Here is a 224519-nt window from a genome sequence, read left to right as displayed (position 1 = left end):
GCACACAATATTCTAGGTGAGGTCTCACCAAGGAATTGTATAATCTTAGCATTACCTCCCTTGACTTAAACTCCACACACCTGGAGATATACCCCAACATCCTATTGGCCTTTTTTATTGCTTCCCCACACTGGCGAGAATGGGACATGGAAGCATCAACATACACACCAAGGTCTTTCTCATGATCAGCTACCTTTATTTCAGTGACACCCATGAAATACCTGTATTTTATATTTCTGCTCCCTAGATGGAGTACCTTACATTTATCGACGTTAAATTTCATCTGCCAGGTATCGGCCCAGTCACTAATTAAATCAAGATCCCGCTGTAGCTGCTGAGCCGCTAATTCAGTATCTGCTACACCACCCACCTTGGTGTCATCTGCAAATTTCACCAGTTTACTGTATATATTGGTATCCATATCATTTATGTAAATTAGGAACAATAGTGGTCCTAAAATCGAACCCTGCGGTACCCCACTATGAACGCAAGCCCACTGTGACATTGTGCCTTTTATAACTACTCGCTGTTTCCTATCTGTTAACCAGTTATCAATCCAGGTCGCTATGGTACCTAAAATACCTGTCGCTTTGAGTTTAAGTAGGAGCCTCTTGTGGGGGACAACATCAAAAGCCTTTTGGAAATCTAAGTAGATGACATCATAGGCCTTTTTATCATCAACTTCCTGAGTAGCTTCCTCAAAAAACTCCAACAGATTTGTTAAACAGGATCTACCTCTCCTAAATCCATGCTGGCTATCCCGCAAAATGTTATTGGAGTCCAAGTAATCTACCATTTTCTCTTTGATTATAGCCTCCATAACTTTACCAGTTATACAAGTTAGACTGATTGGCCTACAGTTAGACAAATTACTTCTATCCCCTTTTTTGAAAATGGGCGTTATGAAGGCGTGCTTCCAATCAGAAGGTACCACACCTTCAGATAAGGATTTTTGAAACAGTAAAGTTAAGGGTCGGCAAATAATATCCCTCATCTCTTTTAACACTATAGGTAAGATGCCATCAGGGCCCTGTGATTTATTTATTTTGAGCTTAGCTAGGCTTTGCAAAACATCTGCTTCAGTTATATATATATTAGCTATAGACAATGCTGGATAGGTAATAACTGGTAAATTACTAAGGTCCTCAACAGTGAATACCCATGCAAAACTATCATTGAACTCATTTATTATATCAATGTCATTTACTATTATAAGACCCTTACTATCCTGCAGATTAGTAATTTCAGGTTTTAGAGCTCTTTTAGAGTTAAAATACTGGAAGAAACTTTTAACGTCATCCTTAGCTTCCAATGCAACCATCCTTTCGACATTTCTATGAATATGACATGTCAAAAAGGCCCAACAGAGAATGTACTTCCTCTGGCTAAAAAAAATTCAACCAACCTCAAAACATACCACTTAAACAGTCCTAATCATCTCTAACTGATAAGAAGCACATTCCATTTTTGTTTTCCAGCTCAGCCCCAAGTGGCTGCCTGCTATAGTCATTCCCATGTGCTTGATTTTTTTTTATTTTACATATTGTAAGTTTGTATTTTTATCTATAACTTTTAATAAACACTATATTGCCAAAAGTATTGGGACACCTGCTTTACACACATATGAACTTTAATGACATCCCATTTTTAATACATAGGCTTTAATATGGAGTTGGCCCACCCTTTGCAGCTATAACCTTCTGGGAAGGCTGTCCACATGGATTAGGAGTGTGTTTATGGGAATTTTTGACCATTCTTCCAGGAGAGCATTTGTCTGATGTTGGAGGAGAAGGCCTGGCTCACAGCCTCCACTGTAATTCATCCCAAAGATGTTCTATCAAGTTGAGGTCAGAGCTCTGTGCAGACCAGTCAAGTTCCTCCACACCAGGCTTGCTCATCCATGTCCTTATGAGCCTTGCTTTGTGCACTAGTGCACAGTCATGTTAGAACAGGAAGGGGCCGTCACCAAACTGTTCCCACAAAGCTGGGAGCATGAAATTGTGCAAAATGGCTTCAAATGCTGCTGCATTAAGAGTTCCTTTCACTGGAACTATGGGGGCAAATCCAACCCCTGAAAAACAACCCCACACCGTAATCCTCCCTAAACCAAACTTTACACTTGGCACAATGCAGTCGTGCAAGAACTGTTCTCTTGGCAACCACCAAACTCAGACTCATCCATCGGTTTGCCAGACAGAAAAGCGTGATTCATCACTACAGAGAACACGTCTCCACTGCTCTAGAGTTGCCCAGTGGCGATGTGCTTTACAACACTGCGTCTGACGCTTCACATTGCACTTGGTGAATTAAGGCTGGGATGCAGTTGCTCGGCTATGGAAACCCATTCCATAAAGTTCTATACACACTGTTTTTGAGCTAATCTGAAGCCCACACAAAGTCTGGAGGTCTGTAGCTATTGACTCTGCAGACAGTTGGCGACTTCTGCACACTGTGTGCCTCAGCTTGCATTTTCCCCACTCTGTGATTTTACATGGCCTGAGTTGCTGTTGTTCTCATTTGCATCCATTTTGTTGTAATACCACTAATAATTGACCCTGGAATATTTAGTAGTGAGGAAATATCATGAATGGACTTATTGCACAGGTGGCATCCTATCACGGTACCACGCTTGAATTCACTGAGCTACTGCGAGTGACACATTCTTTCGCAAATGTTTCTAGAAGCAGTCTGCATGCCTAGGTGCTTGATTTTATACACCTGTGGCTATGGAAGCGATTGGAACACCTGAATTCATTGATTTGGAGGGGTGTCCCAATACTTTTGGTAATATAGAGTACGTTTACCATTACCTGGCCATCAGCGTGCTTATTTCACAGAAAGCAGAATATGTGAGTAGGGGCTGCTGTTTCCCCACACCCAAGAGGTCCAGTTGGACCTCCAGCCCCTCTCCCTGCCAAAGCCGGCAGTGCTTAGCAGTGCTGGCTGAACTGCCAACGGAACCAGTGCAGCACCCCAGGGGAAGAAAGCTGAAGCTTAGCTGTGGAACAAAGACAGGAGGCATAAACCTTACCTGCCTACTATTATCATGGGCAAGTATATTCACTGGCAAACAAGTCGGAAAACTTATCAGCGCTGACCAGGAACTACATGGAGTACAAACACTGCAACATCATGTGCTTGTCAGAAACCTGAGTCAGTGCTGGACCTTTTCCCACATTTGTGCACATTTCCACTGCAAGAAACTGGTCCTGGCCCAGAAAAACTGGTCTCAGAATTTGGAACCAAAACATCAGCAAAAGTCCAAATCTTCCACATTACTGGAAAATTCAATCCATAACCCATATGTGTCACGATCCGGAAGCGCGAGTAAAGCACAAGGGTAGAGCGAGCAAGCAGGAACTGGCAGGCAGGCGGAATACGGGGCAAAACAAAGGGTTTAATTGCGGGAACCGGGGCAAGGGACATCAGACACAGACTGACATCAATGACGGACCAGGGAAACCGAGGAGACCAGGACTTAAATACACAGGACTAATCAAAGTAACTAGACAAAGCTGGAGACGATCAGAGAAATACACGTGGGTAATCAGGGGGCGTGGCACACACGAGGAGCGGAGGAGCCGGGCATGACAGAACCCCCCCCCCCAAAGGCGCGCTTCTCCGGGCGTGCCAAGGAAGGGGGCGACGGACGGGACGAGGCAAAACAGGACCTGAAAAACAAAAACAGAAGTGAACAGAGGGAACACAGGAGGACGTGGAGCAGAGACAGGTGGGACAAAGAAAGGGGAAGCAAACGAAGGAGGGACTAGGGCAGGAGAGAAGGGAGAGAAGGCAGGGGAACAAAGGGGAGCCCGAGGGAGACCCAGCGGGCGACGGGCGACAGCCGGAGGGGCCGCAGGCAGTCGGGAGGCCGGAGCCGGAGGGGACCTCGGAGGGGCAGAGGAGACAGGGCGAGGGACCCGCGGAGGGGCCAGGGAGGGAGTAGGAGGGAGCACCAGGGAAGGGGACGAGGGAGCTGGAAGGGGCCAGGGCGAAGGCAAGGCGAGGGGGGGGGGGGCACCGCAGGCGACCGAGGAGCCGCCGTCGGGGAGCCCCCAGGCGACAGACCAGGCACCGGAGGGGGGAGCGAGGCAGGGCGACGAGGCCCCGGAGGGGGACCCGCAGGCGACAGCCGACCAGGAGGGCCAGGACCTGTGGGCGCCAACCAAGCCCCAGCGCAGGCGAGGCAGGGCGAGCCAGGGGGCAGGGCGGGCGGGACCCCAGCCCTGCGTCTGTGCCCTCTCCCCTTGCGCCTCTGGGGCTGCAGCAGGCGGAGGGGGCGCCTCTGGGGCTGCAGCAGGCGGAGGGGGCGCCTCTGGGGCTGCAGCAGGCGGAGGGGGCGCCTCTGGGGCTCTCCGGAGCTTGATCAGCCTCCGGAGGTCCTCAGCCATCCTCTCCAGATCAGAATACGGGGAGTCTGGAGAGGAGGCAAAATCCTGCCCCAGTTGCACAGCCTTTCCCCCTCTGGGGGGTCCTGTGGGGCCGGTTCCCCCATCACCCTCCAGTACAGTCCCTGGAGGGTGATGTACCTGTCCGCGAGGGCCGCGGGCGATACGGGCGTGGCCCCTTTAAGAGGGCGGGGTATTCGCGGGATGGCGTCCCTCACCGCCTTACTCCCTCCCCAAGTTGTCGGCTGCTCGGGCCGGTTATCGCACCGCTTGGGGGGCGGCAGCTGTTCCGCAGGGAGGGTCTCTGGGTCCGGGAAGACGAAGGGCTCGTCCTCTTCATCCTCGCTCGGAGCCCAGAGCCTCGCCAGGGAGCAGGGTCCCAGACCGTACGGTCCCAGGTCGGGACCCAGGACGAGCTCCTCCTCCTGAGGGAGCCAGGGGCTGGAGAGTGAGCAGGCGCCCAGATAGATTTGCTCTTCCGGGAGCTTCTTCCTCCTCCTCCGCGTCTTCTTGGGGTCCGTCATTCTGTCACGATCTCGCTGGCAAAGCGGGCGATCGTCGGGCAGGCGAGCGAACAGGAACAAGCGGACAGGCAAATACGGGGCAAACCGGGAGTTTAATCAAAGGTTTCGGGGAACATCGGACACTGACTGACATCAATGACGGACCAGGGAAACCGCGGAGACCAGGACTTAAATACACAGGACTAATCAAAGTAACTAGACAAAGCTGGAGACGATCAGGGAAATACACGTGGGTAATCAGGGGGCGTGGCACACACGAGGAGCGGACGAGCCGGGCATGACAATATGGTTTTGTCTAATATGACTGGTGTGGGCAGCAAGACAACTTGCCAGTTTATTAGTGGAATAATGCTACATTAGTTTTTGGTTCTCTGGAAAACAAAAGATTGGTTTTTTTGGTCAGATTTAGTTTTCTTGATTACTAAGATGCATTTTCCAAAATGTTATCATCTGTCTCCAAACTCTAGGTGATTTTCCCAAGTCTGTAAAGGCAATTATCACAACACTGTATCACAAGTGCAAAAGGATCAAAAATGCCCAAAACATTCACAACATGTACCAAAACACAAAATAAGTCATCAGTAAAATATTGTCCCCATAAAGAATGCACACTTAACCAATGTGTAGATAAAACCCCCAAAAATGCTAGCACTTGAACCAAAACCAGGCCCACCAATTTTTTTATGTCAATGTAAAATACATATACACAGATATACAGTCATGGCCGAAATTATTGGCATCCCTGGAAGTTTTCTAGAAAATGCACTATTTCTCCCAGAAAATTGTTACAATGACAAATGTTTTGGTATACACACGTTTATTTCTTTTATTATCTTCATTGGAATAATGCAAAAAAACAGAAAAACCAAATTTGACATCATTTCACACAAAACGCAAAAAGTGTCCTGGACAAAATCATTGGCAGCCTAAACTTAATATTTGGTTGCACACCCTTTGGAAAAAATAACAGAAAACAATTGCTTCCTATAACCATCAAGAAGTTTGTTTCACTTCTCAACTGGAATTTTTGACCACTCGTCTTTTGCAGACTGCTCAAGGTCTCTCAGATTTGAAGGGTGCCTTCTCCCCACAGCAATTCTGAGATCACTCCATAAGTGTTCGATCGGATTTAGATCTGGACTCATTGCTGCCCACTTCAGAACTCTCCAGCGCTTTGTCTTCAACCATTTCTGGGTGCTTTTATAGGCATGTTTTGGGTCATTGACTTCATGATGTCTTGCACACAGTCAAGGCATCCAGTTCCAGAGGCAGCAAAACATCCCCAAAACATCTTAGAACCTCCACCATGTCTGACTTTATGTGGCGGAGCGATCTGCAATACCCGACCCAATAGACAGCCGACTACACCACACCAGGAAATTTTCACCCAGGGAAATACGATAATCAAATCTCAGATGACTAAACAGCACACTGGTTCAATCCACCGAAGGGTCCAGAGACATGAATTGATAAAAATCACTGAAACTGAAATGGAGACACAAGAGTCAGCTGCTCGGAAGTTGCATAACCAACAATACCTCACAACGAGCGATCTCCATGCGTGGTTTAAGTAGCCTATAGTGGGCGTGGCACTGACTGTCATGACCACTTCTGTCTATGTAACATTTCCGCTCCGTTCCGTTCTTTTTTTGAAACCAGTGGAAATGTGGGGAGGTTCTCAAAAGGCTGGAAAAAACTTCATACTGTTCCATTACATTTGAGCTCATATGATGCTGAGGTATCGCTCGCCGCACACCTGCACTTACGTTCTCATTCCTGAGGTGAGTTGTCATGTGATCGGTGCAGCAATGTGCTGTTTCAGTGAGTGTTTCTTACCTTACCTCGCAAAGGCACCAAGCAAGAACCAGCCCAGCACCGGCACCATGCTGGTGTAAATAGGGCATATAAGATAAAAGCCGCAGTTTCCTGTGAGGTATGGGCAAGATTCCCTGGTGAAGTAGGGGTTAGAGTCCTTTGTGAGGTATGGGCAAGATTCCCTGGTGAAGTAGAGGTTAGAGTCCTCTGTGAGGTTCAAGACCTTGGAGAAGTCACTTGCATCTGGGCACTGATGTTGTAGTCACAGTGAGATCATCCGTATATGCTCAAATTTGCCGTTGTCAGGTACTAGAACTGGACAACGGACCTCTGTACTCAATTTCCGCCGACTTCACGAGCATATTCATGGCCAAAGCTGTTGTAATAGTCAAGGATGAGATTCTGTATCTTCTCTGGGACGTGGTATCTGCTCAGGGCCAACTCCACCAGCTTGTGTGGTATTGATCCATAAGCATTGGCAAGGTGGAGCCACAGCACTGCCAGGTTCCCCTTGCTCTCCTGTGCCTCTCGGATCAGTTGAGTCACCACCTCTGTGTGCTCAATACACCGGGGGATGCCTGGAACTCATTCCTTCCTTCCTCGTTCTTCAGGAGAAATCCCCCGAGTCGATCAACGATCTTGAAGAAGGTGCTGATGCTGTTCTGTCAGATTTGATGAGCTCTCTGACTTCCTTGAGAGTGGGTTCATTGATGTTAAACAGGATGCTGGGCTCAGGTGGACATATGAGAGCTGTACAGTGGCCGAGGTCTTGCTCTTTCATGTCACAGAGGTAGTGGTCGATGTCCTCCTCTGGACATGTGACTTGACTGTTGCGTTTCTCTCCCAGCAATTTCTTTGTGAATCTGAATGAATTGGCAATGAAGGCACTGCGCTTGCTGGCCCTCTCCACGCCCTACTTCCTGTGCCACTCAGCATGCCGCAGAGTGGTTAGCCTTTCCCGCACCACACCTCTGAGTTCTGCCAGGGCTGCCTTCTTTTGCTCACTTAAGAACATAAGAAATTTACAAACGAGAGGAGACCTTTCGGCCCATCAAGTTCGTTTGGGGAGAACTTAACTAATAGCTCAGAGCTGTTAAAATCTTATCTAGCTCTGATTTAAAGGAACCCAGGGTTTTAGCTTGCGCTACACTAGCAGGAAGACTATTCCATACTCCAACTACACGCTGTGTAAAGAAGTACTTACTCAAATTCATTTTTAAATGTTCTCCCCTTGCTTTCTTGTACTTGCCACTGAGTGTCCGTAGCTCTTGTCTGAGTTGGGCGATCTTTGCTTCGCATTTGTTTGGAATAGGTCCTGCAGTAGTAGTCTTGGTGGCACGTTGTTCCTTAATGCCAAACATGTCTGATGTGATGCTTATTATGAAGCTGCTCATTGTCCTGAGCCTCTGGTCCACATCTCCCTTGGCTGTTACTTTAAGGGCTGTATCGACCTCTGCATCAAACTGATACCACTCTGACTCTTTGTTGGCAGCGGGCCACAAAATCCGACGGTATTCTGAAGGTCTGCTTTAGGGTGTAGCTTGTGGTGCTTGGAGGTTCTGGGCACTGTAGGGTCTGTCTGGGTCTGGCTCCTCCTCCGTCTTACCTGGTGCTGTGTCTGATACTGGCACTGTACGTTGCACCACTAACTTCCTCATGCAGCCCATCTTAGTCTGGTGTATCTTCGAACCTGTCAGGTTTTTGCAGACCTTGCCACATCTGCAGACTGCACTCATAGTCGATTGAACGTTCGTGTCGATCATCACCAAAATATCCGTCCATTCGGGGTGCTCATTCTACCCCTCCTCTGGAACCCCTGGGGGTATTTCTTCTTAGGGTTCTTCGTAGTGTAAGTAGGTCCCTTTCAAGAGCTGCAGTTTGGGTTGCTAACCCTCCCTGCCCTCGGGTGCCGTCTCTTATTATAGCGCTTTCACATTGTTTTGACACAGATCTGGACAAAGTAAATCCTGATTCGCTCCCAATGAAGGTGCCTCCACAGAAAGAAAGCCAGGGGCTTGAAATTTGGCAGCTGTAGAACAAGGCAGAATCAATTGATAATGACAACAACAATTCAGTGCAGCATCAGGTGAGTTGTGGTGTTCATTAGGTGTTACTAGGTTTTTATTTGTGGTGCTTTTGACAAAGCATTTCAAGAGGACATGAAACATAAGACGTAGTTACCATAATTAACAAGATAGATGCCCACTCTAAAAATCCATATAGGTTTAACACTGTTGTGGATTAAAAATAATAAATAATCCAAGTTATATTTTTCAGGTGCTGCTTGTAACTTATGTTAGGTCGGCACTTATGCCAACAGGACAGTAATGTTTGAAACGTCAGTATGAATAAAAGAGTCTACTTCTGTAAAGTTGTTGATTTATGTTGACGTTAATATTTGCATTCACTGTATGGCTGATAAAAGCAGTTTCATCAGTTTGGAAGCTAGGGGCTGCTTGTTAGTTAGCAGGCTCGTGATATCACTAGTTTGCTAGATGGTGGGGTCACATATCAGAGCTAATAAAACAATGTAATGCTAGTGAATTTTCTATTTGAACCGTACTTCTTTGATACTAGATTATTTAGTATGAGACTGGAAAACTTTTCTTTAAGGTGGCATAATATTACAATGTTTGTTTTCCAAAAAGCAGCTGCAGGTTATTGTAACCTAATTTACAAATTCCAAGCCAACCAACCTCATGACATCACATCTTATGTTAGGACAAGATTGTGCTAGACTTGTAACTTTGATTACCGATTATTTTTAATCTAGTTTCACCAATATTGTTCATTAAAACCATAAAGATTTTTAGAATGCATATCCAACTTGTAAATTATGCTAACTATACCTAGTGCTTCATGACCACTTCAAACTAATCTAATATTCATAGCTGATTTTCTTAGTGAGGATCCTTTGCCTAATTTTGTAGCCAATTTCATTTGTAATTGTTGCAGTTTTAACTGAAAATATTTTAACGTAATCTTTCCTTGATTTAGAGTCATAGTGCAGTTGAGTCAACACCCAGAAACCTTGCTGCTTAACATTATGGAGACAAATGAGTCTTTGGGCATCCCCCTCCTGTGGGCCCCAGCTCCATTCCTGACCCTCCTGTGGGCCCCAGCTCTAGCCCAGGCCCTCCCAAGGCCTCCAGCTCCAGCCCAGACCCTCCCGAGGCCTCCAGCTCCAGCCCAGGCCCTCCCAAGGCCTCCAGCTCCAGCCCAGGCCCTCCCAAGGCCTCCAGCTACAGCCCAGGCCCTCCCAAGGCCTCCAGATCCAGCCCAGACCCTCCCGAGGCCTCCAGCTCTAGCCCAGGTCCTCCCGAGGCCGCCAGTCTGTCCCCCTGCCCTGTTGCCTCAGCACCATAGCCTGGCCCTGCAGGTAGTTCCCCGGCTTTCAGGGGAGGCTACTCCCTGGGGCCCTGGCCAGAGTCATCCAAGGCCCATCGACCCCCTAGCCCAGTCTTCACTAGTCCTGTGTTCCCATTTCTGCCCCAGCATCCTGCCCCGCCGCAGGTCTCCCCTGGTCAATTTCAGCCCCTTATTCCTCCCGTACTATCCCCGTTTTGGTCCCTTCCTCCTCCCCAGCCTCACCTCCTGCCCCTAAGTCTTAGCCCGCCTTGTCTGCTCCCCAATTCATTGTTCCTCTTCGTCTGTCTCTCCCTAGCCCTGATGTCCCTCCACATGTCTGCCCTGTGTACTATGTACCTGAGTCTTGTGTCTCCTATGGTGTCCATGGTTGTGCCCTGTCCTGCTATTTTGAGTTGCGGTCTTGTCTTGTCCAAGTCCCATGGTCCTGCTCTTGTTCCCCAGGTCTTGTCACTCTATCCCTGTTCGGTTCTAGGGTGTCCTTGCCCCCTTCGGCGTCCCCTCTGGTTCCTGCCTTGTGGTCACCGAGGGTCTCTCGTGCTCCAGCCTCACGGTCTCCTGCTGCTCCTGTGGCCTCCACTTCACACCCACTGAGGGTCCCTCCAGCTCCCCGGTTCCCCTTGTCCCCTGTGCTCACTCCCCATCCTGATTCACTGTCATTCCCTTTTAGTTTCTATGTTCCCCCTCTTGTTTGCTCCTTGTCCCTCCGTGCCTTTGATCCCTCCTGGTCTCTTTGTGCCCCCTGTGTTTCCCCCTCATCCTTCAGTACCTTCTGGTTCCTTTGTTCCCCCTGTGTTTCCTCCTCATCCCTCTGTGCCATTGTTCCCTTCTGGACCCTGTGTGCCTCCTGTGGGTGTCCCCCCTGGTGTGGTCCCTCCGTTGTCCCCTTTATTGTTCCCCTGTCCTGTGTTGCCATCTTTGGTGTCTTTGTGTTTGTCCACGTTCCCCGTGGTTTCTAGCTTATTGTTTGAGTTGTCCTCCTTGTGCCAGTTCTGTGTGCCTGTGTTGTTTCCCGTGGTGCATTGATGTTTTTTCTTTTTGCAGGTTTCATCGTGTCCTTGGTTCGTCTCCTCGCTCCCCTTAAGTGTGCCCTGAGCGCCTGCCTTTGGGGGGGGGTTAGTTTTGTCATGCCCCTCTCATCTGCCAGTCCTGTCATAGATGTTACTACCTGTTTTGTCCCGTGTGCCTGACTGTCTCCCCAGTGAAACTCCTGTTTCCCCCAATAAATCTTTTGCTTCCTCGACTTCCTGGACTCCCGCTCCTCTGTCTCCACTCCATGCCCATTCAGCACATAACAAATATCATATACAGTATATAGTGATAATTATTGATATTGAATGATACAAAAAAAGAATTATGATAAAATATTTTGCCCTCTTGCCCAGCCTTAATGTTAATTGTTGCAGTGATGTTAAAGGGATTCTATAAGTCAGCAATGATTAGCTAGGCTAACAGTCTGTGCAAATTTTGAGGGTTTGGTTATTTAGCATTTAGCTTAATAATAATTGTTTTAACCTGACTAGTACTTCAATTTATAGACACATATGTTTCTGTCCAGTTATTTAATATCTAGTTATTCTGCCAACATTTTTGCTACTCATGAACGGTTACTTGAGCTAAATCTGTTCAGTCTCAAGCAAAGGAGACTGAGGGGGGACATGATCCAGGTATATAAGATTCTAACAGGTTTGGATGCTGTTCAACCAAATAGTTACTTCAGCATTAGTTTAAATACACGAACTCGTGGCCATAGGTGGAAATTAGCGGCAGAACATTTCAAGCTGGATTTAAGGAAGCACTTCTTTACACAGCGTGTAGTCAGAGTATGGAATAGCCTTCCTGATAATGTAGTGCAAGCTGAATCCTTGGGTTCCTTTAAATCAGAGCTAGATAAGATTTTAACGACTCTGAGCTATTAGTTTAATTCTCCCCAAACGAGCTTGATGGGCCGAATGGCCTCCTCTCATTTGTATAGTTCTTATGTTCTTATGTTCTTATGTTCTTATGTTCTTAATTGGATTGTTTTTAATAGTTATTCATTCATTTACCGATGCCTTATCCTACACAAGGCGGGGGGGGCAGTGTAGGGCATGTGGGTGCGTAGGCAGTTACTCATTGTGTAGTTAATTCATAATAACAAATAAATAATGCTAACATAACTTTGTACTGTAATACAAGCATAACTATTAGAGCCAAAGTATGACTCCATGGGGTAGGACATCGACCACTACCTCTGTGACATGAGAGAGCAAGACCTCGGCCTCTGTGCAGCTCTCATATGTCCACCTGAGCCCAGCATCCTGTTTAACATCAATGAACCCACTCTCAAGGAAGTCAGAGATCAGAAAGTTGTTGATTCAAATCCTGTGGCAAGCTGAGTGATTTTACTGTTGGGTACCTGAGTAAGGCCCTTAACCCTCATTCACTCTAGTGACCCAGCTCTCTAATACTCATTTGTATGTCTCCTAATTTGTAAATTACAATTGTATTTTGCGTTTGACCAGTATGCTATCATGCACATGAATACAGTAAACCTGTGTGGAATTACCCTCTGTACCCAGGCATCTGTATCCTTTAACACCCCTATCCTGAGTCCTTGCCCTCAAGGTCATTCAGGTCATCCCATTCATGTGCAGCATGCTACTTGGCTCCATTCTTAAATAAGGTCCCATACTGCATCTCTAGCCAATAAGTCATCATTGTACCATGCCACTTAACTGTCAAGTGTCCTAATTCAGTCCAGTATTCAGAGTGAGCACATAGATGTGTTTGCTTTAATCAGGTTTATTTAATCAGTTACAGAAAACTATAATACTAGGAGGAAGCCCACATTGAGATATTACTCTCGTACCCAAAGAGTTGCAGCTGGATACACAATCTGCCCAGAGCAGGCAGGTTACAGTTCCACTAGCCCAGTTTCAGTTCCCACAGAATAAAGTTTTTTAATTGCATATTATGAATCAATAAAATTTACATTAACTATATGTCATCATGTTGTAACAGTCACATTTTCTGCATAATTTTGCTATCTCAATATTTAATTTCCATGTGTAACTAATAATTTTTAATATAATTTAAGAGAATGAATACATTATGACTAAACTGGAGTTGCGGAGGGAGGGGGGCCGGATACCGGCCAACATTCAGCCGCATCTCTTCATGATGACTCAGTCCTTTTCCAACCTCCGGTGTTAAGTAACATGAAAATCAAAGTTCACATTTTGTTGCACTGAATGAAATCTCTTTATAATTTGTGGTTATTAGTAAATGGTGTATTTCACATACTATTTGGACCATTATATTGAAAATCAACAAGTACAGTGTAATTCTCAGGCAAATCTATTGTTACCTGTGGTTATACGTATAAAATATGATAAAAAAAAAAGAAACACATTTTTTTTTAAATATGCTAAATATATCTAACAGTGCATAACTACATGTTAATTTGACAGGGCATTTTAGGAGATTAATACCAGAGTCCCTCCTGAACATATTTTGGTACCACAGCTCAAATCTTCGATTAACTGCCCATGTGTGCATGTATATGGGTGTCTGTTTATACAGTACTATACTGTGTGAAGGAGAGGATGACCCTGCATGTTACAAGCAGATATGGGAAGTTGATGGACGCATTCATAATGATGCTCCAAAAGTTACCCAGGCTAGGCCCCAGGTGGCAGCATGCTCCATCCCTGGTGGTGGAAGTAAGTTGTGTAATGGCTTTGCTACTTTAAACATTTCTAGTGTAACTCCCAAAAGGTGTCCTTTAGTAATACTTACTTAATTAGCCTGAATTAAACCAGTAAAATATCTATCCATACTAATGGGAAAGGAGTTACTTCAACATTTTGGACATGTCTGTTTTTCCATGGGAATTGCCTCCTCACACCTACTGGCCAAATGGTTGCAATCCTGCCTTCTGTTGGACGGCTGGAAGCTCCGTATCAGTGCCTTAGCAATCAGGTAGAAGAGTTCAGCTAGGTTGAGCAAAATACATAGGCATGAGGACACCACCATGAAGATGGTGAAGATGGTCTTCTCGGTGGGACGGGAAATATAGCAATTCGCTTGGTTTTCACAGGGCTTTACATTGCACAGCACAGCTCGACTGATGACGAAGCTACCATAGATGGTGTACAGGGCATACATGAAGGCCCCCTCAAACAGCAGCCGGAGAAGCAGGCTGAAAAAGTAGATCCACCAGAGTGGTCCTGTGATGGGCAGACGTTTATTCTTCAGAGCCTTCAGGTCTTCCTCTGTGTTTTCATTGCCTGAGCGCAGAATGACTCTTTTGTTTCCATTCTTGTTGTATGCTACGTACATGGCGACAAGCAAAGCTGGCGTGGACACGAAGATCAGCTGAAGGCACCACAGGCGTATGTGTGAGATGGGGAAGTAATGGTCGTAGCAGACACTTTCGCAACCAGGGCTCAACGTGTTGCATGAAAATTCAGATTTTTCATCTCCCCACACTTTCTCCGCCGCCAGCATTAGAATCATGATACGGAAGAAGAGCAGTACAGAGAGCCAGACCTTCCCTAGACTGGTAGAGTGTTTGTTTACTCCAGTCAGCTGAGAGTACAGCGTTAGCCAGCTCATCTTGTTTGATGGCAAATCGCAGTTCCTGCAGAAAACATTGTTGGGGTTAGTCGAGGTAACATGTGATGGAGCAGGGATCACAGGATTACAGTGAAAGTTACGTTTGCAAAAGTACAGTGGATATTCTTCCTTCTCACAAAACTACAAGTCAAGCCAAGCAAATTATCTTTTCATCCCAAACACCACGGAAATTGGTCACATACAAGACACTGATTGTGAGAAGCTGACCAACACGTCTCCTAAACGGCAATTTTTCAGTTTCTAGCTTCTTCAAAACATAATGTTTAACTAATTAATATTTATGAATACGTCATGAACATTATGTTTGATATCTGATGTTTTGATCTATTTGTATATCTATTATGGCCCTTGTAAGCCAAAACGTAGGAATATTCATACTCATTTATTTATACAAAAAAAACGTATCACATAAGACCTTACTATGTTAAGAAATTATTAAATGTCCCTTAGAATGACAATGGTATTCATCTGTTTTAATGCAGTTTTTTTTTACTGAATAATTATGAAAAGATGACGCAAACAGATTTGCTCCAATTATGAAAATAATGTATTTATTGGTTAAAGAAATATTACCAGTGACCATAAAGTAACAACAGACAACTTGAAAGTATATTATGATTATTCAAATGGTATACATCTTACCTTTCAAAACTGGTTTTCTTTTTCCTTTGCTAATATCAAGGAATTCACAAGTAATGTATCAAAGGAGACAAACTATGTATCTACAACTTTCTTTGCTGATACTGTCTTTCACAATCTTTCCACCACGCTCTTATAGCTTATGACTGTTCACCAACGGGGCGGAGCTAAATTGACGTCATTTATAAATTGAATTATATGCAGTATAATGAATAGTATAACAATAGCCTTCTTTAAGCCATATTTGTGTTTTTAAGAATAATGGAAGATTGGTTAAAAACATCTGAAAACCTTCACAGCAGTCCTGATCAAATAGCTGGAAAATTTAAAGATAAATGACCTGATTTTCTAACATGGTTGGATAATGAAATACAATAATAACAATAATGGTTCAGTCTGGTCACACCTTTCATATATTTCATAAATAATTAACCGCAATGAATTTACGACAATCACATCCATTTCCTATAAACTTAATAGCCATTTCAGACAAACGATTTATAAACCAAAGTATTTAACATGAACACATTTTCGTGAAATAGCATGAGACATTCTGCAATATATCTAACCAGCAAGCCTCTCTGGACAGCAATGACAATATTTGTAATTCTTTTTTCAATTATATTTGAATTTATTTGAACAAACAAATAAGGGAAAACTTTGTTTAAAATTTAACTCAAAATGCAAGCCAGAATATGGTCAGTGCTTGGTCAGGTGAGAGTCAAGTGGGAAATTGTACTTTTAATCATTTAGCACGTGCTGAATAGGAGAGGAGATTTGAAAGACAGAGCCATGCTGCATGTAGGAATGGGGCAGATTGCACTGATTACAGTCATTTGCAGTAAGACTGTGGGAAGTAAGATGCAGTGTAAACTTATTCATGATTTGTACACGTAACTCCAAAAGAAAAAAAAGTCAACTCCCACACCCTAGCTGACTGCAGACATCATGACTGACAAGTAGGAGCTAGTTTCCATCTACTGCAGGGGTGGCCAGTCTTATCTGCAAAGGGCCAGTGTGTTTGCAGATTTTAGGGGTAACCTTCAGATCAGCTATTCAATGTTCAAATCGGGGTGTGAGGATTCTTCAGCAAATCAGTCCTCTAATTAGTAATGCAATTATGGAGTTGCAGTGAAAACCCACACAATGGCCCTTCCTAGATAAGATTGAGCGGCTTTACACAAGGGCGATGCCACATGAACATTGATAGAATTTGAAATTTTTTGTAAAACTTCAGCGTTAGTGTAAATATTTGGCAAGGCGGACTCAAATTTAAACAATGATGGTCTGGTCAAGACTTAGTGGAGTTATGTAAATGAAATGCATTGGTATTAAATGGTGTCAGTGCTTGCATGACTAATAAAAAGATTTTTCACCTCATCTCTTGGAGGGGATTATTTTTTTGTCTTCTAGATTGATAGTGTTGACTTAAGTGTTGTTTTCAATACTCAAATTTATATCTGGGTATTGAGACTGTCCTTGTTAGCAGTAAACATGTTATTCACTCAGCATAGTCTATAAAATAGAAATTATAGAAATTAATTGCATCGGTGTTTTCCAATTCGCCAAGCAGAGAATTGTCAGGGCCCAGAACACTCGCAGAGACAGAAGTGTACAATTCCCTGATCTATACTGAAACAAGGGGCAAACGCTGGCAAAATCAGTCCCTGTAGGAGTGCATGCGTGAGTGAATGGTGTGTGAGTGTGCCCTGCGATGGGCTGGCCCCCCATCCTGGGTTGTTCCCTGCCTCGTGCCCATTGCTTGCGGGATAGGCTCTGGACCCCCCACGACCCAGTAGGATAAGCGGTTTGGAAAATGGATGGATGGACTTTTACACACTGGTGGGATGTGGTCATATGTCTTTGTCTCAGTTTCCCCTGTTGTTCCTGAAAATCCTGAGTCACAAAGTGCTCTGTAACCGCAGATGTTTGTTTCAGGTTACTGTCCTGTTTATGACCTCTGATGTCAGATGCTGCTCAGAAGTGTTTTCTACACCTGACGACAGAATAATGAAAGAAAAGTGCATCATGCAGAGTCATTAAGCAGCTCCCACCTCTGTCCACGCACACAGAAAGCTCACACTCTTTTGCAATTGTTTCAGGAGAAAAAGCAGTAGCTAATTCAGCCGCAAACTACATTCTGGCCGCTTGCTCAAATAAGGACATTTTCAGGTTATAATCTGGTTCATGACCCCGTATAAATGAGAACCAAACTTGCCGGCTAAAAAGCAAGGATGAGGTGAAAATCTCAATATTCCCAAGTTCTGCTTCAAGACCAGCCATAGCACGCAGCCCTGCTTTAGTCCTTAATGTGCATAAAGATGGCTAATAATCATAAACTGAAATGCCTAAGTTTGTATACATATGATATGTTCAAAATATTGGCAGTTGGGGAGGGTGTGTGTTTTTCACATTTACAGTATTTTATGATGCCTGTTATGCAGTTGAGCAATACATGATAATATCCAACCATAACACCCAGAACCAACTCAGTTTTGAAGTACATTTGAAGTACGTCTGTCTGTATGACATGTATAGTGTGTGTGTGTGTGAGAGAGAGAGAGAGAGAGATGCCTGTGAAATAACTATTGTCCATGGGAAATCCAAAAGGGCATGGAGTGGAATAAAAAGGAGTAGAATTAAAAGGTAAAATAGCAAATATTTTTTTCATGCACAACCCTTTAACCCCAATTGTATTAGATACATTGATTATTTAAGGCTCATTTGGTTATATTCTAGTTAATCTTTTATAGTTCGTACTTTCACTAAATTATCTTCCAGTTGCTTATCCAGGTTACTAAGACTTATCCCTGAAAGCACAAGGTACCGGGTTAGATGCACTATAAATGGGATGCTGGACTATCACAGGGCAGACACACAAACACATATGCACAAAAATACAGGCTGGGAGAAACTGGACTATGGCAACAAATTGGAGGACTTGTTAGGAATCTCATACAAACCAAGGGAGAACAGACAAACGAAGCCACTGCAATGCCCAGAATGCTCAACACAGATAATCAGTTAATCAGTCAGTCATGCATGTCAGTATGTTGGTGTTGATGTGAAATTTGAGTTTCGTGAAGTCATGAGAAGGTTCTGTGTCTCACTGCTCATTGGTTATTAAGGGAATGGAAAACAAGAATTTAGAGGAATTGTGAAGAAATAGCATTTGCTTATTCTGCAGATTATGGGTAAAAAAGAAGAAGTGTAATTGATGACACATCCCTATTGACTGGGATCCGTAGTTATAACACAATCACCATTTTTAACCTACAGTTGTCATGGACAGTATCTTTTCTGACCCCAACCTCCTCCTCTTCCCCATATGGCCAGCAGGTGTTATGAGCCATTCTGCCTTTTCCCCTCTCTGTAGTTGAGCTCTGTGTGGCTCGGTCTGTCAATGCACACAGAGCGTTGATTGGGTCCACCTGTTACCTTGTGTTTTCTGTGATTGGTCAATTAGTTAATGTTGCACTCCTGTGTCTTCATTAGCCCAGGTCAGTTTGGTGTATTTAGGCTCCTTTCTGTGTCCAGTTCCACAGTGAGTCATTGTACAGCATTTTTTGGTTTTGTAGCTGTTATGCTATATGTCTGTTTTTATGCCTTATTTGGTCAATAACCCGCTTGTGTTGTCGTCTTTATGCCTGCGCCATGCCCTGCTGTTGTAACAGCAATCAGCTCTTTGCCTGTCAGAGATGTTTCATAAAGTGGCACAGCTGTGTGAATTGTAAGACAAGACCACATGGCCCAAAAGGGACACCTCCCCAAATCGTGATCCTGAATACATATATATGTAACAATATCAATGAGAGAACCTTGTCAATATGTACTGCCACCACCTTTTTGACGCTGGGGAGGTCCAGCTAAATAAGGATGCCAAGGTAGAAGAAATTCCTTTCTTAAAGACTCCACAGATTACAGCTCCTTCCTGGGGGCTAACTCACACCTCGTCAGGAATGTTACCAATTCAATCCCACTCCACTAGGAGTCAAAGAGCACGACAAGCTTAAAATCCCAATAACTTTGTGTTTTTAGATCCAGATAATATAAAAACACAGCAGGCTTATAGTCACAATGCAAGCACATTCACCCTACATACGGAAACATTCCCAGCTTTCCTTCTAACCCTGCCCTCATGCTCACAGCCATAATCCCTAGATAAAATTCATAATTTTCTCTTTCACACATCCACACACACACATTCATCCCAGAATTCCAGTGCTAAAAAGCAGTTACTTCCCTGGAGAGAAGCACAACCCCTGCGTTCTCCCAGGAAGGGGGGCTCAGGTTCCTCAGCCGACAGGGCTTGTATCGTTCCTCTGGTCCTCGCTGCCAGCCCTAAAACAAATGCAGTTGCTATTCTTCTCTAAACATTTACCCCCCCCCCCCATAACTAACACCAACGACAGACACACTGCATTTTCCCCCAAAATGCTGACAGCGGTTTCTCATACACTCTCTATTCGTTACTGACATCCATCCTCCCCCCTTCCCCTCTTCACCATTGGGCACTGTCAGTTTTATTAAAACATTTAGACTGATACAAATAATGACAATTTAATATAAAATAAATATACAATGGTGCTTGAAAGTTAGTGAAATTGTTCAAAATTGTTCATATTCATGCATAAATATGACTGTATGAAGATCATCAGGGCCCATATTCACAAAGCACTTTATCCTACCACTAAGAGCACTCCAAAGTCACACTGAAAGTTTCTAATTAAGTTTTTTCCTAAATCCTATTCATAAAGCTGGTCAGATCAACTTTTAATAAGGAAATGCAGGTTCTGCTAAGCTAGGAGTGAGACACTGTCGCTATGGCTGATGTCAGTTCTCATGCAGGAGCTTGCCTGCAATAACCATGGGGATTGATTGATGACAGGCCAGTATGTGCTGGTGAAAATGTACACGCAACATCCCATAACCACAAATCCAATGGAAACCACTTGTAGTGATCATTTATATGGGGATTATATGGATGAAAAAGCTTGAGACAGAATCATTCTGGTAGAAATACTGTTTAAATAATTTGGTTATAGTAATCAAGTAGTCCGCTTACAGTCTTCATTTTGGGTATTTTTAAACATGATAACATATGGAAAATAATGAAACTGCGGAATTTTTTTTTTCTTTACTTTGATAAGCCTACTTTGCCTTGCGGTAACACATCTGCTTCGGGCTAGCTATCTAAGGCTAATGCGGCATGCACAGAAAATATGATGGGAAAAGGAAAGTCATTTTCTCTTAATGACAAATAAAGACTCATCAAAGCTTATGATAAACTGCCAAAAACAAGCCACAGAGATGCAGCAGTGAAATCACAGTAAGCTGTGTTTTATGTACAGTACTGTACTGTCGTGCTCTGCCCGACCGATCCTCCTGTGTGCCACGCCCCCTCATTAACCTCGTGTGAAATCCCGATTGTTATCAGCTGTCTCGTGTTATTTGCGATTAGTCCTCTGTATTTCAGTGCGCGTTCAAGTACATTTACTTATTTATTTCACTCAGACAGACATGATCACAAGCAGTTTTCACTGTATATGACTGGGTGGTTTTGGTTTGTTGGACATGTTAACCTTTAAGTAATTCAGCGTTCATTTAATGTTTCCATGACATTGCAACTTGGATGAACAGCAGCCATTTTGCAATTGTTTGTGAGTTGGTCTTAGTGATTTAGGAGTCTTCTCGAGTACTTTTTAGTTCTCCCACACTTAGGTGCTACTTCTAGCATAAAGAGCTTTGTTAATGTTCTTAGTCTTAAATTTAAGACTGACACACCCATTATTTTTAGGAGTTTCTCATGCTTTGTGAATATTGGGCCCCGGGGACGGTATGCATAGAACATCTCAGAAATGCTCTTAAGAATGGAGAATGGTCCTACACTTTGAATAAAGAGATTGAAAAATCTTACTGAAAAGTCAGACCCTGACTTGTATAAAGCTCAGCAAAGTCTAAGCCCAATTCTTAAGTGCTGACAGAGCAAACACTTAAGTGTCACGAAAAAAAGACTACAAATAAACACCTGACTCAACTACTGAGTCAGTCAATAGAGGGCATGCATGGGTAATATACTACAGAGACATCACACGTTTAATGAAAAAGGACTACAAATAAATGCCTGCCTCAACTACTGAGTCAGCCAATAGAGGGCATGCATGGGTAGTATATTACAGTGACATCACACCTTTCATGAAAAAAGAACTACAAATAAACTCCCACCTCAACTACTGAATCAGCCAATAGAGGGCCTGCATGGGTAATATATTACAGTGACATGACACCTTTCATGAAAAAAGGACTATGAATAAACTCCCACCTCAACTACTGAGTCAGCCAATAGAGGGCATGCATGGGTAATATACTACAGTGACATCACACCTTTAATGCAAAAGGACTACAAATAAATGATCGCCTCAACTACTGAGTCAGCCAATAGAGGACCTTCATGGGTGATTTATTATAGTGACATCACACCTTTCATCTATGGTTTTATACAGCAACCCTTGTTATGATTACCCTGTAATAGTTAATACTAATGTCTAACAATTACATTACATGTCAGTTTCATTAACAGATGCATATTTTGTATATATTATGATTCAAAGATCTCAAATAATCTGTACAATACAATCAATACAATGTAATAAATACAATGGATTCTAAAAAGAAATCAATCTGGGCAAAAACTGAAACAGCCCTCTCGGCATAGTTAGTGCTTAAATGGAAGGAGGTAGCGCTTGGAAAATTTGGCCAAATTGTTACAAACAAAGACAAAGGAAATGCTTGGCAAACTATTGCAAGCTCCATAAATGGCAAATTTCCTCAGACAAGGCGTACAGCAGGGGACCTTTCTTCGCCGGAGAGTGTGTGGTCTCCGTCTCAGCATGGATAGTGATTTTCACACAAAAAAGTGGGTGAAACGACACAACTGAACAAATGAGACGAAAATATCATACTTGGTCATTCATTTCTCCCAGTTCTCCCACTTCAGCCTCTTGCCTTCAGGAAGAAGGTACCGGACTCTCCGGGCCGCTCCACAAGACTCTTAAACAGCTTTATCCAATGGCTGTCAGGAGGCTGAAATCTGTCCATTACCTCCCCACTCTGCCCCTGGACAGTAATATATTCATTGACTACCTCAAAAACTGTTTACATTCATACCTTTCCGCTGCTAATTTGAATTTGACTTGTATGATTGCTACCATTTGCACTCTATTGTTCACCATTCACATCACTTCCTTATCTATGTTTACCATTTGCACAACTACCTTAACTATTGTTACCCTTTGCACAACCGCCTCTTCTATTATTACCATTTGCACAACTGCCTTATATACTGTTATCATTTGCACAACTGACTTATATATTGTTACCATTTGCACTTTGTCGATGTGTTTCTTGCCTTGTCAGTTTGTCCTGTGTCTTGCTATCTGTCTTTTTGTATAGAATGTCTATAATTTTGTAATCTAGATTAAACTTTCCAGTACTAACTGGAGGGTACGCACACCAGTGAGTGAGAAACGGCATTTCAGTTCTCATGTATGTCTTGCACATAAAATGTGAATTGAAAAAAAAAATCTTTGATCATTGATTTATTGATGAAAATGATCCAGTGCTACAAATCCGTAGGTGGCAAAAAGATGTCGACCTTTGCTTTTAGTATTTGGTGTGACCCCCTTTTGCAGATGCAAATAAATATTTCTGGTAGATCATCATCAGTCCTGAACATTGGCTTGGAAGAATTTAATCTCATTCCTCCATACAGAATTGCTTCAACTCAGGGATGTTGCTGAGTTTTCTCAAATGAACGGCACACTTCAGGTCCTTCCACAACATTCATATTAGGTTAAAGGCAGGATTTTGCCATTAAAAAACCTATATTTTATTCTTCTTCAACCAATCTTTGGTAGAATGATTTGTGTGCTTGGGGCCGCTGTCTTGCTGCACGATCCAGTTTCTCTTGAGATGTAGCCCGTAGACAGATGTCCTGAAAATTTCCTTTAGAATTTGCTGGCATAATTCAGAATTCATTGTCCCGTCCACAATGGCAAGCTGTCCTGGCCCAGATGCAAAACGAACCCAAAAGCATTATACTACAGCTACCATGTTTCACAGATGGGAGGAGGTTTTCATGCTCGAATGCAGTGTTTTCCTTTCTCCAAACTTAACACTTCTCATTTGAGCCAAAAAGTTCTATTTTGGTATCATCTGTCCATAAAACATTACTGCAACAGCTTGCTGGCTTGTCCATATGCTCTTCAGCAAAAACGTGTTTGAAGATGAAGCCCTTGATAGAACCCAGATCTCCTAATAAAAACCTGATTGTCATGACATTGATTGACAACAGCTGACTAATCGCACCTTCAAAATTGGCTGCTGGGTTCACATTCTTTTGCAATACTCACAGATTTGTGACATTGGATCATTTTCTTCAATAAATAAATGACCAAGTACATTAAAATCCTGTTAGAGTGGACTCGCTTATAACAGAGTATCGTCTATAACGGACGAGGTCCCCTGGTCCCAGCTGTGCGGCTTTAAGGACATGCAGAAAAAGCATCGGATATAGCGGACTCGCATAGAACGGAATTTCACTTATAACGGACAAACAATTTTAGCTGTAATTTTGTTCGGCTATAACTGACATGCAGGCTCCGCCTACAAGGCGCATGGCGTGCCGGTGATATACAGTGCAGATATGTAGTCGGGATTATTAATAGTCACGCATCTGGTCAGGTAAAGCTGGATTACTACATGTACAATACAATAATCTACAGAACAAGTGTGTCTACTGGGGTGTGGCATGAGTAAATGGTGTCCTGTAGTTGTGTTCTGGGCATACAGCAACTCCGGATATAACGGACTGTTTTGCCAGGTCCATTGAAGTCCGTTATAACTGTATTTTATTGTATGATATTTTTGTCTCATTTTTTCAATTGTTTTCTCTTCACCTACTTTTAGAATTTGTATGAAGATCTGATGATGTTTTGTGATGATGAAGTCACATTTATGCAGGAATACAGAGAATTCTGAAGGGTTCACCACTGTAAGTATAAAAATGAGTGCTATCGACATTAGCATGTTAAGGAGGAGGTAAGCACGCGCTAATACAACACATTGCTGCACCCACCCCACGACAAACCACCTCAGGGATGAGAACCTGAGTGCAGCCATGTGGTGGGTGATACCTCAGCACCACACTAGTTCACACAGTCTGGTTTTACGCCTAACAAGCAACCTGGCACTGAGGGGTCTCATTGAACGCAAACATGAATATCGGTAGAGGTTCTTTACAACCTTTGTCGATTTTCAGAAAGTGTTTAACTCAGTTGACTGAGCTGCCCTGTAGAACATCCTGAGACTTTGCTGGATCCCCCCAAAGTTGCTGAATATCATGGCTGGCCTGTTCATTGATACTGTGAGTGCTGTGGAGGTAGAGCCTCCACGTTCTCCCTAGTTGATTCTGGGGTCCACAAGGGGAGTGTTCTTGATCCTATTCTGTTCAATGTCTTTATGGACTGGGTGGTGGGCAGGGTCGTGGGGTCCAGTGGCTGTGGGGCATCTCTGGGGCAAAGATTTACTGGTCTTTGACTTTGCCGATGATGCTGTGATCTTCGCGAGTCAATGGAGGCTCTCATCAAGGCTCTGAATGAGGAGTCTGAGTGTCTGGGATTGCAGGTGTCCTGGATAAACACTAAGATCCACACCTTTACTGACTTCTCAGGCACAGCCATCAGTAGTGTGTCTGTCTGCGGGGAGAATGTCGACCTCGTCGAAAAGTTCACTTACCTTGGCAACAATATTCACGTAGACAGATTGCGAGAGCATGGGGGGTCATGAGGTCTCTGGAAAGAGGTGTGTGGCGCTCCTGATTTTTTTGCAGGAGGACGATGGTACAAGTCTTTAACTGCTGTATGGCTGTGAGACATGGACGCTGTCCAGTGAGCTGAGACTACCTAAATCTGCCAGTGATAGTATGTGTTGTCAATATTAACATCACACATCGTGTACGCCTAGGTTGAGGGCAGCAAAGTGAGTAACACTGTCGCTGCACACTGTAGCTTTGTGTGTGTGAGGAGTTTGCAAGTTGTTTCCATGTACTGTATGTGTGGGTGTACATCAGATCCTCCGGCTTCCTCCTAGATGTGCCTAAATGAACCATTTATGTGGATGAGTAAGTGGGCACCCTGCAGTGGGCCCCCACCCTGTATATTATATTATATTACATTACATTATATTACAATATATATGATATATCCATCCATCCATCCATCATCTTCCGCTTAATCCGGGGTCGGGTCGCGGGGGCAGCAGTCTCAGCAGGGAAGCCCAGACATAGTCTCTCCAGCGTGTCCTGGGTTTTCCCCGGGGTCTCCTCCCAGTGGGACATGCCCGGAACACCTCCCCAGGGAGGCGTCCCGGAGGCATCCTAATCAGATGCCCGAGCCACCTCATATGGCTCCTCTCGATGCGGAGGAGCAGCGGCTCTACTCTGAGTCCCTCCCGAATGACTGAGCTCCTCACCCTATCTCTAAGGGAGAGCCCAGCCACCCTGCGGAGGAAACTCATTTCGGCCGCTTGCACCCGCGATCTCGTTCTTTCGGTCACTACCCATAGCTCATGACCATAGGTGAGGGTAGGAACGTAGATCGACTGGTAAATTGAGAGCTTTGCCTTTTGGCTCAGCTCCATCTTCACCATGACAGACCGATGTAGCGCCCACATGACTACTGACGCCGCACCGATCCGCCTGTCGACCTCCCGTTCCATCATTCCCCCACTCGTGAACAAGATCCCGAGATACTTAAACTCCTCCACTTGGGGGAGGACCCCATCCCCAACCCGGAGAGAGCATTCTACCCTTTTCCGGCTGAGAACCATAGTCTCGGATTTGGAGGTGCTGATTCTCATCCCAGCCGCTTCACACTCGGCTGCGAACTGTTCCAGTGAGAGCTGAAGGTCACGGTCCGATGAGGCCAACAGAACCACATCATCTGCAAAAAGCAGAGACCTAATCCTGAGGTCACCAAACCGGACACCCTCAACGCCCTGGCTGCGCCTAGAAATTCTGTCCATTAAAGCTATGAACAGAATCGGTGACAAAGGGCAGTCCTGATGGAGTCCAACCCTCACCGGAAACAAGTCCGACTTATTGCCGCCCATGCAGACCAGGCTCTTGCACCGGTCATACAGGGACTGAACCGCCCTTAAAAGGAAGCCTGGTACCCCATACTCCCGGAGCACTCCCCACAGGACCCTCCAAGGGACACGGTCGAATGCCCTCTCCAAGTCCACAAAACACATGTAGACTGGTCGGGAAAACTCGCATGAACCCTCCAAAACCCTGTTGAGAGTATAGAGCTGGTCCACTGTTCCATGACCAGGGCGAAAACCACACTGCTCCTCCTGAATCCGAGGTTCGACAATCCGGCGGACCCTCCTCTCCAGGACCCCTGAATAGACCTTACCAGGGAGGCTGAAGAGTGTGATCCCCCTGTAATTGGAGCACACCCTCCAGTCCCCCTTCTTAAAGAGGGGGACCACCACCCCAGTCTGCCAGTCCAGAGGCACAGCCTCCGATGTCCACACGATGCCGCAGATGCGTGTCAGCCAGGACAGCCCCACAGTATCCAGACCCTTGAGGAACTCCGAGCGAATCTCATCCACCCCCGGGGCCCGGCCACCGAGGAGCTTTTTGACCACCTCAGTGACCTCCGCCCCAGAAATAGGCGAGTCCACCCCCAAGTCCCCACACTCTGCCTCCATATCGGAAGGCGTGTCGGTGGGATTGAGGAGGTCTTCGAAGTATTCCTTACACCGACCCAAAACGTCCCGAGTTGAGGTCAGCAGCGCACCATCCCCACTATAAATAGTGTTGATGCTACACCGCTTTCCCGCCCTGAGCCGCCGGATGATGTGGTTCTGTTGGCTTCATCAGACCATGACCTTTGGCTCTCACTGGGACAGTTCGCAGCCGAGTGTGAAGCGGCTGGGATGAAAATCAGCATCTCCAAATCCGAGACTATGGTCCTCTGAAAGGGTAGAATGCTCTCTCCGGGTCCCCCAAATGGAGGTCTTGTTCACGAGTGAGGGAATGATGGAATGGGAGATCGACAGGCGGATTGGTCCGGCGTCAGCAGTGATGCGGGCGCTGCATCGGTCTGTCATGGAGAAGAAAGAGCTGAGCCAAAAGGCCAAGCTCTCGATTTACCAGTCGATCTACGTTCCTACCCTCACCTATTGTCATGAGCTATGGGTAGTGACCGAAAGAACGAAATTGCGGGTGCAAGCGGCTGAAATGAGTTTCCTCTGCAGGGTGGCTGGGCTCTCCCTTAGAGATAGGGTGAGGAGCTCAGTCATTCGGGAGGGACTCAGAGTAGAGCCGCTGCTCCTCCGCATCGAGAGGAGCCAGATGAGGTGGCTCGGGCATCTGATTAGGATGCCTCCGGGACGCCTCCCTGGGGAGGTCTTCCGGGTATGTCCCACTGGGAGGAGACCCTGGGGAAGACCCAGGACACGCTGGAGAGACTATGTCTCCCGGCTGGCCTTGGAACGCCTCGGGATCCCCCCAGAAGAGCTGGATGAAGTGGCCGGGGAGAGGGAAGTCTGGGCTTCCCTGCTGAGACTGCTGCCCCCGCGACCCAACCTCGGATCAAGCAGGAGATGATGGATGGATGGATGGATATATATATATATATATATATATATATATATCCATCCATCCATCCATTTTCCAAACCGCTTATCCTACTGGGTCGTGGGGGGTCCAGAGCCTATCCCGGAAGCAATGGGCACGAGGCAGGGAACAACCCAGGATGGGGGGCCAGCCCATCGCAGGGCACATTCACACACCATTCATATATATATATATATACACACACACACACACATACATTACATATTATTATGTTTCTCATATACTTGGCCCGAGATCCACACATCATGTGTGTTTACAAAGTGTGTTTTAATAAGCTTACATGTGTTTAAAGCATGTAGGAGGGGTATTTTAAGGCTTAAACTATAAAAAAATGTTTATTTCTATGGTCTGTCTATATCGCGGATTTTCACCTATCGCTGATGGGTCTGGAACGTGACTTCCGTGATAGGCGGGGGAATAACTGTATTCAACAAGGTTGTGGCTTAATACATAATGGAGGTTGTAGTGGAGACTGCAAATGGGATCACTCTCTCAAGTCGCTGGGTCTGATTCCAGTTATGTCTATCCCGGAGTGTCGGCCAGAACACCACTTAAGGCCCAGGTGTCACGATCCGTTGTGGGGAGAGCGGTGATCGTGCGGGTTGGCTGGTACAGAGCAGGCAAACAGGCAGGTATCGGGGCGAAACTGGGGTTTATTGTGGACCGGGGACTTGGAACAGGAAACAACAAGACTACCATCACCAAACCACAATGATGGACAGGGGAGACAAGCAAGACCAGGACTTAAATACACAGGACTGATCAAAGTAACCAGACACAGCTGGGTACAATCGGGGAAGCACACGCGAGGGGCGGATGAGCCGGGCATGACAGAGCCCCCCCCCAAAGGCGTGCTTCACCGGGCGCGCCCAGGAGGAGGCGACGGACGGGACGAGGGAAAACCGGACCTGGAAAAGAACATAATAATTAACAAGACACGGGAAACAGGACCGAGACACAAAACACAACGAGAGACAGAAAGAAAGACAGGACCCGACAGAGGGCAGGAAACGCGGACAGACAAAGAAGGAAAGGGGACACAGATGGAACAGGCGTCACACAAGAGCCAGGAGTGAACGGAGGGAATACAGGAGGAGGAGCTGGGACGGGAGGAACAAAGGGACGAGGAACGGAGACAGGATGGACAAAGAAGGGAGGAGGAGCAAACGGAGGGACTAGGGCAGGAGAGCAGAGAGAGAAGGAGGGGGAGTACAGGGGAGCCCGAGGGAGCCCCAGCGGGCGACGGGAGGCAGCCGGAGGGGCCGCAGGCGGCCGGGAGGCCGGAGCAGGAGGGGACCTCGGAGGGGCAGAGGAGGCAGGGCGAGGGACCGACGGAGGGGCCGAGGAGGGAGCAGGAGGGAGCACCAGGGAAGGGGACGAGGGAGCTGGAGAGGACCCTGGCGAGGGCAAGGAGAGGGGGGGAGCCGCAGCAGGCGGCGATGTCCTCCGACGCGCCAGAGCGGGAGGACCAGCAGGCGACTGAGGAGCCGCCGTCGGGGGGCCCACAGGCGACCGACGAGACGCCGGAGGAGGGACCCGAGGCAGGGCGACGAGGCCGTGGAGGGGGACCCGCAGGCGACAGCCGACCCGGAGGGCCAGGACCCGCAGGCGCCGACCAAGCCCTAGCGCAGGCGAGGGAGGGTGAGCCAGGGGGCAGGGCGGGTGGGACCCCAGCCCTGCGTCTGTGTCCCCGCCCCTTACGGGACACAGACATTATGACCCATGGTCGGGGTCGAGTTCACCGGGGTGAGTCACAGGGGGAGCCGCAGGCTGCAGAGGGGGCGCCTGCTTGGGAGCTGCAGGCTGCAGAGGGGGTGCCTCGGGCGTGGGCGCTGGAGCCGCAGGCAGATATTCTTTGGGACGTTGTAGAATGTTGCATAGTTATCTATACGAAGACAGGTGTCCTTTCAAACATTCTGAATACATGGTTTTTCTTAGTCTGACATGCTAAGGATAAGGAAATGGTGGTGCTAACTCTGACGAACAGTGGTCTGGAAAAGTATGTACGTCTTTTACATTGAGATGCCTTCAGATGCAGAATCAAGCACACTTTCGTTGCAGTGAAGGAGGTTTCTGTCAGATGCAGAATACCGGGTGAAGCCCAGCAGGGAGGCTGAATATGATATTTTTATTGGTTTTAGGGTGATATTCCATTAATTCGTCAGTGATAGTGCATTCAGCTAATGGAGAGGTTATGCATATATGGGTATTACTGACGCCATTGATGATACACTACCAAGACTTAATGTCTCCATATCTCAATATAAGTGCTGTGTACTTGTACTACTCAGACATGGACAGAGGTTTGCCTTTTGGACTGAGGAAGCTTCACACCTGCTGAAAGCAAACTTGGAGTCTCTCTTGAGGGTGAGCACTCCTGCTGTTCTCAGACCTGGTGGGCAAGCTGTAACTGACTGCACTACAAAATGTAATAGTGGTGTGTGTGTGGGGTGTGTGTGTGTCCCTCATTTTTCTCTGGTGGATTTCCTGTTGACTACCAGCTGCACTTGATTAACTTAATCGATCCCTGATATTCACTTCCAATGTCATATAGGCGTCGTGCATCATGAGGGACCTCTGCAGTGCTGGATTCGCAAGAATCACTTCCTCTTCCATGGAAAGGTGACAGAATGTGTTGTTCTCCAGATGGAGGCTGTGGATCAACAGGAAGCACTCAGGGAGGTTCTGGAGGGTCAAAGTGACAATAGAAATGACCCATTTATGTTTATTTTTCATAATAAGGAGGACATGGAAACCTTCCTCTCTAATTGTGTTGATGGGTTAGGTCTTAAACCTCATGCCATGTTTGCGTAATATGAATAAGTACAAACTACTTTTAAAAATGTATAATTAAAATACGTGATAAGCACAAGCTATTTTTAAATAAAATAATCTTTATAATTTAGAAATACATGCATACAAAAAAGTGATAACTACAAACCATTTTTTTAATTAATTAATAACTAAATAGTAAAATTGAGAAGGAGCAGTTGCTGTAAACTGGTAATGTGCACTTCAGAGTGGATCTGTGACATCATTTCCGGACCGACAGTGGACTTCCTGCCTGTCAATGGATGTATCATAGAAAATATCTATGGATGTGCCTTTCAGTGGATCTGCAGCCAGACCCTACTGGAACTAATTTCGCACCATGCATGCCCACGTACTACAATGGCATCAATAAACTAATGGCTGCTCCCATATAATGTTATAACTGGATTAATAAAAATCAACTAAATAAGAATTTCTATCTCCAAACCCTTAACAGTCATGGAGCCTTTTGTACCGAGGTTTTCCAGCAAATTACTCAAAAAATGCAAATGTGCCTTACCAAGCGATCTCTTGTCTTGTGTTTACCCCTTGCTTCCTCCCTGCTCCGTCTGCCTCGTGTGTACTTACCTTGCCTTGTCCTCTTCCTCTCCCCAGACCCGCTCCCGAACCTGAACAACCTTCCCTGCTGAGACCGGCTACTCCTGTCCCCTTCTCCCTTTGTCTTCGTGTCCCATGTTTAGTCGTCGGACAGATCTTTCGGTATCGGACCCCAGCTAACGCTCTACGACTATTATCTTTGTCTCGCCCCTCTATTACCTCCATCTCCGTGCTGCCAATAAACCTTCGGGTTGTTCGCATTTCTGGATCCCTGCTTCCCTTATTGTCCAGGCGTCACAGAATACTTCGCCGGTTCGTAATGGATCCAGCGCACAACCCCTCGGTGGAGAATCGACTCGCAGCGATTGAGCAGCTCCTCGCCAATCAAGCTGCCCGGGTTCCCCTACCTGCCTCTCCACCTAGGCCAGCTGCCTCGGCTCCTATCTCTTTGCCCGAGCGATATGATGGTAATCCCGACACCTGCCGGGGTTTTTTAATGCAGTGCGGGATTTACGTGGAGTAATATCCTGCGATGTTCCACTCCCAGGCGGCCGAGGTACGATTCATTATCTCTCTCCTTACCGGTCGCGCTAGAGAGTGGGCAACGGCCTTGTGGGCAAACGAGAGTCCACTCATCACCTCTGCTCGAGAGTTCCATCAGGCACTACTGGAGGTGTTTGACCATCCAGCCGTAGGAAGGAGACCAGGCGATCGTCTCCTGGACTGTAAGCAGGGGGGTCGTTCGGCTGCTGATTACTCCCTAGAGTTTCGTACGATCGCAGCCGGACTCCAATGGCCTGATGATGCACTCATGACCATCTTCCGCCGAGGTCTGAATCAGGACCTGCAGGACGAACTCGCCTCCCGAGGAGAGGCTCTTACGTTCGAGGAATTTGTTCGACTCGCAGTAAGGCTGGACAACACTGTCCGTGACCACAGAAGACTCCCGGACCGTCAGCGGAGGAACCAGAGCCCATGCAGTTGGGGCGAACGCCCATCTCGGCAGCGGAGCGTCGGAGGAGAACCCAAGGGGGACTTTGCCTCTATTGTGGAGAGGCTGGACACGTGCGGCTGTCCTGTCCCGTTCGACCAAGCAAGGAGGAGGACACGCCACCGGTAGGTGCTCCGCTTCAGATAATTCCAACCGAGAACCAATTAACCCTTCCAGTCGTCCTAGGTTTTCAGAATAGAGCGGAGAAGACCCTCACTCTTATGGACAGTGGGGCAGCCGGTAACTTTATTGACCAAACGCTGGCTCAGCGTTTGGGCCTGCCTTGTGTTAAACTCGCACGTCCCCTCACGGTGCTACGGGTAACTGGAGCGAGAATCCGTGAAGGCACAATACGGTATCGTACGCAACCGTTCAGCCTTCGAGTAGGAGTTCTTCACGAGGAGCGGATTGAGGTGTATCTCCTTCCTCATTCCAAGGATCCACTAATCTTAGGCCTACACTGGTCACAACAGCACAACCCGCAGCTCGACTGGAGAACGGGTGATCTTACCTCTTGGTCCCCTGAATGTCTCTCCGTCTGCATGTCTCTGCCCTGTCGTGCTTCCAGCACAGAGAGCCCGGATTCCGAGGACTTGCACCTGATTCCCAAAGAGTACCAGGATTTCCAGGATGTGTTCAGCCGATCGCAAGCCTTCACTCTTCCCCCTCATCGGGACTACGACTGCGCGATTAACCTCCTGGAAGGAGCCATCCTGCCCAAGGGGAGATTATACCCCGTGTCGGTCCAGGAGGAGAAGTCGCTCGAGGACTACATTCGTAAGGGTCTTCTGCAGGGGATAATACGGCCTTCCACGTCACCCGTGACGGCAGGTTTCTTCTTCGTAAGGAAGAAAGATGGGGGATTGCGTCCTTGTATCGATTACCGGGCTCTCAATGCCGTTTCGGTGAAGAGGAGGGAGCCCCTCCCTCTGATTCCCTCGGCACTAGAACAACTTAGGGAGGCTAGGATATTCACTAAATTGGATTTGAGAAGTGCGTATAATTTGATACGTATTAAGGTGGGGGACGAGTGGAAGACCTCTTTTATCACCAGTAGGGGGCAATACGAGTACCTTGTGATGCCTTATGGTCTGGCTAATAGTCCCTCTATTTTCCAGTCTTTCATGAACCATGTCTTTCAGGATCTCCTACACAAGTGTGTGATCGTCTACATAGATGACATCCTCATCTACTCCCCGGACAGGCACACCCACATCCAGCACGTAAGACAAGTACTTCAACGACTGCGGGAACATCACCTCTTTGCCAAGCAGACCAAGTGTGAATTTCACCGAACTCAGGTCCAGTTCCTAGGCTACGTGCTTCAACACGGGAAGGTAATGATGGAGGAGGGGAAGGTGAGAGCCATCCTAGACTGGCCCCGACCCCGAACACTAAAGGAGCTACAGAGGTTTCTGGGGTTTGCAAACTTTTACCGCCGTTTTATACGTAATTTCAGTCAGGTGGCGGCTCCTCTCATGTCATTAACCCGGGGAGCCCATGTCCGCCTAACCTGGACCAAGGAGGCGACTAAAGCATTTGACAGGCTAAAACGAGCATTTTGTTCTGCCCCGGTGCTGGCTCAGCCAGATCCGGACATCCCATTCGAGGTAGAGGTCGACGCTTCCGAGGCTGGGGTGGGAGCAGTCCTGGTTCAGCGTAACCCAAAGACCGGACGTAGACATCCGTGCGCCTATTTCTCACGCAAGTTATCCCCGTCTGAACATAACTACCCTGTGGGAGAGCGTGAGCTGTTGGCTATACGTCTTGCCCTAGAGGAATGGAGGCACTGGCTGGAGGGAGCCCGACACCCCTTCTTGGTTCTAACCGATCACCGGAACCTGGAGTACCTCCAGTCAGCCAAGCGGGTTTCGGCCCGCCAGGTACGTTGGGCACAATGGTTTGCACGTTTCGATTTCACCGTACAGTACCTTCCCAGAAACAAGAATGTTAAGGCTGACGCTCTCTCCCGGCAATACGATCCACCCACCAACTCTGAGGAAGCTGCGCCTATCCTCGATCCAAAGTGTTTCGTTTCGACCATCACCTGGACCCTGGAGGAGACCATCAGGCGGGAGAACGAGAGAAGACCTCCACCCCCGGGTTGCCCTCCCGGGGCTCAATATGTTCCCCGACGCCATTGTGAGGCGTTGTTAAGGTGGGTACACACCCACCTTGGCAGTGGACACCCAGGGGTGAACGCGACTCAAAGGTTGGTCTCCCGGCGGTACTGGTGGTCCAGCTGGAGGAGGGACACGCAGGATTATGTAGACTCCTGTCCCGAGTGTGCTCAGGTTAAGGCCTCTCACCAGGCTCCCGCTGGGCTTCTCCAACCACTTCCAGTCCCATCTCGACCCTGGACCCATATCGCGATGGACTTCATCACTGACCTACCCAGGTCGAGAGGTAAAACAATTGTACTAACCATCGTAGACAGGTTTTCGAAGATGTGTCGACTAGTAGCTCTCTCCAAGCTCCCCACGGCGAGCGACTTGGCTGACTTGCTTATCTCCACTCTGTTTCGGTATTACGGCTTTCCGGAGGAGATCGTTTCAGACCGGGGTCCCCAGTTTAGCTCCCGGGTTTTTAGGGAGCTGTGTTCAAAACTCCGCATTTCCTTAAACTTGTCATCTGCTTATCACCCCCAATCCAACGGGCTCGCCGAGAGAACCAATCAGGAGGTAGCCAAGGCCCTACGAACGCTCTGTCACGGAGAACCCGACAGCTGGGCAGCTCATTTAGTATGGGCCGAATATGCCATAAACGCACGGGTAAATGCCACTACTAACGTTTCGCCTTTCCAGTGCGTCTTAGGGTACCAACCACCCCTCTTTCCCTGGGACTCTCCGGAGGGATCCGTACCCCAGGTGGAGGATTGGTACCAGAGAAGTCGAGGAGTCTGGCAGAGAATACAGCAGTCCCTAAAGGGACAGGCGGGGAGACAGAAGAGACAGGCGGATCGTCGGCGCCGTGCTGAACCCGCTTATCGGGCTGGACAACTGGTCTGGTTATCAACGAAAAATTTACGCCTCCCGGGGTGTAAAAAATTAAACGCCAGATACATCGACCCTTTTCGCGTTCTGCGCCGAGTGAGTCCGGTTGCCGTGCGTCTCCAGCTGCCATGGATATACCGTATATGTCCTACCTTTCACGTCTCTCTCCTCAAACCAGCCAAGCGCAGTCCCCTGAGATCGGAGTCGGTCCTGCCCTTGGAAGCCCCTGGAGCGACACCCGATGAGGAGCCCTCCAATGTGGTCCGAACCATCCTGGACTCCCGTCGTCGTCAGGGCCGGTTGCAGTACCTGGTGGAATGGGTGGGCTGTCCTCCGGAGGAGCGGAGCTGGGTCCCGGCAACCTCACCGATTGATCCCTCAGTCCGTACCTCCTTTCATGCGCTACACCCTACGAGGCCAGCCCCCCGGCCGCGAGGCAGACCCTGCAAGCGACATCGGCCTCCAGGAGGCGGCCGTCAAGGGGGGGGTGATGTCACGCCCGGGCAGACCAGACCTGCCGCAGACTCCATGGTAGCCCCGCCTACATAGGTGGAGCCCGGCGGATGTTTCCGCATGCCGTTAATGACAGGACATTCTTAAGCAGGAGACTCAGGCAGCTCAGTGCGAAGTATTGAGCCATGCAAATGTGCCTTACCAAGCGATCTCTTGTCTTGTGTTTACCCCTTGCTTCCTCCCTGCTCCGTCTGCCTCGTGTACTTACCTTGCCTTGTCCTCTTCCTCTCCCCAGACCCGCTCCCGAACCTGAACAACCTTCCCTGCTGAGACCGGCTACTCCTGTCCCCTTCTCCCTTTGTCTTCGTGTCCCGTGTTTAGTCGTCGGACAGATCTTTCGGTATCGGACCCCAGCTAACGCTCTACGACTATTCTCTTTAGCTCTCCCCTCTATTACCTCCATCTCTGTGCTGCCAATAAACCTTCGGGTTGTTCGCATTTCTGGATCCCTGCTTCCCTTATTGTCCAGGCGTCACAGGTGCCATCAGCAAACTTAATTATGTTGTTGGAGTTGTGCCTAGCCATGCAGTCATGTGTGAACAAGGAGTACAGCAGCGGACTCAGAATGCTTCCCTGCAGAGTGCCAGTGTTGAGGGTCAGGGTGGATGAAGTGACTTTGCCAATCTGTACTTTGTCGTTTGTTGGTGAGACACTCCACGACCCAGTTGCACAGAGTAGCACTGAGTCCCAGACCCAGTAGCTTCTGGATCAGCTTGGGGGGGATGACTAAATGCAGAGCTGTAATCCACAAAAAAACAGCCTGGCATAGCCTGGCACTGCAGCGGTCCACACTCTCTGGAATGGAGTCCTTAATGTGTCCCAGCACCAGCCTCTCAAAGCACTTTATTGTGATGGAGGTTAGTGCCCCAGGGTGGAGGTCAGTAAGCTAGGTCATTGGACTGGAACAATGGTTTCATGGTGTTTTTGAAGCAGATGGGGACTGTTGAGCTCTGCAAATTGTTAAATGTGAAAACAGCAGACGTTTGCTGACCACATGCTTTGTGGGTGTTCGTTCTGTTAAAGGTCCTTCTCATGCCCACATCAAAGACGCTGAAATTGATGTCAGGCAAGGCTGGTGGATCTGGGTTTGTGAGCTCAAATCATGCATAAAACGTGTTCATCAGGGAGAGATGCACCAGTAGCAGTGAATGCTAACTGTGACTCCACTTTACTGCTATACTCACGTTTCGTGCTTCTGATGGCTTTCTGAAGATTGTACCGACATTTCTTGTACTTTTGCTTATCTCCGTGCTGGAAAACACATATGTGCTCACGCATCTTGTGACAAATCTCAGAGTTAATCCACGGTTGCTGATTGGGAAATGCACAAGCAGTTTCTGTTGGAATGCATTGTTCCATGCAGGTTATGATGAAGTCTGTGACCATTGTGCCATACTCCAAATCAGAGGATGAGTCTCTGTACATCTCCCAATCCACAGAGTCAAAACAGTAGTGCAGTTTGTCCTTCGCTTCTTGCATCCAACACTGTACCATGTGCGTCACTGATCACCTTGTTCTTCAGTTTCGGTTTGTAAACAGGAAGCAGCAGCAAGGGGGTGTGGCCTGACAGGACCAGGTGTAGGTGCTGAAGAGAGCAGTATGCTCCTCTGTGTGCAACAGTCGAGCATGTTAGGGCCACGAGTGGGGCAGGAGATGTGCTGGTGGTATTTAGGGTAAACGGTCCTCAAATCTGCCTGGTTAAAATCACCAGAAACAATGAACAGTCCTTCTGGATATGTGTTCTCGTAGTTGATGATGACTGGGTAGAGTTCGTCCAGAGTGGGCTGTGTGTTACCCTGCTGTGGGATGTAAACTACCCTCATAAACACAGTGTTAGAACTCTCTGGGCAAGTAGAACGGCCGGGACCAATATAAACTTGAGGTCTGGAGTGTAGTTCTGTGAAAGTAATTCCATGTTTGTGCAACATGAGCTGTTTATGAGAATGCATACACTAACTCCTCTTTTCTTCCAGGATAATTCTGTCCAATTGGTGCAGTAGATTTAAAATCCCTCCGGCTGAACTGCGTGGTCCAGCTTGTGATCAGCCACATCTCCGTGAAGCAGAATATGCAGCATTCCGCAACTATCTTTGGAATTTAAGTCTTCCTCGGAGTTTGTCAAATTTCTTTTCCAGAGACCGAATGTTGGCCAGGATGGAGGGCATCGGAGGTCGTAGCCTGCGGTGTTTCATTTTGACTTGCACGCCAGCCCTGCAGCTCCGTCTCCAAGCAGGCATCCTACTGGTGCTACCAGCTGTGTCGCGACAGCCATGCTGCTCATGGGTGAGCAACTAACTGCGGATCTAAAACACTAACTATTGCATCTCGTTGCACTGATTCCCTGATTTTTAGAAGTGTGTGTCTGTCGTAGGTAATTAGAATGTAAATTGACTGAAAAAAAGATCCCACAAACAAGACAACGTACACAAAACAAACTAGTCTGTAAAGAGCGACATTGAACACGTCACCATACACCATACATCTCGTCAGAATATACTCCACAACAGGTAAATCATAGGGCTGGCAGACTGATGCCACCACTGGACCCCTGAGCAAGGGCCAACAAGACCCTTAAGGAGCACTGCACACTGGCTCGCCCTGACCTGTGACCTCTAAGCTTGTTCTCACCTGTTCATTTGTCCAGATATCTCATGGAGAGCAAGATAGGTTGCGTGAAAAACAATTTCCCCATAGGGATCAATAAAATAGCACTATTCTATTCTATTCTATTCTATTCTATTCTATTCTATTCCAAAGACTAGATAAATTGGCAATTTTCCATACATCAATTCCAAATCCAGGGTCACAATGAACCTGAATCCAGTTTTAGGAAACACAGGGTAGAAGGGGAGGGAACACCCAGGGAAGGATGCCTCTCCATCACAGAACACATAGAGTCACATATTACAGGCAATTTAGGGAAAATAACTCAGCTTAGTGATTCAGAGAATGAATTTTCCATATCTATGTGATCATCAAATGAAAACTTTGTAATAACATCTAAGGTGTCACTAAACCCATGGCAAATGATCTATAATGGAGGTGACAGGACCTTGCTTCCGCTGTTAAGCAGGTTGTTTACCAAATACACAAAATCTAGCCCTTATGACTAAAGGGCAAAACATTTGGGCTGTGTCCCTCCTTTATTTCTGTGTGTATCACAGTACAACCTTCTGTCTAGAAATGCCCCCATACAGCATTCTCCTAATACAAAATATTCATCACAACCTAAACTAGCTGTAATATGTGAACAGAATGGGACCAGGTTCCTCAACATTTTTAGTAACAATGATAGAGACCTGTATAATGAAGAAAAATAATTAAGAGCTGTCCAGAACCTCAGAAGGTGAATTTCTCAAAATTGGTTCTGTCTGAAAGAAGAACTGGCAAATCCAACTACAAAAACAACAGTGACCTTTTTATGACATTGACATTTCCCTAGGGGGCTCAACATTTTTAGCTATGTCCCTGGTAGTATGTAAAATTATGTTTACATATAGGCCTATGAGAAGTCTGATTACCCATTTGGAGCAGCTGCAGTGAGTATGATGCCTGCATTATCCTTAGTTGTATTGGGCATTATGGTCCTTTGTGAACTTTACAAGGATTGACACTATAACTGGGTTGCAGTGAATAAACAACCCCTTTTTACGTCTCCTAATTACAGGGTGCACAGAGTAAACGGGGTGGTCTCTTCAGCAATGGGAATAGATATATGGCCTAATGTTCCATCCTTTATCCTTCTGAAGTACACGAAAAAAGAGAGCATTCGTGTACGCTAACAACATCAACACCTTATGCAACGATATAGATTACTTCAGATATAAATTTGATATCCAATGTCCTATCTAAAAATGATGGAAAAAATAATGAAATCTATGATGGAGCATGAGGGCCACATGGAGGGGATACAGTCTGAGATTTTGAGAATAAAGTCATAATATTATAAGAATCAAGTCATAAAATTATGATAATAAAGTTGTAGATTAATATTACGAGAATAAAGTGGTAATTGCATGAGAATGAAATCATAATAGTACAAGAATTTTAGGCTGCATTTTATTTTCGAGGGGAGATATCAGAATTGTACAAATAATGTCTCCTAGTACAGTGGGTTCTGAATTGCAAGATGGTATATAGAATATGTATATGTCCAACCCATTGCAAGACACACTCACACACCATTTAGTAATTTCAATCCACCTTAGCACATTTTTGGACTGTGGGGTGAAACTGGAGCATCTGTAGGAAACCTCACTGGAGAACATGCAAACTCCGCTCCAAATAAAGGTTGGTGACCACTTATATAAACCTAGTGCTGGTCACAGGTCTGTCACCATTAGGGTTGGGGCTATTGGAACTGGAACTGGAGTTAAAATTTAAATCTCCTTGAAATTCGAAATCAATTCCAATTCTGTGCCACATTTTTTTCCCAATCCCAACTACAGTTCTATTTCCTGATTTGGATTGGAATTGATGAATACATTCCAGAATGCCCTACCCAGCCCTGGTCACCTTTATTTTGGTGTCCTGGGTTCAAAAGTTTGGGAATCTTTGTTGTATCCTTGTTGATTTCATTTTGTGCGGAATGAACCCAAAAATCAGCTGAATATGAGGCATCTGTATGGCGTCGTCCAACAGTCACCTCCAACAGTCAGTCACTAACAGGTTTCTTTGGTTTAACTTTCGATTTTTTTCTAGAAAGTTTGTTTCGACTCTCAAAATGCATTATATTTTTTCCTTTTAGGTGGCCCTAATACTCTTCCGTAGAAAACGATCAAATATCCCGTAAGACAATATCTTGCTTGTAATCTGTGTAATCACCACGAATGAAATTTGCTTCTGGGAAAGTGCAGTAAGAGAGTCTCCTTTTCTGTATCCTAGCAACAGGTACAGTTCGTTCTTAACCAATTACTTCATCTAAAGACACCTTTGAAAATGAATGACTTACCCATTCTCCAATCCACGTATCTAAAATAGTTTAAGGTTACGCCCAGTCTATTGCATTATGGGACTGCATGGTTTTCTTACTGTAAACAAGCTTTCTCTTAAACGTCGCTATAGAGCAAGGAAACCAGTTAGTCTTATATCTTTTATTAAATAGTTGTCGCCCAGAAAATGTGAAGTTGTTAAAACATACCAGAGCCAAGAAACCAGAGATGTACTTAACATTTGTAAGAAAATTTTGCATTCGCTTCACATTGAATAGCATTTAGACGGCTAACATGCTAAGTTACCGGTAACAGCTTACTATCGGTAGAAGAAAATTTATATGTATAAAATATTTTTTTTCTTATTTCTGCTGGAGAGTAAACGAAGCCACACAAGTTTGCAAGTTATCGGTAAGCATTAAATAACTGCGGCATTTTGTGTTGACAATATTGAACATTGCTTGCGAATAAACAGTGATTTGCAGGAAAATGTATAAATTGTATCTTCATCGCGATTCATTATTGTAGCATAACGTTCTCTTCGTATATTTGTGTGTTGTTCATATATGCATTTTAGTATTTATGGCTAGGGTCGAAATATAACGTTTTGTACATGAAGTGCAATTGAGTACAAGTTTTTAAAATAATTTTATGCTTAATTTTATGCAGCTAGACTATGACTTTTGAAGTTATCACATATATACTGAAAAATATTTTTTAACCGTCAATAGTTATCCGTTGCCATGATGGAAAACGTCCACCTAGCTGGAGAGGAAGACGATGATTTGTATTCGGGATATAATGACTACAATCCGACATTTGACACTGAGGTAGGGCCACTGGGTTGTTACAGTGGTTAAGGACTTACTGTATAACTAAGGAGACTTACAGAAAGGAATCTACTATTATGTTCCTGTACTTTTATATACCGAAATATTAAAGTTTAAAACATTTTTTACTTGTTTATTTTTTAACTTGATGGTATTTTAAAGTGTTTTTGCTATACAGCACTTTGTGACCTCTTGTCTGTGAATGGCACTTTATAAATAAATTTTAGTTACTTACTTATGCACCCAAAAGTCATATACTTTGATCAATCAGGTGAGACTATACTGTAACAGTCAATCAGTGTCAAAGGTCATAGTATTCTTAAACACCATTGCATGTTTTCAGGAGCTTGACAATGATGTTGGCTTCCAACAAGCACTGCGGACGAGCCATGGAAGGCGGCCTCCGGTAATGTTGGATCATTGTGTCATTGTACTGCTATACTTAGATGTCCATCCATCCATCCATCCATCCATCCATCCGTTTTCTGTAACAGCTTGTCCTATTCAAGATTCATGAATTCATGCAAACTTCTAATTACCTTCTGGATACCATCTTCCCAGAACCAGGTCTATGAAGCACGGGTATAATTTACCAGAATACTGGTTTCTTTCTCAGATGACCGCAAAGTTTCCTGGTACTGCAGTTGGAGCACGGGTCCTGGGGACAGCATTTAATGTGAGTGAAATGTGTTTGAAAGGTCCCTTTTTCCTCCATCTCCTGCTTAGGCAACACTGGATGTGAACACTTACCATGTTTTTAAGAATCATTGAGGGTTTCCTGTGATGTTTAGATCCCTAAAGGCTAAGCTGGTTAGTAAAGCTTTCGATGGCCAGTCAGACAGATAAGCTTTTCACATTCTTAACTGAGCCAAGCCTCATGTCACTATGAAAATGCTAAATTCAACAAATTTCCAAAACGTTTTTTCCATCACCATTTTTGATTTTGATGAAATTTAGCATGTACATGTACATATACATACTCTCCAGGGCAGAGAAATGTTATTATTATTATTATTTTTCCAATTCCTTTTGAGATATAATGCCTTTTCAGCATCCCAGGTAGCAAAAAGTATGATAAGAAATACTCATACCATGAAATTGTACTCTCTTGGAACTTTCCAACAAGCTATAGCTGAGCCACGTAGCTGTAAAAATTAAAAAATACAGCTAATAAGAATAGTCTGAATTATATATTTTTGCTACCCAGGTGTAGAAAAGGCACTCTTTCTCAAAAGGATTTTTTAAAATAAACAACCGTCATTTCCGAGGTCTGAAAGATATGTGTAAGTCACACGCCTAATTTCATCAGAATCAAAACCGGTGATGCAAATGTAATTTGTTGAATTAAAATGGAATAACCAATAATGTTTTGATTTAGATATTTATTGATGAAGTGTACTTATTCATCTGGGATTTTTCTGTTTTTTTTTCCTTCTTATAAAACACAAAGTCACGGGTACCTATGATCTCATCTATGGGTCGACCCATGACAGGTTCTGTACAGGTGCGTACTGGCCTAATGTTGGCTGATTGAATGTTGGTGGCTTCAGCAGACCATGCTCTTGTGTGCTTCATTTGGCCTGGATGTTCCTCCTGTCTGTCTGTGTCGTCTCACTACATCCTTCTTTTTCATAGGATGGAGTGCCTCGGCCCATGACAGCAGTGCGAGCAGCTGGGTACTCCTCAGCCATGTCAAGAGGTTAGTTTGGTCTCCAGAAGGGAAAAATGTGAAACACTACTTTGTAACTGTAATGTCTTGAGTATTTCTGAGAGATATTTCTTTGGTTTGTTGTTTAGTATTACCAACTTGATGCTGTGATCTTTATGGGGTCAATAGAGGCTCTGATGGGGGGTCTCAAGAAACTTAGTGTGAAGTCAGAGTCCAGACTTTGCGAGTGTCCTGGATCAAAACTAAGATCCAGGGGCCGGTTGCACAAAACACCTTAAGTTTTCCCCTTAAGTATGACACTTAAGATTTAATTTCTCATTAGCCGAGGGATTTATTTACGGGTGTTGCACAGAATCCCTTAAAAGGTTTTCTTAGTTAAGGAAAAATCTAAAGGGATTTACTACATTGAAAGACATTTTTTGGTAGTAAAATCCATGGAAACTGTTTGTTTGCTTGCCCTCATGCCAGCTCATGATACCTGGTACTGCCTCCAGTGTTAATTTCATTGACAGAAAAAATATAGCCTGACAAAGGTTCTTTTGCGTGACGATAATTAAAACAAAAATGTGATTTAAATATGCATTTGATATATGCATTAAATATGCAATGAAATGTATTATTCATCTGATGAATATAAATATAACTTTAAAAGCCAGATCCTTATCTGATGAAGATGTATAGTGTTCCTCCTGCTGTATTGTGTTCACTTCGAGTAGGTACTTTTTGCTCGGCTAAGAACAATTGAGTGGAGTATATAGTGATAAACTTTGCTGAATTGTTGACGACAAGCACCGGTGCTAACTTGGAAGATATGTGGAAGTACTGGGACAAGAGAAGTAGTGGAGGAAAAAGTAGGTAAAATTATTGCTATGTCTCGGTTACATTAAATATATTTTTGTATGTATCTCCGTATTTCTGCATCAGAAAATTCATTCCATAACCAATGAACTTTAAGGAAAATCTTAACTCAGGGTGTTTTGTGCAACTGGCCCCAGACCTCTAATGACCTCTTGAGCATGTCTCTGGTGACTCTTCCTGTGAAGTCAGTAGACAGACTGTGAGAGTACTGGGAGGTCATAGGTTTGTTGCAAAGGGGTGTGTAGCTCTCTCGATATCTTTGTAAGAGTCTTTGGAGTCCTGGTGCTTCCTGTCTTGCTGGATGACTGCGAGACATGGATGATATCCAATGACTTGAGATGAAGAATGGACTATTTTGGGACCGTGTCACTTTGGAGAATATATAGATAGATAAGATTTTATTGATCCCACATTGGGGAAATTTAGTTGTTGCCACAGCCAGTAAACAAAAAGCAATAGAAAAGAAACAGACCAAAAAAATACTGTAACAGATATAATAAATAATAAAATTAGAGCACACAATTACACATACAGTGTATTGCACAGACCCAAAATACACATTCATACATATACAGATACATACAGATTTCACAGAGTGATGTAAATATAGTTGGATGCCTATGCAGCAGATATTGCACAATATACAGAATAGTGACATAATTTATGAACTTTAGGTGACTGAGATGTTATAAAGTCTGATGGCAGATGGAAGGAAGGAACTGCGGAAGCGTTCCTTCTTGCATGTTGGATGCAGTAGTCTGTTGCTGAAGGAGCTTCGTGATGTTCTCACTGTGTCATGCAGGGGGTAAGAGGGACTGACCGTAATGGATGTAAATTTGGTCAGCATCCTCCTCTCAGCTACCTCCTCAGCGGAGTCCAAAGAACAGCCCAGGACAGAGCCAGCGCTCCAGACCAGTTTGTTCAGTCTCTTCCTGTCTCTCCCTGAGCTCCCGCACCCCCAGCAGACCACCGCAAAGAATATAGCAGATGCTACCATAGTGTCGTAAAAGGTCTTTATTAGTGTCCTGCACAAACCAAAGGACCTCAGCCTTCTCAGCTGGTGGAGACAGCTTTGCTCCTTCTTGTACAGGGCATCTGTATTATGTGACCAGTCCAGTTTGATGTTTATGTGAACACCCAGATATTTGACCACAGACACAACCTGTGCCTGCACTCCCAGAATGTTCATTGGTGCAGATGGAGTCACCTTGTGGCGGAAGTCAGTTACCAACTCCTTTGTCTTACTGGCGTTTATCAGGAGGTGATTCCTTCCACACCATTCAAAAATTTGGCAATGACCCAACTGTATTCCAGATTGTTACCCTTCGATATACATCCAATGATGGCTGTATCATCTGAGAACTTCTGGAGGTGACAGCTGTTCGAATCCTCGGGTACCACTGGTTTGACTTTGAGTCAAATGAGCGGTTGCTTAGGGAGTCCCTGTATTTTAAGGGAGTGTCAGTTATGGCTCTACAGCCATGTGTAGTGATTCCCAGTGGGTGATCCAGCTCATTGGATCTTCATTGTTGAAGACAGGTGCGACCGGACTAGGCCAAGGGGTCGACCCACATAACACCTCACTGACATCGAGATAGACGGGCATTTCCAGAGGGTGGATCTGGGTCGCATGTCAGTCGGGGGGGACCTGACCTGTGGCTTCTATTTTCTGGATGGCCATTAGAATTTAGTGATTGGTTGACACACCACAGCGAAATGTGTCCTCTGCGTTTAACCCGAGATGTGACAATGCAACATACTATAGCAGGGGGCAGCTAATTCAGCGCCTGGGGAGCAGTACCTTGCCCAGGGTACCTCAGTGGTGCCTTGCTTGTCGGGGATTTTCGATTACAAGTGCGCTTCCCTAACCATTATGGTATGGACTTGTTTTACCATTATTTTGTTCTGCTTTCTAGGCTCTACGTTTGACCCTCTGGGCCAGTCCAAAGGACCCGCACCGCCATTGGAATCTAAAACTGAGGACACGTAGGTTCATTTTCTAATTGATATATTTCTTTGCATTAGTTTGTGTCAAGAAGAACATGCTGTTGTGTATAACAGTTGTAGTTTTTCTGTATGTACCGTGAAGGTGTGCTGGTTTTTGAAGCATTGTGTGCATTGGTGAAATGTTTCTATAGCATAATTCCTTGGTAATATAATGTTATGTTTATGATAGTGGTGCTCTGATGTGAACATTTTGACTGATACCCATATCAATATATTATTGTCTAATACGACCGATAACTAGCTAACCTGAACTCCCCAAGTCTGTAGTGAAACTGATGTTTCACTAGTGCAACCACATCATATAATGCAGACAGTGAGGCATCAACAAAGTAGCACCGACTTGGGAGACTGTAGCGAGCTTCTAAGTGGTGAATGGGCCGACGGAATCTCTTGTCTTCCACAATGGACAACAGCTGATCAGTCATCCCCATTATTTTTGTAGTTATGTCTTAAGCTCTTGTGCTGCTAACTTTGAATATCGACTGAAGTCTACATATTGGCTGTCCGATATTTTGATACTGATACCAAAATATCATGCATCTCTCACTTAACATCATTGTGATATATTACATCATCAGTCTTCTGCAGTATGTTGCGTGTTGCAGTGGGCTCACAGAAATCTCTTGTCTGACCATGTCCTCTCAGACCTGAGGAAAAAATTAAGATTCTGGAGAAGAAGGTGAACGACTTGATTGAGGAGAGTTGCATTGCTAATGTTCGAGGTGACTTGCAGCTGGTAGGTGTGACTGTGGATTGGAACTGACATGTGTATTTGAATCCGTGTGTGTGTGTGTGTGTGTGTGTGTGTGTGTGTGTGTGTGTGTGTGAGTGAGCGGGTATACCTTACTTTATGGGGACACAATGTCCCCACAACGTGATGAATACCCATTTTTTTCACTTATGGGGACCAGTTTCCTAGTCAACTCAATTTAATAAAAATATGTGACTGCAATGAAAAATATATGTTTACCCGTGTGTGTGTGTGTGTGTGTTCATGTGCAGTGGTCATTTGACCTGGAATTTCCTGAAAACACAGCAAAAATACCCAGTTTCACTACACAATCCCATTATTTTTGCTTCTCGCTGTATGCATCTGTCTCTGACTGTATGTGTGTGTGTTTGTGTGCAAAAACTGGCTGTTGCTTTCCAGGCACTAGAAAAGGCCAAGGATGCTGGGCGGAAGGAGAGGACTCTGGTCAGGCAGAGGGACCAGACAGGGACAGCTGATCACATTAACCTGGACTTAACCTACTCTGTAAGTCTGTCATGTGATACAAGGAGAGAGCCAAGAGTGTTGTATAATGGCATTGTTAAGTTTTTCTGGTTTCTGTCCAGGTTCTCTTTAATTTGGCCAACCAATATGGCAACAATGACATGTTCCCAGAAGCTCTTAACACCTACCAGGTCATTGTGAAGAACAAGATGTTTACTAATGCAGGTAAGCTATGGAAGACTGACCATGCAGGTTCAGAGTGTCCTTTAAAAAGTATATATCTAGCTTTGTTAGAGGCAACCTTTTACAATAATGAGACAATGACTGTTTTAGTGTTTATCTCAGCTCATATTTCTTTTGCTCTTTAATAGCTGTTGAGACTTCTTCAATCGTCTGTGTGACCGTCTTTATATTTGTACAGGTTTAAGCTGAACAGTGCGTATTAAGAGACGTGTACCTGATACTTGTTTTGTTTCTGCAGGACGTTTGAAAGTGAACATGGCTAATATTTACTTTAAGCAGAAGAACTACCCAAAGGCTATTAAGTTCTACCGAATGGCACTGGATCAGATCTCTAACACACACAAGGACATGCGGTGAGCTGGGGTCTACCCCCCCAAACCCATCTGTACCTTTGTCTTAGCCCATGATAACTTCATTACACCACTATGTATCCAATTTCATATCACTTGATAACTAAAATGAAGGTGTTTAGGATAAGTATAATCAAATATTGTCCCAACACATATTTCTGATATGTTGTTACTTCTAACATATATAACACTGTATGAAAGTCAGGTGTTCGTGATATGTTCAATGTGTTTTAGGACTGTATATATTTACTGAATTGATGTTCACTTTAGGGCTGAACAATTTGAGGAAAATATCTAATCGCGATTTTTCTGACAGATATTGCGATTACGATTTGATTTGCGATATGATTTTTTATATGTCAAGCTTCAGTACAATATTCAGTGTGTGTCAGATTTAAATCACATGACACAGCATTGCCACACGATACATCATCAAAATATTAACTGGTCTGTATTCTAAAGCAAGGATGAAGTGCCATGAATTGCTTCCAACATATATGTATTACTTTTTTAAATTTGCAGAGAACAATCAAACATAAAGCAAACCCTGGGTCAAATGTGTTGTATAATACATATCCTAAATCGTAGACTTTGCAATTTGCTAATCGCGTTGTTTCAAATCGCGATTTCGATTTGAAATTGATAAATTGTTCAGCCCTCGTTCACTTCAGTTTCAAATGTTGCAAAGTAGGGTCCCGATAATGACATGCTGTCTCCAATTCCTTTTACAGGATAAAAATAATGCAGAACATTGGGGTAGTTTTCATCCGCATGGGTCAGTACTCAGACGCCATCAGCTCTTTTGAGCACATCATGACTGAAAGTCCCAACATCAGGACAGGTTTCAACCTGATCCTGTGTTACTATGCCATCGGTGACCGTGAACGGATGAAGAAGGCCTTCCAAAAGCTCATCTATGTTCCACTGGGGATTGAGGATGAAGAGAAGTACACTCCCTCCAATGTGAGTACAGTGCATGTGCTCCAACCGTTTGTTGGCAGTGCTGGCCTTTGTTTCGCGCAGAGATTTCCTCAGAAGTGTGAAATCACAGAAGTATCTTTTAGAATGAAATTTTGTTATCTGTAGACAATGCCTATATGTATAGTAGACAATAGTCTTCTAGTTATTTGATTAATAACCAATAACTAAAGTCCTTTAAATTGATGAGAGAATTTATTTGTCCAGTTGATAAGAAAAATAAATATATGTTACAAAGGATAATGTAAGTGCAAAACAGATAATATGTATGTAAAGGAAAATCAGTAATACAAATAAAAATAGTCAGTTAAAAATTAGAACTATGCCAAAGAATGTCCTACTATGGTAAATGCAGTGCAAAAATGGATGTTGTGCAAATAGCGCATGTACATTCAATGTGCATTTACAATATGGGTGCCATTGTGCAGTCGAATGGCAGTGGGTAAGAAAGAGCATCAGTAGTGTTTTCACATTTGGGGGGATGTGAGCCTATGGCTGATGGATCTCTAAGCATGCAGATGGAAGCCAGCTGGGTTCTGCTGAACAGTGACTCTATACATATGTCTCTTGGTGTCCCTAATGTGGGACTGATGTCTTTTCACAGGATGACCCTCATACTAACCTTGTGATCGAAGCCATCAAGAATGACCAGCTCCACCAGATGGAAAGGGAGAGGTACTCTATCTTACTGTAATGATCAAAGAAACTGGTTCACATAATGCTGCCCAGCAGGGGCTTACAGATCGCTTGCGGTTATAGCTTTTGATGTAGCAGAACAGATTGTTGAAATTCACATAAGGAACAGTATAACGGTTTAGTGCATAAAGTGATTATAAACAGATAAACGAAAAGCCCTGTATTTACCACAGGAAGGCGCTGGCAGAGAAGTACATCATGACTGCGGCGAAGCTTATTGCTCCGGCCGTTGAGGCGTCCTTTGCAGCAGGATTTGACTGGTGAGAGTGGACATACCAACAGAGGGTGTGCTGTGGCCTGTGTGCTGTTTGCATTGAATTCTTTTTTTTAATTATTTTTATTAGGTGTGTGGAAATGGTGAAGAGCTCCCAGTATGTGGAATTGGCCAATGATTTAGAGATCAGCAAAGCCATCACATACCTCCGGCAGAAGGAGTTCAATCAGGTAAACCTGCAGCACGTGAATGGTGATGTCTGCACTGGATCACATAGGTGTGTTTGCCTTCTTGGTGGCCAATCCTCCTCCAGTGTACCTGCCTGATTGTCTGGCATTTTTCCCCCTTTTGCTTCATCAGCACATTCTCCATCCCATTTGTTTATTACAGTTTCTGTTCTGTTTCTTGCCCTCTGCCCGTCTCCACGGGCCTTAAGAGTGAGGTATGTCTAAGGTCTCTCTGTTTTTAAGGCCTCCATGTTACTGTAAGCTGTACTTGACTGAACTACCCACTGTTCGGCTGTCGTAGATCGGTGTCGACTTGTAGATCCATAAAGCAATTTTAGTTTTGCTCCAAGTCAGAATGATGCTGAGGCCAACAGAAGATATAGACTTTTAGGATGTAGAATTGTGAGAATCCACATGCTATAGAACTGCAGTGTGTTGAAGTTGCTTTGTGTAAATGTTTGTTTTCAGGCTGTGGAGACACTGAAGATGTTTGAGAAGAAGGACACTAGAGTAAAAAGTGCTGCAGCAACCAACCTGTCCTTCCTCTACTTCCTGGTGAGAATGTGACCCTCTGCTGAGCGTGTTACTAAAACATGAATGAAGCGGGGGTTTCTCTTTCCGTCAACCAGATATATGACATTTAATATAGCCATGACTGTTTACAAAAAGGCATACTGTCATTAAATGAATAACCAAGCAAAGAATTATGTGTTCTGACTTATTAGTGCTAACTTAGAAATGCTACTCAATGAACTGTTGTATAAAAGCAATAACATATTTGAAGTCGCATGGATGTACTCCAGTATATAATGGCTGTGATCATCTTCGGCACTCAGCCTGCAGCCTCGTGCCTACCACCGAATCGCAACCCTGATATATTGCAGTGCAACTGCACTCCTTCTCACATGTTATTGCTAAAATGTAAGGGTCTTCATTGTCACATAAATCCATATGGTGCCAGCCCTATTTAACATTGTTAAAGCAGTTTTCTGTGTATTGCGTATAAGAATCATGAGCTCCCCCTGACACCACTTCCAAGTCCCAACTCACAATGGTATCAGCTAAAAATGTCCTGCGCTTTCCTCAGGAGAAGGACTATGACCAGGCAGACCGCTATGCAGACTTGGCTATGATGGCTGACCGCTACAATCCCGCTGCCCTCATCAACAAGGGCAATACACTGTTTGTGCGAGGTGACCATGAGAAGGCTGGCGAGTTCTTTAAAGAAGCCTTGAGGAATGACTCCTCGTGCACAGAGGCCCTCTACAACTTGGGTAAACTCAATATGCATTAAAAATGTGAATTTTATACACACACGCATGTACACACACACACACACACACACACAAGGGCGCATCAAAAAGTAAAGGTGAATATCATGCAGTAATCGCAATGCTTCCTGATCTTATCTCTTGAAGTAAACGCAGGAGCTCCCATGAAAGGTTTCCATTGGCACCCTTCGTGGAAAAATTACTGTGTAAAAGGGACCACACATGCACTGAGTGATATTTTGTGCTTAAACACTTAGGTAAGCCTCATGCTTTTATTGTCAAGCACATTTTTGTAACAAAATAAAATTTTCCTTTAGTAACACAAATTTTCATAATAAGGCAGATTCCAAAAATATTGGCATCGAAATGTGAGTAGCCTCCCCTTGTGAGAATGACAGCAAACAGCCTCTTTCTATAGTTTTTATCAAGGTTGGAAAATACTTGTGGCGGGATCTTGGAAAGCTCTTCCATGCAGAACATAGGCATTCTTGGGTCTTCTCTTGTGAACTGCTCTCTTCAATTGAGACCACAGATTTTCAATTGGGTTCAAATCTGAAGACTGAGAGGGCCATCGCAAAACCTTGATTCTTTGTTTCTGTGACCAATTCTTTGTTGATTTTGATGTGTGCTTAGGATCATTATCTTGTGAGACCCAGACAATGGCCAGTTTTAGCATTCTCACATTTTTGGCTAAAATGTTCTGGCATTAGGTGGCCTGGTGGCACAGTGGTTAGCGCTGCTGCCTCACCGCAAGAAGGTCCTGAGTTTGGTTGCTGAGTTGGGCGTACGATCTTTCTGTGTGGAGGTCGCATGCTCTCCCCGTGGATTTCTGCCGGTGGCTCTGGTTTCCTCCCACAGTGCAAAAGTGTGTGCCCTGGTTAATTGGCAACTCCTAAGTTGGCCCCATAATTGTGTGTGCACCCTGCAGTGTGTTGGCGACTGCCCAAGGTTGCTTCCTGCCTGTACCCGTTGTTCCCAGGATAGGCTCCGGTCCCCCCTGCGACCCCAGTTGGGATTAAGTGATTACGGTGATGGATGTTCTGGTATTTAATGGAATTCATTATGCCACTGAACTTTTTTTGGCAAACACAGTGATGGTGTGCATGGCCAAACAGACCAGTTGTATCTCCTTGGTGATGGGTGACAAAAGGATTTTACCTGTGTGTTATCTCATATTGATATTTATATTGGCTTTCTCTGGGGCTTCAGTTGTGGACCTGATTGCCTTCCTTTTCTCCTGCCAATTGATACCTAGAGTGAACACTCTTGCCCCAGGAGTAGAGGTTTGCCGGACTTAGACATCATGGGCAGCTTGGAGTAGGAACCTGATTCGATGGAAGTCTGCTTTCTAAATATCGGGCCAGGTGATCTTCCTTGGCAGAACATTCTCCCATGTAGTCCAAGCTTCTTGCTGCCCCATTCCCACCATCCTGCTAGCTCGTACTTCCTCCACACCTACCCACACTTCGTCCTGGACAAAGTGCTGATGCTCTTTGCCCAGCACCTTGTCAGCTCAAGTTACTGGGAAGTAACCAATGCTCGTTCGACCTGATACTACTGTGCCCACCAGTGCCTTCTGCCTCAGTCGGGACTCAGTCACCTCCTTAAAGCAACATCAAGAAACATTTTTCCCCCCAAGATGCAAATTTGGTCTTATTTACAGTATTCTTCAAGAGTGCCAATAATTATTCCACATATGTATTTGACAAGATTCTGAAGATATAACTGCACGTTTGCAGGTGGTGTTTTTATTAAATAAACAGTCAAGAATTTATCCAAACATTTGAGGAATATTAGAATCATTGTATGTATTATCTGTGTTATATGTTGTTTTTTGTTCACTTTTTTGAGGGGTGCCAATATTTCTGTAGTTGACTGAGCATATACATGTATGTATGTAAAAGCAGCACATATTCAGGAATTCAGGGCAGATTGTAGAAAAAAGCACTAAATGCTAAAAATAATAGCTAAATGTTGTTGTGAAGGCAGTGCTCCCCATGCTTGATTCCTAGGTCTGACTTATAAGCGATTGGGCCGTCTAGAAGAGGCTCTGGACTGTTTTCTGAAACTGCACGCCATCCTGAGAAACAATGCCCAGGTCATGTACCAGCTTGCTAGCCTGTATCCTCCTACCAAAAGCTGTTGCTCCTTAGTGATACCTCAGAGGGGTTCAGATATGTTATAATATGAAGTTTATGTCTGTAGTACTGACATGCGTTACATTGATAATTCTGCACAGGTGCACACAATTCATGCACATTTCTAAATCACACAGTAAAATGTTGATTAGAGATGCTGTCCGATCTCTAGACCAATAATGGCTTGCAGGATGCCTGCAAGATTACTCCTCTGACTTCTGACTCTAACTTGAAAAGTTCTAGGTTATGGTTCTTAACAGGCATCCTACAGATATGAGGTACTGGATGACCCCAACCAGGCAATCCAGTGGCTGATGCAACTCATCAGTGTCACGCCTACGGACGCCCGGGTTCTGGCCAAGCTGGGAGAGCTATACGATGGGGAGGGGGACAAGTCTCAAGCCTTTCAGTACTACTACGAGGTAGGTTCTGGTGAGTTCCACATGGTGATGTGACTGAGGTTAATGTTCCAAGAGAATTGAGTGACTGAGTAGGTAAACTTTTTTATGAACAATTTTAAAGTCTATCTAGGTGTGGGTGATATTAAGGTAATATGTTATACTGCGGAATTTTGAAATCTCTGCGACAAAATTAGTCAAGATCTGTAAACCTTGAACCCATATACCACAGTATAATGTATGAACAATAGAATTCCATCATCCTTCGACTCTTTGTTGACCTCTGCTCTGTGAAAGTCAGATTTGCCACCTACTGGAATCACCTAGTCAATTTCCGTGCACATGCACAGTCGAGATGCACTGAGGCACGTGATGTTCACCGGACATAAAAATCTGGGCTACATCACACAGTCCATCACACACCCCTGGTGAAGAACTTTACTTTACTCACCCAGTCTGTGGACTGTAAGTGCTTGAGAAATAGTGAAGCAAGAATACAAATAACCAAAACTTAAAAATTCCAGAGTTTGAAATTTGAGGGCGCAAGAAGTAAATTGTGCGCACATTTTAGGGATTATGTGAGCTTAACTGAGTATTTTGTGGGAATGTTAAACTAAATCATGCAGCCATCTCATCCATGCCCACAAAAAAACAACTGTCTGAGATCCTCCAGGGCCGCATTTACACCATTTGTGTATGTGTTGCAGTTCTCACTGTTATGTTATGTTATGTTGATCGAAGTGCAAATGAGAAATAAATTGAATATAAATATGTAGACCCAAAATTATGAATAATATGTGACATTTTAAGACATGGACATTAAGACATATACAAGGAAATGCAGGTAACCTAATTGGTGGGGAGAAGTTCTACAAATTGGCATGTAGGAGGAATATACAATATATGAGAAGGTTTCAGATTTACTTCTCACAAGCATTTAGGTAAAAACACATTTATTGGCTTTTATATTTACAATTGATACATTTAGTACTTCTACAATTGTAGTGGTTAGTGAGTATAGGAGGAGTACAGATTAAATGGATGGAGCAGGTGACAGGGCTGTCTGGGGAATACAGTAATGTCATTCCAATGACCCCCTTTTCTAGTTTTGTCATGGGGTCTTTAAATTTTAAGGTCAGTACCTAAGATGATGCACCAATAGGATTGCAACAGTAACAGGCTGGTTTGCAACAGGTTCCAAGTAAATGTAGGAGCTCCCTCAGCCCCCCTCCTTCGATTCTCCCAGTCATTTAGGTACTTTCCTTCCAACATTGACGTCATTGAGTGGTTGGGAGCCTACTACATAGACACCCAGTTCTGTGAAAAAGCCATCCAGTATTTCGAGAGAGCCACACTCATTCAGTGAGTATTTAATTCAACTCTCCACCCAATTATTCTCAGTGGGGCAAAGAAGTACAAGCATTTCTATTGTCTGCCTGTGTGAATTTGCAGGCCCACTCAAGTGAAATGGCAGCTCATGGTGGCCAGTTGCTATAGGAGAAGTGGTAAGATCTATGCTATTTTCCATTCTATTGGTTGGACGCCTACCCTCAGCCAGACTGCTAAGGATACAGTTGTTGTTCTGATAGATTATAAACATTCACAAAGAAATCTCACAACGTCCGAGAAATGAACTCACACACCCCTTAAATGTACTGCATAACATAACCTCCATATTTACCCAGTCACTGATATTGAGTAATCAGGAAGTTAGATCACTTAAATCCTGTTCTTCTGTGTTTTGTGCCTGCTGATATGTATTTTAGGGCCACAGATTGGATTGTTTTTTCATGTAAAATTACTCTGTGCAGTGATAAGCTATGCTGTCTTGTTTATGTGTGATACCTCCGTCCTTGGGGGACCTCAAGTGCGCAGGTGTGAGTGGTGAGCTATGTACTATGCGCCATACTGAATGGGTGCTTTTTCTGTCTGTCAGGAAACTACCAGAAGGCCTTGGAGACATACAAAGATATCCATCGCAAGTTCCCAGAGAACATAGAATGTAAAGGATCATTCCGTATGCCTTAGCTGGCTTGCTGAGTGAAGTGCTGCCTTAGCTGAAGTGTGGATCCTTAGCATGTTCTGTGCATACAGACTGGGAATCCTTTGGCTGTATGTTTGTTACCTGCAGGTTTGCGATTCCTGGTGAGACTTTGCACTGACATGGGTCTGAAGGAGGTGCAGGACTACGCCACCAAATTAAAGAAGGTGGAGAAGATGAAGGAGATCAAAGAGCAGGTAGGGTGCTCTCCAGACTCAGAGAGTGTGAGTAGATGTGCTGCACTAAGAATACCTCAGCCTCATGCCGTCATGTTTAATGTTTTAATCATAGGCTGCCGCTTGGTTTTTGCCAAGTATTACTCTAGCAAGTAAACAGCTTACCTGCAGAGAAAAAGAAATTGGGCTCCTACAGGGGTTTTCCTGTAGTGAGCAGGCAGACACAATGTAAGCAGCCTCAAAACTACCCAGGCTGGCAGGATCCAAGGTGACCTGCTTAATGGACCTTAACTCACTTTGGGTTTAATTGCAAGAGGATTATCCTAATTAGCGTATTTGCCTTTGCCTGTCTGCAGCGGGTGAAGTCTGCCAGAGACAACAGTGCCCGGGGGCGCAGAGAAGGCAGTGCCAGCAGTGGTGAGTACAGTGGGTGTTGCTCACTGGGTTAAGCCTTTGCACCTGTGATCGGAAGGTCCTAGTTTGAGTCCAGCCTTGGCCGAATAACCAAATGTTAGTGGGCCCTTGTGTCAAGCCTTTAACCTCATGCTCCTTGGGTGCTACAAGTAGCTGACCCTTCACTGTCACCCACAAGCTGCATATGGGTCTGCATGTCTCACTGAGGGTAGGACGATGTAGGCGAAAAGAGAATTATCCCATGGGGCTTAATAAAGCGTCATTAAATTATTAATACCATATATGGCACTCTGGGTATCGAAGTCTGTTAAGTAACTAATTGGAAGGGGATACAGATGGGAGTGATAGTGGATGCTAGTCTGATACAGATTTTAGGGCAGGGAGGGGCATTGTGGGGCATGGAACTGGCAGTGCGGTAGGAGGTGTAGACAGTAACACGTGGAGGGGAGTGAGAAGCTGTGTCTAGAGTCCATGGGCTTCTACCTGGCTTTCACAACAGTCACAGTGTATATAACTGGAAAGTCTGGTACCCAACAGTCCTTTCTGATTTAAATGGTCTTATCCTTTCTCATTATGGGCTCTTGTCCTCCATACTTGTGTGATGGCCTTGAAAGGTCTGTGTGAATTCTGGGCTCTTGCTTTTCCTGTCTTTGTTCCACTCTTTCTTTCTGCTTTAAAGTCACTGCAGCCTTATACAGTTTCTCTTCACTTCTCCTTGTCTTTCCACATCTGTCTTATGCCTGTTGCTCATCCAGTGGACTCGCCTATCAGCACTCCACCCAGGAAGACCAGTGGTATGATTCATTCTTCCTCATCCTAGACTACATAGCTCTATCTTATATCTCTTACACTCCCACACTTTGTGTGGGGAAGTGAGCAGTGGTAGGTCAAGACTGATTTATATTTATTTTTAATATTGGTGACAGGGCTTTTCTTAGGTACTAAAGGTTACCCGAGTAGAACTTCTATAGGGACTTGATTTGGGAACCTTGAAGTTTAGAGTCTGTGAACTTAATCACTTTGCTCCCTGCTGACACCATTAGTGTATCCTGGCTCCTTCCAAGCTTCCGTATTTCCCTGGGCTTCAGCAGGGTGTGATGGAGGAGTGGGTCTCTATTGCAGTGGGAACTGCAGAAACCAGTAAATGTTGCATGGAAATGTCAGCATTCTGGCAGTTTGCTGTTCTTATGTCATTTGGTTGCCAGCGTCACCTGTATGCCTCTGCTTTGGCTTGTTTGTACCTGCTTGTGTGTGTTGTGCATGCATGTTTCCAAGCCGGACACTGAGACAGTTGTGCATCTCATGTTACTGGTATTTAGCTCTTAATTAATTGACATGTTTTTCCACTTTTAACTTCAGAAGTGGATAGGAAAACAGGTCGGTACTTCATTAATGTAGATTGCGACTGCCTTGGAAGGACTGTACCTTGTTACTTTCTGTATAAGGACTGAGTGTGAGTGTGTGTGTGTGTGTGTGTGTGTGTGTGGTTTTTAATATTACATTGCCGGGATCTAATATCCCCCAATGTGATAAAAATCTGATACATTTTACCTTGTGGAGACATTTCTCCAGTCCCTGCATTTCTCCATTTTATAAAAATCTATGAATGCAATCAAAAAACTAAAAGTACCAAATGTCTTGAATTTTGTTTGGTTACTTATAGTTAAGGTTAAGCCTGGGTAGGGGTTACGGTTGTCACATTTGGCATTAGGATTTTTCCCATATACATGGAGAGTCCCCACAAAGATAAAGATAGCTAATCTGTCTGTGTGTTTCAGCTCTCTGCTATGAGGGTATTTGTGAACTGCTGTCTTTGTGTTGGACCTCATTTCACTTTCCAAAGTTTGAAACACTCTACATAAACGTGTTGCATTTCTCTGCTTTTTACACGCCTCTCTTCTGTTAGTGGGCTCCTCATCCCCAAGAAGCACCCCTCCCAAGAAGGCCAATGGTATGCCCAGCCCATCCCTAACCCATTGTGTTGCATTCCCCACGGGCTTGTGCCTTTGGACCTACTCAAACATCTACAGTAAAATTCTGTTTTTCCTAAATAAAATGATAGTGTCTGTCTACTTAATCATTTAAATCAACATTACTTAAGAAATAAAAAGGATGAAGTAAAAATATTGGATGAGACATGGTCCAGCAGGCTTTTAGGCTGGGAAACACCCTGGTCAGGTGCCAGTCCATTGCAGGTCACATCCATGCTTGCACTCAGTCATATAACATGGATGTTTTAGAGGAAACCTCCAACCCATGGGGAGAAGATGCACACCCCACATACGCTCAGGACAGAAGTGGGATTTGATGCAGTGCAGTACTACTTACTGAACCCTCAACACCACTTTATTGATACAAACCTAAATGTACTGCTTTGGCATATCACATGTGCTCTCCGGCACTTCTCGTATCGATTTCTTTTTATTTACTCTTCTAGAGAACAGCCTTTAAATAAAAAGTCAGAACTGAACAAAGATACCATCACGGCATTCTTTTCCAATGCAAGGTTGCAGCGAACATGGAGTCTGGCCCAGCAATAGTGCTGCCCACTGATGTTAAACCCTTTGTGACAAAGCAGTAAGCTGGTCAATGGGACATACAGATTTTCATAAAGTCATTTAAACTGGACTAAGGCTCTTTGTCCATCTTCTGCTGTCCCTTTTAATGTGCTGTGCTCTGTATGTATCAACCCTCCTTTCCGTCAGTCTGTCTTGGCTGGTTGTGTACATACAGCCCTCTGCTCTGATGCTGGGGCTAGCCCCCTACTGGAGCAGTGCAGGGCAGATAGGTTACCCTGCCTGCTACAGGCTCCCATTCGGACCAGTCTGTTCCCTTATGGATGTGTTTAAGTGGAAAACTAGCCGTTTTGTTTCCTGTAGGTTTCAATTTTGGGATGCTTAACTTATAAGCAGCAAAGGTGTAGACTGATGCTGTATGATCTGTTGGATCGCTACTAACTGAGCAGTTTGAAGGTTGTTGATTTGTACTGTATCACTGTTTGAGTCATTTACGTTTCATGGATGTTTCCTCAGACAGTGGACACAGCAGCCGTGGTCCTAGTGCCAGGGGGGAGCGGCTGAGCGCCAAGTTGCGGTCTCTCCCTGACAGCAACGAGCCGTATGAGGCCAGCAGTCAGTGCGACATCGGTGAGAGTCTCCCCATGTCTCCCTAACCAGGCTCTAATGCTTTTTTATCCCTGTCGTCCCATCTCTCTGAAACACATATGTATCTCCCACCCTGCCCTCCCCCCAAAAAAATCCATACCTTTAACTTACGTTTAACTTATTTTTATTTATCTATCTATCTATCCGTCCGTCCATCTGTCTGTCTATATTTTATTAACGTCAAATCATTGGAAAAGAAAGACAGGACAGAAGAAAGATAGGGGAAAATAATTATACAAGAACACAATGACAAAACCATCAGGCAATATCATGCAGTAAATATTTGTAGACTGTTGAGGTTGCAGTGAGACAAACTAGAATCTTGGGAAGTTCTGGGATTGCGGGGTTGTTCACAGGTTGGACAGGTTTGTTGACCACTAATACAGGGCCTCAGCTCAAAATAGTAGGGGGACCTGTGAAAACTCAAATAGCTCAAGGGCTTCGGACCTTGTTCATTTGCCTCTGCTGATCAATATTTTTCTATTCAAATCACAAATAAGGATTGAGGGTGTTACAATGAGCTAATATCATCACACTGGTCCTTGTATAAAGTTATTTGGCAATTTAGCAAATGCTTCAAATTTTTTCTTGTCTCACATTAAATAGTCAAGAGACAGGACTTGGATCAGAAGTCAGCATGCTAAACCTCATGGAGGAACCAATCTGTAAAGCAAAGAACTGTTGGATTAACTGAATCCACGTGTCCATTAGGCTAAAAAGATCTAAGATTTTGTAAGTCTTAAAGTAGTAAACTAAGGATCCGGATAATATAACATTAAGGCCAGGGGCATCTGTATCCCTTTTCTAGATGCCTCCTACCTAGATCCACTGGGACCTCAACTAGAGAGACCTAAGACGGCAGCCAAGAAGCGTATTGAGGAAGATGAGTTTGCTGATGAAGAGTTAGGAGACGACCTGCTCCCAGAGTAGCTGGTGGAAAGGCATCATCTCATGTCCCTAAGCTTAGGAAGGACCCTTAGCTGTTCTTACTGGTCCTGACTAAAAAGTATCAGTTATTAACAGTAACTTTTACATGACTTGTTTTTTGCATTATTTTGTTGACAGTTCACAGAAAATGTTCATAGCAGTTGTTTTGATGCTCACTACTGATATCTACGTTTTTCCTGAAAATTTATATACATTTGTAAAGCTGTCAAAACGTGATGGATTGTTGAAATGGCTTACTGCAGCTGGTAAATTTATCAGCATAAATCTTGTCAATTTTATAACAGGACTCTTGCATCATTCAGAGCTAACGCAGTGGATTTCCAACTGAGTGGCTTCCTTGCTTGTGTAAAACTATTGATAAACAAGCACCCTTCCGTCTTCCACCTGCTTACCCAGTACAAGATCCAGTGAGCCTGGAGCCTTTTGCTGGATGCACAAGGCAGGGAAACAACTTGGAAAAGTTTACAAGACACACAGTTTGGAAGCGTTAATTCACGAAGCCGCACGTTTCTGGTGTATTGGATTAAACCAAGTACCCAGAGGAAATGCACACAACATATGGAGATCATGCAAACTCCACATACACAGCTGGGGTGGGATCTGAACCCCTTGCCTGGGAGACATGAGTGAGTGGAGTGATGAATCACACTTCTCCGTCTGGCAATCTGATGGACAGGTTTGGTGGATGCCAGGAGAACGTTATCTGCCTCACTGTGTTGTGCCAACTGTAAAGCTTGGTGAAGGAGGGATAAGAACATAAGAAATTTACAAACGAGAGGAGGCCGTTCGACCCATCAAGCTCGTTTGGGGAGAACTTAACTAATAGTTCAGAGCTGTTAAAATCTTATCTAGCTCTGATTTAAAGGAACCCAGGGTTTTAGCTTTCGCTACACTAGTAGAAAGACTATTCCATATTCTAACTACACGCTGTGTAAAGAAGTGCTTCCTCAAATTCATTTAAAAATGTTCTCCCGCTGATTTCCACTTATGGCCATGAGGTCTAGTATTTCAACTAATATTGAAATAGCCATTTGGCTCAATAGCATCCAGACCTGTTAGAATCTTGTATATCTGGATCATGTCCCCCCCTTAGTCTCCTTTGCTCGAGGCTAAACAGATTCAGCTCAGCTAACCTCTCCTCATAAGACATTCCTCTAAGACCAGGAATCATTCTCATAGCCCTCTGTTGCACCTTTTCCAAGGCAGCAATGTCCTTCTTAAGGTATGGTGACCAAACCTGCACACAATATTCTACGTGGGGTCTTACCAAGGAATTATATAATCATAGCATCACTTCCCTTGTCTTAAACTCCACACACCTAGAGATGTAACCCAACATCCTATTGGCATTTTTTATTGCTTCCTTACACTGGTGAGAGTGGGACATGGAAGCATCAACATACACACCGAGATCTTTATTGTAATCAGCTACCTTTATTTCAGTGGAACCCATAAAATATTTGTACTTTATATTTCTGCTCCCTGCATGGATTACCTTACATTTATCTATGTTAAATTTCATCTGCCAGGTATCAGCCCAGTTGTTAATTAAATCCAGATCCTGTTGTAGCATCTCCGCTGCTAGATCAGTATCTGCAAATTTAACCAGTTTGCTGTATGTATTGGTGTCAATATCATTAATGTAAATTAGGAACAATAGTGGTCCTAAAATTGAACCCTGCAGTACCCCACTATGAACGCAGGCCCACTGTGACATTGCACCTCTAATAACTATTCGCTGCTTCCTGCCAGTTAACCAGTTTTTGATCCAAGCTGCTACAGTTCCTAAGACCCCTGCAGCTTTGAGCTTAAGCAAGAGCCGTTTGTGGGGGACAACATCAAAGGCCTTCTGGAAATATAAGTAGATCACATTGTAGGCCTTTTTGCAGTCAATTTGTCTTGTAGCTTCCTCTAAGAATTCAAGTAAATTTGTCAAACAGGATCCCATCCATCCATTTTCCAAACCGCTTATCTTTCTGGGTCCCGGAAGCAATGGGCACGAGGCAGGGAACAACCCAGAATGGGGGGCCAGCCCATCGCAGGGCACACTCACGCACCATTCACTCACGCATGCACATCTACGGGCAATTTAGCAAGTCCAATTAGCCTGTTTTTGGACTGTGGGGGGAAACCGGAGTACCTGGAGGAAACCCCACAACGACATGGGAAGAACATGCAAACTCTACACAGATGTAACCCAGGCGGAGACTCGAATGTTGGCTATCCCTCAGAATGTTATTTGCATCCAGGTAAATCTACCATTGTCACTTGGCTTATAACTTCCATTATTTTTCCCATAATGCTAGTTAAACTGATTGGCCTATAGTTTGCTGGGTTACTTCTATCCCCTTTTTTGAATATGGGCATTATATTAGCATGCTTCCAATCAGAAGGTACCACACCCGCAGATAACGATTTCTGGAATATTAAAGTTAAAGATTGGCTAAGAATATCCCTCATCTCTCTTAAAGCCATAGGTTAGATGCCATCAGGGCCCTGCAATTTATTTATTTTGAGCTTAGCTATGCTTAGTACCACATCAGCCTCAGTTATACATATATTGGTCAGAGACACCGCGGTATTCGTACTAAATGGTGGTAAGTTACTCATATTCTACTCATTTACTATATCAATTTCATTTTCAATTATAAGTCCCTTACTATCCTACAAATTAGTGATTTCAGCTTTTAGAGCTCTTTTGGAGTTGAAATATTGGAAGAAACTTTTAATGTCATCCTTAGCCTCCATTGCAGTCTTCCTTTCTACATTCCTCTTAGTGAGTCTAATGTTATTTTTTAACTCAACCTGTAGCCCTTTTCCTCCTCACTTTATTCTTAATTTCCTTAGTAAACCTCCTTGGCTGCAGTTTCCTAGATTTAGTTTTGCTGGAAACAGGTATGAAGTCCTCTTGCACTTGCAACAATGTGCTATTAAAAAATTCCCTTGCCTCTTCGACAGTTTTGCTATTTAACTCCATCCAGTTTACAGTTTCTAGTTTCAGTCTCATACCATTAAAGTTAACCTTCCTAACATTGTATACTTTTGTTTCGGACTTTGCTCTTCGGACACTAAAATTAACCTCAGATTTAATCATGTTGTGATCATTACCATCCAGTGGTTCTAAAACCTCAAATGTTCCAGTCCTATCCTGGTTGTTAGACAAAACAAGATCTAGAAGGGCTTCTCCCCTGGTAGGGGTATTAACAAACTGAGTAAAAAATAATCCTGTACTAATTCCACCATCTCAAGTTCATTTACAGAAGAGCCAGAGACTGTGTCCCACTGAATCCATCATTTTTGTTACTCATATTCCTGATATCCTCATACAACATTCTGCTTTCCTCTGCAGCTACATTAGGTGCTCTATAACAAACCCTAACAATTAGGCCATTTGAGTTTTTAGCATCTAGTTTTATCCATACAGCTTCTGTACTTTTATTTTTATCAGTGAGCTCCCTTGCCTGCAAGTTTTCTTTTCCGTATACTGCAACATCACCTCCCTTCTTGCCTATCTGGTCTCTACGGAACAACGTATATATATCCATATTATATTCTTCACCATCATTGTCACTCATCCATGGTTCTGTTATTCCTATAATGGCGTAAGTGTCTGATGAAATTAAAGCCTCTAAATCATGAATTTTGTTTCTAATACTCCTAGCGTTTAAGTACAGATTGCAAAGGGTAGGCCTTTTATAGTGCCCACTTTTAATATTTATTGAGACTTTCTGTCTCTCCTCACCTAAATTCTTAACTAACCTCCCTGCCCTCCCAGTCCCTAGTATAAACATTCCTCGACTACTCTACACATACGCCTCCCCAACACACTGCTTCCCCTCTGGCTCAAATGCAACCAATCTGGCTTGAACAGGTCCCACCTGTTCCAGAAGGTCATCCAGTGCCCCATAAACCTAAACCCCTCTTTCCTACACCACCATTGTAGCCATTAATTTAATCGCCTTATCTCAGCTAACTTAGCCTGGCTTGCACATGGCACAGGAAGTATTCCAGAGAATACCACGCTTAGAATACTTCTAAGCTTATCCGCGACTTCCATAAATTTATCCTGCAGAACAGCCCTCCTGCCCTTTCCTATGTCATTGGTACCAACATGCACCACGAGCACTGGATCCACCCCGGCTGGGGCCAAAAGCCTGTCCACACGATGCGGAAGGTCCACTACCTGGAAACCAAATAATGGCATGGGGTTATTTTTCAGGGGTTGGGCTAGGCCCCTTAGTTCCAGCAGCTTCAGCATATCAAGACATTTTGGACAATTCTATGCCTCTTTGTGAGACTAGTTTGGGAAGGCCCTTTTCTGTTCTAGCATGACTGTGCCCTAATGCACAAAACAGGGTCTATCAAGACATGGTTGGGTAAGTTTGGTGTAGAAGAATTTGATTGGCCTGCACAGAACCCTGGTCTCAACCCCATCAAACACCTTTGGGATGAACTAGAACTGAGATTGTGAGCCAGGCCTTCACGTCCAACATCAGTGCCTGATCTCACAAATGCTCTTCTGGATGAATGGTCAAGAATTCCCACAGACACACTCCAAAATCTAGTGGAAAACTTAAAGCCCATTGCAGGAAGCATAAAGCAGGGGACAGGATGCCAGTATATCACGGTACAAAGTCTGCAATATAATGTATGTGGAAGGTACTTTCAGGACTACAAAAATGATGAGTACAGTGAAACTTTGAAGTATTGCTAACTACAAAACAGACATGAATCCAAGTCACATGCGCAAGTCACAAGTCTTAACCATCAAGTCTCAAGTCATGCTTCCTAGAATTAAGCAAGTCAAGTCATGATGGATCCTTAAATAATTTCACCATCACTATAATAAATGTAATAATGATTAACTGAATGATGATTTAATACTTTATTAGTTCATTTAATACTAATTATTTTCATGTATATTAATATTTGCATCATCACATTACAGTCGATCTTGGAGTCTTGCTAAGTCAAGCCTCATTAACTCCAAAAAGGTGGTAGCCTACTGGATCTAAGCTGAATCTTCAGAGTAGCAACAACAAGTCTGTGGTCCGAATTCACTTCTGTAGATCCTGCAGTTCTGCAGGAGCCTGCAGTGTCTGTCCATAAGGATGTGATCAATCTCCTTCTCAGCACTACAAGTATTGGAACACCAAGTCCAATGATGCAGCTCAGGGCATTGAAACCAGGATCAAGCAACCCACAGCCCCTGACCTTTTTCAAAGTCAAGGAACATGGAGCCAGTTTCACCCTGGTCACCAGACACATGAGGACCAACACAATCCTCGTAGCCCACCCAGTCAGTTCCAGTGGTCGCACTGAAGTCACCCGTTACCAGGGGAGTGTCACCTCGTGGGCATTCATCAACCACTTGGTGAAGTTGCGAGTAAAATGTCTCCCTCAACAAGACACCGCTCACCACGGTCAGAGCATACACTCACACAACAGACAATACCCCCAAGGAATGCCTTAGCCTGAGTCTCAAAATAAGGTCATTGAAAGGAGTGATATCAGACACCATCTGGAGGAGTCGATCCGCCGCAGCTACAGCTACTCCCTGAGTATGACAGCCATCAGAGCAATCAGACCAAAAGTAGATACCCACCTACAGAGATCCGGCCACTCTCTGGTCTGTGTACCTCAGAGAGTAAAGCCACTGAAATGCGGAGTTTACGAAGCTTCGCCGGCACCAGAGGAAGATTGTCATCTTGCCAGAGAGACAAGACGTTAAAAGGTGACACCCCAAATGGGCCACCTCACACTGGGACACAAGTGCCATCATGCAGCACCACACCAGTTCCAATCCCTAACAGGCCTGACTCTATTAGCTCTCCAAAGGTTTCTGCATGTAGTCTGATTATTAGCAGGAACAGGGGTGATGATTATAGTGAATAATTAAAACCATCATCTTGACTCTCTATGGACCCCATAAAGTCTTGTTGACTCGGACTCCACCCTTCAAAGTCTTAGCTTTGAATTGGAGTCAATATAGGTGGTCTCATCCCTATCACTGTAAATTACATCTAATGAAATATGGTTTTACACATTAAACTGACACCATACATAGGGTTAAGAAAAGTATCTGAAGACAAAATGTGGCACCTGTAACTTCAAAATCAAGGCACAGAGTGAGATACAGCATGATACGTAACTAGGAAGCCAACCTTGATGTGAAAAAGTGCAACAACGTATTTCCTAATATGCGTTTCAAATAAGAGTCCTTACAACAACGTATGAAGTATTTTGGCTTGATAAGCCTTTTGACCCACCAGCTTCACCTTGTTATATGGTGCATTGAATTCTGTCAACATTATCATTTTACAAACATTTATATAATACATTGTGTAACAGATGAATCGTAACAGAAACATTCATGTAACATTATGCATTTCAATGATTTTATTATTCATTCATTATTCATTTTCCATTCCATACTAGTTTTAACCTCCAGTAACTGCAGGTCAGTCAACTGTTGTACAATTAATTCTAAAGAAAATGTATCAAGAGGCAAGTGTGGATATTGTGTAATGAATGTAAATTATCTTGTGGTTTTGAGTCACAAACAGTGGTCTGGTGAAGCACGTACGCTTTCTTCTTTATCTGAGAGAAGTGAGTGAGCTAATGGTGAAGTATATGGGTATGAGATATGAGGATGTGGAGTCTAACAGGAGAACTCGGGCCCAAAAGTTGGAATGTTGTTGACTTATGTTTGACAAGTGAACCTGTAGAACAATTCTAGTGTAGATTTCTATTTAATATTGACAGACAAAAACAGGTACCACCATAGGTGTTCTTCAGAGGTATCAAAAATTAGTTTGTAAAGAAAGCTCTGGATCATATTTAACCAGTTAATATGTGGGATAACACAAGGCACATAACAGTGTTTTCCTTTATAATTTAGCAGAAGATTAATTTCTATTATGAAACATATTTATATACTTCAAAAATATTACCATGTATTATCTGGATATAGCATATCAATAGAAGAAATATCCATAACAGACTTCAGGAGTCCAGGCGGGATGGGTAATTGACAAAACAGCGGAACTCGTTGGCTAGATTCCGGTTGTGTTTAGGTAGGAAACTACAGACTTTGACACCCAGCAACTTTGCTGCATCTTCCTCCATGATGGCTCCTGAAACAGAGCAGGCACACAGAGGTTATCCTGTACGGTCTTCCCACAAAGTACACTGTTTATCCCAAAAGTTTTACATTGCAGATATCCATTTAATGTGTTCCAGTTGCTAACAATTTCATTCTTTGATGTTTAACCAAATTATATAGCTCACACAATATGCCTCATTGCTGCATGTCATCATTTTATGATGCAGCAATACCCAGCAGAAAATAATGCTGACACACTGGCTCCCTCTTGTGGCAATATTTTAAAAAGTCATTATCATAGCAGTTGTCACATCATCATTTATAATAGTCCATAAATATAAAAACAATGGATTGGCATCACAAACAAGGAGCCCCCTGTGTTGTACCCTATCCTCCAACATTTGGCTAGAGATATCAATAGCCTGCATTGGACGAGCAGCTTTGATCTTAATGAATGGAAATATGCAATACATGTAATACGTTATGAATAGCTTAAGACTGATTTAATTTGGGTGTATTGTTGCAGGTGTGTACCGGATATCAACATAATGAGTTCTGTCTTGGATAACATAGGGTTGGGAGCATTAATAATCCAGCAATCAGAGAGCAGGGTGCTGGTTGTGAGCTCTGCCCACTGGGAGAGAATGTGGGCAGGTTGATAATCAGGTTTAATAAGTAATGTTAGTCTTGTATCTTTAGGTCATTTACCAGGGCTGTCCCCCCCCCCACAGGTGATCACTAAGGGCACCATTTGAACAGGGGGTGGGGGATTAGCCAGCAGAATCTAGACCAGATTCACCAGATGGCAGGCTGGCCCTGCCATTCTCTTCTGCTGTTAGGCCACTTTGTGCAGGTTTGCTTGGCATTGACACTGGAGCATTTGCCTATATTGAAAACTGTCGCAATAAATCCTAACAACATAACAGAAATGTAACTGTAATTTAAATGATCATATTAACTTAAAAATCCATAAAAGTAACTTCCAGAAAATCTGTCATCATGGGGGCCTAAAGGCTGTTTACCCCCAGTGACTGGGGGTAGTGAACCTTGGTTTAGCATCGCTGATGGAAACTGGACCACACGAAAATATTTGAATACCGCTTGGCCTAGAGTCACCATACCAGTGAGTTCTACAATCCTAACACAGTTAGACTGGTTAGTCTTCTAACCAGGTGGAAAATATTTCTCCCTGGGAATAGGCTGCTCACCTGTGCATAAGAGCACCTTCCCCTTGCTAAGGAACTTGACGGTGAGGGCCACCTTGCTGAGGCACTCCTGCGACAGATATGGTGGGTCTGCAATGACGATATCAAAGCTCTGGCTGTTGATTTGGGCCGGCAAGCAGAGGGGGTTGGTGTAATCGTAGAAGACGAACTCATCGCCATAGACAGAGAAGCGATTGTCGTACTCCAGAAGCACCACAGATGCATCCACAGCCTGTTGCTTCAGCTTTTGGTAAACGCTGGGGGTACTCAGGCAAGCTATTCTGTCACAGGATTCAATTGAAAGAGAAAATGAGATGGAGAAGTACTTTCAATTTTAGCCTGTTGTGTGTTAAGCCAAAGATCTTCAAGCTGTGGAAACCTAGAATTGTTTTTGCAAATTTTATTCCCGGTATATAACAGAACACGCCACGGCAAGCAGGACATATACAAATACCGGTATATCAGACAGCATAAAGAATTGAGCCACTACACACCTGCCTCCTTTGCCTGCTTCATGTGCGAGTTCCTCGGCCAGCCTTTCCGCAGTCTCGTCGCTGTACCAAAACTGACTCATGCGCTGTCAGTCAATAGAGAATTTAGTTGAAGTGCTTATTCAAAGACTTGAATTTCTAGAAAACAAAACGTCTACAATCTCTATGTAATGGTAGCTCTTGGCTTTTAAACGTGACTAGAAACGGAGCAATCACAAACCCGTCTTCATCTACGTCGGTTTACGCTAACACTGCACGTACCGTCATTTCACCTGAGATCGCGACACAGTATTGGTAATCCTTAACTCCTTACCCAGTCCTCCTGCACCGCTCCGACCGAGAATTTGTCTACCGGTGCGGCTTCTTCGGGGGGGTCGCATTGCTGCTCGGCGTAAAACTCCTGCAGCGCTGCGAGGGTAGCCGCGGACAGCCGGGGTATGTCATCGTCACTGTCGCTCATGGCAGGACGTCGATTTTCTGCCAGAAAAATTTTGGGGATTCACTCTTCGGCCATGTCCAGAACCCTTTAAAATGATAAATGTGATAACGTCACAATTGTCTACCTGCAGAAACGTTTTTGTATCACAAAGGTATCAAGAGGCTGAGTATAGTTAAATAGATGCGGGTGTATTAACAGGCAGCAAACCGTGTGGGTATTCAAGTAGTGGTATTTACACGATATTATGATTTCATTAACTGGAAACCCACTATAAATGCTATATTTTGTGCCCACAATGAAGATTCAGAACGGACACGCGTTCTATATAGCAGCAGCCATATTTACACCGAATTAATCACATACTACGGATGTCGAGAAGGGCCAAACAAGCTGTTGTTTGTTCGCGTACCGTGAAGGCGAAGAGCGTCACTTTGTTGACAGTTATACTCCGTTTAGATCAGGCAGGTCGGCAACCTTTTAAAGGCAAAGAGCCATTTTTTTCCATCTGAACCAAGATTTACAATGAGCCGCAATGGGTAGGGACGGGTATTTGAGATACGGTTTTTTAAATGTGATATGGGCATATATGCATTTAACACGAAAAAGAAAACTTCAAGTACTTACAAAAAATAAAGAAATACAATTTCGGGGGGCATCTCAGTTTTAAATCACTCGGACGCGTAACAGCGCAAAGGTGACTATTATTACAACGTTGTTCAGTTCTGTAGCGATAGTCTTCACCCTCAACCCTGCTTTCGTTCGGCTCTGCAGTCGTCTGCCCTTCTCTCTTCTCTTCACTACTGCTGTGCTGACGAGCAGTCAGTGACGTACTCTTCTCGTAGAGAATGACTTTGAGGAAGATGCCGTTAAAACATCACAGAAGCGCGCAATGGACTGCCTCATTTACATATACTAAAGAAATATCTAGTCCAAAAACATGCTGAGGCTAATTGGAGTTGGTAAATTGCCCGTAGGTGTGCATGTGTGGGTGAATGGTGCGTGAGTGTGCCCTGCGATGGGTTGGCCCCCATCCTGGGTTGTTCCCTGCCTCGTGCCCATTGCTTCCGGAATAGGCTGCGGACCCCCCGTGACGCAGTAGGATAAACGGTTTGGAAAATGGATGGATGGAATAAATGTTCTTATGGTCTGATAATAATAATAAAATAAAAAGATTTGGTTGTTCAGTCTATATAAGGAATAACAAACTACTGTTTAATACAGTACACTTTACCAAGTTTAATGTTTTGTATAGCTGCCTTTCTTCTCAATGATCATCAGAACAACACAAGAAAAGGAGGCCATTCAGCCCATCAAGCTTGTTTGGGGAGAACTCAACTAATAACTCATAGTTGTTAAAATCTTATCTAGCTCTAATTTAACGGAACCCAGGGTTTTAGCTTGTACTACACTAACAAGGAGACTATTCCATACTCTAACTACACACTGTGTAAAGAAGTGCTTTCTCAGATCCAATTTAAAATGTTCTCCTGTTAATTACCACCTATGGCCACGAGAGCTTGTATTTGAACAAATACTGAACTAGCCATTTGGCTGAACAGCTTGCAGACCTGTTAGAACCTTATAAACAATCTTATAGATTGAATAAGTAATATGCCATCCAAATATGAATAAATAATATGTAATAACTGATTAAAATATTAAAAATTCAATAACAAAAAAATGTTTGTTCAATGTATTGAGCTGCACAATAGCTTTAAAATAATATGAGGACCATTTCAGCTTATATTAAGGTAAATATTGTCAAAGTCCACCCCCCCCCCAAAAAAAAAGTTAAAACTCTGATCTCTTAAATCTCCCCCAATATTGATCCAAGACACGCCAATTTCAGTTTCATGAGTTACTCATGTGACCAAATCAGCTGCCAAGTTTCATTAAAATCCATGATGATGAGGTCCGAAAGTGTGATGATTTGACATGGAATGACCCACTACCCACCCTGGTATCACCTGCAAATGTAACCAGTTTATTGTATATATTGTCAATATTGTAAATTAGGAATAACAGTGGCCCTAAAATTGAACCTTGCGGTACCCTACTGTGAACGCAGGCCCATTGTGACATTGTGCCTCTAATAACTACTCACTAATAACTTTCCTGTCTGTTAATCAGTGCTACAGTTCCTAAAATCTCTGCTGCTTTGAGCTTAAGCAGGAGCCATTTGTGGGGGACAACATCAAAGACCTTCGGGAATTCTAAATACATCACATTGTAGGCCTTTTTCTGATCAATTTCTCTTGTAGCTTCCTCAAAGAACTCAAGTAGATTAGTTAAAAAGGACCTACCTCCCTTAAATCCACGTTGGCTATCCGTCAGAATGTTATTGGCCTATACTGTACAGCTATACATAGTCATACACAACGCCAGATTGGTAATAAAAGTCAGTGTGTTACTCGTCTCCTTCACCGTGAATACCTGTGGAACACAAACATTAATTATATCAATTTCATTTTCAGTTATAAGGCCCTACTATCCTTCAGATTAGTGATTTCAGCTTTTAGAGCTCTTTTGAAGTTAAAATATTGGGAAAAAAACCTTTGTCATCCTTAGTGACCAATGCACTCTTCCCTTCGATATTCCTCTTAGCAAATGTAATATATTTTTTTAAACTGAACCTGTAGACTTAGATACTCCTGCTTTATTCTGATATCAATAGTTATTTACATTTGTGAGACAGAGCCCTTTTCCTCCTGATTTTATTCTTAATTTCTACAGTAAACCACCTTGGTTGCGGTTTCCTAGATTTACTTTTTTCGTAGCATTCAGATTATTTTTTTTTAGTTGATAAAAATAAGGTTATCCATATGGGGACCTGAGAAATATCCCCCAAAAAAGGAAGTTTCAGGTTTTACCACATTTTGGGGACATTTTGTGTAATCTATGCAACCCCCACCACCACCACCACACGTCAAGCTCTAAAGCCACACATATCAAACACATGAACTGACAGACCACAGCAGTACATGGTAGAGTAGAATAGGCCACTCTGCCATTTCAGGGCTTCTAGACAGAGCTTTACTTAGGATGCCCCCCCAAACTGAGAACGAACGATCATTTCAGGAATGATAATCTGGGGGCCCTAGACAACTATAATAGCTAACGCAGGCTCTATAGTGGATGACTTACTGTGACACCTGAATTTAGGAGCATGCTGGGGATATAAAACAATTATACACTCCAATGCATCTTCTCAGCAATGACTGGTACTGAATTAAATTTTATGGTAAAAATACTTTGCATCTCTCTGAAATGCATTTTAGCATTTGTAAGCCTGGAATGGCACCTTAACAGGGACTACACACGTACATACAGACACAGAAAATGCAACAGGATAAAAGTCTATAAATGTAAAAGTGTGTGCATTTTATTTGATGTTTTGGTTAAGGTTCACGTCAGACAAGAGAGAAATTCAGTAAGCTCCATGGTCTGTGGAACAATATACACTAACTCTGAAGCGCATGTGAAAGATCTGTTTGTATTTCCTTTCTAACAAGAACCTGGAACCAAACAAAGGCAGCATCAGGAAGAGAAAACCGGACTTCAACATAGTGCACTTCAGTACTGAAAATTGTGCCCTCATTGCTTGCAAACAAAAATAAATTCTTGGAAGTGAACTGAACCCCCCCCCCTCCCTCAAAAAGTATTACTCCAGCTGTGGAAAGTACAGCATGGCATACCATATACTTCACAGAAAACCTGCACTCACAAAGTATGATATAATAAGATTATATACACTTTTACATTTCTTCCTGGCAATCCACATTAAATATCAGAACGGGGCAGAAATGAGAAAAAAAAAAAATCTAATGCCCAAGCTGAAACAGATGGTGTTACAGTCTCTGTGTTGATTTACTTTTTTGGTTCATTATTGCTTCTGCAATATGGTTTGCCACCTTTGCTGCATTTTGGGTTTACGGCTGTTTAAAAAATAAAACAAAAAGCATGTGCACAGCTTCCAGGGCCTCGTGCGACTTCTGTCTCAGGGGCAGAGGACATGGGTGGGTTTCTTGAGATGTGCCCTCCCCCCACACACCATCCCAGGGGACCCAGGGCCACATGTGTCACCGAGCTCCTCAAGTCCAGGGGCCTTGAAGCATCTACTGCCCTTTGCCTAGTGAGGGAACTATGCCCACCCCTCGCTGGAGCACCGAGACAGACAGGAAGCAGCCTCAGAGCAGCAGCCATTAAGGGTTAAGAAAGCATAATGAGGGGAGGGGGAGCCCCTCACCCCACCCCCCAAAAAAAATAAAAACAAATTGGAATAATAAATGTCTCGTGACATTCAGTCATATAAAAACTTCCCACCCCCCTTTTGAAAATATGTACATCCTTGATGATGAACAGATGAGTGATTTGGTTATTTGTCCTCGCCAGTGAGTACAGGGCTTCCGGAGACCAGGGTCTGTCGTCACGGTGCTGTGAGCCTGTCCCTCCCCCTGCCCCCCCCCCAACTCAGACGGCACGCCAAACTTCTCCACGTCGCTAAAAAGGCCTGTGGAGCTCCAGCTTCCACCGGGTCTAAGAGAACAACGCGCAAACAAAGGCACTCGGGGGAGGAGGAGGGAGGAGGATGGCGTGAATTTGGAGCGGCTGAGCGTGTCACTCTTCCTGCTCTGAATGCGTGGCAGGACCCTCTCTGGCGGCAAAGACAACGAGGGCCAGGTCTTACAGCGAGGAAGATGGCCGACACCGCAAAGATGGCTCCTGTGCAGCCCTCCCAGCTGCTTTAGCACATAGGAGGCTGGGCTTTGGGTGCATCCATTTAAAGGCCTCCCCAATTCCAGCTCCTGCACCGCTGCAGTCCGACAGGGCGCTTTCAACACCAAGGTCAAGATGGTATAGGTTACGTTGTGCAGCAAGGAGGGGTGTGAGCTGAAGGAGGCATGGGTCTCTAGTCACTGGAGGAAGGGCAGTAGTTATTTGACGCACAGCAGTCCCCCCACATTGGCCACAAACTCCTCCAGGCTCTTGAGGAAGGCCACCTTCTGCTTGCGGTCCATGGTCGGGGGGGTGCTGCTGGCGCTCAGCTTGTTGAAGGCATCAGCCAGCCGCTGGTAGATCACCGCATCCCGCTGGCTGGACAGCAGCGTCTCCACCAGCTCTGAGTACTCGGCCTGCGTGGGAATAGAGGCAAAGATGGCAACTCGGGGAAGTGCGTCAATGCAGCGTCACTTCACAATGAGCGCGGTGCACGCGTGTCACACGGCGCCGCGTCTTACCTGATGCAGGCACACGAGGGTGTAGAGCGCCTCTCCAGCTGCCACCGTCATCTCCGTGTTGTGCTTCTGCAGCACCAGCATGTCAAACACAAGCTGGAAAAGGGACAGAGGCATTGGCCACACGTGCATACCAGGAGCTCTATCACGGGAAGGGGGCTAGAGTCTGACCTTGAGGAAGTGGCGTGTGGCGATGAAGAGAGGTGTGTCGGTCTCCTGGCTTTTGGCACACTGCTCGGCCAGAGGGGTCAGCGCCTCCAGGCACAGCTGGCTGACCTCTGAGCTCATCCTGCAGCATGCGTGTTAAGTCATTCTAAACCCTAACCCAGCTGAACAAAGTTAGCGGCAATTGCAAACTACATATTAAAAGTGTTGTATAAATGAGGATCAGTGGGCTAAGTCTCTGTGCCTGTGACCGGAAGGTTGCTGGTTCAAGCCTTAGCCTCAACAGAACAGTCACATCTCTGTGGGCCCTTGAGCAAGGCGACCCCAGTTCCAGGGGCGCTGCAGAATGGTTGACCCTGTGCTGTGACCCTGAGCTATGAAGGGCAAGATGGGGTTGGCAAAGAGATGAGTTCTTATGTACATGGACTCATACTTGTGCGATGGCCAATAAAGGATTATTATTGAATGTCACCATTAGGTCCTTGATCAAGTCCCTTTACCCTAAGTGCTTGAGACATTTCATATAACTTACTTCCTGAAATTTCACCAGGACAAATACATTTTCAATCTGAATTTGAAACTGAATTCAGCATGATCCAAGCCCAGAACAGAGCACCATGCTAACCCCTCCCAAAAGAAGGATACGAGGTCATCCCCAGCTCCAAGGAAAACATCAAACTTTTAAAAAGCTCTTCAGGTAACTGTGGGATCTTCTCTGGGAATATCTCACAGATGAAGGTGATGAGCTTGTAGTACTGGTTACAGAGAGAAGGAAACTGGGAAAGAGAGAGAGAGAGAGACACCCCAAGCTATTAGTTACTGATAGAAAAACATTGGTCAGTCCAGGACAAACCACTACCCAAGTGCACAGAGAGGTACAGGCTGAACCCTCACCTTCAGCAGGTCTTGGGACATCAGTGGCAGCACGATATTGACCCCATAGAGAACCACGTCTGCGGCCGACACCGAGCGCCCGGCCCCTGGGCCTTGATCCTGTCCCCGGAACACCTCATCTAGGGAAAGCAGCATATCCTGTCATTGGTGGTAGCTCGCATGCTAGCACAAACTATGGCACATCATTTGGGAGAGAGACCCGGCAAGGTGCACATAGAAGCAGCAGAGTGTGCAGGGGCAGGCAGTACCGGTGTCACTGAAGTCAATGAACTCCTTGGAGAGCAGGTTGGTGAGGAGCTCCATGATGAGCAACAAGTCCTGGTACTGGTCCTCCTCCGCTGTCACATCCACACGCTGGCGACCCAGGTTGTTCTTGGAGTAAACCTGCAGTAGCGTCAGGCACGCCTCATAGAGCTTCATAGATTTGGACTGGGAGGGTAGACAGCAGAGAGAACATGCAGGTCAGGACAGCTGCTTGTAGCAAGGAGAGCGGTCACTCACGGTGACGGCAGCAGTAAGGTCACAGTGTGTGAACTAAATCACTAATGCTAACCAGGTACTAGGACGGCATGGTAAGTAGCATGAATGTCATGGTGCAGGTTGCCATGCATATGTGACCCGTGCTTGCAAAATGAGTCGGAATGCGCACAGGCTAATTATGAGCTAGAGTCAAAAATGTCAAAGTTAATTTTCGTCGAAATTGAGATTTTCCCAAAAATGAGTCCATTAAGTCATCATCTATCGATCCCAATAATCAAAATAGCAAATAAATACCTTGAACCATCATAATTTGAATGTTTTGTATGGGCTTTGTCTTCAGAAATTAGTCCTTTATCTTTAATTGTCTTAGAAAATCCGTGTTTTTCTCCACTCACTCGCGGCATGACTGGAAATCCCCCCCACCGATTGTTTGGTATCACCGTGAAGTGAGGCTCGCCTACTTTCTAAAAAGTTGCATAGAATTTCCAATGACAGCACTCTGAACCAATAGAACTCGATTTTATAAAGCCCTGTTGATGTAAACAACTTCTAACGGATGTAACTCGGTCATTTTTTGTCCGATTCCAACAAACCATACATCATTTTGAAGGTTTTAAAAATAAGAATCTAAAAATAACAACTCCATTTTGAAAATTTCCTCATTGTGACTCATTTTGCCAGCACGGGTCACACATGTATTTAAACCAGAAGCCGGCTTCCACCCTCACTCCACTCACCTCCCCCAGGTAGCAGATTTGCTTGTGTGCCACTTCCACAAACACCTCAATAATGAGATTCACAGTCTCGGGCGTGTTCCTGTACACCTCCATGAGGCCAATGCAGTTGGACAGGAAGTCCACCAGGAAGCTGAACAGGGCCGCTACATTGTCGATCTGCGTGGCCTCAGCAATGCCGCACAACGCCTCCAGAGTAGCAACGATCTCCTGCTTTACCTCCTCTTCCTGGCAGATCTGCTGGAAGTTCTCCTGGTTGATGACATTGAGGAATCGCTGTTGCAGTGGCTGAAGCACCTGGGGGGGGGGGGGGGGGGGGGGGGGTAAGAAGGTAGGTGAGGTTAATTGAGGAACAGGAATTTCACAGACCACAGAACAGCCATTCTCTGCCTCCTTGTCACAAAACTGGTAACACCTGAACTCCCAAAGGCAGAAGGTTCAATAGTCATAATGTAATGTGTTTAAAACCATTCATAAATTCACAAGTGCAGTAATTACTGTGCGTACAACTACTTTATATACTTAAATATGGTCATATCTCACAATTATGATGCTTTTAACGCAGGACGGAGATCCTATGGAAAAATGAGATCAGCATTTTCTGGTTGAGCCCTATAGACTATGGATTAAATTAGAAGTATTTCCAATACTCAAACGCAGATCAAAAAGTAAACACAAGGTGCTGTACTGTGGGGTGGCCCCGCACTGACCTCGCTCCAGTACTGCTGCTTAGTGTCAGAGTCCATGTGGGCGAAGCCGCCCAGCACCAGTGCCTTCATCAGGGTGCGTTGCACGGAGCTGGATAGGAGGTGGAGTGGAGGTCTGCGACTGGCAAACTGCTTTGCCAGATTCCACCAGCTCTCACACTGGATCACAATGTTGGCCCTGGAACACAGGACAGGGCTTACCTGAAGTGTATTCCTCTTTGCTTGTGAAACAAATGCTTTTTTTAATTCCACAAAAATATCTTTCACGTGTGGTATAGTGGGTGTTCAGTGTCCAATTAATTTCCACCAATTGATGGATATCAGTGACACCACTACTTCTCACCAGGAGGTGACGCTATACTTTACCTCTCTCTTCTCTCCACCAGAGTGACCAGCAGCTCTACTGTGTCCTTCGCCAGGTCCTGCTCTGAGCTCCACACGGACAAGTTGTTGATTACCTTCTCCAACAGGTATCCCACAATCCATTGGGCACCTTCAGTGTCTGCCCCAAAGGCAGTGCTGAGTGGAATGCTTATCTGCAAGGGGTACATTTATTTAGATACCCCAATACAAATAAAGAGTAGTACTCCCACCGAGGTTAACGGAGAACTGCTAATTCAAGTTCAATTCCCAGGAGGTATCTTCAAAAAAGACGTTTAACAGGAACTGTTTTAAACCACCAGTTTAAAAGGACAAGTGTCAACCAATGACAGGCCTATAAATATGTACTGACAAGAGGCCACCTTACATCAATTGGCGCTTTTCCACCTGAGCCGTACCCAAGCTGAACCGTGAAGACAGTTTCCAATTGTAAATTATGTAAGCCGTGCCACAGCCGTAACTACAGTGACATGAGCATTCTTGCTAGCATTGTCAAAAGCAGGACCAAACTGAGGTGCTTGCGTCACCACCATCAGATTGGCCGAAATGCACCGAGATACTGATGTTCTGCGCATGAATTATATGGAGGAAAAAAAGGGCACATTCGATATATTATTCATTATTAGAGCCATCGCACATCATGATGTACTGATGTATTACTGATAACCTGGAACCTGAATTTCCAATTTACTGCTTGATGAACAGCTGAACGGAATGGATTCATAATGCAAATTTACACAAGCGAACACTAATATGCTAGCCTCTGATGCCAACATAAGACTGAGTCTCAGACTTGAAAGCTGAAATTAGCACATAGAAAATTATCATGTAAACTGTGTGAACAGCAAACGTGCCTTTGGTTTTACGTCACTGCTAATCTCCAAATTCGGCAAAGCCTCTATCAAGTTCTGCAGTCGAAAATCAAAGCGAGCTGGAACCACAGTGTAGCTAGTGTTTCCAAAAAGGTACAGGTCATGCATGGCCCGGTTCTGGAATGCTGGTGGAAAAGCGCCAAAGGTCTCTGCCAATTTCACTCAAGCCTACTCAGCTGGATATTCACTCTAATTCTGGCCTTTACTCAGAAAGTGAAGCATATAGACGTGATCCTGCAACCCTAAGCCCCACATCCGGCTCATTACATACTACACCAAATCAGGGCTGTCATGTCATCTAGGCTGGGAAACATGACTACTACTTCAGCCATCTTACCTGGCTGTACAGTTTGTCATCCACAAGCAGATAGGTCTTGGCCCAGCGCCGAAGAAACCACACAATGTCCTTGCCCATCTGTGGACTCAGCAGGCTTGTTAGGCTGGCCCTCGTGGCTCGCGACTCCACCTCAGATGTCCGGAGCACTGCCGACAGTAACCTGAGTCGAAGGTCATAATGCTGGTCAGCACTCTCATGTAAACAATTGTTGAACAAAACTATGCAATCTTTCTGCAAGGCATCAGTTCTTCCTATTTCTCAATGCTCCCTGCTTCAGCCAAACTACTGGAGTGGGATTTCAGCTGGCGCCTGAGACAGGGACACTGTAAGCTCCTGTCTGCATGCTTGGCATGGTGGGCAGTGCGCCAGGAGATACGTATATGCATGTATGAGATATTCAGATATCCTGGATTTTTTACTTGGATTATTGAGCCTAGTGTCAGTGACACAAAAACAATAGAACAGCTAGAAAGTATGCCAAATACCTACCAGAAATAACTACAGTCGCAGCCCTTGAGCAGCTATGACTCACCTGATGACGGAGTCAGTCCTATTGCATCCTGGGATAGAGGAGGCCTTCTCACCAGGTGAGCCCAAGATCTGGAGGGTGGTGTTGATGTCCACCTCTGTGGAGTGCTTAATGGAGTATTCCATCACTTCTGAGGGGATGAGGGGGGTCTCACCTTGAGGGTCATCAGCCAACAGGTAGCCTATGTAGCACATACCCCACAGCACCACAAAGTTACATTTAGGAAGATATTTACTGTACAAGCAGTGCTCCTGTGTGTTTGATGCAAAACTAGCCACTGAGTAAACCCAATACAGTCTTGTGCCCTGCATTAGCCAGAGAGCAAGCATCTATCTGACCTGTGACCAGAATCAGCCAGTGGATATCTTCATAGAGGTCATCCAGGACCTTCCGGTCCAGTGACCCAGGGTCTGGTTCAGAGAGGAGGTGTTGCTGATGCCGCTGGAGCTGCCCATGTAGCCTTGTAACCCGGTCCTCCAACAGGCTGACACAGGCGAAGGAGAAGGCAAGAGGGATCAAAGGTTAAAAGTTGATAGTCTGGCTCATGTTTAGGCGCAACAACAGATATAAAAGACAATCAAGCTTGATACCATGGTGAACCCTTGAACATTAACACCGGGCAAAAAAAATAGGCCAAACTCAAATTGCATTAAGCCCACAGTCCATATACATGTACATGCTGACAGAAGTTGGCAGAGAAGAGCTGGGCATCAACATAACCATCAAGCTGACGGTATGCATGCACATGTAAGCCTGGTGGCTGAGATCATTGCTGCCACACCTGGTGAGCAGTGGGATGCAGTGGTCAGCCGCTATTCGCCCCAGCATGCCTATACTAGCCAGCTGATCCGAGAACAGCTCCCGGTCATCCTCCTGTAGCTCGTTAATCTCGTCCTCGTCATGAGACACCACCCCATTTGCTGTCTGAGGTAAAGAAGCAGGAGAGTTAATGAGACAGAAAGGTGACGGGGCACTCAACAAATCAGCATTCATCAGTCTCCACAGCAGAACGGTTTTCAGGATGAATGGATTCATGGAAAATAAATGAATGAACCTTTGATAGAGAAGGACACTTGCAGAAGCAAAAGGGTGGAATAGGGCTGAAGGATGGGTCATGATGGAGAAAAGAACAGGTGAACAATGGCATTCAAAGAAGCAACAGACGGGCCTCACCAGGTTGCGGGTGCCGTCGGGGGCTGCCAGGTGGCACTGTATGTACGAGTTAAAGACCTGCACGGCAGGCTGAACGAAGCAGCCGCGCGGGAAATGCTCCTCGTCCCGCACCAGCGTCAGCCATGACTCCAGTAGCTTGTCATAGGCCTCCATGTACACCATGTCATCTTTGTCCAACTGCAGACATACGGCCTTGTTAAAATGCTCGTCCCTTTCCAGCTAGGTGCCCAAGCTTACGGCTCACCCAAACGCTCCTCTGCTTTCATGTGGGCTTTCACTGTATCCAGCTCAAACAAAACGTGCTTTACCTCTGCCAATCTTTACAAAAATATATATATATATATAAAAAAATATTCCCTAAAGAGAGTAGTTTGGCTAAAGTTTATTTGGGGTAAATTTTCAACTCATTTATCGCAAAAATTTCTTATTTTGTGATGTGATTTTTCCTCCAATATCCTTCAGCCCTAGTTTCAAGGATATTTTTAATGTTTTAAGTTATTCTTTTGCAGTATCAAGTGAGGTCTCATTTTGTATGGAAATGAATGTAGTAACCTATAAACCAGATCTATTGATAAGAATGCATTGCTTTAAAAAAAAAAAAAGAAAAAGAAAAAAAGAAACCCATTCACCTTAACTGCCCAAGGCACAGGGTGTTAAATGTTATTGTCTGCTATTGCACTTGAGCTCTTTCTTCAGTTTAATTTCAGTTTTAAATTTAATTTATTGAAGCTACCTTTTAATGTTTTGCCCTTTTGCAGCAATGAATAATATCTCATTTTGGATGGAAAGAAAAATATTGGAGACAAATATTATTTAAATAGCAACTGGCAAAATTCAACTAGGAATTCTGCCCAAAACGCCCATCCCTACACTACACCTACTTGTGTGTCAACCATGAGACCACCATATATGAATGTTTTAATGGGGCAATTACAAAACAAATACTTTGAATATGTGCCCAGTTTCATGCTGAAGTAAGCAGCAGCTCTGCAAGAAACTACAATGCTCACCACTTCCTCGAGGGCAGCACTGCTTCCGAAGGAGCAAGTGAGGTGCGTCAGGCAGTTGACAAAGGAGGAGAACAGTTCACTGGGAAGGGCGGTCAGGTTCCTCCGAGGGAATGTGGTGATCAAGTTGCTGATTATGTTGGAGATTCCCACGGCCTCAGAATCTTCAATCTCAATCCTGGGGTCAAGGGGATGTAATCACAGCCATCAGCTTCGAGCACAATCTCAGGACAAATGAAGAGCGTCTTTATTGTTTAGGCAGGCAAGTAAATTACTAAGATACATTAGAGGGGGCAATCCATTTGCAAGTAACCATTTCAATTCAAAACAAAACCAGGGTCAGCCTCTTCATTACAGAGTACATAGATGGACCGTAAATCTCATCAGGTACTTTAGCTGTTAGTCTGGTGTTAAAATGTGCAAGACTCTTGTTCAGTAGGATTCTAGAGGATAGAGGTTTTAAAGTGACTGCTTTATGTGTATCTTGGGCAACAGGTATAACGCGTGTTAGGTGCCCCTTGGGGAGTTGGACTGAGGCCACTGCTTTAGGCACTTATTGGATAGCCGGACTAAGGCCACCGCTTTATGGGACATCTGGGTAGCCAGACTAAGGCCGCCACCTTAGGCGCCCTTTGGGTCAGCAGGTCTTAGGCCGCCGCCTTAGGCGCCCGTTTTGGTCAGCAGGTCTTAGGCCGCCGCCTTAGGCGCCCGTTTTGGTCAGCAGGTCTTAGGCCGCCGCCTTAGGCGCCCGTTTTGGTCAGCAGGTCTTAGGCCGCCGCCTTAGGCGCCCGTTTTGGTCAGCAGGTCTTAGGCCGCCGCCTTAGGCGCCCGTTTTGGTCAGCAGGTCTTAGGCCGCCGCCTTAGGCGCCCGTTTTGGTCAGCAGGTCTTAGGCCGCCGCCTTAGGCGCCCGTTTTGGTCAGCAGGTCTTAGGCCGCCGCCTTAGGCGCCCGTTTTGGTCAGCAGGTCTTAGGCCGCCGCCTTAGGCGCCCGTTGGGTCAGCAGGTCTTAGGCCGCCGCCTTAGGCGCCCGTTGGGTCAGCAGGTCTTAGGCCGCCGCCTTAGGCGCCCGTTGGGTCAGCAGGTCTTAGGCCGCCGCCTTAGGCGCCCGTTGGGTCAGCAGGTCTTAGGCCGCCGCCTTAGGCGCCCGTTGGGTCAGCAGGTCTTAGGCCGCCGACCTTAGGCGCCCGTTGGGTCAGCAGGTCTTAGGCCGCCGCCTTAGGCGCCCGTTGGGTCAGCAGGTCTTAGGCCGCCGCCTTAGGCGCCCGTTGGGTCAGCAGGTCTTAGGCCGCCGCCTTAGGCGCCCGTTGGGTCAGCAGGTCTTAGGCCGCCGCCTTAGGCGCCCGTTGGGTCAGCAGGTCTTAGGCCGCCGCCTTAGGCGCCCGTTGGGTCAGCAGGTCTTAGGCCGCCGCCTTAGGCGCCCGTTGGGTCAGCAGGTCTTAGGCCGCCGCCTTAGGCGCCCGTTGGGTCAGCAGGTCTTAGGCCGCCGCCTTAGGCGCCCGTTGGGTCAGCAGGTCTTAGGCCGCCGCCTTAGGCGTCCGTTGGGTCAGCAGGTCTTAGGCCGCCGCCTTAGGCGCCCGTTGGGTCAGCAGGTCTTAGGCCGCCGCCTTAGGCGTCCGTTGGGTCAGCAGGTCTTAGGCCGCTGCCTTAGGTGCCCGTTGGGTTAGCAGGTCTTAGGCCACTTCTTTGAGTCACAGTGATGCAACTGGAAAAAGTCCCTGAAATAGGCACCATCGTAGCAGGGCAGCCTCTCCCCACAACACCCCCTCCCAAAACTCATTCCTGTGCCTGAGTCACACATTCCAAATGGGGGCTATCGAGGGGGGTGGGGGGGCTATTTATACTTCAGAGAAAGGGCTTTGCAATACTCCTGCGCCCTGGTGTCTGATATAGATCCTCTCCCAGTCCAGCTCAGACAAAACCCTTACGTCTTCTGGTGACTCTCATGCAGTGATCCTACTGTGACACCAGCACGCATACACACACACTGAAGCATACGTAGTTCTTCTACGGCTCTTCCTTGTTTACCTAGAACATGCTTGTACTCCTCCATTTATCTAGTTACAACAGCCACATATTTTTCAGAAGTGGAGGGGAGTGTTAGAGGTTATCACTAGACTCACCCATTGATCATATTCAGCAGGCCCTCCACCATGTGGGCTAAGTAAGACACCTGTGCGCTCTCATCGGGGAAGATGGGTCCGTGCATGGAGGCCAGCTGGGCCAGGCACTGCAGAGAGTCTTGTGCCATGTCCGAGTCCTCACGGATCTTCCTGTGCACCTGAAAAGACAGCCAAGGACACCAGTCACACCCGGTCCAAACACCTCAAACCTGGTTCACCCACTAAACCTCACCTGGCCCAACCTGAAGCCTCTGCTCCAAAACCCTCATCATTCCCTATACCTAATCCTGCCCAGGTAAAATTAAAATGAAGACACCATCTCGGTCCATCAAATATGGAAACATACAGTAAACAATTTCCCCTATTCAGAACAAAAGACAGGCTTGAAAGTCTTCACTTGACTGAGAACAAGCAAAGGCTTACGAGGGCAAGTGGGGAAGAACACAGACACCCCCTAAACCAGCTGGTCAGGTCCACCAATTTCCATTGAGAATTAAAGAGTGATCAAAGGAACAGCAGGCAATTCCACGGGGCTACAAACGCGAGCAGGCTCTGCGCACTGGCAGCTGGGCCCTAGGGCAGTCGCCGCTGACTTGTCCATGTGGTGCTAATCCCTGACAAGTGAGCTCACCTTGTGAGGACCACGTGCAGCTCCTCCAGCACCTTGGCTTTGGGGTGGGTGGGGCAGGTGAGTTGGCCCCCTTCGTCCTGCTGCTGTACCAATGCACTGCGGCTGGACAGCGGGCCCCGCAAACCCTCCAGCTCACAGGAAGTCCAGCAGTCTGTCTGTGTGACTGTTCCCGAATAAGGACTAGCGTCCCACTCACCTCAGATGCCAGTACGCACCCAGGCATGAGCACCCAACACGCCTCAGCAACTGTCTCCAAGGACACCACGTATGGTGCAGGCAGCAGGGCCGCAGTCTGGGAGAGCTGCTCTCGGCACTGTGCTAAATCTTTCCTCTGGAAAGTGCGAGGGCTGTCATGGCTGGGGGCGTGGAAAGCCATGCCAGATGTCGACCGACCGGCCGGCCAGGCGGCCGCACGCGTTCTAAAATCGGCGGTAATGACAGCCAGCCGCAGTACTCCAAGCATGCCGACCCCCAGCTTTAATTAGAAAAGGGGGGGCACAAATCAAAACAACTAGCCGAGAAGCCTCTGCAGAGAATAGAGAGTATTTATAGGAACAACAAACAAAGCATGGCCTTAGACAAACCATGCGAGCATTACTCCAACCCTCTGAAAAACACACCTGCCACTTGCAGAATTGCAGGTCAAACAAACACAGGAACAGACCTAGCGGAAGCCACGCACAAGCTGGCGCTGTCCATTACAGTACAACAGAGTGGCCTGGCACCCAATGAGAGTCCTCTTATGACTACCGCCGCCAAGTGTTATGCCGGGGAGCCATGACGTGGCGAGAAAATCAATACCCGGGAAGCTCTGATCCAGTTATGGCCACGAGACGCCAAACCGCAGGAGAACAAGGAACGGATCCGGTTTCCAGTCGCGACAACGTTTGCTCAGCAACTCAATTCACTACTTTGGTTGCTGAAACCTTAAGTAAACAACTGTTAAAGTTATGCCAAGACTCCCTGCTATCTCAGTTTCAAACACTCTGATCTCAGCCTTGGCCAATTCAGTCGGAAAGCCTGGGAGAGAGAGTCTTAAAACGAGAGGTGGGGACGGGTAGCCCAAATGAACACACCACGGCCTTGACGATACAAGCCTCTCAGATGACATGTTAAAAGGAGAAGGCCAAGACCCTGCGGGCCGCCACAGGGGTGAACAGGGAGGCACGAGCCAGGCATGTTGGGGCGGCGTCCCCTTAATCCTGGGGTCAGGCTCTAATCCCTCTATGGGTCCACTGCGACCCTGACTCCAGTGGCGCGTGTCAGGGGCATGTCTCAGGGACTGGGGGGTGGGGCCGCAGTGGGGGAATGTGGCTCGCAAGGGACAACAAAGCAAGATGGCTCAGAAAAACGAAGGCATGTTCGGACCTCAACCTTACTGCGATCTCTGCCGGAGCCTCATCTCCTGGAGTACTGTCTGGCATCAGTACTTGTGCCAATTTTCAGGCAGATAAGCATGACCATCCAGTTCCGTGGCATTTCGAGAGACCTACAAGGCACTCATATCCCTTTGCCAGGGTTGTGCCTTACTGCCACTCTTTATGGGACATCTCAGCACAGAAAACATACTGCTCAGAGTTTAGTCATGTACAGCGCCACTGATTGTCCAGACTTCAGAATTTATCTATATGTTACATAGTTACATATTCAATAGACCTGGAGAAAACAGATCACCGGGCAAGCAGGAAACAATGAAAAGGGAGAATGGAGGAAAACGAGGAGGAAAAGAGAGAGAGAGAGAGAGCAGGAAGGAGGAGGATGAGAGTCAGAAAGAGAGCAGGAAGCAACTAAAGAGGAAGTTCAAGGAAAAGAAAGAGCAAACTGATCCCCTGGGGAGGGGGGGGCGGTTACCCAGCATCATTACGAAAATAATGAACTCACAGCACAATGGTCCCCCAATAAAATAGGCAAATAAGAATATTGACAAGGCAGAAAGGGGAGAAGCAGAAGCAGGATGGCGTGTGAGGGCTAGATTATACAGTGTGGGGGGGGGGGGGGGGGGAGAGAAGAGTGACACTCACAGTGAGGAAGAGGTCCATGACGCGTGTGTCCAGCAGCGCCTCCCTCCAGGACTCGGGCGGCTTCAGGGTGACGTTCTGGGTGGACTCGAACATGGCAATGTAGTGCCGACCGAGTGCAGCAGGAATGAAGGCCAACAGCAGCATCTCCAGTGCAGAGCAGAGGCACGGCACGCTGCCCTTTATAGCCCCCTCTGTCCATCACCCAAACCTCAGAGGCGTCTTACTTCAACTTCACCGACCCCTCCCCCTCCTTCTGACACCTCCCACAACCTCAATCCCAGCCACTCCCTGTCCAGACACTTCTCTGGGGCCGGCCTGAGCCCTGTTAACACTCAGGGGCTCTGCAGTGTGCCTCAGATGGATTTTGGTGAAAGGAGGCCACACAGGAAGATTTACAGGACAGCTACACAGACTGTCCCACTAAGTGATCATTCAATTAAACTGATTTTTATATAGTGTCTTCCACATGAGTGACACTTCGGGGCACTTCAAGACTGAGCGGCAGCCCATTATTACATCCGTTATAAAACATGATAATCGGACACAGGTCCTGAACCTGGCTCCCAGGACCCTCCCCAGTAAGACAAGACATGGGACACATGTATGGACCATGGCACAAATACATTTGCATAGCAGATTCTGGCTGTGTGTCACACGCACACATAGGCTGGGGGCAACGGTCAGACAGCAAGGCCCCCCAGCACAACAAGTGAAATAACATTTCAGGAATGCTACCCACTTCTGTCGCCCCCTTAAAAGGCTCCTCTGGTTTCAGAGACAGGGCAGGGAGGGGAAGGGCGGCTCCAGTCACCCACATGGGGTCTGACACGGAGAGCAGGCAGCTGGCCCATGTGTCTCTCCTCAGCTCTGCCGTGAGACTAACAAAGCAAGCGGGGGCTGTCAGGGGGCCATCTTCCTGACTGGCAAGAGCAGAGAGGCCACCAGGAAGTCCCCCGGGAGGACATCAAGCTCCCCGACCTCAGAAAAGTGAGATGGCGTTGCACACGCCTGCCATTCCGGAGGCCTCCCACTCAAACCTTAAAACTCCATCCACAACCCAGAGCCAGGTTCAAACATTCATCCGCATTAAAGAAATGGCTCAACATTAAACACTCTACGGAACCCCTACCACCTAACCAGGCAATCATGTTGGGGCCAAATCTCTTGCCCACCTTTCTGTGACAATGACCCAAGCAGAAGGATATGGTTGGGTGGAAGAAAGTTCCAGCTAAGCACCTGGTTGGCCAGGGCCAGGTAGCGCTGGAAGACAGAGGACATCTGGGCATTGAGGTTCTCTCTGCGGCTGAACTCCTGAAGCACTTCCATGGTGATCATGAATATCTGCTTCAGGCCGTCTTCCTAGAAGGGGCAAAGGCCACAGGCAGAAAATGAGCAGGGCCATACTAGAGCACTGAGAAACATGAAATAAAAGGGGACCCTGGAAAATAAGGGGGGATTCTCACCTGGAAAAGGCGCTTACAGCTGCCGTGGAACTCCATACTGAGGCCGATGTTGCTGGTCTTACTTGAGCTGGAGAACTCGCTGAGGAGGGCCGTCAGGATGGAGCAGGCTAATGTTTGCTGTGGAGTTAAAGCAAAAAAAGGGCTCTTCAGTGAAAGCTGGGGACGGGGGATTTCAAAAGGTGCCCAATTACAAAATTTGTATGAAATGGTCATCTAAGACTCAAATGTGAAATACCGCCCCAGTCACCTCCAGTAGGTACTGAGCACGGGACTGGTTAAGGACAGGATTTATAAGCAAAGAATAACCAGTTCAAATGCTGCTGTCCTCTGGAATGCCTCACAATCAAACATTCTATAGATCCCCACATTAACTTTTGGGTTTCTCGAACTCCCTCTGAGAAATCAAGCACAAAGTACTTTATTATAATCTCTCGTTGACACTGCAACTTTGAGAAAACTCCAATTAACACTGTGACCATGGCAGAGAAATTCAAAGCTTAAATACAGAAGTAAGGGAGATACCCAGAGCCCAAGCTACGAGTCCAGTGGTAACTTGAAAGGAGGGCAGCCAGACTGTGTGTGTGAGCATGAGGGTACACACCACATGCCACAAATTACAGCAAGCACACTACAGGGACAGCCCATTTCCACCAAAGTCCAGTTGTCACCAGCCGGCCCCCGATTCATGACCATCACACTGTGTGCGAAACCCCAGGTCTGTCCTCAAGCATAAACTAATCAAGAAAATGTTTGAGCCACCTGTTAATACTATAGTCTTCTTCCAGTTTACCAATTTTGCTGTCACTGCCAGAATTCTGGCATAAATGCAAAAGTTAATGCAGGCATATACAAAATCTACCGCCAACAGACAGCAGAATCACACATATTCACCTTCAGAATGGTACATTGCAAATAAAATCTCCTGAGGTGCCAATAATTAACTAAGCCATACTCTGCATAGTTTCATAGAAGTTACCCCATTACAAGGCTCTAACTCGAGATGGATACCAAGCGCCATCTCATGGGGAAGCAGCGCAACAGACAGATGAAGCAACCAAACACAAACGGCCATCATTAAGCTACTCTGACAAACAATGACAAATTATTCTCAGTTTTGTGAAAACAACTTGTACAATTCAACAAGAACTCAGGAACAGTAATGACCTCTACAGCAGTCCTGCTGTGCTCAAGCCCAAAATTCCTTTCCACAATGTGGTACTGTGTTATGTTCGCGTCTGAGCCCAGTGTTCCTTACAACGGTGCGGTTCTGCCATGGTTCCATGTCTAAGCCCGGCATTCCTCACCCCAGTGCGGTTCAGCCATGTGTCCACATCCCTTCTCACCCCAGTGCAATTCTGCCATGGTTCCATGCCCGAGCCCAGCATTCCTCACCCCAGTGCGGATCAGCCCTGTGTCCACATCCCTCCTCACCCTAGTGCGGTTCTGCCATGGTTCCGTGTCCGAGCCCGGCATCCCAGTGCAGTTCTGCTGTGTGTCCGTGTTCAAGCCCAGCATTCCTCACCCTAGTGCGGTTCTGCTGTGTGTCCGCGTTCAAGCTCGGCATTCTTCACCCCAGTGCGGTTCTGCTGTGTGCCCATGTTCAAGCCCAGCATTCCTCACCCTAGTGTGGTTCTGCTGTGTGTCCGCGATTAAGCCCGGCATTCCTCACCCTAGTGCGGTTCTGCTGTGTGTCAGTGTTCATGCCCGGCATTCCTCACCCTAGTGCGGTTCTGCCATGGTTCCATGTCCGAACCCGGCATTCCTCACCCTAGTGTGGTTCTGCTGTGTGTCCGCATCCCTCCTCACCCCAGTGCAGTTCTGCTGTGTGTCCGCGTTCAAGCACGGCATTCCTCACCCTAGTGCGGTTCTGCCATGGTTCCATGTCCGAACCCGGCATTCCTCACCCTAGTGTGGTTCTGCTGTGTGTCCACATCCCTCCTCACCCCAGTGCAGTTCTGCTGTGTGTCCGCGTTCAAGCACGGCATTCCTCACCCTAGTGTGGTTCTGCTGTGTGTCCACATCCCTCCTCACCCTAGTGCGGTTCTGCTGTGTGTCAGTGTTCATGCCCGGCATTCCTCACCCTAGTGCGGTTCTGCCATGGTTCCATGTCCGAACCCGGCATTCCTCACCCTAGTGTGGTTCTGCTGTGTGTCCGCATCCCTCCTCACCCCGGTGCGGTTCTGCCGTGGTTCCATGTCCGAACCCGGCATTCCTCACCCCAGTGCAGATCAGCCCTGTGTCCACATCCCTCCTCACCACAGTGCAGTTCTGCTGTGTGTCCGCGTTCAAGCACGGCATTCCTCACCCCAGTGCAGTTCTGCTGTGTGTCCGTGTTCATGCCCGGCATTCCTCACCCTAGTGCGGTTCTGCTGAGTGTCCGCGTTCAAGCCCGGCATTCCTCACCCTAGTGCGGTTCTGCTGTGTGTCAGTGTTCATGCCCGGCATTCCTCACCCTAGTGCGGTTCTGCTGTGTGTCAGTGTTCATGCCCGGCATTCCTCACCCTAGTGCGGTTCTGCCATGGTTCCATGTCCGAACCCGGCATTCCTCACCCTAGTGTGGTTCTGCTGTGTGTCCGCATCCCTCCTCACCCCAGTGCAGTTCTGCTGTGTGTCCGCGTTCAAGCACGGCATTCCTCACCCTAGTGCGGTTCTGCCATGGTTCCATGTCCGAACCCGGCATTCCTCACCCTAGTGTGGTTCTGCTGTGTGTCCACATCCCTCCTCACCCCAGTGCAGTTCTGCTGTGTGTCCGCGTTCAAGCACGGCATTCCTCACCCTAGTGCGGTTCTGCCATGGTTCCATGTCCGAACCCGGCATTCCTCACCCTAGTGTGGTTCTGCTGTGTGTCCACATCCCTCCTCACCCCAGTGCAGTTCTGCTGTGTGTCCGTGTTCAAGCCCAGCATTCCTCACCCTAGTGCGGTTCTGCTGTGTGTCCGCGTTCAAGCTCGGCATTCTTCACCCCAGTGCGGTTCTGCTGTGTGCCCATGTTCATGCCCGGCATTCCTCACCCTAGTGCGGTTCTGCTGAGTGTCCGCGTTCAAGCCCGGCATTCCTCACCCTAGTGCGGTTCTGCCATGGTTCCATGTCCGAACCCGGCATTCCTCACCCCAGTGCGGTTCTGCTGTGTGTCCGTGTTCAAGCCTGGCATTCCTCACCCTAGTGCGGTTCTGCTGTGTGTCCACATCCCTCCTCACCCCAGCGCGGTTCTGCTGAGTGTCCACGTTCAAGCCCGGCATTCCTCACCCTAGTGCGGTTCTGCTGTGACCACATCCAAGCCCGGCATTCCTCACTCCAGTGCGGTTCTGCTCTGTGTCAGTGTTCATGCCCGGCATTCCTCACCCTAGTGCGGTTCTGCCATGGTTCCATGTCCGAACCCGGCATTCCTCACCCTAGTGTGGTTCTGCTGTGTGTCCGCATCCCTCCTCACCCCGGTGCGGTTCTGCCGTGGTTCCATGTCCGAACCCGGCATTCCTCACCCCAGTGCAGATCAGCCCTGTGTCCACATCCCTCCTCACCCCAGTGCAGTTCTGCTGTGTGTCCGCGTTCAAGCACGGCATTCCTCACCCCAGTGCAGTTCTGCTGTGTGTCCGTGTTCATGCCCGGCATTCCTCACCCTAGTGCGGTTCTGCTGAGTGTCCGCGTTCAAGCCCGGCATTCCTCACCCTAGTGCGGTTCTGCTGTGTGTCAGTGTTCATGCCCGGCATTCCTCACCCTAGTGCGGTTCTGCTGTGTGTCCGTGTTCATGCCCGGCATTCCTCACCCTAGTGCGGTTCTGCTGAGTGTCCGCGTTCAAGCCCGGCATTCCTCACCCTAGTGCGGTTCTGCCATGGTTCCATGTCCGAACCCGGCATTCCTCACCCCAGTGCGGTTCTGCTGTGTGTCCGTGTTCAAGCCTGGCATTCCTCACCCTAGTGCGGTTCTGCTGTGTGTCCACATCCCTCCTCACCCCAGCGCGGTTCTGCTGAGTGTCCACGTTCAAGCCCGGCATTCCTCACCCTAGTGCGGTTCTGCTGTGACCACATCCAAGCCCGGCATTCCTCACCCCAGTGCGGTTCTGCTCTGTGTCAGTGTTCATGCCCGGCATTCCTCACCCCAGTGCGGTTCTGCTCTGTGTCAGTGTTCATGCCCGGCATTCCTCACCCCAGTGCGGTTCTGCTCTGTGTCAGTGTTCATGCCCGGCATTCCTCACCCCAGTGCGGTTCTGCTCTGTGTCAGTGTTCATGCCCGGCATTCCTCACCCCATTGCGGTTCTGCTGTGACCACATCCAAGCCCGGCATTCCTTACCCTAGTGCGGTTCTGCTGTGACCACATCCAAGCCCGGCATTCCTCACCACAGGGTGGTTTGGCTGTGCGGCCGTGACCGAACCCCGCATTCCTTACTACAGTGTGGTTCTGCTGTGTCCCCCCATCAGAGCTTGGTGTTCCTTACCACAGTGAGGTTCTGCTGTGTGTCTGTGTCCCACCCCAGCATTCCTTACCACAGTGTGGTTCCCGCTGCTGATAAGCTGGTTAACTTCATGGAAGATGCCCTTGCAGTCGATGGACTTATCCAGGGAGCCACGCTTCACAATAACAGCCACTGCCAAGAGAATCTGCTCCCTCACGTATTTCTGCAGGCTGAGAGCCGCAATGAATGGGGAGGAAAGTAGGAGGACATTAAAACAGGAAGCAGAGCAAGAAAAGATGTCAGCTCCTGCTAAGTTTTACTTAATATAAAGCTGCCTGTGCGAACACTGACATACACCAGCCAAACACCAACCCAGCATGTTGATATTACAGTTCCACCTTTAACAGTGCCTCAGGACTTCAACACTGCAGCTGATTCATGCGAGTAATTTATGATAGTCGTCACAGATTTTCAGGTAATGACTTAATTTTTTTAGAGCTGTATTTGTGAATCAAGCGAACATATTTCAAGAAAACATATTTTTTAAGGATCTGCATTGTTAAATCCAGGTTCTGCTGGCAGAAGGCTATGCTGAGTGGCAGGTTGCTTCCATGCTCAAAGTTTCAAAGACTGTAGTACACAAGAATAAGGTGAAGCAGGAGGCACTGGGAGCAACCAAAAACTAGCCAGGTAGAGGGCAGAAGTGACTTTCTAATTCCGGAAATGATCAACAACTTATTCAACAGTGCCGTATGAATCACAGGATGACCATCAATATTTAGTGGTGTGAAGTGCACTACTGGGACTGGTTCATGACAGGCTCCTCGAAGCAGGACTGAAGTCCCACAAAACAAAGAAGCCGTTCGTTAATGAGAAACAGAAGAGCCAGGTTTACAGGAAACGTACATTTTACAGAGAATCATACCCATAAATTGAGAAATGAGGGAAACAAAAAAATGTTTGCCGTGTTCTCTTCATTATTTCCAGAGCTGCATACTATAGTTACGGAACAAAGCAGGCCCTAAGGTGACAGCAGGACCCATGAAGGAACTCACTTCGGCCGTTGTAAGACGTAGGTGAGGAGGAATGTTCTGAGGGACTCTATGCTGGACTTCTCCAGCAGAATCCACTCTCGCACGACAGCCTCCATGATGGCGGTTGCTGCCTGGAACAGCACATAGTCCACCCGGCTGGTCTCTGGGCGGGAGAACAAGAGGCAGACACATTTCATCTGATTGTGAAAAAGAAAATCAGTTGTGTGGATTCTCGTGCCACTATTGTTGTAAGAGCCAGTGAGTTGCCATAACTGACACGTTCCAGGGAAAGCTTGGCTGCTGGAGAGGTAATGAAAGAGTGACAGGCCAAGTGTTTACAAGGACCTAATAATTCAGGACTGCCTGATTTTACAAACTATACAAGCACAATCAGCATAAAACCTAAATGTTTATTCGGCATAAGAGAACAGATGGGCGTAACCAGCAGTAATCTAGGGAGAGACAGGGAAGAAACTAGGATTACTAGGAATGCTGGACTTGCAGTTGTTCTCAACAGGTATAAGCTGGCATGAGTCGTATGACTTCATTTCAGTAACCTGGATCCAAGCTGAAAGCAGACTCAAGCACAACCAGAAAGGATGTTGTCAGAACAGCCTGGGACAGTGCCCCCCCCACCAAATCTAATCAAGATCATCCGTTTGCAGAGCCCTACCACCACGTCACTGCAGTTATAAGCCAGTAGTTACGAGACGGAAGTTTGGAGATGGGAACAAACCAGAGATTTGTCTGAAAATATGTAGAATATATCAAGGTTATTTAGAGTCTCCATCTTCATTTGAGGTATTAGTTTAGGTGTTAATTTGGAAAAAATTTTAAATTGTAATGCCTTAGAAAATGTAACTGGAAAGTAAGGATGCCATGATACCAGAAATTGTGTAGTCGATACCAAGTAGTCTTCAAGTAATAAACTACCATAAACATTACAAAACAGGAACAGTGGCATGTAGCCTTCAAGTATTTAAGCCAAGTAATACCGTACTTGAAATGATAAGTATTAGTATTTTAAGACAACTTTTCAAGGCACAAAGCGATCGTGTCGCCAACTGCAAATAGCTTAAAAACAAACGTAATGTACATGAGTGAATTTGAATTAAAGTATTTTTCAACTTTATAAGTAACAGTTAAGAAATCAGCTAACATTTCGTGACTGTCAGGATTTGAACCAGAGCATGTTTATGTATGTAGAACAAGTGGTTCAAGAGTAATACGAGTTTAATTTATGAATTCATGTTTTTTTCAATTTTTTTGAATACTGATAATCATAAAACAAACTGCTATCTGCTATCATTGACACTGGTTTGCTCCTGCCTCTAAAGTTCCATCCTGAAACTGTTGCTTTACACCTGCTGGCTTAGACCCACGGTGACGCGGCCATGCAAACGGACATATCTCCATCTAATCCCTCCCACATCCCCAACCAATACCATTCCGAGAATTACTGAATGGATCAGCTGGAAAAATGAAGCCAATAAATACTCTGAGGCCTAGTTGTGACACCTACATTGCATCTGGAAAGTATTCACAGAACATCGCTTTTCAACGTTCTTAAGGTGCATCAACAAAGTATTGAGCAAAGGCTTGGAATCCTTATGTACATGTCATTTCTCAATTTTTTTATTTTTAATAAATTTGCAAAAATCTCAAGTAAACTTTTTCCACGTTGTCATTATGGGGTGTTGTGTGTAGAATGTTGAGGAAAAAAATTAATTTAATCCATTTTGGAATAAGGTAGTAACATAAAATATGGAAAAAGTGAATACTTTCCGGATGCACTGTAACTCTGAAATTACGGCTATTCATTTAACCCCATTTACATGCCAAATTTGTATAATCTGTATATTAATATTCTGTGTCTCATTTTCTCTATGACCAACATTTTCCTTGAAATGACACCAATGGTATACAGAGCCCAGGAGGGACCATGGACAGTCTCTCTTTAACTTTGTGGGTATGATGTACTAAACGTCGTTCACAGTTTCTTCATAATTCTGCATGTCTCCCATTACACATTAATAGTCCTGTACCTTTTTAATGGGTTACCACATACATATGTATGCATCACTAATTTATCCTGTAGTGACACAACATAATCCAACGATATCCAAGTTACATAGACAAGTACTGAGAGTTTGACATACAGCTGTGGAAACCTGGAATAAAGATGGAATTTATCTTGCCCGATGGATCATCTCACAATCTGAATGGTTAAACATGGTCAATCACTCTCATTTTCTCTTGTTCTCTCTCTCTCGTTCTCTCTCTCTCTCTCTCACACACACACACACACACACACACACACACACACACACACACACACACACACACACACACACACACACACACACACACACACACACACACACACACACACACACAAACGAAGCCTGGGGTCCAAAAGTATGGTCAAGACATTTAGCCGGCTTCCATGGAGCACACTGTATGACTTGTCTTAATGAAATTAAGTTCACAAGATTGGTAGCTGTTTGGGACTAGGGTCAAGAGAAACAATTAAATTCCCCATGATAAATTTCACCGTCAGACTACCAGACTGTCAATGGTAAAAATTGGGGGTGCTGATGACAGAAAGAAAAAAAAAAAAACATTTCCCACCCAGTGAATACAATGAGGACTCAAAGCTCTGTGGTTTGAAATAAACCCTGGGCTCATGCAGAACCCACTCTACACCACCGCCATGTAGCCATGGCACTATCTGCCACAGTGACTTGAGGTGTTCATATGCAAGATCGAGGCTTTACCTAGGATGTGCTTGCACACGGCAAAGGGTGATTTGGACTTGCGGAAAGAGAGGAACACATGCTCCGCATGCTGCCGCTGCTCGGTGCTGACCATGGATGGCGGCGCCTGGGGAACGACATGGAGTGAGACAGTCAGGAGAACTACAGCACAGAGCACAGAACAGGCTAAGGAACCACCAATCACAGGTAAATGCACATTAGGGGTGACTGATATGACCTAAAATTATTTTCACGGTATTTTTCACATTTTGGACGGTGACGGTATTATATCACCGTATCACTTTTTCCCAAGTCTTGGGAGGATAAGTATGTCCTGTCCTTTTATACAAATTTAAAGAAATATTTTATAATATACAAGTACCTTTTAATTGCTAATTAAAACTTTAATTACAGTTGGGTATAAGCGATTTTATTTTGAAAAAATACAAAAAGTGTCAATGTTCTCATATTTGTTTTATAATTGTTGGAGTAACAACGCAAAGGGAATGACAAGTTTCAGCTGAATAGTGCATTTTACGTTTCATCTCAAATAAAATGCAGGGTTACCAACTTTGGTCAGCTGTCTTGAGTGAAACTTTCAAGTCGAGAAAAGTCTGCAAACATATGCAAAAGTATTTACATGTATGTAATAGCTTTTTTCCCCTTATAAACGGTATGTAGGGTTTGTAAACTACCCCAGCACTTTTAATGTAGCTAATTTTAGGTGTATAAAAGGTATACAGATTTGCCATAAGACTTCTTGTCTGAGCTGATTTGTATAAAAAAATAACTTTGATATAATAATGCAAACTTTGATGAACATGAAGGGACCAATCAACTATGTCTATTTGCCCAATGTTTTATGAAATACTGCGCTTGAAAACTTTTCAACTGTACGATTTCAAGACAGTGCAGCTACTCTGTTAGGAACATTATGACTTTTTGGTTGAGGGTCTTGGATTTGCTACTGTCAACACTAACGGCACATTTGCTCAAGCAAAAGGGATGCATATATCAAGAACGTCTTGTTTGAAGGTGTATAATTACACAAAGTGTTTATTTTGAATTTGATAATTTGCTATGATGACACCCTGTCAGAGTATGTAATGGAAAAAATAAAATCACACAAAGCAGATAAACCGGTTACAAAGACTATATAAGGATAAGTACATACATTTCAAAAGAAGGTTTGATGGAAATGCTTTATTTTTCATAAATAGACTGTTGTATATTTAGGCTATAATGTTACCAGTATAATGCAAATGTATATCGTAGTGCACAATCATACTGACTGACATCGGTGTAACGCCCACCCCAGCGCACGCGCGCACACACACACACACACACACACACACACACACACACACACACACACACACACACACACACACACGACAATTAAATAGTACTGGTCAACAAAGAGGTGTCTTAAGCATGTATGGGTATAACAAAGTTTAATTTAAGAAAACTTATTTTATTTCTATTCATGCCATTAAGATTTCACAGAATGGCACAAAGTAATATAAGTTTGCTATAACACATCAGGACATGTTAAGACAGGATCCCTCTCACTGATATGGAAAAACAATATCAAGGCAAGCTGAGCCCCAGTATGACCATTGATTTCTGCTGGACCCTTAATGCAGAATATTCCTGAGTATAAGAGTGTTTGTGTCTCACTCAAAATTACTGCATGATATGGAAATTCTAATGATATATTTAAGTTCAGCTCAAAATTACTGCAAGACTCACTTATTTTGATTTGTGTTACAAAAGAAAGATTTGTGGAACCCACTATGAAAATCAAATAGCAAGAGGACACAGATGCTGAAACCCAAAGAGGCAACAATGCTAGTCATACTGAAATGAATGCTACTGGGCAATCGCTACAGCGGCTGTAGGTGAACACTGACTAGAAGGAGCAGAAGCTGCCTTAGGTTAATTCACAAACAAAGAAAATCAACGTTGTAAGCCAGTATTTCGCTACATATATATGTGTCATTTATCACGCAACCACAAGAATAGAGCAGCACTTGGATTTAAACTAATTTTCTTCCCATTGTATTACAAACCATTCTTGCAAAAGCAGTCCATGACATTTTGTATAATCTCCAGTTTATATCTTAAGTAAAGAAATTTCAGCGTTTGTCTTGACATACAATTTAATCAAAACTGGTTCAATTTTTTTCAGTTTCTGTACATAGTGTCCCTAGTTGAGACCATGTAATACAGCAAAAAAAAAATCATATACAAGTGGAGACTCTTCAGTGCCATTGGCACAAACAGATATTTTGACTCTCGGCATCCTGAAGTGGAGTGAAGGACCAGTTTAATACACTTATCCTACTATGTCAATAACAACCAAGCACATGTCCTCAAATCTGGAGTGGAAAAGGATAAACACACAACAGATCAAGTCAAAATAACTCAAAGTCACTGCAAATTCCTAATTGAAAGCCAACACATGGTTACCAGGTATGACAGTGACTGTAGGTGTAGAAAATTGTCATGACAACAGATAGTGTGTCAGACACTATCACAGCGTTCAGATTTTAGTCTCTGAATGGGACTGCAAATCAGTACATGAGCACTCAGCCCAGACCAATGGGTTCATAAACAGGCAATAAATTATCACAACAATTATCATCAATAGCCAAGAATAAGTGGTTTCACTTATGGAAATCAGCAATGAGAACAATTTGTTAGTGTTAAGTGCTGTAGTGTGAGTGTCATGCATCTTTAATATTTAAGACCCACTCATATCATCACCACCACAAAAAGCCTCCAATGGTGCAAGCAAACAAGGAAAGGCTACAATTCACTTACAGCTTAAGGCCTGGACACACACCTGGACAGATTATACACTGGTTATATAGCATCCTCGGAAAAGTGGGGCCTTTTCTGAAAGTGACCTGACAGGGCTTTGCGCACAAGTCCGGGCACTTAAGCAGCAGAATGCAGCTCCTTCGGTGTGCCATGCAATACCTCAGGTTTCTGTACAGCACACAGCCTGCCCAGTACTTCACTAAAAGCGTCGCAAAGTTTGGAAAGAATATTGGTTCCTAAGTAATTGATGTGACATTTCATTTAAGTAATCAAAATCAAATTACTCACTGGTACTGACACAAGCATCAAAGCAGTTAATAGTTGACAAGTCCTCAAAACAGCCAGGGGGAATTATTTATAATTCTTTCAGATGCTAAATGCATTTAATTATACTTATTAGTTTAGCACCAACAGTATCAGACATGGAAATTAAATGACTTCTTAGATCTTTGAGGCAGAAAATTTCATCTCCTCCTGACCAATTCAAATTGCTTGATTTATCTTTAAAAAAAAAAAGTTACCCTGTTCGGAAACATTGAAACTGCAATAACTGATCAACAATGGCATTTGTAGTGGATTTCTCCTCCATATATTACCCATGAGAATTATAATAAAAATGATGAGGTATTAGAGTAGAAAGAAACTAACAGCCATTTATTAAATCACAACCTCTGAAAAGGAGTCCAATTAGGTGCCATTACTACTAGTTTTCTCAGGAGTAGAGCCAGATGAACTATAAAGTGACAATTTTTCTTAAGGAAAAAGAACAAACAGGATACGTCCCGTCACACAGAACAGGGCATTTCTTAATCAATTGAGAGACAAAAACTGTGGAATGATAATGCAACACAGAAGGAAAACATGGCTCACATATGAAAGTGTAGATAAGGCCAGTATTCCTCTATACTGCTTAAGAAACATGCAATTAAGTTGACACATTGCTAAAAGACAAGAACACTTAATAAGACAGTACAACATGCTTTACCATATATAGCAGCCTGGAATGCAATTATGTCCACAGTGACTTACTTCGGCTCAACCAGCAAGGTAATTAATAAGTTACACCTTGTTCAAAGGTTCAACAATGGCTCCTCATAGGACTTGAACCTGAAAACAAATTTTACTAAACTTTCATATGCTCCAGCCAAGACAACCAACCCAAACATTATTACACTCCACTAGTTTTTGTGACGTTAGTGAAAGAACTTGAATGGAATATTTCAATAATCAGAAAACATTATCCCTGAAGAAATTTTGGAGCAAAGTATACTTTCCCAGGTAAAACTAGGCCTTAGAAAGCCCCAGTAAGCACTGCCATACCACATATTCAATAAATACATTCATAAAAGCTTAACACTCATGAACCCTCAGCTCCACAAGTGCTGGACAGTGGCTGGCCCTGCGCTGCGATCCCCAAGATTGCTCTCACCTGTACATGTGTCTGTGTGTCTCATGGAGAGCAGGATGGAGTAGGAGAAAGAAAATCATCCCATGAGGATTATTAAGTATCACTATTCTAATGGCTCATTTGTTAGCTTTTGGTAAAAAATAAATAGCTCAATACTGTTAAAAATAAAACCGTGTGGAAACAACAATGAGACCACAAAAATAGGCAATTAAAATCAAAAGTCCAAGCTAATTTCTTACTGTATGTCCAATTAAACCCCAACACTTTCTGTTTTAACGTTTATGAACCGAACACGATTTAACGCTCAATCCGTCAGAACTCGCGCAAAGTTAATCTTAAACTCATAAATCTAACTCAAAAAGCAAATATATCCAGGAGACAGATAACTGATTAGTAGTTAATAAAAGTTACCGCATTTGAAACTCACGGACCGTGTTGCTAGTTAACTCTAGCAACAGGATATATATGCGGCACACGGTTTTTCCGCGAAGCCGCAATTAGGCGCCCGACGGCAGGAGCAAAAGGATAAAGCCCGGGTCTGAGGTTATGCCGCCGGCTCGTAGTCGTGTGGTGTTCGAGAGCCGTCTGTCGTAAGCTGTTCTACAGATTAATCTAAACATATTGAAGCGGAGAAGCAAACAAGGCTGCGGCATTAAGCCAGCTTTCGGCACCTGCAAACACAACGAACTACTCTAAAGTAAGCGGGAGACTGGTGGACACGGCGGGTTTGTCGACTGGTTTTGCGGGATGGAGCGGGAGCCGGAGCGCTGCGCCACGCACAGCCTTCTCCCGAGCGAAGACAAACCAGCCCGGCGCCATTAAAGCCTCGCCTCCTACGGCTCGACATTTCAGCGTAATGTGAAAAACCCAGCCAGACCGACTGCCTGCAAGGAAAACGGCATTCTCTCCCTCACCATTAAAACTTTGGCAGCGCTTTCCAGCTGTGAGATCACTTCTGGTGCACCGACCGCCGCCATCATGGTCTCTGTTCAATGACGCGCCTTGCAGTGCATTGTGGGATCGAGCGGCCCTCCGGGCCAATGAGGTCACAAGCACTTTGGGCCGCGTTCGCTTCCTCCTGTGCGATCACGCAATAGGCGACCACGACACGTAGAGACTGCGACCCGCAGTGAGGTCCCGGGGTCTGTCAGGGTGCGATGCTCTTAACCAGCATCTAATTAAAGGCTTCAGTTGTCAGGGGATGCACGTGGATGCCTACCACCCTGACGGAAAAATGACTAAAATCATCAATTCTCGTTCGCCTTCCCAACTCTAGTAAATTTAACTGCGGGGACCCCCCTCTGGCTGACAAAGATTTTACCCCCACCATCCCCCTTGATGACTTCACCACTGTGTATGCTGATATCTGAATACCAATGACTCCATACACTTATGATTTCAAGAAATAATGTTTTTAGTATTAAATAGCTATTAATATCTAGTAAATATGGTACTGTATACTGTAACACAAAGCCTAGGTACATCATCACTCTGTCAGTCACTTCTCACATTCATCTTGCTAAAGTGGATAAGCTCGGGCTCCTGGGGGCAGCCTGGAACAGTAGACATCCACTTCATGTTGAAATGATCTAGTACATGGATTCCCAAACTTTTAAGCCCACGACAGCCCAAATAACAGTGCCCAAGGCTCACAAACCACCGAGAGGGGTGGGGGTGGTCCCCCTCAGTTCATTTGGCACCGACCAGGGGGAGAGTCCCCTTCAGTAGATTTATCCTAATGGACCAGTTATAATGGATTTTTTCAGGTTTTTCAGTTATTATTAACAAAATTTGAAAATCATCTCACAACCACTCCAGGGCTCACTACCCTCATTTTGGTAACCCCTGATCTAGTACAGTGGTCAGCAAATTGTCTCTCATGATTGGCTACTGGATTGCCAAGACATTACTATTCAATTATGACACAACTGTCATCCACCCACTGGCAAAATGTCCCATGGGGGACCCCCGGTCAAGAAAATATACCATCATGATTTAGCAGCTCGCCAGTGTATTTTGTACAGCTCTCACTGTAAAAATGATTGGAGACCATTAATCTAGTACCTGATGAGCAGAATATCTTAGACCTTTTCTGAAAGAAAGCGACATAAAGAGGCAGCCTGAGTAGAACAGAATGCTCTAACCAGAACTGTTTTGATCGTCACTCTCTCCAGCTTTTTCTTTATTGGCAGTTTACATGTATAGTGAACATTTTCCAAGGCTGTCAAGATGGGTTCTTTCTGCATGTATTTGCATATCAACAGAATCCGGATTCTAGGTCTGGGACCCAAAATAGTTTTTGACAGCAGGTTCGTCTCGTTTTCTCATCAATTTTAAGCCAGTATTTTGAGATGGTCAGTTCAACTTAGGGTCAGATCAAATTTAGAATACCGGTCATAAAGTTTGAACTTGATCTAAGGTGTGACCAAGCAATTCAAAGAGCATTAGTAAAATGTAGTTTGGTCTAAAGACATGAACTTAGAATTATATTGAATGTAAAAAGATTTTACATGTCTTATATTGGCTTATATTAAGTAGTGACTTTCAATGTAGTTATTCCTGTTGCCAGCTTAGTAATTCATGCTGTTTTGGCTACCTCAAATGTAAACCATTGTCAATTTGTAATTAATGTGTTTGTTTTTATGATTGTGGTAAATCTCGGGAATCATGGCCTCTGTTTTAAAATGTGAAAAAAATGTGAAACCTGTGAAATAAAAGACTTTTCCAGGGTTAAGAACGTTTATATGTAGATGAATTGAAAAGTGCTGTATTTCAAAATAATTGTGGTCCCTACAGAGATTTCTAGTTGTTCTTGATATTATATATTTTATACAGCTGATGTATTTATATTAAATGAACTAATCAATATGAATATATTATATCCATGTGAAATAAAAACACAAAAAGGCATAATGTTGAAGTTTATTTATACAGATACATTTTTACATGTGACAGACAAAAAAAAAATCTTTACAAATAGTAATTTCATAAATGTAAAAAAATGCAGAAGTGTGTCTCATGTTGATGTTTATATTGATTGTGCTGTTAATGAAGGTTAATGCAGTCTGACAGAAGATTAAGGGTATAGGAGCAAGACATACAAGTATCTGTATAAATATGTCTTCAAGAGTAACAATATTGCTTTTATACATTAAAGGGTATCAAGGGAAACAGAGAGATTCCACCAAATTAAAAATATAAGTATTATGCACAGTGGGAAAGTTAAATAAAAGCCCATATCAAAGTAAGGCATCCAGTCTGTCAAGGATTGTCAGTCAACACTTATATCCAAGACACAAAGACACACACATACACACACACACACACACACACACACAAAATAAGATTTATAATAATTCATTTTTAATATATATACCACCGATTCTCACTAAGCACTCCATTTGAATGAATGGCCCACATTTTTGCTCTCATGTGATGAGGTCAGAGGGATTCTCAAGCCTGCAAGCTGAGCATTTTCCTCATCGTCCTTTGCTAAATAATCCTGATTGATCACATGCCTGTTAAGACCCATTCGGTTTTTTATTGGTTCCCTGTTATTTGTTTTTATTTTTGCTGTCTTTTACTCCTTGGAGTCCTGCGGTACATTCTTTTCTCCATTAACCCCTTTCCTATATATCACTCATGATAATGTAGACGAGGACTTGATATTCCTGCCAGTAGACATTGCAAGTATCTGGTGCTAATGACGCTTTTGTGTAGTTTCAGTCCTGCATATTTGGTCATCAATCTTTAACCTTGGTTTTATGGATGTATATATTGTAAACTACTTATTAACTTATTATTAACTAGCCTGAGTACTAAAGGTAAAAAATGTGTACTGATGTTGATAATAATTTACTCAGTTTGGTGTTTGGTTGATCAGATTGTGATGCTTCAGGTTTTACCATATACCACAAAGGCCTAACTCCAGAGATACTAGCTGGCCACCATTGCTGTTTATTTTCAAGCTGGTCTGTGTGCTTCTGTCACTTGAGGACTGCCGAGCTACAAGCCTCTGCCACTGGGATGATGTCATTCAGCATTCCATAACAGGTACATGATGTCATAAAGTGTGATCTCGACTTACGCTTTACGAATAACTCAGGAGTGACTGGTATAAGGCTGCAATTATTTAATACCCTCTACCAAGTTACAGTCAAATATGAGGCAGATTTTTTGCCCTCATTATTTTTGCAGCTAAATTTGAACCAGGGGCCACACCCAGTTCACCCCCCATTCTTGCCCATAGTTACTATGGTAACTGTACTTGGTGATTCTCATATGCAATCTTGTGATCTCATCTCAATTTGTCTACTGCTTAAAACTTGTCCCATTGAAACAAATGTTAATTACATGTTCGACTAGCTGATTAATTACATGTCTGACTCGCACATAAGTGCCTGTAGTTCCCAAGCTGAAAAAAAAAATAGAAATAATTAATGCAACTAATTGGAACTTGTGCAGGTGTCTGCCAACATGCTTACAAGATGACATGGGACAACATAAACCTCAAGAAAGCTAACATTGGCAAATTTTGCTGTTTCAATGTTAATCTTGCTTTTCCCTGGGAAGTGAAAGATGTAGTCATCATTTCAGGCTATAAATGTGCATGTATATTATTTGTCTATTCATTTCTCTCTCTCTCTCTCTCTCTCTCATTTCCCATTCCCTCTCTCCCACTCAAGCATCTGCACAGGACCAGCCCATGAATGACCAGAGGGGGCACTCTCCACTTCTTACCCACAACGCAACGTTCATTCAGATGCACTCAGCTCATCACCATCACACCTCACACACTGTTAACAAACCCATTTTTTTACAAGAAAAGTGAAAAAAGAAACAATAATACAAATAAAATTATTATTAATAATAATGAAAAAATAAAAATAATAAGCAGCTTTATGTCATGAAATTATATTCAAAGGTATAAACAGGTATATATATGTGATATATATACACATCACACAACAAAAACATAAAATGAAAAAACAGGATATTTGTTGTGTGCAGGTATATATACATATACATACACACACACACACATGATACATGCACATCCTGTTTTATATGTATATGTATATATGATCATTTCAGTATTGCACGTTTTCTTACTATATTGTGTTATCTGCAATAGCTTGTTTCACCCCAGGCTCCACCTACCCCTTCTTCCACACTGAGAAGTTTGTTAGAGACATTAACTTGTCCAGCTGAGTGGGTCTCGCTTGTCTTTGCTTTTGTATAATACTGAAAAGTGCCCAGGTTTACAACAGCTGCTATTCCACTTTGGACTGGGCCTCTATGGGACAAGCGGGCCCATGAAATCGTCCTTCTTCTGCCGCGAAGATCCCACTGCCCAGTAACAGGCCAGGATGTGTGGGTCATGGCTGGGAAGAGCTGCACCGATTCACACCGCACCCTGTGACAGTCTGGATGAGGAGCCAGCGCACCCCAAGACCCCCTCAGAGGTCACGAGCGCATCAAGAGTCATCTGCATTTGGACACAGCTCCCATGGAAAAAACAAACTTCAGAAGTAACAAAACCTGAGGGGGATTTCAAATTTGAACAGTGAGGACTTGGATTGCATGTCAGAGGCAGGGGGGGGGGGGATCCTCAGAATTTCTGGCCTGGTCCCATTCTTCTTCCTGATGTGTACAGTTTATGCTGGGTAGGAATCATCCATGCCTGTTATGTTTTCACAGCATTGTATGAAACTGCAGAACAGCAAGTCGGCCATGTGACCCTAATGGCTGGTGGGGTTCTGGAGGTCAAGCTCCGCCCATGACCTGCTGCTGCTGGTCTGAACACCTGCCCATGTGCTCCCACCCCATGTTCTGACCATGGAGCAGGATAAGCAGGCTGGGGATTGCTCCCTTTGCTTGTTGGGTGGCTTCTCTTGCATGGATAATGGCACCACATGTGCCCCCCCCACATACACACCATCTGACATGCCATCTCTCTCTTTCATTCCTCCACTTCCTTAATCACTCTTGCTCTCCTGTTTTATTCCCCCCCCCCCCCCCCCCCGTCTCTCTTTGTCTCGTTGTCCATCATTTTGCTGATACCTCAACTCCTTGTTTTCGGGGCCCCCGGAACTGTGGTGTGAGGTCTCCTGAACTCAGAGGCACCTTTCATTATTAACGCCGCTGTCAGGCAAGAGGGACCCCCCCACCAAATAAGCACATTTTAGAAACCTACAGACAAACACAGACACACACAGTGCTGCTCTGGAAAGGGTATTGTCAAGAGTGGATGCGAAGGCCACTCGGACTGGGGGTGGGGGTGGGGGTTCACACATACACCGGCTCACAGACCTCAGTCGGCTCTTCCTCAGCACTGGAGCCACTAATCAGAGGCACACCCTCCTCAGGTGGCTTCGGGCAGCGGAAGGGGCATCCATTGTCATCAAAGAAACGGCGGAAAGTGAACTCATAGAACGCATGTTCGGGTTCGCCCAGCTTGCCTTGGGTGGGGCCCAGTGCATCGCCCCCGCTACCGCTCCAGGCTTCTGGTCCATCCCCCTCCACCGGGTCAAAATTGGAGGTATCCATGGGGTGACTGATCCTAGGCCGATAGGGTGCCGGCTGTGTGCGCAGGTTGCTGGAGAAGTCAATCTGACTGAAGAATGGGTGGGCCTTGATCTCTCCAGCGCCGTTACCGCCGAGCCGGTCCTCGGCTGAGCAGCACAGGCGGCTGATAATGTCTACTGCCTCGGCACTCAACTTCACCTGGGGTGGCACCTGCAGCGTGTTCTCCCAGTTGATGACCTAAGAAACAGAGACCATCACACTAATCACGGCAGACATAATCACAGTCAGACTCTATCACACTGATCATCATCACAGTCAGACTCCATCACACTGATCATCATCACAGTCAGACTCCATCACACTGATCATCATCACAGTCAGACTCCATCACACTGATCATCATCACAGACACTCTATCTCAGTGATCATCATCACAGACTCACTCAAGCTGATCGTCATCACAGAGACTCCATCACATCGATCATCATAACAGTCAGACTCCATCACACCGATCATCATCACAGACTTTCCATCTCAGTGATCATCATCATAGAATCTTCATCACATTTAAACAATACAAAAACTCAGAGCTGTTTGGTAAAACATCAGATTTTGTATGTGCAGTACAAATAAATAAAAATTGCTGCATTGCATACTAGAAAAATCTATAAAAGAGCCATGTGTCATTGCATCAAAAATGACCCCGTTCTGCTGTGTGACAGCGCTTTTCTTCATGTTTTTTTGATGCAAAAATTTGCATGGCGATGATGAAAGGTGCTCAGACCCAGATCGTTAAGCGTAATGTGAGCACAGATCAGCAGGGGAGTAGGGAGTGGGCACAGTATGAGGCAACTGGGCCAAGTGTGAGTACACCCTCAGTATAAATCACACTGAGCATCACAGAGTCTCCATCACATCATCATAAAACATTTGCCATCTTCCTTTACAAGTTGATATTGCTGTTTTTTTAAACTGAGCACCTGTGGAACCCTGTACTAGGAAACTAAATGGCAAACTGCTTCAGACTGGAAGGTTGGACTGCTTGTTCCCTCCTATGGTTTGAACTTCAGTAAAAGTGACTTCAGTCAAATATTCAGCTGCAAGTTGTGTTTATCAAAGGCAATTATTACAACTAATTAATGCTATTGATCCGGGTATAGTTTTAGTAGAAGCCTGACAGCAGTCTGTCTCCTGACACTCAAACCTGTAACATTCTGGGTAAAAGCCAGCTGCCCCACCCAGCCCCCATTGTAGAGCAGACGCTTTCAGCCAACCTTGATCTGGGTCTCTGTGGGGGTGGGGGCCAGGAATGGGGGTTGTCCCACCAGCATCTCAAAGAGGATCACACCCACACTCCACCAGTCACACAGTTGGGTGTAACCTGCAGAGAACAGAGGCATTCATCTTCTGGGGTGAGGCTTGATTTGACGCTGATACCGGCACGTCTTCAACTTTATTCTAATTAATCAAAAGTTATTTCTTTCAAGATGTCATAACAAATGATCCTTTGACTAACAGCTGCTTTTTTTCACAATGATACATCTTTTTATTTAATTTTATTTAATATATAATTGAAGGTGCATCATATATTTTGCTTTCTACACCTTGATGTGAAACAGTTAACTGTTAAATTCTGCGTCAGGGAAGTCATAGATGCAGATCTCCTTTGTTGCCCATCTTCGGCTCCACCTTCTGGCTCAAACTCCACCGCGTTTGACCCACCTTTGCGTAACAGCACCTCGGGGGCAATGTAGTTGGGCGTGCCCACCAACGAGTGGGCCAGGCAGCGCTGGTGCTGCCTCATAGCCCTCTGCTCCAGGCTGGCCAGCCGATCACCGCAGCGGCAGTTGGACATGTCATCCCACAGGTCGCTCGGCTCCATGCTGTCCTGACGGGTGTGGCTTCCTGAAGCAAAGACATGGTTTGATGCGTTTGAATATAGAAGTTTATTGGTAGTTTCTGGGACTTTTGTGAAAGTTGCAGACAACAGGTGAAGGCCAACACACAATAGACAAAAACTCATAAATACATTCATCTATGAACAGTGCTGGTTTGGAGGACACCAAACAAGTTTACGGCAGCGTATGGCGTGATATCTTCTAGTGATCTCCCCCCAACCGCCCAGTTCAAGGTGCACGCTTCGTTTGCTAAGGGGACTAACTTTTACACACTTTTACCAGTTTGAGGGCGGGGGCTGCATGAATTTCCATAAGGGATTATAAATTATATAAAGACAACTAAGTTTGGTAGTTTCTCCTCAACTTTTAGAAACTTGCCAGGGGCCAGTTTAACTCACAACAAAACAATATGACACACTGGTCACATGAGATCACACATTACTATCAAAGGTGTCCGAAGTCCACATGGTGCTTCAGGGAACCTTCACTACCCAAACTATCTTGGACAGTGGCATTGCCAGTTGCTAAGTTGGCACCCCATCAGCAGATGGCACCCTAGACGCCCACCTATGTTGCTGAATGGGTTTACTGGCACTGGTTACCATAAATATGGGCGCTGCACTTCAGGTATGGGCATTGCACTTCAGGCTGCGTATTGACAATGCATGCAACTGAAGTGGAGAGCCAACGTATAACCTTACCACAAAGTTTCTGCAATGCAAACATCAGCCTCCCCTTACCTTTCTGATAGTATTTGGAGTTATGCGTCCAGCGGAAGCCAGTGCACAAACCAAAGTCGGTAAGCTTGATGTGGCCGTCCAGGTCAATGAGGATGTTATCGGGTTTGATGTCGCGGTGGATGAATCCCATCCGGTGCACACTTTCAATGGCCAGCGTCAGCTCAGCCACATAGAAGCGGGCCAGGTTCTCAGGGAAGACTCCCATGCGGATCAGCAGGTTCATCATGTCCCCACCGGGGATGTAGTCCATGACGAAGTACAGGCTGTCGCGATCCTGGAAGGAGTAGTAGAGGCGTACCACCCACTCATTGTCAGCTTCTGCCAGAATGTCGCGCTCGGCTTTGACGTGAGCCACCTGATTCCGCAGCAGAACATCCTTCTTGCGCAGTGTCTTCATGGCATACAGGGCGTTTGTATCCACCTTGCGTGTCAGACACACTTCACCAAAGGCACCGATGCCGAGAGTCTTGATCTTCACGAACATGGATTTGTCCATCTTGGCACGCTTCAGTCGGTTGTAATTCGATTCCTTCTGATAGAGCATCTTTCTCATTTGTTCTTGCTCAGCTTCAGAGAGGCCAGCCTGGGGGGGTGGGGGGGTGAGGGTAGAGGTGAGGAACATGTGATATAGCAGTTAAGGACATGACATGAACTTCTAACCAAGGAATCCCAGGAAGACGATATTAAGTTGCACTGACTGATAATAATCTATGATAAACGTAACCATAACCCAAAGATGCAAAAAGAAGCTTGTCTGGGTCAATGTGAAGAACCTATCAATTAATGAGGTAGAAATGAAGTCATTGCTTAACATCTGTGAAATAGTCGTTCAAAAGGAGTCAGATCCATCCATCCATTCATTATCGCCAACTGCTTATCCTATTCAGGATCATGGGAGTTCCGGAACTCTTGAAGGCTACAGGCACAAGGCACGGAACAACCCACGACAGGACACCAACCCATCAGAGTACACACACACCTTTCACTCACACATGCACACCTATGGGAAATTTGGTAACTCCAATTTAACCTCAGCATGTTTTTGGACTATGGGAGGGGGGGGGGAACCAGAGTACCTGGAGAAAATATCACAGGGAGAACCTACAAGCTCCACACACATGGAGCCATGATGGAGACTCAAACCCTGGTCCCAGCAGTAGAAGACAACAGTGCTAACTACTGTTCCACCATGCTACCCCGAGTCAGGTCATTTATCGTAATTTTTATCATCCGCAATTCATTTGCCTACAATAGGCATTTTGTTAAGTACATACAAAATCAGGCAGAGATACACATGTGCACGGACACACGCAGCTTCAGGCTCTCACCTTGGACATCTCTTGCTCCAACTGCATTCTCCTGTTTAGCTTCTGCTGGTAAGTCTTCATGACATTCTCCACGTGCTGCTCCATGTAGAATTTGAAGGCAAAGGGCGAGTAACTCTTGATGCGGGATTCCCGCTTCTCTGTGTCACGGGCATTCTTCCGCACAGGCACCGGTGACGTCTGGATCTGCTTCTTGTCTTTGGCTGCCTTCTCAGCCTTGCTGCCCTTGGCTTTGTCCTTGGTGAGGGCCTCTCCAGCCTTTGCACTGCTACTGGGCTCCACAGTGGAGTTCCCAGGGGCACCGTCCAAAGGTGCTGACTCAGGGCCCATCCCAGGCATCATGAGATTTTTGGGGTAGGGTGGAGGTGGGCAGCGAGGCTCTGGGGTAGGTTCTAGGGGATATGAGTGTGGTTCAGGTGTGTCCTGGGTCTGAGCCGCTAGCCAGCCTGGGTGGCAAGGTCCCACAGCAGTCTTGGGCTCTGGTCTCAGAACCCGGATGCTCTTGACAGGCTGCTGTATAGGTGGTGAGGTCACAGCTGTGATGGTGTGAGGTGGCCCCAGGGTGGTGTCCTGCTTGACGGTGGAAGGCCTAACTGCCATTCCAGTGCCTCCTGTCCCGGTGCCACCAACCTTTTGTGGATTGTTGAAGGAGTTGGTCCTACTGGGGATACGGACCTCCCCCCTAAAGGGCCCCTGTGGTCCCTGGGGAGGTCGAGCAGAAGCTCCCTCTGAGGGGCCAGACTGGGCCCAGTGGTGCTCAAACAGGTCCAGGTTGACACTGGCCCTGGAGGGTGTCAGAAGGGCCTGGGTGACATCAGAGTAGTCGGGGCCCACTGCTGCAGTGGCCTGCCGGTGGGGGATCATGTGGACCTGGTGTGGATGTGGATGGCCATGTGGTGGGAGGTACAAACCAGGAGAGTACCCAGCTGCCCCCCCACTGCTTTGCCCCAATGCCCCTTTGCTCTGCAGACCCCCGTACCCATCTGAAGGTGATGATGTCACTGGCATCTTGTTCTGAAAGGAGGAGCTCCTCTGGACAGGATAGCCTGATGACTCCATTACATGTGGCCGGCTGGGTCCATAGTGTGGTCCGCTAGGACCCCCTGGTGGCGAAGTCTGGAGCTGCAGGGGCTGCCCAGAAACGGTATAACCCATTAGAGCCTCATTCGGTGGATAGGCCTTCTGCTGGGCACTGGAAGGGAACATAGGAGCCCCAGTTGGGTTCTGGGCAGCCATTGAAGGTGGGTATGGCCCCATGCTGGGAGGGCGGCCCAAGGGGTTGCTCATGGGCGGGCCTTGGTTAGAGGGTGGTGGGATCATGTAGGTCACAACTGGGCCACCAATATAGGGTCTGGGCATATCCCCCAAGCCAGGGGCACTCTCTGCTCCATACCCAGGCCCATCATACATGATTGGACCCATCTGGTGATATGGGGGCATGGCGCTATCTGCCCCCCCATCCAGTGCTGGCCGGTGATCCATGGAGTTTGGCACACTCCCTTGGCCTATGATAAGAAAATGAGTATGCCGGTTAGTGAAGTATGTACACTGTCATGACCACTTGCATCTACACTAAAGTATGTAGTGATAAATTCACAGAAACAGGCACAGAATGCCGCAAAATCAGTTACTCATACGGTCAAGCTCCTTCACCATAACATAACCATTTTACACGACAGCATGCAAAATCTTTCTTACGGTACATATTACAGTTTCTGCATTCTTAGCCATCAAACAGAATTTGTATTGGTACAGACCCTAAATGTAGACTTTAACATGTAAACATGAACAATTATTGTGTTCCCAAGCCAGGGCAGATCATTGTTACTGTAAACGCTTTGGTATGCAAGACTATAACTCAAAAACTGATTTGCGGAACTTTTTCAAACTTTGCAGGCATATTGTCTGGGTGATAAACTGGAAGTGGTTTAATTCTGTGACAGATTGGATTTTGAGACAATTTTTGTAGCAGTGCCACATACTGATACCAAAAAAGGGCAGTTTCAGACATTTAGTCCTGTTAGTGCAATAACTCAAAAAGTCAAGGGAACAACGAAAATCATTTTCACCATTTGCCAAAATGTTGAAAGGATGAAGATCTGGACCTGGTCAAATTGTGAGACAAATTATACTAAAATTGAAGCAACATAGCTTAGTGACAGTGAAGTAAAAGATGAGTTATATAAGATAATATGCTTAACCTTGTGAGTAGGATAACTCTATTTGATATTATTACACTATTAAATCTTTAATTGATGTTATTACTGCTTCACAAAAACATTATATGGATGAAATCCTACACTTGAAAATCTACACCTGATAGACCTAAGACCTGAGCCCCAAAAATGAGATTGCAGCCAAGGGTGAAAATAGAGGCTTGGAGACACCATCTAGTGAACACAGCCACTGCCATCTAAATGAATTCCATGAAACTTTTTGCAAACTTTCCAGGAACACTTTAGGAACACAGGTTAGTGATTGTCATGTTGTGGGGAGCAAGATGATTTTCTGAATGTTCTAAAATAAATTTTCGATTTTTTTCCATCACCAGCACCCATGCTCTGTAAATTTTATCAGTAGCAGTCCGGTGGGCAGTCAGTGAAATTTACCATGGGGGAAATTAATTGTGTCACATAGCCCTAGTGCACATAGTCAGTGGTCAAGATGAAAGAACAGGTGCAGATCTGGTGAACCTGATTATATTAAGACAAGTCAACAACCCCTCACTACGACCCCAAGCACAAGGCTGGGGTTCACCCTGGACGGGATGCCAGTTCCCAGAAGGCCCAGCAGCGTCTCTACTTCCTGCGGAGACTGAGGACAGCGCACCTTCCACCCCCAATCCTCACCATGTTTTATAGAGGGACCATAGAGAGCATTCTCTGTGGCTGCATCACAGCCTGGTACGGGAATTGCAGCGTCTCGCACCGCAAGACCCTACAGAGGATTGTGAGGACGGCCGAGAAGATCATTGGGGTCTCTCTCCCCTCTATTACGGACATCTACACCACACGCAGCAACCGCAAAGCCACCAGCATTGTGGATGACCCCACACACCCCTCACACACACTCTTCTCCCTCCTCCCGTCTGGCAAAAGGTTCCGTAGCATACGGGCCTCCACTGCCAGAATAGGGAACAGCTTCTTCCCTCAGGCTATTAGACTCCTCAACCAGAACTGAACACAATCCCCCCCCACACACATACACATCTGTATATAATATTTATTGTTATTTATTATACCACGGCATTTTTGTACAGCATTTTTGCACAAACAACCTTCGCTGCTACCATACAGTAACAAATACTGTATCCAGAATGTTACCACTGTTAATTGGCACTGTATGTTGTCTTGCCTGTCTTGTCAATCTGTACTGCTATGCTGTCCTGTCTGCACTTATGATGTTGCTCTGTCTTTGTCCAGCTCTGTGTTGCACCATGGTCCTGGAGGAACGTTATCTCATTTCTCTATATACTGTGTGTATGGTTGAAATGACAAGAAAACCTACTTGGCTTGACTTGACTTGACTTCATAGCAGAGTACATGCAATCATTCTCTGTAGGTTTTCAGAAACACTAAATAGCCAGTTGGAGGCAATTGGAGGACCTGGAGGAAACCCACTCCACACTTGACCATCATGCCCCCAATTTGTGTGTGTTTGTTTTTTTACAGTTTACAGTCTGTTACTGTGCATATATGGAACTCACCCGGTGAGGTTTGCCTGATGACGCGCACGATCTGCTCGTTCCTGGGGTCCAAGTAGCCCATCTTGCTGATGAACTCCAGTGCTGCTTCGATATTCCTGCTTCCTGTCTGCTTCAGGGCACGCACTGCCATTTCCTGTGCACCACAGGGATGCATAAAGCCAGTGGGAAAATGCAGGGGAAAACAGAAACAGTGAGCTAAACAATGCGGCATGTCATAATGCCTTGGTGTTCCTACTTCCGGAAATCTGACACCGGAAAAGTGAGGAACATGTGAGGAATGTTAGAGTGCCAAAACAAGGAAACTACTAATCTACCATAGGAATAACTTTTAAACACCTATATTAATAAATTTTATGAATAATCATTTGCTGAAATTATACCAAGAAAAAAATCGTGATGTGTGTAAAATTGATTCACACTGATGCGAGGCAATTCATGAAAACTCTGACAAAGTACTTTTCATAACTGCATTTTCTTCAGCCCTCAACACCTCACATTCTAATCTTTATGCCGTCGCTCTGCCTTTCAGAGGTTTCATTCAAGTGAGAGGTGCTTGATTCAGCTGTAATCTGAGGTCCTCACAGAGTGTATTATTGATTGGCTTCCCTCTCTGTTCAGAGAGGTTTAGTATAAAAAGAAAGCAATTATAAATCGCTAGCTGTAAAAAATGACTTGAAATGCAGAGGTCTCTTCCCCAGATACTTGAGATCGAGCAATCACACGCGTTATTGGGGAGCTCATCCTGTACAGCACATGACTTCACTACAGAGACATTTGGCAAAGCCGTAGTTTTACATATAACACAACTATTCTGATATACTGCATTTAATGGTTCAACAAGAGAACTGCAAGCAAAATACAAAAGTAAAGCCATGTGGATGGACAGCATAGCACTGCTTGAGCTTTTACAGGCTATAGCGACAGGGAGTCTAACTTAAAATCAGAAAGAAGAACAAGATCACAATCCTGTTATTTTTAATGTGCTGCTTAGCTAAAACTGAGAAAACATTTTTCAAGCTGGATGTTTGAAAGCAGTATGAGGTTCTCAAGGTTGCAACAGCAAAACCCTTTACAGGAGTTCAGCTAACAGCTGTCAGGTTACAGTCTATGTTTTTAACCACCAAGCCAGTTACTCAGACCTCAGGCTAACCTGCAGTGCAGTCAAACACAACTCTTCTGGGTTCCCCAAGACGTCCCCCGAACACTAACTGCACCTGACACGCTTAGACTGCTCTCTTCGGCACTACTGCCATCAGCAAAGACACTGTCATGTGACCAGTAAGAACGCAGCCTGGAATTCACAGGACAACTGGACAGAACGCAAAGAAGGGAGCAGGGGGGTGTATTTTAAGAACCACAACCCCACCAAAGAAAACATAGACATACACACATACACGTGTAGCAAACCAACACTCCATGTCTATTTATGGTCACCGGTTGTAGAAGGCCAGTTGGTTGCCTGGCTGTATATCTCCGTAGCAACAACCAACCTTTTCACATCCTCTCTACATTTATGCTTCTGCTTTCTGCCAACAGGGGGAGAAAAATATTGGTTCAGTCTCCAAAAGAGGGGTAGTGATTCGAAGAATCCCTCACTCCCAAGGAGCTACTCTCAGACTTCTTTATCTTCTGACCAGGAGCACAGCCACATCTAGGTGTCCCCTCTTCATTTTTTCATTTATTGTTTTACCATTAGCTCGATGGATTCCAGGTCTTTGATACAGCAGGAAATTTATAAAGCTCCAGGGTGATTGATACTAGTTGGCCTTGTTACAAGGATTCCACCAATACACCAATGGTCTGGAAGGGTCACTTAGATGCCCTCTTGGCTGACTGAGGCCAAAATGTTTGATTATATTCCTCACAATTTACAATATGATGTAAGATCTGTGGAGCCATATTTTTCAAACTCACTTAAAGTTCACATAATAATGGTAACTAATAAAAAACAGTGTGCTGACAGCCCCTGCTCTAGCAACTGAAGGTTGACCATCAGAAACATGGCTTCTCTTGAATTTCTTGTTTCTTTATTGTGCTGTGGTCATCTGAAAGACTTCTGGCAAGGAAGTGAGCCACGTTTGGTTTCACCTTAGTCACTCCTCCCCATGATAAATCACTCCCCCCCCTCTGGAACATTCCATTCTGAACACATATAAAATTTTTGCCTTGACTCTTTCTCACACAAAACATTCCACTCTGACTCCTACTTATGCTAAAACATTCCACCCTGACACCTCCTCACACAAAACACCATGCATTGACTCCTCCTCACATACAGCACATTCCGTCCCAGATTCTTTCTCTTCCCTAAGAGTCCCAGAATTCCTCACTTGCAGCATGTTCATTTCTACCCTGAAGAACTCTGCAAGAAGGTGTTCCATTCAAGCTCTTCCTTCCACCCAGACCACAGTACATCTCTATAGTTCACTCCACAGCATATGTCGCCTGCCCTGGCTCCACCCCCATGGCCTAGCCCCGCCTGTTGTGCCTCCTGTGAGGTACTGGACCTGGCATCTGAGTGATGCCCTGCACTGTCATACAAGGCCTTCATTGTGCCGTCTGCTTCTAGCAGGAAGGAGCCCCTTGGACATACAAGCCTTTCTGACACTGCATAATCACACAAGCCTCCCCGGCCCCAGACTTCAGTGACCCATTCAGGTCTTAAAATAGGAAACAGGGGGGAGAGTCTGCAGGAGTATCTGACAGTAAAGTAGCAAACACGTTGCTGTTACCTAGCCCAAACCACAAACACCAACTGCAAAGACACATTAAAAACAGAATGGCCAAGTCAAACAAACACACTACAAACTGACCGCAAACACAAAAAAGAAGGCCTCGCTAAAAACTGACCAATCACAAAAAGCAAGGCCTCGCTAAAAACTGACCAATCACAAAAAGGAAGGCCACGTTAAAAACTGACCAATCACAAAAAGCGAGGCCATGCTAAAACCTGACCAATCACAAAAAGCGAGGCCACGATAAAAACTGATCACAAACACACAGAGCAAGGCCATGCTAAAAACTGACCAATCACAAAAAGGAAGGCCACGCTAAAAACTGACCAATCACAAAAAGCGAGGCCATGCTAAAAATTGACCACAAACACACAGAGCAAGGCCACGTTAAAAACTGACCACAAACACAAAGAGCAAAGCCACGCTAAAAACTGACCACAAACACACAGAGGAAGGCCACGCTAAAAATTGGCCACAAACACATGGAGCAAGACCACGCTAAAAACTGACCACAAACACACGGAGCAAGACCATGCTAAAAACTGACAACAAACACACGGAGCAAAACCACGCTAAAAACTGACCACAAACACACCGAGGAAGGCCACGCTAAAAATTTGCCAGAAACACACGGAGCAAGACCACGCTAAAAACTGACCACAAACACACGGAGCAAGGCCATGCTAAAAACTGACCACAAACACTCATAGCAAGGCCATGCTAAAAACTGACCACAAACACACATAGCAAGGCCACGCTAAAAACTGACTACAATCACTCATAGCTAGGCCACGCTAAAAACTGACCACAAACACACGGAGCAAGACCACGCTAAAAACTGACCACAAACACACCGAGGAAGGCCACGCTAAAAACTGACCACAAACACTCATAGCAAGGCCACGCTAAAAACTGACCACAAACACACATAGCAAGGCCACGTTAAAAACTGACCACAAACACACATAGCAAGGCCATGCTAAAAACTGACCACAATCACTCATAGCTAGGCCACGCTAAAAACTGACCACAAACACACAGAGCAAGGCCACGCTAAAAACTGACCACAAACACACATAGCAAGGCCACGCTAAAAACTGACCACAATCACTCATAGCTAGGCCACGCTAAAAACTGACCACAATCACTCATAGCTAGGCCACGCTAAAAACTGACCACAAACACACATAGCAAGGCCACGCTAAAAAATGACCACAATCACTCATAGCTAGGCCACGCTAAAAACTGACCACAAACACACGGAGCAAAACCACGCTAAAAACTGACCACAAACACACCGAGGAAGGCCACGCTAAAAACTGACCACAAACACACGGAGCAAAACCACGCTAAAAACTGACCACAAACACACCGAGGAAGGCCACGCTAAAAATTGGCCACAAACACACGGAGCAAGACCACGCTAAAAACTGACCACAAACACACAGAGCAAGACCACGCTAAAAACTGACCACGAACACTCATAGCAAGGCCACGCTAAAAACTGACCACAAACACTCATAGCAAGGCCACGCTAAAAACTGACCACAATCACTCATAGCTAGGCCACGCTAAAAACTGACTACAAACACACAGAGCAAGGCCACGCTAAAAACTGACCACCAACAAACATAATTGACTGCATGTAACATTAATAATAATCATATTAAGATTTATTCTGAAATATTTGCATTAATTCAACATAACTAATTATAATTTCAGTGGTGTTATTTTACTGTGTACCGGGAGAGAATAGCTTAAATTGTGGCCTTTCATATCACCCATAATGTTTTTACCAACAGTCTCTCTCTCATATAAACACAGGCATTATAAACCTCATCAGATGTCCTTTCATTCACCAGTTTCACTTTCAGGTGAGATGCCATCGTCAGATTATGAAACTGAAAACCATGAATAAAATCCACTGTCATTCCCATTACAATGTCTCGTCCACAATAAGGTGTTGGTAAAACACGCAATCAAATGGTCTCACATTTGCTTTGATCATGCAAATCTCAAGACAGTTTTCCCCAAATTCTACCAGCATGTGGACTTTCCGACGAGGGGGGCCAACACGCTGGACTGTGTCTATACAAACATCCCTGGCGCGTTCCGCGCTGAGCCCCGCCCCCACCTCGGATTCTCTGATCACGTGTCAATCATGCTCATCCCAGCCTACAGACTGCTTGTCAGACGTGCCAAACCCGTCCAAAAGCAAAGAGCTGGCCCCTAGGAGCCATCTGTTTTGAGCACACTGACTGGGACATGTTCAGGGAGGCTGCAACCTCCGGTGACTCTACCAACTTGGAGGAGTACACGACCTCGGTCACTGGCTACATCAGTTAGTGCATCGATGACGTCACTGTCTCCAAGAACATCACCACACGCTCCAACCGGAAGCCCTGGATGACTACGGAGGTGCTCACCCTGCTGAGAACCCGTGATACCGGCTTCAATTCAGGTGACCAGGCTGCCCTGAGAACAGCAAGGGCCAACCTGTCCAGGGCCATTAGAGCAGTGAAGCGTGCCCACGCCCAGAAACTACACAGCCACTTTAAAACACTGGAGATGTTCGGCGCATGTGGCAGGGCATCCAGGCCATCACCAACTACAGGGCATCTCCACCTGCCTGTGACGGTGAGGCCTCCCTTCCAGATGTGCTGAATAGCGTCTACGCACGGTTTGAAGCCCAAAACATCATGGCAGTGAGGAAGTCCATCCCACCTCCCAACGACCAGGTGCTCTGTCTGACCGTGGCTGATGTGAGGAAAACTCTGCTTAGAGTCAATCTGCGGAAAGCTGCTGGACCAGACAACATCCCTGGTTGTGTGCTCAGAGGATGTGCAGAACAGCTGGCTGATGTTCTCACAAACATCTTCAACATCTCCCTGAGCACCACAGTCATCCCAACACGCTTCAAAACCATCACCATCATCCCCGTGCCAAAGAAGTCTTCAGTGTCCTGCCTCAATGACTACCGTCCCGTTGCACTCACGCCCATCATCATGAAGTGCTTCGAGAGGCTCGTCATGAGGCACATCAAGTCCCTACTGCCACCCTCACTGGACCCCCTGCAGTTTGCATACCGTCCCAACCACCACCCTTCACCTGGCCCTCACCCATTTGGCAAAAATGACACTTATGTGAGAATGCTGTTCATAGACTTCAGTTCAGCATTCAACACTATCGTTCCTCAGCATCTGATCGGGAAGCTGAGACTGCTGGGCTCTCAGTAACTGGGTCCTGGACTTCCTGACTGGGAGACCTCAGTCAGTCAGGATCAGGAGCAACATCTCCAGCACCACCATGCTGAAGACAGGAGCTCCCCAGGGCTGTGTGCTTAGCCCTCTACTTTTCACGCTGCTGGCCCACGACTGTGCAGCAATGCACAGCTCAAACCACATAATAAAGTTCGCTGGTGGGAACTGTGGTGGGTCTGATCAGCGGGAAAGATGAGGCAGCATACAGGGAGGAGGTGCGACGGCCGACGGACTTGTGCAGAGCCAACAATCTTTCCCTGAACGTGGACAAAACAAAGGAGGCGGTTGTCGACTTCAGGAGGGAACAGAGAGATCACTCCCCGCTGAGCATCGGCGGCTCCTCGGTGGAGATCGTCCAGAGCACCAAGTTCCTTGGTGTCCGCATCACGGAGAACGTGGACCCTCAACACCAGCTCCAATGCCAAGAAGGCCCAGCAGCGTCTCTACTTCCTGCGGAGACTGAGGACAGCGCACCTTCCACCCCCAATCCTCACCATGCATTATAGAGGGACCATAGAGAGCATTCTCTGTGGCTGCATCACAGCCTGGTACGGGAATTGCAGCGTCTCGGACCGCAAGACCCTACAGAGGATTGTGAGGACGGCCGAGAAGATCATTGGGGTCTCTCTCCCCTCTATTACGGACATCTACACCACACGCAGCATCCGCAAAGCTATCAGCATTGTTGATGACCCCACACACCCCTCACTCACACTTCTCCCTCCTCCCGTCTGGCAAAAGGTTCCATAGCATGTGGGCCTCCACTGCCAGAATGGGGAAGAGTGTCTTCCCTCAGGCCATCAGACTCCTCAACCGGAACTGAACACAATCCCCCCCCACACACACACACGTGTATATACTATTTATTGTTTATTTACTCTTTTCTACCACAGCATTTTTGCACATAACCCTCGCTGCTACCATACAGTAACTCAAATACTGTATCCAGGCTGTTACCACTGTTAATTTGCACTGTATGTTGTCGTGTCTTGTCAATTTCTACTGTTATGCTTGTGTCCTGTCTGCGCTTATGATGTTGCTCTGTTTTGTTCTGCTCTGTGTTGCTCCATGGTCCTGGAGGAACGTCATCTCATTTCACTATATACTGTGCGCATGGTTGAAATGACAAACCTACTTGACTTGACTACTTGACTTGATATGCAGTTCATGCTCCAATAAGACAGTATAATCAGGCTCTCCGCTTCTCAGTTAATCTATCAATCCATCCATCAACATCAAGCATCATAGTGTAAAAACATGCTGTGAGTTGGAAAGTCATAGCGGCTGCCCCCTAGCACTCCTCAGCACCCAGGAGGCCTGTGGAGTACTACAACAGTGTATCTGCCTGATTCTCACTCAAAAACGGCATTGAGATCCCAGCAGTGTGCCCCAGGCCATGTTCTCCTCTCCAAACCAAACACACAGCACAATGTTAACAAGAACAAGAGACACCAAGCTGCCAATGAGTGCTGAGACAGCCTTGAAATTTCTGTCAGGCCCATCTGGCCGACGTTACCGCGGTATAATATAACTTGATGACAGGGGAATCGCACTGCCGCATCGAGCATGGGTCGAATTCCATGGGCTTTAGGTCATTCGTGCCGCTGGTATCAAACTCAAGGCCAAAGGGCCAAAAATGTACTCATTACTTGCAGCCTGCATAAACTTATGAAAAATAACATATGGGCTGTAAACAAGCCCACAACAGAATTCTGAAATACAGACTAATGGATTTGAAAAATGCTGCACAATATTAAAAGTAAAAAGCCCTGCTATTCTTCGTGTTTCCACTGAGAGGGTTCTAGAGTGCTGACGAATGAGTCATACTCTTGTCAAATGTTGCTGCAGACAAGATTTTAGATCTTGTCTATTTTGATGTCTTCATTCATTCAAGAACTCCATGATAACTACATGGTGATGCACTGCATAAACCATGCTGAGTGGCAGCAACAGAGCCACCTAACTGAAACTGGGACTGCAGGCAAGGGAAGTTCTGCTTACATGAAATGTCACAGTTTTTTACCAGGTGTCATTGATTGTGTGTTATGGCAGCAATCCATTTTGATTAGCACCTGCCTTAATCCCCCTTAGATGTTTATAAGGGCACCCTATATGGGGGAGACTGCTAAACCTCACTGGGGTTAAAAAATGTTCAGAGGGACTCCTGCTCAGAACAGAAAACATTCAATATTGATGACTAGTGCTGTCCCAAACGATTATTCTTTAAATGATTAATCTAGCGTTTTTTTTTTAATTATTCGATTAATCTAACAATTAATTTTTAATTGTCGCGGGGGTCCGGAGCTTATCCCGTAAGCTTTGGGCACGAGGCTTCAAGTTAGTCTTTTAATACAATTCACCCTCTCCCCCACACACAAATCTGAAATTCTCATTAACATTTCAATTTATTAAAACATTTCTTAAACATTAGAGCATTATTAACAAAAAAAGGATTTCTGTTAGACTGAAGTTGATAATTATCACAATAGTTAATTATTTCAGTACACCAATTTCACTTTAATGTTGAAGTATGTGCTAAAACATTTAATGATTTCATAACTAGAGAAATTTTTTTAACCAATACTAGCAAAGTGTTATAGTTAAGCTTACTTCAATAAAAATAGTGCGTAAGAGTAGTCGTAAACGATAATTTGTCTCACTCTTACATGACAGAATAAGTAAACAGACGATATAAAACGGCTGAAACAGCGTCATTAACGTCAGCTACAGTAGACTTGCAGAAAAGGTGTCATAAATGAAATTTTCTCAAACATTGAAAGACCGAGTGCGAGCCTTTTTTTCCGCGTGTTTAAAAATTTCCATTTTGTAGGGTGGGTTCGAGAAGTCTCATTAATATTTATGAGATAGTGCTACACGATTGGCCAGTGCATGCCTTACAAAATAATGTAGCACTGCTGGCACCAGCGATATTAGACAAAACTGTATCGGAATTCAGTTTATAATTCATATAGTTTTAACGGTGCCAGCAGTGAAACAACTAGCCAGCTTATTAGCAGAATAACTTTGTATTGTAAATGAAAACCCTGCCGCATGTCCAATAAATAAAATATTGTAGCTCTCGAGTGGCGAAGAGATCATCAGGGGGACAGTGAAGTTCAGTTATTAGCAGACTGTTTTATTGCGCGATTCTTAAAAGGACAGCTTTAACGATCTCCCGAGGGAATAAAGTACTACTTAACCTTACAATATGGTCAGCTTATCACTTAGTGCATTGCAGTTACAAAACATTTATGTAGTTTACCACGTTCAGCTCAGTCACATCTAAGATCCACATCGACGCATTTTTATAATCGACATCGTCGATTACGTCAAATAATCGTCCCAGCCCTATTGATGAGTAATTTCCTGGGCTGGTTTATATTGCCAATCCAAATATTAAAGGTGTTGCTAATGTGATATTAGCCTATTACACAGAAATTGACCCACATGAGATTGGACTGGATCCAATGTAACCATTTAAATGATATGTTGATCTGCGTGAACAGGGTTGTGCACCTCTCTGACCTCTGTGCTCACCACAAGTTTTCAGACAGGCTCCCCACACAACTGAAAACGTGTGTGTACATGCATGCATTTCCTATTTCTGATCACTGCCTAAAATGGTTATTGTCCTTCAAGCATAAATGTCTTCATTCCTGTTGTCCAGTGGCGCAAAATTCCAGATGCCATTGTATACAATGTGACAAACCCCAGGGGATCCATTCACCATAAATACCACTTAAAGGCTTTGGTTACCTCAAAGAAGTGACCTTGCCTTCGAAAAAGAGTCATTATGAAAGAGTAATTCATGCCATGCACCCTAAAGGCTCAATTACACGTTCCGTCAGTAGCCTCCATGGTCTCTGCTGCACATGCGTGACAGACGTGCACAGGTCCATGTAGACATAAACATCGGGAGGCATGCATTCTGGGTTGTGGTTGACTGCGTGGTAGCGTCTGATGATGGAAATTGCATCACTTGACCATTTGGTATCCTTGTGGCTGCATGGACGTGCAAAGCATGAACCTGAATACTGAAGTGTTTGCGAGTTATTTTATAGTTTTTTTTTTGTCCAATCCAGTTCTGTAATGATGGAAATATAAATTCATGTTCTTCAGTCAGTCAATTGAGGTTTTCTATTAAAACACAAAATTATATTGCTACTAGAAGTAGGTTTTGCAAGAAATCAGTCCTGAGAAATTATCTTTTTTTGGCATTTTTCGAAACGTTCTAGTGTTTGGTAAGTGAAGTTCTAAATCGTTGGATTTTATTGATGGTACAAAGGCAATTTGGTCTACAGCACGAAGCAATTTGTTCAATGCTGATGACTTCTATGCGTCTATGCGTCCACAGCCCCATTCTCCCACACCCTAACTACTCCGGATCCACCGTGCACCTTAACCATGAAAAAGTGGCCACAAATATTTTTCTTTTTGAGTGGTGTCACAAACCATGGTGTTGACAGATCACCGCAGACACTACTGTGACTGGACAGGTGTGTAGTGGGAAACAGAAAGGCTGGTTTGGCTTTCAATAAAAGCAACAGCATTTCAAAAATCGCTAGCAGCTAGCCTGCTGTAGAGCAGAAAGAGGCAGAAATATGGTCAAAGCCAGGGTTGTGCTGTACAGAGGCACATCCTGTGAGAAAAGTCCAACACTTTCCTGTGGGCTGCTTGCTCTCTACCGAATCACGGGGTGGTAACAGGAGGAAAGTGTTCTGGAAGCTTTGGATGCATCTTTTCCCTAACCACAACCTCGGCTGTCACAGCAGCAGATGTTCCAGAACATTCCAGGAGCTGAGAGATTCCAGCCATTTGGAAATCCCCTTCGATCTCTCTCTCTCTCTCTCTCTCTCTGTCTCCTCCCCTCTCCTCATTTTTCAGGTCATCTACATTCTGCTAAAGTACCCATGCAGAGCTTCATACTCAACTGTAATGCAACTTCGGGGAATTGTTTTTATCTTCTTTCTTTTGGATCGGTCTGTATGCAATATTTTGCTGAGGTATTTATAAATTATGTCATTATGTTACTGATGTTATGTGGACATTTTTCATTGAATCGCTTCTGTTATATGACAATAGCAACTGTAAGCTAAATAAATCAATACAGATGGCATCCACTGCACCATTGTCTGTGTATCCTTAACATACCAAAGCTTTGCTGAAAACCGTTCATATAACCTCTACCCCATAATTACAGGCTCCCAAGAGGTATGATCTTTGGCCATTGTTTTAAATGAAGCAGAACATCACTGTAAAGTGAGTCCCATGACCCAATTACCCTTGCTGGAAAAAACAACAATAATGCCAAAAGATATAACAGAATTGAGTGAGACATCAAAAAGTGTTATTTCATAATAAATCAGTATTCTGACCAGGAAAAAGACCCATCTGTCAGTTTTCTGATCCACGAGTCTAAAGGTGAGACATATTCCTAATGGAAGTGGCCATTATAGACGATGTGACTGAGCTGAACGTGGTAAATACCAAGGCAGAGAGAATGAAACGGGAGGCAAAGGGTGTTTTTCCACCATACCAGGTACCGTACTTTTGGTACTTCAAGAAAGTACCCAAAGTACGGTACTTCATGGTGTTGGTGTTCACTAGGTTTTCCTGGTACCGGCACCGAATGACATCACAACTTGAGGCAGGGCATTTTGCACTGAATTAGAAAAATGGCTATAGTATATTATAGGACTGGATGACGTGCGATATTAATGCCAACATCGCATGTTGTGCAGATCCAAATCTTACATCGCTAGTCAGATAGATTAAGATCAGGCTTTTTCTTACTGTTAAATTTGTATGGACATTATACCACAGGGGGTTAAAGTTTCCCTAAATTATTTTTACTATGTTACTCTGTCAGAGAAATGTATTAACTCTTTTTTTGTTTTATAAATACCCCAATATGTATTAGAACAAAATCACATTAGTATATTTATAAGAAAATCACATCACTGGGATGACGTGCTATATGCGTGTTTTATTAGTATATTCAATAAAATACTTTTCCCACATCCTTTTTATTCTTGTCATGCAATTCCGGATCATTTTGTGTATGTCCTTATGACCAAACCACATCGTTTTTTTTGTTTAACGTTTATCATTATTTTCTGGTTTTCAAGGTTTCGGCGGCAGGCTATATGCACAACCAATGGACATAGAAAGTATTTCAAGTCCCATCCCAAAATACCAAAGTACCAAAGAAGTACCCCAGCTGGTTTGGCACTTTCAATATTGGAACTTTTGGTACTGGTACCCAACCGGAAGTTAATGGAAAAGCTAAAGTACCAAAAGTATCATATGAAAGGCACCCAAAGAGTGAAGGAGATGAAGAAGACAAAGAAGAAGCAGAAGAAGAAGAGGAGGAGGAGAGAGTAGGGGTTTCAAGACACAGTGACCCCATTAGCCACTCCATTTTAGTGAAGGTTACATCCCCCACATGGATGTTCACTCATGCAGGCACACACGAGCACACACCTGCACACATCGGCACACTGGCACACACCAGCACACACCGGCACACACCTGCACACATTGGCACACCAGGACACACCAGCACACACCGGCACACATGAGCACACCGGCACACATGAGCACACACCTGCACACATCGGCACACACCAGGACACATCAGCACATGTCGGCACACATCAATACACACCGGTACACACCTGCATACATCAATACACACCGGTACACACCTGCATACATCAATACACACCAGTACACACCTGCACACATCGGCACACACTTGCACACAACGCCACACTTCAGTAAACACCGGCACACACCTGAACACACTGGCACACACCCGCACCCGCTGGCACAACATGAGCACACATCAGCACACATCGGCACACATCAATACACACCGGTACACACCTGCACACATCAATACACACCGGTACACACCTGCACACATCAATACACACCGGTACACACCTGCACACATCAATACACACCAGTACACACCTGCACACATCAATACACACCGGTACACACCTGCACACATCGGCACACACTTGCACACAACGCCACACTTCAGTAAACACCGGCACACACCTGAACACACTGGCACAACATGAGCACACACCAGCACACACCAGCACACACCAGGACACACCAGCACACACCAGGACACACCGGCACGCATCAGGACACGCACACATGTGTGCACATGCAGCTCCTCCCCAGACCACCTGGTGGCATGTGTCTAGAGAGTGGCAGCACCATCAGCATCCCCAGGATGTCATTCTCACACTGTCAGATCCACCGATTTTTCATCATTATTAACATGGGGTCTTTTCAATCAGGAGGTGATGCTCTCCTCCATTCCACTTCCAGAAAAGTCAAACAACACTAGTACTTCTTTCTAGAATGACACTTAACTTTAAACTATTCACTGAATGAACAAGATTTTTGCTTTAATGGCATTTCAGTCTTTTAGTCCCAGCCTCAAAGTCATAGTCTGAGACTCAGAGCATCTCAAAGAAGTCTCAGTCACATAGTCTGAGTCACATGACTAGGGAAACTAAGACACAGTCAAATGGCTGCCTCTTATCAGAGATTCCTGGGAGTCTCAGGAATGTGTCGTTATACAAGCGTCCGCTCCGGCAGTCCTCCACGGTGGCTGGGAATGTACAACATTCCTCATTGAGCATGTGCACCCGCACACACAGCGTCACAAAGAGGTGCACACTCACACACACACTCACACACACACACTCACACACACACACACACATAAGTACATGAAAATAACAGGTTTTTATCACATTGTGTGGGATATTTGGTCCCCCGCAATGTAATATAAACATAATCCACACAGATACACACACACACCACAGAATCACAATAACAAAACCTACACTAGCGAATATTAATCGAACTTGTCCGTAGAATTAGTTTAAAATCCATTTAAATGGCCTCTTCAAAAGATGGAGGACAGGAAGGAATAACCTTCTCCCCCCTCCTCTCGATCCCCGCAAAAACATTTCCGTCTCCAAACGGGTTATGTAACAAGCAGCTTAGTGGCTGCCGTGAGGGTTGGCTGATAAGGATCGGCTCGTGGGACAGAGACATTTCTGGGAAAAGCCCCAGGGGTCATGAAGACTAGTCACCCTCCCATCCGTGGAATGTGCCGGAGAAGTACATGCAGAGGGATGGAAGGGGAATGATGGGAGGGCAGTAGATTAAGAACACAGGCCTTCCCACGCATCGAACCTGCTGCTCGGAATGGGAGGTCATGTGGCCTCACAATGCAACACGCATTGTACAACTCCGGGCTGGTGAGCTCTGAGTGTTCTTTAGTCACCTATTTTTGCAGATCACAAATTACTCAATGCCCCTCTGGATAAACTCTCCTGCACACTGGTACCAGCATCCACCCTGGACACAAGACTAGTTACACAGGCTGCAAATCTTGTTTTAACAGAGACTACTGCACAGCTGGGTACACACCTAATAACAAAGGCATTTCTACAACTCCAAGCTGTTCCTGGCAAATGTATGACTAAAAGTGGCAATTTCCATTTATAGAAACAAAAAAAGGCTCAAAACATCCATCCATCTTCTATTTCCATAGGAAGGACATGCAAACTCCACACATATGGAGCCATGACAGAGACTCAAGTCTCAGAGGAGAGAGGCAACAGTACTAAGCACTGCACCACCACACCATCCAGCTCAAAATTCATATTTTAACCAACTAACCATAGGAATACATTGTAAATATCAAAATTGAATTTAACGCAACCACATTGACAGTAGGTAAGTGGTTAGCACTGTTGCCTTAGAGAATCAGTGTGATCTAAATTACCCATAGGTGTGTGTGTGTGCTGTCCCATCCTGGGTGTCCCTCGTCTTGTACCTTGTGCTTCCTGATACAGGCGACAGGGTCACAGTACTATATAAGAGGCTAGGGACAGATGGATTGATGTCACATTAAGGAGAAATTTTCCTGCTGTGTACTGCCAGGACTACAACGACTCAGGTCCATCCATACAGCTCCCTGAGCAACAAATATAGTGTGTCTAAAACACACAATTTTCCACATGAGCAATCCCATTAAAATTTTAACATACAGATTTAACAGAACTTTACTCAAAGATGCAGGAAACCCAGAAACCTCGTTCCCCAGCACATGCTCCTTAAATAATAACAATATTTTGGAATAGTTCCAATGGTACTTTCCAGGGAAGTTTTTCATTATCAATGAAATTATTTAGTAACAAAAGCATCAATAGCAAAGCATCACTGATGAGAATTCCTTTGAACATGCAGAAGGACTGTACCTGGTCACAACCAGCGTTGACCAGCTCCTGCAGCATTTGCCTGTTGACTTCTCCACTGGTGTGGGCGGATCCAGAACCGGAGGCAGGGCCCGACTCATTAGCAAAGGGCATCAGGGACTTGCGGATCTCACGCAGGGCACTCTGGTATTGGTTGAACTTCTGCGGTGGACGTGCCTGCTGCTGTTGCTGCTGCTGTGGATGAGGCTGCTGCTGTTGGGAAGTTGGCCGACAGGGAGGGTCTTTGCCTTTGCCATCACTGGCACCTCGGCCAGCCCCGCCATGCAAGGCTTGGCTCACCAGCTTAGCCGGCTGCTTCAGGCCCTCCTTGATCTCCTGCAGACGCTGTCGTGTGTTTCCCACATAGGGGGCGGCAGGGAACGTCTTTGGCCGCATGGTCGACCCAACGTCCCCTCCTTCTCTACACTAGGTCCGTCTCTCAGGCACACACACACATGTACACTCTGCCCTTTCAGAAACCTCAGGATGGCTGACCGTGGCAGGTGAGGATCTCCTGTTCGGGTGACCCGTCAGACACCTCGATTGACTTTATTCTTGCTGTTCTCGTCGCAGTCTCTATGGGAGTCGGGGTTCAGGCCAGCTGATCCTGGGGTCTCTGCTGCTGCACGACCTTAGGGGTCCAGTCTCTCTGGGTCCAACATCATGTGCAGATGCTCACATTCAGGGTCGCGCTGCCTCATCTTGGCCTTTGACACTTTCCTAAGGACACAGGAAACACAGCCATTGGAGTGAGGCTTAGGTTTGGGTGTGGTCATCCCTGCATAGCTGGACTGTGACAGTTACAGTGTGATTTGAATTTGGCTAGGAAGACATGACTGGGGGGGGTGGAGATTGGGCGTGGCCAAAAAAGTTTTCTTAATGTTCGACCCACTGGGCGTGGTTAAGGCATGACCATTATGGTGTGATTTGGGTTTGTCTATGCAAAGATGTACATCCACAGACCTCTTGAACACAAGACCTGCATTAAAAATACATATAAACTCACAAACATGCCAGGATATTGACATTAATCAAATACACAATATGGTTTGGGTAAAGGTCACTCACCTCCAGCACCCAAAGAAAAATTATTTACGAGACTTAAACACAAGACGCAAAATATCGGAGCCCTGGAGTCCATCTGGATCTCAACACCACGGCGTTCAGTGTGCATCAGTAATCCATACTGGCCACAAAGACCACAGCAACATACAACAAAATGCTGCTCCAAATTTCCTGTTTTAGAGAAGCATTTGCAGCAATAGAAAAAAATATGCAGACTGACACATAGTTAACTGCTAGTATAGACAGTTTATTTTTAAAACTGCTAAAGTAATTTAGGTTACCCTATGAGACAAACTGAAAGATGCTTCTTTCACCATTACTCTTTCATTAAATCTATGAATTGTCTGATTAAACACAAGAAGAGTTCCCTTATTCTCAGCAAGGAGAAAGATCAACGGCACACAAATACTAGTGACTCCTAGCCCATGCCTGTCGGCATCCAAATCACAGAGCCATTAATGACCACTGCAGAACAGTCACTACATCATAAACAGCCAAACAGAAATGTGCATAAAGGGAAAGCATCCCCATCTCGCAAAGGCCGACACAGACCATCAAAAAAGTGATGCTGAGCTTCTGCCAACTCCCGACTGTGCCTGTGAGCCAGCTGGAGGTACAATTATATTCCACAGCAAAAGAGCAATGCAAATGTGCAAATTATTGTACTGACATAAGAACCTCAGGAACACACTGTGGAACCTGGAAGAACTGACTGCATGGCCTCAGTGCTTCATGCTGTGCGTTTTACTAGATGAAATGTGCTGGTTAGCCTTTTGAATACCATCCATCCATCCATTTTCCAAACTGCTTATCCTACTGGGTCGCAGGGGGTCCGGAACCTATCCCGGAAGCAATGGGCACGAGGCAGGGAACAACCCAGGATGGGGGGCCAGCCCATCGCAGGGCACACTCACACACCATCCACTCTCACATGCAGTCCTACAGGCAATTTAGCAAGGCCAATTAGCCTCAGCATGTTTTTCGGACTGTGGGGGGAAACCGGAGTACCCGGAGGAAACCCCACGACGACATGGGGAGAACATGCAAACTCCACACACGTGTGACCCAGGCGGAGATTCGAACCCGGGTCCCAGAGGTGTGAGGCAACAGTGCTAACCACTGCACCACCATGCCGCCCCTCCTTTTGAATACCACTTACTTATTTTGAAATCTTTCAGTAAAAGAGAAAATGAATTCTTCATCACAGCATTTCCTGCGCTGCAGTGTGAAAAGCATTCAAAACTGTGTATTACCTCAGATTTCTCAGCTATCTGACCATCCAGAGATCAAACCCGCCTCACCTAGACATCAGATCATGGGTTCAAATCCTGCGGCCGGCAGAATGATCACATCACTCTGCTGGGCCCTTGGGGAAGCCTCACACCCCCAACTGCTCTTGAGTCACTGGCTGCTCATGCTTTCCGATTCCATGCATTGCTCACCTTGTACACTGTGCTTTGTGTCCGATAAATGCAAAATAAAAAATAAACACTGGGAAGCCGCTTTCATGGAGATGAGCCATCTAATTTACAGCACATGTTTTTGTATAAAATGTTTGTAAAAAAATTGAATATGAATTTTGTGTGATGTTCTGATGCACTCATCTTTCTGCGACGTTCACAAAGTGACACAGGCAAGAATGAAAACATCAAAAAAGAGCACATCCATCGATGTGTATCACACGGATCCTAAGGTCCAACTATCATCCCGCAATTAGAGAAGAAACGTTTTCTGTGTCGTTTTGGATCGTACTCCTGCTAAGAGAATTCGGCTTATGGGACGTTTTTAATGTGACGAGCAAATGTAGGGCGGCAGTTGCCCAATCTCCGGCTCCTTCGCGAAACTCCCATGCCTCCCCGCCTTCTTCTCGCCCTCGCTGAGCTTAACAGTAGGCATTCCTTTCCACAAGTAACGACAAGAACTTTCATAGCATCCGATCCCCGGAGGAAGGCAACAACAAAAAAATGGTACAAGCGGGCGATGCATGCAGTGTCACTTAAACACGTGTGTATGCACACTAGGCGCAAGGTCGGATTCCTATATGCAATAACATTTGCGGGGTTGTTGACTTGGGTCCGGGGTTTGAATCCCGCCTGTGGTTTGCGTTTCTGCATGTTCCACCCTAATAGTACAATTTTCCTCCCACACTATAGACAGGCACTTTTGTTAACTGCTGTGTCTGCGGGTGCCCTGTGATGGATTGACGTCACGCAAATGATGCCCCTCGCCTTTTGCCCCGCATTACCTGGCACAGCCTCCAACTCTGTCCAGGGTAAGCGATAGGAAGACGGCTAGATATTTTCGTTATATTTGTTACCCAGACATCCCATAGATGCACGAGTGTCAATAACGAACTTATATCTATGTATTACCTGTGATTACTTGCGAATATCACACGATCACCACCTATTTCATTCGTTAAATTTGCCTACTTTTAGGTTTGTTACTTTGTCGGGTGGTTGTTGAATGAAGTGTGGAGTTTAGGATTTCCTGTCATAGACGTTGTGAATATCTTTTTTCCCGTTTTTAAATTTAATCGCATGGTGATCGTTTTCTGGAGTTGTGCTTGATATAGTCAGTTTCGTCTCTTCGCGATGCGGTAATTGATTCTTGCATACACATGCTTTTAGACATTGAAACCTTTTATTTGCCTTTAGAAGTTCCTAAGAATTTCTTTCGCATTCTTGTTAGGAAAAAAGTAAAAATTTGCAAAGCAGATATTTCAATATTTATTAACACATTTTGCTGTTCATTAGATCGATTACAGGCCTATGGTATAACCTGCGAAATATGCGCAAAAAGCAGTATTCGGATCTCTAATCTAATCTCTTCGGTAAAATTTCACAAAGATAAAAGCAATTACAATGAAAACGAAGTTTTCCTAAATCTAAAATCTAACGTCTTAATGAAACAGCAATTCTTGGCTATTATTAATCTGGGCAGTTTACAATTGAAAGTTATCGTTTTTATAGTATCTGCCAATCGTACCACACAGCAGCATTGCTTCATGATAAATATTTAATCACCATGCTTTATTGTGGTCTTCCCGATTGCACGTCAAGCTCAATATTCCGCATGCAAACGTGATCCCATAGAGATATACCGCTAAAATAAAGTGCACTGCTGCACGAAACTGCAAACTACGTGGCCACTTAAAAACAGAAAAGCGACAGACGTATTTCTCTGGTATTCGGAGTGTTTCCGAAGCCAACTTAAGCACGGGGAAATACGATGTATCCTGCATCAAAATGAAATCACTAGATAGTATTTCCAAATAATCAAACAAACATATGTAATCCCTTGTCACTACTGAAATAATAAAACAAATTCAAAAAAACCTTAATGAAAAACTATGTTTATTTACAAGTATTATAAATGTCTGCCATTGAGAAAACATAGTGTTCTTTAAAAAAAAAAGTGCCTCACTGCACTTTCTATCCTACCCTCGCCAACTAATGAAAACAAAAACCTTAAAAATTACATTACCACGGCAAGATGACTTCCATAAAATATATCCAATTGCGCCTCCTTCGCCTCATTATTTTATATACTTTCCCGAGCAGATCGAAAGCATTTGGGAAAGGTACAAGTTGCCACAAAGCTTCCAAAGTCTTCTTAACATGAAGCTCAAAGTTTTTAGTTCTCTGGAGCGAGTGGAACGCGGCTTCCACGAAGGAAGCGCTACATTCCAATTTAGGGTGAATTTCAACTTATGTCAGAGCTCTTTCTCTAAGCCCGTTGAAACGCGCTGAAAACAGTACACATAATCCATTCAGTCAATTCTTTGACAACAATGATTAAATATATGTTCTTCGCCCAGTGGAACTGTATGTTTTAAATACACATCGCTTTGAAGTAACCGAAAATGTTCGCAAAGCATTACCAGTGGTCACCAGAATAAAGTAATGGAAAATAGCAGGAAGGAAACCGAGAAGCGAATTAAACAAAACCACAATTACCTTCCCTCCAGACCCAAAGCAATCCGACTGTGTTGTACGACAAAGGAAAAGCGACAAATCATATGAAGTGCAGGAATTCTAGTTTGTGATGGGACTCCATTTTCTCGCGACTCTGGGCAGATTTAGAATGTTGGACACTTAACTGCATTGTTAACATTCCAGAGGAGTCACGTGGCGACCCGATGCGCGTCAGCGCTGCACATATCGCAGGCGGGGCTTCCTCCTGTACGAATGCTATTTTATACAGCCTGTCCATTCCCAGCCAGGGAAATGCTCCGCGCAAAACAAAACAGCATATAATCAGGTGAAAGTAGACGTTTTATTTAGGCCTGTTTAACTTTGTAAATTGAGTTTAGAAAATAATACATTTTGTGATTACTCAATCGATAGGCCTACATGTGCCAGGTATTGTTTTCTTTATCAATCACTGACGTGCGCAATATTCTGGACTGGCTTTTAAATGCACCTATGCTTAGCTGGTATGCAAGACATGTACATATAGGAACCCTTATTCACCCAACACAATTTCTCCGCAAGTATGAGTGCAGGAAATTACCTCACCTGATGCTCAAACTGTAATTTTACGTTTGCCACACACCAAACTGCAAACACACCCATTAAAGTTTCCTAGGAGAAGCCAATAAAAAAATCTTCCAGCAGTTATGTCCCAATGCTCTGTCTCCTTATTTTCAAATATAAATGCTGATTTGTCAGGCAGCCTATAGGTCATTATCAAGCCTTTTGCACCTCTGATATTATGCTGTGTCTCTTGTAACCTTCCTGTCACTTTTGGGCTCTCACTTTGAGTCTGGATCCTCCCAAGGTTTCTTCCTTCCTTCTTTTTCCTTGCCACTATCACCTCAGGCTTGCTCACTGGAGGCTTTGGGCAGTGATAATGTAAAGCACTTTGAGACAATGTAATATTGTGAAAATGTGCTATGCAAATAAAACCGAATTGTTTTAGAATAGCATAGGAGAATAACAGACCAGGAGCATCGCTATGATCTTAAGACATCCTGGGCTTAGCCTTAGTTCTCAAAATGAGAGAGTGATTCTTTAAACCTCTGACCTAAACAAATCACTCTGGGCTTCATTTGAATCTTCAGCCCCCAATGCCCCAGCCCAGTGATGCTTCTGTCGCCAACACAACTGACCTCTGCTTCTTAGCACATTTCCTCAAAGACAATGGTGACTGAATGTCAGCTTTATGAAACCTTGAGAGGTAACTCTGGACCATGAGTCTATTGTCCATCACAGATATAACTGGTGTGTGTGTCTCTCTCTCTCTCTCTCTCTCTATATATATATATATATATATATATATATATATACACACACACACACACACACACACACTTACAGTGTTATGCAAAGGTTTGTCTACCCCTGATAACTTTCATGCTTTTCCTTTATGAATTAATGGTGGTTTGGATCAGCAATTTCAGTTAAATATATCATATAGCAGATGAACAGTGATATTTGAAAAGTGAAATGAAGTTTATAGGATTTACAGAAAGTATGCAATAATTATTTAAACAAAATTAGGCAGGTGCATAAATTTGGGCACCCTTGTCATTTCATTGATTTGAATATCCTTAGCACTAATTATTGGAACACAAAATTTGTTTGGTACACTCATTGACCCTTGACCTACAAACACAGGTGAATCCAATCATGAGAAAGGGTATTTAAGGTGGCCAATGGCAAGTTTAGGGGAAGGATACAAAATGGTATCTCAGAGATTTCAGCTGTCAGTTTCCACTTTGAGGAACATAGTGAGGAAATGGAAGACCACAGGCACAGTTCTAGTTAAGGCCCAAGAAAAATCTCATATAAGCAGAGCCGAAAGATGGTGAGGACAGTCATAGTCAACCCACAGACCAGCTCCAAAGACCTACAACATCATCTTGCTGCAGATGGTGTCACTGTGCATCGTTCAACTATTCAGCGCACTTTGCACAAGGAGATGCTGTATGGGACAGTAATGCAGAAGAAGCCTTTTCTGTGCACACGCCACAAACAGAGTCGCTTGAGGTATGCTAAAGCACATTTGGACATGCCAGCTTCATTTTGGAATAAGACTGATGAAACTAAAATTGAGTCATTTGGACATAAGGGGCGGTATGGATGGTGGGAAAAGAACACAACATTCCAAGACAAACACCTGCTATCCACAGTAACATTTGGTGGCGGTTCCATCATGTTGTGGGGCTGTGTGGCAAGTGCAGGTACTGGGAATCTTGCTAAAGTTGAGGGTCACATGGATTCCAGTCAATATCAGCAGATTCTTGAGAACAATGTTCAAGAATCAGTGACAAAGTTGCAGTTGTGCCGGGACTGGATACTTCAACAAGACAACGACCCTAAACACTGCTCAAAATCTACTAACGCATTCATGCAGAGGAACAAGTACAACGTCCTGGAATGGCCATCTCAGTCCCCAGACCTGAATATTATTGGTGTTATTTAAAGCGGGCTGTCCATGCTCGGAAACCATCAAACCTGACTGAACTGGAGATGTTTCGTAAGGAAGAATCGCCCAAAATACCTTCAACCAGAATCCAGACTCTCACTGGAAGCTATGGGAAGCGTTTAGAGGCTGTTATTTCTGCAGAAGGAGGATCTACTAAATATTAATGTAATTTTTCTGTTGGAGTGCCCAAATTTATGCACCTGCCTAATTTTGTTTAAATAATTATTGCACACTTTCTTTAAATCCTATCATTTCACTAGCTTCATCATTAGCTTCATTTCACATCTTATATCACTGTGGTCATCTGCTATATGATATATTTAACTGAAATTGCTGATCCAAAGCAGTGATTCATAAAGAAAAAGCATGAAAATTATCAGGGGTGCCAAAACTTTTGCATAACATAAAAAAAAAAATACAAATACATAATACAAAAAAAAATTTGGCAGTTTTTTTTTCCATCAGGCAATACTATCTACTAATAGGATACCTTTTCAGGGTGTTCCTGTTCCTTGTGCCATATGCTTCCTGAGAGAAGTGCTAGGATAGAGTTCCCCAGTTCCGGTACTGGAGGGCCAGTTTGCAGACTTCCCTGCTCAAACACACCCTTTTCAGCTCAACAACCAATTGCCATGTTGAGTAGGTGTGTTTGAGCAGGGAAATCTGTGAACCATGTCCAGCACAGGATCTGGGGAACCCTGTTCTAGGGTCTCTGCCACAGGAGCAACTGCTACACTGGTTAAACAGATGGAAGATGAATAGAAAGATTAGAAAGGATTTAGGATACCATGCATCAGAGCTAAGGAGCTTATAGAAGCTGTGCGTCTTCATTGCTGGTATCCACAAGCACACACAACATATGTTGACCCACGGCACACTGCAATCCCAGGATAAGGTGAGAGTATTCACAGCAGGAACAACCTGCATCCCCCATGACTTCAGTGGCAAATTCAGTGGCAAGTCAGTACACTTACGTTAGGAACAAATACTTCAGAGCAATGTAACACTTGATATTTTGTGGATGAAAATATGCATTTGCCATAAGAACATCTTTCCCGAGCTCACTGGTTAACAAGCCTTTCTCATGAGCTCTTAAAAAATAATTACAAATAAATATTTCAATACAACGTTCAACATAACAGACTGCCCCCTTTAAGTGAGGTGCTCTCATCAGTTTGCATTCTCTTTACAGAGACAAAGAGAAATCCACAGCTTATTTTCGTAGTCATGATATTTAAATTAAGGTTTCATAAGTGATACCAGTACCTGCAGATACATCACCTAAATTATCCAGTTATCCAGCTACTTCATGACGAAGAAACATGACTTTATAACAATAATCGTTCACATTGAGTGTAATGGGGATACATCCAGTGTGCACACAATGAAAATGTTTTACATTGTTTCATATTAGCATGGCATGATGCTGAAACTTGACAGTGAATAAAAAGAAAAAATAGATATATAAGCACAGTCAGTGTGGCAGGATTTCAGAGGAGATAAATAAGCACCTCTAACTGGTAACCCACCTATCCATCATTGCCCACACCATGATCAACAGCACGTGTACCTGTACTGACCTACAGCAATGCATCTCAGCTCTGATCCTGGGAAACCATGAGCTATCTTACCCAATGAAACTGGTAGTTAATGAGGCTTGATTGTGAAGTTGAAAAAGAAGGAACATCTAGATCTATCCAATAGTAATGAAGTTCAAAATTTTAAGTAACATATCCAAAACTAGCTTGATTTACTTTTACACTTTAAACAAAAATACAAATATTCCATTTAAGATCATTTTTTTAAACCAAATCCGCTGAGTAAATATTTAAATTATTTTTCAAAAATGTATTTGTCTTCTGTTGTGTTTGCTGTAATAGCTGAAGCAGGTGAATTAATGAATTAATATATATAAACGTTCATTTATGTTCAGAGTTACAATGATAACTCATTTGTGTCTGAGAACATAAAAGCAGAGAGTTTCTCCAGGAGCAGCGCTGAAATACACTATTCTAAAATATGCAACTGTCGACTGTCATTGACTGGCAACTGGATCTCGAAATGACTCACTGTAAGGCACAAGCTCCAGAGAAACAGTACTAAGATCAACAGAGGGACTAGGTATGCCTTGCTTGGCAAATTATACCAGTAACACATCTGGAGGTCACCGCCCCCCCCCACCCCGGCTCATATCAGTGTCCTCCCCAAATGTCACTGAAAGAATGACCACTCTGTTTTTCTGTTTCAACATTTTTAAGTATTTCACAAAGGAAATCGTCCCACTAACCAAGGCTTATATCTGCTACCCTTGTAACTGGACCACAGAAACCTCTATAGCTCCAGTTTCACTACTACAGCAAAGCTTTTTAAAGATCCCTGGAAGATCAAAGGGAGATGTCACTTTGACATGCAAAGCTGACGTTCATACGAAGGCTGCAGGTGTGTGTGTACAGCTTTCAAAAAACACCACGGTTCACTGCAGTGGTTAAGGATCTAGGATCAATTAAGTCAAAGGGGATTTGGCTTAAAAACAATAGTGAAAAAGTCATTCTAGTGGCGTGGCTGATATGCACAGGTTGTTCAAGGCGCACGCCACACGGACAATCCTGTCGAAGGTGTTCATATCAAAGGTGTTTTCCACTAGGCCATTAAGCATGGCATACCTCCGCTTGACCATGGCGATCACCCGCTCCACGTGTCTCCTCAGCACCGCTCTCTCCTCCCCCTCTCCCCCCACATCCCCCCTGGAGTTTGTAATCCTGATCTGGGCCCCCCGGGCAGCTACTGCCTCGTCGGCGTCCAGTTCATGGCCAGCCAGCACAACATCCCCTGGGAGCAACTTGGCTAGGAAGCCGCAGTTCTCCACCAGCTCCCTGTCGCTGACGTGACCTGGAGAGCCTCCGGACACAAAGGTCACCACACCCTGTGGGGCCACGCCAATAAGGTACTTCAAGGCCCCACCAATCACACCAGTTTCACTGGAACCTTCCAAGGCCACCGTGAAGCAGTCCACAATGGCGACACAGTCTGGACAGGCGGATTGGATCGCTGTCGGAAGGTTTCGCCGCAACTCCTCCCGGGACGGCCAGAACACAGCAGTAGGCACCAGTGTTGAAGACATGGCATCCACGACGCTGCGGACCGTCTGAGCCACAATGCCGACCTGTACGCCAAACCTGTAGGCCAAGTCCTGGTTCCTAAGGTCCAGTCGCAGGCGCATTAGAGTGATAAGCAGCTGCTGGAACCGGGACAGTTTGACGGTCTTGTCGGCCCGCATCCGCGGCGACAGCAGCCACAGGACTGTCTCAAGCACAAAGTAGCTGGGCAGCCCCGTGTAGAAGCGCACCTTTGCTGGGTCGTTCCTGAGCGAGGCCTCTGTGAGAGATGCCCGTTCCGCCAGCTCTCGTAGTGCCCGGTTCTCCCGACGGAGACGCTCCACCTCCTCTTCATAGTCTATATCGTCGTTGACGGAAGACATTTCGTCCCCATCACTACTGGGCGGGCTCTCAGCTGGGGTCACAATGTCTCTCGACCGCATGGGGACATTAATGGTACTGCCGCTGCTTGCAGATGCAACGCTCTCCGCACCGTCATGCTCTAGGTATTGCCCCGGCTGGGAACCCATCTCCAGGGTCTGCCCTTGCAGAAAGAGCAGGGCGTTGGCCGCCTCCACCTGAGCCTGCTGCTTGTCAGAGAAATCAAAGGCCCCTGTCTGGTCTGGCGTTCCAGTCACCGAAGATGTCCTGAACACAGATGGAACATAATCTGGGGACCGAGGGTTCTTCACCTGCTTACCTTTAGAGAAAATATTAACAACAAACCTCAAAAAATATTTTGGGATGGCAACAGCAGCCAGAAACATTTCAACCAAAACTACTGGATCATATTTCAATGTTGTTTTTAATTCATGTTTCTACTTTAGAGTTATGTTTTGCGGAAAACATGCAATTAAGACCAATGAGAAACTATTAAAGAAAAATAAAATCATGACGTTTTATTTAATTCAGTCATATTCACATTGTTACAACACCACAAAAAACGCGCAGAACTTTTACACGTAACTTTTCCGATCCTATTGATAACGAAGGAGGATGAGAGTTAATCGTGACCCCGCAGTCACATGTCCAGACGATCCAGACTCCCACCTGAGATGAAGTGAGTACTGCACAGTCTGCTGCCCTCGTTCGGCTGCCACCCTTCGCGGTTCACCGCAGCGATCCAGCGCTGCTTTCTCTCCGGATCACGGGGGAATCGGTAGAAAGATAGCGTGGTGCCGGGAGTCCTCCTGTTCCGGCAGCCTACCACCACACACGTGTGGACCATCTTGTTATTGATCGCGAAACGGGCGGACCTCCAGCCCTGCTCCAGACTCTCAACACATTGCCTGACTCCCAAAATGGCGTCCCGAGCGCTGTGAAGTACGAGGGTTTTGTGTCGTCATTCGGCGGGGAGGTGCTCTTCTCCCGGGGCGTCACGTTTTTTGCGATTCGCAAGCAAGTGGACGACACTACGTTTTTGTTATATGGCAAAAACTAAATATTGGGCTGTTCTCCACTGAGCAATCGTAACCCACCGAGAACCGAAGATAATACCTCAACTCCCCCAACTGGAACTCTAACCGAATAAGTCGATTCCATTCTCAAGAGCGATTGCCCCTGTACTGTTGCACTAAACATCTAACCGTATAAACGTAAAAAGGTGGCAAATGATCACGAAAAAATCTAAGTAGACTGCACGTGCACGTTACCGAGATCATGTAAATATATTCCGAATACTGAATTTGAAGGAATTTTGTAACTTTTATTTAAATATTTCTTTCAGTATGTCGTTGACACTCCAGAAGATAATGAATTGATGTGTTCAAAATACCGATTCTGTATTTTATTTTATTTGCTTGTAGTTACTACGTTGACGTGATTACCAGCGATACTGGCTTGCAAACTTTGTTTGACGTAACCTTCGCCCCCCCCCCAACGGGGAGGGTTGTGCTTAAAGCGGAAAAGGGTCCGCCTGGGGTCAGGTTTACGTTGTGAACCGGAAGTAGTAACGATCGTGTCGGTGTTTGGCGTGGGGTGGTAGCTATCGAAATATACTCGCTTTTTGAAAAGCACAGAAAATGGCTGTTGAATCAAGAGTAACACAAGAAGAAATTAAAAAGGAGCCCGAGAAGCCCGTTGACAGAGAAAAGGTTAGTTTTGATTAAAATTTGTACATGCGATGTGTGATTTACATTTTGTTTAAAAAGATGGAGTTGGCCAATGTCTAGTATTTTGTTTTAGCTTGTAGGTTAATGTGCTGTGTTAGTTTTTCCATTTCTGGGTTATCTAGTTATCATTATATGTAGATCGGTCGACTAATATGACAAAAGAAGAAATCGATGCACTTATTTCTGTGTGTTATCTTGTTTTTATTACAATTTACAAATTGGGGTTCCAGTCCAAGCGTTGCTTAAACCCATAGTCAACATTAATCAACGAGCTGTATCATTGTGGTCAGTGTATAAGTTCACAAACGCAAGCTTTTTCTTGTTTGCAGACTTGTCCTCTGCTTCTGCGGGTTTTCACCACGAACAACGGCAGGCATCACAGGATGGACGAGTTTGCTCGGGGTAACGTCCCCTCTAGCGAGCTGCAAATATACACCTGGTATGTTTGTGCGTCTGCTTTGTTGTTTCTAAGAAATAAACACATCTCCCCTGGCCGCGACTAACCCCGTCCTGAGCGAAGGGAATACATTTTAGTTAATTTTGTACATCGTACTGGAGCAGTTCAAACGACGTACGTTTAATAGAGGTGCAATATAATTTTCCCACTGTCTGGCACCTTCTTGAACCTTGAAGTCTGGGCCTAACGTCTAGTTTTTAAGATTCATAATTTTGTTATGTGTATAATTTGAGTGGTTCCCGAGTCCGGAACGAAATGGGCATGTCTCTTTCAGCAGCTGGGCATGTACAGAAGATATTGTAACAAATGGTGTCTGGATGTTTCTGCCTTGTAACAGGATGGATGCTACTCTGAAGGAGCTCACCAGTCTGGTAAAAGAGGTTTACCCTGAGGCTCGAAAAAAAGGCACACATTTTGGCTTTGCCATAGTCTACCCGGACCCCAAAAGGCAGGGGTATAGGTAAGGACAAGTTAATGTAGTCCAAATTTTAATGATCATTTACCTAGTACATGACTGCTCCTTTTCTTTACGAAGATATGTGTCGGGCTGTAATGAAATATCTAGTGCAATACCAGCTTACACCAAATTTATGAATAAACTTGGATATCCCCTGGATAACTGAAATCTAGAAATAGTTGTGTGTAGTTTAGAAGACTGAAGTTAGTTGTGAGTGTGATTTTGAAATGCGAGGCCTTGGTTTTGTGGGAACGGTAGGAGGTGGTCCCCAATATCACTGCATCACTGATTGCTGGGTGGTAGAGGTTGGGGAGCAGGGTAGGCAGGGCTCCATGATATCTATTTGGGATTAACAGGCGGATGCACAACCATCAGCAGTTTGTGTTAAATGGACGTTTATTTATGTCCATAATTTGGCAAACAGGATAGTGTTGCACCAAAATATCAAGATAAAAAATTTAGTAATCTGTGTAAATTCAACATCCTTATGTTTGCTGAATTCGCTTGGCGGAGCACATGACACACTGTTCTGGTAAATCATGGAGGCGATTAAAAAGATTCCAGTGGTGTACTGATACTTTTTGCAGTTAAGTCCAACGTTTATTAAACTTAAGGATACACCAAATTTATACAGATGAGCAGCTTCTGGTTCTCACTGTGCCTCTTACTAATGTTTTAAGGGGATTATTGATCTGCTTGCTGTAGGCATATGTAAACTCAAAAAGACGGCATCCGGACAAATGTTAAAGCCAGTCATCTGAAGCCCTGGTGATTATGCACATGGTGCACATGTGCCATATAATAGTTACGTGTTGGCGATATTGCTTTATGCCATTTTGATGGTGTTGCGTTTGAGTTTATTGTAGCCGCACTAAGACTGTCCTATTCAGAATATCCTACAAGGTTAAGGTCAACCAAACGCTTTAATAGTTTGACAGACTGCATCTCTAGAGACCAGTTAGTAGAGTAGAAAGTGGAGTCGAATGAGTAGCCTTGACACACTGGCACAGTTTGGTAACACCTACCCGAATGACAAATTCGATTAAACTTAAGGAATATGTCAATTGTGACAGTTTGGTTTTGAGATTTTTGATGTTTATTCATGGAATCCCACAGATGTGCTGAGGGCTCTTGGTATGTATTGTTCATACACCTATTTGTCTTGTGTACAAACCAGAACCTGCCAAGCTGTAACTAAGTCTTATTTTTCTCCCGTGGTACAAAAAAATTGAGCAGTTTCAATTGAGGGAACAGGTCATTGATTCCAAGTACCAACAGTTAAGGGTGTATGAAATGTAGTAATTCAAGTTTTGGTGGCGTTTGCATGGTAGAAGGCAATTGGTTCCATTTAAAAGCCCTTCCAGACAGATGATGTAGTTGAGCAAGTGCCACCTTATTGTTTTGACTCAGCTCAGGAGTACGCACTGGAATCAATCTATCATTTCCTTATGTGAAAACTGTTGAATTTCTATTTGTCTGTGGTATTAAAATCTTTGTTCTTTTAATCTGGTTTCTACCCTTGCAGAGTGAAGGACATTGGCAATACTGTGTCGGGTCGGAAAGGTGCTGATGATTCCATGACTCTACAGTCGCAACGTTTCCAGATTGGCGACTACCTGGATATTGCCATCACACCTCCTAACAGAGCCCCACCCCTTCCCAGTCGCATGAGGCCCTACTGACACACCACCCCCTCAGTTTTGTATTGCATAGGTAGTACCAGTGTTGTCATGGAGTCGTCTCCCTCTGACTTCAATATGCTTACATCTGAAACTTCCTGTGTTCTATTCCAACCCTTTGACTTATAAAGCAATGGCCAGAGAACTTGTTACGTGATTTTTCAATAAAATTTTAAATGTATTAATCTGGAATGCATTTCATACATCCTGTGACCTTGTGAATTAGGGCAAATTTCAGCACGTTTCAATCACCCAGTTGAAGCAAACTTACAATGCAAAGCTTTATTCACAGATTACATGGAGGTACATTCACGTTTGGCTAGTGCAGAGCTAGTATAATTACATCTTTACATGGGGGCTACACTATCATGAAAGTAGAGCTGCATAAGCATCAGATTCAGCTGCATGCTCTAAACACAGAGCTGGACCCCTCACCCTGAACACACTCCAGCCTCTTGAGCTCCGTGAGGCAGAGGAAATACACATGGGCCTTCAGACCTGCACCTGTGATGCTCGTCAGCTCATCTAGCAGGAAAAGTCCAGGTTCTGTACTGCCCCCTGTTAAGTTAGAGTCAAACATTAGTCATTTTACTTCCAGGAAGGACCATCTCACAGCTGATTAGTGTATATCTGACAATTCAAAACAAAAACATGCTTTATCTGCCTTTATCTGGAATGCTTCACTTTGCCAACCCAGTCTTGGTCTCCATAGCTTGGGGGTCGGCTAACATGTGGCTCCCCTGGAGCTGGGGGTTAAGGGCCTTGCTGAAGGGCCCACGGACATGTGACTTCTGCCGAATAAGTAAATGTAGCCAACGTGGGTATTTGCATAAAAACATTAACTCAACCTATATTCTAGCTTGTTAATGACAGTGGTTATTCAGATAAGCCATTAAAAACTATTGGGTGAAAACCTCAAAATAAAGCACTGGAAACCTGTGTGATCAAGGCTATTGAGAAGTGGAGCTTCTAGCTCACAGGAAGTCTCCAGCACTGCACTTGTACAATATGACAATATTATACAGTCAGCACAATATTTTTACTTTGACATGATAATCAGCAACAAATTCAACTGTGCATAGATGTTTATCAGCACTGCAAAAAAAATCCAGCTATATAGTCAAGAAATGTAGCTTATATTTAGACCTTTGAGAGTAAGACAGGTGAGTGACTTGGTTGGGAAGAAGGCAACTGCAGTGATTTGGTTTCAAGCAAAGTTTCTTGCCACATCTACTAAAACGACGTTAAAAAAGACAGCACCACTACAACCCTGCACTAATTTTAGAGTTCATTAGCCTGCTGAATATGCAAAGCAAGGCTATTTCACGTTAGGTTTAGCACCAGATGTCAAAGTACACTTCGGGCAGAAACAGCTACCAGGAACTGCAGCTGTGCAGATGTTTTTTTTTTTGCATCTTTGAATGCAAACAATAATACCGTGTTCAAAAACGGACAAATCAGTGATCTAGTTCCACTCTATTAGTAACTTAGATCCTAATGTAAATGCTGCAGCTCTCAGACAGCTGTACAATCTGGATGCCTTAAACAAAGTGGGTCATTTTCTCCATTCAGAGAAGGAAACCATGTCATAGAATTACAGGGCTTTAAACATGCTTAAAATATTAGGCAGATTAGGGTTTTGCAGATTATTGGTGTTATACGCTGCAAGGTAATTGAACTTTGCAAGAGTAAATTGCACTGGGTAATTGAATTGTGTCAAAACAATTCCATATATGACTGATTTTAAATAGTTGTACAAGGTCACCTTACCCTCCCCCCAAAGCGGCAGCAATTAAGAAAAAAAATCTTCCATTTTACTCAGAATGCCACTGGTGTTGCACCATATCTGTGACACCAGTTTAATGATCCGAGCAATTAAAAAGCTAATTAATATGGAAATTGATCTTTGTTAAAATTTTTTCAGTCAGTTTTGCCATGTTGTAAAATAAAATGGCTTGTTCCTTCACCGGTATTAATTATGCATGTATGATAATAGAATAGGGGCGGCATGGTGGTGCAGTGGGACCCGGGTTCGAGTCTCCGCCTGGGTCACATGTGTGCGGAGTTTGCATGTTCTCCCCATGTCGTCGTGGGGTTTCCTCTGGGTTCTCCGGTTTTCCCTCACAGTCCAAAAACATGCTGAGGCTAATTGGACTTGCTAAATAGGTGTGCATATGTGAGTGAATGGTGTGTGAGTGTGCCCTGCAAAGGGCTGGCCCCCCATCCTGGGTTGTTCCCTGCCTCGTGCCCATTGCTTCCGGGATAGGCTCCTGACCCCCCGCGACCGAGTAGGATAAGCGGTTTGGAAAATGGATGGATAACCAGCTGAGTGACATCCTTTTTTATTCTCATTGGAGAACTGGAAATGCAAATTATAAATCAAAACCTCACTTGCACACAGAAGGGGCAATAATAGACAAAGTGGGGAAAGATGTAGATTAATGAATCTGTAGAGGCACACAGTACAAGTTAGCATCTAGTGCTGAATGTGATGTTCCAAAATATAATTATGATCCAATAAATTAACAAATCAGAAGGATTTATTTGATAAAAATGATTAATACAAACTAAAATGTAAACTTCCTAATAATTGGAGGCACACAAAGGAATCAAAGCATATTAATTCACCATCTTCATAAACCCTGTTATAGCATGAAGATGCCATGCAATGACGATTAATAAATCAAACGCAAAGTGTGTCCCCCCAGAACAGGGGTGGGTAAAGCCTGCCGGAAAACCCAAACAATGTGACATGGGTGTCCACAGCTCACTCACCCCACTGACGCCCCTCCAGAGCAGTGTTAATCTTCCTAATGGCCTGGTTGAGGCTTGACAGGGGCATCTGTCTCAGGTATCCTGGAAGCCCACAGAATTCCTCCTCCAACACCAGATTGAGAGCCTGCACTCTAAAGGGGGTGTGTGGGGGGTCAGCAAAATTCAACAAAGCCTCGCTGCAAGAGTAAGTGGTCATGAGCCATGGAAATATACACCTGTATTTTGTATTGTATTCATTTTCTGTCAGATCAGTACCTTCACACTGAGAGAATTACTCATTCACTAACAATCCTGGCCAACTGCATCATGAATTATTGTTATTAATGAATTTGCCTGTGGCAGCAGTACAGGCCAGTAACTTTGACTACACACATCACAGGCAGAGCACAGTTCTGAAAGTTAAAAGTCTTGAGCTGTAATCACCATGCCAGCTTGGCCTGCAGATTACGAGTTAAACACTGCTTCTCACCGGTTCTCTTTTCCGCTCAGTGTGGCTGACTGTAGGGCTGTGGTTTTGGGAGTAGCTGGAATTGCACTAGTGGACGTGATGTTATCCTGAGATATGAGCTGGAATGGCAACAGAGCAAAGTGATGAGACAAAAAAAAAATCAGAATGTAGAATAGTTGATGAAAGTGAACCTTAATACTGATATCACAATATGGACAGACATAGGGACTGGATATGCAGCCACTCAACTTTAAAGATGTCCTGTGTAAAGGAGCTGATGTCCGGCATATCAGGGGTCTTTGGATGTGGAACGAGGCGGCTCTGGCCTGGAGGGGATAATAAGGTCCTTTCATAGTCCTGCAGCTCCCGATTAGCTCCCAGGTCAGGCAACAAGGGCTCCTTCAGGCCGAATGAGCTCCCAGACGCCTTGTTGGTCACAAGTGGTGCAGCCCCATCAACTCTCTGGGAAAACCACAGAAACAACATTCAGTGGCATTCAGAGAAAAAGCAAGCACTGGATCTGATATAAAAATCCCAACATCACTCACACGAGGGCAAGAGCTTAGAAAGGACTCTAAGGTTGGCATTTCAGGTGTATTCTCATCCTTTGGTGCAGCTCTGAATGGAATGCTGGGGATGTCAGGCTGATGAACGAGACTTCTGCTGGAGAATACTTTGCTGGGACGGGCCTCTTCATCCTGAGGAGAAAGAACATTCTTAGTCTTCCTCTTAGCTGGCCCTACAGTCTCCAAATACAATTAATCAGGTCTCAAAAGTATCGCAAAGACCATGTTGCTGCTGCTCACAATCAGACAACCCAGAACTACTACACATTTGCTAAGAAAGCTTTGCATATGCTGCTTTTAAATCCAACTTGAAACAAGGTAGCTGGTCTTGTAAATAAATATTCTGCTTTCTATTACAGTATTCACAACTACACCTTTGTCCAGAACCCCTCAAGTAAAATAGATATTTGTTTACACGCAAACCTTAATTGTACCTTCCTTTTAAATTAATGTTTCTCAAATTTCCCTGGAGATCCCTAGACCATCCAGGTATTCGCTCCCCCAAACTCTACCAGGAGCTGGGAGGGAGCAAAAAATGTGGACTGTCTAGCAGGGAGCTGGGAGGGAGCAAAAACATGTACTGTCTGGCAGTCCCCGAGAACCGGGTTGAGAAACACTGCTTTAGATACTCTGGAACAGCTCAGTTAATGTAAATGTAACAAAAATATAAGTAAAATACACATGTGAGAAGTCATCTGTGCCCCTCACTCTGACAAGCTTCTTAACATAGGGGGTCTCAAATGCAGGGGGTTCTGGCGTCAGATGCAGATCTGGCAGCTGGGTGCTGTCCCCATCCAATAGAGAAGCAGCATGCGACTTCTTTTTTGTGATCTTTAACCCGGGGGTACAGAGAACTGGAGGCTGAGGGGAAGCCACATCTGTTAAATGTTGAAAAGAAAATTATACAGGAATAATCATTATTTAAAAAAAATTAAATAGGGATTATCATTATGAATAAGTTCTGCCATTAACACCTCTAGGACTATGAAGCAAACAACAAATATAGCAGCTGACACCTCTCATCCTGAGTGTGAGCACTCCCCTCCTATAAGAGGATGGGGTCCATCAAAAGCAAACCCATGCATCTAAAGAACAATACGACTCCATTTTGCCACTAGAAAATGGTAGTAACTCATCAATAAAAAGAAGTCATAACAGTTATCTATTAATAATTTACGAAGTGTTACAACCTAATTAATAACCAGATTAGAAACCATTCATAAACCCTTTATATGGGTATATAGTTTTCCCCCTATGGAAGTAGGCATTACCAAAATCCGTCGATTATGTCAGTCCCCATGCCCTAGCCCATTTAAGGAACCTGCTACGGTGCATGGCACTAACTGGTTAGATCAGATGCTTTTAAAGATCCCCGTGGGAAAATTCTCTTTACGCCTTTTTCCAAGGACCCACAGATGTGCTGAGGCCAGGCTAGAATCGGTAACCTTCCAATCACAGTCACAGAGGCTCAGCCCACCGAGGTACATGTGGCCCTATCGGCATTAATCACATATTACTTATGTACATAATTTCTTATGTGGACAGTCTTGATTGCTGCTGCCTGTTTTGCATGATGCTCCAAATTAAATTCCTTGTATCTAAAAGTACTGGGCAATAAATAAATAGTCTTGATAACTTTTATAATGAATAAACCTATATACATAGTTACAATTAATAAATCATGTACTACAAAATTAAGGTATACTTAAAAAAGAATTTAAGTAAATTTTTGTCCTTAAATTGATGCTGTAGGGTGAGGGTATTTGCAGATCATGATGAGATACCATTGGCCTCCAAGTCACTGGTCACTGAAGCTGGCATAGGTGAGAGAAGGTAACTGTCCAGTTCTGGAGCAGGTACAGGAGCAGGTACAGGAGCAAGTACAGTAGCAGGTACAGGATCCAGATCCACAGATGCCACTGCATCACTGTCAAAACATCAGGACTCAAGGAATGTCAGATATAATTTTGCTTATAGCCATTTCTAGCATAGTTAATCTGTTTCCTTCCCTGTCAAACATATGAGCGTATACAAGCCACCTTAACACTTTTACCATTTGAAATTCTTAGGTTAAAAATCGATGTTTATAATCACTGTCCTAATCACTGAGGAATTCCGAACTACCCTACTTAGGATAAAAAAAGAACACTGATGGGAAAAGTATAGTCACCATTATCACCCTTTAAACCATTCTAGGCATCCAGCAATTAGATACAAACAGCTTATATAGCAACATAATTTGCTAGAGCACTATACAATACAGGAGATCAGTGCCCCTAAACTGCCAACACATCTAAATCAGGATCAAATCAATGAATTATTCATTGAAAGGAGATCTGTAGTTGCAGTTTCTCTTCGCCTTCCTGCACTAATGATCATGCAAAAAACACCAGGCTGCACGGCAACTGCATGTTGTACCTGTGGAGCCGGGAGGGTTTCTTCCGCAGCAGATCCATGGTGAAGTCATTATTAAGGCACATGGTGTGCTCTGAGATGCCAAAGTCCTCCAGTCGGGGTGTGAGGGCCTCCTCGTCCATCTTCAGAGTACACTTTGGGGTCTTGGGTACCCTGGGCAGGGAGGAGAGAGCAGGGGGCTCGGCCATAGGGGGAGCATATGCCACAGGAGGTGGTGCCGGTTCACCCAGTGGCGCAAGCAGATGAAACCCAGAAAGGCCAAAGTCAGAAAGGCGGGGAGTGCGCATAGGGTCAGCCGTGCGGGGAGCCGGCTTGGCAGGGGTCATGCAAACGGGGGCTGCCACTGTCTCTCCGTCCACTGCTAAATGTTGCTCTTTCTCTTCCTCTACTTCTTGCTCCTCCTCTTCACCATCTTTGCTTGCTTGAGTCTTCTCGGCCTTTTGATCATCCTTGTGACCTTTCACTTCTACCAGCAGCGGAAGACCAGTAATATGTAAGCAAAATGGCAGTCATATATGAAAGCTTTTTTGTATGGTAAACATAGAGGGACTGCATGTCCCAGAATGGAATTCTACAAGAATTCTACAAGTGTCTTGTTTGCCCACCTGTATGCCAGGAATGTATGTTAGAAGAACTTCCTTCATACGAAGTCATGTATTCAAGTGTGTGTATTAGCAAGCACTGGGTATTAAGGTTCTGATTCAATTTCATGGCTGTTCACTCAAGTGTGAAACTGACAAATCCTTTTCCCCTTAGCAATAAAAACATTCAGATCCATGTGTGCACCAGTGTTCCAGTAATCCTCCATCTATCATTCAAGTGCACAATGAAATGTATTCTCCCAAGCCTGCCGGAATATGGCCTTCACAAATCAGAGCTGGTGACCATGGTTTAAAATGCTAATGACAATGTTCAGAGCTCAGAAGTTCATGTAGGCCTCAGGATCACAATAAATGCTGAAAGGTATATGTTAATTACGGTTTTAGTTCTGCTGACTGTTACAGCATAATGAGATTAAAGTTCTTAAATTCAGTTCCATGCAGTTGCTGGGATCACTGGTACTATAAGCCTGAATATATGGAAGATTATAAGCACAAAAATTCAAATGGCAATTCATTTTGCAATTGTCAATTCAATATTCAACCAGAGCATGCATTTGTCATTTCAATATTTAATCTGTGCATGTAATTTGAAAATACATTTTGCAATCGGCAATTCAATGTGCAAAGTGCTTATGCAATCCTTAATTCATTTCATAATGTTTTGAATAAAAAATAGAATGACAATTCACTGAATTGCATTTCGTTTTGCCATGGGCTTTTTGCCTCTTTATTCAAATGGCAATTCATTTGGCAATTGTCAATTCAATATTCAATCAGAGCATGCATTTGTCATTTCAATATTTAATCTGTGCATGTAATTTGAAAATACATTTTGCAATCGGCAATTCAATGTGCAAAGTGCTTATGCAATCCTTAATTCATTTCATAATGTTTTGAATAAAAAATAGAATGACAATTCACTGAATTGCATTTCGTTTTGCCATGGGCTTTTTGCCTCTTTATTCAAATGGCAATGGCGTCCCCGGGAATTGCATTGCATGTTGGGGAGAAAACTCAATTTGCAATTCCCAACTGTCAGATCGCTCATCAAGGTGGACCTTCATTAACGACGTCACTTCCTTGTTTAGGGCCTCGCTACCATTCAACGGATTTGTTCGTTTAGTTAGAATTAGTAAACCCCCTTTATCTTCTTTATTATTTTTAAAAAATTTTTTTTTATTATTTATTATTTTTATTATTTGTAATAATTATAACTAGTTGCACTTTTCCTTATTTGATTGTAACATGCTGATTATATCATTGCAATAACATGCTTTTACCACAGGAGGTGTGATATATTGTTATGTAGACTTTTATAAGTAACTGTTTGTTTGAGTTTGTAATTGTTTTGCTCTAAATAAAGTTCTTTAAAACGTAAAAAAAAAAAAAGTTAGAATGAGTAATGGCGGCAGAAGAGCTTGCAGTAAATATTTCTGCCTTAGCAGATGACATGGAAATTAATCGGGTATCAGCAGTAGATGCGTTTGATAGGTTGTTTGTGTTGTCACAGAGGGTAGAGGAACTTACAATCTTAACTGGACTTGATACGAGAAGGGTGCAAACTAATGTAGCTCAGGCGTTACATCAAGTCACGCAGTTGGTTACCCTCTGTGACAACACAAACAACCTATCAAACGCATCTACTGCTGATACCCGATTAATTTCCATGTCATCTGCTAAGGCAGAAATATTTGCTGCAAGCTCTTCTGCCGCCATTACTCATTCTAACTAAACGAACAAATCAATGGTAGCGAGGCCCTAAACAAGGAAGTGACGTCGTTAATGAAGGTCCACCTTGATGAGCGATCTGACAGTTGGGAATTGCAAATTGAGTTTTCTCCCCAACATGCAATGCAATTCCCGGGGACGCCATTGCCATTTGAATAAAGAGGCAAAAAGCCCATGGCAAAACGAAATGCAATTCAGTGAATTGTCATTCTATTTTTTATTCAAAACATTATGAAATGAATTAAGGATTGCATAAGCACTTTGCACATTGAATTGCCGATTGCAAAATGTATTTTCAAATTACATGCACAGATTAAATATTGAAATGACAAATGCATGCTCTGATTGAATATTGAATTGACAATTGCCAAATGAATTGCCATTTGAATAAAGAGGCAAAAAGCCCATGGCAAAACGAAATGCAATTCAGTGAATTGTCATTCTATTTTTTATTCAAAACATTATGAAATGAATTAAGGATTGCATAAGCACTTTGCACATTGAATTGCCGATTGCAAAATGTATTTTCAAATTACATGCACAGATTAAATATTGAAATGACAAATGCATGCTGTGGTTGAATATTGAATTGACAATTGCAAAATGAATTGCCATTTGAATTTTTGTGCTTATAATCTTCCATATGAATACACACAGTGTGGTTTGCCATTGCCAAGGTGCTTTCTGGAGAGCACAGCTGCAGCGCTACCCCATAGCAGGATGCTTCAACAGGTGGTGGCAGTGCAGATGCTCACAATAAAAGGACACCTACCAGAGGGCGCTTTGTACCCATATTTCTCATAGTGCCTCCTCAGCAGCCGGAGGTCCTCCGTGGTTCGCTGCTTCAGAACCATGCACGCCTGCATGAAGGACCGCAACTCGCGGTCCTCCACTCTGCAACATGCCAGCTGGTCACGGACCTGGACCTGCACGAGACATAACAACATGGTCACCTGCAGGGCTCTACGCTAATGATTTTCTTGTATGTTGTATGTTTTATCATATTTCACAATTGTCCAAGTGGCTTGGCCAAGCTTTGTATGTATAATAGGCCTATATGTAACCGGTTTACCTGTGTTGTGTGAATTTTCTATTAAAACACACTCTGATGCCATATCCTATAGTAGCAAATTAAAAAGTAAAACATTCACTATTTCAGCATATACAGTCATGGCCAAGGATTCTGAGAATGACATAATCAATGGTTTTCACAAAGTATGCTGCTTCAATGTTTGTAGATTTTTTGTCAGATGTTTCTATGGTATACAGAAGTATAATCACAAGCATTTCATAAGTGTCAAATACTTTTATTGACAATTACATTAAGTTTATGCAAAGTTTGTGAGAATTTGTAGGTTTTTGTTCATCCACCCATCTCTTGAGGAATTAAGGGATTAAGGCCTGGGGAGGTTCCTGGCCATGGAACCCAAAATGTCGACGTTTTGTTCCCCGAGCCATTTAATTATCTCTTTTGACTTATCGCACAGTCCTCCATCATGCTGGAAAAGGCATCGTTCATCACCAAACTGTTCTGGGATGGTTGGAAGTTGTTGCTCTCGGAGGATGTTTTGGTACCATTCTTTATTCTTGGCTGTGTTTTTAAGCAAAATTGTGAGTGGGTCCACTCCCTTGGCTGAGAAGCAACCCCACACATGATCAATCTCAGGATGCTTTACTGTTGGTATGACACAGGACTGATGGTAGCTCTCGATTTTTTTTTTTAGATGCTCCAAACAACCTCTTTCCTTGAAGTTCTTGATAATCCGATAAATGGTTGTTTTAGGTGCAATCTTACTAGCAGCAATATCCTTGCCTGTGAAGCCCTTTTTTTGCGAAGCAATGATGACTGCACCTGTTTCCCTGCAGGTAACCATGGTTATCAGAGGAAGAACAATGATTTCAAGCACCACCCTTCTTTTAAAGCATCCAGTCTGTTATTCTACCTCAATCAGCATAACAGAGTGATCTCCAGTCTTGTCCTCATCAACACACTCACCCGTGTTAACGACAGAATCACTGAAATGATGTCAGCAGGTCCTTTTGTGGCATGGCTGAAATGCAGTAGAAATGGGTTTTTTGGGATTTCATTTTCATGGCAAAGAGGGACTTTGCAATGAATTGCAATTCATCTTATCACTTCATAACATTCTGGAGTATATGCCTTTGTGAAAATTTATATTTGTGTCATTCTCAAAGCTTTCGGCTACGACTGTACAGTAGAAGCCCCACTGCCTTCATGCAAGGTGCGTGGTAAAAGGCACAACTCCTAGGTAACACTATAAACGTCAGTTTCATATACCAATGAACGTCAAACTCATTTAACCTCAAAGCCTTTACATTTTGCCTTTGTTACAGAATATGGTGTTTTGTATCAAAATGAAAATACCAACTTGGCATATGGCATACATATATTTTGCAATCGAGGTTCTGCTGTATTCATTTAATCTCTAACAAGCTAGTTGTGCAAAGTGCTCAAGAGGCAAATGACATTTTTAGAGCTCCATGCCGCTGCCACAGGTGGACATAGTAGAAAAGAACGAACGCATGATGCAATTTCCAAACGGTATTACTGGCCTAGCATGACTGCTGATATTGAAAACTGGGTAAGTTTTTAATTATTTACACTTCATTAAAAGCCTATGATAAGCATCTGGCAAATGTCGTTCAGGATATGACATGTAGACAATGTAACATGTTTTAAAGACTGAAATACAATTGTAATTATGTAAAATTATAATAAAGAACACACATTTATAGACTTGTTATAACACTAAATCAACTGTCATCTTCCAAAATTAACATATTGGTTCCTAAGTAATACATTGATATGATATCTTTGAACAGTTATTTTACAATGGATAAATATATACATTTATTAGAAAATAGTTCTTAATATTGCTCTTTATATTTATTCATTTTATATGTCTAAATGCAGATTAAACAATTCCCAGCATGCCAGTCTAAAAGGGTAACAAAACTCAAAGCTTATATTCCAATAATTGACTTAATTCATTCTCATTTCTGTGATTTTATAGCTATTAGTATTATTCCATTTAATAATTACTTAATAAATGAACCATGGGAATTAGTTGGTATGGACCTTATTGGAAAATTGCCCCTGACTGAAAAAGGCAATTGGTACATTTGTACAAAATCGGTACAAAATGGGTAGAGGTATATCCATTACCCTCAAAAGCAGCAGAAGATGTCACAATGTGCACTGTGAATGTCTTTTACCGATTCGGAGCACCAAAGAGGATTCTCACTGATAAAGGCAGAGAATTTGTTAATCAGGTTGCATATATGTTATTTTTTCAATAGCAAGTAAGGACGTTATAAAAGCACACAAATATCTTTTCATTTAATTTTTCATGTTTGATAAAGAGGAATGTGAAGTAGTTTAATACAATGTTAAGGAAAACATTTCATTTAAGTTGCACATCGGAATAATTTTTATATTGAAAAATGTGCAAGAATAGCCTTGTACAGTTCAGATACATGTTCATTACAGTGTTTGACTGCGAAGAATTTTATCTGGATAAAACATAGATCAAGACCAGAAAATTATCTACATTATCGGCAATTAAAAAAAAAAAACACACTATATGCTAATTTTGGTCAGAAATATCACCAAAAGTCCACGGTCTTATTTTTCCTGCTTGTCTTTCCCTAGGTAAACAGAGAAGCATGCATCTTGCTCTGCATTGAAAGAAGTCTCTGTTCACCTTACCACACTAAAACCAGTGGACTGGTGGAACGGATGAATGGTACTATACAGAGGTAACTTCCTGTTTGCATGACTTAAGACATTATACTGCATATTATGTGTAAACTCCTTCAACTCCTGTTCTGTTTAGAGCCCTTACAAAAGTTTGTGAAGAAAGACCCAAGTTATGGGACACTTATCTTGATGCTGGCCTTTTCAAAAACTGACTAAAATGTTTCCCCATACTTCCTTATGTTTGGCAGGGAGGCTTGTTATTTTTCACAGGTCCCAGAGCCTTTTGGCGTATGTTTGTGGTAATAATTTATACTTCTCAAAACATCTGTTTCTTCATATTGAAGTATAGATATTACAATGATAACCTAAAATTATTGGTGATGTAAAATTAATGTTATTTATTATTGCATAGATTAATGAAACAGTGGAGAAAGTTTTGGAGGAAGAAACTGTCAGACCTGCTCTTAAAACTCGGGACCTAATATTCAGTGCAGTGAAGAAAAACATGACAACAGCAAGAGGAAAAGACAAGGAGAAGAGAGCTGGGCCTCGGGGCTACACTACAAAGTTCTCAGGAAGAATGTCAGGAGTCTGGAGAGAAAAAGAGGAAAGCTCGACAAAGACCTTCTGGGGTCATTCACAGTAACAACGATTGAGGGGAAGAATGTGGACTTGATTAATAAAAAAGGCATAAAGTTCCTCAAAATTAATTTGAATCACCTGGTTCCATACATTCAAGAACTGCCACGTGTGCCTCGCAGACTTCAAAAAAAGTTTCACACAGCCTCCTCCACAAACCGTTCAGGGCCCACAACCTCCAGCACTAACGTTTTCCAAAATTGAAAAAAGCAGGTTATACATTTATTGTATAATGTTGTATTATTTTCAAGTCATTTAATTTTAAAAGTTGTCAAATAAGAACCACTTGAAAATCTAACATTGTGTGTCAAAACTTCAGCAGGTGTCGATGCAGCTTGGTCAAGCTGAGGAGAGGAAAACTTTCCTGCTCTCTAAGATTGGTTCTTATAAATTATTTAACTGGGACATAGCACAGCTTGCACTTGGGAAAGAACTTGAGAGTGAAATAAGCCAGTCACACATGATTCAGACAATGTGACACTCCACGAAAATATATCAGTGTCATTAAAAATGCTATCTGTCTTTCCAAAGGTTATAAAAGCATACCTCTTTGCACTAACAAGGAAGCATAACCGGGAGAGAACTGAAAAGGCATTTCTCATTGATTCATTTGCCATGACTAAGGTTTGGCAGGGATCCGACAAAATCCTTAGAAAGGTGCAGCATCAAAGTAACCGACAGTCTTTCATAATGAAAGCTGTGAATGAGTACTGTATTGTATGAAAGTTTTAGTTGAGATAGTGCTGTTATAGTTCAGGTTGCTTCTGGGTGTTATTGAGAAGCATGGATACTGGACTTTTGCTGCAAGTAGACATACACATTATGGCACATTAAATAATACGTAATACAACATTTCCATACCCTTGCCCTTGTTATGTAAGAAGTATGTAGTGCTGGGATGCTGCAATTAACTGCTCTAGTAGAGATAAAGTATGTCTCTTCTTCACTTCTCCACACACAACCAATTTGTAATTACTAATTTATCTGCCGTTTTTCTTGCATACATTTCCTGTCAAATTATCTGTCTGATTTATTAGCTTCAGTTTTTTGGCTGCAATCATTCTGCATTACGTGGCTTTCATGTCACAACTACACATTCAGTGTTTATTTCTGACTTTTTTGCTTTGTTTCAGGCCATATACCCATCTATAAAGAAAACTCTTTTTTAGATTCACTGGGGGAATCAAAAGATCTACAAATGCCTTGACAGCACAAGGCATATACACACACACACACACACACACACACACACACACACACACACACACACACACACACACACACACACACACACACACACACACACACACTGTATAACAAAATAAATATTCAATTAAATTACAAAGCATGAGACAAAGAATGCAATGTATCCAGATGGAGATGTGAGACTCTCCCACATACAATGCAGAGAGATGGGGTATCGTGGGGTATTCGTGTGCAAGGTATGCAATAGTTATTTTTTTGTTGTTTTCCGTTTGAGGTTTTGCATTTCTTTTTGACATTTTAAATATTTGTAGTTTGCAGAGAGATACTGGAAGACCAGCCGGTGTGGTTTTCTAATAAACCACAGACGATTGTCCAGTACAGAGGAGAAATGTCCATGAGACTTCTCCAAGAATCAGGTAAGTGACATAAAGGATGTACAAGTTTGTTTTGTAGTATCAGCAAATTTGCACTTTGTCATATCTTCCTTAATAAATCGTTAATAAATCGTTTTCTTCTGCATACATTTTATGTTGAACAGATGACATCACTGAGGTCTGTTCAATCTGCGGAGAAGTTGAAACGGACAATTTATGGGTAAAGGAGCAATCAATGAATGCAGGCACTCACATGCACACTGACTTTTTTGGACTTATTTTATCTAAAAATGTGGTGACCCGCTGTATTGCATGAGGACTCCCTGGATAAAGTGACAGTTCACTATAGGACACATACACAAAATACACAATCACATTCACTCTCCATTTGGACACCTTAACACTTAACATCTGTTTAATGAGAAATTTCACAGTGCTGATTTCCTATAGGATACTTGTTTATCGTTATATTTTTTAAATAATCAAAATTAGTTGACTCCATTTGTCTTGCAGTGGAATCCCAGCCACAGATGTGGATTTATTTTGTGCAGAATGTCAAAGCTAAATACACATAAGACTGCTTCATTTTTTTATGTGATGTGAATTATTTTGAGATTTGCGCTCTTAATAATTGGAAGTTGAAACTTTTCATTGAAACTTTTGCCTTATTTATTTGTTTATTTGCATGTGACATTTCAAAAAAAGACTTAATTGATTTATTTACGTTGTCGCTGGGCAATGGGAAAATCCATTCCCCCCACATTATTGGCTGTGGAAGTTTGGGGGGTGGCTGAAAGTTATTCAAAGACACATGTACCTTTAGCAGAGAGAATACAAAGAGCAACATGTCTTTCTGATTTAAGTAGGGGCAACAGATTTTCCCGGGCACTGGGAAAATCTGTTCCCCCTGCCTTACTGATTGTGGAAGTATGAGGGGTGGCTAGAAGTCATTCAGAGACATGATTAAATGCTTATAAACTATTGCAATCAGTACTGAGGTCCAGAGTTGCTGCATGTCTGTTTTAGTATGGGGAAATGAATATTCTGGATTTCAGGAAAAAATGTTTCCCTTTCATATTTGTGCAAAGAAGCATGTGAGATGGCCGAAAGTCATCCAGGCACATAATGCAACTTCATTATTACAGTATGTAGTTATCAGTATTGAGGTCCAGACTTGCTGTGTGTCTGCTTTATCAAGGGTACCATATACTGTATTCAACCCTTAAGGTAATAATGTTCCCCTTTCGTATCTATACACAAATGTATGACTGATGGCTGAAATGTGATTCAGCCACGCATTTCCATGTACAGTGCTGTCAGCAGTAGTTAAATGTAACGAGTAAGTTGTCTACAATTAAGCCATAATTAGAATAAACAATATTACATCGATCGTCACGAGTACTATTCGTGATGTCCTCCAAACAACACTATCGTTTTCTTTATTTTGCCAGCAAACACGTATAACCAGTGGCTGAAATAGTTTCAGTTCTTTAAATAATACACAAATGTCGAAAAGAAAATCGATGTTTTGGATAAATGCCTTGTTTCCAGCAGCACAATAAAAACATTAAGAAAGACATGAAAGAAATAAAGTAGGACATTAACACGACAGCGAAGCCGCATAACTACAAAGCAGTGGGTGACGTCATGATTTCAAATCAGCGCGCTACAGGGGGAACATGGAGAAACTGAATGCACCCTGTAACACACCGATAAAGAATGACTGATACGCACCTTCAAGTCCCTGACTTCGGTGTGTAGTTCGTGCAGAACCTTCACTGTCCCCTTGGTGCCTTCTGTGAAGCAGACTCATTAAAATCCGTCCAAAGCAAGGAAGACCTATCAACAGTAAATCTAGTTATCCAAGTCAGTACCGTGGTCGGGGTTCTTATGAGCTCGATGAAGTTCGGCCGTTTCAGTCTCCAGGAGAAGCGCCAGGTTGCGGAGCTTTCCGAAGACGCGAGCTGAAGATTCCATCCTATAATAGTATCACTCGTGAACACAACGAAAACGACCAAATAAACGAATTAAGTGACCCAAATTCCGAAAATACTCAGTTAAATCCGGAAGCCATCTAGACAGCTAGCCGATAAATTATATTGTTAAAATAAGTAAGCGACAAAACGTGGTCAGCTTTTTATTCGCTGCTATTGAAGACTAAAAATCATAAAAAGCGAATTGCTCTGAAACATTAACTAGAGTTACCTTATATATATAATATATATATATATATATATATATATATATAATCGATAATCGAATGTACACGACTATAAAGCGCAGTCGTTAACTACTTCCAACCAGTAGCCTCCACCAGCGTAACCCTCCGTCGCTTTCGAATTTGGCGCCATTGCCGTGCCCATGGCTCCTCCTTTTCCGTGTCCATAGTTTCTCCTCTTCCGCTGTTCGTTTCGAACACCTCGAGTACTTCGAATAACATTAATTAATATTTTCCAGAAATAAACCAGAATGTCTGGATACTGTTTCTAGTAAGGTACAGCACCATTCTACCTCCAGAACCACCTCAAGGGTAAATTAATTGTGAGTAGTCACTGGCCGATGTAGCTTCAGGGAGCTTTCGAGGCGTTCCGTTCCTCAGAACATTCAAGAGCGTGTTTCAGGACATCGAATCTTTTTTCAACCCTATGGAGACACCTAGTGGGGTTCAGAATGTATAGCAACGCTTTGAACAATCTGAGAATGTTTCTGTTTTTGTATTGAATGAATAATGTGGCTGTATGACAGCAGGGTCTAGTGTTGATTACAATTTTACATAATACTGTGTTTCTTTTACATAAAAAGTGTTTCTTTCAATTTGCTCATAATTATTTTCGGTCATTGTGTTTTTACAATGAAATATTGTGATGAACTTGCGACAAACTCATTAATAATTGTTTCATTGTTGCCATTGTGCTGCAATGGGTTGTGCAGTGATTTTAATCAATGTCCAATGAATGTTAAGAAATGAGTGGTTGAAATTCTTAAATCTTTAAATACAGGGTCCATGTCACGGGACGGCTCGCGATCGCCTGGTGAGTGGGCAGAACAAAGGGACCGGGAACAGAGGACAGCGGGACAAAAACGGGAGGAGGAGCGAAGGGACGAGGGACGGAGAAAGGAGGAGGAAAGGAAGAAGGGACAGAGGCAGGGAAGAAGGGAGAATAGAGGGGAGCCCGAGGGAGACCCAGCGGGCGACGGGAGGCAGCCGGAGGGGCTGCAGGCGGCCGGGAGGCTGGAGCCAGAGGGGACCCCGGAGGGGCCAAGGAGACCGGGCGAGGGACCGAGGCAGGGGCCGAGGAGGGAGCAGGAGGGGCCACCGGGGAAGGGGACGAGGAAGCAGGAGGGACTCTCGGTGACCGTTCCAAGGAGGGGGGAGCCACCGCAGGCAGCGACGTCCGGGGAAGGGCCAGAGGTAGAGGCCCCGCAGGGGACCGAGGAGCCGTAGTCGGGGGACCCGCAGGAGCCCGATGAGACGCCGGACGAGGGACAGAGGCAGGGGGACGAGGCGTCGAAGGGGGACCGGCAGGCAACTGCCGACCCGGTGGGCCAGGACCCGCAGGCGCCGAGCGAGCCACAGCGCAGGCGAAGGAGGGCGAGCCAGGGGGCCAGGCGGGAGGGGCCCCCGTCCTGCGTCTATGCCCTCTCCCCCTACGGGACACAGATACCAGGCCCCTTGGTCGGGGTCGGGCACGTCGGGGCGAGGGCGAAAAAGTCACAAGTAGGGTCCCCGAGGGGTCCCACTCAAGCTCCTCCACCTCTGAAGAGGGAGGAGCTTCGGTGGAGTCCTCTGGGACCACCTCGGGACCTTGGGTCGAAGGGGGTTCTGGAGCAGGAGTCTCAGGGAGCAAAGTCAGGGGAGACTCGGGGTGCGCCTCTGGGGCTGCAGCAGGCGGAGGGAGCGCGCCTCTGGGGCTGCAGCAGGCGGAGGGAGCGCGCCTCTGGGGCTGCAGCAGGCGGAGGGAGCGCGCCTCTGGGGCTGCAGCAGGCGGAGGGAGCGCGCCTCTGGGGCTGCAGCAGGCGGAGGGACAGGAACGCGGTCAGGGGTTGGAGCTGCAGGCTGCTGCAGTGGGGGCGCCTGCCCGGGAGCTGCAGGCTGCTGCAGTGGGGGCGCCTGCCCGGGAGCTGCAGGCTGCGCAGGCGGTGGCTGCGCAGGCGAAGGTGGCCGTGCGGGCTGCGCAGGCGGTAGCGGCGGCTGCACGGGCGCTGGGTCCGTGGGCGGTGGCGGCTGCACAGGAGCTGGATCCGCGGGCAGCGGCTCCGATGGCGTAGTCGGGACCGGTGCTCTCCGGACAGGAGAGGCTGCCTGGGGAGGCAGCTTAGCAGAGCTGGGGGCCATCCGGGTGATCGGGGAGCTCTCCCGATCCTCCTCCGGGAGGGCCGCCGGGATGAGGGCACATGCCCTCAAGGCAATCATCGGGGCGATCGTTGGTCCCCTCCTTCTCCTCCTCCGGCTCTTGGTAGCGACGGGAGGTGGAGCTACGTTCGCAGACGCGGACGTCGGAAGGACGGGCCCCCGCTCGCTGGGAGCGACAGAGCGCTTGGTCCGGAGCTGAGCAATTTCATGGAGACCCTCGCGCAGCTCCTCGGCCAAGCGGGCATCCAGGTCAAGGGCTAGCTCTTCGAGGGTCTCCATACACCGGCGAACGAGGCTCCACGCGGGAGGATCCTCCTTGATCCCGGGTTGGGATCTCCAGGAATCCACTCGCTCTCCGAGGCAGAAGTACTCCTCCTCAGAGATGTAAGCCGCTTTGTTTGGGTCTGTCATTCTGTCACGGGACGGCTCGCGATCGCCTGGTGAGCGGGCAGAGAGGCGAGCGAGCGGAAGCAGGCACACAGGCAAGGTTCGGGAAAACAGGGTTTACTGGCAACAGGCACGGACAAACGCTGGGTAACATCAATGACAGACACTGGATTAGTACACAACAGGAACTTAAATACAGGAAACAAGGCAGCAAGAAACAAGACATGACTGGGCACAATCAGGGAATCACACGTGGGTAATTAGAGGGCGTGGCACACACGAGGAACGGACGGAGCGGTCACAGTCCAATTGTGGCCATTGCAGATTAAGATGTCATGCAATATACCTCTATTTTTTTCCCACAGTTTAAAGTTTAACTTGGTATTAACAACATGTGCAATATAACTACTTATGATAATGGTATACTGTATAACAATATACTTTTACTTTACTGTGCAAAATACTTGTAACTGTAACTTTTGGACAAAGGTACTTTTAAATTCTTGTACAGAAATGTTTTATTTTATTAGAATGTTTGACAGAGTGCTGGAATTTGTTAGCTTACACGTCATTGCTATTTTTATACTTATACTGAATTGTTCTTGTCTTGGTGTCTACTTGGAGTCTACGTGTTATTGTGCAGTCGTAATGTGAGCAATTTCCTAAATAAAGTCTTCTGATTCTGATTACAAGAAGTTAGGAACTGAAAAAAAATAGAAATATGCTGGAGGCTGACTTGATGTACAAACATGATTTTTTGTTAGCTAAAGAAAATACTTCAATTACAATTAGATCAAATTTATTTGGACATGGCGAAAGAAGCATTTATTATATACAGAGCCAAGTGGACTGAGGAATGGGATTAAAATACAAGTTACTTTTTTGCTCTTGAAAAACAGAACTCTAAAAGGAGATCATTACCTACTCTTAATATTAATGGAGCTCCTTTGAATGACCCTAAATGTATTTATAATTTTGTTGCCTCATTTTGTGGAAAGTTATATGAATCCAAATTTAATATTGAAAATGGCAATGTCAAAACCATTTTGGACATATTTGCAATCCTACCTTCTTGGGGTTACTAACTCTCTTTATTCCCTTAGTCTTAATGATGTAATCTGTTATTACATTCAGGTCCTGGGTATAGGCTAATAAGGTCAGGGGATCAGGGCTGGTGTGGTGCTGAGGTGTCTCCTGCTGCATGGTGGCACTTGGGTTCCAGTGGCCCATTCGAGTAGGTGCGTGGAATGTCTCTCCAGCAAGCAGGAATGTAATGATACACTCAACTCACGATTACATACGATTGATGAGTTCACAATACGGTTTTCTCATGATTTTTTAGCAGAAGGAGCTGCAGACAAATTCATTCAAAATATTCCTTTATTTATCTTTCTAAACTGTACAAAATGTGTCATCTTCTTAACAGAAGCAACTGAAATGGAATAAAATACTGTTTAAAAAAATCCCAAATCAAAATAAGTAAATAAAAAAAAATCTTCAAATAAATAAACTATGGCTTGCACGTGCAGCTTTTGAGCATGGTTTGCCCTTTTAATAATCTTCGCTCTGGCGGTGGTGAATTGAGCTCACTGTGGTGCCGGTGCATGTTCATTGTGCTATTTGTGTATATGTTATCAGTCTTTTACAATGTTTGCATGCAGTTTTTGTCTTGTCTCTGCTTTTCTCGCTGTTTTTGTTTGTGATTACCGGAAAGCTAAAATGCTGCCACACTGCTGATTAAATATCGGGTGGTGTGTCCATCCATCCATCCATTTTATGAAACTGCTTAATCCCAACTGGGGTTGTGGGGGGGACCAGAGCCTATCACGGGAACAATGGGCGCAGACAGGAACCAACCCCGGGCAGTCACCTACACACCACAGGGCGCACACACTCACAACTACAGGGCCATTCCTCTGGTCATGGGTGACTTCAGTGCGACCACTGCCACTGACAGGGCTGATTATGAGGATTGTGTCAGTCCCCACAGGTCTGGAGACCAGTGAGAGAGTGGCTCCATGTTCCTTGACTTTGCAAATGATCAGGGACTATGGGTTGCTGGATTGTGGTTCCAACATCCTGAGCTGCATTGTTGGACTTGGTTCTCCAATACTGTGGGTGTGACAAAGGAGATCGATCACATCCTCGTGGGCAGACGCTGGAGGCTCCTGAAGAACTGCAGGTTCTACAGAAGTGCCCAATTTGTGAATTCTGACTACAGACTTGTTGTTGTTACTCTGAAGATTCAGCTTAGATTCAGTAGGCTACCACCTACTAGGAGAACTCCAAGATCAAGCTGTTTCTATTGAGTTTGCACACAGTTTGTGTGAGGGACTTGTAGACTTGGGTGTGACTGCTGATTCTAACGTGATGTGGGAGATCTGTATTCATGTTGCCATTGTTCCCAGAAGGAGGTGTTTCATCTTGCAAGGCATCCTGGATATTAACAAGAGGAGTCACAGCTTGGTGGCAACTCCACTCTGTACAGGGCACTGAGGAAGGCTGTTAAGGCTCTGAGGACAAATAAGGTGGCGTTTGTTAGACAAATCTGTGAGCAGGTGACACACCATCTGTGGTCTAGTGACCCGGGTCCTGTTTAAGAGAGGATTTGACGCATTACTCACATCTGAATGGGATGATGCCTGACTCCCCAGACTTGCAGTCAGGGTGGGTGATGGAATGGTTCTTATGGATGATGCTGCAGTTGTGACCCGCGTGGCTGGCTATTTTGTGCAGTTGTTTAAAGTTGACCCTTCAGCTAAGACATTGGACATCTCTAGGTATATGGTTCTAATGATGTCCTCCTGGCTTTGCAGGCAATATTTGCTTGCATTTGGGTGTCAGGCATCATCCCAACTGACTGGAAAACAGGACTTGTAGTCCTTATCTGGAAAGGGAAGGCTGATCGCCTGAATTGCGGCAACTACAATTCTAGTCCTTGCTAGGGTCATTCTCAACTAGATCTATGAGCACTTGCTCGCCTGTCAGCAACCGGAGCAGTCTGGTTTTACACCTAGGAAGTCTACCATTGACTGCATTCTGGCACTGAGGGTTCTTATTGAGCACAAGCACAAATATTACCAGAGGTTCTTTGTGGCGTTTGTTCATTTTAGCAAAACATTTGACTCAGTTGATGAAGTTGCCCTTTGGGATATCCTGAGACTTCACGGGATTTCCTTGCGCACTAGTATGAGTGCTGTGCAGAGTGGAGGGAGAACCTCCGTGTTCTTCCCAGTTGATTGTGTTTTTGCTCCTACTCTGTTCAATGCTTGTATGGACTGGGTGATGGGCGGGGTCATGGGCTCCAGCAATTGTGGGGTATCTGTTGGTGAAGAAAGATGTACTGATCTTGACTTTGCCAACGATGCTGTGGAGGCTCTGATTGGGGCGAGGAGTCTGGGATTGTGGTCCATGTGAGAGCACCATCAAAACCCATGGGCTAGACCACAAAAGACAGGTGGACAGCAGGTGGGACTCCAAAAATACATTTTTTTTTATTACAAAAACCCAAAATTCCATGCCTTCTTCTTGTAGTACCCAAGACACAAAAAGGGGAAAAGATGGAAAGGAGGGAGGTATCTGCACACTTTACAACAACAACAACAAGGTTCTTCCAGGTCACTGTGTCTCAAGGGGTCGAGAAGTGGGTTCTCCACCAAGTACCTGGGTGAGCAGATTGGAGGATTGGGTGGAGGCAGGTGGCTTAGGGGAACAAACTTGCAGAGATGCTGAGAGCGTTAAGCTCTCTGGATAAACTGCTGGGCAGCTTGGGGAGTTCCATCATTCTGACGTGATACGTGGCAGGATAGAGGACTTGGAATCAGGACTCAGGTTGAACAAAGGAAGATTTATTTAAGAAATACGACTGATAAACAAACAGTATGTGTTTGGTGCAGAAGTGCAAACAGCAGTCAGGACCCATACCCCCACCCGAAGGCGAAGGGAGGCTACCCTCTCGACCACCGCGGTAAACCGCAACGCACAGGTACCTAGCCAGGGGGCAATAAGTATGCCCACCTCTGCTTGGCACCTCTCCCCGTGAGAAACTCCAGAGTGGAAGAGGGTCCAACCCCCTTTGAGGTTCCAGAGCACCAAGTCCTGCATCGAGGTGAGCCCAACTATATCTTGTTAGAACCTCACAACCTAGCGCACCAGTTCAGGCTCTTTCCCTGCCAGAGGGGTGACATTCCATGTCCCTAGCTAGCTTCTGTAGACGAGAATCAGACCACCAAGGTCTCCGCCTTGGCCACTGCCCAATTCACACTGACCACTTTGACCCCTCCATTGGTAGTGAGCCCATTGGAGGGTGGACCCACGTGCCTTCTACAGGCTGTGCTCAGCCTGGCCACCAGGCGCTCGCCACCGAGCCCCACCCCCAAGCCTGGCTCCCGGGGGGGTCCTGGTGACCCGCGTCCAGGCGAGGGAAAATGTGAATCCGTGTTGTTTCTCATCATAAGGGGTCTTGTGAGTCGCACTTTGTCTGGTTCCTCACCCAGGACCTGTTTGCCTTGGGTGACCCTACCAGGGGCATAAAGCCCAAGGCAACTTAGCTCCTGGGATCATTGGAACACGCAAACCCCTCCACCAAGATAAGATGTCGGCTCCAGGAGAGGTCCTTTTGCCCTACCTGTAATTTTATTTAATAATGTCCCTTTTGGTTTTCCCCACACCTGCCTTCACCTCTGTCCTTGCCGTGACGTGACATAGTGCAGATATCACTAGTGAAATATATTAGTCTAAAACAAATGGCAGAAATACTGAGCAATAATTTTTGCTTTTTTAATTCATTAAGTTTTTAATTATTATATTAAACTACATCATACATGAGAATGCATGTGTACCTTGAATGCACATTAATTTGCAAGCAATGCTGATGGAGCAAGGAATGATTAGTGTATTTCAAACTACCAAGATACAGGCTGGACCAGAGGTCCAAACAGATGGGATTGAAAGGGAGGAGGTTGGAGCTTCTAGAGGACCTATAGGTACTGACAGAGAAAATATCAGAGACAATTCTTTAGCTGACCTGTCAGCAATCTTTCAGGCGTCCATGAGGCAGCAAGAGGCAGGAGAAGCATAGATGAGTGAAGAAGCAGCACGTCAGTGTCACGCCCTCTCAGGCGGAACCCGCCGCCCACTCGTCAACAGCTCCGCCCGAGTAGGCAGGGTTCCCCAGGTGTTCCGTATATCTCACTAATGAGGACTCCCAGATAAGCAAGGAGCACAGACAGCTCCTTGCGAAGTATTGAGCCATTTCCAATGAGCCTTACTGAGCAATTACTTGTCTTTTGTGGTCCCACTACTCCTTACCTGTTCTGTATTCCTTTTGTATTTGCCTTACCTTGTCTTCTTCCTCTCCCCAGACTCGTTCCCGCTCCTGACCTGTCTTCCCTGCTGATCCGGGCTTCTCCAGTTCCCCTTTCCCTGTGTGGTCGTGTCCTGTGTGACTGTGTAGGACTGACCTTCTGGATTTCAACCCCTGCTAACGGAATACAACCATCCTTTTCGGAACATCCCTTAATTGTATCGCACTCAGCGATCATATTAAAACATCTGGCTGTGCGCATATCTGGATCCTCGCCTGATTATTCTGCCTCCGATCACAGTCAGTAGCAGTGCTTTTCTTTTTTTTACAACTGGAGGTGCAGACTCACACTTCTCCTTTTCCAGAGCTATGGTGGCGGGACCAGAGTCACAGGAAGTTTCTGAGGTACCCAATTGACCAACCCCAGGTATGCTTGCACCAGGTTATGAGCAAGCCAGTACCTTCACAGGCCAGTCCCGCTCCTTTAGTGAGGCTAGATTGGAAAAGTTAATGGAAGATGATGATGTGGAGCATTTTTCATTAACTTTTGAAAGAATCATGGTAGCATGCTGGTGGCCTGAGCCAGATTGGGTCTTTCACGTCCTCTCTCTGTTGATTGGTAAGGCCAGAAGTGCATATGGTTACATGAATTTGGATGAGTCTAAGGATAATGATTGTGTAAAATCGGCAATTTTAAGGAAATGTGACATTTAACCCTGAGACTTAAAGACAGTGCTTTTGCTCTTAAGAGGTTAGGGGCGGAGAAACCAAAAAGGAGTTACAGTATATGTGAGACTGAAGGTGCTGTTTAATAAATGGACTCAACCCAAGGGTAAGACAGTTCATTATACTGGGGAAGCAATTATCCTTAAACAGTATCTTAGGATATTGTCCCCAGAGTTTCAAGTTTGGATCAAGGAACATGATCCAATATCCGGCTGATGTGGAAGAGGGAACCATGGAGTTATGCAGCTTGGAAAACTGCCATAGACTCCCACAGACAAATGCCTGCTCAATATCAACAAAATTCAACATCAGGTGTGAGTAAGTCCCTCATGAGAGAGAGTCAGTCAGCAGCAATACAAGGTAAAATACCAACTTGTTATCTGCGTGGACAAGATGGCCACACTAAGTCTATGTGTCCTAGGAATCCAGCTAAGCTCACCCAAATGTGTCTTGTGTCATGTTCATAAGTAAACTTCATGTCTGTTGCATATTATCAATCTCTGTTAAAATAAATGGCAGACCTCTTAAAGTTTTAATTGACTCTGGCAGTGACCAGACCCTGGTTCAGCGAGAGGTTGTACCCAATGGCATTAGTTCACTGTTTGCTGTATACAGGGGGATGAGAAGCTTTACCCTACAACTGATATTTATATTGAGGTTTGTGGTCGGGCCTATTTATTAAAGGTTGGAGTTGCTGATCATTTTCCCTCTCCAGTGGTCTAACCATCTAAACATGTAAAAGACCCCTCATCAACCCTCAGTGTGCTGCCCTTTTCTGGTGTTGACCTGGGGAAACAGCCTGGAAAGTCTAGGAGGACACGTAGCCAGAGAAGACAAGAAGAATTCCATCATACTGTTGTAAATCCACTAGATAGTTGCCCTTGGGTTAAGAGATCCCAATTAATATAGTTGAAATGCCACAAAATGATCCAAGTTTGACCTTTAGGTCAGCTGTTACGTCCCCCTCAGATTTAATGCCGGCGACACCCCCTGAAAGGAGACGTAGATTTTATGTGGTCAAGGGGGATTACTGAAACTTCAAAGACTGAGTGGTGTGATCCAGTGCTGTTGGTCCCCAAGAAGAATGAACAATTAGATTTTGTATTGATTTCCAGTATCTTAACTCTGTATCAAAGTTTAACTTGAATCCAACTCCACATATTGATAATCTGATTGAATGCTTAGGTAAGGCAAAGTATTTAACCACAATTGATCTTTGTAAAGGTTAGTGGCAACTGCCCTTGACCCAGTGGTCTTGGGAATTTAGAAACAGCATTTAGAAACCTGTGGGGCCTTTAATCAGTTTACGGTTCTTCCCTTTGGCTTACATGGAACCCTTGTAACCTTCCAAAGACTGATGGATCAGGTATTGAATGGACTGTCGGATTTTGCTTGTGCTTACCTGGATAATATTGTTGTTTTCAGCAACACCTGGCAAGAGAATTTGGAACACTTATAGAGAGTGATGGAGTGTCTACATTCTGCAGGCGTGACCATCAACCCTGTGTGTTTTTGCTAAAATTGAGACTGAGTATCTGGGGTTCATTATGGGAAATGGAGTGACAAAGCTGCAGGTTCATAAGGTCCATGCTATTGAGTCTTGAGTCTGGGGATGGCTGGATTTACCACTGCTTCAAACCCAACTTTTCATCTAGGGCTGCTATACTGACTGATATGATTGGTTCAAGATCTCCCAATCAGGTGCAGTGGACTGATGAGGCAATGGCAGCATTTTGTGATCTCCAGCAGGCCTTGAGTAAGAACCCAGTGCTTCACAATCCAGATGTTAATAAATCATTCACTGTACAGACTGCTGCTTCTGAAAGGGGAATTGGGGCTGTGTTTTTGCAGGGACTTCTATTGGTCCAACACCCTGTAGCTTTTATAAGCCATAAGCTTTTTCCCAGCGAGTGTTGTTATTCCACCATTGGAAAGGAGGCTTTGCCTATTAAATGGGCCCTGGAATGCTGGGTAGAGAATTTCCGTTGGAGACTGACCATAAAGCTCTTCAGTGGCTGGAACATATGAAGGACGCTGATGGAAAAGTATCACTTACCCATAGTCATTTGTGATTTTATGTTTGAATTTATTTAGTTTAAGTGGCAGTATACTGGTAATTAAAACTTAATATTGTTTTTTTTTAGTTATGGGGGTGGAATAGTTTGCATTATTAGTTTCTTTTTTATTGTTTAGATATATTTTTTAGATTTTATTTGATTCGATTTTGCTTTGTTTTTACTTAACCCTCTATGGCATGAATTTTTATTTTAGGAGGAAAAAAATATTTGACTCTAGTTTTAGGGAGCTTGGGGGTCCTTGATAAAATATTAATCATAAAATGTGTCCCCCCCAGCCCCCCCCACCAGATTTTGGTCTGTTGTCTCAGGGCAACAAGATGCTTCAAGGGTACTAAAACGCCAAGGTTTTGTATATTATATAATAAGTTGAATGAGAAGCAAACAAGCAATAAATTAATTTAAAAAGTTTTATTTCAACGACAACAACAATTTCAACAAGTTTTATTTCAACAATCATCAGTGGATGGTTTATCAATCTGTGTGTTGGATATTAGCTACAGTGTATGTTTGTGTTTCTGAATGTATGTTCCTGTGGGGTAAAGACTGAATCAGTGTTTCTCCAATCCTACAAAGCACAGTCTATATTATTCTGTATGGAACCTCAGGAAGCAGTTGCTGGTGGATGTGAAACACAGATGCACGCCACATTTTTGGCACTTGGCTTTAGGTCTACCTTTGCATCTGGGTACCTTGCATCTCCCTTTCTTTTCATCCATGACCATCCAGTGGGCTGTGGCATCCAGACTCACATCAGGGACTGGAATAGGTGTAGCGGGTCCTCTTCTCCTCTTTTCTTCATACTCCCCAGCAATTGTGGAACTGGGACGACCTCTCTTACGTTCCAGATTCTTGCCACTTTTGCACAAGCTTTCTGCAATATAAGACTTAAACGTGTAAAGCTTCATCTGTTTGTCTTTTCTCATCCCAGCACTGCTGCAGTCTCTCTTGTAGAGCAGCCAGGCAGTCACGATGGTCATGTCGATAAGGTGGAACATCAGCCGGTGGTACCACTTCTTCGATCTGATTTTGTTGCGGTACAGTGCAATGAGAGAGTCCAGCAGATCCACCCCACCCATATTCTTATTGTACTCTCTCACCACAGCAGGACAGGGGACTTGAATGATTTTTTTTTTGCTTGCCATCCCACCTATCAACCTTGGTGACTGGGTGTGCTCCAATGTAATTACTGAGAAGACTGACTGAACGGTTATCATACCACTTCACAACATGCAAGGTGGTTTCTCCAACCTTAGCCGTCTTCTGTTCAAAAGATCCACGTCCTACATCCCACCCACGTACTACTTGCTCCTACATCTGGCAGCTCAGGGGGTTGCACAGCTCTCCCTGTATAAATCTCAAAATTGTGTGGGACACCATCAGAGCCAGCTAAGATGAGTATCTTGTAGCCCCATTTCTTTGGTTTTGATGGCAGGTATTGCTTGAGTCTATTTCTTCCCTTGAAGGGGACCATCTGCTCATCTACAGCCAGCTTCTCAGACATTGGGATTCGATCATGTTCCTTACACCCATAAAATGTCCTTGCATCCATTTCCTGTGAATAATAGTAGATAGTACATCAAAAAAATTGATTATGGTGATAACTATGCATCCCTACACATCTCCATCCATGAGCATGTTATTGTTAAAACGAAAGTGGTCTAACTGCGCAATGTTGCCCTGTGGCAACAAATGAAAGACTACCGTTTTAGTATATAAATAAAGACAAAAAGTGCCTTTAATCAATTAAATAGGCTTCTTCACATATTCATGCACATCACAGATATTATTTATACAAAATTATTTACATTTTAACATGTTAAAAAGTGAAATGTATCTTACCTTTTGCTAGCAGTGTGTCCAAGCCGGCTATGGTTGCAAAAAGGACTGTTCCACCCCCAGACGAAAGGTCAAACCCACGCCCACCTCAAATTTTATTGGTTACAGACTTGTCATCAGACTTTTACTGTGATGTTTTTTTGGAAAAAATTTAAAGGGGCAGTGTGTGGGCCAAAAAAGTGGTTTGTTGCCTGAGGGTTACACCATGCCATAGAGGGTTAAACCATTAGCTGAGCACAAATGAACATGTCCACATAAAACAAACAATTGGCACATTGGATATTAAACCATACATTTTTCTGTCAATGTATTTGACTACGCCAGAGGTTGGAATCGTAAACCTTTCTAGACCCTATCACTTGGTACTTCAGCCCCCTAAAAAATTTATTTCTAAAGAATATATCACATATTTTTGTATACACTTTGTAGTACCCCAGCTCAGAAAACTTTATCTTCGGGGTCCCCCCCCCCCACAAAGGTCAAATCCTAGATTAGTAGAATCGTCATACTTCCTTGGATGTGAACCACCCTTAAATTATACACACGGTGCCATGGCTCGGGGAATAATACAGTCTGTGACCATTTTCATGCGTGGTGCAGTTTCACATGCAAACCTCTTGCCAACACACAAAGTCGGTGTAACAAAGGCACACTTCACTTCGCTCCCTCTTCTAGTAACTTGGGCTAAATTCTCACAGTGAAAGATATTCTTTTAAAGCGCGGTAAAATTCCAAAATCCTCATCTTTGTATAATACATTTCCAAAGTAAAAAGTAACAGCGAATTCAGAAGAGCCCCAAATAACACGATATACAAAATACTCCTTAAGGTTATAAAGTAACACAAATGCGCAGCGCCAATCGATAAGGAACCCGGTAGTGACATTGGTAATTGCTTATTGGATGGATAATATTTATGTTGTCTCCAATGATTGGTTGCACGTTTAGGTTTCATCCGGTTAAGAACCAAACGGTGCATCGTTGCGCATCACGATGTCCTTGAGTTTCAAGTTCCGGATTAAAGCCTGTTATTGCATTTTGGGAAGTGCAGTGATATTATGGTTGACGTTAGTTTAACTTATTCGCTGTTGAACTACCTTTCCCAGTCTCCCAGTGGTCATACGCATATCTGTTTAGGATTCTGTTTCGTAAGGAAGGGCACATGTGAATCCTTGAGTATCAGAGGAGGTAATAATATTTATATAATCGTTTTTTTGATAAATGTTGTTTTTTTACTACTAGTCGGCACGCCTTTAAAAATAAATAGTTGATACTGGTATTTCTTATGTTTCATTTACTGGTGTTCTGTATTACCGTTCATTTCTGAATTCCGCAAAACTACCTGTTAATATTATTACTGATTTTGATCTTTTATTTAATTGTGAAGATTTGACAAGTTTTCGCTGTAAATACTGTGTTAAGTAAAATCTAGTGTTTCATTTCTGGAGACGTATGAGCTGGTGTTACTAGATTTTATATCCTTCCAATATTCGATTAGTGTTTCAGTCACACTGTGAACGTTTTACGCGTGAATATAATGGGAGCTGCTGTGCTGTGTTTTATATACCTAAGATGTATTCGATGGTTTCCTATAAGGATAAGTTCAAGCGAACTTGAAGATGTCGACGCTGTCTGCTGCTAGCTGTGAATCATCTCCCCTGAGTGCAGCACCTCAGGAGAAGAAGCCGCTGAAGCCTTGCTGTGCTTGTCCAGAGACCAAAAAAGCCAGGGACGCCTGGTAGGTTTAACTAGCCGGATTTGTTAAATAACTACACAACTGCCGACTGTAACTGCGAACAATGCATGGCGATTGCAGCATCGTCGAGAAAGGCGAAGAAAGTTGCAATGAGCTGATCGAGGCGCACAAGGAATGTATGCGAGCGCTCGGGTTCAAGGTGTGATCGAGCACTTTGGAAAGGCGTGACGGGTAAGTGGGCAGAAATACCGAAACTTGCCATACTACCATGCCATGTTTGCCGTCGGCGTGAGAGTAAATACAAATTAAATATATAAAGCTCCCATTTAAATTCATTTCTAAAAAGAACTAACAACTTTAATATCATAATATTTCTGGAATACCGTCTGAACCGTTATTATATTTATGTTAACGTTTATCGTTAAACCAATCGCGTTTTCTAGTTAACTGATTTTTTTTTTACATTGTATTTCTCTCATATGGCACACATGCGTTACTGCATCCTTTTGTCTGTACAAGAGCATGAAAGTGATCTGTGCATTTCTGGAGATAATTTGTGTTTAAACAAGGCTAATTTTGTGTTAATACTGTAATATAGCGTCAAGGTTCCTTGGAAAATGGCTCCTGTCTATCATATGTGGGGGTTAGGAAATCATGTATTATAGCCACAGAATAATTTCATGAGACAAATGAATTCCAGATAATTATTGCTGATTGCCCATTGTTTTTGAGGAAAAACATGAGCTGCAGGAAGGCTGAATGGATGTAGGGGAAGGTTTCTTCTGTATTTCTTAATGTCGGTTGGGTGTGTAGGCTATACAGGAAGGACTACCACTTTAAAGTCTGCCCATGGCAGGAAGTGAAAACACTGCTTCATGCCATGTGCTGTGGACTCATTTCCCTTTGGCATAAGTACAGTGTTACTTCCTGCATTTACCGGTTTGTACTTGCTTGAACAGTCACACAGAAATACTAGAAAGATATAGTAAAAATAGATTGCAGGTTAGACCATCACGTGAACTGCTTTCTTTTCCTGTGTGTGACTGACTCGCTCCCGTCTTCCAGCAGAATGGTGTAGCTGGAGTCCACACTTTGGGAGCTTCTCCAGTTACGCTTGCACCTGAAGCTTAAGAGAGGGTCTGCCTCTAAAAGATGGTCTGCTGTGGGCTTTTTTTTCCTCCGGTCTCCTAAGGTTGAGGTGACTTAATGCTGTTTTGTTTTATTTGTTGTTTCTGTATTTTTTCCTGCATAAATCACGTTCTGTATATTTAAATTAAATTTAATTAAAGAAATCCTATGCAATCTGATGTTGTCCTCTTGGTTTTGCTTTTTTTTTTTTTTTTTGCCATCCGTCACCGCTGGAATGGTAGTGCTGTAAAATGTGAGCTTCTGAGAGAAGTTCCGGTAACTAAGCATTTCCGTGAAGTATCTGCCAAGACAGAGCTCCGCAAATTACAAATGTACACTGGGGTATGTGTGTGCTGCCCTCTTCATAATTCAAGGACTCTCATTCTCACACTACATTCTTTTTGGGAGGAGGGGTTCTACTAATGGCAGCTGGGCCTGCACTATGTGTTCTGGCCTTTAAATAGGACTGGGGGCTGCATCTCCGATGACAGGGTGTCTCTGAGTAACTGCAGGACTCTGCTGGGGGTATCAGCTAGGGACTCTGAGCACTAACAATGTAGGTTAGCCAGCCTGCTTTGAGGAGAGAATTTTCTTAAGTCTAAATAGGTTTGCAATGGTTTACAACTGTTATAATAATTCGTATCGTATATTTAGTTCAACAATGTCTCATAATGCATGTCAAACTCAGGGCAGCTGGGTCATACCTAGCGAGCAGCACAGTTCTTTACGGCCTGCAAAATGATTTTATGAGATGGCCCTGGAATAAGGGTGTAACAGTACACAAAATGCACAGTTCAGTACAAATTGGGTACGTGAGTTTTGGGTACGGCAGGGAAAACTGAATTTGTTTTGAAATTATTACTAAAACTGCAAACACAGGCACAATTAGAACAATTGTAAACCAAAAGCAATGTGTCTGATGTCACTGTCTGAATAAAGCCTAAGGGATGGTTATTTGCACATTGTAAAAATAAATATGTAAAATAAAAATTTTAAAATAAGACTGGCTATTAAAAATCATAATGAATTAAATCTTGTGTTGTCCGCTACCGAGTACTAGCCTAGTCTGAATTTCATAGCAAAAGTACCTTAAATGTCCCGGGGAGGTTATGAGACTATGAATATGAGTTTGGTATAATACTGCAGTTATAAGATAGTTTTGGTCTATCAACTACTCTATCTTCAATTTATTGGAAAACCAAAATGTTCCAAAACTACTGATTATGACTGACTGTAAGCAGCATTAGCCATGCCCAACTCAAATGAATAATAAGCATCATGTTTTTCATGTTGTACATCAACTTGTGAATTCAGGTTCTGTTTATAATAAGAAGTCAATCCATTGCTTTCATTATGTATACTGAATTATGTAACTGAACAGCACATAACTGATGTTACTGCTACAGCTAACCGGGAAGTAGGGATCATCCTTTACTCTTCCTGCTCCTCCCCCAGAGTAGAGGTGGCACCCCTGGCTAAAATTGCTCACTGTGGGCTTATCAGATCTGGTCTCCCAATCATCCCCTGTATCTAACTGCCAGATTCTCTACTGCCGTTTCACCACCTTAGCTACTGTGCTGAACTTACTGGCACAGAATGGCTGCCATCGCATCATCCAGGTGGCTACACAGTGGTGGTGGTTGAAGTGGCTCTTCATTGAAGTGTGTGAAGTGCGTTCGGTGTCTTGAAAAGCACTATATAAATGCAACTTACTTACATACATTCATTCATTCATAATCCTGTTTTGATTTCTTGAGACTAACTCAGCTTGTTTCTTATTTAAAAGAAGGATCCACCAGATTATGTCAGATAAAAGTAGATGAATAATAGTTATTCAGCCCAGTGGATGGATTTGATTTAAATTTCACATTTATAAGTGTTAATTACATATAGTAAAGATTTCAACTAAATAATAGGAAAATTTGGGTCATAGTGTTATTAACTAAATAAATATACCTTGTCTGACCCACAAATTCTTTGGCGTTTTTAATATGGTCCTTTCAGTGACTGAGCTCGACACCTCTGCTTTAGAAGGATCTAAAAGTAAAATAATAATCAAATAATAATCGATACTTTATTGACCTCCGTAGGGAAATTATCTTTACGCCTCCCACAACTTGCTCTTTTTTTTCAGTCAAGAAAAAAAGTTGTCTTAAGTTGTCTTCTGATTACAGGTACACAGGCTTAGCTCACAGAGCCACACGCTGCCCCACAAAAAAAAGGGTTTGACATATAATATATATATATATCCATCCATTTTCCAAACCGCTTATCCTATTGGGTCGCGGGGGGTCCGGAGCCTATCCCGGAATCAATGGGCACGAGGCAGGGAACAACCCAGGATGGGGGGCCAGCCCATCGCAGGGCACACTCACACACCATTCACTCACACATGCACACCTACGGGCAATTCAGCAACTCCAATTAGCCTCAGCATGTTTTTGGACTGTGGGGGGAAACCGGAGTACCCGGAGGAAACCCCACGACGACACGGGGAGAACATGCAAACTCCGCACACATGTGACCCAGGCGGAGACTCGAACCCGGGTCCCAGAGGTGTGAGGCGACAGTGCTAACCACTGCACCACCATGCCGCCCTTTTTTATATATTAAAAAAGGGTTGACATATAATAATGAAACTGCAGGCTGGAAGTACATGACTGGTTTAGCTTTTGCGCTTAAGGCCTTCCCACCTACTCGTCAGCCCTTTGCCTTTGTATGGATGTGGCAGCTCCCAAAGCACTCTATTTTCTGACGTACTGAGGATTATTGCCCGAAAGCCTGTTCTGGGACTGGCCTGAAGGGGGAGCCAAATATAAGGATATGCTTTGCTGTCATCACTCTGTGCTTACAAGAAATGAATCTATCAAAAATGAATCTTTTAAAAACGGAACATTTATATATATTTTGGTGAATATAGAGCAATTATATAGAATATAGAAAATTATACTAATTTTCTGTTTTGCTTAAGTCAAATGATTCTGTTTAGGAAAATAAAATCTGAGAAATTATTCCTGAAAGTTCATGGTTGCCTGCTCTTTTATGCACTTTACAGGTCTTCATCATTTGCAGGGTGTCTCTGAGCTCTAACCCCCTCCAGCTGCCATAGTAGACTGCAAAAGTCATATATTGTCCCTTCTTGGTCCTCCAGCGACACTTTTCCTGGCAAGTTGCTATGTGTAGTAACTATATACTGTTTCTGCCTGCTGCCTTCTTGAGCCCCAATGACACATGGTTTTCCACCATAGTAGGATGGAGCTCAGTGAGCTGAGCTTAAATAACACCTCAGAGCAGCTCTGCTTTCATTATCTCAAGCTGGGGAGGATCAACATATCCCTGACGGACCTGGTTTCACGAAAACATGTCTAGTTTCAGACCAAAATGTTGAGAAGCTAAGTGTTGTTATCCTTTTGAGATGCTTCAGCAGGTCTTGAAGTGTTCACTGACTGAGCAGACAGTTCCATGGCCTCACACCTTGTGAGTTCTCAGTCTGGAGTGCAGTCACTAACCTGCTTTTGAGTATATGGAGTTAGCTAATTGTCATGGTGTTTTCGCGAGGTTTTCCCGTATTTTGCTTTGATGGTGTCCCTTATGAATGACTGATGTTTCATCCATTGTGCCCTCCTCATGCCCTCTGCTTTCTGGGAAGAGTTCCAGGCTCGCTGTGAGCCTGCATTGGTTAAGTGCTTATGGAAAACAGATAGAGGGAGAAGCGGAAGTGTGTAATGATTAATGCCATACCTGACACGTCGCTGCATTTTATTTCACTACATTATTAAAGATGATCTCAGCACAGCAGGGAATTATTTCCATGATAAAATGTTTACAGCTGTGATCCGTGCATATCGCTATCAATCCCATCCTTCACAACTTTTGTGAGAATCAACTATAGTCTAAATCAGAATTTGAAAGAGCTGTGCAGGACCGTTGTGGCTGCCTGGTTCCACCAGTCTTCTGGTTCTGAACTGGCTCAAAGTGAGTTCTGGTACTTACTATTACAGTATGAAGTAATATGCTCTAAGTTTCGCCTTTAAATGTCACAGCCTGCTGGTGTTTGGCACGCAAAACCAGTTGGGGGACATAGGACTGTCGGGGTGTGTGTTGTGCTAGCTGTGAAACCTGACCTGCTCACTAATCCTATCTCTTTAATCATTTCTAAAAAAATTCCCTCGTTGCTACATGTTGGGACTGGCTCCGCTGATGCTCAGATGGACCAGGGCACCGGTACTTCAGAAGTCTGGACCTACCTTCACCTCCTTCACCTACCTTCTCTGGGGAGGTGCCGTGGAAAAGCAAGATGCATGCTTGGAACTTGTTCTGAGAGGTTTGCTCTCTGTCCCTGACACCATGCTGGGTAGCAGCTCACACTGGCAGTCTGTGATGAGTTTTGATTTTGGAGAAGCAGAGCCGCCTTGTTAGGTATGTCAAAAACAGGCTCGTTCTGGCCTCCGTTTGGACAGGGCTGCCACTTCACCCGCACTATGATAAGTAGCTGCTCTGCTGTGTGTCATCGACACTCTCTTCCTTGTGTTTCAATTCCAAACATGGTGATCCTTCTAGGGGAATTTGCTGCTCCACCCCTCATTGGCCCCCCACAAACTCTCTCTGTCATCCGTTTCCAGGAGATAGCTACACATTCCGAATGTATCCCTCTAGGGAAACAACCGCAGGGAGAAAAGGAACACACAAGCAGATGAAACAGAGGAAGGGAGAGTGGGAGGGAGAGCAGGGCTGCTAAGAAGACGTGGCGAAACTACAGAGGCTCTGGACCTCCGCTCAGGCTCCATACTGAGAGGGGACAAGTTCAGCGCTACAGAAACCCAGAGACTTTCCAAGACAATTTGTAAATACTTCACAGAACCACGGACCACATTTCATTTTTCTTCTTTTTTTCTATTAATGTGCCACATCTTTCTCAGAAACATTTTGCTACTTTATACGTTGGAGCCACTATAGCTGAACAGGACATCATCATTACTTCAGTTGCAGTTCCCGATTAAGTAGGAAAGAAAAAGGAGTATTTTGTTTTTGTTGTAAAGCACATCAGAGCATTTCCGATTTTGGATGGATTTTTTATTCTTATACTGACATACGAGTTGACCGATTGACTGACAGCTTTAGGGACTGTGCAGGATGTTGAATGGGAACACTACCACCTTGGATGCACCGTCGACAGAATACCAGTTCTGTACTGTGTGGGGCAATGAGACAGAGGGGGCCTTTTACCACCTGGGTAACACACTGCTGTGGTTGGGCTACATGGGCGGCAGCGGTGCCTATGGGGCACTCTACATCTTCGGCTGCCTAACTCCTGCTTTCTTGTGCCACGCCGTGTGGGGCTGGAGGCTTTGGTGTGGGTCTTTGCCTGTGGTGGTTTGGTCCAGCTGCTGGGGGCACTGTGCCTGCTGCAGCTGGCCCATCTTTTGTACCAGCTCCACAGAAATTGGCTGCCTGGGAGGAGTTCCGGAACCTCTATTCTGGCGTTTACCTGCCGCTGGGCGTGCCGGTGTCCATATTCAAAGAGGTGGCTGCAGCCTGCGACTCCCAGGTGCTGTCCTTAGGTGAGGAAGAGGCTTACGCTCTGGAGGGGAAGACAACCATTGATCGGCTGTCTTTCCTGCTGTCTGGAAGGTGAGTCCCTTATCCTCCTCTGATCTGTACCAGGACTTCCTCATTGCCCTTGGGAAAAACAAAACAAAATAGCTGTATCATCTGTTTTTCGCACAACATTGCCCCTGACAGATAAGAGGTCAAACAAATTGTACCATGTTTACTACTAAGCAGATGTGTAGTGCTGAGGGGCGATTACAGTATTTTCTTGCATATCAGGCTGCGCATAAAGCCATCCAAATTCACAAACGAAAGTTCATATACTGATTACGGTGAACACTTTTGATGGCTTTTTGTGTGCAAATGTTTCATGCAGGAATTTAGAGAGGAGTTGAGTGCATATTTCTATGTGTTAATGTCCTGTCTGACCAGAATGATACAGGGTTCCTATACTGTAGAAATCCCTTACACATGAAGCAATACCAGCAGCTTCAGATTCAAGCTGCCCTTGACCTTTGAGAGAACTCTTCAGTTCTCAAGATGTCTGGCTTACATTCACAAGCTTAATCAGGATTTTACTGCAGATGCCTTACAGTATATAAACCTCTCTTTTAGCACTTAAATATTTCTTTGTGTGGTGTTCTGCCAAATCCAGTAATGGAGATGTGGTGGAGGTGATCTTACATAACCTGTTTATGGTGAAGTAAACCCGATTACCCACAATCAGGCCAGTCGCTTGCTTAGCATAAATGCAAGAACTGATGTCTGAATGTTCCTCCTGAAGTGACATTCAGCTTTTGTGACACCTGGCTTAGGTTCAGATGGGTTCAGTCATTTTGTACCTGTGATATATGCATTTTTCCTGAACTGTTACTTATAGAAACATCTCTCTGTGAAAGGAACTTTGAGGCCAGCTGCACATGAATTGGCTACTACAGTACTTTTGAGAACTACAATTTTTTAGTGATAATTATCAGAGATGGTTATGTGGTCTGTATTGGAAGGAAAACAATCAGCTTGATGGACAGTACCACATAACAACAAGATGGCGCCCTCTGCTGGACATGCATGAAGTACATTTTAGACAGAATGCACAAATGAGTAACTGTGGTAAACTGAGGAACCTGAAGAATCATAGTCCGGATCTGTCCACGAGGATTGTGCTTGTCTTTTCCCACCATTGACATCACAAATTTTCTGCTTTGACAGTCGACCTGAGGGTTTACCTTTATAGTTTCATGGTAAAACTCTTGTGGGGCATTGTCAACCTAGATTTTAAAAAGGAACATTTAAAATTTCCATGGTAATATCTTACATATGTACTTTCTGCATCCTAAATAAATCACCAGATAAAGTTTATATTGGTGCAGTAGCACACACAGACACTCACACACACTCACACACATTCACAGATATTTATTGTCACGAGCACATTATACAATGAAATCTTTGGCAGGAGAGCAGGAGGAGACAGTTAAGTCCATCTATCCTATGTAACTTATTATTTGATGGCTTAACACAGATTTTTATCCAAAGTGAGAAGCATCAGTACATTATCTGCCTAATATTCTACCAATACAATTGTTACTTAATTGCAGCTTATAAGGGTTCTGTCTTGACTAGACTCAGACGTTCTATATGGTCACTCCTGCCCAGGGTATACTGCCCCACAGACAGCAAATTGTAGCACAGCAGAGGGGGGTGGGGTATATTCTGCACATTCTGCTCCATGTCTGTGTCAGCTGACTGCCTTCTCTCTCTTTCTCTCTCTCTCGCTCTCTCTATCTCTCTCTCTATCTGTCTGCCTGCCTCTACTAGAATCCGAGTGTCTCTGGAAGGCAGTTCCTGCACTACATCTTCCCATACCAGTTCCTGGACTCACCTGAGTGGGAGTCGCTCAAACCCACAGAAGAGGGAAACTTTCAGGTACAATTAATCAGTGGGAAGGTTTCCAGCCAACACCAATTAACTGACCACAGGTTTCCCAAGCTTATGTGCAATCAGCTAGAAGCAGGTGAAGATGTTTGGCTGCTATAGTATCTGGGATGTTCTTCTTAATCAAATATTTGAGAATTTTCTCTGGTTCACTTACAAACACCTGACTAAAGTCACTGAAACCTTGACTTGTTTAACTTCTCTCTTCTAAAAATACATAGATACAAACGTTAGAATTATTTAAAGAGTACATGAGATGTAGGTTACTTTGAGGACTGCCCCAATGACCTCTGACTTTTGAACTGACAGGTGACCTTGACTGCGAGACAGACTGTCGCTACATCTCATGGAGGCGGCGGAAGCTCTACCTGCTGCTGTCACGCGATCGCTACATCGCACGCCTCTTCTCCGTCATGCTGGGCAGCGACATTGCTGACAAGCTCTACTCCCTCAACGACAAGCTGTTTGCCAGGAGCAATGTGCGTCTCGACATCCGCCTGCCCAGCCTTTACCACGTGCTGGCCCCACCCTCTGCAGACGCTGGATCTGCCCAGCAGATTTCACACTCATTCAGTTCCAGCTTGGGTCTTCCGGAGGGGAACGCAGATTCCCCAGCCGTCCATGGCCAGCCCCGGCCCCATTCCTTGGATATGGAGAGGCTCTTTGGTGAGGACTCCAGCAGCCTGATTCTGGAGGACTTTGCTGACATGACAGGCTCCTTCATGGAGTATGGGAGTGAGAGCAATTATTTGAAATAGTAGTGAGTGGCAGTGAAAAACTAGACCACTGGCTGTTTGCTAAGCCACATGTAAGTATGGGAGCAGGACCACGCTTGCTCTCTGGTGACACACAAACTTAACCTGACTAATGAAATGGAGGCGGACTTCAAAACATCATGTCACAGACATGATCATCAGTAGACATTGAACACTGTCTGTACCTTCTCTGGAGGGTTGATTTAGGAGGGGCATGATCCAAGTATACAATATCCTGGGCGGTCAGTTCCAATGGATCTGTAATTGCTGATTTGAGAATGTAAGGCTGACAACAGAGGTAAATTTTGTGCAAATGAAACCCATCTTTATGTAAAAGATTTTTTTTTTGGGCGGGGGGGGGGGGGTCTGCAATAAACAAGTAATGTGGACACTGACACTTAAGACTCAGTCAGCAAAACATATAATGTTACCGTTATGCATGTTGCATGTCCAAGGCAACAAATTGGGCTGAAAGGATTCCTGTATTTCGCAATACATCATGTTCTTATTCTTGCTTTGTTTCTGCTCCAGTTCTCCAGATACATTTTTGGTTGATTGAACACCAATGGCAGGTGTGTGTGTGTGTGTGTGTGTGTGTGTGTGTGTGTCAAGGGGTATACTGTGTCCAGACAGAATTTAACTCTCTTGGAGCATAGCCCAGACTGGCTTCTGGGGCAGGACAGCTGCAGAGCGATGGTGGCTGGCTAGGCCTGGCACGGTCTGTCACTGGTTGTTTTTAATAATGGGAGGAGGAAGGGGTTGTGTGTGGGTGTGTGTGTGTGTGTGTGGGGGGGGGGGGGGGGTGGCAGTCAATGCAAGGCCCTGAATGGTTGAGCTGTTAAAACGGTTCTTTTCATCAATGAGTTCATCAGAATGATTTCAGGCTGAAGTGACACTTTGAACAACAAAGCCGTAATCTGTAATAGAGCTACACACGAGCCCCCCCCCCCCCCCCCCCCCCCTTATTCACTCACCCAAACTTCTGTACTAATTGGATTATTCCCTAGCGAATTATGGACTTTTGAAAATGATACTGCGGAAGAAAGGAAAAAATGAAACCTCTTTTTGGACTGGCAGCCACTTTATTGTGTGTGCATGTGTTTTGGAGAGGGCTCTCATTTCATGTCTTTTCTGTGACAGTGTTACGATTTAATTGGGTGAGTGTGCTAGTGTGTTGACAGGGTGCTCTGATTTCCTCATGTGACTTTGCCTGTTTGACCCGAGGGAGCGGAGAATAACAGCAGCAGCGATTGTTGACCCTCCCCCCCCCAACCCAACAGGGGACCACCAGCCAGGACAGCCTCGTCTCCACTGGCAGAGAAGACGAGCTCCTCTGGTTCCCACTGACACTCCGAGTCTATGAGGACGGCACAGCCCACTGACCAGGCAACACACCCCCCCCCCCCATGGCTGGTTGGGGGCTCACAGACATGCTGCACTCCCAAATGGGAGGAAAGTAGAAGATGCTCCTTCGTCCACATCGCACCTACCTCCGCATAAGCAGTCCGTATGACTCCTGTGTCACTGTGTCATGCTCAGCCCATGCAGTTCTCCCACTCTGAGCAGCCGCTTTCCTGCACTGGGAAATCCCCCCTCCCGTTTCAAGTGTCATGCTCTGTACAGAGTAATTCCACATCCGTAGGGTGAAGCTTTCAGGGTTACTAAATTACACCAGTGTTTGGAGTCACTGCCAAGAGATGTCTTTGTTTCTAGATGGATGAACAGCTGTTTCTTTCAGGTGTCATGTGCATTTATATTGTTAAGGCTGAAGAGCTGACAATGCGAGAATGAACCATAAAGTGCTGGCATGAGCATTGGGACAGGAGTAATACAGCATCATCCATATATTTTTACATGCAATTTAATATATGTTAATATTTAAGTATACTTTGGCACATAGATTAGCATGCAAAACAATAAAGGACAACATCCTACATTATCTGCCTGTTTTGTACCAGGTATATGTGAGGTTTAATGTTTAATGGCAGGGGCTAATTTGTTTCTTGGGGTCGGCTTCCAGTATTTAGGCTGGGAGGCTTGTTTGTTGGGGTGGTGGTTGCTGGATATAGGTAAGAAGATCCGTAGTCTGTATCCGCATCTTGTGGAAGCATCACGCTCTCACTGGCTCTCACATGGCCACACAAGCTCATGTGACCACGGAGAGCCCTTCATCAAATTGAAACTCCCCACACACAGTGGAGTTGTCCTTGCTGCAAGAGATCACACACATATAATGCAGTATAATCCATACACTTACACACACACAAACCAGAACCATATAATTGAACAGCAAATTTCCAAAACTCATTGTCTATTTTTTGTTGTTTTTGAGATGAGACCACCTATGACCTAAAGTCAGGCTTCCTCGTCAAATATTGGGATCCAAAACCCACCCAGTCCTGATGTAATACAATCAAGAACTTTTGTTACATTACCAAAACTCAATTAGGTCACAGAATTTTTTTTAAAAATGTATCCTATGAAATGAATGGGTTTTAGAAATTTGCTCTTCAGTTACAACACGAAAATGTCCTTTGTGTCAATATCATACCTAGAAGACAGCAACTCTGAGATGCAGAGGGACATGAAATGAATCTCATCCTTTTGGTACCAGGCTCCTGTGTTCTTTAGGTGGATGGAATTGACCTCGCAGAGTGAAACTGGGTGGGCCATCACCTGCTTGTACTTGGAGTTCTTTGTGTACCTGTAACACAGATGTGTTGCTTCAGCAACGCACCTTCAACTGCATACGCATACCACAGGACACTCAAACAGCTACATGCTGGCAGACACTCACAGAATGATGGTCTCCTTTGTGTCAGGATCTCCTTGATGACTGAGGGTCACCTGAACTTCAGCGCTTCTAGACAGCGGCCACACCTGCAGCTCCAGCAGGATGTGATGAGCTGCAAGATGTAGGTTGGATATGAGCAACATAATTCAGGCATTCAGGATCAATTCAAATAATAGGCCGGCTGAATTTAGAGCACTCCAAGACTAAGGGCACATAGAAGACAGGCCCCTCTGCACTCACTGCAGAAGGGGGCAGCGCTGGTGGTAAGCAAGAAGAGCTTCTCCTCCTGGGGCAGAGGATCTACAATGATGCCACTCCTTTGCTGGAGTCCTACAAGATGTTGTTGGGAGGTACACAAAGAAATTCCACCATGAGAACGACAATTTCAAAGGCATGCTTTCAATGGTGAAAATGAACCATGGAAAAGCAGACTTAGTATTAAATCAACATTGAAAAATATTTTTAATTTGCGGTACTGATCATATACTATTTATTATAATGAAGTATCGCCTGCATTATATGACTATATAGACATAATTTGAGATATATTATTATCTGTTGTTTTTCTTGCAATATTGGGTGTGCAATCATTTCACGGAAAGAGACACTCAGCCTATTTCAGGACATGTTCCATTGAAGGTCTTCTTGCAGTCCAGGCACTGTCCATTGAGAAATTCTTTGTAAGTTGGGCATGGAAAGCCCCACAGGGGACAGGTGCCATTCAGTGCGCTGATGTACACATATATCGCCCTCATGTGGTCACAAACGACATAACCGAACCCTGGAAATCAAACCAGATGTGCCAGCAAACGTAATTAGTTCTCTTGGTGAGATTTATTCTGTACCCATACATTTTAAGGGCAATAACTGTTCTGAATACCTTATGCAAGTAACTGAATTATTTTTGTCACATTCCTGGAAATCATCTGGATAGAAATTTCAAATGGAAGAAGAGATCTGATTATTTGTGTTAAAAAGCTGGAATTTGTTGAGTTGTGTGTGGAGGTGTTAACTTACTCAGAGGTCTAAGAGAATGTGTACAACCGGGCTGGTCTTTTCCTCCATTCAGAAAAAAGCTGACATGTCCGACAGGGATGGAGATGCCAAAAACTGCAGAATACCAAGGTACACATTAGACCAGAGGTTTCCGAATTAAGGGGTGAGTATCCTGAGTCCTAAACCCTCATTGATGAAAATGAGATAATAATAAAATGCAAATTACAGGACGCCAAAAATTATGATGAAACATGCCGACACTTTGGTCAATGAATAAAAACTGGATGAAAATATTAGCAAGCAACAAATTTGAAACTGAGCCAATTAGAAAGTCTTTAGTTAGTGTTGATTGTAGTTGCACATCATTTCATAATGTTGATTTAACTGACTTCAAGTTTGTCAAAACATGCACCCATCTGACAAGTATAGACCATTTTCTGTAATATCTGTCTGTAGATTATTTTGCCACTATGTGTCACAGTCGGCTTCAGGTAGGGAAAACATACTGGCATATGGATAAATTTCACGTTTAATGTGAAAGAAAACAAGACTGAAGTGCAAGCCGTGTGAAGTAGCCATAATGACTAAAAACACCACAAAATCCATCCATCCCTCCAGTTTCTGTAAAAGTTTATCCTATTCTGGGTCGTGGGGGGTCTGGAGCTTATCCTGGAGGCTAAGGGCGCAAGGCAGGGAACTAAAAATGCCTTTCTGAAATGAATAGAAACAAACAGCTGCTTAATCTTTTAATGCATTTGAAATATTCACTGTTATTGGATTTTTGAAATTTTATTTTGTCAAATTTTAGAGTAGGTAAAATGTTTAATGTTACAAACTTAACAATGGTCAAATCTATGTCCTTAAAAGCAGCGTGTTCAAATGTAGTTCCATGCATAAGCACAGCTTCATAGACACTTTCTTCAGGAATCTGTAGATAGGTTACAGAGTGACCAATCTGTGTGTGTGTTTTTTCTTTTTTTAGGGGGGGGGGGGGCGTCAAGAAAATCATCTTATCTGCAAAAGGGTGACCTGGCAGAAAAAGCTTGGGAACCACTGCTATAGACAAACTGTTCCTAGCACAGATATTTCAACTTCTCCGTGTTACAAATCTGTAACAATGCTGCAAGGATTTTGAAAGATTTACCACTGGCATGAAAAGTATGTTACATCCCATCCTGTAAAGACCCAGTTAAATAATTTTAAAATAATAACACAAAGACATTTTTCCAGTGACCCTAATTAAAATGAGCAGTTAGTAGATGGATGGACTAAGAGGCTGTGAAAATGCGAAGGTCACATAAGTCTGATTTGGGTGCACATAAGCTACTCACCATCAGTGTCTGAGTGAATGGCTTCAACAAAAAGAGCATCCGTAGGGTCCAGGCGGTTGTATCGATCATGTCCTTTAAAACTCGGTCCTGCTGGATCTAAACCTGGTGGCCAGGACCAAAAGTCAAAATGAATAATTTCAATATGAGATCACAGATATTTCTCTATTATGCTGTCATATGGACAAACACTGAAAGAGATAAAACTTTGCCAAATTAATATTAAAGTAATATTTTTTCATATTAAGAATCTGTGATCAACATCAGTTATCTAGAGCTCCTGTTGTTTTTGCAGAGTAAAACCAAAAGCATTTATAAAACATTTAGAAACTTCACCACATGTTAAGGTGATTGTATCAGGTCAGAGCCAAATAAAGGCATTTTGAATTGTTATTTGTTCAGCTTTTTTGTGTTATAGACCATGTACCTACACCGATTTGTCATATCATTATAACCACCTGCCTAATATTGTTTGTGTCACCCTAGGGCTTCCAAAACAGCTCTGACTTGCTGAGGCATGGACTCCACAAGACCTCTGAAGGTTTACAAGATATTTGCAACAGATCCTTTAAGTCCTGTAAGTTGTGAGGTGGGGCCTCGACGGATTGGATTTTTTTTCCAGCACATCTAACAGGTGATCAATGGGATTAAGACATGGGGAATTTGGAGGTGAGGGCGGCATGGTGGTGCACTGGTTAGCACTGTTGCCTCACACCTCTAGGACCTGGGTTTGAGTCTCCACCTGGGTTACATGTGTGTGGAGTTTGCATGTTCTCCTCATGTCGTCGTGGGGTTTCCTCCAGGTACTCCGGTTTACCCCCACAGTCCAAAGACATGCTGAGGCTAACTGGACTTGTTAAATTGCCTGTAGGTATGCATGTGTGAGTGAATGGTGTGTGAGTGTGCCCTGTGATGGACTGGCCCCCCATCCTGGGTTGTTCCCTGCCTCATGCCCATAGCTTCCAGGATAGGCTCCAGACGACCCAGAAAGATAAGCGGTTTGAAAAATAGATGGTGGGATGGAATTTGGAGGCCAAATCAACACCTTGAACTAATTTTCATGTTCCTCAAGCTGAAAATTCTGAACATTTTTTGAAGTATGGCAGGGTGCATTATCCTCCTGAAAGAGGCCACTGCCATCAGGGAAGGGGTGTACTTGGTCTGCAACAATGTTTTGGTAGGTGGTCTATTTCAAAGTAACATCTACATGAATGCAAGATGAAATGCACTGTGTCTTCTGACCAGGGAAGTTTCTAGCTATTGAAAAGATCAGGGGCTAAGTCAAGTTTACCTGGGGCTTGATTCTTTTTTTAAAGTAAGATATACTGAACAAAAATATAAACGCAACACTCTTGTTTCTGCTCCCATTTTTCATGAGATGGACTTAAAGACCTACAATTCATTCCAGATACACAATATTACCATTTCTCTCAAACATTTCTCACAAATCAGTCTAAATGTGTGATAGTGAGCACTTCTGCTTTGCTGAGATAATCCATCCCACCTCACAGGTGTGCCACATCAAGATGCTGATCTGACATCATGGGTAGTGCACAGGTGTACCTTATACTGCCCACAATAAAAGGCCACCCTGGAATGTGCAGTTTTTTGCTTTATTGGGGGTCTGGGGACTCAGAACCGGTCAGTATCTGGTGTGACCACCATTTGCCTCATGCAATGCAACACATCTTCTTCGCATAGAGTTTATCAGATTGTCAATTGTGGCCTGTGGAATGTTGGTCCACTCCTCTTCAATGGCTGTGCGAAGTTGTTGGATATTAGTGGGAACTGGTACACGCTGTCGTATACGCCGGTCAAGCACATCCCAAACATGCTCAACGGGTGACATGTCCGGTGAGTATGCTGGCCATGCAAGAACTGGGACATTTTCAGCTTCCAAGAACTGTGTACAGATCCTTGCAACATGGGGCCGTGCATTATCTGTCTGAGTGGCTGGTCTCAGACGATCTTGGAGGTGAACCTGCTGGATGTGGAGGTCCTGGGCTGGTGTGGTTACACGTGGTCTGCGGTTGTGAGGCCGGTTGGATGTACTGCCATATTCTCTGAAACGCCTTTGGAGACGGCTTATGGTTGAGAAATGAACATTCAATGCACGAGCAACAGATCTGGTTGACATTCCTGCTGTCAGCATGCCAATTGCACGCTCCCTCAATGCTTGTGGCATCTGTGGCATTTTGCTGTGAGACAAAACTGCACATTCCAGGGTGGCCTTTTATTGTGGGCAGTATAAGGTACACCTGTGCACTACCCATGATGTCAGATCAGCATCTTGATGTGGCACACCTGTGAGGTGGGATGGATTATCTCAGCAAAGCAGAAGTGCTCACTATCACACATTTAGACTGATTTGTGAGAAATGTTTGAGAGAAATGGTAATATTGTGTATCTGGAATGAATTGTAGATCTTTAAGTCCATCTCATGAAAAATGGGAGCAAAAACAAAAGTGTTGCGTTTATATTTTTGTTCAGTGTAATAGGCATCAGTGCTAAAATACTCGGGGCTTGGCTTAAAATACTCGAGACTAAGCTTAAACTACTCAAGGCTAATCTTAAAATACTTGGGGCTATAACCCTGAGTGATCGGACCTAACAATGCTCACAGTTCTGACACTTCTCTAACATAGCCAACATTAACTTTGCCAGCAATTTGTGCCACAAGAGCTTTCCTGTCAGTGAGCCTTAGGTGCCAATGATCCCATCGCTGGTTAATCAGCTGGCCTTTCGTGGACCACTTTTGCTAGATACTACCCACTGCAAACTGGAAACACCCCACAAGACCTGCCATTTTGGAGATGCTCTGGCTCAGCCGTCTAGTCATCACAATTTAGTCCTTGTCAAAGTTGCTCAGATCCTTACGCTTGCCCAGTTTTCCTCTTTCCAACACATCAACTTGAAGAACTGACTGTTCACTTGCCTGATTTACTTATACTATACTAGTAATATTTACGATGACATAAGAACAGAAGAAATTTACAAACGAGAGGAGGCCATTCGGCCCACCAAGCTCGTTTGGGGAGAACTTAATTAATAGCTCAGAGTTGTTCAAATCTAGCTCTGATTTAAAGTAACCCAGGGTTTAAGCTTGCGCTACACTAACAGGAAGACTATTCCATACTCCAACTACATGTTGTGTAAAGAAGTGCTTCCTCAAATTCGTTTTAAAATGTTCTCCCGCTAATATCCACTTACGGCCACAAGTTCTAGTATTTAAACTAATATTGAAGTAGCCATTTGGCTGAACAGCATCCAGACCTGTTAGAATCTTATATAGCTGGATCATGTCCCCCCCTGAGTCTCCTTTACTCGAGGCTAAACAGATTCGGCTCAGCTAACCTCTCCTCATAAGACATTCCTTTAAACCAGGAATCATTCTCATAGCCCTACATTGCACCTTTTCCAAGACAGCAATGTCCTTCTTAAGGTATGGTGACCAAACCTGCACAAAATATTCTAGGTGTGGTTTTACCAAGAAATTATATAATCGTAGCATCACTTCCCTTGACTTAAACTCCACAAACCTAGAGATGTAACCCACCATCCTATTGGTCTTTTTAATTGCTTCCCCACACTGGCATTGAGTGGGACATGGAAGCATCAACATACACACTGAGATCTTTCTCATAATCCTTTATTTCAGTGGAACCCATAAAATATCTTTACTTTACATTTCTGCTCACTACATGGATTACCTTACATTTATCTATGTTAAATTTCAACTGCCAGGTATCAGCTCAGTCGCTAATTAAATCCAGATCCTGTTGTAGCCTCTCCGCTGTTAGATCAGTATCTGCTACACCACTACCTTGGTGTCGTCTGCAAATGTAACCAGTTTACTGTATGTATTGGTGTAAATACACCCAGGCTACCCAGATACTCATCCAGTCCCTCGTCATCTCACGCCTTGACTACTGCAACTCGCTTATAGGGGGTTTACTACTGAGTGCCATCCGTCCCCTCCAACTGATTCAGAATGCAGCTGCTCGTCTTGTTTTCAACCTTCCCAAGTTCTCCCACACCACTCCTTTACTGCGCTCCCTCATCTTAGCTGCCCGCATCAGATTCAAAACACTGATGCTTGCATACAAAGCCAAAAATTGTCTGGCACCATCCTACCTAAAGGACCTCATCACATCCCGCACTGCACCACGATCTCTCCGATCCTCCAGCACTGCTCGACTGGTCCCACCTCCCCTCAAGGCACAAGGAAGACACACATCTCGGCTCTTCTCTGTCCTGGCACCTAATTGGTGGAATGAACTCCCCCTAGATGTCCGAACAGCTGAATCCTTGAATGTCTTCAAGCGACGACTCAAAACATTCCTTTTTCAGAAATACCTGACGTAGTACTTCTGTATTCTTACTCGGCTCTTTTTCTGGTGTGTGTGTTTAAATAAAAAAAATAAATAAAAAATTTCTGCACTTTCTCAACGGAGTTTTCAGACAGATGGTATTCATAGCCTGGGTCCTTATTGAGCTAGCATCGGAAATTCATCGCAGAGTCTCAAAGCACTTATGTAAGTCGCTCTGGCTAAGGGCATCTGCCAAATACTGTAAATGTAATGTAAATGTGTTAATAACATTCATATAAATTTAGGAAAAATAGTGGTCCTAAAATTGAACCCTGTGGTACCCCACTATGAACGCAGGCCCACTGTGACATTGTGCCTCTAATAACTACCCGCTACTTCCTGTCTGTTAACCAGTTTTTGATCCAAGCTGCTACAGTTCCTAAAGTCCCTGCAGCTTTGATCTTAAGCAAGAGCCGTTTGTGGGGGACAACATCAAAGGCCTTCTGGAAATTTAAGTAGATCAGATCATAGGTCTGTTTGTGATCAATTTCTCTTGTAGGTTCCTCAAAGAACTCAAGTAGATAAGTCAAACAGGACCTACCTCTCCTATATCCATGTTGGTTATCCCTCAGAATGTTATTTGCATCCAGGTAATCTACCATTTTCACGTAGCTTCCATAATTTTTTCCAGTAATGCTAGTTAAACTGATTGGCCTATAGTTTCCTATATTACTTCTATCCTCTTTCTTGAATATGGGCGTTATATTAGCATGAAATAAAGGTAGCTGATCATGAGAAAGACCTTGGTGTGTATGTCGATGCTTCCATGTCCCATTCTCGCCAGTGTGGGGAAGCAATAAAAAAGGCCAATAGGATGTTGGGGTATATCTCCAAGTGTGTGGAGTTTAAGTCCAGGGAGGTAATGCTAAGATTATACAATTCCTTGGTGAGACCTCACCTAGAATATTGTGTGCAGGTTTGGTCACCATATCTTAAAAAGGACATTGTGGCCTTAGAAAAGGTGCAGCGTAGGGCCACAAAAATGATTCCTGGTCTTAGAGGAATGTCATACGAGGAACGGTTACTTGAGCTAAATCTGTTCAGTCTCAAGCAAAGGAGACTGAGGGGGGACATGATCCAGGTATATAAGATTCTAACAGGTTTGGATGCTGTTCAACCAAATAGTTACTTCAGCATTAGTTCAAATACACGAACTCGTGGCCATAGGTGGAAATTAGCGGGAGAACATTTCAAGCTGGATTTAAGGAAGCACTTCTTTACACAGCGTGTAGTCAGAGTATGGAATAGCCTTCCTGATAATGTAGTGCAAGCTGAATCCTTGGGTTCCTTTAAATCAGAGCTAGATAAGATTTTAACGACTCTGAGCTATTAGTTTAGTTCTCCCCAAGCGAGCTTGATGGGCCGAATGGCCTCCTCTCGTTTGTATAGTTCTTATGTTCTTATGTTTCCAATCAGAAGGTACCACACCCACAGATAAGGATTTCTGGAATATTAAAGTTAAAGATTGGTTAAGAATATCACTCATCTCTTTTAAAACTATAGGTAAGATGCCATTAGGACCCCGCGATTTATTTATTTTGAGCTTAGCTAGGCCTAGTACCACATCAGCCTCAGTTATACATATATTGGTCAAAGACGACGCTGTATTCGTACTAAATGGTGATAAGTTACTCATGTTCTCTGCTGTGAACACCTGTGTAAAATAATCAATAAACTCATTTCCTATATCAATTTCATTTCCAATTATAAGACCCTTACTATCCTGCAAATTAGTGACTTCAGCTTTTAGAGCTCTTTTGGAGTTAAAATATTGGAAGAAACTTATTGTCATCCTTAGCCTCCAATGCATTTTTTCTTTCTACATTCCTCTTAAAGAATCTAATGTTGTTTTTTAACTCAACCTGTTGACATAGATACTCCTACTTTTTAAATCATTAGTTAATTTTCATTTGTGGAAGTGAGCCCAGGGCGGCATGGTCACATGTGTGCGGAGTTTGCATGTTCTCCCCATGTCATTCCGGGATAGCCTCCAGACCCCCCACGGCCCAGTAGAATAAGCAGTTTGAAAGATGGATGGATGGATGGATGGAAGCCCTTTTCCTCCTGACTTTATTCTTAATTTCCATAGTAAACCACCTTGGTTGTAGTTTCCTAGATTTAGTTTTTCTGGAAACTGGTATGAAGTCCTCTTGCACTTGCAACAATGTGCTTTTAAAAAAGTTTCCATGCCTATTTCACAGTTCTGCCATTTAACTCCATCATATTTCCAGTTTCTAGTTTCAGTCTCATACTATTAAAGTTAGCCTTCCTAACATTGTAGACTTTTGTTTTGGACTTTCGCTCGAAACCTTGATTATAAGATGACCCTCCAGTTTTTGGCAACTATTTTTAGAAAAAAAATGTTTCTGGCATATCAAATCTTACCTTTACAAAGAAAAGCTACTGAAAAAATCAGAGGCTAAGTCAAGTTTAACTGGAGCTTGACTGTTCTTTTTATTTGAAGGAAGACTGGCATTGGGGGTGAGATACTCAGGCTAGGTTTAAAATATTCAGGCTATAGCCCAAAGTGATCGGACCTAGGGATGCCCATGGTTAACCAGCTACCACAACTTAAAAGCAACCACAGGCAATCAGATTATAAGTGTATTGAACAGCAAATGTCCCACAAAACAAATATATTATTTGAGGGTGGAGTGGGGTGGAGGTTGGTGGTACATAATGTATATTACAAACTCCACAACACTTGAGGGCACAGAATGTCTTTGATGCAGCAGACCTACACAAAGAGGGTAAAAATACGGACCTTGCGGAGAAAGATTGAGCCATATTAATAAATGATATGACAGCTCTTTTAAAATGATTGCTAGTGTCTTTACTAACAGCCACAATTGGTTTAATACTAGCAGCGGCACAACCAGGGAAGGCAGCAATTTACACGACACTCAGGGATACACGCTAAACACACGTATTGCCAGGGTGACCAACTCTCACGCATCTGGCATGACACTCATGCTTTCAGAATCTCACACTCACGCAAGAGATTTTACGGCAAATATATATTACGCAAAGTCAAAACACTCGTCAGAAAAATCGTCTTATATTCGGGTCTGTACGGTATAATGGTGCCCTTGACAGGTGCCATTGTAATGAGATAATCAGTGTTTTTCACTTCACCTGTCAGGCTCACCTGGTTTTCATGTTATGGCTGATCAGTGTAGATGAGGATTGTCTCATTTCAATGACTAATAATTTATTAATAATTCATTTTGCAATACAGCTTGATAAAACTACCATGAGGGCTAAGTCTGAGCCACTGAAATATCCCTACCTTATTCTGTGTTATATTTGCACATTCCATTAATTGGGGCCCTCTGGTGGATTAATGCTGGTTTTGATCTTACCTGTGATTCTCCCCACCTTCCCCTCAAACAGTGTCCCTATGAAGCCAGCCACATGTGCCCCCAAGCTCATGCCGATAAGATGGATGGACTTCAGGCTGCTCCCATGCTCCTAGGGCAGATCACACGTCCCCGTAGTCTGTATATTCACATTAAGGCTTATGCATGAAAAATATTAATTTAAAAGTTCCAATTCACCTGTTGCCTATTATATAATATTTGAGTGAAGAGGATCTGCTTCTGTTTCACTTTCAGATGGGCTCACATTGCAACTAAGTTCACTTTGTTTGTTTTGTTCTGAAACGAGCCAACAGCGCCCCCTTTTAGGGCCCACGGCCTGTACTTAAAAGCCAGGCCATTAAGGGAGCAACATGGCTGCTGAAGATGTTATACAGATCAAGGCCTGTCAATCCTATAGGCAACATAGGCAGTCATCATCTTTTGAAGGGGTGCCAATTTAGCAAGCCACCAGAGCCAACTCTTCCCCTCCCCCCAGCAGGGATTGTCTGAGAAAAAGTGCAATTCGGCATTGAAGCTTGTCCAGGGCACCATACAGGCTACACAAACAGAGTACAGTGATTAAATAAGTAGGCAAGGCTACTGGTTAGGACAGCCTGAGCCAAGATGGTACAAAAGGGCTGCGCCCTCACCTTCAGCTCCTTGATGAGTGCAGACACATGCAAGGCCACTTCCTTGTATTCCTCTGCCAACACGGAGTACATGAAGGAATGATAGACCCAGTCCACTGCCAGCACATTGGAGTCTGCAGATCTGAGCAGTGCCTGGGCTAGGGGGTTGACCCAACTGGGCTTTGTACCTGGAGCCCTTGGGAATGGAGAGATAGGGGCTGCTGTAAGAATCCACCCACTTGCAGAAACGGGTATAATAGTATATCACATACTTGCTAAAACATAAGTCTTTCACCTGTGCTAAGCTGTAAACTCCGCCTATGGGTGCTCATTTTGGTTTGCAGTTGTGTAAACCATACTCACACTCACCGGTAACCGTGGATGATGATCTTGGTTGGCAGAGAAGAGTTGAAGAGAGGCTGCTGCTCTGAGTGCGAGAGTGACTCTGTGCTGAAGTAACTGGGGCATTCTGCATTGCTGCGTGTGAATAACAGGTACTGCACCTGCAGCTTGGCACCATGACGAATGTCCTTCCAGAAGGTGATGTTGAAATCTGCACAACTGCTTGCGGAACTTTCATTGCCTCCTGCTGGTGGTAAGATAAATATTTATCATCCATCAATCCATCCATCATCCAGCTTCTAAGCATTAAAATATTTTAACAACCCTCGAATTACTCAAATAGTGCCTGCAAATTTGTATTATTACTGTACTGGTTACTCTGACACTCCAGTTTTTCGTTTGCATGGTATATTTTTTAAATGATCTTATATGGTGCTGCTGTAGGTAGGGTTTCACACTGGGTAGCACTGTGACCTGACACCTCCAGAGAACTTTGCCTGTTCTCCTCACATTGTGAATTTCCCTCCAAAAACATGCAGTTAAACGGGCACAAAAATATCCATAGTGTGCATGTCCTACAATGGACCAATACCCTGTCCTGCATGTTCACCTGTCTTGTGCTCTGGACTGAAATCTCCAGGGTGGAAGACGGATGCCTTGAAGGTCCTAGTAATAGTAATAGTAAAGGTAATACATACACACGTGGACAAAATTGTTGGTACCCTTCAGTCAATGAAAGAAAAACTCACAATGGCCACAGAAATAACTTTAATCTGACAAAAGTAATAATAAATAAAAATTCTATGAAATTTAACTAATAAAAGTCAGACATTGATTTTCAACCATGCTTCAACAGAATTAATAAAAAAAAAAAACCCATGAAACAGGCCTGGACAAAAATGATGGTACCCCTAGAAAAGACTGAAAATAATGTGACCAAAGGGACATGTTAATCCAAGGTGTGTCCACTAATTAGCATCACAGGTGTCTACAATCTTGTAATCAGTCAGTGGACCTATATATATTCATTCAAATTTCATGCAAATGACATTTTGGGAATGATCGCAGCTTGTGTGCATAGAACGTACACCTCCGGAACACAGACTGCTTGAAATAAACAAAAAACTATTTAAAGATCAATCTGCTGGCCACATTTACTAATGATTGATAAACATGTCATTTATATAAATCAAATTTAAATGAAATGCTGTGTTCCATTTTGAACCAATATGGGACACGATTTGTCCCATAGTTGCATACTGTACAACCCCTCAATGACTAACAAATGACTAACAAAACGACTTGTTCATTTTCCATTGTTTTGGAGTTGCAGCGTAGTTTCATATGAAGTTGAACCTGTGTACTTTTGTGTCTCCCATTCTCGTTTAGCATAAAGGTCCCAGTTTTGGTTGTGTGATGAGAAAGCAACACACAAAAGAGGCCAGGAGCTACAAAAGTCCACAGTGGAGACAGCCCAGGAACTTGGAACCAGGAACTAAAGTCCTGGACTTTGGTAGGGAAGCACCTGGCTGAGACCATTAGTCACCAAGCAGTCAACAGAGGAAGACTGACAAGGCATTTCAATGCATCTCAATGCATTGTCAATGATCTGATATATTAAAGAAAAATATGAAGCTGTCATACCCGTCTCGTCGGCTCCTCGTGTGTGCCACGCCCCCTGATTACCCACGTGTGCTTCCCTGATTGTTTCCAGCTTTGTCTGATTGCTTTGCTTAGTCTTGTCTTATTTAAGTCCTGGTCTTACCTGTTCCCCCCGTCCGTCATTGTAGTTTGTTGTGGTAAATGTCTCCTGGTCCCTTTTCCCCAATAAAACCCCATAGTTTGCCCCGATTTCGCCTGTCTCGCCTGCTTTTTGCACGCCTGCCCGCACGATCACCGCTCTCCCCGCGACTGATTGTGACAGAAGCAACTACTTTTGCAATACAACATGAATTCACGACTACTGAGATGTAGTGGGATTCGAACCGATGCAATGTGATGCATCGCTGGCCACGCCTACAACCCGCGTGAGACTTGACTAAGAGACTTTAACAGCAGTGGAAGACTGAATATGAGAAAGCCCGAGAAACTGTTTAGAGAGTGGGAATCAATCTCAGTATAAAATCTAATTTCTAAATAATAAATAATAATGTACCAATAATTATATATTAATGAATCCCTGGCCGTGTGCTGCTTCAGTCTCGATAACTCCAGTGGACACAGCAGACCAGGCCTGAGACCCTCCCTTCATGGCACACCACATTGTTTTGGTATGTTGGCGATGTGATGTGGCATGGTGAGGGAGGTGCAGACCAGGCCCGGGACCCTCCCATTGTGATATACCACATTGTTTTAGTATGTTGGCGATGTGATGTGGCAAGGTGAGGGAGGTGCAGGCCAGGCCCGGGACCCTCCCATCGTGGCACACTGAATTGTTTTGGTATGTTGGTGATGTGGCATGGTGAGGGAGGTGCAGGCCAGGCCCGGGACCCTCCCATCGTGGCACACTGAATTGTTTTGGTATGTTGGTGATGTGGCATGGTGAGGGAGGTGCAGGCTCAGGTGCGGCACAGCAGCACACTACCAAGCGGAAAGTGCAACATGATGGGTGAGATGGGTGGGGGTGAAGACAGTCTGGAGGTGTATATGAGTTAAACAACAAAATAAAACTATAGACTTGTTTGTAGGCCTATATCAAAAAATATGTTTTTACTTAAAAAAAAAAGCAAGTACGTGATAGAAGACATGCCCTCCTCTGGTACAGAAGAATAATGAACCCAGAAAACTTTAATGACGCCTGTTGTTCTGTAAAAAAATAATGTGAAATAAAGCAAAATGATTTCACTATTCACTATTCATCATTAATAAATCAGAATTTAACAATGCACAAGTTACAAACGCATCTCAAGTTCATCCCAAAGTGTATCCGGGGCACGCTTTTTTAATCAAGGCAGAGAACTTTAATGCCCGTGCACCGATGCGAATCAGCGAATCTTACATTCCATAGTGTATAATGGAATATTCATGTTGTCATGCCCAGTTCGTACGATCCTCGTGTGTGCCACGCCCCCTGATCAACCACGTGTGTTCCCGGGATTGTGCCCAGCTGTTTTCCATCAGTCTGCTGTGTTCTGTGTATTTAGTCCGCGTCTGAGTCCGTTTTCCCCAGATCTGTCATTGATGTTAGTTTGTCGCTACCCTGTGGTTTCCCTGTCTGCCAGAAAAAAAACTTGTTTTCCCGTACTCACGGCTCTCTCCGCCTTGCTTCCCCGTCGCGATCGCAACACATGCGCCTTGATGTAATTGTATATTCTGTTGTATCATGAGATCAGATGAGATGAGAACCCTTTATTGCTGTTGAAATACACCATGTCACTAGTCACAAGTACCAGCGAAAAAACTGGCCATCAACCCCACCATACATATACACAAACGTCACAGTAGGGGGAGACAGGTCGGGAGACAGGGGCAAACAGAGAGAAGAAAAGAAACAGAATAACATGAGGAGAGAGGAGGAGAATAAAACAGCCCCCAGACTGTACTCCAGTGGGGAGTACATTGTAGACTGAAACTGAAAAAAACACCTCAGCAACATAAGCACATGGTCACTACACCTTACAACATAAAAAGACACAACTTTCAACAGGTGAGGGAAATGGGGAGGTGGAGGTAGTCCAGCAGAGACAGACAGCCATCCGGTCCTGCAGCCACGAGGGCGCTGGTCACAGACCCGCCTGTTCACGCTGGGGGTATGAAGCGGCGAAGGCATGGGATGGGGGGAGGGTGCGGTGAGTCCCTGGGATTGGGGGAGAGGAATGCAAGAGAGTCTCACTGCCTTGTTCTTCTGGGGGAGTTGTTAGTTCAGCAGCAGCCTTGGCCGAGGCCAATGCTGACTGGGGGGAGCCAAAACCTGATAGGATAGGGGTGTTTGGGTTTCCGGGCTGTAATTTCCAGCTCCCCTAATGTCCACGCTGGTCTCCGCCATCCAATAATTTTTGCAAAGCCGTGAGCTTCTCTGTGACGTTATCCAGTTTCCGATCAATTGTCACAGTCTGAGTGCTAACAGCTCTGCCCACTCCATCAATCATTCCGGCCAGCCTAGTGGGGTTTTGAGCGGCTGTCACCGTTTTCTTCAATCTTCGATAAACCAGGGCAATGCCTAATCCAATCAGCATAATACCTGTAATCATGGTTCCGAATAGGTAGATGTCTTCAGTGTCCTCCACGGAAAGAGCTGCCAGGCACACGACCCTCCACTTCTCCCATCTGTCCATCGTGTAGCCAGCTGCGTACGCTGCGTTACAGGACAGTCAGGTTCCCCCGACCCTAGGCTTCTCGTCGAGAAGATGGTGTCAATTGCGTTGAGAGACCAGCTGATCAAATCCATCATTTTACTTAGTTTGGAGAGCAGGGCCGAGAGAGTCTCTCAAAGTATAAGACAGTAGACTAGACGAGACGAGAGGAGCAAAGCAGGGAAGATAAGGGGAGGGAGAGGGAGAGAAGTGCATCCACCTCCGCTGAGAGCCAAAGAAGATATCTGTTTACATGTCTGTTTACTGTTATTTTCTCAAGATACATGATGAATGCTTATCTCTTATAGATGCAAAACATTTGCATTAAATTTAAATTTTAGTTCGGGTGTCAAGCAGCGGGTTTGTTATTTCTGGGTCCCTATAGCCAAAAGTAAAATGAGAAAGAATGAAAATAATATAACATAAATAATTTGCTTGTAAGATTCATTGCTGATTGCTCTACACAGACACATCCCCTGGTAAAGTTCATCAGAATATTGACAGCAGTGGTGCAATTGGCCACATAATTGCAATAGGTATTTAACAGTAGAACCATATAGTCAATGCAAGGATTTGCTTTGGCATGCAGTTGATCCCACCATCATTGGCAGCATCTCTGATAAAAAAATGAAGCACAATATCAGATAAAGGTTGACATAGCCATCACCTAGAGCATTGACTATTTCTTCAATCTCAATGCATTGAAAACCTTTGAGATTGTTGTGGACTTCAGGCATTCTCAGACCACCAAATCCTCACTCCATATGAAGACTCAGCAAAAAACAGTAACAGATTCCTTCAAATTTATGGGCACCTCCTTCCTCAGTTTAGTTTCCTCAGACAGATGAAGAAGGTCCAGCTCATGGTGTTACACCAGAACATCACATCAGCATCCTGACACCTTCCATCACAGTCTAATAAAACAGACCATATTTTGTGAAGTCATGATTCTCCAAATACACATTTCGGTTTAACACTAGAACTGCCAAATCTACGCAAATTTGCGTAAATTCCCTGGGCCTAACACCTACTAGCATCCCTGCTGAGAGTTTCTTGGGCCATTGTCCTCCTGCTTTTGTTGTGCAAACACACCCATTACCTGTGAGGCCTGGCACATTTGCATTTTTTTACTCAGAGCAGCTAAAATCCAAGGCAGGCTAAACCTCTGTGTGTGACATGGAAACCTTCACAAAAGTCTGCCATATCTATACCAAATATCCCACATGCTGACTGACCTGCAAATATGAAAGACACACATTCACAAAATATATGGAAGCACAAGTCTGTTTTATTTATAAAAAAAATTGAGTGTTTCAAACTTTGCAGTGTTTGCAGACCCAGTGACCATCATCCCTGCATTTGGCGCAAGTGAATTTGTAACACTTTGCACTGGTAAACCTGCTGCGGTTTCTGTTGCAGTTCTCCTGTACCTGACACTGAGTTGTCCATACAAGTCCTGGCACAGCAGCAGCCTTCCTCTGTCCCCATAGCCTTTTGTGGCATAAATTGGCAATGGAGTTCCTTGGCTAGATGACTCAAAAATAATCTTCTTTTGCCTTCCCACCCTGTACATGCCTTGTACAGAACGTAGGAATTTGCCACCACCAGGTCCAGCATGTTGTAAAATACAGCTACTGGCCACCTGCATGTTGCTGCTCTTACGGAATACATGCGCGCCATTTGGTCCAACACATTTACACCACACTATAACAGCAGAGAGAGAGAGAGTCATGAGTGTATTTGCTTTTTTTCTACCTTCTTTCTATATAGGCCTGTATAGTACATATCAGAAAACATTGTAGCACTGATGTAAAATTATACACACATTCACATACCTTCATGTGGTTATAGTCTGTTATCGTGTTGGGTTTCCTCTTTCTGCCTTCACAGATCGCCACATCTTGGTCCAAGGAACTCAGAACACACACAATCTTGTTTTTTTAGGTGCATAAATTGTCAAGGAGACACTGCCACTTCTAAGCACTGACGCGGAGAATTCCTCTTGCTGTGCAGTGTCCTTTGAAATTGGAGGAAGTTCATACCAAACTTTATTCCCTGTGCTCAGTAGTGTTGTTTTGCGCTGAAGCAGTCTGTGTGACAGTGCCAGTGAGGTGAAGAAATTGTCCGTTGTGACATTTCTCCCGTCATCCAGAAATGGCTCCATCAGACTCATGACCATGTTCTCTGCCAGCCTCTCCCTTTTCTGGTGACTGGGGTCCTTTCCCAAGTTAGGGGACACGTTGCAGACATATTTGGTCTCCAAATCCGTGGCCATCCAGAACTTGATCCCAAATTTGTCCGGCTTGGATGCGATATACCAAGTGACATGGAATGGATCCACATCTACTCCACGTTGTCTTTCCACCGGTGTCCCTCAGGGCTCGGTTCTTGGCCCTCTCCTATTCTCCCTCTACACTAAATCTCTTGGCGAAGTTATATCCTCACATGGCTTCTCCTACCACTGCTATGCCGATGACACTCAACTCATCCTCTCCTTCCCTCCCTCAGACACTCATGTCTCCACTAAGATCTCTACATGCTTGGCAGACATCTCATCTTGGATGACCACTCACCAGCTAAAACTCAAAACTAGTAAAACTGAGTTGCTTTACATCCCGGCTGACTCATCCCCCCTCCAGGACCTTGCGATCTCCTTTGACAACTCCCTGATCCGTCCTTCGGTTTCTGCTAGAAACCTTGGAGTTACCATAGATGATCGGTTGTCATTTTCCTCACATATCACCAGTCTTTCTCGCTCTTGTCGGTTTCTCCTCTTTAACATCAGGAGGATACGTCCATTTCTTTCCACCCAGGCTACCCAGATACTCGTCCAGTCCCTCGTCATCTCACGCCTTGACTACTGCAACTCGCTTCTAGCGGGTTTACCACTGAGCGCCATCCGTCCCCTCCAACTGATTCAGAATGCAGCTGCTCGTCTTGTTTTCATCCTTCCCAAGTTCTCCCACACCACTCCTTTGCTGCGCTCCCTCCACTGGCTTCCTGTAGCTGCACGCATCAGATTCAAAACATTGATGCTCGCATACAAAGCCAAAAATTCTCTGGCACCATCCTACCTAAAGGACCTCATCACACCCCGCTCTGCACCACGATCTCTCCGATCCTCCAGCACTGCTCGACTGGTCCCACCTCCCCTCAAGGCACAAGGAAGACACGCATCTCGGCTCTTCTCTGTCCTGGCACCTAATTGATGGAATGAACTCCCCCTAGATGTCCGAACAGCTGAATCCTTGAATGTCTTCAAGCGACGACTCAAAACTTTTCTTTTTCAGAAATACCTGACGTAGAACTTCTATATTCTTACTCGACTCTTTTTCTGGTGTGTGTTTTAAAAAAATAAAATAAAATAAAAATTCTGCACTACTCAATGGCGTTCTCAGAGATAGTATTCGTAGCTGGGGTCCTTATTGAGCTAGCATCGGAAATTCATTGCAGAGTCTCAAAGCACTTATGTAAGTCGCTCTGGCTAAGGGCGTCTGCCAAATCCTGTAAATGTAAATGTAAATATACTGCATGGACAATGAACCTTGGTCGAGAACAGCTGTACATCTATGTTCATGTGTTCTCCTGGAGTGAAACTTTCAGCACAGTTCTTGGTGAAGGCTGGCAGAGAACGTGGTCATGAGTCTGATGGAGTCATTTCCGAATGACGGGAGAAATGTCACAATGGACAATTTCTTCACCTCACTGTCACTGTCACACAGACTGCTTCACTTTACTGGGCATGGTGAATAACGTTTGCCGTGAACTTCCTCCATTGGCAAAGGACACTGCACAGGGAGAGGAATTCTCCACGTCAGTGTTTAGAATGGCGCGCATGTATTCAGTACGAGCAGCAACAAGCAAGTGGCCAGTAGCTGTGTTTTACAACATGCTGGACTTGGTGGCGGTGAATGCCTACGTTCTGTACAAAGCATCTACAGGGTGGAAAGGAAAAAGAAGATTGTTTCCGATTCTTCTAGCCAAGGAACTCCATTGCCAAATACAGGGATGATGGTCACTGGGTTTTCAAACGCTGCAAACACAGACTTTGAAAGATAGACAGACTGTGTGGGACAGTAACCACTGAGACAAAAGGCAGAAAGATGACGAAGAGATGAACCTGGAACTGAGGCACGGATACATCAATTTTTACATGAACAGCCAAACATGCAAAGCTGGAGAGATCACACAAAAACAAAATTCACTTTTGGTGTTATAATTCAGTGATGGCCAATGAAAATGAAATGACATTTTATTCTGTATGTGTATGAGCATGTCAAAAACCATGGACCATGACTTCACTCAGCTTATGACATTTATATACAAACATGCATTGGAGACTGAAGTGTTAGCATGTTTTCATTTTATTCATTTCATTCTATTAGCAACTTTTCATTCTATTTTCACTCAATTTGTTTTATAAATAACACAGACTTGTGTTTCCATATATTTTGTGAATGTGCGTCTTTCATATTTGCAGGTCAGTCAGCGTGTGGGATATTTGGTATAGATATGGCAGACTTTTGTGAAGGTTTCCATGTCACACACAGAGGTTTAGCCTGCCTTGGATTTGAGCTACTCTGAGTAAAAAATGCAAATGCGCCAGGCCTCACAGGTAATGGGTGTGTTTGCACAACAAAAGCAGGAGGAGGATGGGGCTAAAGACCTGCGAAAATCACAGCAGGGGTGACAAACACCTTGGGACTCTCAGCAGAGAATAAAAACTCGGTAAATCTAGTGTTAAACCTCAAATCGTGAGCCATGGTTTGATTCACGCTACATTATTATTTTTATTTATTTTATTTTTTTTGGGGGGGGGGGGTAAGTAAAAAAAAACAGGGAAAACACTTCTGGGTTTTATTAATCACTAATAACCAATCTGAAACACGAAAGCAGGTTATTATCCATCTTAGGCTAATGGAACTACCCTAGATTTTACCTCAAGTGATTAGACCAAAACAGTCACGTGACACACATAGTAAAATTCCCAATGGTTAGTATTAACATTTAAATTTTTAATTATCATTAAAACCATGCTTGATTACTGACCTCTGAAAAACACAGTTTAATACTGTCCAACATCAACTAAATTTTCCAGCTGTGTCCCAGATGCAGGTGCAGCATATAACGTGCATTTGTTTTGTGTCAGTGAAAGGATGGTGGAAGGCAGTGACATGTGCTTAATGCATATTTGATATGGTATTTATATTGTATTAACTGGCAGACCCAAGCATTGCAGTGGCAGGAAGCAGATGAGGTGGCTTTAATCAAACAGGGACGCAGATTATTTTGAGCCCTTCAAATGACCGGACACATATACCAACTACCCTCTGGCATACTTTGCTGACCGTGTTGACTATCCTGACCGTTCCAACAACACAGGTTGGGCACATACACACACTATATACAACACATAACATGAAACACTACACAAGACATTACAAAAAGCATACTAACAGCACAATACATGACAAACACACGGAACTATTTACATTATTTGCAAGGCTGGCAGCAGTTCCAGCATGCTGCACTGACAAATGGGTACCCTCGGCAATACACTGCCCCTTTCTAGGGGGTTACGCATCCCAGGACCCCCACAAAGTCCCCCTAACACTTCAGACAGTGGTGAACCCTCTGTGGCTGCTGAGCCCCAAATCTCGCCACCATTAATGATAGACAGTCCTGGCGATCATCATAACTGGGCCCCCACCTCAGCTCCAGAACAAGTCCTGAAGAGCTGATGGCCACTGCCGGTGCTTCCACTCTGGTGACAGCGGGAGCTGTTGGCGTGTGGGCACCACTGGGAAAACTGGGCTGGTGGCAGACGCTGAACTCAACAGGCTCAGCTTGGTCTGCTGCTGGCCCCCCTGCTCTCCAAACTGGGTGGCCTTGAGTAACCGGTCTGAGTCCCACTAGTTCTGACTCCACCTGTCACCTAGCTTGGGGTGCTCCTGACCAACTGGGCCTCCAAGGTGAGGCATGTCTCCTCTCTCTTGAGCAGCGCAGCCGCCACGGCCTCTAATCCCCGGTTGGGTGCATTATAGGAAACGTCTCATTGAGGTTATTTCAGCTAAAGGGGGAGATACTAGATATTAGGGCACATGGTGTCCTAACTTTTTCTTCAGTAGGAATTGACATCTTATTTAATTTCCTTTGTTAAATAAGTGAATTTCTTTCTTGCTTCTGCATAGATGATGCAATTACATCACCTTTATCTACAGATATAATTTAAAATAAAATTTTATACTGATGTAGATATTTCTTAATAAAGAACTAAATATTTAATGGGGTATCCTAATTTTTCCACATGACTATAAAGTACTTGCATTGCTGTCTATCAGATAACAGACACCAAACGGATGTAAAACCAAAAATATTTATTACCGCCTGGCACTAACCATGTATTTCTTCATAATACTAAACCATAGAAAGGTCACCAGTGAAACCCCTGCATTCCCACATCAAAATATTTTTCAATTGTGCCAAATTTTTTTGTTCTCACAGAGCTACTTTAGACTAGTCTTTGAGAAACATACTGTCAGAGTTCGCCGTGGACGAATAAGGCGAAAGGGCAGGCGGGCAGGAAGGATCAGGCAGGAAGGCAGAATACGGAACAAAACGGGGATTTAATGGAGGGTTACGGGAATCGGGAAACATCAAAGATGCTAACATCAATGACAGACCCTGAACTCTGGTAAGACATGGACTCAAATAGACAGGACGGGTTGAAAATAACTAGACACAGCTGGGTACGATCAGGGAAGCACACGTGGATAATCAGGGGGGCGTGGCACACGAGGATCGTACGGGCCGGGTATGACACATACAGTGGTAGCAAGAATTTACGAGCATGTTGCCACAAAGAACAATTATGGCCTTGTCCATTTACAGTAGTCTTTAGTAGGACATTTTGATGGTAGGATGAAATGATAGAACACCCAAACTGTGAAATTGTGGACATTTGTATTGCAGTTTCGGTCTCAGATTCAGAACCATTATACCTTTCCCAAAAATATAAGATAACAAAATTAAGAGGCATGCTTTGAGAATGAATCTCAAACTGGTTAAAATTAATATTTAACAAAAAGTCAGCAATCACCACCTACCACAAAAAAACAAAATGGACCAGAATTTGACTCGTGATCGCAGGCCTATACTTACACAGTAGGTTTTTTTGTTAATGAAATATACGCGTATATAGTTCACTCACCACTCTCGTGCAAGGAGCACTAAGACATCTCGGTTGGTCATATTTCTCCTACTCTTCTCGGTGAAGACGCGTATGTCTAATGCTGTTTATGGTGTTGGATGCTTTAGCAGATGATCCTCTGCAAGCAACAATTTCTGCACATATATTGCGACCTGCAAATCTTTAATAGATATCTGGTTAAACTGCCAGACGGGAGATGACATAGTGCTGCTGCTGTGTTTGAAACTTCATGCACGTATTTTAAGTCATCAATGCACATATTGTACGTCATCCGCAAAATCTCTGGGTGAATCTCAGTACTAAGAACGTAAAGATCGAACTTGTCGTCTTGGCAAGACTGGTTTTGCTAACTTGCCTTCCAAGAATGAGCTTCAGATGCAATAAATCATGGGATTGGACTCTTTCGGCGAGGATGCAACTATAGAATCCTTGAGATTTGGGGCGGAGCAAGACCAACATCCGGGGAGTTTTACCGTACTCTGCCCTTGTGTTCTTAGTATTGGAACTGGTCTTCAGCAATGGAAGATGACATAAAACAGGTACAGTATACGAGAACACAAGTACGGTCAAGTATGCATATTGAGATTCACCCTGTATTTGAGATCAGTCAAATGTGACCCATCACCACGAAATCACGGAGTCTTATGGGTGAAATTCTACCAGTGCGACTTAAGACTCATTTCGTGGCTAAGGGTCACAAATTTTAGGCCACTCATCAAGTAATTAAGAGAGAATATCGGTTAATTACATTCGGCTGCCAAGAGATCAGAGTATCTATAGAAAAACTACAATGAATTATCACAAAGGCCTCAAAGACCTCTGGTGATGCCCTTCTGTCAAGAGAACCTTTTAAACGCACCACTAAACAAGCCAAAAGGACTATGGAGGACCCCAAACCTCCTGTGCAATATCTGTTTCAGCTCCTTTCCTCATGCAGAAGACTCAGATCACTCGCCAATGCTTGGCATGTAGTATTAGCCCTGATTGCATAAAGCTCATGCTGTTTCTGTGCTATATGTATAGATAGGTGTTGTCCATACTGTGACATTGTCAGTCTTCTGCATTGTACATTGAATATGCACAAGACTATTGCATTTATCACATACTTTACATTTACTTCTCTTTTTATTTATTTTGTATTTATTCTTTGTCTGCACTATGACCTAATTGCAGAACAATACCTAGCTACTGAGTTTTCAATTATAACTAATCTAGTTGGTATGTTGTACCAACAAGGGGAAGAGTTTCTTGTACATGCTTCTGTTCTATTTCCCCTTTGCGTGTCGTCATTCTGTCTTCACACAAAGGACTCATTCAAACAAGCTGGAAAACTAATTTTCTTTACAGTTCAAAAGTCCGCTGATTATAGAGTGAGTCAGTGTTTATAGACTTAAGAGAATTTTCCAGCATATTTGCCTCAAAATAAAATTCTACGAACAACTGATTACTTGTTAAAGATATAGTGCTTTCATCCAATATCCTTCACATCTAATTAAACAAAAAGGTTTTTATTTATTTAATTAATAACGGTTAAATGGAGTGAAATGCGCACACACTGACAGCTGTTTTCCCCAAACTGAATGAAGGATTAGGCTATCTAATATATTTCTGTTTAAAAAGAGAAAAAGTGAGAATAATAACGCAAGAATCCAAATCAACCAGAAGTGAATATAGGAAAGATGAGAATCTATCGGTTCCTTAATTTCAGTCAAACGCATGAAATGGAAGATTGCAAAAAAATAAAAAATATTCTGAACTGACTTACCTCGTACTGTCGAGTACATGCAGAACATTAAAATCGCAGGAAGAATGAAGTGGACACTCCACATCCAAACCATCCTGAGCAAAGAAATACAAAAACTAAAAGTCGGCTATGGCTTTTAACAATTTAAAAAAACTTTTTATTATCTTTTCCGACAGCTTAAGAGCCAGTGCATGAACGAGCTCAAAATGACAGTCGGATAATAATCAGGGCATTCGGAGCAGCTGGTGTATACGTGGTCCAAGAGCCACATGGGGTCTCACCACTCTGCAAATGGACACATCCATTTGTGAGAAAAGATAAATAAACAAAAACCAAACAACGGGAGGAAAACTTCCAACGCAGGGCAAACAATTGGTACGCTCAACAGGAGGAGATTTATTTTCCTCTATATGTTGCAACACTGACACACGCACGCAAAAACACGACGAGGATGAACTTGGCTCCGTATTCGACATTTCCGTTTACCTTAAATGCTGCCAGGCCAGCTGCAATGACACTGTTGCACCTGTTGGTGAGTACATTTATCAAGAGTTACTTGAATAACATTTTATTTTCGATTCTCATTTACTTAACTGTCTTCGGTTGATATCTTCTTAACACTTCTCTTGCCTATATAACTGTACAGTTAACTATTATACAGCCTACAGTATGATATACCTACAGAAATAGTATTTGTGCATCTGATTAGAAAATAAATTTTAAAAAAAACTTGTAAATTACTTTAAACACTCAGTGGCATTGTATAGAACCGCTCTTTATGCCAATTTTCTTACGTCCATTGCATATTATGAATATTATACGGAAGGGTGCAGTAAAACTTAGGAGTTTCTAGCTATTGAAATGATCAGGAGGGTGTTCCACGAAGCAGGATTTTTCCGTTAGCTGGGTTTAACTGAGCTAGAGGTCATGATTGTCCAATACAAATGCTTCTTACCTAAACTCTTATTGGACGATCATGAGTTCTAAGTTAAACGCAGCTAACGGAGAAATTCTGCTTCATGGAACACCCCCCCCCCCCCAGAGGCTAAATCAAGTGTACCTGGGGCTTGACTTTTTGTTTATTTTTTTCTTTTTTGAGGAAAGATTGGCATCGGGAATAAAATACTAGGGGGCTACAGCCTCTAAAAACATGCGTCAGCATTACAGCTAATGAAACTTGAAACTAATCATTTATTACATGAAAGACTATGATGCCGGAAAGTCATATCATTTGTTACTTTCCTGGCTCAATGTATTCTTCACCTTCAAAAACAGCGGGGAACTTTGCTCAAATACGCATTGGCTGACTTAGTATACTTAGCATTATGTAGCAAGGTGTTACCCTTGGAAGTTAAAGGACGGACTTTAACTATCCCCTTAACAATTTTCTCCTGCTGCTGAGCCTCGGCTACTGTACGAAACATGTAAAATATGCAAATGTAACAAGTAATATGAGTTTCAGGCATCAAAGTCTTTCATATTCAACTGTTTTTAGTGGCTCAGAGCTTTCAACCCATTTAACACCTGTTGTCAAATAATGTCAACCAGTATGTGCATGAATATGATTCCCCAACTAAATGAAGATGAAAAATACCTTTGGCCAGAGAAGTAACAAATGGTTAGTTTCAGATTTAATTTGTTGTGATACTGAAGCCTCGGTAAATGTGTCCACCTACAGGTGCAATAGCGTCATTGCAATCATTGCTTATTCCACGCTAAGGATGTGTGGATCTGTAGGCCTAGTGAAATATCAAGTTTAATTTTGAGAATAGATACTTAAGATAAAAAATAGTTTTTTTCTGGTAATTTAAACGTTCATAATATAGTTGCCTTTGGGAGCATGCAACAAATGTTAATTTTGGCAAGAATTTTTTATTTAGTTTTAGTCACTGAAAATTATAATTGGAATAAAGTCTTATTTTAATCTTTTGTTTTGTTAAGATTTGGTCAGTGGAATTTTAGTCTAATTTTAGTCAGTTTTTAGTCAAAATTTTCTCAGATAAGTTAATGATATTGAAATGCATTTTGCTGATGGATATTTCTCCTGGCTGTATAAATTCCCTTGAGAAGTAAGAATACCTTATACACACGTGGACAAAATTGTTGGTACCCTTCAGTCAATGAAAGAAAAACTCACAATGGTCACAGAAATAACTTTAATCTGACAAAAGTAATAATAAATAAAAATTCTATGAAATTTAACTAATAAAAGTCAGACATTGATTTTTAACCATGCTTCAACAGAATTAATAAAAAAAAAAAACTCATGAAACAGGCCTGGACAAAAATGATGGTACCCCTAACTTAATATTTTGTTGCACAACCTTTTGAGGCAATCACTGCAATCAAATGATTCCTGTAACTGTCAATGAGACTTCTGCACTTCTCAGCAGGTATTTTGGCCCACTCCTCATGAGCAAACTGCTCCAGTTGTCTCAGGTTTGAAGGGTGCCTTTTCCAGACGGCATGTTTCAGCTCTTTCCAAAGATGCTCAATAGGATTGAGGTCAGGGCTCATAGAAGGCCACTTTAGAATAGTCCAATGTTTTCCTCGTAGCCATTCTTGGGTGTTTTTAGCTGTGTGTTTTGGGTCATTGTCCTGTTGCAAGACCCATGACCTGTGACTGAGACCAAGCTTTCTGACACTGGCCAGCACATTTCTCTCTAGAATCCCTTGATAGTCTTGAGATTTCATTGTACCCTGCACAGATTCAAGACACCCTGTGCCAGATGCAGCAAAGCAGCCCCAGAACATAACAGAGCCTCCTCCATGTTTCACAGAAGGGACAGTGTTCTTTTCTTGATATGCTTCATTTTTCCGTCTGTGAACATAGAGCTGATGTGCCTTGGCAAAAAGTTAAATTTTTGTCTCATCTGTCCATAGGACATTCTCCCAGAATCTTTGTGGCTTGTCCACATGTAGTTTGGCAAATTCCAGTCTGGCTTTTTTATGACTTGTTTTCAACAATGGTGTCCTCCTTGGTCGTCTCCCATGAAGTCCACTTTGGCTCAAACAACGATGGATGGTGCGATCTGACACTGATGTTCCTTGAGCTTGAAGTTCACCTTGGATCTCTTTAGAAGTTTTTCTGGGCTCTTTTGTTACCATTCGTATTATCCGTCTCTTTGATTTGTCATCAATTTTCCTCCTGCGGCCACGTCCAGGGAGGTTGGCTACAGTCCCATGGATCTTAAATTTCTAAATAATATGTGCAACTGTAGTCACAGGAACATCAAGCTGCTTTGAGATGGTCTTATAGCCTTTACCTTTGACATGCTTGTCTATAATTTTCTTTCTAATCTCCTGAGACAACTCTTTCCTTCGCTTCCTCTGGTCCATGTTGAGTGTGGTACACACCATGTCACCAAACAACACAGTGACTACCTGGAGCCCTATATATAGGTCCACTGACTGATTACAAGATTGTAGACACCTGTGATGCTAATTAGTGGACACACCTTGGATTAACATGTCCCTTTGGTCACATTATTTTCAGTCTTTTCTAGGGGTACCATCATTTTTGTCCAGGCCTGTTTCATGAGTTTTTTTTTTATTATTAATTCTGTTGAAGCATGGTTAAAAATCAATGTCTGACTTTTATTAGTTAAATTTCATAGAATTTTTATTTATTATTACTTTTGTCAGATTAAAGTTATTTCTGTGACCATTGTGAGTTTTTCTTTCATTGACTGAAGGGTACCAACAATTTTGTCCACGTGTGTATGTAAGAATTCCCTATAATACTTAGTCATCTAGGCTGGAAATGTGTTTCTGTCATACCATACTTCTTTCATATATAAAAATGAATGACAAAAATTTCTTAAAAGTGCAATACAATCAAATTTTCTTCACAGGTCGTATTTTTTTCTGCATACATCAATAACACATACTTATACTTTACCCTGTTTCATTTTTGTTATTAGGGCATTAAAACACTCATCAAATTTAACTGTATGGCCATTTTTGTACTGTAATAATTTTTGTTATTAGGGCATCCGGTGAGCAGAGACGAAGACTGGACTCCTTCAGTACTGTGTCTCTTCGGAGAATCCCTGGGTACTGCTGGTTTGACTTCGTGTCAAATTAGTGGTTGCCAGAGGAGTCCCAAATGAGGCAAATTGATTGCATTGTGAGGAAGCATCAGTTAAGGCACTATGGCCATGTGGCATGTTTCCCTGTGGGTGATCTGGCTCATGGGATCCTCATTGCTGGGGACCCAAGCAGCTGGACCAGACCGAGGTGACGCCCACGTAAAACTTGCGTACGGCAGATGAATGGCCATTTCTGGAGGGTGGGACTGGACCGTATGTCTGCCTGGGGAGTCGCCGGCTGGGATCCCCAGGAGTTTTGTCATGTGGTGGGTGTGGCAACGCGCCACAAAAGGGACATTAGTGTGGCATTTAGGGCTAAACATTAATCTTATGTGTCATTCCATCTGTTTAAAAGATACAGTTTACTTATCTCGATTTAGTTTTAAGAAGATACTTATATCCACCTACCCTCTGGATCCAGTCACTTCCACAATGCTCCAGATAATCTCTCCCACCAATCAGACCTGCTCAGACCTTCTCCCCTTCATCACCACAGTAATTAATAGCTCCATAACATCTGTTATGTTACTTGGTGATATTTGTATTAGGTGCCCCCTAGTGGCCCCTTTAAAATCTGCAGCCAGTTTGGTTCATGTTACTTCTTAGTGGTTGTGTGTGATCACATGGGTAAGGTTATAGTTCAGACAGGACATTTTGTTGGAAGGTTTCACACAGCATAGCACACTGTCTAATCCTTTGCATCCACCTGTGTTGAGACTTGGAGAAGCTTTGTTTGTAAGTTATATTTGTATGTCTTTGTTAATGATTAAAGATTAATATATATTTGTGATATTGTTTTATATTTGAGGAAATGTATGGATAATTATCCAAACCTTATTTTGATATGTGTATGTAGCATTAAGTAAGTGTTACACTGTTGATTGATGAAACCCTTTATTGCTGTTGCAATATACCATGTCACTAGTCACGAGTACCAGCGAAAAAACTGGCCATCAACTCGACCATACATATACACAAACATCACAGTAGGGGGTAGACCGGTCGGGAGACAGAGGAAGAGAGAAGAAAAGAAACAGAGTAACATGAGGAGAGAGGAGGAGAATAAAAAAACAGCCCCCAGACTGTACTCCAGTGGGGAGGACATTGTGGGAACCGAAAAAAACACCTCAGCAACATAAGCACATGGTCACTACGCCTTACAACATAAAAATGACACGACTTGCAACGGGTGAGGGAAAAGGGGTGGTGGAGGTAGTCCAGCAGAGACAGACAGCCATCCGGTCCTGCAGCCATGGAGGCGCTGGTCAACAGACCCGCCTGTTCACGCTGGGGGTATGAAGCGGCGAAGGCGTTGGATGGGGGGGAGGGAGCGGTAAGTCCTTGGGATCGGGGGAGAGGAATGCAAGAGAGTCTCACTGCCTTGTTCTTCAGGGGGAGTTGTTAGTTCAGCAGCGGCCTTGGCCGAGGCAAGTGCTGATTGGGGGGAGCCAAAACCTGATAGACTAGGGTTGTTTGGGTTTCCGTACGAGAAGCTGTAATTTCCAGCTCCACTAATGTCCACGCTAATGTCCACGCTGGTCTCTGCCATCCAATAAGTTTTGCAAAGCTGTGAGCTTCTCCATGATGTTATCCAGTTTGCGATCCGTAGTCACTGTGATGTTATCCAGTTTCCGATCAATTGTCACAGTCTGAGTGCTAACAGCTCTGCCCACTCCATCAATCATTCCAGCCAGCCTAGTGGGGCTTTGAGCTGTTAAGGGTTCATTTAACTTTGAGATAATTTGTGTATTTACTGTCTCACAAGAAAGTGCTAGAAACAATGTAAGAAAGCTTTGATGAAGACTAACAAGTAAACAGCGCTCAACTTTGCTTCAACGTCTGAGTCATCATTTAATCCTTACAGTGGCCAGCATGACTGTTTAGCTATCTGTCACTTAATGCAAGCTACGCAAGCAGAGGACAGAATAACATCTGGTCATGTACCGATGGCATTCCAAAAAACCAAGGTTATTCCCACCCTGAAGAAACCCACACTGAATCCCTCAGACATCACCAGCTACAGACCAGTATTACTTCTCTGTTGTCTTTCAAAAGTCCTTGAATATGCAGTTTACAATCAGCTCTTTCTCTCAAAACAGCCTCCATGATCCTAAGCAATCTGGCTTCAAAGTGGCACATTTCACAGAGACTGCTCTCTTGGCTGTCACCGAGAAGCTTCATGCTGCCAGAGCAGCCAAACTGTCATCTGTCCTCATCCTCCATGACCTTTCAGCAGCATTCCACATGGTCATCCACAAGATTCTGCTGTCCATCCTTAGGAGTCTTGAAATTCGTGGCTCAGCATGAGAATGGTTTGCTTCCAGCCTAGAAGACTGGTCATATCAAGTGACTTGGAAGGGATCCACATCTACTCGCCTGGTGTCCCTCAGTTCTTGGTCCTCTTCTGTTCTCTCTCTATACTAGATCTCTTGGTGAGGTCATATCCTCACATGGGTTTTCATCACTACTATGCAGACGACATCCTTTCCTTTCGTCTCTCAGACACTCAACTCTGATCTCTGCATGTCTGGCAGACATCTCATCATGGATGACAGCTCATCAGCTGAAACATAATCCCAGCAAAGCTGAACTGCTATTCATCCCAGCTGATCCATCCCCACACCAGGATCTTGCAGTCTCCCTGGACACCTCTCTGATTTGTTCTTTGGTCACCGCCCATTACCATGGGGTAACCATGGACAATCACCTGTCATTTTCCTCTCACATCGCTATACTTTCCCACTCATGTCGATTTCTCCTCTTCAACATCAGAAGGGTTCATCCATTTCTTTCCACACAGGCCACTCAGGTATTTGTTCAATCTCTTATCATCTCAATACTAGGCCACTATAACTCACTTCTAGTTAGTCTGCCTCTGAGCACTTTTCGTCCTTTTTGTGTTGGAATGCATTTCCCCTAGATGTCTTTACAGCTGAGTCATTGGGTGCCTTCATATGATGACTAAAAACCTAGCTCTTTCAGAAGTATTTTGATTAGCACTTCCAGGATTATACTCTTATTAAAAAAAGTACTTGGGTCTCAAGAGATGGCAGCGTAGGAGACTGTTGTTTTTTTTGGGAGCTTTGTAAACGACCATCAAATATATAACATTCTCCCTTAATAAGCAACTCATCTATTAATGTCAGTGTAGTAGTATGTCCCTTGAACATTTTTGGATGAAGCAACATCAAACAATGCCGCTATCCAACAAAAATAGAAGCAAACTGCAACGGCAAAGTGTCAACTGCGTTGCTACGCCATTAGCCCAACATTGCCCCAAACTTGAAGATGATGAACTGGATATGGAACTGGAATCCAGGCTTGCTAAAGCACTTGATCTGATGACTAACAAATTAATGATGGCTATCAATGATAAACTTGCCCGTCTGGCTAAAACAGTCCTCACCCTTACCAAAGACTTTAAGAGGACCAATGACCAACTGGATGAGGAGGAGGCTAGGATGCTACATCTGGAAACTTCTAGCGAACCCTAAGCTGCTAAAATACTAGCCTTGGAACAGAAAATAGATTCTCTCATGGACCACATAGACGAGCTTGAGAACAGAGGACGGCGAAAGAACGTGTGTATTTTCAATTTGCCTGAGAACATGAAGGGAAGGAATGCTTTACACTTTTTTGAGTGTTGGCTACCAAAGTTTCTAAATATGGAGACCAAGGCCCGGTTGTCATCTGATTTCACACATTTCCAGATGAACAGAAGGTGCTGGCAGCGGTAAGGTGTAAAAGAGGTGAAAGGTGACATCACCTTTGAGGGAAGGAAAATTTCCTTTGATAAGCATGGCAAGACATTGCAAGATGGATCAACACACAGACGGCACTAGAGCTAAGTCTGAATAATGAATCACTCACATTGAAACCTGGTCCCTGTTATAATTTGGTCTGAATTATTATACCGATGATTGGTGGTTGTTCGTTAGCATATATACCACTTAAAGGTTAAATGTCATACTATTATTGACAAATATTTAGTCTGCATTGTTCTAATCATCCACTTACAGTAGTTTACGGATGTCTCAGTGTTAACCCTTGTCAACTGGGTTATGCTACTTGTTTTGGATAATAATAATAATAATAATTGACACTTTTATTGATCCCTGTAGGGAAATTGTTTTTATGCCTCCCACAACTTGCTCTTTTTTTCATAGAGGAAGTTGTCTGCGAAGGGCTGCCTGCCACCTGTAGCAGCGCCCAGGGAGCTGGGGGTTAAGGGCCTTGCTCAAGGACCCACAGGCTGAGGCTGGGTTTGAACCTGCGACCTTCTGATTACAGGCACACAGGCTTAGCCCACTGAGCCACACGCTGCCCCCAATGTATGTGCACTGGTAATTGGAGCAACTTTCCTTCAGTTTATTTTATTTATATGTGCTAAAAGTGCAGGCCTCCTTACATGTGCAACACAGAATCACAATCCCTTTGAGATCTGGGGAAGGATCCCCCACACATTCCTTTTTTGCATTGGTGTTCTTTACGGTTTGTGTTTATGTTCTTTTGCTCAGTACTGGCCTGTCACATGATGCATATCATTATGTTAATACAATTAGATGGGCAAGTCACACAAAATACTTTGAGGATAAGAATAATGTGCCTACTTGCCTTATGGGGAAATAGCTTATCGTTCTAACTCACATTATAATGTGAAATACATTGGTGCCTATGGTTTATGAACATTGTCCTGCATTTGCTGAGGCATGGCGGGGAGACAAGCACAGGAGCATGACATGACAGAACCCCCAAAAGGCGCGCACTCCAGGTGCCCCTAAAGGGACCGAGGTTAGGATGAGACAGCACCCGGAGAAACAAAAGCAACAACATCAACGGGGCACCAGGAACAGGAACGGCACGCAGAACAGGCACAAAGAAAACAACCATGACAACAACTGATAAACCACAGGTAAAGGCAGAAATATACTTGCTGTTAACTACATACGTACGTACAGCCGCGGTTCGTCTCCTGTGTTCCTTTCATCGGTATTTGTGCATGTACTCAAAAATTAACGGATCGTATATGGAGATGCAATACCTGCGTAATTTATAGGGGGCAGTGTTGCGAGATCTGCACTCAACAGTCAAGATGTCCACATCTGAGGACCTGTTAATTGAGCAAGTCCGCAATTACCCTCATTTATATGATGGGACAGAACCTCTTCATAGTGACAAAACAGCATGCAATAACAGTTGGCAAGAGATTTCAAATATTCTAAATTTTAATTCTGAAATTTGTAAAAACAAGTGGTGACAAGTGCGAGACCGCTATGTTAGAGTGCGAAAAAAGTTAGCCACGAAACGAAGCGGTGATCCTGCTGACCTGGTGTTTTGCCCAGCAATTATCTGCCGTCTGGACTGGATGAAGTGTCACGTTAACCACAAAACTACTGACACTAATTTCCCTGGAATTGACACGGTAAGTGTTTTTTTTTTTATTTATTGTTCGGAATAACATTTACTTTTTAATGCTAAAAACATTATGAATTGTATTATTGCATGCATGCTAGACCGCTAGCAACACACTACACTGCCAAATAACGTTTACACAACAGCATCCAATCTTAATTTAATGTATGTGAAATAATAATGTTCTTATTCAGAACTATACCATCTATCTGATCCACTTACTATAGTGCAAAGTAATCACACTTCAGTTCAGTTGTTTTATATTTGTGCTTCCAGACACCAGATAAAGAGGCTGATCAACCTACGAGACCGAACATTCCTTCAGTCAGTATCTCACCATCACCACCGCTGACTGATTCTGCTTCTTCATCAAGCTTGTCAGATCCTAACCCTCCAAGAAAAGCCAAAAAAAAAAACGGGGTCCCAGGAGCTGGATGCTGTTGATGCTGCTCTCCTTCAGAGGTTGTTGGAAATACAACATGAAACACGGGCTGCACAAAACATATATACTGCATTTGGCAACTACCTGGCAGCTCCCAGACCATGATGCTAAGAGACTGATGAAAGAAATAAAACAGCTAATGCAGTCTTATGAACAGAAACACACTGGTGTTTAACCGTTTTGTTATCTGGTCTACACACTTTGTGTCTGTGTTATCCAGCACACGTTTAATTGTCTTAGTTAATTGATTAGAAAGCATTATATATTTTTTTATATATGTATATATAACGATATTTGAATAAAAGTATGTTTATAAAAGTATATGTCTATCAGCTATATGTCTTTTTATCCATCATTGTCTTTTATTAGCAGCATCATTTTTTAAATTCAGATTCTGTTTCTCACTATAACCTTCATAATGTAACTAATTCCCCAAACATAAACCAAATTACTGCAGCTTGCCACAGTGGAGTACAGCATCTTGGAAGGGCACACTTCCTGCGTCTATGAGAAAGTAGTCCTTGAACCGGGTTCGGATGTCAGCAGCTACTCTAGTAACTCAGTCAGCAGTGAGACGTCCCGGTTCAGTAAGGTTTGAGTCTCCTAGGACCACCTGTCTCCATTCCCCAGGGACATCCCCCTCATCTACCAAAGAGCGTGACATGTACCCTGGCCCTTCAAACTGGTCACTCACACAGAGAAAATTGTGAAGAGCAACACAGGCTTTGGTGATATTCTGAGCACTGTCAATGGAACACTCCATAGCCTTTCCAAACACCCTCCATTTTGCGGATAAAATGCAAAAGCCATTTTCAACTACACGCCTAGCCCTTGAATGGCGATAATTGTACACTTGCTGGTCTGGAGTGAGAGTCCCTAAAACAAAAAACAAAAAAAAAATGTTAGCATTTTGTTTCGAACAAAACTAAACTAAACTTTTGTTTTTGTTATTTGTCAAATATAATTCAGTCACATTGCATAAGATCACATAAAATGTTGATAACATAGTGAAATAATGATGCACACTTACCCGGATAAGGCCGCATAAGGTTCACTTTCAGTGGGAAAGTTTAATCGCCGACAAAGCGATGACCTAGGGGCACAGCACTTCACTCCCTGGCAATTTTGATGGTGGAAGCAGTGGCAGCTTCCCCTGAATCAGCTTGGATCCAAACTGACTTCGCGAAACGACCCCAGCGTCACTGTCATGGCCGTAAGCGCCGATGTCCACAACAGAGAAATGGTATCTTGCGTCATACACTGCCATCAAAATAAAACTAAAATACCCCTTGTAGTTGTAAAACTGGCTGCCGCTGTTTCGTGGTGCTCGTACCCTGATGTGTTTCCCATCGATTGATCCTAAACAATTGGGATAATTCCATAGAGACAAAAAATCTCCCTTAATGCTTTGCCAT

General features: G+C 44.2%; 11 protein-coding genes, 1 long non-coding RNA gene and 1 pseudogene across 25 annotated transcripts; 5 read left to right on the top strand and 8 right to left on the bottom strand.

The window, feature by feature from the left end:
• Positions 1–7334: 7334 nt before the first annotated feature.
• Positions 7335–8463, bottom strand: LOC125710283 (uncharacterized; annotated as a pseudogene).
• Positions 8464–12861: 4398 nt separating this feature from the next.
• LOC125709840 (gap junction beta-2 protein-like) lies at positions 12862–15492 on the bottom strand. The gene is made up of 2 exons (XM_048978789.1): positions 15356–15492; positions 12862–14717 (listed from the first exon to the last, which is right to left on the bottom strand). Exon 2 carries the CDS (start codon positions 14690–14692, stop codon positions 13934–13936), a length of 759 nt encoding a protein of 252 aa, XP_048834746.1. The 5' UTR covers positions 14693–14717; positions 15356–15492; the 3' UTR covers positions 12862–13933.
• Positions 15493–40927: 25435 nt separating this feature from the next.
• ift88 (intraflagellar transport 88 homolog) lies at positions 40928–60968 on the top strand. 4 transcript variants are annotated; one of them, XM_048978772.1, is made up of 30 exons: positions 40928–41095; positions 41230–41263; positions 41584–41682; positions 42026–42088; positions 42299–42358; positions 43133–43186; positions 43318–43381; positions 46126–46195; positions 46862–46952; positions 47367–47471; positions 47552–47654; positions 47911–48025; positions 48754–48985; positions 49605–49675; positions 49870–49956; positions 50041–50140; positions 50606–50692; positions 51225–51411; positions 53421–53529; positions 53818–53968; positions 55191–55306; positions 55397–55449; positions 55881–55946; positions 56076–56182; positions 56518–56578; positions 57331–57369; positions 57935–57952; positions 58482–58526; positions 59608–59721; positions 60548–60968. In XM_048978772.1, exons 3-30 carry the CDS (start codon positions 41596–41598, stop codon positions 60667–60669), a joined length of 2577 nt encoding a protein of 858 aa, XP_048834729.1. In that variant the 5' UTR covers positions 40928–41095; positions 41230–41263; positions 41584–41595; the 3' UTR covers positions 60670–60968. The 4 variants fall into 4 exon arrangements, with proteins under 4 accessions (XP_048834729.1, XP_048834730.1, XP_048834731.1 ...); XM_048978773.1 differs by lacking the exon at positions 57935–57952 and having other exon boundaries at positions 40928–41263; XM_048978774.1 differs by lacking the exons at positions 57331–57369; positions 57935–57952 and having other exon boundaries at positions 40928–41263.
• Positions 60969–67068: 6100 nt separating this feature from the next.
• On the bottom strand, positions 67069–70942 carry eef1akmt1 (EEF1A lysine methyltransferase 1). Of its 6 annotated transcripts, none has more exons than XM_048978794.1 (6): positions 70552–70942; positions 70337–70401; positions 69802–69965; positions 69492–69574; positions 69001–69278; positions 67069–67823 (listed from the first exon to the last, which is right to left on the bottom strand). In XM_048978794.1, the coding sequence occupies exons 3-6, from the start codon at positions 69946–69948 to the stop codon at positions 67693–67695; spliced, it is 639 nt and encodes a 212-aa protein (XP_048834751.1). In that variant the 5' UTR covers positions 69949–69965; positions 70337–70401; positions 70552–70942; the 3' UTR covers positions 67069–67692. The 6 variants fall into 6 exon arrangements, with proteins under 6 accessions (XP_048834751.1, XP_048834750.1, XP_048834752.1 ...); XM_048978793.1 differs by having other exon boundaries at positions 69802–70012; positions 70552–70941; XM_048978795.1 differs by lacking the exon at positions 70337–70401.
• A 2345-nt stretch (positions 70943–73287) lies between these two features.
• Positions 73288–102115, bottom strand: xpo4 (exportin 4). Its single transcript, XM_048978770.1, has 23 exons — positions 102004–102115; positions 96877–96982; positions 94121–94262; positions 93157–93295; positions 88676–88792; positions 88419–88571; positions 87213–87326; positions 84561–84718; positions 82444–82618; positions 81434–81610; positions 81042–81184; positions 80599–80744; positions 80264–80441; positions 79732–79891; positions 78508–78677; positions 78145–78319; positions 77438–77731; positions 76469–76649; positions 76221–76339; positions 75972–76102; positions 75333–75450; positions 75165–75257; positions 73288–75059 (listed from the first exon to the last, which is right to left on the bottom strand). The coding sequence occupies exons 1-23, from the start codon at positions 102067–102069 to the stop codon at positions 74862–74864; spliced, it is 3453 nt and encodes a 1150-aa protein (XP_048834727.1). The 5' UTR covers positions 102070–102115; the 3' UTR covers positions 73288–74861.
• A 1882-nt stretch (positions 102116–103997) lies between these two features.
• Positions 103998–135764, bottom strand: lats2 (large tumor suppressor kinase 2). Its single transcript, XM_048978771.1, has 8 exons — positions 135602–135764; positions 130581–131297; positions 115287–115419; positions 111584–113085; positions 110256–110838; positions 109340–109522; positions 108892–108998; positions 103998–107854 (listed from the first exon to the last, which is right to left on the bottom strand). The coding sequence occupies exons 2-8, from the start codon at positions 130971–130973 to the stop codon at positions 107378–107380; spliced, it is 3378 nt and encodes a 1125-aa protein (XP_048834728.1). The 5' UTR covers positions 130974–131297; positions 135602–135764; the 3' UTR covers positions 103998–107377.
• Positions 135765–139380: 3616 nt separating this feature from the next.
• Positions 139381–143013, bottom strand: LOC125709837 (uncharacterized). Its single transcript, XM_048978779.1, has 2 exons — positions 142220–143013; positions 139381–141869 (listed from the first exon to the last, which is right to left on the bottom strand). The coding sequence occupies exons 1-2, from the start codon at positions 142395–142397 to the stop codon at positions 140620–140622; spliced, it is 1428 nt and encodes a 475-aa protein (XP_048834736.1). The 5' UTR covers positions 142398–143013; the 3' UTR covers positions 139381–140619.
• A 69-nt stretch (positions 143014–143082) lies between these two features.
• Positions 143083–146054, top strand: sap18 (Sin3A-associated protein). Its single transcript, XM_048978796.1, has 4 exons — positions 143083–143262; positions 143610–143719; positions 144075–144197; positions 145720–146054. Exons 1-4 carry the CDS (start codon positions 143191–143193, stop codon positions 145874–145876), a joined length of 462 nt encoding a protein of 153 aa, XP_048834753.1. The 5' UTR covers positions 143083–143190; the 3' UTR covers positions 145877–146054.
• Positions 146055–146140: 86 nt separating this feature from the next.
• Positions 146141–162965, bottom strand: ska3 (spindle and kinetochore associated complex subunit 3). Of its 2 annotated transcripts, none has more exons than XM_048978776.1 (12): positions 162642–162888; positions 162222–162325; positions 162082–162143; positions 155180–155333; positions 152081–152543; positions 151447–151589; positions 150371–150540; positions 149645–149794; positions 149346–149558; positions 149118–149215; positions 148649–148779; positions 146141–146431 (listed from the first exon to the last, which is right to left on the bottom strand). In XM_048978776.1, exons 1-12 carry the CDS (start codon positions 162785–162787, stop codon positions 146271–146273), a joined length of 1995 nt encoding a protein of 664 aa, XP_048834733.1. In that variant the 5' UTR covers positions 162788–162888; the 3' UTR covers positions 146141–146270. The 2 variants fall into 2 exon arrangements, with proteins under 2 accessions (XP_048834733.1, XP_048834734.1); XM_048978777.1 differs by lacking the exon at positions 146141–146431 and adding an exon at positions 146438–146664 and having other exon boundaries at positions 162642–162965.
• A 13095-nt stretch (positions 162966–176060) lies between these two features.
• Positions 176061–178034, top strand: LOC125709844 (cytochrome c oxidase copper chaperone). 2 transcript variants are annotated; one of them, XM_048978798.1, is made up of 4 exons: positions 176061–176219; positions 176628–176769; positions 176848–176958; positions 177796–178034. In XM_048978798.1, exons 2-3 carry the CDS (start codon positions 176651–176653, stop codon positions 176930–176932), a joined length of 204 nt encoding a protein of 67 aa, XP_048834755.1. In that variant the 5' UTR covers positions 176061–176219; positions 176628–176650; the 3' UTR covers positions 176933–176958; positions 177796–178034. The 2 variants fall into 2 exon arrangements, with proteins under 2 accessions (XP_048834755.1, XP_048834754.1); XM_048978797.1 differs by having other exon boundaries at positions 177793–178034.
• A 4405-nt stretch (positions 178035–182439) lies between these two features.
• On the top strand, positions 182440–188034 carry popdc2 (popeye domain containing 2). The gene is given in 6 exon segments (XM_048978799.1): positions 182440–183235; positions 183238–183306; positions 183309–183486; positions 185224–185243; positions 185246–185344; positions 185650–188034. Coding segments are annotated over 6 exon segments (1062 nt in total). The 5' UTR covers positions 182440–182988; the 3' UTR covers positions 186099–188034.
• A 560-nt stretch (positions 188035–188594) lies between these two features.
• On the bottom strand, positions 188595–213716 carry pla1a (phospholipase A1 member A). Of its 3 annotated transcripts, none has more exons than XM_048978780.1 (11): positions 213646–213716; positions 213181–213254; positions 199941–200160; positions 199593–199767; positions 198946–199054; positions 191217–191318; positions 189907–189999; positions 189503–189670; positions 189130–189219; positions 188893–189001; positions 188595–188799 (listed from the first exon to the last, which is right to left on the bottom strand). In XM_048978780.1, exons 1-11 carry the CDS (start codon positions 213699–213701, stop codon positions 188610–188612), a joined length of 1386 nt encoding a protein of 461 aa, XP_048834737.1. In that variant the 5' UTR covers positions 213702–213716; the 3' UTR covers positions 188595–188609. The 3 variants fall into 3 exon arrangements, with proteins under 3 accessions (XP_048834737.1, XP_048834738.1, XP_048834739.1); XM_048978781.1 differs by having other exon boundaries at positions 199941–200157; XM_048978782.1 differs by lacking the exon at positions 213646–213716 and having other exon boundaries at positions 213181–213593.
• A 3162-nt stretch (positions 213717–216878) lies between these two features.
• Positions 216879–223083, top strand: LOC125709846 (uncharacterized). 2 transcript variants are annotated; one of them, XR_007382845.1, is made up of 4 exons: positions 216879–217985; positions 221417–222162; positions 222593–222672; positions 222939–223083. It is a non-coding gene; the product is annotated as an uncharacterized LOC125709846 (long non-coding RNA). The 2 variants fall into 2 exon arrangements; XR_007382844.1 differs by having other exon boundaries at positions 216880–222162.
• The last annotated feature ends 1436 nt before the right edge of the window (positions 223084–224519 follow it).

Source organism: Brienomyrus brachyistius, chromosome 16 (genome assembly GCF_023856365.1).
Source record: "Brienomyrus brachyistius isolate T26 chromosome 16, BBRACH_0.4, whole genome shotgun sequence".
Lineage (NCBI taxonomy): Eukaryota > Metazoa > Chordata > Actinopteri > Osteoglossiformes > Mormyridae > Brienomyrus > Brienomyrus brachyistius.
The sequence above is the reverse complement of the archived record's forward strand: the minus strand, read 5'-3'. Positions and strand labels throughout refer to the sequence as shown.

Excerpts from the sequence above, each read along its gene's own strand:
- LOC125709840 (XM_048978789.1), bottom strand. The coding sequence starts at position 14,692 with ATGAGCTGGCTAACGCTGTACTCTCAGCTGACTGGAGTAAACAAACAC.
- ift88 (XM_048978772.1), top strand. The coding sequence starts at position 41,596 with ATGATGGAAAACGTCCACCTAGCTGGAGAGGAAGACGATGATTTGTAT. Across the intron at positions 47,655-47,910 it reads CAAGATGTTTACTAATGCAG|GACGTTTGAAAGTGAACATG; the intron begins GTAAGCTATGGA and ends TTGTTTCTGCAG. Across the intron at positions 50,693-51,224 it reads TGTCCTTCCTCTACTTCCTG|GAGAAGGACTATGACCAGGC; the intron begins GTGAGAATGTGA and ends CGCTTTCCTCAG.
- eef1akmt1 (XM_048978794.1), bottom strand. The coding sequence starts at position 69,948 with ATGAGCGACAGTGACGATGACATACCCCGGCTGTCCGCGGCTACCCTC. Across the intron at positions 69,575-69,801 it reads GAGCGGTGCAGGAGGACTGG|CGCATGAGTCAGTTTTGGTA; the intron begins GTAAGGAGTTAA and ends ATTGACTGACAG. Across the intron at positions 69,279-69,491 it reads GAAGCAGGCAAAGGAGGCAG|AATAGCTTGCCTGAGTACCC; the intron begins GTGTGTAGTGGC and ends ATCCTGTGACAG.
- xpo4 (XM_048978770.1), bottom strand. The coding sequence starts at position 102,069 with ATGATGGCGGCGGTCGGTGCACCAGAAGTGATCTCACAGCTGGAAAGC. Across the intron at positions 80,745-81,041 it reads TGCATCCCACTGCTCACCAG|CCTGTTGGAGGACCGGGTTA; the intron begins GTGTGGCAGCAA and ends CGCCTGTGTCAG. Across the intron at positions 77,732-78,144 it reads AGCAGCAGTACTGGAGCGAG|GTGCTTCAGCCACTGCAACA; the intron begins GTCAGTGCGGGG and ends CCCCCCCCCCAG.
- lats2 (XM_048978771.1), bottom strand. The coding sequence starts at position 130,973 with ATGCGGCCAAAGACGTTCCCTGCCGCCCCCTATGTGGGAAACACACGA. Across the intron at positions 110,839-111,583 it reads TGGAGCAAGAGATGTCCAAG|GCTGGCCTCTCTGAAGCTGA; the intron begins GTGAGAGCCTGA and ends CCACCCCCCCAG. Across the intron at positions 107,855-108,891 it reads CCACAGAGACCCAGATCAAG|GTCATCAACTGGGAGAACAC; the intron begins GTTGGCTGAAAG and ends TCTGTTTCTTAG.
- LOC125709837 (XM_048978779.1), bottom strand. The coding sequence starts at position 142,397 with ATGGTCCACACGTGTGTGGTGGTAGGCTGCCGGAACAGGAGGACTCCC. Across the intron at positions 141,870-142,219 it reads CAGTACTCACTTCATCTCAG|GTAAGCAGGTGAAGAACCCT; the intron begins GTGGGAGTCTGG and ends TTTTCTCTAAAG.
- sap18 (XM_048978796.1), top strand. The coding sequence starts at position 143,191 with ATGGCTGTTGAATCAAGAGTAACACAAGAAGAAATTAAAAAGGAGCCC. Across the intron at positions 143,263-143,609 it reads AGCCCGTTGACAGAGAAAAG|ACTTGTCCTCTGCTTCTGCG; the intron begins GTTAGTTTTGAT and ends TCTTGTTTGCAG. Across the intron at positions 144,198-145,719 it reads CCCAAAAGGCAGGGGTATAG|AGTGAAGGACATTGGCAATA; the intron begins GTAAGGACAAGT and ends CTACCCTTGCAG.
- ska3 (XM_048978776.1), bottom strand. The coding sequence starts at position 162,787 with ATGTTATTCGAAGTACTCGAGGTGTTCGAAACGAACAGCGGAAGAGGA. Across the intron at positions 149,216-149,345 it reads TTACACAGGACATCTTTAAA|CTCATATCTCAGGATAACAT; the intron begins GTTGAGTGGCTG and ends TTGCCATTCCAG. Across the intron at positions 146,432-148,648 it reads TCTGGAGGGGCGTCAGTGGG|GGGGCAGTACAGAACCTGGA; the intron begins GTGAGTGAGCTG and ends CTAACTTAACAG.
- LOC125709844 (XM_048978798.1), top strand. The coding sequence starts at position 176,651 with ATGTCGACGCTGTCTGCTGCTAGCTGTGAATCATCTCCCCTGAGTGCA. Across the intron at positions 176,770-176,847 it reads AAAAAAGCCAGGGACGCCTG|CATCGTCGAGAAAGGCGAAG; the intron begins GTAGGTTTAACT and ends TGGCGATTGCAG.
- pla1a (XM_048978780.1), bottom strand. The coding sequence starts at position 213,701 with ATGTACTCACCAACAGGTGCAACAGTGTCATTGCAGCTGGCCTGGCAG. Across the intron at positions 200,161-213,180 it reads CATGTACTCGACAGTACGAG|CAGGAGGCAATGAAAGTTCC; the intron begins GTAAGTCAGTTC and ends TCTTACCACCAG. Across the intron at positions 191,319-198,945 it reads GAAGGTGGGGAGAATCACAG|GTTTAGATCCAGCAGGACCG; the intron begins GTAAGATCAAAA and ends CCTGGCCACCAG.